Source organism: Coenobita brevimanus, chromosome 62 (genome assembly GCF_032717465.1).
Source record: "Coenobita brevimanus isolate Jiangsu-jjx chromosome 62, ASM3271746v2, whole genome shotgun sequence".
NCBI classification, from domain to species: Eukaryota; Metazoa; Arthropoda; class Malacostraca; order Decapoda; family Coenobitidae; genus Coenobita; species Coenobita brevimanus.
Window position 1 is genome coordinate 33,350,515 of NC_137015.1, and position 288,358 is coordinate 33,638,872.

Sequence of the window (288,358 nt, forward strand, 5' to 3'; positions counted from 1 at the left end):
TGTAATTCAAGAGGACTTTATCACTTATGCATCTGTATGGGCCTCTGGAAGAGTTCTCCTAGGCAAATGATCAGCCATAGCAACAGTTATTGATGCCAACCCCCAAGTTATACAAGGGTTCTCTTCTGGAAGATTTTGCAGAACTAGAAGTTTGGATAAGTCCAACTTAATGCTTCGGTATATATGCATAATCAGTGAATGCACAAATTGTACACATGTTAATTATAAAATAAACTTAATCTGCACACTGTAATAGTAAATAAATGTACTTAAACTGGTAGTAAAAATCAGTATCCTGCATACACTGCAGTGATGAAAAACAAACATACTGAACATATCGTAATAATAAGCGTACAAGCACAGTAAACCCTCATCCTGACCAGCAATTATGGGGGAAGGTTTGTTAGAGCTAATTGACCAATATATCTATTGGTTTTTCAAAATACTTTGGATTTTAATAAAACAAACCATGCACACTTCATACACATTGTGTGTTAGTATGCTGCATATAGAACAGTACATTACCTGTAAACAAAAATGTTAATATAATGAGTAATCAGTACCATCAACAGTATATGTTGGATATAATACATTACCTATAAATCTAACACACTGACAGCTTTTTCTAAGGTGTCAGTAATGTTAAACTTCTGTACATTTAGCACAACACTTCTTTTTTGTGACACTTCAGATGGCTTTTTATAAATAAAAATTACAGTATGGGATACCCCATATTTGTCTGTAAGATTTGAAATCCAGATACATTTAATTGGGGTCCATTAAAATGAGAGAGTACTGTACTTTCTCTGGCGGAATTTCCAAAAACATCTGCATAATATGTGAATGTCTATACATTCTAGCTACCATGAGCTTAGGCATCCACCTGCATGACCAAGTTTTTTTTTTTTTTTTTTTTTTTTTTTTTTTTTAATAATAATAAATAAATCCCTGAGCTTGTGAACCCCAACACTTCCATCCTTGTGGTGAAAGAACAAAACAAACTAATCATAGAAGGTAACTTCAATACATGTGGTAATTAGGAAGATTTCAAATCGAGTACAGTAATCATCCATCAGTCCATCATTCAATCCTACATTGCACCATGAGGAGCATAGGAGCCTGGTCCTAGGCAGTTGGTCCTGACATTTAAGATGAGTGTGACCAGCCACACTCATCCCTGAGCGGCATTACGTGAGCAATAAACCCCAATCACCCCTTGGATATAAACTTTCACTGGCTCAATCTGATTGGAGCACAATAATTACCCACTAAACTACCAGGTGTCAAAATTTGGTCATATGGTTACCACCCAGCATAGTAAATGGTTTCCTGGTGTACAGGAAACCATTTGGCATGTCACTCAGTGCATAGTCACCCACAGTCAGAAGGAAGTGGAGAGAATGAAGGAAAGAAAGACAGAAGAGGGAGTGTAAAGTCACCCATAGGCAGAAGGACGAGGAAAGACTAAAGGAAAGAAAGACATAAGGGGATGGAAGGAAAGAAGGATGGAGGAGAGGAAAGGGCAGACCCCTGGGAGCAGCACTACATCGAGTGAGTGGGTGGTTAGCGCCCCCACCTACCACAGAAGTACAGTATTTATTTTTTTTTTTTAAGTCAGTGATTACCACTTTCACAACAAGCTATCATGAACTCGGTCTTCAAGAATGCACTGCATCTATAAGTTATATTCCATCTTCCCTGACTCCTGCTAACTAAGCTAATTTTCATGGATACTGTGACTGTGGACTGCTTCCCCACAGGACACTCATTTGTCTGACAAATTTAACACAATTTTTATTCTTTCAAAAAGGCACTGCACTTATAGCTAAACTGATTAATTTTACCCTGATAGAATGCTATTTCTTGTCATGATGAGCAGGCTGGACTTTCCAGTTTTAAACAAGTTTCCACTGTTAGTGGAAGAGATGGTGTGTTGAATAGCAGTGAAACATCTAAAAGACAGAAATGAACAATGATTGGATGTAGGTTGGTGCTGACCCAGCTAGTTAGAATATCCCCACACCCTGTTGAAACAGTTCCTAGAAACTTACTTCCTTGCTCCTGACAATTGGTGAGTTAGCTGTTGTTGATCAACCCTAATCTGTCAGGCTAAACAGACCAATCAACCACAGGCAACCAACTGCCCCTGCAGGGCTGTCCCATGCAAAGAACCTATGTCCCCCTGTGCCTGACAATGCCTCAGTACAGTGAGGAGTGGAGAATTGTGTGGAGTTTTCATTCCAGGATGGATGATGCACTCACATGTCCAAGCAGTTAACGGGCACCATAGCAGTTCTACCCCTTTATATGGCAATATGGTTACCACCCAGTGCTGCAAATGGTTTCTTGGATTACAGGAAATCATTAGGCCTTTTACTCAATGAAGAGTAATAAAATGTGACAAGAAAGAAAGGGAGAGGTAGGAAGAGAAGAGGCGGACATTGACACAGAATAGGAAAGGGGAAGGAAGAAATAGGCATCACTACATCAAACTTTATGGAGAGAAAAAGACACCTTGGTCAAGGGAACTGACACAAGTAGAAAATAGATATCAGGGGAAAAAAAAAAAAATGTAAGAAGGTAGAGTAAGTAACAGATAGTCAACCAAGGTTGCTGAATGACAAACTCTGGATGGTATGATGGGGAGAGGCCAACAGAGGTTGAGATGAGAATTTGAGCTTTGATGGGACTAGATAAAGCAGGCTAACAACCAATAGGACAGAATGGAGAAAGATGGGAGAAGCCTTCATCTTGCACTGGACTATTAGGCTGTTAATGATGGAACAATTAATTGCCTTCCTTTGCTGGGATTTTACTCTTGCAAACACAGCAAAAAAAGCAAAGAGGTTTCTGCAATCTCCTCTGCTGGTCCTTTCCAAAGAAATTTCTTTCCTTTCTTGGAAGGATGTTTAATTTCAGTCTTGCTTCCATGGAAAAGTGGTATTGTGTACTATTGAATCAATGTCATGTACCTTCTGGTGTCTTGTGCTAGAAGGCTCCCATCCTTGCACAAAAATTCATATTCTCTCATGTGGAGGATGCCAAGGTTAGGTATGAAAATTTACCAGTCATTGTCAGGTAGGTCTGGTTTGGGTGGTTTCATTTTGTTCTTTCCTTTCAGAGGATGCAGTGATTGGGTACAAGAGATTTCTTCCCCAAGGGGAAAAGGAGGGTAGGGCAGGGAAGAAAGGAGGAACTTGTTGTTGGTGATGTGTCTGATAAGAACTATTTGAAAGCAATTCCACTAATTAATTCATGCAGAAAATTCTTGTTTCGGCAACAAACATAAACAAAGGTAAGTGCTGTGCTCCACTGAAAGGGTATGCTCCAGCATTATGCAAAAGTGTTTTACAATACTGTGCCAAAAGTTGTAAAATACAGTGTCTGGCATGTAAACCTTTCTGAAAGCTTAAGCTAGGCAGGAGAATGTAAGTTGTTACTTGGGTCATTGAAATGCCAAGGGGAGACCACAGTGAGGCGCGACAAGAGCCCGAGCAAGACGGGCATACATCCCCAACCACCACATGCCCCTCTTCCCCTCAGTGGAATCCACGGGAGGTACGTCACCCTGCTGCATTACCCTCTACCTGGACCAGCGCTCGAAAGGATCAGGGCGGGATCTGTGTACCAACAGACTTCCCGAGTAGGACCTTGGTGACGCCCACCATGCTTGTTGGGGAAAGGACACCCACCGTGCTCCTTTCACCTACAGCCCCAAGCAGGACTGCGACAATGCCCAACGTGCTCGTCGGGGAGGGAATGCCCACCGTGCTTCCCTCACTTGCACCCATCGCTGGGAGCAGGACCGTGGCGAAGCCCACCGTGCTCGCCAGGGAGAGGATGCCCACGGTGCTTCTCTCACCTGTAGTCCCAGGGCATAGCAGAACTGCGGTGGCGCCCATTTGGGAGGGAACACCCACCATGCTTCCCTCGTCTGCAGCCCCCCACGGAGCAGGACTGTGGCAACTCCACCGTGCTCGCTGGGAAGAGGATGCCCACCGTGCATCTCTCACCTGCAGTTCCAGGGCATAGCAGAACCGTGGCGGCGCTCACCGTGCCTGTCAGGAAGGAAACTGCCACAGTGCTTCCCTCATATGTAGCTCCCACCGGGAGCAGGATTGCGGCGACGCCCACCATGTTCCTCTGCCTGCAGTCCCTGGGCCTAGAAGAACTGTGGCGGTGCCCATCATGCCTTCCAGGGAGAGAACGTGGTTTTTTTTTTTTTTTTTTTTTTTTTTTTTTTTTATGTGTCCAACTCTGGGCATAGGCTTCACAACCTGCTCCCAAGGCCCAGTAGTCCTCCTATATACCATACACCTCTGCATGTCACCTCTTTGGCCCCAACAGCCACCGTCCTTATTGAATACATGCTAGGGCTGTCTCATCCAGGACTGGTGTATTGGTATTGGCTTCCCTCGTCTGCTAACCCTGCGGCACCCACCGAGGGTCATGCCCCTTGCTTGCCTCACGCCTCCAGGGCCAATCGGGTTGCCCCTCCCGTTCTCCCCACACCCCAAGGGGCAGAACCGGCTCCCCAGCGAAGTCGTTGCTGGAAGGGCTCTGGAGTGGACCTATAGTGAGTAGTACTGTAGTAGTAGTTGTTCCCTAGGCAGTCTAACCGAACAGCCCCGAGTCCCTTAGGAAGGCCATGGCCGAGACCGGGCTTTCCCACAGCACTCTCAAAGAGTGTATGTTGTGTTGTTGGCGTAGGTGATTGTGTACAATGCATTCTTCCATAATGTGCTTAACAGTATGGGGTGCTGTGTTGCATCGTGGACAGGCATCAGCGACGGAGTCATCCAGCCTCTTCTGGTAGCTTAAGAGGGCTGGATGGTCTCCACATCTCAGCCTGGCCAGGTGGACCCTGTCCTCACGAGGAAGATAGGATTCAGAAGGGTGGATGTCAGGAGACCGTGCATGCAGCTGTGTGTTGTCTTTAAGTGACTGAATGGAGCGGCAAGTGATCTGAGTGTGGATATGCTTCTGGAAGCTGGTCTGAGGTGGGCGAGGGGGGAGAGATGACAGTATTTGTGTATGGTATCTTGTGCTGGGTGTTGTTTTGATGTTCCTTGGTGTGGGTGGATGTGCTGCCATGTACTGTAGTGGATGTTGTGGGTTTGTGGAGGTTGCAGCAAGAAACTGGGTGCCTCTCATGTCTAGGTGATCCTTGACTTTGAGGACTGGTAGGTGGTCTGTGGGTGTAGTAGCTGTGCAGCCCGTAATTATTTTTAGGGCCTTGTTCTGTATGATCTGTAGAGTGTTGTAGTGTGTTTTGGTGAGGTTAGAAGCCCAGCCAGGGCTTGCATAATTCATCACTGAACGTATGTATTGTTTGTATACTGTGGTGGTAGTTTCTTTGTTGTGTCCGAATGTTGTATGGGCAAGTGACCTCAGAGCATTGAGTCTTGGTGTTATTTTATTTTTAATGTTTGTGATGTATTGTTTAAATGACATTGATGTATTGTATGTTACACCAAGGATTTTGGGTGTGTGTGTGTGGTAGGGGAGTGTTGTTTATGGTGAGGTGTGGGATGTGACTGTGTTCTGCTGTCCAGTCTGTGAGAAGAGTCACTGTAGATTTGGCTTGGACTATTTTGAGCCTGTTTGTGGTGAACCATTCGTGTAGTGTGTTGAGGTAAGGTTGAATGATGTGTGCAGCTGTGTTTGTGTTTTGGTGCGTGAATGTAAGTGATATATCATCTGAATAGGAAGCTGTGTGTATCTGTAGGGTGTGGGTATGTCATGCATGTATAGGTTAAAGAGTGTAGGGGACAAAACAGATCTTTGGGGGACGCCGTTTGTGAAGTTTCTGATGTTAGAAGACTGACCGGCAAATGTTACGTGTGCACATCTGCCTGCTAAGTAGTTTGCCAGCCATCTTTTTGTGTTATTGTGCATGTTTGTGTTGAGTATTTGGTTTGTGAGGTTGTGGCGGGGGATAGCATCAAAAGCTTTGCTAATGTCTAGTGTGATTAGGAGTGTTCTGTGTGGTGGCCTAGGTGAATTCATGCCATCGAAAACTCTCTGTGTAAGGTCTGTAAGAAGGGTGTTTGTGGAGTGTAGTGGCCTAAAACCATGTGACTAGGCTAGGGGAATGTGAGGTGTGACTAGTTGTAGTACCAGTCGTTCAGTGACTTTAGAGGGGGTGCAGAGGAGTGTGATGGGGCAATGTGAGGAGGGTAACGTGGGGTTTGTTGGGTTTAGAGATAGTGCCTATAGTGAGTCTGGGGGTATGCTTACTACAACCAGCGCCACTACATCACCAGTTGCTGTCGGACTCCCGGAGAAGAAGAGGCCAGGCAGCCCCCTGTCGGACTCCCAAGTCACCGAGGAATGCCCCCAGACCAGCCGGCAAGCCATCCTCCACCAAGGGTAGGCGCAAGGCAGTGCGCCTACTCGCTCTATTCTGCCCCAGTCCCGAGAGACGACGCACCTACGGAGGCCCCTTCAGTGAAAGGCCTCCCTCTATGCAGCTTAGCAGCCCTCACCTGATGATGCAGCGTACAATAGTGGTCCCACACCCCTTCAGAGAGCGCACACCTGACGGGACGCCTCCCACGCCTGGGTGCCACCTGCAGGTACCCCATCAGCATTAGTCACAAACTCCAGTCCCTGTATCTCCCATAGTGTGTGCAATGTCACATTTTATTGTGCCAGCTACTGTATTCTGTATGGTAATACAGGTATACGTGTAAGATTGGTTAGCCTGAGTTTTTGAGCCCTGTTCCTCTGGTTGCATGCTCTGGGCCCGGTTTTGGAAAGAACCCAAATCAGACCCTCGTATTCGGAGAGCAAGAAGTTGAGCTCTGAGGACGTGGCATAACAGTCATGTTTGTCTTTTGCTGCTGCATTTTGTAAGACTTAAGTCAAAAGTGTTACAGATGTGTACAGCAATGCAAAAGGGTGTACCAGTACTGCATTGCTGCAAAAGTTAATATATCCTGGACAAAGCGTTGTAGTGTTTGTACAATGGCCCCTGTGATACCACAACGTCATTGCCAAACTCTTTTTTTTTTTTTTTCTATGTAGGCTGGAAGAGTAGGACAAGACATATTTCTATCTATCTATCTATAGCCCGACGCCCTAATCCCGCAAAGGGTGGCCGCAGACAAAACGCCTCCAAGTCACTCTGTCACCCACCATTTGACTCCCCTCCCCCCAACTCACCCCCCCCTCCCTCATATACCTTTCAACTCCATCCCTCCACCTCACCCTCGGTCTACCCCTCCCTCTCCCTCCCTCCACCTCACCTACATACACCCTCTTAGTCAGTCTTTCATTCTCCATCCTCTCCACATGTCCAAACCACCTCAGTGTATTTCTCCTAATCTTTTCAACCACATCCACATCTACCCCACAACGTTCCTTCACTTCTTCATTCGTCAACCTGTCCCTCCATGTCACTCCACATGCTCCTCTCAAGTAACTCATTTCCACTGCTCTCACTCTTGACTTGTTCCCCTCTTGCAAGGTCCACGCCTCGCTTCCATACGTCAGGGTAGGGATCACAATACCATCATGCAGTGACTTCTTAACTTCCATACTCACCTCCCTATTTCTCATCACTGCTTTCAGTGTGCCAACAACCTTTTTTTTATTTATTGCAGACAGTTGAGGGGAAATTATCGACTTTTACTTGGCACAATGACAATTGATGAATAACTATAACTTCTGATCCTATTCCTGTATTTTGTACAATGCAGATTTTATTTGTATCGGCATTTGACCTTTAAAGGAAAATTAGAGTTAACTAAGACAATAGACACCTTTGCTTGCCACACCTGCCCCTTCAATAGTGTAAGGGGAAAAAAAAAAAAAAGATTTACAGGGGAGGGATGAACCTCGGGGATCCGACTAAACTCTGTTTGTAGTGAAGGTCCACTAATGTGCATAATCTTGTGTTCCTGGGTATTTTTGAAAAAAAAGAAAAAAAAAAGAAAAATGGTGTTGATCCCACTTAAGGGGTAGCCCATGGGCTTTTATCCTCCCTAAAGCCTCGCCCAAATCTATCTATTGCCAGACGCCTCAGTCCTGAAGGGGTGGCCACAAACAAATCGCCTTCATGTCGCCCTGTCCAGTGCCATTTCACTGCCCTCCCCCCAGCTCACACCCCCTTCTCTTTTACCTCTCCACTCCATCCCTGCATCTCATGCTTTGCCTCCCTCTCCCTAACCCCTCCTCCGCCCCACTCACATACACTCATCTCGATCTCCATCATCTCTACATGACCAAACCACCTCAGTGTATTTCCCCTAACTCTTTGTTACATCCACAGCCACACCACAATACTCCTTCATTTCCTCATTTGTCAGTCTGTTTCTCTATGTAACTCCAAATGCTTCTCTCAAATAACTCATTTCCATTGCTCTCACTCTTGACTTGTGACCTTCCAACAAGGTCCAAGCTTCACATCCATATGTTAGAGTTGGTATCCTAGTAGGCTAATATCATGCAGCGACTTTTTAACTTCCATGCTTACTACGTTATTTCATATCACTGCTTTCAAAGAACCAGTCACCTTTCTTACTTGTTATACCATTTCAAGCACTTCATCCTCCAAACTTCCATCCTTACCCAAGTGCTTAAACGCTTTCACATTTTCCATTTCCTTATCATCCAACTTCACTGTATATTCAGTGACTTCATTCTTTCGAAGACCATAACTTTACTCTTCCCTACATTAATCCTTATATTCCTTTTCTTATACACTCTCCAAGAATCATTCACCAGGCCTTGCGGTTCCCCTTTTCACTTAACAATATAGCATCATCTGCCCAAACGTTGCCCTCTCTCATCAGAGCCACTCCAGCATCCACTACTGTACCTTGTATCTCTTTTCTAACCCCATCCATATACAGATTGAACAACCGTGGAGACATGAAACATCCCTGTTTCAAGCCAACATTCAAATAGAAAAATTCACTCAGTTCACTGTCCACATGCATTGCAGCCTTAGCACTCTCGTGCATATACTCTTCATGGCATTCAACTTCCCGTTTACTCCTTATATTCTTAGTATTTTCCACATTCTTTGTCTATCCACCTGCTTTCCTCAAAGCCATGAAGGCCTCATACAGCTTCTTGCATATCTCCAGAAACTTTTCCATTAAAGCCCTGAGGATGAATATCTCATCTACACAATCTCTTCCCATCGTAATACCTCCCTGTTCTTCTCCAGCTAATTCCTCAGTTTTTTCCCTAACTCTTCCAATGCGTATCCTACCAAATACATTGCCTGTTGCACTAAGAAAACATTTTCCCCTTTTCATTTGTAGAGGGGAATAATTTTACCTGACTTCCAATCCTCTGGGACTCTACCTGCCTCCCAGGCCAGTCTGCACATCTTCCATTTCCATTCTACTATTATTTCTCCCCCATGCTTCAGTATTTCACCACATACTCCATCACTTTCTGGGGCTTTGCCCATTTTGACTTTCTTCATTGCCTATACTACTTCCATCCTACTGACCTCTTCCTCCCTTCTCACCATCCTCCTTCTCCCATCCCCTTATACTTGCATCACGTTCATTCTCAATGTTTAAAATGTTCCTTGTTCTCTCCATATGCTCACTTTTTCTCTTCTCCGCTATCAATCTGCCATTTTTTATCTCTCACTCCCCTACTAACTTCTTTATTATCATGTCTAACTCTCTTTACCTCCTTCCAGAACACTTTCTTACATTCCCTCCGCTCTGCACTCAAATTCCTTCCAAATTCATCCACTCTCTTTTTTCTCTTACCAGTCTTTTCACCTCTCTCCTCCTCTCTGTGTTCAGCTCTCTCTTCCGTCTCTCAACTTCTTCCATGCCTCTGTGTCCCTTCCACTCACTGTATGCTTTCTTTGCACCACAGCTTGCCTCACCTCTTCATTCCACCATGCAGTTCCTTGTACCCCCTTTCGTCTTCTCTCCAACCCACTCAGCACCTCACATACTGCACAGATTCCTTCTGATAAAATCTTGCATACAACTTCCACCTCTCCCATCTACTCCATGATATTTATCCAGTCACTCCTGCACTTCTCATATTCTGACCTTTTCCCATCATCTTGCAACCTTTTTACGCTCCTTGCATGGACTATTTCCTCCTGTCCTTCCCTCCTTCTATTCCCCTATTGCACTTGAACCTTGACTTTCATCATCACCAAGTGGTGATCGGAAAGTTCACTCCCCCAACCTCTGTATGCTCTTGCATCAATTACATACCTTCTCAATCTGTCATCCACACACACATAATCAGCCATTGCCTTCCGTTCATTCAGTTCACAACCCACCCTTCTCATCACTCGCCACGTATACCTGTGGATCATTTTGTGCTCAAAGAGGGTACTGATTATCCCCAAATCTCCAGTCGAAATTGCTCTCTCATTCCTCTCAAACTTTTTCCTGCACACTTCCACATTTGCCCAGAACTCTTCTTTCACTCTGCTTGCGCGATTTTGCATCGGCATATACACACAATTTATATTCCCACTTTCAGTCGTACCACACAGTCCTTGAACCAACTGATCTGTACTCTCTTATATTCACCTTCCATCTCTTGCACACAACATTACATACACCCCCTTTTGCCCACTCATTTTCACCTGCTTCCGTGCATATACCCCATCTTTACTCTGACTCTCACCCCTTCATTTGGTCTCAGTTAATCCACATATGTCCAATTTTGCACCCTCAAGCACCTGGACAATCTCTCTCTCTCACCTCATCATTCACATTCACACCCCCTGTAATGACCTGACTGAAATCTGATAAATTAATCACACTGTCCTGGCCAAGATCCGACCTTAGACCCTAGCGCTTGATGAGTGTGCACATTATCACTGACCCAAAGAGAGGATCCACTTTGCCTCTAAGCAATGCGGGGCATTTGTACACCCCATTACATCACTCTTTTCTCCCCTTGGTGATTAATTTTGTCAAGCGTATTGCATCGGAGGCCATCACTGGGGGTGCTGCGGACCACATTAGATAGCTCACTCCCGTGATGTAAGGCCTAAGACGCTGTCAATAACAACATCATTGCCCTCTAAGCCCTCGCCTTACATTCCACACCGCTTCCAGCCAATTAAATCAGACTGAAACCTAACTGAAATACCCACCCAGCAGAGCAATCCCTACACCACCACCCCAGGGGGAGGACGTGGGGAAGTAGCCCCCACCCCAAGAGGAGGCAATGGGGAGACACACCGGCGTTCCGCACCACAGTGGCGTATATCCCCCATGACCTGACGCCCTTCTTTCACTCAGCTGGACCACCAGGAAGTACTTCCATCGAGTGCGTTACCCTCTGACAGAGAGAGCACTCGCCAGAATTGGGGTGGGACTTGCCCTAGGAAATTCCCAAGTAAGCCCTCAGATGCAGAGTCCACCGGATCTGCCTTCACAGGAGGGAGAGCTGCAGCCAGCGTTCACAGTCCTACTATACCCCGGGGGAGCAGCAGTGCAGTAGTATCCACTGGATCTACTGTAGGAGGAGAGTTCACCAGATTTCCTCCTTCTGCCACCCACCTCCGGGAGCAGGCGTCTCGGACCATCACCTCAACGACCTCCGCCTGTGCTCCCCAGGAGGATGACAGGCCCCGTGGTAGTATCCACTGGATCTACCACGGGGGGAGAGACCACCGGTTGTCCCCCAGCTGCACTTTCCCCTGGCAGCAGGAGGGCAGCAGAGTCCACTGGACCTGCTGTAGAAGACAGAAGACCTGCTGGGACTTCTCCTCCTGTTGTCCCCGGGATGAGTGGTCCCCCAGCAGTGTCCCCTGGACCTGTCAGCCCGAGGGAGTGTCCTCCGGATCTCCCTTAACTACTACCCCGGGAGGGAGCCTGGGCAGTGTTCCCTGGACTCGCCAGACAGAAAGAGTGTCCTCCGGACCCCCTTCCTCTGCCCCGGCATGGAGTTTTGGGAGGGACCATCAGGCCCACCAGGCTGAGGAACAGGCCACCGGTCGTTCCTCCTTTGTGACTCTGGAGGCTCCCTACAAGGGCGCCGTCTCTGGCTCAGTCCACCCTTCCTATGGCTGAGCAAAACGCCTCTCCCACCTCCCCTCCTCCATGGAGAGTGGAGACTGCTCCTCAACAGGGCCCCCATCAGCGAGTATACCTGGGATGGAACCACCCTGAGGCCAAGCATCCTATCTCTGCAGCCCAGCCCCTGACACCCTCAGCAGCTGATGGACTCCCCCAGGGCGAGCGGCTGCAGTCCACCCCTGACAGCCTCCTCCTCCAGGCAAGACCGCAGCTCCTGGATGATGGCAGGCATCCTGCAGCGCAGTCCCCGATGCCCTCAGCAGCTGATGGACTCCCCCAGGGCGAGCGGCCGCAGTCAACCCCTGATGGCCTCCTCCTCCGGGGGAGACCACAGCTCCAGGACAATGAAGGGCATCCGGTGGCTGGCCCTAGGCCTGGACCAGCCCAGATCCGTCCCCAGGACTCCCACCTCAGCTAAGAGGAGGCGCTGCGCTGCGTGCCTCCTAGCCCTGCTCGGCCCCAGCCCAGAGGGCCACCACACTCCAATTGCCCCCACCAGGAAATGGCTGCCCATCACTCCGCCCTTCAGCTCAACCTGGACCCCTGACCACGCCGTACGAGACTTGTGCCGGGAACAAACCCCGAACAGCCCTCCTCCCACACTGGGTCACCACCTACGGCTAACTGTGCTATAGCCCTGGGCGCATCCCTCGCGCCCACTGACGACCCAGCCTACACTGCGAGATACTTCCCCCCCCCCCCCGACGATTCCCCGTGCTACAGACCCTTCGTGTGAACCCCTCCCCCTCCCCAGAGTGTCGCGTCCTTGTGTGTCCTAGATTGTACCAAACACAAGTGTGATTCCCCCATGTGCATACCCTTGTGTGTCCCCCCCCCTCTGTGTGTAACCCCCTGCCCCATAGGTAATACCCACACTTCCCTGTGTAATGTCTCTGACCCGTCATATGTGGACCGTGACCCCTGTGCCAGACGAGTGGTGACATACAGTGTTCTAGTGCAGTGGAATATCCATCCCTCCCCGCTTCCCCGAGATCCGCATACGAGACCCATGTGATATATCCGATCGAGAGTATATTTCAGTGTAGTACACCATAACTGGGTTGTTGAGCGTGTTGTTCCCTCTTTGTGCAATACATACCTGACCTGGCTCTATGTTCTATGTAATGTGATATATAATGTCTTGTGTTATATTGCGTTCATACCACATACGTGTATTGTGTTGAGATATACAGTGTCGTGTGTTATATTGCGTTCATGCCACATACTGTAGGTGTCTTGTGATATATAGTGTCGTGTGTTATATTGTGCTTATACTACATATGGGTATTGTAATGCGATATATAGTTTCATTGTGTTTTTATTATACTTTGTCATAAATAGTGTACTCATATTTTATATAGGATTGTCCATGTACTAGTGTGTGAACAGTTGTACTCTAAGATAATATACGTGTAGATCTGATTAGCCTGTATTTGAGCCCTATCCCTTGTCTGCATACTCTAGCCCAGTCCAGAATAAAAGAACCCAAGGCCCACACCATGTCTGAACCCAAGAAGTTGGGCGCAGAACACGCTGCATAACACTAACAAATTAATCACACTGTCCTGGCCGAGATTCGATCTGAGGCCCTCGCACTTGATACGTGCGCACGTTACCACTGAACTTGCCAAAGAGAGGATCCCCGCTTTGTCTCTCGTTCGTTCATTCGTCTTAAGATTCCCTGCACCTATAGTGGAGGCCGGGCCATACATTAGTCCGGTCAGTGGGGGTGAGCTTTTTCATAGTCAAGGGGAAGACAGGGCCTGGGGGGCTGCCCAGCTCACACGCCCTGTCTTCTGCTTTTATGTGTGTGTGTGTGTGTGCTTTGCCTTTAATGAACACATTTTATTTAAGGGGATTTTTTAAGACCCACGGTGGGTCCTGTATAGTGTACTGATTTCCCGTCTGTAAAAGTCCCGGTATTTCAAATATTTTTTTTTTGAAGGGGGTCTGTGTTAAGTCAAGTTGATATTCTGAAGAGAAACTCTGATGGCTCATTTTTAAAAACTAATAGTCAAAAGTTACCATTAGATAATGTGTATATTACTTTTCTATTTATTTATTTTTACTGCCATGCGGGAGACACCATTCATTTGTTTTAAGTTACCTATGGAATTGACATCCGTACTGTCAACTAGTACGTTATAAATTATACATTGATTTATTATTCTCCTATTACAGAAATTTGGGATTGTGTCTGATTATAATTATTAATGTCTGAAATTATGTGAATAAGTGTAAGAAAACTAATTAAAAAAACTAACACTGTACTTAGGATTGTGCTACGAACTGATGCTGTCCCAACAAGCTGCGCGAGCTTGTGGCTGCTGGAAGAGGTGTTGTGCTTGAAATGTGAATTGAGTTACTTGCAAGGGTACATAGACTTTGATAGTGAAGAGTGTAAATTCCTAGTAAATAAACAAAATCTGAACTGGTAATTGAACCGGCAGTAGCCAGTTTTGCGGCAGGACATGTCATCTGAAGACTGTACAATTGTCAATCAATCGTACCACTGAAAATTTATCGTATTGGCTTAAGTAGTACTCACAACAAATAAACAATTCAGGAGTCATTTATTAACAAAGTGAATCAAGAACTTTCAAGTAAGGAGGTGGGAACTTCGACTACAATGACGCACAGAGGACAGTTTGACGAGTGAGTAACCCACCCTTTGAGGCCGGTTCACACTAGCTAATTCGCGGCGTTTTTTTTTTTTTTTTTTTTTTTTTTTTACAGGAACAAAAATGCCGATTTCGGCATTCCTCCCGGAAAGATGTACACATGTACGGGGAGAGCAGAGACCAGTCCAGTCCAGTAGAAGGCATGGGATAAGCATTTATAACGGCTCCCACTTTCTCATGTTTATTTTTCTTAAATTTTGTCATTATTATTATTATTATTATTATTATTATTATTATTATAACTACAGCATTTTATATACATCTTTTTCCTTTTTTGTTTCTGTCCCTGTTCTGTTCTTCATGTTTAATGGCTATTTTTTACTTTTGTTATAATTATTATCATGATTTTTGGCTTATAATGTTTGTTTTTGCTCAGATTTTACTAATGAAGGCCTTCCTGATTTCAATTTCTTTACAGTTTGGTATATCAAATGCTAGCATGTTTGCTATTTTGGCTTTGCCTATATTTTGATTATTACCGGTATCTATGAATTGAAAATAACGTCTTATGTCATTGTATTCCGTACAGTCCAGTAGGAAGTGTTCTAGTGTTTCTGTTTCTGATTTGCAGCATGCACATTCCTCTCTTTTTCACAGAAATCTATTTCTCCAGTTTAAAGGAAGTGAGTTTGTTCTTGCTTTTACAAGTATTTTGGTACCTATTGTGTTGTCAACCTAACTTTCCTCTTTTATGTTTTTCTTGTACTCTTTACATATATTGAGTGTTGATTTTGTTTGTATTTCTGTTCTCCACTTTGCTGTGTCACATTCTTTTATTCTATTCACAATATTCTCCTTGGTCATTCTATTAATGTCAGTTACATTTATTTTTAGTTCACACATATATCTTTTTAGTGTTTTTATCCATTTTGTTTCTTCATTTTCAGATTCTTTTATAAACATTTTCCTAACAAGTTCATTTCTGTCCTCTTTTATTAAGTGCTTTGTAAAAAGCATTTTAATTTTCCTGTCTCTATCTCCACTTGAGGTGGCTCCAATCTTTCCTCTTTGAGGCACAGTTTTGCTGTGTATGTGGGAACTTGTAATATTGCCCTATATACTGAGTTTTCAGTATTCTGTAGTTTTGTATTTCCTCCTCTGTAAAGTTTACTTCCTTGCAACAACACTGTATATCATATTTGCTAACTGATTTGCTTTGTTTAATCTTTGTCTTTTATACTCTGTAAAGCAGTTTTTCTTGTTTGTGATACTGACTCCCAAGTAGGTGATGGATTCGCATACAGTAGGCTCGCACAGTACGGGAGAGATTGGGCGGTCCACGACCTCGCGCACTGAGAATACATAACCTCATGGGAAAATTACCTATGGGCAGTACCCCCTCATACCTGGACATTTTTTGGCCCTTAGAGACATAATGAAGGTCAAAATTTTCAGACATTGTACTGTACTACAGATATAGCTACAATAACAAAAATATGGGTAGTCACCTTAACAACAGTAGACAACAAGCCTGATGAACTTAAATAACAGGGGTTCATAGGCACGGCAACACTTACAGCGCCGCACCTCCGGCCGCACCAACACTTCCCTCCACAGACTCCTCTTGAGTACCTTCCCCAGGAGCCTCAAAGTCACTCACTTTGGCCATAAACCCCTCGAAGTCCAATGCTGACACTTCTGACATTGCATCCTCTTCATCCTCAACAGGCTCAGGAGCAGACAATGTAGCTGGTTCCTCAATTTCACTAACTTGAGCCCGCTGTGTGTAACTTGTTATGAGAGTTTGTTTCTTGCCTGTGCCTGTTTATTTCTTGCCTGTGCCTGTCTGTGTAGAAACGGAAGAGTTTGTTGATACCAACCAGAACTTCCTCCATTCTTAGGCTGCTCACTTCCTGTTCCTTCACTTCCTCCTTGAGCTTATCCACAGCAGCAAGGATCTTGCTTATTTTTGACATACACAGCTCTGTATTCCCCTCCATCACACTAGGCTGCTCCACTTGACTCTGCCTGGCATTGGTCCCTGTGTCAGCCTCATCTGTCCGTTGTAACACTTACTCGGGAGGCTGTTCTTCAGCAGCTTGCACTTCTCGTATGTCCGCCAATGGAACATCCTTGAAATCTGGTACAGCTTGTGCTGTTGACAGTGTTGCTGCCTCAGCCTCGGCCAGTGGTTGAATGGCCATCTCCTGGGTCGTGCATAAGTGAGGCACTAGCATTTGCCACGCATGGTTCACCGTTGCAGGTGTAATCTGGTGCCAGGCTTGTAGAAGAAATTCAACTGCGTCCTTCACTGTAAAACGACGCCTAAATGCCTCAACAGTCGTGGCATCTGTGGCAGGTCAGGATACAGCTGCTGGCAGAGATGGAACGGGAGCAGATGGTTCATTGAGGTCTTTGTCGTGATCTTCTTGTAGGGCATGAAGCTCCTCTTGTGTGTCGGTCTTCCTGCGTAGGTAGTCGTACATTTGCTTATGATAGAAGTGCTTCGCAGTAGCGATCAGTTCTTGATCCAGTGGCTGCACTAGTGTCATCGTCCGGGGCGGCAGAAACACAGCATGACAATCCTTGTGGAGATCTTCTAGGTATGGAAGGTGACTTGGTGTATTGTCAAGCACAAGGAGCATCTTAAATGGAATGCCCAGTTCCCGACACTTGGCCCTGGCATCGGGGACTTAGCACCTCGTTAACCAGTCTGCCATAATGTTCCTGGTCATCCAACCATTTGCAGACTTGTACCAGTACACGCCACTTGCGTCCATGTTCGTGAGGTTTTTGTAGCGCCTTGGGTGTAGAGCTGTGTGTACAACAATTGGCCTCATCTTGTGGCTCCCAGACAGGTTTACAGTGAACATTACCATCATCTTACAGTTCTGGAGCTTGCGGCCAGGGGCTAGTTTCTGTCTTTTAGCGTTGTAAGTTGATTTGGACATGGCCTTGTAGTATAACAACGTTGTAGATCTGGTCCTTGGTGTACTGTCCCTCTTCAAGAAGTGCTCTAAATATCGCAGGATAGTCTCTCACGGCCAGCTCGTCAGCAGAGGCACATTCACCAGACACTTTGACGTGACGGAGTTCCTTGCGCTTTGAGAACACGGTCCAGCCATCCAACCGATGCCTTAGAAGGTTTGTCCACATTTAACTTGCGAGATGCTGCCTTGTGAAAGAGCTAGGCTTGGTTCCAAATAAATCTGCCATTCAGTGGAACACCTTCCTTCTTCTTCCTCATTATGAAGGTGGCAAGATACCGTTCCATTAGCATCATCGCACAATTTCCTACCTGTGAGCGGCCGTCTAGGTCAGACACACCATATGTCTTCACTAGAGCTCTCATGGCATCACGGTTCTTCCATATTGTTCTCACTGTTGATTCAGCCAGTCCCAGGGCTTTCCTGATGGCGATGTTTCCTTGTCCCTCCTCCTTCATCTTGATGATCTCTAACTTGGTGGCGTGCATCAGAAGTTTCTTAACTCTTGAGATTGGAGCCATGGTGCAGCGAAGTACAGGCCAGGATGGAGCAGCAAAAAAAACGCCACACTTTGTGCACGACAGGTTAGCTGTAGAGAGCGGATCCGCACTGTGCACGAGCCAGGACTGTTTTGGCGCGCCTGCCGCCTTGTACCCCAAGCTGCGCAGTAGAATGCCTGGGAATTTCTGCGCATCAGCATGATGACGTGATGCGTCGTTTGAGGGGTGGTCGTGTACTAATAGAAAATGGCGTTTTTGAGCCACTCCTTGCCTCTACTTCACATTCTGTGAGGTAAACTCGCGCATTCAAGGTTTTTGGTTATGATTTTTGGTCATGCACACAATGCGAATCGCACACTGTGCGAGCCTACTGTATTTGGATGTTTTCAGTGCTTTGTGGTTGTTCTTTGTTCTATCTATCTATAGCCCGACACCCTAATCCCTCAAAGGGTGGCTGCAGACAAAACGCCTCCAAGTCGCTCTGTCACCCACCATTTGACTACCCTCCCCCCAACTCACCCCCCCCTCCCTCATATACCTCTCAACTCTATCCCTCCACCTCATCCTGTCTACCCCTCCCTCTCCCTCCCTCCACGTCACCTACATACACCCTCTTAGTCAGTCTTTCATTCTCCATTCTCTTCACATGTCCAAACCACCTCAATGTATTTCTCCTAATCTTCTCACCCACATCCACATCCACCCCACAACGTTCCTTCACTTCTTCATTCGTTAACCTGTCCCTGCACGTCACTCCACATGCTCCTTTCAAGTAACTCATTTCCATTGCTCTCACTCTTGACCTGCTCCCCTCTTGCAAGGTCCACGCCTCGCTTCCATACATCAGGGTAGGGATCACAATACTATCATCCAGTGACTTCTTAACTTCCATACTCACCTCCCTATTTCTCATCACTGCTTTCAGTGTACCAACAACCTTCCTTCCCTGCTGTACCCTTTCACGCACTTCATCCCCCAAAGTTCCATCCTTACTCATCACACTACCCGAGTACTTGAATGCACTCACATTCTCCATATCCTCACCATCCAACCTCACTGCACACTCTGTGACCTCATTCCTCTCAAACACCATAACTTTACTTTTGTTTACATTAACTTTCAGATTCCTCCTCCTACACACTGTCCCAGATTCATTCACCAAACCTTGCAACCCCCATTCATCTTCACTCAACAATACTGTATCATCAGCAAACAGCAACACCGGAATCTTCCAAATCTCACCCTCATTCATTAGAGCCATCCCCACATCCACTGCCCTACCTTGCACCTCCTTTACAACCCCATCCATGTATACATTAAACAGCCATGGAGACATCACACAACCCTGTTTCAGTCCCACATTGAGATCAAAGAACTCACTCAGCTCACCATCCACTCGCACCGTAGCCCTAGCTCCCTCGTACATACCCGGTACTCTTCACAGCACTCAACAATTTTCCCTCCACTCCATATATTCTTAATACCTTCCAGGTACCTTGCCTGTCTATTCTGGCATAAGCTTTCTCCAAGTCCATGAAGGCAGCGTACACTTTCTTTCCCTTCTATAGATACTTCTCCACTAAACATCTTAGAACAAATATCTGATCTACACACCCTTTTCCCTTCCTAAATCACCCTTGTTCTGTTCCAACTAGCTCCTCTGTCATATGCCTAACCCTATCAATGAGTATTCTACCCTATATTTTACCAGTCACACTAAGAAGGCAAATACCCCTATGGTTACCACATACTTCTCTCTCCCCTTTTCCTTTGTATAAAGGAACAATAATACCTGATTTCCAGTCCACATACCCATCAATTCCTGGGGTCTTTCCCAACTTAATCTTCTTCATCGCTTCCACTACTTCCGCCCTACTGATCTCTTCCTCCCTCCTCTCATCTCTTCTTCTCCCAGCCATTCCCCAACCACTTATACTTGCATTGCTCTCACTTTCTCCATTCAACAGATCCTCAAAGTGCTCCTTCCATCTCCTCAATTTCTCTCACTTTTCCACCAACAATCTATTATTCCTATCTTTCACTCCCCTACTATTTCCCCTTTCACACTACCTTACTTTCTTTACCTCCTTCCAAAACAATTTCTTACTCTCCCTCCATTTCACTCTCGGATTCCTCCCAAACTCTTCATCCACTTTCTTCTTACTCTCTTTCACGAGTGTCTTAACCTCCCTTCTCCTGCTCACATACACCTCTCTCTTCTCTCTCTCATCTTCTCCCCTACCTCTGCTCGCTAACCATTCACTACACGCCTTCTTCTTTTGTTCCACAGCTCGTTTCACCTCATCATTCCACCATGCTGTCCCTTGCACACCCTTGCATCTCCTCTTCACTCCACAAACCGCCTCACATGCTGCTCCTATCTCTTCCGTGAATATCTTACATACGTTTTCCACCCCTTCCATCTGCTCTAACTCATACCTTCCCAATCTTTCTTCCACTATGCTCTTATACTCTGTCATTTTCTCACTGTCTTGCAATTTCTCCACTCTTCTCACAGGAGTTGCTTCCTCCTGTCTTCCCCTTTGTCTCCTCAACCACTTTGCAGTTCTACCTTGGCCATCACTAATTGATGGTCCAAGACTCCATTCCCCCACCCTCTCCACACTCTTGCATCCAACACTTGTCTTCTCATTCGCTCATCCACACACACGTAGTCTATCATTGCCTTTCGTTCAACAAGTTCACCATCCATCCTCCTCGTTACTCTCCATGTATACCAGTGGATCATCTTATGACGAAAGTAAGTGTTGCCTATTGCCAACCCCTTACAAGCACAGATGTCCACCAAAGCACTACCATTCCCATCTACTTCAGCTGGCACACCCCACTGACCAACCACTCCATCCACTCGTACATTCCCAACTTTGCCATTCATGTCTCCAATCAACAGCACTCTCTCGCTCCTCTCAGACTTGTCCATACATGCTTCTACTCTCGCCCAAAACTCATCTTTCACTCTTTGCCACTCGATCCTCTGTCGGGGCTTACACACATACAATCGCCCACGTGTGTATACCTACTTTCATCCTCACCCATACAATCCTTGCACTCACTGTTCCATACTCTCTTATATTCTCCTTCCACTTCTTGCTTATCATCAGACATACTCCCTCTCTTGCCCTCTCATTCTCATTGACTCCCGCACATATACCTAAACCATATTCCCATTCTCTCACCCTTTCACCTTTCCATTTAGTTTCAGTCAATCCACATATATCCACTTTTGCATCTTCAAGCACCTGAACAATCTCTCTCTCTTTCACTTCATCATTCACTCCTCTCACATTCCATGTTCCCACCCTAAGAATGTCCTTTGTCTGTTCCTTAGTCGTCAACGTATGGTCCGTCCTGGTCCGAGGTGCTTTATTCGCTTGTTTAGTTAGTTCTTTTTACAGGGTGGGGCACTAACCCACTACCAACCCTTTGAGTTGCCTTGTATGACAAGCAGGGATACTGGGGGAGTATTCTTGAAACCTCCCTACCCCCAGGGGTAGGGGTTTTGCTTTTTTCTTTATTTATCCTCAATCCATAACTCTCTGCTGCCTTGTGAATAAATCTAATGCTCTCCCCTGCTTCCTCTACTGAATGAGACAACCTTAGTCCATCATCAGGATACTGTAATATATTATATATTGGTACTTTGAAATATTCATTCCTGAATCCTAATTTGCTGCTTCTAGTCAATTTATTATATGTTATTAATAGGAATAAGAATGTTGATGCATTACAGCCTTGTTTGATGCCCTTTGCTGTGCCAATGGTGGTTTGCTTTGTCCCATTCAGATATAGGCAAGGTCTGTTTTGTCATCTGTATATATTTTTCCTATTACAGTACATTTATGATTTTTGGATGTATGTTGTGGTTCATTAGTGCTCTTATAAGACTACCTGTATCGATGGAATTGAATGCCTTTTGGAAGTCCAATGATGTTACTATTAGAGTTTTTTTTGTTTTATAGCTTTCATTAACACAGTATTTAAGCATGTACAAATTATCTGTGATTCTTCTGTTTTCTGTAAAACCTGCTTGTAATTCACTGGTACTACTTGTTTTGCCTTTTGGAAGTCCAATGATGTTACTATTAGAGTTTTTTTTCATTTTATAGCTTTCATTAACAAAGTATTTAAGCATGTACAAGTTATCTGTGATTCTTCTGTTTTCTGTAAAACCTGCTTGTAATTCACTGGTACTACTTGTTTCCCTCATATGTTGCTCCAATTTTTGCCTGAGTATCCTCATGAAAATTTTCTATGAGGAGTTTGTTAAAGCAATTGGTCGCAAATGAGCAACAGTGGGTTTACACTTCTTTTGGATCAATAGTATTTAAGGTCTGCTCTTCATTAAGAGTTTTGTTTAAACGTTTGTTAAGCTGATTGATATATACATTACTGTCCTATAGCATTTTAAACAAGTCTGATTTTAGGCCATCTAGATCAGGTGCCTTTTTGTTTTTTGTGTGTGAAGGTGTTTTTTTAATTTCTTCAGTTGTTATATACCGGTATGCAATCGTGTCCTTCATAGGTTCAGTTTTGATGATGTCATATTCGTAGGCCATATCTAGGTGTTCTCTCAGGTCTGGGTTGACCTTCCATTCAGTCCACTGAATTGTGTTCCCTTCTTTTACTTTTAAACTGTTCTTGATTTTTTGTTTGGTAGATTCAAGTTTTTTTGGTGTACTCTCGCCTAGTATTATCATTCCATACTTCATGTATCGTATTCTCTCTCATTCTGTATATCTTTTTCCAGAAGTCCTCTAGCATTACCAGTTAATTTGATTCATTCATTTTACTGCCATCACTGTTATGTAGCAAGATATCTTCTTTTGTAGTGCTTTCTCCCTTTAACTTCTTTATGTGGTCCCAAAGCTTTACCAGTACCGGGTACTGTTTTATTTTGGTCTGCACTTATGGCTTCTGTAATTTTCTTTTCATGTTTCCAAATTGCATTTCCTATGAAAGATTGGACTTTTCGCTTTTGTTCCTGATACATTACACTAAATCTCTCTATTGGTCTATGCTTTTCACTTCTATCTATCTATCTATTGCCAGACGCCTCAATCCCGTTTGGGGTGGCCACAAACAAATCGCCTCCAAGTCGCCCTGTCCCCCGCCATTTCACTGCCCTGCTCCCAACTCACATCCCCCTCTCTCGTATACCTCTCCACCCCATCCCTCCATCTCATCCTCGGCCTTCCTCTCCCTCTTCCCCCCTCCACCTCACTCACATACACTCTCTTCGTCAGTCTTTCACCCTCCATCCTCTCCACATGGCCAAACCACCTCAGTGTGTTCCTCATAACTCTTCCTATCACATCCACATCCACACCACAACGCTCCTTTATATCCTCATTCGTCAGCCTCTCTCTCCACGTGAGTCCAAAGGCTCCTCTTAAATAACTCATTTCCACTGCTCTCACTCTTGACTTGTGTCCTTCCAACAATGTCCAAGCTTCACTTCCGTACGTTAGAGTTGGTATCACAATACTGTCATGTAGTAACTTTTTCACTTCCATGCTCACTTCCCTGTTTCTTATCACTGCTTTCAAGGAACCAGCAACCTTTCTTCCCTGCTGTACCCTTTCAAGCACTTCACCCTCCAAACCTCCATCCTTACTCATCACACTACCCAAATACTTAAACGTACTCACATTTTCCAATTCCTCACCATCCAACTTCGCTGTACATTCACTAACTTCACCTCTCTCAAAGACCATCACTTTACTCTTCCCTACATTCACCTTTAGGTTCCGTTTCTTACACACTCTCTCAAACTCATCCACCAAGCCTTGCAGCTCCCCTTCGTCTTCACTCAACAACACAGTATCATCTGCAAACAACAGTACAGGGAGTTTCCAAACACTATCCTCTCTCACCAGGGCCACTCCAACATCCACTACCCTACCTTGTACCTCTTTTATTACCCCATCCATGTACAGATTGAACAACCACGGAGACATGACACATCCCTGCTTCAAACCAACTCTCAAAGGGAAAAATTCACTCAGTTCACCATCCACACGCACTGCAGCCCTCGCACCATCATACATACTCTTCACAGCATTCAACAACTTCCCATCTACTCCATATATTCTTAACACTTTCCACAATCCTTGTCTATCCACCCTGTCATATGCTTTCTCCAAATCCATTAAAGCCGCATACAACTTCTTTCCCTTCTCTAGAAACTTTTCCACTAAAGATCTAAGAATGAATATCTGATCTACACAACCTCTTCCCTTCCTAAAGCCTCCCTGTTCTTCTCCAACTAATTTCTCTGTTCTTTCTCTAACTCTGTCTATAAGTATCCTACCATACACTTTTCCTATTATACTAAGAAGACAAATGCCCCTATGATTACCACACACTTCTTTTTCCCCTTTTCCTTTGTACAAGGGAATAATTATACCTGACTTCCAATCCTCCGGGACTCTACCTTCCTCCCAGGCCAATCTGCACATCTTCCACATCCATTCTACTACTATCTCTCCCCCATGCGTCAGCATTTCACCACACACTCCATCAATTCCTGGGGCTTTCCCCGATTTAACTTTCTTCATTACTTCCACAACTTCTATCCTACGGATTTCTTCTTGTCTTCTCACCTCCCTCCTTCTCCCAGCCATTCCCCAGCCACTTATACTCGCATTACTTCCATCCTCTACGTTCAACAATTCCTTAAAGTGTTCTCTCCATCTGCTCACTTTTTCTCCCTTCTCCATTAGTAATCTACCATTTTTATCTTTCACTCCCCTGCTAACTTCACTTCCACCCTGTCTTACTCTTTTCACTTCTCTCCAGAACATTTTCTTACAGTCCCTCCACTTTACACTCAAATTCCTTCCAAATTCCTCATCCACTCTCTTCTTACTCTCTCTTACTAATCTTTTCACCTCTCTCTTCCTTTCCACATATAACTCTCTCTTCCGCCTCTCAACTTCTTCCACGCCCCTATTTCTCATCCATTCATTGTATGCTTTCTTCTTTTGTGCCACAGCCTGTTTCACCTCTTCAGTCCACCATGCTGTTCCTTGCACCCCCCTTCGTCTTCTCTTCCTTCCACACACCACATCACATGCTGCACATATTTCTTCTGTAAATATCTTACACACACCTTCCACGTCTCCCATCTGCTCCAATTCATATTTGCCCAATCGTTCCTCCACTTCTCTCTTATACTCTGCCTTTTTCTCATCCTCTTGTAACCTTTCCACTCTCCTTGCAACTACTCCTTCCTCTCGTCTTTCCCTTCTTCCATTCCTCCATCTTACTTGAATCCTAATTCTGGCCACCACCAAGTAGTGGTCAGAAAGTCCACTCCCCCAACCTCTATACACTCTTGCATCCTTTACACATCTTCGCATCCTTTCATCCACACACACATAAGCAATCACTGCCTTCCTTTCATTCAGTTCACCACCCACCCTTCTCATCACTCGCCATGTATACCTGTGGATCATTTTATGCCTGAAGAGTGTATTGGCTATCACCAACCCCCTCCCAGCACAAATGTCCACTAACGCACTCCCATTCTCATCTATCTCAGCAGGCATACCCCACTCACCAACTATTCCATCCACCTTCACATTACCAACTTTACCATTCATATCACCAATCAAAAACAGTCTCTCATTCCTTCCAAACTTTTCCATGCACACTTCCACATTTGTCCAGAACTCTTCTCTCACTCTTCTAGCACGATCTTGCGTTGGCGCATACACACACACAATCGCCCACATTTGTATTCCAACTTTCAACTTTACCCACACAATCCTTGACCCAACTGATCCATACTGTCTTATGCTCTTCTTCCATCTTTTACTCACAACTATACACACTCCTTCCTTTGCCCTCTCATTCTCATCTACTCCTGCACATATACCCCATCCATACTCCCATTCTCTCACACTTTCTCCTCTCCATTTTGTTTCAGTTATTCCACATACATCCACTTTCGCACCCTCAAGCACCTGGACAATCTCTCTCTCTTTCACTTCATCATTCGCTCCTCTTACATTCCATGTACTCATTACCAAGTCCTTTGTCCGGTCCTGGGTCGTCATCGTTTGGTCAGTCCATGTCCGAGGCTTCTTGTTTGTTTTTTTAGTTAGTTGTTTTCCGGGGAGGGGCACTAACCCTCCGCCAACCCTTTTAGTCGCCTTTTACGACAAGCAGGGATACTTGGGGAGTATTCTTGAAAACCCCCCTACCCCCAGGGGGGGTTATAAAGTCTTCTTTTACTCATTTCTCTTTTTATTTGTTTTGTTATCCATATTGGTTCTATCTCTTCATTCCTGCTTTGTTTTACTCGTCTTTTTATTTTTCGTTTCAAGTGAAAGTCCAATGCCTCTTTCATTAGATTTTCTAATTCCTCTAGTTTGTTGTATGAAGTAGGCTACTACTTAAGTTTATTTTCAGTAAAGGATTTGAAGCTATTTTTTGTGTCCGCAGTTATTTTTAAGTATGAAATCTCTCTTTCCTTGTTGCTATATGTATTTTTACAGCATTTTATATTAAAATTTGCTGAAACTATGTTGTGTTCTGATAAATCAAATCTTTGTTTTTCCTCATCAATCACTATATTTACAAATTTCTTATGTATGGCATGGTTTACTAAAATGAAATCAGTTACACTTCTCATTTCTCTGTTTTCCCAGGTGATCTCCCCATCACATTTTAGATCACCATTTAGTAACACCAAAGTGTTGTCTACAATCCAGTTTAATACTCTCTCACCATTCATATTGACTGCCCGTGGTCCCACGAAGCCAATATGACCACTAAAGTCTCCTAAAAAGATGATTGGTTCTCCTTCGTTTGCGCTTAGTATATCGTCAGCTTCTTTCTTTATTGCTTTATCTCTTTCATTATCATTTGTACACCAGTATTATTTTAAATGTAAAAGATTATACAGTAAACTTAGCATACAGTATATTTTTTTGCTTAGTATTTATCTTCTCAACTGCCCTTTCATGATCTTTTTTAAACATAGGTCTAATAGATAAACCTCCTCCTTTTCTGCCATTTTCATTTAATGTTCAGTACTGTCTGAGATATTAACCTTCAGAAATTTGTGTTGGGTTTCCATTACACACATAATTGTGTTAGTTTCTGTGAGTCCTTCAATCTCTGTTTTTCGTGTGTTAGTCTCTGAACATTAATCATGCTTATTTCTAAATAGGCGCATTCTTCTCTTGAGATTACTTGATTACGTTTGCCTACAAAAATGGTGTTCTACACAGCTGTCCTTTCTTAATATACCTTCTTTCTTCCCTAGCATTTCTTTTTTCCTCTAGCTCTTCTCGAAATTTTTTATCTGTTTCTCTTTCCTTTTTTGTAGGATCAGGTACTACAATTACATTTTTAGAAGAGTCTACCTTTGTCTTCTTAAGCTTTCTTGCATTTTTTATTATGTCCCATTTTAGTTTGGTGTCAGTTAGTTTGACTACAGGGGACGGGGTTTAGGGTTATGTCTTTCCATCATTTTCTTGTTGCTACCAATCTTCTTAGCATCTGCTATTTCTTTATTCTTTACTCCAACATCCTTGAATAGTTCTTCACAGAATTTCAGCACAACAGTGTTTACAAACAAAGATGGACCACTGTAGGTGTGCAGCTTTTGCTCTTGCACTTTGCCTACTTCAAAATGAGCCCTCACGGCCGCGATTTAGCTCGTGTGAACAGGCATTTACTGTCACTCTGCTTTCCAGTGGCTTCAGGGGCTGTATGCATAAATTTTCGTAAGCATAAAATCATGTATAAGATACCTTTAACTCAAATAATAATACTGGTACTTTTATAATCTTGCTCATACCAGATACACCCAAACTGGAATGAACGTTAAAGTAGTAGTAGTAGTAGTAGTATTAGCTAGTGTAAATACACAAGTCGTCATATTCGTCTTCGTTCCCAGGGCTTTTCCATGTTCAGTGTTTCCATTTAAATTGGCCTGGCCACTTTCTCCTGATTCCAGCAAAAAATGGTTGCGATTTTGCTCGTGTGAACTGGGCTTAAGGCAATCTTCATTCTGCTAAAAGTAATTTCATCCGTACTAATTGCTGTCAGCTCTCTAACTCGAATTCATCCCACTCCTTCTGGCACCTTGCCAAAAACCTTTCTAACAACTTTACCTCATCATCCTTCCCTCCTGTTTTCTACTGTGATGGCTCTGTACCTATTTCTTCTACTGATAAAGCAGATCACTTTGCTCAGACATTCTCCTCCACATCCACTTTAGACGATTCCGATGCTGTTCCTCAGTCACTTCCCCCTCTGACTTCCTCATGGCTGACATTAAAATTTCTTCAGCTGATGTATTTTCTGCCATCACTGGCCATAATACTAGCAAGGCATATGGGCCTGATGGAGTCCTTCCTGTTGTTCTTAAGAACTGTGCTTCTGTGCTTACACCCTGCCTAGGTAAACTCTTTTGCCTTTGTCTTTCAACTTGTACCTGTCCTTCTTGCTGGAAGTTTGCTCTTATTTTAGCCAGTCCAAAGAAGGGTGACCTTTCCCAACCCTCTAGCTATCGTTCTGTTGATTTAACATCCTGTGTCCCAAAAGTTTTTGAGTCAATTCTTAACAGAAAAATTTTAAAGAATCTTTCCCATCACAACCTTCTTTCTGATCGTCAGTATGGGTTTTGTCAGGGACGCTCCACTGGAGATCCTCTCACCTACCTTTCAGACTCCAGGTCATCCTCCTTTCAGGTCTTTGGCAAAAGCTTTGCCATTACGCTTGACACATCAAAGGCTTTCAGTTGAGTCTGGCATAAATCTTTAATTTCCAAACTGCCCTCTTACAGTTTCTATCCTTCCATCTGTGCCTTCATCTCTAGCTTCCTTTCCAGTCGTTCTATAGCTTCTGTTGTAGACGGCCATCGTCTTTCTCCTAGATCTATCAACAGTGGTGTTCCTCAGGGCTCTTCCCTATCGCCAACTCTTCCTTTTATTCATCAGTGACCTTCGAAGCTGTACATCTAACCCTATCCACTCATACACTGATGATTCCACCCTTCACTTTTCCATTCGATTCTCGCAACGTCCATCTCAGCAGTTACTTCAACAAACAAGGGATGAGGCTATGGCACACCTAATGTCTGACTTGGCTCATATCTCTGACTGGGGTAAAAATAATCTGGTTTTTAATGCATCAAAGACTCAGTTTTTACACCTATCACCCTGATGCAGTCTTCCACAGGAGTACCCACTAATATTCAGTAATATCCAGCTCAATCCTGTATCATCCTTGAACATGCTTGGGGTTTCATTCACTCGGGACTTATCGTGGAAAGATCATATTGCATCTCTCGTAAAATCTGCCTCCAAGAGATTGGGTGCACTAAGCCAACTCCGTACCTTCTTTACCCCTGCACAGTTGTTGACTTTATACATGGGTTTTATTCGCCTCTGTGTGGAGTACAACTCTCATGTGTGGTGAGGCTCCCCACATACAGCTCTTCTTAATAGTGTGGAGTCAAAGGCTTTTTTGTCTCATTAACTCTCCTCATACTGGCCCCCTTCAACCTCTGTCTCTTCACCACACTGTTGCATCTGGATCTCTTTTCTATTGCCACTTCAATGGTCACTGCTTCTCTGAACTATCTGCTTCCATCCCTCCACGTCTTCAACGGATACAGAGCACCTGTCTAGCAGCAAACTCTCATCTCTTTTCTGTCCAGCTCTCTAATGCAAGAGTTAACCGTTACTTCTAGTCCTTCATTTATGCAGCAGGTCAGCTCTGGAACTGTCTCCCTCTGTCTGTATTTTCTACTTCCTATGATCTCCAGTCTTTCAAATGCAGTGTGTCCAGGCATCTCGAAATGAACAGATCTTTAAGTTGGTTGTCTATTGTATTGTTTTTGTTTTTTCTTGGAAGGAACGGTTTGCGGGCTCATGGCCTTTGGTTCCTTCTTTATTGCATTAAAAAAAAAAAAATTAGTGTTACCATTAAGGTCTGCTTGATAAATCTCAATTTGGTAAAGTTGCAGTTTAGTTTTTTTTTTTCCTCTCTAACCTAGCTAACAGTCTACTTAACTGATAGACCTGCTCTAATCTGTAACTAATCTGACTCAATCCAGTCTAACCTAACTAACAGTCAGCAAGTGCAACTGTTCGAAACTGCAAAAATACCCCCAGTTTTGTGTAACTGTGTAACATTAGAGTAAAAGGTTAAATTTTACCACGGACACAGCGGTTCCAGCTCTTTAAATCTCAAACCCTCCAGAAAAGTGCCGTTAGTAACTTACCGTTACCAAATGCAACACAAATAGTTATAGTATTGGCAAAAAACCCTAAGACTCACCAATGAAAACAAGAAAATTCTGCATGAAAGATCAGTACTGCAAGACATGATTTCACCATACATTTATTGACGGTATTTAATAATATGGCATTGGCTCTGATGACCTTCTCTAGTCTGTATGGCATGCTTCTGGTGAGATCCTTGAAATATTGGGAGTCTAATGTCATCCAGTGGCGTCACAGGACCTCCATCTGGCGGGGTACTGATGAGGTGTCTTTGTCCACCAAATAATTCTTCAACTTCGCTCATGCATTTTCTGTTGAATTTAGGTCCAGCGAATTACCTGGCCAGTCTGACGCAGCTATTTTCTGGTTTGCAAGCCATTTCACAGTTTTCTTCGACTTGTGACATGGAGCTGAATCCTGCATAAAAAAATTTGTCTCATGGTTTTCATAACAAGGAAGCAGTTTTTCCTCTAGCACATGGATGTAGTAGTCTGAGTTCATTGTTGTGTTGCGTGGGAGGAAGTACAGGCTTCCTTGCCCTTTTTGAACTAATGAAGAGTATGTACGAGGGAGCTAGGGCTACGGTGCGAGTGGATGGTGAGCTGAGTGAGTTCTTTGATCTCAATGTGGGATTGAAACAGGGGTGTGTGATGTCTCCATGGCTGTTTAATATATATATGGATGGGGTTGTAAAGGAGGTGCAAGGTAGGGCAGTGGATGTGGGGGTGGCCCTAATGAATGAGGGTGAGATTTGGAAGCTTCCGGTGTTGCTGTTTGCTGATGATACAGTATTGTTGAGTGAAGATGAATGGGAGTTGCAAGGTTTGGTGAATGAATTTGGGACAGTGTGTAGGAGGAGGAAGCTGAAAGTTAATGTAAACAAAAGTAAAGTTATGGTGTTTGAGAGGAATGAAGTCACAGAGTGTGCAGTGAGGTTGGATAGTGAGGATATGGAGAATGTGAGTGCATTCAAGTACTTGGGTAGTGTGATGAGTAAGGATGGAACTTTGGGGGATGAAGTACGTGAAAGGGTACAGCAGGGAAGAAAGGTTGTTGGTACACTGAAAGCAGTGATGAGAAATAGGGAGGTGAGTATGGAAGTTAAGAAGTCACTGCATGATGGTATTGTGATCCCTGCCCTGACGTATGGAAGCGAGGCGTGGACCTTGCAAGAGGGGAACAGGTCAAGAGTGAGAGCAGTGGAAATGAGTTACTTGAGAGGAGCATGTGGAGTGACGTGGAGGGACAGGTTGACGAATGAAGAAGTGAAGGAACGTTGTGGGGTAGATGTGGATGTGGTTGAAAAGATTAGGAGAAATACACTGAGGTGGTTTGGACATGTGGAGAGAATGGAGAATGAAAGACTGACTAAGAGGGTGTATGTAGGTGAGGTGGAGGGAGGGAGAGGGAGGGGTAGACCGAGGATGAGGTGGAGGGATGGAGTTGAGAGGTATATGAGGGAGGGGGGGGTGAGTTGGGGGGAGGGGAGTTAAATGGTGGGTGACAGAGTGACTTGGAGGCATTTTGTCTGCGGCCACCCTTTGCGGGATTAGGGCGTCGGGCTATAGATAGATAGAATTACCTGGCCAGTCTGACGCAGCTATTTTCTGGTGTGCAAGCCATTTCACAGTTTTCTTCGACTTGTGACATGGAGCTGAATCCTGCATAAAAAAATTTGTCTCATGGTTTTCATAACAAGGAAGCAGTTTTTCCTCTAGCACATGGATGTAGTAGTCTGAGTTCATTGTTGTGTTGCATGGGAGGAAGTACAGGCTTCCTTGCCCTTTTTGAACTAATGAAGGAACCCAAAACCACGACAGAATGTGAGTGTTTGATCATCTTGATGGTATATCGGTGGTCGTACCTGTTCACTCCAGCTGGCTGTCTCACCCTATCTCGCTTGCCTCTGAATGTGGATCTGTCATTGAACATGACTCATTCCCATATCTCAGGTGTCCAGTCTTTATATTGATGTGCAGATTTCATTCGCCTGCACCTCATCTTGCAAGATAGTAATGGTTTAAGGACAGCCCTGCGGGATGGCAAGCAGAGATCCTTCTGTAGCCGATGACATACCGTATGGTCAGGGTGGACCTGTTCTTGTGCAGATTGGGATTGTTCTGTTTTAATGTGGATGTAATTGTGGGCTGCATCAATACCTCCCTCTTTATTATTATGTCTGTGTGCAGCAATGTCTTCCTAGCGTGACCAGGGATTGGCTTGAGGGCAGGAATATCATTTGGCACTGGCATCTGGGCAGCAGGAAGAAGGGGGCAAGTGGTGGCTTTTGAGCACCCTACACATGCACTTGTATCCTTGATTGGAACATTATGTTCCCTTAGAGTGAGAATATGGACTCTCTGTTCCCTGCTGAAATACTTCTTAGACATCCTGTTGTTCAGTTGATAGGTGAGGAGTATTGCCTTAGCATCGGCACTCCTCTTGTCAATTTATGAAGTTTTTTAATTTGGATGGTGTGCTAATTTTTTGTGTGACTCTTCTTTACTATTTGTTAATCCTTTTTCTTTCTTTAATTTCTCTCTTTTCCTCCACGCATGATGTAAGTAGTCTTTTGTTCTCCCTATATTTTCTTCAGTAACCAGTAATTGTCCTAATACAGTAATCCCTCCAAGATCTGATGTAATAGAGCCAGAGGCATGTCTGGGACTTGGTTTTGTCTGGGACTTCGGAAAAATGCCCGTAGACAGGTACTTCTAGACTCAGACGCAACCTAACTTTGAAAGTCACCTAAATAACTTCTTACCGGACATGCACAGCACCCATTTAAGACCCTATTCACACAAATAAGGGACAGAAGCCATAAAATAAAAGAAAAGGAACCAGAGAATGAGAAATTAGAAGTGAGTATGGAAAATATTTAGCAGTGTACAGGGTAATTACGACATGTCTGTGACCTTCGTGAAGATAAACCCGCCTCCTCTATGGCTCTGACAGTGGTGAAGGTGCACTTGAAGCACGTACAGTAATCCAGTGTTGCGCTTCACTTAATCCTTTGCACTGTGAATAATAATTGTTTAACACTGCACATTATGTTCTTACTTGCGACACGCCAGTGTTGCACTCTGCACTTAATCCTTTGCACTCTGAATTTTAATTTCTTAACACTTCTCAACACTGTAAATTTCCCTGTGATCTGGTGGTGAGGTATTGCTGTTTATTCTCTGTCCACCACAAAAGCGAGAACATGGGCGACCATGGTGACGAGCGTGCAGTCATGATGGTAGGTAGGCGGGAAGTGGGGAGGACGCAGGAGCACTTGAGTGGACATCGCCGAAACTATGTGCCAAAACACAGATGTTCATCACCGCCCGGCAAGTTTAGAGTAGGGATGACCTTTTTTTTTTTTTTTTTTTTTTTTTTTTTTTTTTTTTAAAGGCTGCGTTCACACCAAGCGATTCAGTTCAATTCAATTCATGGAGAATCATATCGATTCATGATTCGTCTTGATGCGACATGTTAATTCCTATAGGAACTGTTCACACCAAGCAAATCAATTCAATTCAAATCATAGCGATTCAAGGCGATTCAGAATCACTGATGCGCGAGGGTCCATTTTTTCATCAGTCACGGCGATTCAGTGGAGGAGTGAGCACCAATGATTTTGGTGCATTCACAACGATAAACATATTATGTCTATTTTTTTACTCTATTCAGTCATAAATGAAGGATGTCTATTTTTTTTACTGTATTCACAGCCATAAATAAAGGATGTCTATTTTCTTAATATATTCACAACCAGAAACAAAGAATTTATACTTATTTTTACTCTATGCACAACCAGAAATAAAAGATATGTTTTCTTAATGTATTCTGTATTCATAACCAGAAATAAAAGATGTCTTTTATACTGTACTGCATGAAACACTACTTCTTCCAACTTTCAGACTTTTTAACAGTTCACTTCTTACCTAAGGTAAATGGCAATCCTTTCTTCAACTCCAACTGCACGTCGGTAATTAGTATTCTGTTTTCTTATGTTGGGTGCAGTCAACTCCACTAGCATTTTAAACTGTTCATTGGTCATCCTAAAAATAATCATAAAACTTGTCTGAATTGTTTATCAAATCTGGGAACAAGTGTCCGAAACTCCCAAAATCAGGTCTTTTTGCATTAATTTCATGCACCCATATTCTTCTTGGACGCCTACGCCTACGCCGCCTCAGCCACAGCAACACCTCTATTTCAGCAAGAGCGTCTACATCCATCCTCGTTCAAGTCAGCCTTTGCACTACTCCCTGTTGATTCTGACAGTTTGATTCTGTCGGTATGAACGGCGCTGATTCAAAATGAATCGAATCAATTGATTCTCCATGAATTGAATCGAATCGAATCGCTTGGTGTGAACACAGCCTAATACTGTACGTTCTTTGGCCATTTTTGGACCCAAGCGCAAAATGTCCAGGACTTGGGCGTCCAAGGCTTAAAGGGACTACTTTAAATTGTTTTCATTTTCTATGTAAAGCTGTTGTAGGCTAGTTCTTCCTTATTCCTGTCTTCCCGATAGGATGGGCACCATAGTTGAAAGTGTTGTATGACTTCTTCTGCTGCCCCACACAAATCACATTTATTATTGCCACCTGAAAATCTCCTTCTGTCATTTAGTGGTAAATTATTTGTTCTACTTTTATATAAGATTATGGATGCTATGTTATTATTGTATATTTTTTCTTCTTTTATATTTGGTTTAGCTATAATTTTTATAAATTTCCAGGCTCTTCTTTTCCCTTATTTCTTTCGTCCATTGATTTGAATCCCAGTTCTTTACTTTTTCTTTGATGTCATTAACCCCTACACTGCGGGCATGTTTACCAATGTTTTGCGTGTCCCGCAGGGTTATTCGGGCTCCGACAGACTCTCAAAAAATATTTGCCAAAAATCAGTTATTAGTCCTAGAATATTAAAATTACATATGCTTATGGCACATACCTTCAGCTTTCTCCTGGAATGTTTGTTGAGCCTTCGTCGGTTACCGTAGGACTTGTGGAGACCTCTGAAGTTGGGTAACGAAGTCTCCACTTTACACTTCCCGACAACCCGTAATATGATTACCACAGCCAGATATTAACACTATAAACACTACTCTATGATTTTCAAGTAGTTTGGGATCCATACTCCAAAAAAAAAACACTGTGAAAGCAATGGAAATTACGAGCGCGTCTGATCGTCTCACTTGTGCTAGTTCGCTCTTGGTACTCTGTCATTTATTATTCATAAAACCCCTCACAGTTTATATTTCTATTACTATATCACACTTATATATATCTGGAGTCTTTCTCCTTAAGTTTCCTTCAGTAGTATTAGTTTATTGTCACTGAAGTCATTCAATTTTTCATTCAGTAAAATACGTAGAGAGCCACGGATTCACTTTCACTGTTATAACATAAATTATTTGTACTCATATTCTTATATTACTAATTACTTACATTACTATTTACATTTTCTATTCTATTTTCAATATTTACCCTTCTATTTTACTTACACTATGTTATTCACTGTCACTCTCAGTAAGATAAAACTATAATACACTGTTCAATCATATGTACTGAACATCCATTGCTTTCACTTGCTATTTACACATTATTTACACATTATTCTCCTTTTACACTTGCACTGTTAGAACTGCTTCTGGCTGTGATAATCAAAGAAGCAGGTAACACAGAGGGGAACCTGGCACTCAGCGCACTGCCAAGAGGTGCGTTTGTGCTCAGGTGTGCGGCGGGTGGTATGTGCACACACCTGACACCTGCGAATCGCAGCCTTCCTTTTCCCTGTGGCAGGCATAAGCTCAAGTCTGTGCCGATCCATATACGCCCTCTGCTCAAGTCGGTCGGGAAGTGTTACTGGATGGCGCCTTGGAGTTGCTGCTGTCACCCTACCATATCTTTCCAGCAGCTGCTGGACACAAGTCCTGGCGAACAGCCTCAGGGAGAAGGACTTGGGTGGCTTGACCTTCATCTTGTACAGGATGAAGGCGTTCAGCGTCGTCATATCTATGAGATGCAGAAAAACTTTCCTGTACCACCTAGTATTCTTCCTGAGGCAGTTGATCTCATCAATCATCATGTCGGACTTGTCCACCAGCCGCATGTTGATATTATAGTCCAACACAGCATCAGGTTTCATCACAGGTTCGCCTGTCCTGCGGTCGACCTTCCCACTGTCTGTCATCTCCCCCTTATGTACGGTGGTGAGCATGTGCACGACCCTCTTGTCATGCCACCGTATTGCCAGCATCTTCTCAGACTTGCGTAGGTGCACGTCTCCTCGCTGCGAGGTTCCTGCCTCTGTGAATTTGGGGAAGTGGGCACGATTACTTTTGACAGTGCTGCAGGAGCCAATGCCGTGCTCAGAAAAGTATTTGGCAAGTTTTGGTGTTGTATAGTAGTTGTCTGTATACAGCACATGATTCCCACCAAAATACTTTTCAAGGAGCACTTTCACTGCACAGCCTGAGAAGCTAAGGGGGTGTGTTTTATCCAGATCGACAGTGCTGGCTGAATAAATGACGAAGTCAAGGATGTACCCCGTCTTACAGTCGCACAGTACAAAGAACTTAATTCCAAAGCGATGGCGTTTGCTTGGAATGTACTGAACAAACCGAAGACGTCCTCTGAACAAAACCAAGGATTCGTCAATGACAACCTTCTGAAAGGGGTGGAAGAATGACATAAACTTATCCTTCATTCTTCTCAGAATCTTCCGGATCTTCCAGAGTGGGTCGGTTTGGGAAGGTACATCGTTGTCAGCAAAGTGCAGGTTTCCCATGATGTTCTGGAAGTGATCTCTGGCCATGTACTTATTGAAGGTGGGTGAGGGTAGTAAGGGGTCCATGGACCAGTATTCTTCCAACTCATGCTTCTTGGAGTGTGGCATGAGAAGCATGAGGGCAAAGAACACATACAGCTCCTGCACTCCCAGCATGGACCACTGTTGCATCTTGGCTGCACCTGTACCACTTGCAGCACGTTGTGATTCATACCTGTTGGTCTCATCACATATGTGCTGCATGACTTCGTCATCTAGGAAGGCCAAAAGGTAGTCCACACACTCAGCATTATCGTCAATAGTGAAGGCAGGCTAAACTCCTGAGGAGCTCTCATCAAACACTAAATGTTCAGGCACAAAATCTGACCCTTCCGTCCACGCGAAGGCGTCCAGGATTCCCTGTCGTGGCGGTGTAGGACGGGTGGTGGTGGTGGTGGTGGTTGGCTTTGAGGCAGATTTATCTCGTTCAAGGTCACTCGCACTGACCCTGGGTTGCCGTACAGCACTAGCAGCCCTTACCCTACTAACAACTCTACTTTTCAAAGTCCTGGATTTACCTCTTCCTCTACGGCCTGCCTTCACTGTTGATGCTGGTGGTGACTCCGACGACGAAGACTCCGGAGATAACTCAGCCGATGATGAGGAAGAAATGAGTGAAGTGGGGCTTGGGGAACGGGGAGGTGAATGCACTCGGGACTTATGGCGGGCTGGGTCATGCGGGGGCATTGTTCTGGGGCTAACACGCCACCTTTTCACTCCCTTCCCAAATTCCTTGCCTTGCTGCACTAACGGCTCCTTTCCCTTGGAGCTAGAGACTACTTCCGACACTGAAGCACTCGTACTAGCACTTTCTGGCACGATTACCTCACCCGGCTCATCACACGATTCACCCGAATCGTCAAAATCACTGTCCATCATCACCATGGACAACTCTGCAAGTTCACGTGCCACTGCAGAGTCACTAAGTCCTTTCCTGCTTCCCTCACTACTTTTCTTTGGGGTAGAGGTCACGGGGCCCTTTGCAATGGGCGCAGAAGCGGAAGGAATGGCGGGGCGTGAGTGCGACATGGTTTCACTACAGCGGAGGACAAGGAACTAAATGCCGCGGCTTATCTGAGAAGGGAAGGGTTGACAATGACACTGAGGCTGACTACTGCTAACTTACATGCTAATTTTTTATAGGTAGAAAATCTCGGCAATACATAAAGAAATAGGTAGTTCCAGGTGAATGTAAATGTCACTTAGGCTTCTCCCTTCCTTTCTGATATATATTTTTATTACAGACATCAATTACAAGGCATAATTCAAAGGGGAAATTACCGTGGTAATGTAGCGAATGAATGCACGTGAGGTGTTGTCAGGTGATAATTAGCCAATTTCTGGTGTATAACACTATCACTTACCTTATTTTATTTTTGATATATATTATTTTGTATAAGTATAGGGCATAGGGCTTATTTCAATGGATGAAATCTGTGGAAAAATCCGGGGGAAATTTGCGTAGCATGTCATATAAGACTTTGTAGTTACGTGTAGAGAAGTTATATATATTAGACTTGTGGACGAGCGGTTGTTATGCTTGAGTAGCTTTGTGAGTAGATAATCTTCTTTTCCATTTGTCATGTAGTGACAGGAGAGGTAAAGAATAGTATGGGACTATTTTTATTTGTCTTGGAAATATTAACAAGTCTCTCACACAGAGCGAAGTATAAAGTAGAGTCCCGCTAGCTATCTCTCTGTCTCGCTCTCTCTGTCTCTCTCTCAAGTTGCTAAGCCCTTCTCCCTGCGACCTGTCTGTTCTATTGCTAGCTTCCTTCTGCCCTCTCTTTCCTAAATTCTGGTGAAACAGGAGACATATCACGTGTGTTCCCTGTGATGGAAAGTTCTAGAAGCCTGTGTGTGAGTATGTGTGTATGTGTGTGTATGGTCACTAGGCGCTGTCGTGTGCCTATAAAGCATTCCTTGAGTTGAGTGTGTAAGCATGTTTAGCATTGCTCGATTCTTGCAGACACAGTACCTTCTCATCATCTGACTCCCTGCTTCTATCTGTCTCTCTATCTATCTATTTATCTATATATCTATTATGATTTGTAATTATAATATGGAGTCCTAACAAGCGCAGCGCGGTGTGGGAGGTGAGAGGACAGGGTAATGGAGAGCAGGTAGGGGGGGGAGTCACGAAGGGGGTAAAATCGCTAAAATGTCAACAATGGATGGGAGTACTGATGAGATTTGGAGTGCTGACTAGTGTTGGACATTGGCAGTACTGATAGATGATACAAGCCACCACTTGAGAGCCCGGGATATTTCAAAATAACACAGAATCACAAAAGTGACGCCCCGTGGTATGATCCATTGTGGCCGAGCATCATGAAAGTGACGCCCCGCGGTTAAGGGGTTAATAATATTTTTTTATTGATTTATTTTTTGTAAACCAATTCCTCTAATGTATGTTTTTACTGTACATATCCACTGATCCTTTCCATTTTCGATCTTTTCTTGTATTATTCTTTTACTTAAGTCATTTTACTTTCTTCTAATCCATAATTTAAGTATTTGATGTATTCTTTTATTATTTTGCTCTGCATACTTGATGCCCCTATTTCTCCTCCCAGTGTTAGTATCTGGGCATATCTTGGTGCACCTAATACTTTATGTATCGGGAAACACTGTTTTCTGTTCTTTGTAGTTGTTCTGTTTTGTTTCTTATCTTGGCATATCTTGGTGCACCTAACACTGTGTGTATCGAGAAACACTGTTTTTTGTTCTTCGTAATTCTTCTATTTCATATCTTGTAAATTTTTATATATTTGCCCCATACAAAATAGTTGGGAGTACCACAGTTTTCCATTATGTTTTGCCTATTAACACCTTGTTTAGACTTTGGGCTATAATTGTGTACGTGATGTTTGCCATCTTTTTAGCTTTTTGAGTTATCTGTCTCATGTGTACTCTAAAGCATTTTCTCTGGTTGTTTATTGTAATTAATAAATATTTAATTTTATTTGGTACCTCTAGGCAATCTCTCTTATTTTTTCAGGTTTGTTTTTCATGTTAAAAGTCAGAATTTTACTTTCTGTCTTCTGTCTATCTATCTGTTGCCAGATGTCTCAGTCCCGTTTGGGGTGGCCATAAACAAATCGCCTCCACTTCGCCATGTCCCAGGCCATTTCACTGCCCCGCTCCCAACTCATCCCTCCATCTCATCCTCAGCCTCCCTCTCCCTCTTCCCCCCTCCACCTCACTCACATACACTCTCTTCATCAGTCCTTCACCCTCCATCCTCTCCACATGGCCAAACCACCTCAGTGTATTCCTCCTAACGCTTCCTATCACATCCATATCCACACCACAATGCTCCTTTATATTCTCATTTGTCAGCCTGTCTCTCCATGTGACTCCACAGGCTCCTCTTAAATAACTCATTTCCACTGCTGTCACTCTTGACTTGTGTCCTTCCAGCAACGTCCAAGCTTCACTTCCATATGTTAGAGTTGGTATCAATACTGTCATGTAGTAACTTTTTCACTTCCATGCTCACTTCCCTGCTTCTTATCACTGCTTTCAAGGAACCAGCAACCTTTCTTCCCAGCTGTACCCTTTCAAGCACTTCACCCTCCAAACCTCCATCCTTACTCATCACATTACCCACGTACTTAAACGTACTCACATTTTCCAATTCCTCACCACCCAACCTCGCTGTACATTCACTGACTTCACCTATCTCAAAGGCCATCACTTTACTCTTCTCTACATTCACCTTTAGATTCCATTTCTTACACACTCTCCCAGACTCATCCACCAAGCCTTGCAGCTCTCCTTCGTCTTCACTCAGCAACACAGTATCATCTGCAAACAACAGTACAGGGAGTTTCCAAACACTACCCTCTCTCACCAGGGCCACTCCAACATCCACTACCCTACCTTGTGCCTCTTTTATTACCCCATCCATGTACAGATTGAACAAGCATGGAGACATGACACATCCCTGTTTCAACCCAACCTTCAAAGAGAAAAATTCACTTAGTTCACCATCTACACGCACTGCAGCCTTAGCACCATCATACATACTCTTCACAGCATTCAACAACTTCCCATCTACACCATATATTCTTAATACTTTCCACAATCCTTGTCTATCCACTCTATCATATGCTTTCTCCAAATCCATGAAAGCTGCATACAAGTTCTTTCTCTTCTCTAGAAACTTTTCCACAAAAGATCTAAGAATGAATATCTGACCTACACAACCTCTTCCTTTCCTAAAGCCTCTTTGTTCTTCTCCAACTAATTCCTCTGTTCTTTCTCTAACTTAGTCAATAAGTATCCTGCCATACACGTTTCCTATTATACTAAGAAGACAAATGCCCCTATGATTACCACACACTTCTTTTTCCCCTTTTCCTTTGTACAAGGGAATAATTATACCTGACTTCCAATCCTCCGGGACTCTACCTTCCTCCCAGGCCAATCTGCACATTTTCCGTATCCATTCTACTACTATCTCTCCCCCATACTTCAGCATTTCACCACACACTCCATCAATTCCTGGGGCTTTCCCCAATTTAACTTTCTTCATTGCTTCCACAACTTCTGTCCTACTGATTTCTTCCTGTCTTCTCACCTCCCTCCTCCTCCCAGCCATTCCCCAGCCACTTATACTCGCATTACTTCCATCCTCTATGTTCAACAATTCCTTAACCCGCGCCGTCCCGGCGACGTGAATTAACGCCGCAACATTGCAAGGTCCCTAATTTGCACAATTTTCAATTTTCGCCAGTGATTTTTGGCACGTATACACGGGACACCTTCCTCTATTCCTCTGCAAGATGCCAAGCAGGAACAATGCCTTACACCACATAACCTCCCCCCCCCCTCACGCCATTGTCTCTGGCCAATAAAGACATTCAGGGCCAGAGTGATTCCCCAATCGTTGACAATGTGGAGGGCAAAGTTTACATAACATTAGAGGAAGAAACAGTCAGAAATGATGATCAGGTAATGTGGGAAAAAAAAGGTCATGAATGGTGATGAGTTAGTGAGTGAAACAATGCTTATAATGCCTATATTACTGTTTGAAAACCAAAATACTTTTGTACTACATATAAATTCGTACCAAGTAAATAAATAAATACTGTTTATGAGTGGATAAAATAGTTACCCTCCCATAGAACTAGTTTTCTTTGGTGCCAGCCTGTTAGAAAACCCAGTCAGGTAAGGAAGTACTCGTACCTAAATCCCATATTTTAAACCTCAGGTGAGCGATTTCTCTATGAATTTTTGATGTTTCTCACCAAAAGCAGATGTTTGAGCCAAAAAAAAAAAGGTCCAAAAACGTCGGGATGGGATGGGTTAAAGTGTTCTCTCCATCTGCTCACTTTTTATCCCTTCTCCACTAGTAATCTACCATTTTTATCTTTCACTCCCCTGCTAACTTCACTTCCACCCTGTCTTACTCTTTTCACCTCTTTCCAGAACATTTTCTTACAGTCCCTCCACTTTACACTCAAATTCCTTCCAAATTCCTCATCCACTCTCTTCTTACTCTCTCTTACTAATCTTTTCACCTCTTCTCTTTCTTTCTACATATAACTCTTTCTTCCGCCTCTCAACTTCTTCTACGCCCCTATTTCTCATCCATTCATTGTACGCTTTCTTCTTTTGTGCCACAGCCTGTCTCACCTCTTCAGTCCACCACGCTGTTCCTTGCACCCCCCTCCGTCTTCTCTTCCTTCCACACACCACATCACATGCTGCACATATTTCTTCTGTAAATATCCTACACACACCTTCCATGTCTCCCATCTGCTCCAATTCATATTTGCCCAATCGTTCCTCCACTTCTCTCTTATACTCTGCCTATTTCTCATCCTCTTGTAACCTTTCCACTCTCCTTGCAACTACTCCTTCCTCTCGTCTTTCCCTTCTTCTATTCCTCCATCTTACTTGAATTCTAATTCTGGCCACCACCAAGTAGTGGTCAGAAAGTCCACTCCCCCATCCTCTATAAGCTCTTGCATCCATTACACATCTTCGCTTCCTTTCATCCACACACACATAATCAATCATTGTCTTCCTTTCATTCAGTTCACCACCCACCCTTCTCATCACTCGCCATGTATACCTGTGGATCGTTTTATGCCTGAAGAGGGTATTGGCTATCACCAACCCTTTCCCAGCACAAATGTCCACAAACGCACTCCCATTCTCATCTATCTCAGCAGGCACACCCCACTCACCAACTATTCCATCCACCTTCACATTCCCAGCTTTACCATTCATATCACCGATCAAAAACACTCTTTCATTCCTTCCAAACTTTTCCATGCACACTTCTACATTTGTCCAGAACTCTTCTCTCACTCTTCTAGCACGATCTTGCGTTGGCGCATACACACACACAATCGCCTGCATTTGTATTCCAACTTTCAACTTTACCCACACAATCTTTGACCCAACTGATCCATACCGTCTTATGCTCTTCTTCCATCTTTTACTCACAACTATACAAATTCCTTCCTTTTCCCTCTCCTTCTCACCCACTCCTGCACACATACTCCATCCATACACCCATTCTGTCACACTTTCTCCTCTCCATTTTGTTTCAGTTATTCCACATACATCCACTTTTGAACCCTCAAGCACCTGGACAATCTCTCTCTCTTTCCCCTCCTCATTCGCTCCCCTTACATTCCACGTTCTGATAAACCATGTCCTTTGTCCGGTCCTTGGTCGTCATTGTTTGGTCAGTCCTTGTCCGAGGCTTATTGTTTGTTTTTTTAGTTAGTTGTTTTCCGGGGAGGGGCACTAACCCTCCGGCAACCCTTTTAGTCGCCTTTTACGACAAGCAGGGATACTGGAGGAGTAGTCCTCATATAATAACATAAAAAATAAATTTTGTGTTGTAAGTTGCAATTACTCTTTTCTTGTAGACTGGCCAACAAGTGCTGTGACGAATTACGTAATCAATACTTTTAAGTGGAAACTATTATAATTTTTATCACCTTATTGGGTCAGACACACCTAATTATCTGAAATCAGGTTAAAAAATTGTGCTTAATCCTTAAACCGTGGGCTTGTTTAGCTTTGACTTGCAGCTCCCGCGCGCATATTCGCGCTCCGACAGACTCTCTAAAAATATTTGCCATAAATCAGTTATTAGTCCTAGAATATTAAAATCACATATGCTTATGCCACATACCTTCAGCTTTTTCCTGGGGTGTTTGTTGAGCCTTCGTCGAGTACCGTAGGACTTGTGGAGACCTCTGAAGTTGGGTAACGAAGTCTCCACTCTACATTTCCCGACAACTCATAATATGATTACCACAGCCTGATATTATCACTAGAAACACTATTCTATGATTCTCAAATAGTTTGGAATCCATACTCCAAAAAAAAAAAAAACTGTGAAAGCAATGAAAATTACGAGGGCGTATGACCTTCCTACTTCCGATCATTTGCCGCTGGTGTTGTCATTTATTATTCATAAAAACACTCACAGTTTATATTTTTATTACTATATAACACTTATATATATCTACAGTCTTTATCCATAAGTTTCCTTCAGTAATACTGTAGTAGTTTATTGTCACTGTAGGGATTCAATTTCTTTCAGTACAATACATAGCATTCACTTTCTCGTCCTGTATACTAGCATTGAGAGTGAATGTCACTTTCATCTTCACTCTCATAACTCATAGTATTCATACATGCTTGAGTGAAACTTTCACTTTCATTACTCCTAGTATATATACTCGTATTCTTATAATACTGCTCATTTACATTTCTATTTACGTTCTCTATTTTATTTCTATTTCTATTGTATTTACACTGTGTTATGCACTGTCACTTGAAGTAACTTATAAAACTATTTTCCACTCTTCACTTATATTTACATTCATTGTTTTCACTTGCTGTTTACACATTATTTACAATTCCACTTGCACTGTTTTACTCAATAGAAAGATCGTAGTCACTCTCTATCAATTGTCAGCCCTTTACCTCTTTCCACATGAGGTTTAGTAGGGGTAAAGGTCACAGGGCCCTTTGCATGGGGCTAAAAAGTGGCGGAAGTTAGCAGGAGCAAATCCGACGTACTTTCACCTTGAAAGACGACAGTGAACTGATAGTGGTTGCCTCCTGCTGCCTGGCTAGGGTGAGTGCAATACTGCCAACTTCAGCCTTGGGAGACCTGCTAATATATAGCAATGAAACGATTGGCAGGAAACCAAGACAATACATAATAAATTAAGTAGTTCCAGGTGAATGTAAATATCACTTAGGTGTCTCCCTTCCCTCTTTATATGTATATTTATTACGAAAATAGATTATACGGTATATTTCAAGGTGAAATAAACAGCGAAAATTAGCGAACGAGTGCACATGAGGTGTTGTCAGGTGATAATTAGCCAATTCCAGGTGTATGGCGCTATCACTTACCTTATTTCTTTTTTGTATATATTATTTGGTATAAGAATAGGGCATAGGGCTTACTTCAGTGGATGAAATCAGTGGAAAATTCCAGGGAAGATTTACTTAGCTTAGAATACAGTGTGGTGGCCTGCAATAATTAGGTAGTTCCAGGTGAATGTAAATATCACTTAGGCTTCTCCCTTTCTTTTCTTATATAAATTTTTATTATGAGAATAGATTATATGGCATATTTCAAGGGAAAGTAAACAGCGAAAATTAGCGAACGAGTGCACTTGAAGTGTTGTCAGGTGATAATTAGCCAATTCCAGGTGTATGGCACTCTCACCTTATTTCTTTCTTGTATATATATTGGTCCCCCCTGGGGGTAGGGGGGGTTTCAAGAATACTCCCCCAGTATCCCTGCTTGTCATACGAGGCGACTAAAAGGGTTGGTGGTGGGTTAGTGCCCCACCCTGTAAAAAGAACTAACTAAAAAAGCGAATAAAGCGTCTCGAACCCGGACGGACCATACGTTGACGACTAAGGAACGGACAAAGGACATTCTTAGGGTGGGAACGTGGAATGTGAGAGGAGTGAATGATGAAGTGAAAGAGAGAGAGATTGTTCAGTTGCTTGAGGATGCAAAAGTGTATATATGTGGATTGACTGAAACTAAATGGAAAGGTGAAAGGGTGAGAGAATGGGAATATGGTTTAGGTATATGTGCGGGAGTCAGTGAGAATGAGAGGGCAAGAGAGGGAGTATGTCTGATGATAAGCAAGAAGTGGAAGGAGAATATAAGAGAGTATGGAACAGTGGGTGCAAGGATTGTATGGGTGAGGATGAAAGTAGGTATACAAGCGTGGGTGACTGTATGTGTGTATGCCCCGACAGAGGATCAAGTGGCAAGCGTGAAAGATGAGTTTTGGGCGAGTGTAGAAGCGTGTATGGACAAGTTTGAGAGGAGCGAGAGAGTGCTGTTGATTGGAGACATGAATGGCAAAGTTGGGAATGTACGAGTGGATGGAGTGGTTGATCAGTGGGGTGTGCCAGCTGATTTAGATGGGAATGGAAGTGCTTTGGTGGACATCTGTGCTTGTAAGGGGTTGGCAATAGCCAACACCTACTTTCGGCATAAGATGATCCACTGGTATACATGGAGAGTAATGAGGAGGATGGATGGTGAACTTGTTGAATGAAAGGCAATGATAGACTACGTGTGTGTGGATGAGCGAATGAGAAGACAAGTGTTGGATGCAAGAGTGTGGAGAGGGTGGGGGAATGGAGTCTCGGACCATCACTTAGTGATGGCCAAGGTAGAGCTGCAAAGAAAGTGGTTGAGGAGACGAAGGGGAAGACAGGAGGAAGCAACTCCTGTGAGAAGAGTGGAGAAATTGCAAGATAGTGAGAAAATGACAGTGTATAAGAGCATAGTGGAAGAAAGATTGGGAAGGTATGAGTTAGAGCAGATGGAAGGGGTGGAAGACGTATGTAAGATATTCACGGAAGAGATAGGCGCAGCGTGCGAGGCGGTTTGTGGAGTGAGAAGGAGATGCAAGGGTGTGCAAGGGACAGCATGGTGGAATGATGAGGTGAAACTAGCTGTGGAACAAAAGAAGAAGGCATATAGTGAATGGTTAGCGAGTAGAGGTAGGGGAGAAGATGAGAGAGAGAAGAGAAAGGTATATGTGAGCAGGAGAAGGGAGGTTAAGAGACTGGTGAAGGAGAGTAAAAAAGAAAGTGGATGAAGAGTTTGGGAGGAATCTGAGTGTGAAATGGAGGGAGAGTAAGAAATTGTTTTGGAAGGAGGTAAAGAAAGTAAGGCAGTATGAAAGGGGAAATAGTAGGTGAGTGAAAGATAGGAATAATAGATTGTTGGTGGAGAAGAGAGAGAAACTGAGGAGATGGAAGGAGCACTTTGAGGATTTGTTGAATGGAGAGAGTGAGAGCAGTGTGAGTATAAGTGGTTGGGGAATGGCTGGGAGAAGAAGAGATGAGAGGAGGGAGGAAGAGATCAGTAGGGCGGAATTAGTGGAACGATGAAGAAGATTAAGTTGGGAAAGGCCCCAGGAATTGATGGAGTGTGTGGTGAAATGCTTAGGTATGGGGGTGAGATTGTTGTGGAGTGGATATGGAAGTTGTGTAGATTGGCTTGGGAAGAGGGAAGGGTTCCAGAGGACTGGAAATCAGGTATAATTGTTCCTTTATTCAAAGGAAAAGGGGAGAGAGAAGTATATGGTAACCATAGGGGTATTTGCCTATTTAGTGTGACGTAAAATATATGGTAGAATACTCATTGATAGGGTTAGGCATATGACAGAGGAGCTAGTTGGAGAAGAACAAGGGGGATTTAGGAAGGGAAAAGGGTGTGTAGATCAGATATTTGTTCTAAGATGTTTAGTGGAGAAGTATGTAGAGAAGGGAAGGAAAGTGTATGCTGCCTTCATGGACTTGGAGAAAGCTTATGACAGAATAGATAGGCAAGGTATGTGGAAGATATTAAGAATATATGGAGTGGAGGGGAAATTGTTGAGTGCTGTGAAGAGTATGTACAAGGGAGCTAGGGCTACGGTGCGAGTGGATGGTGAGCTGAGTGAGTTCTTTGATCTCATTGTGGGACTGAAACAGGGTTGTGTGATGTCTCCATTCCATCCATTCCATTGCCAGACGCCATGTATCCCTAACGGGGTGGCCAAGGGCTTAGAGTTAATTGTTTTACAGGGAGGGGCACTAATCCTCCACCAACCCCACTTGATATGTAGGGATGCCAACAGCGTCTGGTGTTCCCAGGCGGTCACCCATCCAAGTACTAACCAGACCCAACGTTGCTTAACTTCGCTGATCGGACGGGAAGCTGTGTACTCAACGTGGCATGGCCGTTGGCTAACCCATGTCTGTTTAATATATACTTGGATGGGGTTGTAAAGGAGGTGCATGGTAGGGCAGTGGATGTGGGGGTGGCTCTAATGAATGAGGGTGAGATTTGGAAGCTTCCAGTGTTGCTGTTTGCTGATGATACAGTACTGTTGAGTGAAGATGAATGGGAGTTGCAAGGTTTGGTGAATGAATTAGTTACAGTGTGTAGGAGGAGGAATCTGAAAGTTACTATAAACAAAAGTAAAGTTATGGTGTTTGAGAGGAATGAAGTCACAGAGTGTGCAGCGAGGTTGGATGATGAGGATATGGAGAATGTGAGTGCATTCAAGTACTTAGGTAGTGTGATGAGGAAGGATGAAACTTTGGGGGATGAAGTGCGTGAAAGGGTACAGCAGGGAAGGAAGGTTGTTGGTACACTGAAAGCAGTGATGAGAAATAGGGAGGTGAGTATGGAAGTTAAGAAGTCACTGCATGATAGTATTGTGATCCCTACCCTGACGTTTGGAAGCGAGGCATGGACCTTGCAAGAGGGGAACGAGTCAAGAGTGAGAGCAGTGGAAATGAGTTACTTGAGAGGAGCATGTGGAGTGACATGGAGGGACAGGTTGACGAATGAAGAAGTGAAGGAACGCTGTGGGGTGGATGTGGATGTGGGTGAGAAGATTAGGAGAAATACACTGAGGTGGTTTGGACATGTGAAGAGAATGGAGAAAGAAAGACTGACTAAGAGGGTGTATGTAGGTGACGTGGAGGGAGGGAGAGGGAGAGGTAGACTGAGGATGAGGTGGAGGGATGGAGTTGAGAGGTATATGAGGGAGGGGGGAGGTGAGTTGGGGGGAGGGTAGTCAAATGGTGGGTGACAGAGTGACTTGGAGGCGTTTTGTCTGCAGCCACCCTTTGCGTGATTAGGGCGTCGGGCTATAGATAGATAGATATATTATTTGGTATAAGAATAGGGCATAGGGCTTATTTCAATGGATGAAATCAGTGGAAAATTCCAGGGAAGATTTACTTAGCATAGCATGGCCAGGCAGGCGAGAGGAGAGGGTAATGGAGGGGAGGTAGGGAGGGGATTCAAGAATGGGGAGGAATGGCTAAATTGTCAACAATGGATGGGAGTACAGATGAGATTAGGAGTGGTTACTAGTGTTGGACATTGGCAGTACTGGTAGATGATACAAGCCACCACTTGAAAGCCCGGGCGAATTCAGAATAACACAGAATCACAAAAGTGATGCCCCGCAGTATGATCCCTTGCTCGCAAGTGTCACGAAAGTGACACGCCGCGGTTAAGGAGTTAATGTAACCATTAATAAAAATCAGGCATCAGAATGAAAACGTGCAAAAGTTAGTGGGTGTTTCCTCCATAGATCACCTACATGCCTTGACAGGCTGTTGTTTTGCATAAATATTGATGTAAAGTACAAATAAATGTATTTGCATATATTACATGCAAAACAGAAGTCTGGTCAGGACAAGCTGATGAGCTAAAGGCTCCTCTAACTTTAGCAATTTTTTTGCCCTGAATCCTGATTTTTTATTAATTGTCAAGCAAAAAATTGACTGGATTTCAGATAGTTAGGTTTGTATGAACCTATATGGTGAAAAAAATTACAGTATATCTTCCAATTGAAAGTGTCAGTTCGACAAATGACTGCCGACTCGGTAATTCGTAGCACCCACCAACAAGTTGAGACCTGTTGGAGGAGTACAGTAAATCCTCAGACTAAGCACAACACAGGGGTTAGGTTTAATTTGTTACAGTGGGTTAATAATTTGGTTATGTCCATGCTAGTTTGACTAAATTTATGTTGGGTTCTATTCGTTTTCTTTACCTGTGCTTTTCTAGATTCAGAAATAAATTTAAATGTAGTTGTCATGACACCTAAAAAAAAAAAAAAAAAAAAAAAAAAAAAAGGTAAATAAAAAAGTTTAACTAACCCAAGGGTGCTGCACTGTTTTGAGTTACTAAAATTACAAGTACCTCCTTGAAGCAGTAGATCACTGACCACCACTGTCCTAGGCCTGAGAGATACTACATCTTAACCCATAATAAGGTGTGGCTGCCAGCTGAGTACCTAATATAACAGTTTTTATGTACTTATTCATTTTTTCCAGCAGCTTTCAGCAACTGTTTGGCACTTGGTTTCAGCTTCTAGTTCATTGAAAAAACCCAGCTGTACTATGGCCAACCTTAATACAGGAATTTCGTAAAATTAAGAAATATGTAGCGTTATCTTGTCATCATTTTTCCTTATGCATACCTATACATGTAAAACATACCTGCAGCTCTAACCACACCTGCAAGCAGTGTTTTGTCAAAGAAATTAAGGCTGATGCACTAGAGGCCAGGCAGCTACAACAGTTACTATCTAAATATTTACAAGAGAGTGAAACATCTGTGTAAATATATTGTAAAACAGAAAAGATTCATGGTACCGGTATACTTTAGTCATTGGACTAAAAATAATTACTCGACTGGAATATACCTTAGTGGTAGGTGGTGGCGACCATCATCCACTCACTTGATGTAGTGCTGCCTATGTCTACCTTAGCCTTTATCATTCTTTTTTTGTGTCTGCCCTCCTCTCTTCTTATTTCTCCCATCTTTCCTGTCACTTCTTATTGCTTTTCTTTCCTTTACAGGTGGCTTTACATTGAATGACAAGCCAAATGGTTTCCTGTAAGCCAAGAAACCATTTACAACGCTGGGTGGTAACCATATAACCAAACCATACGTGCTCCCTGTGTGTCAGCAAGTGGGTTGATGCAGGGTTAGTGCCCTTCCCAGTAAAACAAATAACTCAAAGTCAAATGGCCACCTTTTATGGGATTATGGCGTCTGGCAGTAGATAGATTGTAGACAGAATATACCTTTAAACTAAAGTTGCTGATTTGCTTCTCTCCAGGAAACAACCATGTGCTTTGAGTAGCCCAAGCTTCCAGTGCAGTCAGGCATTACATTATTATTTAAAAAAAGGGAGGGGGGAAGTGCAGGAAGTAGGCTACAAATGCATTGCATACATCACCAATAATGGAGGACGCTTTATCTGAAACTGGCAGGAGATTGCCAATACTCTTTAGCAACTAAATATTTGTTGCCAAATTCCTCTGTAGGAAGAGTTAAACAAGTTTTTTTTTTTTTCCCCCCCCCACCCCTGAAGACCATATTCTTCTGAAGCTACGGTATGTTCCACCCCAGCAGCAGTTTGGGTATGATTTTTCAGCTTTTACCAAGGTAAAATTTGTTCTTACAGATTTGAAGAGGTTGAATTTACACACCTGAAAATGCCAGTCTCAGTCCCCTATGCCTAGTGGTTTCTACAAAACTGCCCTTCAAAGATGATAAAAATCCCCCCTGGCAGTAAGAGGGAAAACGGAAAAATTGGGAGAAACCTGATTTTCCCCAGAGTACCTTACCAAAATGAATGAAATCAACGTAAAGTATGTTCCTATTGATGAAACTAGGTGCACGAGACAGCATGAGAGTAGGAAAAAAAAAATGGTAAGAGTAGACAGACACAGGCCAATCATGGCAGGGAAATTACCCTGTCATGTAGGGCAAAGGTTAGGGGGGGAGGAAGGTGGTGGTGGGATGGGGGGTCTCTGGTGGGGATGAGGGGGGAATAGGCACACCCCCACTGTGGGGGAGGTGGTTTGGGGGTATTATGGTGGGAGGAAACAAATAAAACAATCATAGCAGGAAAATTGCCACATCATTTGATATTAAAGAGGGGTGGAGGAGTGGAGGGGTACCTTGGGGGGGGGGGAGCGGGCATGAAACACCCACCTGTATGATGTAGATGTGGTATTGGTGAGTACTGTAGGTTGGGTGGGAGGGAACAGAGCAGGCTGTATCCAATCAGATAGAGGGAGTCGGACAAGTGGCAGGGGGGTTCCCCCCACTGACGTGGTAAGGGGGCGGCATCTTCCTTCCCGCCACCTCATCCCCTAGTTCTGATTGGGTAGGAACGAACCATTTACGTCATAAAAGGGGCTGGCTTAGTGCTCGGCAGATTTTGACAGACCTTCTATGATCGTCAGTCGTAGGACTCAATGTGGCAAACTTGCACACTGACGATTGTTAGTCATAGTACAGTACTTTAGGGGTTAATAAAAACTATTTTTATATTATTTTAATGTACATATGCATATCTTTTACCGAGCAGAATATAAAAGAATCCTGTATTTTTTATGTAGATAGTGTAGGGTGTTCACTTAAATCGTCCATAAACACTCAAAAGTTGTTTCAGGTTGATCTAGTCCAAAATCAGTCCATCTGCAGTTATTCCACAGTCATTATTCAAGCCTTAGCTGATCCAGTCGAACCTGACATACCTTAATTACCATTAGGCCAATTGTATCTTTTTCTGACCTAACTTTGCATAATATAACCTATTGTAAGTGCTTGTTATTAGTGGGTGCACAAGAGATTTAGTGGTATTAGAGGTAGGTAGACTGTGAAATAATGCTGGAGAGTCTCGAATGTGTGGAGGAGTTTTGTTATCTGGGGGACGTGTTATGTGCTGAAGGTGGGGCTAGGATAATGAGCGGTTGGAGGAAGTGGAGGGAGCTGTTGCCCACCTGAACATTGAGAGGGCCATCCCTCCATAACCTACTAAGGAATCTTTATATGTGGCATGTGTTCAGAGTATAATGCTGTATGGTAGTGAGATCTGGACTTGCTAAGTCAAGAAAGAGGATATTCATAGGCACAAATGTACAGAAATGACAGTGATTAGCTAGATGTGTAGTGTGTCTTTGAACCTGAGGCCTGGGAGGGCAAGGATTACAGTTAAAGAGGTAAGAGGAAAAGGATGGCCTGAAATGTATTGGTGTTGTGATGAGGGGTAGATTGAGATAGTTTGGGCATGTTGAGAGGATGGAGGATGATGGTTGGGTGCAGAATGTGAGAAGTGTGAATGTCAGGGTTAGGGTTGTGGGAGGCAGACTGAGAAAGGCTGGGGATGAGGTCATAGAGTGTGACCTCAGGGAAAAGGAACTGAATGGGGAGACTGCCAGAGATCGAGGAGCTTGGAGTTAGGTGACCAAGGCTGACGCATGCAAACATGTTGCAGCCTACAGTATATAATTATTACATTACTGGTATGATTTGATAACTTGTTTTAACCTAGTTGGAACAACTCTGGAATAGAATGGGTTAGGATCGGATTGACCTTCTATCTATATAAACAGTATCAAGGGGAGTGGATGGCCAATCCATTCTGAATCGCGGACAGTTTTAGAGATAATTTTTATACTGAACTGAGGGGTGGTGGTTATTGTATTTCTTATTTTCGAAGACTCATATACAGTAAACTCTATATTATCTGGCATAGTTCTGCCAAGTCATTAGGCGTATAAAGCAAAACACTGGATATTACATAATACCCCCTACTGGCTCAGTGTTCGGCGTCGAGTTGGATATTACGTTACTGTCCATCTCGACCCTTTATCCTAAAAAGTTTCATGTGAGTAAAAGATGAAAGTTAAACGTAAAATACAATACAGGATTGATACATTACAGTAATAAAGTGCCAGTTAGCTACAGTTTTATGAGTTGATTGATACACGTCAACACTGGATATTGCATAGAACTGCCAGTTACATCCCATTTTGATGCTGGATATTGCTCTAATTGAGCTGAGCCAGCAGTGCCGGATATTGCATTGGGCTATACTGTATTGCGATGACAGAAAATTGAGTTTACCCTAATGTTACATAGCCAGGTATGTTGTGCTGCCTGTGTTTTGATGTAGTTAAATGAGTTAATCATATTATGACTCTCACCTTGGAGACCAGGATGAAAACTGAGGTCTTTGTTCATGGTAGAGAGAAAGAAAAGCACCATTTGGGCACACTGCTCTAAGTGGATGCATTGTTTACTGATATTCTCTCAGGTGGGACATGTCAGTATATTAACTTGCTCAAATTTAGAAGCCACTCAAAGCGATAGGAAACCTAATGGTCCAACCCCTTGAGCCCCCATGATTTTGACCACCTAGGATTTCCGTTTAGCCTAACCTTCAAAACTCTGGAATACCAATTGGGCCAAATTAAAATTCTTTATTTATTTTTTCTTTGTGGTAGGTGGGGGCACTCACCATCCACTCACTCGATGTAGTGCTGCTGTCGGGTGTCTGCCCTTTCCTCTCCTCCATCCTTCTTTCCTTCCATCCTCTTCTGTCTTTCTTTCCTTCATTCTTTCCTTGTCCTTCTGCCTATGGGTGACATTATACTTCCTCTTCTGTCTTTCTTTCCTTCATTCTTTCCTCTTCCTTCTGCCTGTGGATGACTCTACGCTGAGTAACAAGCCAGATGGTTTCCTGTACACCAGGAAACCATTTACTATGCTGGGTGGTAACCATATGACCAATTTTTGGCGCCTGGTGATTTAGTGGGTACTTATTGTGCTCCAATCGGATTGAGCTGGTGAAGGTTTATATCCAGGGGGTGGTTGGGGTTGATTGCTCATGCAATGCCACTCGGGGATGAGTGAGGCTGGTCACTCTCATTTTAAATATTGGGACCAACTGCCTAGCCCCGGACTCCTACGCTCCTCATGGGGCAATGTAGGATTAGATGATGGATGGATGGAATTATTTTTTTCTTTTTACATTAATACAAAACTCCTATAGAAGATGAAAATTTTCATTTCCACAAGGTTTTTAGTGTGATGCATTTGATCCTGACATCCACCAGAAACCTAAGCTGGGAAACTCTGCAACCCCCTAAGCCCCGAACCTTTATAATTCATCTTACACTATGTGTACTAGGCAATGACTGGTGGAAACTCCATTTGAAATTCAAGCATTCATTCTGACATGCCGTTCTGCAGGAATTAAATCTTAAATCTAACCTAATGTCTTCATTATGGACCATAATGGCTGCCTCTGTGAGAGATGCAATTTCCAGCACAAGCAAAGTTTAAGGGAATATAAGATGATTTCTTGCATATTCATACAGAAATCTTGCTTAGAGTGACAGGTGCTTGCATATAATAATAGGTGCCCAAATGTACGGATTGTGGTTTTTCTGGGCATGTGTTTGGTGTTGTGGGTGGGGGGATGTAGAACCTAAACCTTGCCTAACATACTTTAACCTAGCAATATACCTAACCTAATTTTAATTTAGCAAAGCAGACCTAACCAGCCCCAACCTAAGTGTGTTGGGGAGAAATTGAAATTGAAATCTTTTATTTAGCCATAGCTATACAACATATCCTTATGTATATATACCTGAGTAAAATGACTGAGCCTTTTGAGAGAATTCTCTCTTAAAGGCACCTGGCTTATAACTCGATATAGTTCATAATATTTTCAGTGTGTGATGCACAAAGTGTACCCTAAGATTTACATGATTTATACATCAAGGTGATGAAGCAAGCATGACATAATGAGCATACCATACTTTGTAGAGTGCGTATTAATGTTTCATAGTTACCTATTACACATTAGTACCTAGTCCCACCATAATGTCGACTCAGTTATGACTGTAATGTGATGCAATTTTATTCAGTTTTTTTTTTCAGTTGTAATAACAATTTAACTGTTGGACAAACAGTAAACATTCATACACACAAGTACATACATATACATATACATACGTACATGCATGTATACACATACCCGGTACATACACATATACACACATATACATATACATCCATAAATACATATACATATGCACACACATATACCGTATATACATGTATACACATACATACACATGCACACACTTACACCGCTCGCTGGTGCAGTGGTAACGTTCTCACTTGCCATCTGGTAGACGGGAGTTCGCACCTCGCTCAGGTTGCGAAAAGTTTCACTGACGAAATGGGTGGTTACTGTTCCCCTTGAGCACGGGGACGGGTGTGTGCGTGTGTGAAGGTCACAGCCTTGCCCTTAGATCGGACTATATGAGCTCTCAGCTCCCTTCCGGGAGGGTAAAAGCTGACAGTCACGACCATCAGGTGATCCTGACTGACCCGGTGAATTACACACATATACATACCCAGACATACATATACATTTACACACTCATACTCATTCTTATGTACATTTTCACACATAGACACATGCATATATATTGCACATTCACCTGTATACACATATACCTGCAAAAACAAATACACATATACATTTACTTATACTCTCATATATAAGTGTGCACTAACATGGACAGTACATACCTGTACACACCCACACAAACTAATATACAAACATATACATGTACAGATATACACATATAGCATTACATGTACACATTCATCCACACAAATATAGATATACATATTTATACATATATAAAGCATAAATACATTCAACATTCACAATGTATCCAACTCATAAAGTAGAATTTATGTTGTCATTTCGGTAGATCACATAGCTGTTACGTAGTCAGCAGCAGTATTTCATTAATAAGTGTGATTTAAGCTGTCTTAAAACTAGGGAAGGTTTCTACATTTCTTAAAGCTTGTAGTTGTTGATTCCAAACTTTAACTCCACGGTACTTTATAGATATTTGAGATTGACCAGAAATCATAAGAGGAATTTCCAGTAAATTAGCACTTCTTGAGGAATACTTTTGATTATTACTATGTCTGAACATTTCAACATTGCTTAGACTGTGCAAAGACTTGAATACAAAAAGAGCACATTTATATCATTTAACTTTAAGAGACCTAATTCTCTAAAAATGTCATTAGTATGAGTATATCTCGATTTGTGAGTTATTGCTCTAATTATCCTTTTTTGCATTGTCTCAGTAGGTAATAATTTGGTCTTATTGGTCGCTCCCCAAACTGTGTGACAGTAAGACAAAAGTGGATATATAAGGCTATAGTATAAATGCTTTAGTGCACTAATAGTAAAACAGTGGCGTGTTAGATAAAGTATACCACATTGTTTATTAAGTTTGTTTTTCAAATCCTGTAAATGAGTTCTCCATGACAGCTGTCTATCTACCATAACCCCAAGAAACTTTATGCTCTCTTCCTCTTTTAACACCGTATTTCAAATTTTAATTGATGTTGAATTTTGATCTTTGTTTCTTTTCCTATGGAAAATTATATACCTGGTTTTATTAATGTTGAGTGTAAGTTTATTGGCTGCTATCCACTTTGCAACGTTATTAGCCCTAGTTCAGTAGCGTCATCTGGGATTCCGAATTTAGGCCTACTTTGCGTTGTGGAGGAGACGCTCCAAGGCCTACGGCGCTCAGCTGCCATGACATTTCAGTTTGTACTCTGTCCTGTGTGTGTGAGGTGTGTTTGTGTTGCTCTTGTTTTTTTCTCATCTGCTGTAGCCAATTGTCCGGTATTCCGTACAACTCTATTAAAATAGGACCTTGTGAGTGTGCGTACAAAACATATACTCTACTGTAAAATGTTGAATTTTGTCTAGGGCGGCTGGAGCATATCGGGGGACGTCTGGACTTCATGTGTGGCACAAGTCATCACCATCAGGCAACACTGTGGCTGGCAGTGGTGAAAAGATTACAAGGATGTAGCACTGTTTGTTATTTTTACATTTTTTTTTTTTTTTTTTTTTTTTTTTTATAGTTCCTAGAGTTAAGATTAGCATCTAATTTAAGTGAAAATTATTCAAATAAACTGTACCATTCCTGTATGTATATTTCTACCCCCAAAGTTTGTCCGGGATTCCGGACATCGCTAGTAGGCACGTGATGCTGACAACGCTAATATTCCAGGGTTAAGCTCGGTGTTAACTGAATCAATAAGAAAGTGTAGATCTTGGTGTTTGGCGTCGAGAGTTCTGTCATCAGCATATAAGAGAAACTTAAATAACTTGCTTGAGTTAGTAAAATCATTCATGAACAAAATAAAAAGCAATGGGCCCAATATAGATCCTTGTGGGACTCCAAATTATATACTTTGTTTTTGCGATTTGCAGTCTTTGTATTGTGTGTATTGTTTACGGTTTTGTAGATACGACTGAAACCAATTACTGTATATGCAGCATCTTTAACCCCTTAACCGCGGGGCGTCACTTTCGTGACGCTTGGGAGCAAGGGATCATACCGCGGGGCGTCGCTTTTGTCATTCTGTGTTATTTTGAATTCACCCAGGCTTCCAAGTGGGGGCTTGTATCATCTATCAGTACTGCCAATGTCCAACACTAGTCAGCACTCCTAATCTCATCTGTACTCCCATCCATTGTTGACAATTTAGCCATTTCTCCCCGTTCTTGACTCCCCTCCCTACCCCCCCCTCCATTACCCTATCCTCTCGCCTGCCCGGCCGTGCTACGCTAAGTAAATCTTCCCTGAAATTTTTCACTGATTTCATCCATTGAAATAAGCCCTATGCCCTATTCTTATACCAAAAAATATATACAAGAAAGAAATAAGGTAAGTGAGAGTGCCATACACCTGGAATTGGCTAATTATCACCTGACAACACCTCACGTGCACTCGTTCGCAAATTTTCGCCGTTTTTTTCCCCTTGAAATATGCCGTATAATCTATTTTCGTAATAAATATACATATAAGGAGGGAAGGGAGAAGCCTAAGTGATATTTACATTCACCTGGAACTACCTAATTTATAATGTATTGTCTAGATTTCCTGCCAATCATTTCAGTGCTATACATAGCTGTTTCAAGAGCTAACGTTGGTAGTACTGAATATCCCCTAAGTAGGCCTCCACCCGGCCCTCCCTTATCAGTTCACTCTCATCTTCCGAAGTGGAGGTACGTCTGTTTCCTCTTGCTGACTTCAGGGACTTTTTCACCCCCATGCAAAGGGCCCTGTGACCTTTACCCCCTACTAAACCTCGTGTGGAAAGAGGTAAAGGGCTGACAATTGATAAAAGAGTGACTACGATCTTTCTGTTGAGTAAAACAGTGCAAGTGGAATTGTAAATAATGTGTAAATAATGTGTAAACAGCAAGTGAAAGTAATGAATGTAAATATACGTGAACAATGGAAAATAGTTTTATAAGTTACTTCAAGTGACAGTGCATAACACAGTGTAAATAAAATAAAAATATAAATAACGTAAATAAAATAGAGAACGTAAATAGAAATGTAAATGAGTAGTATTATAAGAATACGAGTATATACCCTAGGAGTAATGAAAGTGAAAGTTTCACTCTAGCATGTCTGAATACTATGAGTTATGAGAGTGAAGATGAAAGTGACATTCACTCTCAATGCTAGTATACAGGATGAGAAAGTGAATGCTATGTATTTTACTGAAAGAAATTGAATCCCTACAGTGACAATAAACTAATACTGCTGAAGGAAACTTATGGATAAAGACTGTAGATATATATAAGTGTTATATAGTAATAGAAATATAAAGTGTGAGGGGTTTTATGAATAATAAATGACAGAGTACCAAGAGCGAACTGGCGCAAGTGCGACGGTCAGACGCGCTCATAATTTTCATTGCTTTCACAGTGGGTTTTTTTTTGGAGTATGGATCCCAAACTACTTGAAAATCATAGAGTAGTGTTTATAGTGTTAATATCTGGCTGTGGTAATCATATTACGGGTTGTCGGGAAGTGTAAAGTGGAAACTTCGTTACCCAACTTCAGAGGTCTCCACAAGTCCTACGGTAACTGACGAAGGCTTAATAAACATTCCAGGAGAAAGCTGAAGGTATGTGCCATAAGCATATGTAATTTTAATATTCTAGGACTAATAACTGATTTTTGGCAAATATTTTTTGAGAGTCTGTCGGAGCCCGAATAACCCCGCGGCACACGCAAAACATCGGTAAACATGCCCGCGATGTAGGGGTTAATACTGTAATATTTCAGTTTTTCTACAAGGGTCTCATGGTGGACCGTGTCAAGTGCCTTTGACAGGTCTAAAAATATACTTACTGTATAATCCCTATTATGAAAGGAGTCAAGGATATCATTTTTGAATTTTGTTAGGGCTGATTCTGTGGATTGTCCCTTCCGGAATCCATACTGAGCATCAGAGAGCATATTATTGCTTGTACAATAATCCATGATCCTGTCAAACTTAATTTTTTCCAAAATTTTACTAATAGCAGGTAAGATAGACACTGGACGATGGTTTTTAAATAAGTTCACATCTCCCGCTTTATAAAGAGGTATTACTTTGGCTATTTTTAGATCATCATCATCATCATTGCCAGACGCCATGTATCCCAGACGGGGTGGCCTATGGGTTAGAGTTAATTGTTTTACAGGGAGGGGCACTAATCCACCACCAACCCCACTTGACACGTAGGGATGCCAACAGCATCTGGTGTTCCCAGGCGGTCACCCATCCAAGTACTAACCAGACCCAACGTTGCTTAACTTCGCTGATCGGACGGGAAGCGGTGTACTAAACGTGGTATGGGAAAATTCCAGAAGAAAAAGACATATTGCTGAGATGTAAAATGACAGGTGACAACACAGGAATGACTTTCTTCATTATTGATATAGGTATATCATCGTAGCCTGGAGAAGAATCCTGCTAGTTTTCCACAGCATGTAGTAATTCGTTGTGTAATTAACGACATGTTAAATACTGTTTCTTGTCTGTTTTGTAAATAATCTTTAAAATTTATGTTGGTATTGGGTATATTTTCTGCCAAAGATTTACTCACATTAATGAAATAAGAATTAAAGCAGTTTGTGATCTGGTGTGGGTTATTTAGTTCTACGTTTTCATGTATAAATGTATCACTAAGTTTTTTATGTTTACCTCGACGTAGAACAGAATTAATTATGTTCCAGACATTCTTACTATTTCCTGAATTTTCTCTTAGTTTAGATCTGTAGTAATTTTCTCTTGCTTGTCGAACTGCTTGGGTAAGTCCATTGCGCAAAGTGCGAAATTCCTCTCCAAACGTGATGGGCTTTACAGCGTATTTCCTTGCCAGTCTGCTCTCTTTAATCAAAGATTTTATCTCAGGTGTAATATATGAGAGATTGAAAGGCATGAAAGGTTTGATTTTGCTGGAGAGTCTCTTGAGAGTGTGGAGGAGTTTTATTTCAGGGAACATGTTATGTGCTGGAGGTGGGGCTAGGGTAAGGAGTGGTTGGAGAAAGTTCTGGGAACTGTTGCCTCTCCTAACATTGAGAGGGCTCTCCCTTTGTAGTAAAGGATCCTTATATGTAGCCTGTGTTAGGAGTGTAATGCTGTGGGGTAGTGAGACCTGGGCAGTAAAGGAAGAGGATATTTGTAGGCTGAAACATTAAAAAATGACAGTGATTTGATGGTTGTGGAGTGCATCTTTGAATGCAGGGGCTGAGGGAGCTAGAATTGTGGTTGAAGAGTTGAGAGGAGGGCTGGGACTTGAATGTATTGCTGTGATGAGGAGGGCTAGATTGTGATGGTTTGGGTATGTTGAAAGGATGGAGGATGACAGTTGGGAACGGGAGGTGAGAGGTGTGAACATCAAGGATGGGGTCGCAAGAGGCAGACAAAATAAGAGCTGGGATGAGGTATTAGAGTGTGACCTTAGGGATAGCCTATGGGATTGGATAGGGAGGCTGCCAGAGATCAAGCAACATGGACAGGTGCCATTAGGTGACTGAGGCTGGTGCATGCAAGCTTGTCGGAGACTGTATGCATGATATGATGTGATTTTCCGTGTTGCCATTATAAACAAACTTGTATTTGCAGAGTGGGAGAGGACCTGGACTTGGATTCTGTGCTGGAAAATGAACCAGAATATGCCAGAGAGGTAAGTTTTGTGACATATCTGTACACACCTTAGTCACTAGGCCAGCAGTATGGCCCGTGGTGCCTCTACTACTACTACTACCACCCTCAGATTTTATTTTAACTCATTTTACCAAAGGCTGTTCGGTTCCTGCTACTTGCGGTAGGTGGTGGCGAGCATCATTCATTCACTTGATTTTATTGCTATTTACAGTATTCCTTAGATGACTCTTGAGTGGCAGGCCTATGGTTTCCCGTGATCCAGGATACCATTTACAATCAGGCCACACAATACCTATGTATGTTATGTGATAAATTGCTAGAGCAGTGAACTAAACTTTATACTGCCTTCTGGGGTTGCTCTACTACTACTACTACTATTGCTGCTGCTGCTAATGCTGCTGCCGTTGCTGCCACCACCTGTGCTGCTGCTGCCAGTATTACCATAGTAGTACTGTAGTAGTAGTAGTAGTAGTAGTAGTAAGGTATTTGCGTTGATAGGAATATCTGTCAGGTAGCTAGATCATGAAATCTATACTATTGGGGTGTAAGTTGGTTGCATACACTAGAATGTTCTGGACTGTTTATCTATCTATCTGTTTATTACCAGATACCTTAATCCCAAAAAGGGTGGCCATTTGTCCTTTGAGTTAGTTGTTGTACGGGTAAGGGCACTAACCTCAGTTAACCCACATGTTGACACATGGACTGTAGCTGACTAATACGCCTTGGACTCCTACATTCACAAGGGAAGTAGGGGACTAGATGTTTCCATTGTACTGGTACCATTTTTATCATATTCATAACCCAGTTTTCCATAAACATGAGGGGTGGGTGGGATGAATAAATAGGGATTCGTAAAAGATGAAAATAGAGTGGAAATGAGTTAATTGAGAGGAGCAGATAATGGAGGTAATAGAGAGAGTCCTAGAAAGTATGATGAGAGAGAGAGTGAAGATTGATGAGATGCAGTTTGGGTTTAAGTCAGGCAAAGGGACCAATGATGCCATACTCATTGTTCAACAGCTTCTAGAAAAATATAGAAGAAAGAAAAGGGATCTGTACTTTATTTTTGTTGATTTGGAGAAGACCTTTGACAGAGTCCCTAGGGAGGTGGTGAAGTGGGCAATGAGAAAGCTTGGGATTAAGGAGTGGCTGGTTAGGGTGGTTATGGCTATGTATGAGTATGTGGGTGCTCACACCCAGGTAAGGGTTAATGGAGATTTGAGTGATGAGTTTTTTGTGTATATTGATGTCCATCAGAGGTCAGTCTTGAACCCCTGGTTGTTTATCATGGTACTTGAAGCCCCCTCACGTGACTTCAGAAATGGACTTCTGTGGGAGATGTCATAGTATTGACTTCAGAGAATGAAAGAGAGGGGGAGGGAAGACTTAGGAAGTGGAGAGATGGTATGGGGCACGAGGGCTAGAGAATAAATGCAGATAAAATAAAAGTGATGGTATCTAGGGCTGGTGACAGTACTTTTAAAGAAAAAGGATTGTGGCCATATGTGATTTGCCACAAGGGGGTGGGAAGTAATTCCATCTTATGCAGCATTTATGGTAAGTGGGTGCATAAGAGATGTAGTGGTATTGGAGGTAGACTGCAAGATAATGCTGATATCATGTGTGCAGTGTGTCGGGGACAGCATGTGGAGATTTTTGAGTATGAAAGGATTGACCTTGCTGGTGAGTCTCAAATGTGTGGAAGAGTTTTGTTATTTGGGAGACATACTGTGTGCTGGAGATGGGAGTGGAGCTAGCTCTGTGGCTAGAGTGAGGAGTGGTTGGAAAAAGTTCAGGGGAGCTGTTGCCATTCCCAACATTGAGAGAGCTCTTCCTCCATAGGAAGGGATCTTTGTATGCATCATGTGAGAGGAGTGTAATGCTGCATGGTAGTGAGACCTGTGCAGTAAAGGAAAAGGATATTCGCAGGCTCAGACGTACAGAAATGACAGTGATGAGGTGGATGTGCAGTGCTTCCTTGAGTGCGAGGCCTTGGGGGGCTAGGTTTACGATGGAAGAGTTGAGAGGTAGGATGAGACTGGAGTGCATTGGTGTTGTGATGAGGAGAGGTAGATTGAGATGGTTTGGGGATGTGAAGAGGTTGGGGGATGATAATAGGTGCAGAAAGTGAGAAACGTTATCAGCAGAAGTAGGGTTGGGTGAGGGAGACTGACAAAGCCTGGGACTAGGTCATTGAGTGGAACCTCAGGGATAAGGAACTGAACAGGGAAGCTGCCAGAAATTGAGTAGCATGGAGAGCTGCCAAGAGGTGACCAAGGCCGACACATGTAAGCATGTTGGAGCCTTTAAAAATGTAACGAAACGAATGACAAAATGAGCACGTTGAGTTACATGGAGAGAGAGAGAGAGACTGACAAATGAGGAAGTGAATCAGCATTGTGGTGTGGATGTGGATGTTTTAGAAAGCATTAGGAGAAATACGTTGAGGTGGTTTGACGCGTGAGGAGAGGATGGAGAGTGAGAGACTAATGTGGAGAGTATGTGTGTGTCGGGTGGAAGGGGGGAGAGGGAGGGGGAGCCTCGGGATGAGATGTAGGGATGGATGGGAGAGGTATACGAGAGTGGAGGGTTGTGGGCTGGGGGGAGGGCAGTGAAATGGTGGGGGACAGGGCAACATGTAGGCAGTTTGTTTGTGGCCACTCCTTATGGGATTAAGGTGTCTGACAATTGATAGATAGATAGAAAAAAGTAGTCATTGATATCAGATGAATTGAGCCACATATCCAGTCACTCATCATTCAGGCTTATAAATTTCCTGTCTTAACCCCAGAAACAAAACCATCCTTTTTATTTCACATTTCTTTGTAAGATCAAGTGGGATACAACAATTATTTTGACCATCAAGATAAAAAGGGAGGGGGGGGGAGGTGCAGCCTTTGTTGTACATATCATCCTACACATTCCATCTATCAGTTTTATTTCTTTGATGAATTTGTCTGCATCTTTAAAATTTCCTTGCTTCTTTAGCTGCCACACTGGTACTGTACCTTATTTGCTCACACACATGTAACATTTTCAGACTTCATCTACATGATATTTCTTGCCTCCGTCAGGGAAACTCACTCAGTAGATTCCCTTTCATCCTGCTCTTCATATTCACTCCCATTGCACTGGTGGAGCTAGGTACAGCAGACCTTAATTATACAGTAAACCTGTATGCAGTGAATTGCTTATACAAAGGTGAAAAAGTTAGGACCTTTTTTTCAATATATAATTTTTGCTTATACAATCACTATGGCTATGTATGAAGCCTTACCGATTGATATATGATTGCAATTTTCATTTTTATGATTGCTCACATGCAAATCTAAAGTCCTTTCTTTATTCTAAGATGGCCTTTGCACTCATTACTGTCGGATGTCAGTGATGGAACAAAAGTGTGGTGTTGGAGTTAAGCAGTAAGTGGAGTGCAGTGAGTTGAATTTTAGATTTAGGTGAGTTGGAAACTTGTTTTTAGGTTTTACAGTATTGGGTGGGTGACTCTGGCCTACATTATCTCCTCATTTAACCCATGTTGTAATTGACTCAGCGCTGTTTACAATGAATTGTTACAGGGATTAGGCTGTTAGCCCCAGCTAAGCAGGGTGGTTTGCCTAAGGAGAATGGGAAAGTTTGTGATAGAGAGACCTGGGAAAGTTTGTGATAGAGAGACCTGGAACTTGTGTTTCCCTAACCTGCAGGACTCTCCTGACCATCTCACTTTGCTGACCTTTTTCCAGTGTGTCATTGACATGGAGAGTAGGCCAACGTAATCACAGCAACACTTTTCTCTAACTGTATTTTGCACTACGCCACATGTACTTGACATACCACACACTGTACCCTACTACTGTATGTGCAGGGGGTGGTGCCAGCAAAGGCTTGGAGCCATAAAACTTTGCCCACGCTACCTAGTGGTGTGCTTCAGGGAAAGTGTTGCCCTGGGCTCTGTCGGCATGGTTTTGGAGCCAGGATGGGATGGGATTCTGATATGTGCCAGAGGGTACAGGGCATTGCAGTTTCTTGGCTGTCACCTCCACTCAAAAGAGATAAGCTTGAACCCTGGAGTAGTGTCCTGGGAGGCTGCCCTATTATTGACTGTATAATTGCGAAGCAGTTGTAGTGTCAAGGGTATGCTTGGAGAGCATTGCTGTAACTGTCTTGGTAGGGTGCCCTGAGGCTATTGCCACAGCCATTGGCTATGGCTGGTGAGCTATGGGTCCATGATCCCCTACCTGGACTTGGAGCTGTATGGGCAGGCAGGGCCTATCTCCTGCCCCATTTATTAACTACTAAATTGAAGTCAAGTGTAACAAGCAAGACTTTTTTTTTTTTTTTTTTTTTTGCGAGGAAGAAGGAACCAAAGGCTGAACCTGCATGATTGCTCCTTCCAAAAAAAAAAAAAAAAAAAAAAAAATCAAAGGAGAGCCAGATTCAAGATCCATTCATTTTGAGATGCCTGGACACACTGCATTTGAAAGACTGGAGATCATAGGAAGTAGGAAATACAGACAGAGGGAGACAGTTCCAGAGCTGACCTGCTGCATAAATGAAAGACTGGGAGTAATGGTTAACTCTTGCATTAGAGAGTTGGACAGAAAAGGGATGAGAGTTTGTTACTAGACGGGTACTGTGTACCCGTCGAAGACGTGGAGGGATGGAAGCAGACAGTTCAGAGGAGCATTGACCATTTGAAGTAGCGATAGAAAAGAGATGAAGAGGCAATGGTGCGGCGAAGAGACAGAGGTTGAAGGGAGCCAGTAAGAGGAGGAGAGTTGATGAGATGAATAGCCTTTGACTCCACCCTATTGAGAAGAACTGTATGTGGGGAGCCTTCCCACACATGAGAATTGTACTCTAAACAGGGGCGAATAAAACCCGTGTATAAAGTCAACAACTGTGCAGGGGCAAAGAAGCCATGAAGTCGGCTTAGCACACCTAATCTCTTGGAAGCAGATTTTACTATCTATTGCCAGACGCCTCAATCCCGTTTGGGGTGGCCACAAACAAATCGCCTCCAAGTCGCCCTGTCCCCCGCCATTTCACTGCCCTGCTCCCAACTCACACCCCCCTCTCTCATATACCTCTCCACCCCATCCCTCCATCTCATCCTCGGCCTCCCCCTCCCTCTTCCCCCCTCCACCTCACTCACATACACTCTCTTCGTCAGTCATTCACCCTCCATCCTCTCCACAAGAGATGCAATATGATCTTTCCGAGATAGGTCCCGTGTGAATGACACCCCAAGCATGTTCAAGGATGATACAGGATTGAGCTGGATATTATTAAACATTAGTGGGTACTCCTGTGGAAGATTTTGTTGGGTTGATAGATGTAAAAACTGAGTCTTTGATGCATTAAAAACAAGATTATTATTTTTACCCGAGTCAGAGATACAAGCCAAGTCAGACATTAGGTGTGCCATAGCCTCATCCCTTGTTTGTTGAAGTAACTGCTGAGATGGACGTTGTGGTAACCGAATAGAAAGTTGAAGGGTGGAATCATCAGAGTACGAGTGGATAGGATTAGATGTACAGCTTAGAAGATCAGTGATGAATAAAAGAGAGTTGGTGATAGGACAGAGCCCTGAGGAACACCACTGTTAATAGATCTAGGAGAAGAATGATGGCCGTCTACAACAGCTGTTATAGAACGACTGGAAAGGAAGCTAGAGATGAAGGCACAGATAGAAGGATAGAAACCGTAAGAGGGCAGTTTGGAAATTAAAGATATATGTCAGACTCGATCGAATGCCTTTGAGATGTCAAGTGCAGTGGCAAAGCTTTCGTCAAAGTCCCAAAAGGAGGATGACCAGGAGTCTGAAAGGTAGGTGAGAAGATCGCCAGTGGAGCGTCCCTGACGGAACCCATACTGACGATCAGAAAGAAGGTTGTGATAGGAAAGATGCTTTAAAAATTTTTTGTTAAGAATCGACTCAAAAACTTTTGAGACACAGGATGTTAAAGCAGTTGGACAATAGTTAGAGGGTTGGGAATGGTCACCCTTCTGAGGAAACCGAATCACCCAAAGGGTTCAGAATGGTCTTTTGAAATGTAGGTAGCTTGAAGGGTAAAGGGGGGGAGGAGGGAAGTGGTGGAGACCTTGAGTAGGAGTTGGGTAAATGTGTGCTTCTTATGGGAAGTTATGTTTATGGAGAATCAGCATGGATGATTGTTGAGAAGGATTGTAGGTACAGTCATGGCTTGCATAACACGCAATTACATAGCGCTAAATAAGTCCTTGCATGGAAGGTGCCATTTGTGTCCAACAGGTGTCACCTCAAAAAAAATAAGTACAGGTATACCTCGATATTCGATACCCCTAGATGTGAAAGCTCAGCTTAGCAATAAGGGTAAAAATATCACCATACCCCACCTAACGATGGCCAAACCCCAGTTTAATGATGGGTTTTTATTTTTTTTTTTCCGATTTGAATGATATTTTAGACCAAAATTGTGTCTTTATAAACTGTTTTTAGACTTAGATTAATGTGTTTTAGCCATAGGTGGGGTGAACATGTCATTTTGGGGTACAGTTTACCAAGCTTAATTTTTTCCAGACATATTTGATGATTTTCAGATTTTATTTGTTGGTTTTAGTGAGTTATTTACAGGTGTTAGGCTTAGGTTAGCTTCTGTTACAGCAGTTAGGCCATTCAGATTGGCTTTAAACTTGTTTTTGTGCTCATTTGGATGGGTTTTGGACTTGCTTGGGGGGGAAACCCAAAGCTGAAAAATGCATCTCATTACTTTACATGTTAAATTTACCCTGATATACGATACCCCGCCTAACGATGGGTTTTTACCTAACCAATTGCATCGTTAACCCCTAAAATGCGGCCATGGACTGCCGACCCCCCCCCAGGTGGCGGGGTTGGATTGCGGTCTGAGTACCTGTAGGAAAATATTCAGCCAAAAATCAGAGAGTAACCCTAGAACATTATACTTGGTATGGCAGGTAGTACTTACATTCAGCTTTCTCCAGAGACAGGTGTTAAGCCTTCGTGGACTACCCAAGGACTTGTGGAGACTTGCAAAGTTTGGTAACAAAATCTTCACTTTCACGCCTCCAGCAACCCGGTTTCCCCTCTACCACAGCCTCATTCTGTCACAGTAAACTTTATACTACAACGTACAGGTAGTTTGGAATCCGTATTTGTACAATAAGCACTGATAATAAGGCTAAAATCAACGAAGCGTACGGCCGACATGCAGCGTGGCGGCGGTCTTCCCATCACTCAACAAACATTTCCATTTTCACAGCTAAAAACACGTATACAGTACTACATTATTTTCAATCATATTACTTCCCAAAAGATCACCGCGGCGCACTTTTATTCTGCCTTATGCCCATCACTTTATTCTCATTCCTGTCGGCCGCTCGCACTGACTCGGAACAGCTAGAACTCGCCATAATGTCACTTTGAAAGCCTGCAGTAAACGGACGCTAAACAGGGGCAAACCGCACGAAAAAAAGCTAGTGTGACACCTGGGGAAACAAGCGTTTCTTATTAGCATAAACTACTTGTGAGAGGAGAGCGCAGATTTACAGTTCTGAGCAGTCAGAGCGCTGCCATATATTACAGCCAGGCTGGCCGAGCCATGGTGGGGGGGGAGGGGGGGGGAAACGCGATACTTGGCAACAACGGAGGTCAGTAGTACAAAGGTCAGGTAAGCTAATTGTAGCTAAAGGGTGGTGGTACTGATAGACAATACCAGCTGGAACATCCTTGCCCGTGTTTATTCAAAATTAACTCGAATCGCAAACACGACGATCCGCCGTTATGTCCTTTTTGGCGATCGTCGCAAAAGCGACGATCTGCGTTTAAAGGTTTAAACCGGGGTATACCTTTACAGTATAACGCAGTTGGAGGAAGCTGCCCATTTTTTACAGCACTTGACTACGTGTTGATGATGGACATAACACAGCAGGAGTCTCCAATTTAAGTTCAAAGGCATACTACACAGCCAATGATAGAGAGAGCACGGCTCGAGTCATAAAATTATGGTTGGAAAACGCACAGCGCGGCAAGTTATAGACAAAGCGCGGATTACTTCAGCTAAAAAGCGAGACATCAGACATCACATGCAGGAAGATGAGGTGGTTGGAGGTGCAGTTCAGGGCAACTGACAGCACACAGGCAGTGAACTAAGCGCGGTTGCGGGGACAGGGAGGGAGACAAGCAGGGTGAGGGGGAGGGGAATGAGAGGGATACAAGTGGGGGTGGGGCAGGGTGGGGAGGGAGACAAGTGGGGGTGGGGAGGGAGACAAGTGGGAGTGAGGGATGACGGGGGGAAGGGGAGGGAGACATGCAAGGGTGGGGGGACAGGGAGACAAGAACTACTAACCCTCCATCCTGTCTCTCTCTCTCTCTCTCTCTCTCTCTCTCTCTCTCTCTCTCACACACACACACACACACACACACACACACACACACACACACACACACACACACACACACACACACACACACACACACGAACGAACAGCCGGAGAGAGCAGACGTCCCAGCCATTGCTGCTAACATTAAGTAGTTTCAGGAATTTTGTCTGTCCTGTCTCCTAAGGTCTTGTTTTAAATTTAAAATAATGAAAGTTAATAGACTACCAAAAATGTAAAGATTTATTGGCTAGAGTATACATGAATGTTTGTAGTTGTTTTTCGGTAACAGCTGTTTTGGTACTTAACCAACATCAAACATGGCTGAAAATGTAAACAATGAGGGCCTTGAATTTCAAGGATTTGATACAAATACCAATGTCGTGGACCTGGTTAAAACATTAATTATGAGGATTAGTGAACTTGAAAAGAAAGTAGAGAATCTAGTGATAAAGGATGTGCCTGAAAATACGGATACTACCATACAGAGTCTGATCCAATCCAATGAAACAGCGAATGAAGAGATTAGAAATTTGAAGCGGGAAAATGTCGAATTGAGGAGGAAACTGGAAGAGAGTACTAATAAAACGGAGAAGGTGAGTAGTGTATTAGAAGAGCATAAGGCAAAGTGGGCTTACGTAGAAGAAGAACAGAAAGAAGTGGTCAGCTTAAGAGAGATCATCCAGGAAGAAAGGGAAATGAACAAGAAAGAAATGGAAGAAAATGTTATGAAAATACTGAAGAAAAAAGAGAAAATAGTGAGAGAAACTGTAGAAAGGAACAGATGTGTGGTAGTATTTGGAAACAGGGAAGAGGAAGAAAAGGTTAGGTTCATAAGACTCGAGAGAGACACGAACCTGATGAGAGGAATATTAGGCAAGATTGACCCCGAAGGAGACAAGTGGGTAAAAGAAATTGAGGAAGTAAGGAGGATAGGGCCTTATAAGAAAGGGGAAACAAGACCAATGAGAGTCAAGTTTACATCAGAAAGTGTAATAAATGAGATACTTAAAGTGACCTGGAAATTAAGCAGAGGCGGGGATGGAAAATATTATAATAAGAAAAGATCTGAATGAAGAAGAAAGAGAAGTTTTAAAATCATTAAAGGAAGAAGTAAAGGAAAAAAATGACAAGAGGACAGAGGAAGATTGTAATACATTTTTTTGGAGAGTATTGGATATGAAAGTAAGGAAGTGGTATTTAAGGAAATAGAAGTGAAGGAAACTAAGGGGGATGGCTGTGAAAGATCAGAAGTTGAGGAAGTGGTACGGACAGAGAGTAGGAGAGAAGAGGGTATTAAAAACGTCAAAAATAATTTGAAGGTGATATATACTAATGTTGATGGTTTCATATCGACAAGGATCGAAATTTAATGATTTCTTGAGAGAACATGAACCTGATGTCATGTGCTTTGTAGAGACCAAATTAAGAGAAGATACTGATGTTCATTTGGGAGATGGTAAATACAAACTGGAGAAAAGACAGAAAAGAAAAAAAGGGAGGAGGAGTGATGATAGCAGTGAAGAACAACATAAATGTAGATACTGTGGAAATGGGAGAAGGCAGGGCTGAAGTGATATATATGAAATTAGAAACTGGAGAGAATGTTAAGAGAGATATGGCAGTAGTGTATGTTCCCCCAAAGACGAGAGCATGGAAGGATGACAAATACCATGAGATGTTGTCAGATATGGCTAGGTATTTGCAAAAAATAATTGAGAAAAGCAATAATATAATTTTGGTGAGTGACTTTAACTGTAAAGACGTGAACTGGGAGGAATGGTACTCGGGAGGCGGCGAGGATTCGTGGGGCACTGCGTTATTAAATATAATAATGAATAATGTGATGACGCAGTGGGTCAAAGAAGAGACACGGTTTCGAGGTGAGGACACACCAGCAAGGTTAGATTTACTGTTCTCCAAAGAACCCGAGGTAATAGAATCATTGAAATATCTCTGTCCTTTAGGAAAAAGTGATGATGTGGTCATTGAGTTCCAGATGTTAATAGGGAACGTCGAGCCAAGAGACGAGCTTCATAGACAGGGAAGATACAACTTTGGGAAAGCAAATTTTACAGGATTGAGAAACTTTTTTGAAAATGCGGATTGGAGAAAATTCAGAGAAACAAGAGAGATACAAAGGAAGTGGGATATCTTTCCAGACCTGTATAATTTGGGAGTGGAAAAATTTGTACCAAGAGTAAGAGGGAAAGAAAACAAGAAAAAGGAGTGGTTTAATAGAAGGTGTATGATAGCAAAAAAAGAGAGAGATAAGGCGTGGAACAATTGGAGAAAGAGAGGTAACAACAGAACAAAGGAAGAATATAAAAGAATAAGAAATGAATACACAAGAATACCTAGAGAAGAAGAAAGGAATTTTGAAAAAGGTATAATAGACAAATGCAAGGACGAACCCAAACTGTTTTATAGATTTGTTAATGGCAAACTGAAACAAAAGGAAGGAATCACCAAACTGGAAGTAGAAGGAGAGGTCTTTAAGGATGCGGCAGTGCAAGCAGAAATAATGAACAAACGTTTCCAGTCAGTTTTCACTAAAGAAAAGGAGCTTGTGGAAGGGGAGGGAGTGATTAGAAATGTTCCGGTGATAAAAGATATAAAAGTGGAGGTACAGGAAGTGTATAAATTACTGGAAACTCAAGATGTAAGGAAAGCCCCAGGACCTGATGGAATTTCTAATTGGGTACTGAAGGAATGCAGAGAACAACTGGTGGATAAAATTCACAGTTTAATCGAATGCTCACTGGAAGAGGGGAAAGTGCCACAAGAATGGAAGAGGGCAAATGTGGTACCAATTTACAATGGAGGAAACAGGGAAGAACCCCTGAATTATAGACCAGTGTCTCTAACCAGCATGGTCGCAAGATTGTGTGAGAAAATCCTGAAAGACAGATGGATAAAATATCTGGAAGAGATGAATATTTTGGCTGAATGTCCGTTTGGATTCAGAAGTGGAAGGTCGTGTGTTTCTAACTTGTTGAGCTTTTACTCAAGAGCGATTGACGTGGTACAGGAGAGAGATGGTTGGGTGGATTGTGTGTACTTAGACTTAGAGAAGGCCTTTGACAAGGTACCTCATAAGAGACTAATGTGGAAACTAGAATATATAGGAGGACTGAAGGGGAAACTTCTGGAATGGATGAGAGACTTTTTGAGAGACAGACAAATGAGGACAGTAATAGAGGATAGGATGTCTGGATGGAGGGAAGTAACAAGTGGAGTCCTTCAAGGCTCGGTGTTGACGTCAGTAATGTTCCTGATTTATGTAAATGATATGGTAGATGGAGTGAACAGTTATGCAAGTCTGTTCGCTGATGATGTAAAGATCTTGAGGAAGGTAAAGGTTGAGGAGGATTGTAAAATACTACAGGGGGATTTGGATAGGATACACAATTGGAGCCAGACATGGGAAATGAAATTTAATGTAAAGAAATGTAAAATATTGGAAGTGGGTAAAAGTACCAGGAGGCCATCACTGAATTATTTGTTGGGTAATGAATTAATCACAAAAATGAGAGAAGAGAAAGATTTGGGAGTGCTGGTCCAAGATAGTTTGTCACCAGAAAAGCACATTAACAAGATAGTTGGAGAGACTTATAAACTCTTGACTGACATAAGAGTAGCATTTCATTATATGGATGAGGAGATGATGAAAAAATTGATAGTGGCCATGATCCGCCCCTGGTTAGAATATGCAGCGGTAGTGTGGTCCCCACACAAAAAGAAAGATATAAACAAAATTGAGAGAATACAAAGAACAGCAACCAAGATGGTCCCCAGTCTGACAGACCTGTCATACAGAGAGAGGCTGGAAAAACTGGATTTGCCTTCCTTAGAGGAAAGGAGAAAGAGGGGAGACATGATTGCAGTGTTCAGGACCATGGTGGGAGTAGATAAAATTGACAAAGAAGATCTGTTTGTATGGAATAAGAGAGCAACAAGAGGACACGGAATGAAATTGAAAAAGTCAAGCTGCTTGAAGGATATCAAGAAATATAGCTTTCCTTATAGAAGTATAGACTTATGGAATAGCCTGGACAAAGAGATCGTCCAGTCTAAAAACTTAAATGAGTTTAAAGCTAAATTTGACTTACTGAGAAACAGCGATGGAAACCCTCGAGCATAGTACATTCCGTGTATATCACAATTAGGTATATTAGGTAAATACTAAAATATTTGGAACGACTTAGACAAAGAGGTGGTGCATGAGAAAAATATTCATGTATGTAAAAGTAGACTTGATAAATGTGGATATGGAGACAGGACAACACGACCATTGCTCAATTCCTGTATACTACAAATAGGTAAATACACACACACACACACACACACACCCTCCATCCCCCCCTCCTCTTCTACCCCCATCCCCAGTTCCCTCCCTCCACCTTTCCCTCAGCAAGCCCACAACCTCTTCCTTTCTAGGTGAGAAATCCTCCAGTGTTTGTACGGTGTATAATAAAGTCTTTGTTAGATAGGTAAATGTTCTAAAAAAAAAAAAAAAAAAATTTTGCCTCAAAAGGTGAACTTGGGATAGGCTTAGGTACCATGAAACCCTTTAACATGGAAACATATGGCCATGTAAACTGGGAATCTCATAAAGGTGGAGCTTCAGGGTACCAAATACCTTCATTATGCAAACAGTGACTGTATAAGTTATTTTGGAAGAGAAATGTGGATGGATATGGTGGTGTGGGCATGCTTGCCAAGGAGAAGTGGGTTAAATGTGCTATGAATGTATTGAATGTAAATGAAAGGATTATAGCATAGGAAATATTGTTTAGAAAACTCCTGTAATATCAGCATTTGCTTCAAGGTTTGACTAGAATAATGAAGAAAAGGACAGTTTCTGGGATGATTTGATAATGTTTGGTCAGTGGTATGGGGGAGGGTGAGATTGTAGTTTTGGATGGGGATGTAAATGGTCTTGTGGGTATAATAACTCACGGGTTCGAGGGGTTGCACGAGGGATGCACCTACGTCACGAGGAATGTGGAAGGGGAAAGGATACTGGAGTTCGGAGAGGAAATGAATGTGATTGTGTGTAGTATACATTTTGGGAAGGAGAGAGAGAGAGAGAGTAGACTGATTACATTTGAGTCTGGAAGGAATAGTAACCAGAGGATTATTTCCTGGTCAAGAGGGTTGATAGAAGGTTGGTGAAGGATGTTAAAGTCATAGGAAGTGAAGGGTGTGTGCATCAACACAAATTACTGATATGTGACATGATACTACAGAAGTGGGTTGATAAAACAAAAGAATATGCACCCAGGAGGTAAATTGGGTAGTTGAAAAACCAAACAGTAAGGGATGCCCTCTATAGCAAAATTAGTAGAGGGGTGGCCGAACAGAGCTGTTGACGGAAGTGTAATGAGCAGTACATTGCTTCCAAGAACAATTTCATGAGAGTTAGTGGTTTGTTGTGTGAATGGACAAGGGGCTCAGCAAAACAAGGTAGCATGGTGTGTGAGATAAGGTGTAGAAGCTGCAGTTATGGAAAAATGAAGAATTTTCCAGGAATGAAAGAGGGTTAGTAGCAAAGAGGAATACTTGGCTACCAAGTGGAAGGCCAGAAAGAAGGTATACAGGGCAAAATCTGAGTCTCAGAGACTTTTACTGGATTGCCTTAATGGTGCCGAAAGAAAGAATGTTGTATTTAAGGTGGCAGATCATATGAAGAGAGAAAACAGGGATATGATAGGTGAGGAGTGTATGAAGAATGACAAAAAAGGTAGTGGTGGACAGTGAGGATGTTAAGTTTGCTTGGAGAAAGCAGTATAACTGGTTGCTGAACTAGAGGTTTGACTGGAACAGGGAAGGTTTTCAGTCAGCAGATCCAGTGTTTGACCCTTGGCCGTTGACTGCTGCTGCTACTGTGAGCAGGGCAATAGGCAGTCTCTTCAGTGTGTAGAGGAGTTTTGTTATTTAGGGAACATATTATATGCTGGAGGTGGGGCTGGAGCTAGCTATGTGGCTAGGGTAAGGAGTAGTTGGAGGAAGTTCAGGGAATTGTTGCCTCTCCTGACATTGTGAAGGATCTCCCTCCTTGCTAAGAGATCTTTGTATGCGTCATGTGTTAGGAGTACTGTATAATGCTGTGTGGTATTGAGACCTGGGCAGTAAGGGAAGAGAATATATGCAGGGTCAAACATACAGAAATGACAGCGATTAGGTGGATGAGTAGTGTGTCCTTGAATGCGAGGCCTGGGAGGTGGGGGGGGGGGGCTAGGCTTATTATCAAGGAGTTGAGGGGAAGGATGGGACTTTAGTATATTGGTGTTGTGATGAGGAAGGATAGTTTGAAATGGTTTGGATATGTGGCGAGGATGGGGGATGGCAGTTGGGTGTGGAAAGTGAGAAGTGTGAATGTCAGGGGTAGGGTTGCAATTGGCAGACCGAAAAAGGTCTGGGATGTAATAAGAGTGTGACCTCCGGAACAAGGGACCAAATAGGGAGGCTGTCAGAGATTGAACAGCATGGAGAGCTGCCATTAGTGACCAAGGCTGATGCATGCAAGCATGTTGGAGTCATAATGAATGATACCACAACAATACAATAATAATATTACTGTAACAGTTTACAGTATTGTACTTTTATCTTTTCATTGTTTTTCTTTTCCCTTATTTATCATTATGGTTGTCTTTATGTTCATGAGAGGTGTTTGGGTGGGGTATTGTGATTGTTTGGTTATGCGGGGGGAGGTTGTTTCACAAACAACAGACATCTGACATCAGTTTATGGTGTTGTTACACTATTAGTTTGCTAAAGTGAGGGTTTACTATTATTAATATTAACATATCAGTATATTTTTTTTGCTTATGTGGATGTCTTTGTTTTCAGTCAGCAGATGAAGATGATAATGAGGATGATTACAATGATCACCAGTCTGAGGGTGGATCTTCAGAAAGTGAGCAGGATAACACTCGGGACTGGCGTGGGAAGATAAGACAAAACACCTTCAATTCACGTAGCAGATCACCTGAACAGTGAGTTGTGAATGTTAGGTGGTATGGTAGAATACACTTTGTTCTCATTTAAAGTTTTGAATGTTTAAAGGCAAAATGGTACTCTAACTTTTATAGCCAGAGGATGTTTTGGCAAAGCTCAGTAAAATAAGGTGGGGGCGATCAGGCTGAAATAGCAACGTTCTACCAGAGGTAAGTGAAATAATAATTGTTGATATGATAATTCTGTGGTATAAGTGATAAACTGTAGCGCAAAGAACACCCACTTTGATTTCGAAGCAGCTACTTTGGGAGACATGTTCAACTGTAAATGAAAATACAGTAGATGGTATTTCAAGAGCATTTTTATAATGAAACAACTTTAAGTAAAATTACTTCAACCCCTTCATTCTGACATGTTTTTTCATAGCTACAGGTTATAGGTTAAAGTTTTCTTGTCTGGAATGTGTTTCTCATCCTTTGACCATTCAAAACAATTTTTTTTTTTTTTTTTTTTTAAATACTGTATCCTGACAACTTTATTTGTGCTTTGAATAGGTTTTTCCAGTTGGAGGGATTAGAGACAGCATTAATAAACCTCATCTGTTTAAGAGGGGCCATTCCCAAATTGAATAAAATGGTCTTGGAGCAGCAAGAATAAGCTATAAACCATGTCACTCAAATTCAGTGAGTTGACACAAAACATATGCATGCTAGCTTATTGTTATGAATGGTAAATCATGATCATAATCTCTGCACTTGTATGGGGTTTCTGACTAATTAAATGAGTTTCTGGTTTGCCTGATTTGTAATATTATTATTTTATTAGCAAGATTGCATTAGATTACAGTATAAAGGGTAAAGGCAAAAACAAATCAAAGCCTTTGCGTAAATTATTGCCTTAAAAAGCTACATGGCAGTTCATCACAAATACTGTAATACAGTTTAGGAGCCTTTGTGTTATATTGTAGCTTCTCATACTGTTAGACTGATTAAACTGAGAGAGAGAGAGAGAGAGAGATACAAGGAAAATAGTACTGTACTATATTTCAAAGGCCATGCAGCCCGTACTAAGGAGAGACTTCATATTTGTTTGGGAACGCACATCCAGTTTACGATCATTCTAGTGTGAGTATGATCCTATTGAGGTTTTGTTTAGGTGGATCTGCATCAGTGCTATTAATAACATCTATGGGGAGTCTGTTCCAGGTGGAGCAAGTCTTTTATGCTGATCCCTGGTTATCGCGCTTATTTAGTATTGAACATAATGCGTCATAGTGAAATTGCACATTGATGAATGCACAGAACCTATGGGATTTGTTCTCGTTGGTATGGGACACTCCAGTGAAAGCCCAAATTTTCCCTTTTACAACAATTATACCCACTTAATACATACATACTGTTATGGTAAGTACCAAAAACCCACATAGGCATGGTTAGGTAAACAGAAAGTGATGACAAGGGCATAGTAAGGGAGAATATTTAATCTGTTATTGGCAGGGTTGGAATTAATTAAATCAAATAAACTTAATCATGTGATTAAATCATTGATTTTTTTTTTGCTATATTTTTTTTTTTTTTTTAATAAAAATTAACAAAATTAAAAGCTGAAGGTGTATAAAAGTTGTGTATAACTTTGTGTTGGCATTCATTTATTCAGATACTTAAGCATTAAGTCAGCAGATTTTGGAGAATGGTGCCATTAGAAATTGCTACATTGTATGACAAAAAATATTTTACATTTGTGTAACTAACTATTGAAATTATTTGTACATCTGAAATAATGAGCCATACATAAAAAACCAAAGCCATTGGACTAGGTAGGCTGTGCTTTGTCACTTAAGGCCATGCCATAATAATATCAGCTTAAGATTTTTCTGTGTGGTAATATAATCATCTTTGGAATATGCTGTCTTCCTTACCACTGACAACTCAGCCTTAACCAGTAGTGTACAGACAGGACTTGAACAAGTATGTATCTGGATTCTGGGCAGAGGCTTTCAGCCTGAACCATCAATGGATAGACAGGACATGAAGTTAACAGTATTCAGTCTACTGCTTTTGAAATATTAGCTATATAATAAACAGAAAAATCAAATAAATATGACACTCATCCAAATCAGATATACTGTATAAACAAATAATTGAGTTATTGATTTTTAATTTAAAAAAAATAAATAAAAAAATCACCAACCCTGGTTACTGGGTACTTTATTGAACCTTCGACCACTCACTAGCCTTGCATAATTGTAGACGTCTTGAGGTAAATGTACAGTTTAGTTTAAGCTACAGCAAGACCTTACCAGTTCACTGTTTATACTTATGTTTGTTTTCCATATTTTTCTGATTGTTATTACAGTGGGGGTGCCCATCATCCACCCACTTAGTGTAGTGGTACCCTGTTTTTAGGGTTGCTCTACGTCGAGTGGCAAGCCAAATGATCTCCTGTAAACCAGGAAATCATTTACAGCACTGGATGGTAACCTTATAACCAACTGACACGTGTTCCCTACTTGGCAGCAAGTGGGTTGGTAGAGGGGTAGTGCCCTTCCCCGGAAAACGACTAACTAAAAATATGAACAAGAAACCTCGGACCGGGACTGACCAAAAGATGACGACTATGGACCGAAGGAAGGACATGATACGGATAGCGACATGGAATGTAAGGGGTGCAAATGATGAGGCGAAAGGGAGAGAGATTGTCCAGGTGCGTAAGGGTGCGAAAGTGGATGTATATGGATTAACTAAAACTAAATGGAGAGGTGAGAGTGTGAGAGAATGGGAGTATGGATGGGGTACATGTGCAAGAGTAGGTGAGAATGAGAGGGCAAAAGGAGGCATGTGTATTGTTGTGAGTAACAGATGGAAGGAGAATATAGGAGAGTATGGATCAGGTGACTCAAGGATTGTGTGGGTAAAATTGAAAGTTGGACTACAAATGTGGGCGACTGTGTGCGTGTATGCGCCAACGCAAGATCATTCAAGCATAGTGAGAGAAAAGTTCTGGACAAATGTGGAAGTGTGCATGGAAAAGTTTGAAAGGATTGAGAAAGTGTTTTTGAGTGGTGAAATGAATGGTAAAGTAGGGAATGTGAAGGTGGATGGAGTAGTTGGTGATTGGGGTGTGCCTGCTGAGATTGATGACAATGGCAGTGCTTTAGTGGACATTTGTGCCAGGATGGGGTTGTTGATAGCCAATACCCTCTTCAGGCATAAAATGATCCACAATTATACATGATGAGTGATGAGAAGGTGGATGGTAGACTGAATGAAAGGAAGGCTATAATTGATTATGTGTGTGTGGATGAAAGGGTGCGAAGATGTGTAATGGATGCAAGAGCCTATAGAGGTTGGGGGAGTGGACTTTCTGACCACCACCAAGTGGTGGTCAGAATCAAGGTCCAAATAAAATGGAGAAACAGAGGAAGGGAAGGATGGGAGGAAGGAGTAGATGCAAGGAGAGTGGAAAGGTTACAAGAGGATGAGAAAAAGGCAGAATATAAGAGAGAAGTGGAGGAATGATTGGGTAAATATGAATTGGAGCAGATGGGGGACGTGGAAGGTGTGTGCAATATATTCACAGAAGAAATATGTGCAGCATGTGTGGTGGTGTGTGGGGTGAAGAGAAGATGAAAGGGGGTGCAAGAAACAGCATGGTGGAATGAAGAGGTGAGACAGGCTGTGGCACAAAAGAAACAAGCATATAGTGTGTGGATGAGAAATAGAGGCGTGGAAGAAGTTGAGAGATGGAAGAGAGAGTTATGTGTAGAAAGGAAGAGAGAGGTGGAATGATTAGTAAGAGAGAGTAAGAAGAGAGTGGATGAGGAATTTGGAAAGAATTTGAGTGTCAGGTGGAGGGAATGTAAGAAAATGTTCTGGAAAGAGGTAAAGAGAGTCAGACAGGGTGGCAGTGAAGTTAGTTGGGGAGTGAAAGATCAAAATGGTAGATTACTAGTTGAGAAGGGAGAATAAGTGAGTAGATGGAGAGAACATTTTAATGAATTGTTGAACATAGAGAATGAAAGTAATGCGAATATAAGTGGCTGGGAGAAGGAGGGAGGTGAGAAGACCGGGAGAAATCAGTAAGATGGAAGTTGTGGAAGCAATGAAGAAAGTCAAAATGGGGAAAGCCCCAGGAATTGATGGAGTGTGTGGTGAAATGCTGAAACATGGGAGAGAGATAGTGGTAGAATGGATGTGGAAGATGTGCAAATTGGCCTGGGAAGAAGGTAGAGTCCCAGAGGATTGGAAGTCAGGTATAATTGTCCCCTGTACAAAGGGAAAGGGGAAAAAGAAGTGTGTGGTAATCATAGGGGCATTTGTCTTCTAAGTATAATGGGAAAAGTATACAGTAGGATACTCATTGACAGAGTTTGGGAAATAACCGAGGAATTAGTTGGAGAAGAGCAGTGAGGCTTTAGGAAGAGAAGAGGTTGTGTAGATCAGGTATTCATTTTTAGATCTTTAGTGAAAAACTTTCTAGAGAAGGGAAAGAAGTTGTATGTGGCCCTCATGGATTTGGAGGAAGCATATGACAGGGTGGACAGACAAGGATTGTGGAAAGTATTAAGAATATATGGAGTAGATGAGAAGTTGTTGAATGTTGTGAAGAGTATGTATGAGGGTGCTAAGGCTGCAGAGTGTGTGGATAGTGAACTGAGTGAGTTTTTCTCTTTGAAGGTTGGGTTGAAACAGGGATGTGTCATGTCTCCATGGTTGTTCAATCTGTGTATTGATGGGGTTATAAAAGAGATACAAGGTAGGGCAGGGATGTTGGAGTGGCACTAATGAGAGAGGGCAATGTTTGGAAACTCGCTGTACTGTTGTTTGTAGATGACACTGTATTGTTAAGTGAAGATGAAGGGGAGCCTTAAGGCTTGGTGGATGAGTTTGGGAGTGTGTGTAAGATTCGGAATCTAAAGGTTAATTTAGGGAAGAGTAAAGGTATGGTCTTTGAGAGAGGTGAAGTCAGTGAATGTACAGTGAGGTTGGATGATGAGGAAATGGAAAATGTGAGTGTGTTTAAGTACTTGGGTAGTGTGATGAGTAAGGGTGGAATTTCTGCGGCATTTTGGAGCCGCAGACTGGGAGGCCCTCAGGCAGTACTTCTTTGATTTTCCCTGGAATGATTATTGCTTCCATGGCCGTGAGCCATCTGAGTGTGCCTTGCGCATTACGGAGGTTAATCTCTCGGGCATGGAAGCATACATTCCTTTCTCATATCCTTTGACTAATGCAAGAAAGCCTTGGTTTAATCACGCTTGTTCTAATGCTGTCCGCAACAAGGAGAGGGCCTACAAAAGGTACCGGAGCCAACCCACCCCTGAATCACATCATCTTTACGTTTCTGCCCGGAATCGTGCTAAGTCTGTTCTTCGCTCTACTAAAAATAATTTCATCCATACTAAATGCTCTCAACTCTCCAACTCGAATTCTTCCCGCTCCTTTTGGCATCTTGCCAAAAATCTTTCTAACAACTTTACCTCATCATCCTTCCCTCCTCTTTTCTACTCTGATGGTTCTGTAGCTATTTCTTCTACTGATAAAGCAGATCTCTTCGCACAGACTTTCTCCTCCAATTCTACCTTAGACGATTCCGGTTCTGTTCCTCCATCACTTCCCCCCTCTGACTTCCTCATGGCTGACATTAAAATTTCTTCAGTTGATGTATTTTCTGCCATCACTGGCCTCAGTACTAACAAGGCATATGGGCCTGATGGGGTCCCTCCTGTTGTTCTCAAGAACTGTGCTTCTGTGCTTACACCCTGCCTAGGCAAACTCTTTCGTCTTTGTCTGTCAACTTGTACCTTTCCTTCTGGCTGGAAGTTTGCTCTCATTCAGCCAGTCCCAAAGAAGGGTGACCACTCCCAACCCTCCAACTATCGTCCAATTGCTTTAACGTCCTGTATTTCAAAAGTTTTCGAGTCAATTCTTAATAGAAAAATTTTAAGGCATCTTTCCTATCACAACCTTCTTTCCGATCGTCAGTATGGGTTCCGTCAGGGACGCTCCACTGGCGATCTTCTCACCTACTTTTCAGACTCCTGGTCATCCTCCTTTCGGGACTTTGGCGAAAGCTTTGCCATTGCACTTGACATCTCAAAGGCTTTCGATCGAGTCTGGCATAAATCTTTAATTTCCAAACTGCCCTCCTACGGTTTCTATCCTTCTATCTGTCCCTTCATCGCTAGCTTCCTTTCTGGTCGTTCTATAGCCGCTGTTATAGACGGCCATCGTTCTTCTCCTAGATCTATCAACAGTGGTGTTCCTCAGGGCTCTGTCCTATCACCAACTCTCTTCCTTTTATTCATCAATGATCTTCTAAGCTGTACATCTAACCCTATCCACTCATACGCTGATGACTCCACCCTTCACCTTTCCATTCGGTTCCCGCAACGCCCATCTCAACAGTTACTTCAACAAACAAGGGATGAGGCTATGGCACACCTAATGTCTGACTTGGCTCGTATCTCTGACTGGGGTAAAAATAATATGGTTGTCTTTAATGCATCTAAGACTCAGTTCTTACACCTTTCAACCCGACAAAATCTTCCACAGGTATACCCACTAATGTTTAATAATATTCAGCTTAATCCTACATCATCCTTGAACATGCTTGGGGTTTCATTTACTCGGGACTTATCTTGGAAAGATCATATTACATCTCTTGTAAAATCTGCTTCCAAGAGATTGGGTGTGCTAAGCCGACTCCGCTCTTTCTTTACCCCTGCGCAATTGTTGACTCTATACAGGAGTTTTATCTGCCCCTGTGTGGAGTACAACTCTCATGTGTGGGGAGGCTCCCCTCATACAGCTCTTCTCAATAGGGTGGAGTCAAAGGCTTTTCGTCTCATTAACTCTCCTCCTCTTACTGACTCCCTTCAACCTCTGTCTCTTCGCCGCACTGTTGCATCTTTATCTCTTTTCTATCGCTACTTTAATGGTCACTGCTCCTCTGAACTGTCTGCTTGCATTCCTCCACCTCTACGACGGGCGCGTAGCACCCGTCTGGCAGCAGACTCTCATCCTTTTTCTGTCCAACTCTCTAATGCAAGAATTAACCGTTACTCCCAGGCTTTCATTTATACAACAGGTCAACTCTGGAACTGTCTCCCTCTGTCTGTATTTCCTGCTGCCTATGATCTCCAGTCTTTCAAACGCAGTGTGTCCAGGCATCTCAAAATGATCGGATCTTGAATTTGGCTCTATATTGTATTTTGTTTTTCTCTAGGAGGGAACTGTTACTGCGAGCTCATGGCCTTAGGTTCCTTCTTCCTCGCATTAAAAAAAAAAAAAAAAAAAAAAAAAAAAAAAAAAAGAAGAAGAAGAAGAAGAAGAAGAAGGAAGAAAGGTTGCTGGTTCCTTGAAGGCAGTGATAAGAAACAGGGAAGTGAGCATGGAAGTGAAAAAGTTATTACATGACAGTATTGTGATACCAATTGTAACGTATGGAAATGAAGCTTGGACATTGTTGGAGGGACGCAAGTCAAGAGTGAGAGTAGTGGAAATGAGTTATTTGAAAGGAGCATGTGGAGTCACATGGAGGGACAGACTGACAAATAAGGATGTGAAGGAGCATTGTGGTGTGGATGTGGATGTGATAGGAAGCATTAGGAGAAACACACTGAGGTGGATTGGCCATGTGGAGAGGATGGAGCGTGAGAGACTGACGAGGTGAGTGTATGTGAGTGAGGTGGAGGGGGAGAGAGGGAGGGGAAGGCCAAGGATGAGATGGAGGGATGGAGAGAGGGGTGTGTGAATTGGGAGCGGTGCAGTGAAATGACGGGGGACAGAGTGACATGGATGCAATTTGTGGCCGCCCCATATAGGGGATGAAGGCGTCTGGCAATAGATAGATAGATTACAGTGCTAAATGATTGCCTTAATGGTGGTAACCTATTTTGACAATTCTGAACATTGCCAAAGAGCTGGATTCCATATTGTGATGTGCCGAAGACAGACATATGCTATCTAAGAGCGCAGTTTTTGGAACAAAATTGCCCTTATCATTACTGATTTATTCAAACCTAAAACAAATTATGGTAACAGTGCAACCTGCCACATTACCTGCCATATAGTGCACACCTTTTTCCCCAAAATTTGTATTAAAAAAATAAAAAAAAAAAAAAGAAGAAGAAGAAGGTCATGGTTTGGGATAAGCTTACAGATTGAGGTGACTGAGACATTGGGCAATAACAGTCAGAAGAAAGTCACTCGTTCGCCATGGTAATTATTTATAAAAATTTCATTTATGGAGACTTAAATGAGTGTGTATTATCATAAATACACATCAGTCCAGGCATTCTATGGGTTAGAAATGCATAGGCAGCAAGGACTGAGTTATTGGACCATGCCAACCCCATTGATAAATTGTAAACAAAGAGCAGCTGATCTTGTTGCATGTAAGGCAGCAGTGAAAAACTCGCATGTTTGTGTACTGTATTTCCACCATAAATTAATAACCTAATGCAGGTTTAGAAATACAGTAATCCCCCATATATTCAGACATTATAGAGCAAAAGGCATGTCCGGAAAGTGGCAACATCCGGATAATGAACACTATTCCCCTACTATACCTAGACCCTACTTATACCCATCCTCCAACATATACCTAACCTGTTTGTACTGTACCTGTGCTTAATTTGGCAGTGTTTTCCAATCATTCTGCCATATTTAGACGTCAAAATACACATAGGAATATCCAAAGTAATGTCAAACACCAAGAAAATCATGTAGACAAAACACTAACTATACTACAAACTGTTGCCAGATGCCATAATCCCGCAAGAGGTTCCCATTTGACTTCTGAGTTATTTGTTTTACGGGGAGGAGGCCGTAGCACGGGCCGAACAGGGTAGTACTCCCGAGGGGAGTGGGAATGCTGGTGATAGGGAGAGCTGGAGCTCCTGTTTCACTAGCTATCTAACCATCCCCCTTTGCTGACCTTTTCAGTGTGACAGTAACATGGAGAGTAGACCAGCATACTCTCCCAAACATTTCCTCTAACTATCTATGCACTACACCACATGCACTTTACATTTCACACAACGTATCCCACTACGTTACAGGGGTTGGCGCCAGCAAGGGCATGCGGCCAGAAAACTTTGCCCCCGCTACCTAGTGGCGGACTTCTGGGGGGAGGCGTGGTGGGGGTTCCGCCGGCATAGATCATGGGTCCAGGGCGAGATGGGGCTCGGGCCTGTGCTAGAGGGTACAGGGCATTGCGGTTCCCAGGCTGCCGCTTCCGCCCAATAGAGAGGGGCCCGAACCTGGGAGTAGCGCCCCAGGAGGCTGCCCTATCAGTGGGTGTATAATGGCGGGATAGTTTCAGTGCCAAGACGCGCTTGGAGGGTGTCCCTGCAGCTGTCCTGGCAGGGTGCCCCGAGGCCACTACCACAGCCACTGGTAAGCTGGTGGGCTAGGGGTCCCAGATCCATTGCCTGGACCTGGGATTGCGCAGTGAGTGGGACCTGTGCTGTGTCTGTCCCCATTTATTAATACTGAAGATGACAAAACAAAAAAGGTTTCAAAGCAAGCCTGAGGACAGTAAATCACCCATGGGGATGAGGGTGGGTTCATGGAATGTGGGAAGTTTGAGGGGAAGAGCAGGGGAAGTCATTGAGGCATTCAGTTGGAGGTGGGTGGATGTGGCGTGTTTGCAGGAAGTCCAGTACAGGGGTGGATCAGCCAGAAAGATTGTTAGGAAGGACTGTTGTTATAAGTTGTTTTGGCAGGGGGAGCCAAACGGATATGGAGGTGTTGGTGTGATGGTTGCGGAGAAATGGGTGGAATATGTTATGAATGTTTTGAGAGTAAGCGATAGGATATTGGTAGTGAAAATTCTGTTGGGAAGAAAGATAGCTGTGATTATATCAGCATATGCTCCACAGGCAGGATTGGATGAATCAGAGAAAGATAGATTTTGGGATGATTTAATACGTGTAGTGGGTGGTATGCGGGATGATGAGATAGTGATTTTGGGAGGGGACTTAAATGGTCATGTAGGTGAAGCAGCACAAGGTTATGAAGGAGTGCATGGGGGATGTGCATGTGGTCTAAGGAATGCAGAAGGGGAAAGGATACTCGAGTTTGGGGAGGCAACGGATATGATTGTGTGCAACACATATTTTAGGAAAAGAGACACTAGGTTAATTACGTATGAGTCTGGGGGAAATAGTAGTCAGATAGATTATTTTCTGGTTAGGAGGGCCGATCGGAGGTTAGTGAGGGATGTTAAAGTTATAGGAAGTGAGGAGTGTGTGCAGCAGCACAAACTATTGATTTGTGATATGGTGCTTAAAGAACAAGTGATGAAAAAGAGGACTTATGTACCTAGGAGGAAAATATGGAAGCTGAAAAACCAAGTAGTAAGGGATGCCTTCTATAGCGAGTTGAGGAGAGTGGTGGCTGAACAGGGAGCTGTAGACAGAGGCGTTAATGAACAGTACAGAGCCCTCAAGAACAATTTCTTGAGAGTTACTGATGTAACATGCGGCTGGACAAGAGGACCACCAAGACATAAAGTAACTTGGTGGTGGGATGAGGGTGTAGAAGCTGCAATTAAGGAGAAAAGAAGGCTTTTCCGGGAATGGAAGAAGGGTGGTAGCAAAGAGGAATATTTGGCTGCCAAGCGTAGGGCTAGGAGAGAGGTATACAGGGCAAAGTCTGTGTCACAGAGACAATTACTTGATAACCTAAATCATGGGGAAAGGAAAAATATATTTAGGGTGGCAGGTCAGGTGAAGAGGGATAATCGGGATATCATAGGTGAGCAGTGTGTGAAGAATGATGAAGGAAGGGTAGTGGTGAACAGTGAGGATATTAAAGATGCATGGAGAGAGCATCATAACTGGTTGTTGAATGAGGAGTTTTACTGGGACAGGGAAGGTTTGGAGCCAGCAGATCCAGTGTCTGGCCCTTGGCCTTTGATTGATACTGCTACTGTGAGTGGGGCAATAGGCAGGATGAGGGTGGGGAAGGCAGCAGGTGTGTCTGGGTTGACTGCCGAAATGTTGAAGGCCTCAGGCGATATAGGGGTGAGTTTAGTCACTGACCTGATAAACAGGATTATTTATGAGTGTGTTGTCCCAGATGATTGGCTGAAGAGTATAATTGTAAATGTGTATAAAGGGAAGGGTGATGCCCTGGAAAGAGGAAATTATAGAGGTATAAAGCTTTTAGATCAGATAATGAAGGTAATGGAGAGAGTTTTAGAAGGTATGATTAGAGAAAGAGTGAATATTGATGAGATGCAGTTTGGGTTTATGCCAGGTAGGGGGACCACTGATGCCATATTCATTGTTCAACAGCTTCAGGAAAAATATATTGGTAGGAGAAGGGATCTTTATTTTGTTTTTGTTGATTTGGAAAAGGCCTTTGACAGAGTCCCTAGAGAGGTGGTGAAGTGGGCAATGAGAAAGCTTGGCTTGGAGGAGTGGCTGGTTAGGGTGGTTATGGCCATGTATGTGGATGCTCACACCCAGGTGAGAGTGATTGGAGATTTGAGTGATGAGTTTTCCGTGAATGTTGGTGTGCATCAGGGGTCAGTCTTGAGTCCCATGTTGTTTATCATGGTACTTGAAGCCCTTTCACGTGACTTTAGAAACGGACTCCCGTGGGAGTTGTTGTTTGCTGATGATTTGGTGTTGATTGCAGAGAATGAAAGGGAGGTGGAGGAAAGGTTTAGGAAGTGGAGAGATGGTATGGGGCAAAAGGGTTTAAGGGTAAATGCAGATAAAACAAAAGTGATGATATCTAGGGTTGGTGGTGGTACTGTCAAAGACGAGGGAGAGCGGCCATGTGCAGTTTGCCACAAGGGCGTGGGAAGTAATTCCATCTTGTGCAGTGTGTGTGATAAATGGGTGCATAAGAGATGTAGTGGTATCAGAGGTAGACTGCGAGATAATGCTGATTTTATGTGTGCGGCGTGCCGGGGTGAGCAGGTGGAGATCGTCAGACATGAAAGGATTGAACTTGCTGGTGAATCTCTTGAGTGTGTGGAAGAGTTTTGTTATTTGGGAGACATGTTGTGTGCTGGAGGTGGGGCTGGAGCTAGCTCTGTGGCTAGGGTGAGAAGTGGTTGGAAGAAGTTCAGGGAACTGTTGCCTCTCCTGACATTGAGAGGGCTCTCCCTACGTGCTAAGGGGTCTTTGTATGCAGCATGTGTTAGGAGTGTAATGCTGTATGGCAGTGAGACCTGGGCAGTGAAGGAGGAAGACATTCGCCGGCTCAGACGTACAGAAATGACAATGATTAGGTGGATGTGCAGTGCGTCCCTGCGTCCAAGGCCTGGAGGGGCTGGGTTTACAATGGAAGAGTTGAGAGGTAGGATGGGACTGGAGTGTATTGGTGTTGTGATGAGGAGAGGTAGATTGAGGTGGTTTGGACATGTGGAGAGGATGGTGGATGATAATTGGGTGAGGAAGGTGAGAAGTGTTAATATTGGGGGTGGGGTTGTGAGGGGTAGACCGAGAAAGACATGGGACGAGGTCATTAAGTGTGACCTTAGGGTTAAGGGACTGAACAGGGAGGCTGCAATGGATCGTGCAGCGTGGAGAGCCGCCATTAGGTGACCAAGGCCGACACATGCAAGCATGTGGGAGCCTTTAAAAACGAAACGAAACGAAAACGAAACGAACCCTACCTATACACTACCATACGCACAGTATCCTTCTTAATTTTGTCAGTGTTTTCTGGTCATTCTGCCATATTTAGACATCAAAACACATGTAGGAATATTCAAAGTAATGCTATAACACCAAGAAAATGATGAAAAAAAATAAAAAAAGACACCCTACCTATACACTACTGTATTTACAGTACCTCTCCTTATTTTGGAGGTGTTTTCTGGTCATTCTGCAATATTTTGACTTAAAAATACATACAGGAATATCCAAAGTTATGCTAAACACCAAGAAAACATTCAAAACTAGAATAGCACTCAGTAGAATGCATACTTCCGCCAAGGCCCAACATTTTATGAAAATGTTGAAAAATGCCCTATCTTGCAATGTAAAAGAAAGTGCAAAAAAAAAAAAAATCCTGGAACCACACCAAAATGTAATGGAGTCTATTCTGGGCCAAGGCCCATTCTTCTGCCAAATTTCATGGATATCCTTCCAGTAGTTTTTGTGTAACCTTGCTCACAAACCAACCAACAAACAAACAAAGAAATGGACAGGGTTGAAAACATACCCTCCTCCATCTTACAAGAAACAAAACTACACAGAGCACAGAAAACACCCAACATTTCATAACTTCACCACCATTCGACAGGACCGGGCCGACGTTGGTGGCGGTGTACTCATCACCCTGGTACACAAATCCATCAACTTTGCAGATACCAGTGCACACACAAAGTCACTTCTCCCCCCACATGACAGCACAACAGAAATACAGTCAATTAAAATACGCATTGGTAACAAAGCACACTTAACAATCGCTAACACATACATTCCCTCCCAGTCGTCCCCCACAGTACCACACAATTACTCTCCACAGATACACCACATCACTAACATACCCAACATCATCCTGGGTGGTGATTTCAACGCCAAGTCGTCGGCCTGGCATGTCAACAACCCTGACACAGACAGAGGGCTGGTACTACAATCCCAGACAGATCATCTTTTCATAGTAAACAGTCTAGACCAACATACCCATATCCCACACCAAGCCCTCTTCCTCCCATCATCTCCAGACATCACCTTCTGCTCCCCAAAACTCGCTTCCACTACATCATGGAGAGTGATCAAAACCCTAGGTTCTGATCACCTCCCAATCATCATCACTACCAAAACCAGAATCATCCCAGCTGGCCACGAACACACACACACTAATTATAAGAGAGCCAACTGGGAGGCCTTTGTAACTTAAACAGAACAACATTTTGAAACACTAAACAGTACACCCATCACAAACATCAACACCGCTGTGCACACTTTCAATACAATCATACAAAATGCAGACAAAAGACACATCCCTAGAGGCAACAGAAGGAGACACAACCCGAACTTCACACCAGAAATTCAAGGCCTCATCAGACAATGGGACACACTGCGACACTCCCCAACACCCCATACACAAGACACCATACAACAAATACAAGAACTCAACACTCAGATGAACAGTAAAATATCAGAACAGCAAACACTAAACTGGAAAAATTACCTCCAAACACTTGACCACAGAACAAACATCAGCAAACTCTACAAAACACTAAACAGCATCACACTTTCCAACAGCAACACCTCACAATCACATGCTGCAATCACAACAACAGACACCATACCCTCAAACAAACAACAAGCATACACTCCCATCAATCACTTTTCACAAGTCAGCCATCTAACGCCCCATCCGGAAGACCGACGTATCATCAGACGTAAGAGACAGTTCCCCACAGACCCAGACTACGCACCTTTCACGTACAACCAGACGAAGCACATCGTTAACAACCTCAAGCACTCACCTTCCTGTGGACCAGACAACATAAGCAACATTCACCTTAAACACCTAGGACCACAAGGCATACAAGCACTCACCAACATATCAAACTACAGCTACTCACACAACATAATACCCAAGATCTGGAAGCATGGCAATATCATCACTATCCCTAAACCCAACAAAGACCCCACGTTACCCTCCTCACATCACCCCATCACACTCTTCTGCACCCCCTCTAAAGTCACTGAACGACTAATACTACAACTAGTCACACCTCACATTCCCCTAGCCCAGTCACAACATGGCATTAGGCCACTACACTCCACAAACACCCTTCTTACAGACCTTACACAGAGAGTTTTCAATGGCATGAATTCAGCTAGTCCACCACACAGAACACTCCTAATCATACTAGACATTAGCAAAGCTTTTGATGCCATCCCCTGCCACAACCTCACAAACAAAATACTCAACACAAACATGCACAATAACACAAAAAGATGGCTGGCAAACTACTTAGCAGGCAGATGTGCACACGTAACATTTACCGATCAGTCTTCTAACATCAGAAACTTCACAAACGGCGTCCCCCAAGGATCTGTTTTGTCCCCTACACTCTTTAGTCTATACATGCATGACGTACCCACACCCCACACACCACAGATACATATAGCTTCCTATGCAGATGATATAACACGTACATGTACACGCCAAAACGCAAACACAGCTGCATACATCATTCAACCTTACCTCAACACACTACACGAATGGTTCACCACAAACAGGCTCAAAATAGCTCCAACCAAATCTACAGTGACTCTTCTCACAAATTGGACAGCAGAACACAGTCACATCCCACACCTCACCATAAACAACACTCCCCTACCACACACACACACACACACACACACACACAAAATCCTTGGTGTAACATACAATACATCAATGTCATTTAAACAACACATCACAAACATTAAAAATAAAATAACACCAAGACTCAATGCTTTGAGGTCACTTGCCCATACAATTCGGACACAACAAAGAAACAACCACCACAGTATACAAACAATACATACGTTCAGTGATGAATTATGCAAGCCCTGCCTGGGCTTCTAACCTGACCAAAACACACTACAACACTTTACAGACCATACAGAACAAGGCCCTAAAAATAATCACAGGCTGCACAGCTACTACACCCACAGACCACCTACGTCAAGAAACCAAAGTCCTCAAAGTCAAGGATCACCTAGACATGAGAGGCACCCAGTTTCTTGCTGCAGCCTTCACAAACCCACAACATCCACTACAGTACATGGCTGCACATCCACCCACACCAAGGAACATCAAAACAACACCCAGCACACGGTACCATACACAAATACTGTCATCTCTCCCCCCTTGCCCACCTCAGACCAGCTTCCAGAAGCATATCCACACTCAGATCACTCGCCGCTCCATTCAGTCACTTAAAGACAACACACAGCTGCATGCACGGCCTCCTGACATCCACCCTTCTGAATCCTATCTTCCTTGTGAGGACAGGGTCCACCTGGCCAGGCTGAGATGTGGGCACCATCCAGCCCTCTTAAGCTACCAGAAGAGGCTGGATGACTCCATCGCTGATGCCTGTCCAGGATGCAACACAGCACCCCATACTATTAAGCACATTATGGAAGACTGCATTGCACACAATCACCTACGCCGACAACACAACATACACTCTTTGAGAGTGCTGTGGGAAAGCCCGGTCTCGGCCATGGCCTTCCTAAGGGGCTCGGGGCTGTTCGGCCAGACTGCCTAGGGAACAGTTACTACTACTACTACTACATAACCTCCTTGGCGGAAGGAAAAAAATAAAAAACACCCCACCTATACACTACTGTTTGTTCAGTACCCCTCCTAATTTTGGCACTTTTCAGGCTCTTCTGCCATATAAAACACACATAGGATTATCGATATTAATGCTAAACATCAAGAAAACAATGCATAAACAACAAAAATCCGCAAAAAAACTGAAGACGGTTTGAAAATCAGTTATCTGTGACGAGTGATTGCTCCCTTGGCTCAAAAAAAAAAAAATTCCATGGCCAAATGTCCTACCGGAAATTGGTTATATTGGCATAAATTCATACCATCATCTTCGCTGGTGTTTGTACCATAAGATAATCTAATAAAAACACACAAAACTAATAAGAAAAAGTACAGAAATGCCATCCATCCATCTATCATCCAATCCTATGTTGCCCCATGAGGAGTGGAGGAGCTCGGGGTTAGGCTAGTTGGTCGTGACATTTAAGATGAGAGTTACCAGCCTCACTCATCCCTAAATGGCATATACGAGCAGTAAACCCCAACCATCCCTTGGATATAAACCTACACAGGCTTAGTCTGATTGGAGCGCCTTAATTACCCACTAAACTACCGGGCGCCATAATTTGGTTATACACTCAATCCTCGTAAATTGTGGCAGTTTGGGTCTGAACCACTGCCGTGATTTATGAATTCCGTGATTTATGAATAATAACTTTTATGTGAAAAATTAATTTGGGTCTGGACTTCGGCCAACCTGCCCCCACAGCACCCTACCTACACTTATATAGGCACCATCAAACACAAACATACATATTTAGGAATATTCAGTGCATGTATTAAATAGAAATAAGCCATGTGAAGGGATCTCACCTTAATCCTATGATGAAATTGCTTAAGTGAATGGAGTGGGGCGGTGTTGGGAAGAACTTAGAACCTCTCAGCACTTGTTCTTCCCAAACTCTTTCACCAGCTTTGAAAGCTTCTCTCTGCTCTCAACACGGCAAATGAGCTCCAAACGTCGACTGTACAACAACTGCGGCTGCTTCTTGACGTCATGCTGCTTAGAGTGCTTCATTGGGGAGTCGGAAGGGGCCATGGCAGGTAGGAGGGGGGGGGGAAGTTGCACAAAAAAGGCAAATAACTCTCGTACTCCACGGCAAAAGTCTGTAGTGTGCGGACTGGCGGGACAAGAACAACAACAACATGGCGGCATCAGTATGCATATATGCCACCAGGGACGCTCGGTGATTGGTTGTTGGGTCGCGATTTTCAGTTTGAATGCCGCGGTTTACGGTTCTCCTCAGAAAAGGCCCACTTGGGTGCCTAGATCCGTGATTTTCATGACTTCAGTGATTTAAGGTTGCTGGCAGTCTGACGGCCACCTAGCCGTGATTTACGAATCTGTGATTTATGAACACGCGATTTACGAGGATTGAGTGTATAGTTACCACCCAGCATAGTAAATGGTTTCCTTGTGTACAGGAAACCATTTGGCATGTCACTTAGTGTAGCGTCACCCATTGGCAGATGGAAGGGGAGAGAATGAAGGAAAGAACGACAGACATGGGAGTGTAAAATTACCTGTAGACAGAAGGAAGTGGAAAGAATGAAGGAAAGAACAACAGAAGATGAAGGAAGGAGGAGAGGAAAGGGCAGACACCGAAAGCATCACTACATTGCAGTGAGCATAAAGTATTCAGGAGTAAAACTTACCTTCATATAACTTCCCACCATCCTAGTGTAAAATTTTGTCAGCACCTTCCAAGAGTTAGGCACGTGTCTAGATGCAGAATTTCATGAGCTTTCTTGTTGATATTGTGTAATTTTGATGCGACTAATAGTAGTCAAATAAAAAAAAATAAATAAAAACTCATGAGTCAGTGTTATCATCACAGAGGAGGGTAGGGAGTGAGGGGGGAGCAGCGAGGGTATGGAGGAGGGACAGGAGGGGGGGGAGAAGCAAGGCTGTGGGCAGGATTTTCACCCATCTGTCATGGTGCAGCTGGGCACTTTTACTGTACATTCACTTGCGGCTTGTGGTCTATTAGACTCCGAGTGACCATGCAGAAACACAGCTCACAGTGACTGGACAGCTTTGAACATTCGGTAGAGAGGCAGACAGCTGCTGTCACCGAACATGTACTCGTGGCATGCAGTCTGTGTTCAGTGGTGTTGGCAGTTAGGAAAGACTTATCCCAATGAATGGGCGATATTGGGCTTTCAGTAGAGAAGCGGACAGCCGCTGTCACCGAACACGTACTCGTGGCTTGTGGTCTGTGTTCGATGGTGGTGGCAGTTGGGAAAGAATTAGCCTTGTGGCTGCACAACATTGGACATTCAGTGGGGATGTGTATGGACGTTTTGACACCGTGTGCAGGTTACAGTCGTATTATGTGGTTGCAGGAGGTTTGTTGGGAGTGATCGGACGAGCGCGCAGCTTTGAACATTTAGTACAGGGGCGGACAGACATTTTAGCTCTGGTTGCAGGTTAAGGACTACTTCCTGCTAACAGTTTGAGCCCAGCGGCCACAATACCGAATGTTTGAACATATTGGCTGGTCAGCTGAAGTTATCGGGGACTTTTATGTCTGGATAATAGCAAATAAATTCGGATAATGGTTTAACAGAGCCAAGGTTCAGTGTCTGGATAATGAACATGTCAGGATAAATGAGGGACTACTGTAATTAAATGCAAAATTATCATCTTAATCCACCTAACTTAGTGTATGTTATTTTGGCATGTTTGGTTGTTACCATTGGTTACATTAGGTTAGATTAGGCTAGGCTATGGTTAAGTAAAGCTAGTTTAGACTGGGCTATGTTGGGTTTGGCTTGATTTGGTTTAAGTTAGGCTGGGTATGGTTAGTTTTGGTTTGGTTGAGTGGTTAGGTTAGGTCATTTTTGGTTGGGTTAGGTTATGTTGTTTTGTTAGAAGAGACAATTTAGGTTAGGTAAGGGTAGCATTTGAATTTTTATGGTTAGTGTTTTAATAATAAATTTCAGTTAATCTGAGTAGGTTTTAGAAAGTCTCCCATTACATTTGATAGACAAGCAAGAGTGAATCTGGATGATCATTGATATAAAGGAGAAGGAAAAGAAAACCGTTAGCAATCATTTACCACCATAAAAATTATGGCTGGCGTGGTTGTAAATGAAAGCTGGTCAAACCAACATCAATTGTATACCACCCATATGTTTTTGAAATTATGTCAATATTTTATCCATTATTATCTTAGTATGTTAAAAGTTTTTGAAACAAAAATGAGTATTACAATGTACATAATTGAGAACACAGTCTTAGCATGCATTTGACCCCAAATATTGCCATTCATGACTTCAGGGCATGGGCAACGCATGATGAAACTCACCTTCTACCCCATCTGTGATGATGTGGTCCAATGAAATATTCACAGCTGAAAGGTCCTGACCAATAAAAACAGCTCACTTGTGTGATGATGTCATGGGCAGATGTGCAGTGCCAGTGTTTGTGAGTCTTGGGCTTGACCCAACTCAGGAGCATGATAATAATGTTCGTATTCGAAAAATTCTCTATAATGGCAGGAGTGTGGATTCTTATCTTTTGGTGGTAATGAGAACCACTGTAACCAAGTGTACTATAACAAGGCAATCAAAGTACAGTGCTGTATACTGAGGAGAGAGAGAGAGAGAGAGAGGAGGGGGGGGGCTTGTATAAAATTATGTGGTGGTAGTCAGAATTAAAATATAAAAAATCTGAAGATGTTAGTTAACACTGGTTGCCTTTTAATGACACAGGGAGGAGTCAGAACAACAGAATGGAGATTTGGAGAATATACCAAGTGACAAGCCCATAATGTTATATGTCGGCAGCCTTCACTTCAGCAAAGTTACCACCAACACACTGCGGGACCTCTTCAGCCCTTATGGACAGATAAGCAGAATTAACCTTGTCCGGGACTCAGCTAAAGGACGATCAAGAGGATTTGCCTTTGTTGTGGTGAGTCTGGTAGCCATTTTGGTATGCAGAATACAGTGTACAAACATCCTACTTGTTCCAAAGTACTCCAACTTTTTCCATACAGTTAGTGCTTTAAATTGGGAGAAACTGGTAGGTCAACTTATTTCCAAAATATTATTAACGTGGTAGTAAAACAAAATTTAAAAAGGCATTGTAAAATGAGGACTTACTGTATTCTATTTTGGGTGGGAGGCAGTGGCCAAATTAGTAGAGGTGGACCTCAGTCCCAATGGACCCAGGGTCAAATCCCATCTGGGGGAGGGAACAGTTTAAGGATTTGAATTTCATTAAAACAGACTCTGCTGATCTGCCAGAAGACCCATTGACATTGTGTAAAAACACCCCAGCCAATACTAATACACCAGTCCTGTATGAGACTGCCCTAGCATATATTCAATATGGATGGTAGATGTTAGTGCTGGAGTTCTGACATTTGGGGATGTATAGTATAGACCACTAATGCACCTTAGGAATGAGTTGTGAATCCTCTGCTCAGAGTCGGAAAAAAGATAAATTGCATCAAGTGTATCATTTATAAAGGCTCCAACATAATTACATGGATCGACCTTGGTCACCTAATGACAGCGCTCCACACTGCTAGATCTCTAGTATCCTCCCTCTTCAGTCCCCTATCCCTGAAGCCACACTGTATGACCTCATCCCATGTCTTTTTCAGTCTGATAATCACAGCCCTGTCACCAGTGTTCACACTTCTCACCTTTTGCACTCAATTGTCATCCTCCATCCTTGCAACATGCCCAAACCATCTCAATGTACACATTCTCATCACAACATCAATACACCCCAGTCCCATTCTTCCTGTCAACTCTTCAGTTGTAATCCTAGCACCCCCAGCCTTTGCATGCTAGGATGCACTGCTCATCCATCTAATCATTGTTGTTTCTGTATGGTTGAGGCTACGATATCCCCTTCCATTACTGCCCAGGTCCCACTACCACACACCATTACACTCCTACAACTTGCCACCATGTCCCCCAAATAACATCTGTTCCACATAAAAGAGATTCACCAACAAGATCAGTCTTCACACCTGACAATCTTTATGTGCTCTCCTTGACACACTGTGCATGCGAAGTTGGCATTATCTCATAGTCTGTCTCCAATACCACTTTATCAAATGTGCACCCACCTACAAGTACTGCACAAGATGGAGTTACTTCCCACACTCTTGTGGCATACTACACATGGCCACTCTCCCTCTCTGCTTTGACCATACCATCACCAGCCCTAGATTCCTCTCTACTTTGACCATACCACCACCAGCCCTAAATACCTCTCTACTTTGACCATACCACCACCATCCCTAGATACCTCTCTACTTTGACCATACCACCACCAGCCCTAGATACCATCACCTTTGTTTTATCTGCATTTACTCTCAAACTCTTGTCCCCCATTCTCTCTCTCCATTTCCTAAATCTTTTCCCTTGCCTCCCTCTCATTCCCTACTATCAACGCTAAGTCATCAACATACATTATTTCCCATGGGAGTCCAGTGAAGTCGTGCGAGAGAGCTTCAAGCACCATGACAAACAGTAAGGGGCTCAAGACAGTTTGGTACATAACAATGGTGCCATGCTTCCTCTTCAGGTATTCCTGTATTGGGGTTGGCCATGGTACAGCTGATGTTTTCCATGGATGAGAAGCTAAAACAAGTGCCAGACCCAACTAATTATTCACCAGCAGTTGTGAGAAGCTGTTGGGAAAAGAGGGATTTGATATGTTTAACTAGAATTGTAACAGTGTTAGAGTCTTAGCTTAGACTTTGACTCTACCAAGTTTGTAGCCACATTTCACTCTGATGATAATACCTTTCATAGTTGATGGTAGCCATCCATCTACTACCTAAGTTTGTTGTCAGCCAGAGTAATATTTGTGTGGCAGATTCACATGCCATTGAAATTTCTAGTAACTGTTTTATAGAATAGTTCAGAACTTCAAGTTTCTTCCAGACTAAACTCCCAGGTAAAAAATCCATATTGTATATAAATTAATTCATTCATTGTTTTCCCGTCAATACAGTTCAGGTATTAATTGAACATGGTAATACTGTAATATAGTGATGTATGGTGATGTAATGGTGTAAGGCACCAGTTGGGACAGATGCTTCATACATTGATTTTAATCCCTAGGGTGGATTTTTAATTTCTTTATTACTATTATTTGTATTCAGTTGTCATGGCATAGAAGTGCCTATGGTGGTACTACTCTAAACTGGCGGCTAGGGTGGGGCGCGAGCCTCTGTACAGTGTTGCCACGTTTTCCATACCTGCGATCCCCCCCCCCCTCTCTCTCTCTCTCTCTCTCTCTCCTTTGGGGGAGATGTGCATCAACCTGGGGAATTTTGTTTCTTTTATGAGTGCCTGTTATAAACTTCTGCTTTCATTTCTTTATTTTATTTTTATTTTATCTATGTAAAAATATTATTGTTTTACATATGGCACCAGATGACCTCCCTGTTGTGGTGCCATGATTTGTTTTCATTCAGTCATTCTTTCCTTCCTTCCTTCCCTCCCTTCCTCCATCTCTCCCTCAGCATGACAATGCACTCAACACTGTCCCTGGCCTGCCTTTCTCTCTCTCTCTCTCTCCTGGGGGTAGATGTTCATCGCCCTAGGGAATTTTGTTTCTTTTTTGAGTGACTGTTATAAAGTTATGCTTTCATTTCTTTATTTTGTTTTTGTTATATCTAATTATATTTAAAAGGTGTCCGGGTCAGTCTGGGTCTCTGTAAGTGTTGCTGCTCACGAGGGATTAATATATTGTTTTTTTTTTTTACTAAGAAATTGGCATGTTTTTACTTATATTCCTGCACATTATCATTTAATCATATTTGTGCATTATTACCCACCCCAGAAATACTGTAAAAGCTAACAAAAGTGACTACATTTTTTTTGGAACACTGTAAAATATTTATGCCACGTTTCTGTATTGCCGTATAAATATTTTATGCATAATAAGTTTACTGTTCTTACATATATTATTATACAGACATTAACATTGTATTCATATGTGTTTATCTTATTTGTGATGCCTTTTACATATATAGCAGCTGTTTCACATTGCGGGTTTGGGAAACACAGCAATACTGTACAGAGGTTCACGCCCTACCCCAGCTGCCAGTTTAGAGTAAATGCTGTAAATAGGCAAGCAAAAGCCAATAAATATCAGTATCTGCATTGGAAGGGAAAAATTATCTTATAAACAGAATCATATTGGAATTGGCTGAGTAACAGTGAAAAATAAATAAATAAATGTTTTACCCAATGCCCCTAAACTCATATTAAGTCTTCTAGCATTTATTTCTTCACCTTTTAAGGTGTGAGCTAAGACTGTAATGATGATTACAAGTACTGCATCGTCCAAAAATATGGTCATATATCCCATCAAGTTTACTATTATAAATGGTAAAATCATCATCATTGTCATCATGAGCTAAAACATATGCAGTATTTAGACCATAATATGATATCACTGATTAGAATGAAACTCAGCACAAAAACAGTACATAAATGGCAGTCTTCTCTCAAGGAGCTGTGGCAGACATGTAGGAATCTGCGAGTCAGGTGTTTAACTGACCACGCACACGGACTTGCAGCATACACTGATATGGTGGTACCACTCTAAACTGGCGGTTTGGGTGGGGCACGAACCTCTGTACAGTGTTGCCACGTGTTCCATACCCGCGATGTAAACGGCTCTGATGTATGTAAAAGGCATCACAATAAGATAAACACATAAGAATGCAATGGTAACGTGTGTATTATAATATATGAAAGAACAGTAAACTTATTATGCATAAAATATTTATACGGCAATACAGAAATGTGGCATAAATATTTTACAGTTACAAAAAAAAAATTAGTCACTTTTATTGGCTGTTACCGTATTTCTGGGGTTGGTAATAATGTCACAATTATGATTATAAGATAATGTACAGGAATATGTAAAAGTATGCCAATTTCATAGTAAAAAAAAATAATGCATTAAACCCTCGTGAGCGGCAACACTCACACACACCCAGTCCGACCTGGCCAGAGCTTCCTCGTATCACCTGGGTGGTATGGAAATGAAGTCAAATTTACAATATGTACATTATAATGTAAAAGAAAATAACCAAAATGTATTCTAAAATACCACAGACGAGAGAGAGAGGGAGGGGGGGAGGCAGACCAGGGGCAGTGTGAGTGCAGCTTACTGGGAGATGGAGGAAGGGAGGGAAGGAAGGGGGGAGAGAGTGACTGAATGAAAACAAATCATGGCGCCACAACAGCGAGGTCATCTGGAGCCATATGTAAAACAATAATTTTTTTAAATATAATTAGATACTGTACAGTATAATAAAAACAAAATAAAGAAATGAAAGCACGAGTTTATTTCACTCATAAAAGAAACAAAATTCCCAAGGGTGATGCACATCTCCCCCCAGGAGAGAGAGAGAAGGCAGGCCAGGGGCAGTGCTGAGTGCATTGTCAAGCTGAGGGAAAGATGAAGGGAGGGAAGGAAGGAGGGCGAGAATGATTGAATGAAAACAAATCAAGGCGCCGCAACACGGAGGTCATCTGGCGCCATATGTAAAACAATAATATAAAAAACAAAATAAAGAAATGAAAGCACAAATTTATAAGACACATAAAAGAAACAAAATTCCCAAGGGTGATGCACATCTCCCCTCAGGATAGAGAGAGAGAGAGAGAGAGCCATCGCAGTTATGGAAAACGTGGCAACACTGTACAGAGGTTCGTGCCCCACCCAAACCGCCAGTTTAGAGTGGTACCACCATAGTGTTCCATCAGTGGCATGACTCAGGCTTAACCCGCCCCATCCCGACATTTTTGGACTTTTTTTTTTTTTTTTTTTTGGTTCAAACATCCGCTTTTGGTGAGAAACATCGAAAATTCATAGAGAAATCGCTCACCTGAGGTTTAAAATACCAGATTTAGGTGCGAGTACTTCCTTACGTGACTGGGTTTTCTAACAGGCTGGCACCAAAGAAAATGAGTTCTGTGGGAGGGTAACTATTTTATCCACTCATAAACAGTATTTATTTATTTACTTGGTACGAATTTATATGTAGTACAAGAGTATACTGGTTTTCAAACAGTAATATAGGCATATAAGCATTGTTTCACTCACTAACTCGTCACCATTCATGACCTTTTTTTCCCCACATTACCTGATCATCATTTCTGACTGTTTCTTCCTCTAATGCTATGTAAAACTTTGTCCTCCACATTGTCATCGATTGGGGAATCACTCTGGCCCTGAATGTCTTTATTGGCCAGGTCACTGGTAACAGGTGAATTGCCGAGACAATGGCGTGCAGGGGGGGGGGGAGGTTATGCGTTGTAAGGCATTGTTCCTGCTTGGCATCTTGTAGAGGAATAGAGGAAGGTGTCCCGTGTATATGTGCCAAAAATCACTCGTGAAATCACTCGCAAAAATTGAAAATTGTGCAAATTAGGGACCTTGCAATGTTGCCGCGTTAATTCACGTCGCCGGGACAGCGTGGGTTAATGATCAGTTTTGATGGTACAAGAGTTGGAGCCTGATAGTTTGGTGTGGAAGGTGAGAAGTGTTATTGCTGGGGGCAGGGTTGCGAGAGGCAGACCAAAAAAGACCCAGGACATGGTCATAGAGTGTGATCTCAGGGATAAAGGACTGAGTAGGGAGACTGCCACAAACCAAGTAGCGTGGAGAGCTATCAATAGGTGACCGAGGCCGACACATGCAAGCATGTTGGAGCCTTTGTAAACAGTGTGTGACAATACGATACCCCTCACACCTCCTTCTTTCTTTAATGTGTGTTTGCGTGTGTGCGTGCACATGCATGCATGCACTCATGCACACATGAACACCTCTGGAGTTGTCACTTGGATTTGGCCTCAGAAATATCAGAGGGGTTTTACTCTTCAGCTAGACCTGAGGCAAAGGCCAAGGTCAAAGTGTGTTTTAGAGGCTGAGGTTGAGGTCAAGGTCTCGAAAATTTGAACTCGAGGCAGAGGCTGGGCCTCATCCCCATGAAAGAAACATTAAAGATTCTTAGATAACAAGCATCTAAAAATATGGAGTAGGGAAGCCAACACAAATAAAGCTCAGAAACAATCCATTCTCCCCGCACTGTAATGAAGTCTCTCACAGCACAGCACACTTTCCTCATGCACCTCCCTTTCACAGCCACCGTCTTTCAACCTAACCTTAGCAAAAGATCTCTAGGAACATCCAGCTGGTTTCCTGCAGTGCACTAGGTTTATACACAGATGAGCCATTGGCCACAGCAACAGTAACAGTAACAATGTGTGCTGAGATGGTATAGTCATGCAGAGAGAATGGATATAGATAAGTTGGTGAAGTGGGTATATGCAAGTGAGTTTGAAGATATACCATTATGGTAAATGTTTGTGTTACAAGATAAAGTATGAAAATTAGGAAACTAAATAACTGGTAAGGAATGAGGATAGATTGATGAATTATTCATGGAAGGGCAGAGACAGTTGGTGTGGCACGATTTTTACATGATGCTAGAATGACTGTTGTGTTCAGAGGGTGTTTGTGAAGTGCTTATGTAGTGAAAAATCAGTATCATCCAAACCTTTTTTCCCACCCAAAGATGGGGTGAGATATGGTCTTCAGAGTCAGAAGAAAAAATTTAAAAATGATAGACGGAAAAGTAACAGAGTCTCTGCAGTTAAAAGGTCACACTCTTATTCTTTAACCTTCATTATTTCTGGGTCTTACCTTACCCTGTCTTTTAGGTGAAAATTATGTTTAAGATGGTGATGGTGATGATAATTGCAATATGTTGTGTCTTGGAGTGTTTGTATCTCACTAATTCCTGTTAGCTTCCTTCATTTTGTCTTCCTTTCTTTCCTTTCATATCATTTGTTTTTCCACCAGTTTGAGAACCCAGAGGATGGCAAACGAGCCCTGAAGGAACTCGATGGTTCAACGTTGGCTGGGCGGTCCATCAAGGTATCAGTTGCGAAGGCAGCCCCCAAGGATTTGGATGACAGCCAAGGTGAGAGCTTCCATAGTAGGCAGTATTGCTATGTTATTATGGTAAGTATTTAGAAGACACAACTACGGTCAAATATTTTGAGGTGTTATCTGTTGATATCTCACCATTTACTGACCCTTTTCTTCTGTGGCACTTTCATTGTAAATAAACTCCTCATCCCTCTTGGTGTCATTAATAACTCTGCAGGTCATTTACATTGTAAATTTTCTAGAAAAAAAAGTGTATCAGATTGTGATATATACGGTACTTGTTCGATTTAATGAATACTGTCACAGTGGAAGCCCTAGATAAGAGAATTATTTTTTTCCAGTATTTTTGCCCTATTTAATGGAAATTTTCTGTTAAATCGAGCATAAGTCTATTAAGGAAATTCTATACACAACAATGCATTTCTGGGGGTATTAATTATAGGTTCGGACTGCCGTGTGTAGCATTGAAAGTCTGCATAGTTTGCAAGATTTGGGTTGTTTTCAAGGATTTAATGGATAATAGCTCAAAATACCGGAAAATTTTCTTTATATTGAGCCTCAGTTACGGAACTCGATTTAGCAGAAAATTTGAGATAACAGAATGGGGATTGGGTGTATTAGTTCATTAAATAGAGAATCTACTGGAAAATACTAACTGGAGTTGTGATTTCTGCTAAGTACAGTGATCCCTCAATTATCTGACTTAATAAAGCCATCGGTACATTTGGATACGGATGATATCCGGATACAGAACAATACCCATACCATTCAGACCCTACCAATATTTACAATACCCCTCCTAATTTTGGCAGTGTTCTTAAGTCTTCCAGTTATTTAGACATCAAAACAAACATGGGAATATCTGATATAATGCAATATACTAAGAAAACAATGCATAAATAACAAAAATCCACACAAAAAATCAATGAAGACAAAGGTTGCAAAACAAATTTGAATAGCTATAGTATTATGTACTGTACTGTATTTACCACCTAGTGAACGGTGGACAGGCATCGTAACCTGCTAGCCTGTACAGTAGCTGGTGTACAGTAATTACGTGTGGTCTAATGGCTAATGAAATCACTTAAGAAACATTGGAAAACTCCTCCCCTAACTGTTGGAGCTGGATGATGAGTGGGGACATGCAGTACCCACCACTGAGCACAATGTTGCCATGTCTTTACCAGCTAGTCAGGCGACTTTGACCATTCAGTAGGGAGGTGGATGGCCAGTTTTGAACAACTGATGGGTTAGGTTCTATTACCAGTGCACAGCTCGAGTGGCCGGCCTGGTGACCATTTGGTAGAGAGGCGGGTGGCCATTTTTTCTCGGCTGGTGGGTTAGGTTCTGTTACTAGTGCACAGCTTGAGAGGCTGGGCGGGCGACTTTGATCATTCTGTGAGGAGGCAGATGGCCATTTTTGCTTAGGTGGTGGGTTAGGGTGTATTATCAATGCGAGGCTCAAGAGGCCGGCCAGGCAACTTTGACTGTTTGGTGAGGAGGCGGATTGCCATTTTTGCATAGCTGGTAGGTCAGGGTCTGTTACCAGTGCTTGGCTTGAGAGGCAGGCTGGCTGAATTTAACCGTTTGGTGAGGAGGTGGATGGCCATTTTTGATCAGCTGGTGGGTTAGGGCCTTTTACCAGTGCATGGCTTGAGAGGCTGGCTGGACGACTTTGACTTCAGTGAGGAGACGGACGGCAATTTTTGCACAACTGGTGGATTAGGTTCTATTACCCGTTCACAGCTTGAGAGGCCAGCCTGCCGTCCAGGCAACTTTAACCATTTGGTGAGGAGCTGGACAGCCATTTTTGCTCAGCTGGTGAGTTAGGGTTTATTACCAGCACACCGCCAGAGAAGCCAGCCTGCCACCCAACTGATTTTTTTTCATTTGAAGGCGACCAGCTAGCCATGTCAGAAATGTTATGTTCAGATACGGTCAAAGATTTTGGATACTGATGTAATGTTGGATATGGAGCAAGTCATGATACGAGATGTCCGGATAATTGAGGGATCATCATATTTTCATTTGTAAAAATGTAATGATATCATCATCATCATCGTCAACTGGACCTCCTTTCCCACCCTAGGGCAGGGTGAGGAGTAGCTATGTCCAGACAGCCCAAATTTGCCCAGTCCAATGGACAATGCTTCCATTCACTCATCACTCAAGCCCCCGGAATCCTGGCTCTATCGGATACGCCAGAAACATTCACCACATTCTGTAGCTTCACATAACATATCCGATAGAGTCAGTCCGGACGCTGGCACGTTAAAAAGAGGTGCCAAATCCCTGATCAAGCGCATCTCCTCATAACATTCATCCAGCCAGCTTGATGTCTTGTCAGTTCCCTAGCCTGACCGATTTCTAAACCTCTCTTCCTCACACACTTATCCACCATATCTCTCCACCTTCTCCTTGGCCTACCTCGCCTCCTCCCTCCTTCAAATTCGCTCAGATATACATTTTTCACCACTCTGTGGTTATCCATTCTCTCCACATGATCGTACCATCTCAGTACACTCTCTTCGATTCTGGTGTCCACAGACTTCCTCACTTGACATCTTTCATGAATCACATTATTTTGTATCCTGTCCACTGTCTGTACTCCACATACATTCCTTAGCAGTCTCATCTTCACTGCTCTTACTCTTGACTTTTCAATTCATGCCACACTATAGTCTCATATCCATATGTTAAATTTGGCACTAACACTCCTTCATGTAAGCCTTGTGTAGCTGCAACACTCAAGCCTCTGTTTCTTATCAAGGCCTTCATTGCACCTGCTACTTTTTTTCCCTGTGTTACTCAACTTTTCACATCTTTTGCACATTTTCTTCTCTTTTCTGTCACTTTACCCAGGTATTTGAACTCTCTCACCAGTTCCAGTCTCTCTCCTTTCACTGTAACATCGCACTGGGAGTCACCTTCTCGCTCAATAACCATCACTTTACTCTTTTCTACATTTACTCTCAAGGCACGATGCTTACAGACATCAGCAAAACTCTGCACTAGCCTACCAAGTTCTTGTCCGGTATTTGCAAGTAGTACTGCATCATCAGCATACAGCAAATTGGAGATATTCCATTCATCACCATTCATTACCAATGCCAGCCCCCTCTCCATTACTCATGTTTTTACTTCTCTCATCACCCCATCCATACATATATATATATATATATATATATTATATAACCAAGGGGTGGTTGGGGTTATATATATATATCCAAGGGGTGGTTGGGGTTGATTGCTCATGTAATGCCACTCAGGGATGAGTGAGGCTGGTCACTCTCATCTTAAATGTCGGGACCAACTGTCTAGCCCTGGGCTCTTACGCTCCTTATGGGGCAACGCAGGATTGGATGATGGATGGATATATATATATATATATATATATATATATATGTATATATATATATATATATATATATATAATATATATAAGATATATATATATATATATAAGATATATATATATATATAAGATATATATATATATATATATATATATATATATATATGTATTGAACAACCATGAGGACATCACACAACCTTGTTGCACGCCCACACTGATTGCAAACCATTCACTTAGGTGCACATTAACCCTTACACATGCTTCACTACTGTCATAAAAGCTGGTGGCATGTAGCAGTTTACCATCTACACTGTACATGTGCAAAATTTTCCACAATCCTTCTCTGTCCACTTTGTTGTATGCTTTTTCCAGATCCATGAATGCCATAAACACCTTATAGTCCTACTCACAAGCCTTGTCCACTATCTGTCTCACTGCAAATTATGATCCACACATCCTCTGCCACTCTTAAAGCCACCCTGTTTGTTACTCTCTAGGGCTTCCAATGTCTCTCTACTTTCTCTACAATAATTCTTTTATGTTCCTTCGCTGCCGCATTCAATAATCTTATGCCACGATAATTCTTGCACTCACGTTGCTCACCCATTATTTTTGTAGGGGGGTACAATCATAGCCATTTTCCACTCTACTGGAACATTTTCATTGTTTCATGCCTTCTTACATATCGCCAACAAGCACTTCATTCCACTCTCTCCACTACACTTAATCATCTCTGCATACACCTCATAACCCCAGCTGCTTTCCTATTTTTCAGTCGCTTCACAGCACTCTTCACCTGCTTGAGTGTCACGTCTCCTGGCACTACATTCCTTCTCTGCACACCCCCAAAACCCCAATCATGTTTACAGTGGCTCTGCTCTCTCTATTTCCATTCATCAGGCTTTCAAATATTCTTTCCATCTGGTCCTTACTTCACCCCCATGGGTTAATAATCTACCACCTACGTCCTTCACGCCATCATATTTCTTTCTGCTTTCACTTCTACATTTCCGCACCTCTTTTCAGAATAACTTCCTGTTTGAGAGTAGTTTGCATTCATTTTGCTTCCTATATCATCATTTACCTTCTCCTTTTTCCTCTTCACTGGTCTTTTTACGTGCTTCTTGCTCTCAATATATTCAGTTCTTATTTCAGCTGAACCCCTGTCCTGAAACCACTTTAGCTTCTTCGTCCTCGTGTCCTCCACTGCTTTCTTAACCTCATCATCTCACCATGCAATACCTTTCTTCTTTGTTGTTACTCTTGCCACACCACTTACCGCTGTAACATTTCTAACTAAGCAGTCCGTATATGCATTCCACAGGCTGTCCAGATCCATTTCATTCCAGTTCACTGATTCTACAGTTCCCTCACTTTGGTCCTGTATTCATCTGCCATTTCTTTGATCCACAGCTTCTCAACTTTCAGTCTTTCTCCCTGAGTGCTCCTCTCTCTCCTGATCCATCTCACTCCTCTCAGCTTGATCTTGCATACCACAATCATATAATCTGACAAACCTCCACATTGTCCTGTCACAGTCCTCGTATCAGGAACCATTCCCAGCATTGACCTCTCTACAAGCACGTAATTAATCAGGCTCCTTTCAACACGATCCCCGTTCCCTCTATACCATGTATATTTATATGCATCTTTGTGTTTGAAATCCATCATCATCATCATCATCATCATCATCCATACCCAATTTCCCACCCTAGGACAGGGCGAGGAGTAGCAATGTCCAGACAGCCCAAATTTGCCCAATCCAATGGGCCGCGCTTTCATTCATTCATCATTTGATCCCCCGGAATCCTGGCTCTATCTGGTACACCAAAAACATTCACCAGATTCTGTGGCTTCACATGAATGTATCAGATAGAGCCCATCTGAATGCTGTCACATTAAAAAGGGGTGCCAAATCCCTGATCATGCACTTCTTTTCACAACATTCATCCAGCCAGCCTGATCTATTGTCAGTCCTCAAGCCTCACCAACTTCCATACCTCTCTTCCTCACACTCATTCACCATATCCTTCCACCTTCTCCTTGGCCTACCTCACCTCCTTCCTGCATCAGATTCACTCAGGTATACCTTTTTCACCACTCTGTTGTTATCCATTCTTTCCACATGGCCATACCTTCTCAGTACACTCTTTGATTCTCATGTCCACAGACTTCCTCACTCCACATCTTTCACGAATCGCATTATTTCGTATCCTATCCACTCTCTGTACTCCACTTACATTCCTCAGCAGTCCCATCTCCACTGCTCATACTCTAGACTTTTCATTTTCATGCCACACGATAGTCTCACAGTCATATGTTAAAGCTGGCACTAACACTCCTTCATGTAAGCCTTGTGCAGCTGCATCACTCAAGCCTCTGTTTCTTATCAAGGCCTTCATTGCATTGAGCCTTTATAGACAACACAAGAGAGAATAAAATATCACCCTCTTAATGCCAGTCGCATTTACTAAGCAATGAGAATGTTTTTTTTTATAAATAACCCCTCTGGCGGTAGGGTTTTTTTTCAAGAATACTCCCCCAGTATCCCTGCTTGTCGTAAAAGGCGACTAAAAGGGTTGGCGGAGGGTTAGTGCCCCTCCCCGGAAAACAACTAACTAAAAAAACAAACAAGAAGCCTCGGACAAGGACTGACCAAATGATGACGACCCAGGATTGGACAAAGAACTTGGTAATGGCTACGTGGAATGTAAGAGGAGCGAATGATGAGGTGAAAGAGAGAGAGATTGTCCAGGTGCTTGAGGGTGCAAAAGTGGATGTATGTGGAATAACTGAAACAAAATGGAGAGGAGAAAGTGTGAGAGAATAGGAGTATGGATGGGGTATATGTGCAGGAGTAGGTGAGAATGAGAGGGCAAAGGAAGGAGTATGTATACGAGTAGTTGTGAGTAAAAGATGGAAGAAGAGCATAAGACAGTATGGATCAGTTGGGTCAAGGATTGTGTGGGTAAAGTTGAAAGTTGGAATACAAATGTGGGCGATTGTGTGTGTGTATGTGCCAACACAAGATCGTGCAAGCAGAGTGAGAGAAGAGTTCTGGACAAATGTGGAAGTGTGCATGGAAAAGTTTGGAAAGAATGAGAGAGTGTTCTTGATTGGTGATATGAATGGTAAAGTAGGGAATGTGAAGGTGGATGGAATAGTTGGTGAGTGGGGTGTGCCTGCTGCGATAGATGAGAATGGCAGTGCGTTAGTAGACATTTGTGCTGGGAGTGGGTTGATGATAGCCAATACCCTCTTCAGACATAAAATGATCCACAGGTATACATGGCGAGTGATGAGAAGGGTGGGTGGTGAACTGAATGAAAGGAAGGCAATGATTGATTATGTGTGTGTGGATGAAAGGATGCGAAGATGTGTAATGGATGCAAGAGCTCATAGAGGCTGGGGAAGTGGACTTTCTGACCACTACTTGGTGGTGGCCAGAATTAGGATACAAGTAAGATGGAGGAATAGAAGAAGGGAAAGACGAGAGGAAGGAGTAGTTGCAAGGAGAGTGGAAAGGTTACAAGAGGATGAGAAAAAGGCAGAGTATAAGAGAGAAGTGGAGGAACGTTTGGGCAAATATGAATTGGAGCAGATGGGGGACGTGGAAGGTGTGTGCAGGATATTTACTGAAGAAATATGTGCAGCATGTGATGTGATGTGTGGGAGGAAGAGAAGATGGAGGGGTGTGCAAGGAACAGCGTGGTGGACTGAAGAAGTGAGACAGGCTGTGGCACAAAAGAAGAAAGCATACAATGAATGGATGAGAAAGAGGGGCGTGGAAGAAGTTGAGAGGCGGAAGAGAGAGTTATATGTAGAAAGAAAGAGAGAGGTGAAAAGATCGGTAAGAGAGAGTAAGAAGAGAGTGGATGAGGAATATGGAAGGAATTTGAGTGTAAAGTGGAGGGACTGTAAGAAAATGTTCTGGAAAGAGGTGAAGAGAGTAAGACAGGGTGGATGTGAGGTTAGCAGGGGAGTGAAAGATAAAAATGGTAAATTACTAGTGGAGAAGGGAGAAAAAGTGAGCAGATGGAGAGAACACTTTAAGGAATTGTTGAACATAGAGGATGGAAGTAATGCGAGTATAAGTGGCTGGGGAATGGCTGGGAGAAGGAGGGAAGTGAGAAGACAGGAAGAAATCAGTAGGATAGAAGTTGTGGAAGCAATGAAGAAAGTTAAATTGGGGAAAGCCCCAGGAATTGATGGAGTGTGTGGTGAAATGCTGAAGCATGGGGAAGAGATAGTAGTAGAATGGATGTGGAAGATATGCAGATTGGCCTGGGAGGAAGGTAGAGTCCCGGAGGATTGGAAGTCAGGCATAATTATTCCTTTGTACAAAGGAAAAGGGGAAAAAGAAGTGTGTGGTAATCATAGGGTCATTTGTCTTCTTAGTATAATAGGAAAAGTGTATGGTAGGATACTTATTGACAGAGTTAGAGAAAGAACAGAGGAATTAGTTGGAGAAGAACAGGGAGGCATTAGGAAGGGGAGAGGTTGTGTAGATCAGATATTCATTCTTAGATCTTTAGTGGAAAAGTTTCTAGAGAAGGGAAAGAAGTTGTATGCGGCTTTCATGGATTTGGAGAAAGCATATGACAGGGTGGATAGACAAGGATTGTGGAAAGTATTAAGAATATATGGAGTAGATGGAAAGTTGTTGAATGCTGTGAAGAGTATGTATGATGGTGCTAAGGCTGCTGTGCGTGTGAATGGTGAACTAAGTGAATTTTTCTCTTTGGAGGTTGGGTTGAAACAGGGATGTGTCATGTCTCTATGGTTGTTCAATCTGTTCATGGATGGGGTTATAAAAGAGGTACAAGGTAGGGTAGTGGATGTTGGAGTGGCCCTGGTGAGAGAGGATAGTGTTTGGAAACTCCCTGTATTGTTGTTTGCAGCTGATACTGTGTCGTTGAGTGAAGACGAAGGGGAGCTGCAAGGCTTGGTGGATGAGTTTGGGAGTGTGTGTAAGAAATGAAATCTAAAGGTGAATGTAGGGAAGAGTAAAGTGATGGTCTTTGAGAGAGGTGAAGTCAGTGAATGTACAGCGAGGTTGGATGGTGAGGAATTGGAAAATGTGAGTATGTTTAAGTACTTGGGTAGTGTGATGAGTAAGGATGGAGGTTTGGAGGGTGAAGTGCTTGAAAGGGTACAGCAGGGAAGAAAGGTTGCTGGTTCTTTGAAAGCAGTGATAAGAAACAGGGAAGTGAGCATGGAAGTGAAAAAGTTACTACATGACAGTATTGTGATACCAACTCTAATGTATGGAAGTGAAGCTTGGATGTTGTTGGAAGGACACAAGTCAAGAGTGAGAGCAGTGGAAATGAGTTATTTAAGAGGAGCCTTTGGAGTCACATGGAGAGACAGGCTGACGAATGAGGATATAAAGGAGCATTGTGGTGTGGATGTGGATGTGATAGGAAGTGTTGTGAGGAACACACTGAGGTGGTTTGGCCATGTGGAGAGGATGGAGGGTGAAAGACTGACGAAGAGAGTGTATGCGAGTGAGGTGGAGGGGGGAAGAGGGAGGGGGAGGCCGAGGATGAGATGGAGGGATGGGGTGGAGAGGTATATGAGAGAGGGGGGTGTGAGTTGGGAGCAGGGCAGTGAAATGGCGGGGGACAGGGCTACATGGAGGCGATTTGTTTGTGGCCACCCCAAACGGGATTGAGGCATCTGGCAATCGATAGATAGATAGTTTTTTTTTTTTTTTTTTTTTTTTTTTTTTTAACAAATAACGAATATCCAACAGAAGATGACGACAACAGCAAGAAGAGACCTAGAGATTTGCGAGAAAGACTCAACCAGCGCAACAACAAGCGTCCCAGGATTGGTGACATATCACGCCCTCCTCTCTTAAGTAAGTTTATATCCAGTACTTGTTTCCTGTGCTGGGAGTTCTGTGTAAGCCATTGTTGAATTTAAAAATATCATAACTTTTCCAGACAACTGGTACTGCAGATTAGGAAATATTGGCAAATTGGCTATATTGGTAGCAGTGGAACTGTAATAAGTCATTTTCTCTTATTTACTCTGGACTTCTTAACATAAAAGAACATCAGTAAAAGAGACATAAATTAGGCCTTATGTATTTAATACTCGCTGAGGATTAGAGAGAATGCTGTCCACAGAGCAGTAACTCATTAGCTCAGGCAAGAGTAATTTTCAAGATTTTTTATTCATAAAGTTACTCATAAAATTTGTCATTCAAACTAGGGTTAGACTAGATTCTCTAAATGGAATTCACTGATATTCACCTTGTTGTGAAGAAGCAGATCAGGAAGCAAATTCTGTAGCAGTACATTCACATATCTCTTCCTCATGTATAGGGCTACCAAGTTAGTATAAAATGGGTATAGTTTTCATTTTTAGTACAGCAAGCTCGCCCTGAATGTGTGAGTTTCATTCCAAACGTGACGCGTTCGGCGCGAAAGTGCGTAAGTTTTAACTACTCCTTATCTTGCTCCCTAGACCCCCTAAATGTGGTGTTTTGCTGTTATCTACCATTGGTAATCAATATGAAGCACTTTAACACATCAGATCCGGGGGTTGTTTTCACCACCCAAACCACCAGCAGGTGTTTTTCTTAAAAATCACCATTATTTAAACCATAATTTCTCAGCTAAACTATAATATAAAATTATAGTATAATCTAATATACTGTAGCACTAGCCGTGTGTGTGTGTGTGTGTGTATTTTGGGCAGCAAAAACTGCACGTTCAAATCGCACCAAAATTGGCACAGAAATAGCAAAAAATTCGCTGATGTGAAAAAACTTGGTCCCATCGCGATTGAAAAGCTTTTACTATATTTAATGAGCGATCACATTTCGACCAAAAAGATGCCGCTTCTGGCACCCGGCATAGGATCTCCGTAGAATTTTTTGCCCACAGGTACAAATAAAGTATTTCGGACTTGCGTTTGGACAACTTGGGTTCCATTCCCGAAGCTGCAAATAACATGATCAGTTGGTTAGCTGCATAAAATCCAAGTGAGAGTGTTACACTAGAACAGCACATAAACACAAGAGCCCTCCACAGGAGCCAGTGTGAGGGGCCCGAAGGGCCCACGAGCACTTGTATAATATTATAATGTAATGCAGTAATCATAATAATATACTGTACTACAAAGCACTAGATCATGTATACATGCCACCCGGACATCCGCTTGTCATGTATACATGCCACCCGGATAGGATGGGTTAATTGGTTAGAAGGTTTATTTAATGTTATAACTTACAAATACAGTATTGCACAGCAAAACATCAACATACAAATACGAAAACACAAGGCAACATTCCGATGCCGATTGGTTTCGGGATAATTCTCTGTCAGGTCAGTTCACCGTCACAACAATAACAAGACAATTCGCCGTCATTAATGAAGGCAGCTATGGGTGACGCTTGAATATAATTCAAAGGCACTTACAGCGAGGAAGAAGCAAGTTCATTATTGACTAAAGGTGCACCTAATAATATCCAAAGCCTACACTATTGAACATAGCCTTTGATGGATCCCCTTGAAATATAGTTATTAAAGTATTGATTAATTAATAATAAGTATATTTATAAAAGTATTGATTAATTAATAATAAGTATATTTATAGAATGACAGGGAATCGTCCAGGGTGCAAATTGTCCTGATGGGGAATTGTCCATATTTTGACAGGGAATTGTCTGACCACGAATTGACGTGACAGAGTATTGTCTCGAAACCCACCGATCATGGGTAATCATATAAATCAAGTTAACTGGTTACAAGGCTTTATTTAATATTTTAACATTATTTAAGTGCTTTAACTTACAAATACTGGAACAGTGAATATTTAACTTACAAATACAGTACTGGGGAAAAGCAGTACAGCAAATCTTTAACGAACAAATAAAAAAGGCAATATTCCGACGTCTATCAGGTAAACTGGTTATAAGACTTTATTTCTTGCTTTAACGTTATTTAATAGTACTGTAACTTGTACATAAACTTACCGGAACAATAATGTAAATATTTAACATACAAATACAGTACTGTGGAAAAGCAGTACAGTGAATCACATGATCACGTGAACAAAAGAAACCATACGTGCCGCGGTGATATTCGAGGATTTGGCCTTTCAAAGGCCTCTTGCGAAAATTTATAGTTTTCGTAATGGTTCTTTGATCTTATGGTTTCTTATATGTATCCCAGCACTTGTCGCGTATAACTGTGAGTGTGTTCGGCGAGAACACGTTTGGGGGGAGGTTACTGTACTAGAATATGCTCTTGTAATTATTTATTTCCAAGCATGTGCTTGAAATTGTTGCATGATGTCTTAGAGACAGCATGGTTTATTTTCATTCATTTGTTCATCATCCAATCTTACATTGCCTCATGATGAGCTTGAGAGCCCAGGGCTAGGCAAGTTGGTCCTGATATTTAAGTTGAGAGTGACCAGCCTCACTCATCCCTGAGTGGCATTACGTGAGCAATAAACTCCAACCACCTCTTGGATATAAACCCACACAGGCTCAATCCAATTGGAGCTCCGTAATTACCCGCTTAACAACCAGGCATCAAAATTTGGTTACATGATTACCACCCAGTGTAGTAAATGGTTTCCTGGTGCACAGGAAACCATTTGACATGTCACTCAGTGAAGAGTCACCCACAGGCAGAAGGAAGAGGAAAGATTGAAGGAAAGAAAGACAAGAGGGAGTGTAAAGTCACCTGTAGGCAGAAGGACAAGGAAAGATGAAGGAAAGACAAAAGAGGATGGAAGGAAAGAAGGATGGAAGAGAGGAAAGGGCAGACACCTGAGAGCAGCACTACATTGAGTGAGTGGATGGTGAGCACCCCCACCTACCACATACAGCATGGTCTATTAGATGAGAAAAAGATAAGGAAAATATTGAGGTCATTTTAATAACATATTGTAAACTAATTCCCATATTTCAGATAATGCTGTACTCACTCCCATAGCCCCTCTGCAGGAGGTATGATCCCCCCAATAAAACCCTGTGCAGGTCTCCTTGTCAATACACAAAACCTGTCTCGACACAGATTTTCCGCAGGTCACGTTTATGTATTTGGTACATACTGATATCGGAAACTCTTACACAACCACTTGCATGTTATGTTAATGTAATTTTAATTATTAAAAATGCATTTTCATTATACATATTCCACCATAGGTTTGTCTCATCTTCATTGAATGCATGTTCAGTTACTGGCACTAACAATGTCTCTATTTATTAATAAAGTGACAGTGAGACGTGTAGATGGAAATGAGCTGAACTGAAAGCAGGTGACTAGTTACACAAGTTACACAACACAAAGGAAACAAATTGGCAGTAGATGTGTGTATATTTGCATAAATATCTTTAATATTTTCCACAGAAAGAGCTACAGGCACTAAAAATATTTTATTTGTTAAAAGTGAGAGTGAAATGCCTTTATGGATGTGAGTAGAACTGAAAGCATGCAGCTAGCTACGGTTCGTAATTTGTGTAACACAAAGGAGACAGGCTGGCGACGACTGCGTAAATATTACATAATCATCATCTAATTCTGTGTTGCCCCATGAGGAGCATAGAGCTCTGGGCTTGGCAAGTTGGTCCTGTCATTTAAGGTGAGAGTGACCAGCCTCACTCATCTCCGAGTGGCATTACTTGAGCAATAAACCTTAACCACCCCTTCCATATAAACAGGAAGAAGGAATGAATTTGGGACAGTGTGTAGGAGGAGGAAGCTGAAAGTTAATGTAAACAAAAGTAAAGTTATGGTGTTTGAGAGGAATGAAGTAACAGAGTGTGCAGTGAGGTTGGATGGTAAGGATATGGAGAATGTAAGTGCATTCAAGTACTTGGGTAGTGTGATGAGTAAGGATGGAACTTTGGGGGATGAAGTACGTGAAAGGGTACAACAAGGAAGGAAGGTTGTTGGTACACTGAAAGCAGTGATGAGAAATAGGGAGGTGAGTATGGAAGTTAAGAAGTCACTGCATGATAGTATTGTGATCCCTACCCTGACGTATGGAAGCGAGGCGTGGACCTTGCAAGAGGGGAACAAGTCAAGAGTGAGAGCAGTGGAAATGAGTTACTTGAGAGGAGCATGTGGAGTGACGTGGAGGGACAGGTTGACGAATGAAGAAGTGAAGAAACGTTGTGGGGTAGATGTGGATGTGGTTGAGAAGATTAGGAGAAATACACTGAGGTGGTTTGGACTTGTGGAGAGAATGGAGAATGAAAGACTGACTAAGAGGGTGTATGTAAGTGAGGTGGAGGGAGGGAGAGGGAGGGGTAGACCAAGGATGAGGTGGAGGGATGGAGTTGAGAGGTATATGAGGGAGGGGGGGTGAGTTGGGGGGAGGGTAGTCAAATGGTGGGTGACAGAGTGACTTGGAGGCGTTTTGTCTGTGGCCACCCTTTGCGGGATTAGGGCGTCGGGCTATAGATAGATAGATAGATAGAAGAAGGAACCAATGGCTGGAGCCCACAAACCGTTCCTTTCAAGAAAAAACAAAAACAATACAACAGAGCGAAATTCAAGATTCATTCATTTTGAGATCACACTGCATTTGCATGACTTGAGTTCATAGCAAATAGGAAATACAGACAAAGGGCGACAGTTCCAGAGTTGACCTGTTGCATAAATATATGACGGGGAGTAATGGTTATGTAACTCTTTCATTAGAGAGTTGGACAGAAAAGGGATGAGAATTTGTTGCTAGGCAAGTGCTACGCGTTCATCATAGAGGTGGAGGGATGCAAGCAGACAGTTCAGAGGAGCAGTGGCTATTGAAGTAGTGACAGAAAAGAGATAAAGATGCAGCAGTGTGGGAAAGAGACAAAGGTTGAAGGGAGTCAGTAAGAGGAGAAGAGTTAATGAAACAAAAAGCCTTTGACTCCACCTTGTTGAGAAGAGCTGCATGTGGGGAGCCTCCCCACACATGAGAGTTGTACTCTACATTTGGATGAATAATATCAGTTTATAAAGTTAACAACTGTGCAGGGGTAAAGAAGGTATGGAGTCGGCTTAGCACACCTAATCTCTTGGAAGCAGATTTTACAAGAGATGTAATATGATATGTACAGTACAATCCCTGCTATCCGGTATCCAGACAAACGGAATACTCAGAAAAACGGGAAAATTCAAGGGCTGGTAAAAATGTCAGTAAGTTATAGCTGTGCGCCAATTTGAATGGACCGCCAAACCACCGTTTTATCGTGTCACGCAAGCCTGGGTGAAGTCGGACTAAGCAAGGTGAAGGCATTTCTGGCTAATGTAAATCCCTAGTAAATCCTCTTAACCAGCCCTCCTCTTCCCTCTTTCCCCTGCTTGAATTCAGTCATCCTCCACACCCTCCACAATTTCCACAAATCACCAGTCTGTTTTTTACCACCAGACAGTAAACAAGCTCTCTTTCTGTTGTGTTGCTCTGATAGACAGTAATTTCAACACTCCAAAATGCCTAAAGAGCTAACTAAACTTAAGCGTGTCGTGCTTACCTTGAAACAGAAGCTGGGCATATGCAATAGATTTGAAAAAGGCGAACATTATAAAACACTGATGACTGAATATAATGTAGGAAATTCAACGATTTATGATATCAAGGCCTAAACATCCAAGCTCAATGAATTTTTCATGAAAAGCGAGACAAGTAAGTCCATTGAAAAAAGGCATACTCTTCATCGTTCGAGTGGTTTTGCTTAGAAAGATCTAGGGGAGCACCTATTTCTGGTCCTCTTATACAAGAAAAAGCAAGAGAGTTTCACAGTAAAATGAATATAGAAGTCGAGTGTGATTACAGTATTGGATGGTTAAATCGTTTCAAAGACAGGCATGGAATTTGTAATCCAAACATCTCGGGAGAGAGCAAATCAGCAAACAGCAAACTCCGGTGTTTTTCTTCCTAATGGACCGACTATAACTTGCACCACATAAATTCATCTTAGAACGCATGTGTGCTGGCAGAGATGAAAAAAAAAATGTTAATAGGAATGAAGGTTTACTTTGTTGGAAGAAAAAAAAAATAACATGCTTGCACTTTATATGTACATCATGTATTTTATTTTGTGCAAAACAGCTGATTGGCGAATTTGGCGGGTGAAGAGTGGAATGGTGGCAGTCAGTCGGGGCCGGGACCGTAAACAAAGCTTGTGTGGGGGCACAGGGGTCATGATAATTCTACAGTGCAGTCTTAACATCAGTTCACCAATAAATGTTCAAGATTTTATTTCTTTATTTTTCCACTTTTATGAGTACAGTACATACAATGAATACTTCGGTAGTTAACAGAATAGTGCAAAACAGATGAGTGGCGGAATGGTGGCGGTCAGTCGGGGCCGGGACCGTAAACATAGGTCATGGAGGGACACAGGTGTCGTGATAATTCACCAATAAATATTCAGGATTTTATTTCTTTAGTTTTCCATTTTTATGAGTACAGTACATACAGCCAATTATTCGGTAGTTAGGAGAATGGACTTGTGCATTTTGCAGTACTGCAAGGCATTGCATGCACGTGCGTTATGGCCATGGTGTGTGTTTACAAGTCAGTTTTTCTGGTGGAATCTCTTAGTGTGGCCCCTGATGTGAGTGGTGAGTACCTGAATTGTATTTAATGCTGTGAGAATTATCGCCTTTGTATAGATTTGAATATCAGAACTACAGGAAAAATCTGTAACCGGGAAGGTAAATTCCCCAAGCCGCCGGGTTAACTGGGATTGTACTGTAATATGATTCACTCTCATCTTAAATGCCAGGACCAACTTGCTTAGCCCTGGGCTCCTACGCTCCTCATGGAGCAATGTAGGATTAGATGATGGATGGATGGATGGATGTAATATGATCTTTCCAAGATAAATCGAAGAGAATGACACCCCAAATATGTTTATGGATGATGCAGGATTGAGCTGGATATTATTAAACATTAGTGGATACTCCTGTGGAAGATTTTGTTGGGTTGATAGGTGTAAGAACTGAGTCTTTGATGCATTAAAAACAACAAGAATGCTTTTACCCCAATCAGAGATATGAGCCAAGTCAGACATTAGGTGTGCCATAGCCTCTTTCGTTGTTTGTTGAAGTAACTGCTGAGATGGATGCTGTGGGACGCAAATGGAAAGGTGAAGGGTGGAATCATCAGCATATGAATGGATAGGGTTAGATGTACAGCTTAGAAGGTTATTGATGAATAAGGTGATATGACAGAGCCCTGAGGAACATCACTGTTGATAGATCTAGGAGAAGAACAGTGACTGTCTACAATGGCAGCCATTGAACGACCAGAAAGGAAGCTATAGATGAAGGCACATAAGAAGGATAGAAACCATAAGAGGGCAGTTTGGAAATTAAAGATTTATGCCAGACTCGATCGAAAGCCTTTTAGATGTCAAGTGCAATGGAAAAGCTTTCGCCAAAGTCCCGAAAGGAAGATGACCAGGAGTCTGATAGGTAGGTGAGAAGATCGCCAGTGAAGCGTCCCTGATGAAACCCATACTTATGATCAGAAAGAAGGTTGTGATGAGAATGATACTTCAAAAAATTTTGTGTTAAGAATAGACTTGAAAACTTTTGGAGACACAGGATGTTAAAGCTATTGAGTGATAGTTTGAGGTTGGGAATGGTCATCCTTCTTTGGGACAGGCTGAATGAGAGCAAACTTCCAGCAAGAAGGAAAGGTACAAGTTGACTGACAAAGACAAAAGAGTTTACCTAGGCAGGGTGTAAGCAGAGAAGCTCAGTTCTTGATAACAGGAGGGACCTCATCAGGCCTATATGCCTTGTTATTATTGAGGCCAGTGATGATAGAAAATAAACCAGTTGAAGAAATTTTAATGTCAGCGATGAGGAAGTTGGAGGGGGGAAGTGCCGGAGGAACAGCACCGGAATCATCTGAGGTGGAATTGGAGGAGAAAGTCTGAGCGAAGAGATCTGCTTTATCTGTAGGAGAAATAACTACAGAGCCATCAGAGTAGAAAAGAGGAAGGAAGGATGATGAGGTAAAGTTATTAAAAAACGGTTTATGGCAAGATGCCCGAAGGAGCAGAAAGAATTTGACTTGGAGAGTTGAGAGCATTTATTATGGATGAAATTATTTTTAGCAGAGTGAAGAACAGACATATCATGATTCCAGGCTGAAACATAAGAAAAATGTGATACAGGGGTGGGTTTTCTTCAATACCTTTTATAGGCCCTTTCCTTGTTGTGGACATCATTAGAACAAGTGTGATTAAACCAAGGCTTCCTTGCATTAGTCAGAGGATATGAGAAAGGAATGTATGCTTCCATGCCCGAGAGAATAACCTCCGTAATATGCAAGATGCACTCAGCTGCTCCCGGCCATGGAAGAAGCAACAATCATTCTGGGGAAAATCAAAGAAGTACTGCCTGAGGGCCTCCCAGTCAACAGCTCCAAAGTGTCACAACCGATGTTTCATTGGAGGGTCCACAGACCACACTGGAGTGACTGTGATCAGAGGAGCCCAGTGGAAAGCAAAGATTAACAGCCGAAGGAGAAGAATTAGTTGTAAGGAAGAGGTCAGGTATGTTAGAACGCTCTCCAAGGCAGTCAGGGATATGGGTAGGGTAATGTACAAGCTCCCCTGGGTCATTAAGGATAGAAAAGATGTAAGCTTGTTCACCAGGTGGATCAATGAAAGGAGAGGAGAGCCAAAGATGGTGGTGAACATTGAAATCCCCTAGAATGAAGATTTCAGAGAAGGGAGAAATGGATAGGATGTGTTCCATCGTAGAAGTAAGATAGTTGAAGAGTTTTTCATTGTCAGTAAAATTATGGTAGGTGGGGGTGCTCACCATCCACTCACTTGATGTAGTGCTGCTCTCGGGTGTCTGCCCTTTCCTCTCCTCTCTTCATTCCTTCCTTCCTCTTCTGTCTTTCTTTACTTCAGTCTTTCCTCGTCCTTCTGCCTACGGGTAACTTTACATTCCCTCTTTTGTCTTCCTGTCTTTCATTCTTTCTTCTTTTTTCTGCCTATGGGTGACTCTACACTAAGTAACAAGCCTAATGGTGTCCTATACACCAGGAAACCATTTACTGTGCTGGGTGGTAACCATATAACCAAATTTTGGCACCTGGTGGTTTAGTGGGTAATTACAGCACTCCAATCAGATTGAGCTGGTGAAGGTTTATATCCAAGGAATCTATCTATCTATCTATCTATATACCTAGGCTGCTTCCCCCAAGGAAAGGGAGGTAGCCGAGACAGGACGACTCACTCTCCATTTACTCATCCATTCAAACACATTTATTCGCATCTTAGCCCCAAAGGGGTGAACGGACAGATCCTCACCGCACCACACCGCACAAGGGTCAACTGCACAATGCAATCAGTGACATCCGCAGCAGGGCCCGACAGCAGAACTGGTTTACCCCTGCCACATCATAATACACCCATCCCCTTACCCGCACCTGACCTGACTAGCTGATCAGACCAAATGCGGGAGAATATCCCCTCAGGGCTGCGTCATCACTTATTCATTCACAATTTCTCTCCATTTATTTCTGTCACGCACAGCCACTCTTCCTTGCTCAACAGACATCCAAGGAATGGTTGGGGTTATTGCCACTCACGGATGAGTGAGGCTGATCACTCTCATCTTAAATGCCAGGACCAAATTGCCTAGCCCCAGGCTTCTACGCTTCTCATGCGGCAACATAGAATTGGATGATGGATGGATGGATGGAGTAGAATTAGGGGATAAGTAAACAGCACAGATACATTTAGTTAGAGAATGACAGGAAAGCCAAAGCCAGAGAGCAGAGAATTCAAAAGAGTCAAGTTCAGGAACATGAGAGCAAGATAAGTCGGTGCACACATATACACAACAGCCGCCTTTGGTTTTGAAATGAGTATAGAGAAAGTAGGAGGATACAGAGAGGGGTTTGTTATCAGTTGCCTCAGACAGCTGAGTCTCGTTTAAGAAGAGAAGGTGAGGTTTAGAGGAAGAGAGGTGGTGCTCAGCAATGAAAGTCAGAGGAAAGGCCGCAAATGTTGCAGAAATGAAGAAGTGAGTCAGACAGTGGTTCTAGGCAATTTGCTGAGTTGACACCGGGAGAGGGGCAGATGGTGGGAGCATTTATTGCCCCCTTCCCCCAGACCCCAAGGCTTGGTTATTAGATGCCATTTTGGTTTAAATTTTGAATAGGAAGTGCTGTGTGTAATATGCATGTAGTTTGGCATTGACAGTTAGAGAAACTTGTACTGGAGAGCATGCTGGCTTACTTTCTGTGTTAGTGCAACACTGAAAAAGTTCAGCAAGGGAGATGGTCAGGAACTAGTCCTGGGAGCTGATGAAACTGGAGCTCCAGCTCTCCCTGTCATCAGCTTTCCATCCACCTTGGGAACACTGCCCTTCTCAACTGGTGTTACAGTTTGCTTCCTAAATGGAATCCACTGGAATTCGCCTACAGGAAGTATTAATACAGTAGAACCACTTTGGTCCGGACCCCTTTGATCCAGATTTCTGTTAATTCGGACAAAATTTAAAAATAATAAGCTCCAAAAATATGTTGAAAGTAATTCTAAAGTCATTTTCAGTATCGGCGCGGAAAGTGATCGTCATTTGTTTAGTCTCGGATCACGTTAGGTCGCAACATGGGCGCCTGTTTAACCTCTACATCGCGGGCATGTTTACCAATGTTTTGCATGTGCTGCGGGGTTATTCGGGTTCCGACAAACCCTCAAAAAATATTTGCCAAAAATCAGTTATTAGTCCTAGAATATTAAAATTACATATGCTTATGGCACATACCTTCAGCTTTCTCCTGGAATGTTTGTTGAGCCTTCGTCGGTTACCGTAGGACTTGTGGAGTCCTCTGAAGTTGGGTAACGAAGTCTCCACTTTGCACTTCCCGACAACCCGTAATATGATTACCGCAGCCAGATATTAACACTATAAACACTACTCTATGATTTGCAAGTAGTTTGGGATCCATACTCCAAAAAAAAACCCACTGTGAAAGCAATGAAAATTACAAGCGTGTCTGACCGTTGCACTTGCGCAAGTTCGCTCTTGGTACTCTGTCATTTATTATTCATAAAACCTCTCACACTTTATATTTCTGTTACTATATAACACTTATATATATCTACAGTCTTTGTCCATAAGTTTCCCTCAGTAGTATTAGTTTATTGTCACTGTAGGGATTCAATTTCTTTCAGTAAAATACGTAGCATTCACTTTCTCGTCCTGTATACTAGCATTGATAGTGAATGTCACTTTCAATTTCACTCTGATAACTCATAGTATTCAGACATGCTAGAGTGAAACTTTCACTTTCATTACTCCTAGGGTATATACTTGTATTCTTATAATACTACTCATTTACATTTCTATTTACATTCTCTAGTTTATTTACGTTATTTACATTTCTATTTTATTTACACTGTGTTATGCACTGTCACTTGAAGTAACTTATAAAACTATTTTCCACTGTTCACGTATATTTACATTCATTACTTTCACTTGCTGTTTACACATTATTTACACATTATTTACAATTCCACTTGCACTGTTTTACTCAATAGAAAGATCGTAGTCACTCTTTTATCAATTGTCAGCCCTTTACCTCTTTCCACACGAGGTTTAGTAGGGGGTAAAGGTCACAGGGCCCTTTGCATGGGGGTGAAAAGGCCTTGAAGCTAGCAAGAGTGAACAGACGTACCCCCACACTGGAAGATTAGAGTGAACTGATAAGGGTGGGCCGGGGTGGTGGCCTACCTAGGGAAATCAGTACTGCCAACGTTTACCCTCTTGACACAGCTAATTTATAGCAGTGAAATGATATGGCAGGAAATCTAGACAATACATTATAAATTAGGTAGTTCCAGGTGGATGTAAATATCACTTAGGCTTCTCCCTTCCCTCCTTTTATGTATATTTATTAGGAAAATAGATTATACGGCATATTTCAAGGGGAAATAAACAGCGAAAATTAGCGAACGAGTGCACGTGAGGTGTTGTCAGGTGATAATTAGCCAGTTCCAGGTGTATGGCACTCTCACTTACCTTATTTCTTTCTTGTATACATTATTTGGTATAAGAATAGGGCATAGGGCTTATTTCAATGGATGAAATCAGTGAAAAATTCCAGGGAAGATTTACTTGGCGAAGCACGGCCAGGCAGGCGAGAGGATAGGGTAATGGAGGGGGGGTAGGGAGGGGAGTCAAGAACGGGGAGAAATGGCTAAATTGTCAACAATGGATGGGAGTACAGATGAGATTAGGAGTGCTGACTAGTGTTGGACATTGGCAGTACTGATAGATGATACAAGCCCCGACTTGGAAGCCCGAGTGAATTCAAAATAACACAGAATCACAAAAGCGACGCCCCGCGGTATGATCCCTTGCTCCCAAGTGTCACGAAAGTGACGCCCCGCGGTTAAGGGGTTAAACACACGCTAGCATTTGTTCCATCAACTAGTTCACCAACCATTTATATTTTTACGCTGTATTTCAAAAGTTAATCCTCCTTACCATGCCCCTTAATGCAAGTGTAGCTTCTGCAATGAATAAAGGTGTTAAAAGGAAGCATGTAACACTAAGTATTGCAGATAAAGTGAAAATACTGGATAAACTAGAGGCTGGTGTTCCTCCAGGAAAACTCGTGAACGAGTTTGGTATCGCCAAACAAACTGTGTCGGACATCAAGAAAAACAAAGATAAAATTAGACAGTTTGCTTTAAAATTTGATGTTACAAACAGTGACTGTGGTGAAAATAAAAGAAAAACTAAAAATGTCACATATGTTAATAATTAACAAACATACCATATGTAGATAGTTTTTGGTATGAACTGGAGATTACCCTGATGGTCCAGACAATCTGCTAATTCGGACAACCCTTCCCCCCATATAGTCCGAATGAGAGAGGTTCTACTGTATATTGCCAGCCCAGACACACCCACTACCTTTCCCAACTGCATCCTGCTTATTGCCATGCTTGTAGTAGCAGCATCATGCAAAGTTTTTCATCATCATCATCATCATCTAATCCTGTGTTTTCCCATGAGGAGTGTATGAACCTGGGGCTAGGCAAGATGGTCCTGACATTTAAGATGAGAGTGACCATCCTCACTCATCCCTGGGTGGCATTACGTGAACAATAAACCCCAGCCATCCCATGGATATAAACTTGCACTGGCTCAATCCGATTGGGGTGCCTAAATTACTCACCAAACTACCAGGCGCCATAATTCGGTTATATGGTTACCATATTAAAGGTCTTCATGGTGTAGATTATTTACAATAAACCTACTCAGAAACCAGATATTTTTTAATTTACTTATTTTGTATTCATTTTTTATTTTTTTACTCATTTGAGCCCAAAGCCTGTTCATCATTAATTATTGTCTCTGTATCCTGGATATTGAGTCCAGGCTGATTGTCTTTACAAAAATTCATAGTATTAAGTTACTGGCAGATGAAAGCATACACCTAGGTCCACTGTAATACTAGTTCCTAAAAAAATTTATTGTACATTAAGGTTCTACGCTTGCTGGGCGACTTGGCGGCATGGTGGGTGGTCTTCAAACTAACAGCCTTCAAGGGCTACTTGATAGTCCTGGACAGTTGGATGCAAGAAACAAGTTGTCCCGTCCAGGTGGTGGTTTGCTACCACATAATGTTGGTAAGTCTTCATTTATGTGACTGTTGTAGCCTCTAGTTCATACCTAGTATATGTTTCTGTATTTATATTAGTTTCCTTCATTTGTAATACAGTATATTGTTTCGTTTCATTTTTGTAGGCTCCAACATGCTTGCATGCATCGGCCTTGGTCACTTAATGGCAGCTGTCCATGCTGCTCGATCTATGGCAGCCTCCCTGCTCAATCCCTTAACCCTGAGGTCACACTTAATGACCTTGTCCCACGTCATTCTCGGTCTACCCCTCGCAAATCCAACCCCAGTATTAACACTTCACGCCTTCTGCTCCCAATTATCATCCCCCGTCCTCTCCACATGGCCAAACCATTCAAACTACCTCTCCTCATCACAACACCAATACACTCCAGTCCCATCCTACCTCTCAACTCTTCCATCGTGAACCCAGCCCCCCCAGGCCTTGCACCCAGGGACGCACTGCACATCCACCTAATCATTGTCATTTCTGTACGCTTGAGCCTACGAATATCCTCTTCCATTACTGCTCAGGTCTCACTACCATACAGCATCACATTCCTAACATATGCTGCATACAAAGACCCCTTAGCACGTAGGGGGAGTCCTCTCAGTGTCAGGAGAGGCAACAGCTCCCTGAACTTCTTACAACCACTTCTCACCCTAGCCATAGAGCTAGCTCCAGCCCCACCTCCAGCACATAACATGTCTCCCAAATAACAAAACTCTTCCACACACTCAAGAGACTCACCAGCAAGTTCAATCTTTTCACGTCTGACACTCTCCACCTGCTCTCCCCGACACGCAGCACACATAAAATCAGCATTATCTTTCAGTCTACCTCTAATACCACTACATCTCTTTTGCATCCATATATCACAGACACTGCACAAGATGGAATTACTTCCCATGCCCTTGTGGCAAATTGCATATGGCCACTCTCCCTCTTCTTTGACTGTATCGCCACCAACCCTAGATATCATCACTTTTGTTATATTTGCATTTACCCTTAAGCCCTTGTGCCCCATACCATCTCTCCACTTCCTAAATCTTTCCTCCGCCTCCCTTTCATTCACTACAATCAACACGAAATCATCAGCATACAACATCTCCCACAGGAGTCCATTTCTGTAGTCACCTAAGAGGGCTTCAGTTACCATGATAAACAATATGGGACTCAAAATTGACCCCTGATGCACATCAACATTCACAGAAAACTCATCACTCAAATCTCCATTCACTCTTACCTGGGTGCAAGCACCCACATACATAGCCATAACCATGAGAGGGCAATACTGAGTTGCATTACTGAGTTAAATTCGAGTACCAGTAGCAGTAGTGACATGACTTTTTTCGTTGTGTACCGAAATTGGTACCGACGGTACTTTTTAAGCATATTTTGTCGGTACTTGGTACCTGTACATTTTATTTATCTATATTCATGTGTGTGATAAAAAAAAAGGTGAGGAGAAGGCTTACATGGCAGTGCTGCTGCCAACCCTGGCCATGTGCCTCAAGAAATTAAAAGAGGTGAAGGAAATCGCCGATCTGACGGTTTGCTAGCTTCTAGTGAATGCAGTGATTGGAGTTGTGGAAGGCAGGTTCGACCATTGTTTCGAGGACATTGACTGCCTGCTTGCTGCTGCCTTTCATCCCCAATTTGAGCTATCTTGGTTGGCGTGGTTACCTGAGTCTGCCTCCTATGGCATAGAAAAAATGAGGAGGAGGGTGGAGAAGAAGATGGTGTCACTACTGGAGAGCAAGCTAGAGGATGCGGAGAGTAGCACCACCGATGATGATGACAAGCAGGATGTCTAGGAAGAGTTTTTTGAACCCCTCTACTTACAGAGGAGGAAGAAAAGGGAGACTGGGGTAAAGCTAGTAAAGGAATATTTGGAGAAACCCCAGAAACATAAGATCAGCAAGTACTGCTTTCCTTGCAAGGTTTTCAGAGACATTTGTAACTTATAACACACCAATACCATCCAGAGCTGCTGTGGAATGTCGGTTTTCATTGGGGAAGGACATGCTCAAACCAAAACGGGCGGGACTCAGTGACTATCATTTTGAAGTGCTCATTTTCCTCGAGGGCAACATTGGAAAAGAGAACTGAAGTTCACCGTGTAATTATTAATCAGATTATTGTGCATGTAATGACACGATGTAGTTATAAAATTGTGTTTATTTTGATGAACACTAAACTGGCTGTATAAGTATGTAAATTACAGTGGCCGGTTAAAGTTTAGTGATCTGTGTATTGAAAGTAAAGGACTGAACGGTCGCAAAACCTCATGCTGTAGTCTCCCCATAATTAATGTGACTGTGACAGTTGTCTGACAACATCTTTCATCTCTCCTCAGGTCTGGCTCTGTTGACAAGGCTGGTCTCTGGGTCCTCAGTGTGGTAAAAAAAAAAAAAAATCACTGAGCAAGTTTACTTTATTGATATTCATGTACCGAGTCAGTACTTGGTACTTTTTTACCAGTACCAGTAATGATACTACAATTTTAGGGAAGTACCGGTACCATTACCAATGGTACATTTCTGGCCATAACCTCCCTAACCAGCCACTGCAACTCAAGCTTTCTCATTGCCCACTTCACCACCTCTCTAGGGACTCTTGTCAAAGGCCTTTTCCAAATCAACAAAAACAAAATACAGGTCTCTTTTCTTTGCTCTATAATTTTCCTGAAGCTGTCGAACAATGAGTATGGCATCAGTGGTCCCCCTTTCTGGCATAAACCCAAACTACATTTCATCAATATTCACTCTCATCTTTAATCATACCTTCTAGAACTCTCTGTATTACCTTCATTATGTGATCTAAAAGCTTTATACCTCTTTAATTTCCTCTTTCCAGGGCATGTCCCTTTGTACACATTTACAGTTACACTCTTCAGCCAATTATCTGGGACAACACACTCATATCTAATCATATTTGTCAGGTCAGTGACTAACCTCACCCCTATATCTCCTGAGGCCTTCAACATTTCAGCAGTCAACCCAGACACACCTACTGCCTTCCCCAGCTGCATCCTGCCTATTGCCTCACCCACAGTAGCAGCATCAATCAAAGGCCAAGGACCAAACACTGGATCTGCTGGCTCCAAACCTTCCCTGTCCTAGTCAAACTCTTCAAAAACCGCCTGTAATGATCTCTCCATGCATCTTTAATATCCCCACTGTTCACCACTGCCCTTCCTTTATCATTGTTCACACACTGCTCACCTGTAATGTACTGATTATCCCTCTTCAACTGAATTACCACCTTAAATATCATATTTTTCCTTTTCACATGATTTAGGTTATCAGGTAAAAGTCTCTGTGGCTCAGACTTTGCCCTGTACACCTCATTTCTAGCCCTACGCTTGGCAGCCAAGTATTCCTCCTTGTTACCACCCTTCTTCCATTCCTGGAAAAGCCTTCTTTTCTCCTTAACTGCAGCTTTTACACCCTCATCCCACCAACAAGCTACTTTGTCTTCGTGGGCCTTATGTCCAACCGCATATTGCATCAGTAACCCTCTGTCCACGGCTCCCTGTTCAGTCACTGCTCTCCTCATCTCGTTATAGAAGGCATCCCTTACTGCTTGGTTTGCCAGCTTCCCTATTTTCCTCCTAGGTACATAAGTCCTTTTTTTCATCACTCGTACTTTATATATATATATATATATATATATATATATATAAGTAATCCCTCTAATATCCGAACACCCAATATCCGAACATCCCCACTAACCGGACATAATCGTCTCAGGATCCAATATTCCCAAAATGGTCCGAAAACCGCAAAAAATTCGGGAAAAAAAAAGAATTTTTCCCGCCTGTAATTTGAACTTGGCGCGCGCAGCGCAGGACGGCTTTGTTGTGGTGCGTCATTCCTCTGACGTCCGATAGAGCGCTGCTGCATCCTCCCCACTTTCTGCCTGTCTCTCGTCGCGAGTGCACGCTCATCGTCATGGCTGCCCACGTGCTCGCTTTTGTGGTGGTTCCTTACCTGCTGCAGGCACACCTGCTGCTCTCGGGCCTCTTATTAGTATGTGTGATGATGGCCCCGCTGCCTGAGAAGAGGAAGAGAGTGGTGTTGACTCTGGAGAAGAAACGGGAGATATTGGAGAAAGTAGATGCGGTATGGTCTTCTTCCCACATCCTCCGCGAGTTCAACCTGGCCCAATCTACTTTGTTCGATATCAAGAGATCCCGAGACAAACTCATGCAGTACACGGCTGACTTCTCGTTGAGAAGCAAACGCAACGTGGAGAGGAAGGTGATGTTTACTCCCAAGTTTGCTGAAATCGACTGCTCCACGTTGATTTGGCATCGACAGCAACGTGCTGCTGGTGTGATGGTACATGGTACGGAGCTGAAGGCTGCTGCTGAGATGTTCGCCAGGCTTCACGATGCCCCAGACTTCAAGGCATCCGAAGGTTGGCTCTTTGCATTCAAGTTATGGCATGGCCTTACCAACCGTAAAGCTCATGGCAAAGCTAACGAGGATGGAGTTGACGAGTTTCAGCACTAGGTGAAGGGCTTGATTGACAGGGAGGGCCTCACTCTCGGTCAAGTGTACAGTGCTGACGAAACTGGTTTATTCTATCACTCTTTGCCAACAAACACTCTAGCCGAGGAGACGGAGAAGCGTGTACCTGGCCGCAAGCTCTCCAAGCAACGGATATCTGCTTTGTGTTGTGCCAATGCTGACGGCATGCACCGGCTGAAGCCCGTTATTGTTGGCCGTGCAAAGCAACCTCGGTGTCTTCGTGGGGTGATGGATGACCTTCCTGTCGTCTGGTACCATTCCTTGAAGGCATGGTTTACAGCCCAGATCTTCAAAGACTGGTTCCACCGCCACTTCGTCAAGGAGGTCATACATTACCAGATGAAGACACTGGGAATCCCACACGACCAGGTAAAGGCCCTCCTTCTCCTCGACAGTGCACCTGCCCACCCGTGCGACAAGGACTTGGTGGCTGAGAATGGCTGGATTAGGTGCATGTTTCTGCCACCTAATACGACTGCTCTCATCCAACCAATGGACCAAGGAGTGATCGTGGCAACAAAGCGCCTATACCGAAGGAAGTTCCTGGACGAGGTGATGGTTGTTCTCGAGGACGAGGACGAGCGCAGGGAGGGACGGGACACGCGAGGCCAGCGTACTTTGGAAAACCTTCGCCGCTGCAACATCAAGTCTGCAATCTACAACTGGGCCCGTACATGGAAGGAAATCCCTGTCAAGTCTCTAGAAAATGGTTGGTCTCATCTGCTTCTTGGAACGGATGTGGAGTACGATTTTCTAGGTTTTGACGTGGATGACTTCCATGCACGGCTACGTACGCATGGCGACGATGTTGATGTGGACGATGTGCGTGAGTGGTTGGATGACGACGAGGGCGATCCTGGGTATCAGACATTGTCTGATATCGAGATCGCATCTTCAGTTGCAGGTGTCAGTACCCAGGTTGAAGATTCCGACGAGGACGGCGACGATGATGCGTACTCCTCTCATCATGACACTACTCCAGCCATCCCCAAGCTAAGCGCACTCTGAGAACACCTAGAGTTCATTCTCGACTACCTGGAACACCCGGACTGTGACAGGGAGATGGGGCCCTTGGGACTTGTGGAGGAAGTGCATGCTTTCAGGCAGCGCATCATCAATCGTCAGAATCGTCGTTCTTTGCGTCAATCAACGATTGACAGTTTTTTCAGGCCCGTGACCCCCGCTGTGCCCAGCCCTGGCTCCACTCCGTTGCCTCTCCAAGACAGGCCCTCATGGTCCGAGCCACAGCCCAGCACATCAGCCACAGTAGAGTCACCGCTCGACGAGAGTTTGCATCTGTCTTCAGAGTCGTCTGCAGTGAGTACGCCGTCACCACGACCCAGCGACGCACCCCTAGGTCACCTGCCAGTGATACTCTCGGACTCTGACAGTGATTAAACAGCAAGAACTTCTCCACTATACCACACGGGAATTTACAGTGTTGTGCAGTGAAAAAAACAGTGTGTTGTGTTAAGGATTTACAGTTGTGAGTAAGAATACAATTTTGGAAAAAAATTTAACGTAAATAGACTTGTTTGTTTTTGCTTTAGAAAATGGTTAGAAGAATGGGAAAAGTTAAAGTGCAGAGTGGAACACTTAGTAAGTTACAATGGAGTATAAGTTAGACAAGAGTGCGCACTGTGAAGAGAACGGACTTCTGACTGCGATTGACTAAGTTCAGTGCACGACTTCATGAACAGTGTACTGGAAGTGCTTCAGGAAATCCTTCTTACTGTCAGAGTCCGAGAGGAGGCGGTTATTCATCGAGATGGCCATGGACTTGCTGTAAGTAGGCAGAATGTTTCATACTGTACTTTTTTCCATACTATACTTACCTCAAACACCTCATTTCAGTCTTTATTGTCCTTTATTGGTGTGAATAGGGTGTTAGGAACTATGCATGTGCAGTAGGAAGGTGTTTTTCTGAGTTAGGCTAGGTTAGGGTCCATAAGTACCAGTCCAGGAGCCAGCCACTTGTAAGTACCCAGAATGTTGAATATTGTATGAACCTATCTCAAAACCCTCATTTTATGGTTCTTTTGCATTTATTTCAGTCTTTTATGTGCCTTATTGGTGTGATTTGGGTCTTAAATAGGTGCTATGCATGTCCAGAGGGAGTTGTATAGGTGTTTCTCTGAGTTAGGGTCCATAAGTGCAAGTCCATAAGCTGGGGCCCAATATCCAGACAGGACCACTATCCGGACCTGCCTATGGCTCTGTTACGTCGGATATTGGAGGGATTACTGTATATATGTATATATATATATATATATATATATATATATATATATACTGTACATATACAGTAATGCCGCATTTTTTGCGGATTTTTTGTCTACGGTTTTGCCCTCTCGCGGATTTTCTTAGCATTAATAAGTTCAATTAAAATATCCTTGAATATACAGAAAACAAAAAATTTGAAATTCCCGCAGCTTCCAATTGTAGCGCGGTAAACTCAGGCCACCCTCTGTCCCTTTCCCGCGGCCCCTCTGCCAGTGTTACCATATCTAGCATAATTTTATTCTTTTAGCATAATTTTGATCAAATTTTCGAGTCTGGAATATTTTTTAGCATATTAGAAGTTTTAGCATCATTCTAGCATAATTTAGAATTGAATGGAATATTTTTGGAATAATTTTATAAAAGCTACAAATGAGAGAGAGAGAGAGAGAGAGAGAGAGAGACGAATAAGGTAAGAAGATGTTTGAATAGTTGGTTACTTTCAGTTTGGGCTTGGTTGGGTTGTATTAGGTTAGGTTAGGTTAGGTTTTAGGTTAGGTTCGGTTCGGTTCGGTTCGGTTAGGTTAGGTTAGGATAAGTTTGAGCTTTATATTTTACCCATGAAACCTAGGTTTTTCCGATGGATTTTGGTATGATTCATTCGATTTTCAGCTTCATTTCAGTCGGAAATGACCATTTTCTGTGTTTCCCCCCCTCCCTATAACCCCCGATTCCCCAAAGATCCCCCATTGTTGCAGGGGGATGGGGGGGTCATATCTCAAAATCTGGTTATTTCCGACGGAAATGATGCTCAAAATCGAATGAATCACATCAAAATCCATCAGAAAAACGTAAGTTTCGTGGGAAAAAGCAGTATGGGCAGAAAACCGATATTTACCCTCTTACTGTATGTAGGTTCATTTTAATATTTTCATAGTAAACAGTACATAATTAATATGTAGCATGAATATGTATAGAATTTTATCATTTAGCTTCAAGTTAGCATAATTCATTTTTTACTTGGAACAAATTTGCTCAATCTAGCATAATTTTTTCATTGCCCTAGCATAATTTCGTTGTTTGGATATGGCAACACTGCTCTGTGCCGCGCATTCCTCAGTCCACGCCTGACTGCCTCACGTGTGTGGTGTACTTGTAACCGCCTATGATATGAGCCTCTTGCCTCCCACTTGCTTTCCACATGGCCCCAGGATGTAAGCCAGCCTCACCAAAGGCTAATAATACAATTAGTAAGAACTCCAAAGTGACAAAACGATCAAGAAAAGTTATGACCTTAGCAGAGAAAATTGTGTTACTGGACAAGCTAAGAAACGACCGTGCGAGTGTTTGCTATCACCAGTTAATGCATCTTTTTATTTTATAATGTTTTGTGAATAAATGTGTAGATAATTGTGTATTACAGTACGGTGTTTACGTTTTTCCTTCATAATTGAGTATGTGCTGTCAATCTTGTAAAAAGGTTTTGGGATGAGTATGGAGGTTTCGGGACAATTCGCAGTCACAACAAACACAAGACAATTCGCCTTCATAATTGAAGATAGCTATGGGTGACGCTATAATATAATTCAAAGGCGACTACAGCGAGGAAGAAACAATTATTGACTAAAGGTGCAACTAATAAATAATATCCAGAACCTACGCTACTGAACATAGACTTTGCGGGATCCCCCTGAAATATAGTTATTAAAGTATTGATTAATTAATAATAAGTATATTTATAAAAGTATTGATTAGTATATTTATAGAATGGCGGGGAATCGTCCAGGGTGCGAATTGTTCTGAAGGGGAATCGTCCATGTTTTGACGGGGAATTGTCTGACGGCGAATTGTCTCGCAACCAGTATGGACATGGACTGTGTGATGGGCAGCATGGTGGACACAAGTGCAAGATTCAATTGTTAATAGAGTATTCGCGAAATTGACTTCGCGGGGGTTACAAGAACGTAACTACCGCGAAATATGCGGGATTACTGTATATATATATATATATATATATATATATATATACAGTGCTCGTCAGAAGTATGGAGCGCCCTGCGTCCCTCCTGAGAAACAAACCTTTCAACATTGAAAAAACATATAAATAATGCATTTTATTTACCTTTAGTGCTTCGTAGGGTAGCCTTTACGTTTCTTCACGGACCTGAGACGTCTTGGAAGTGAAAGGGTGAGGCTCCTGAGGTGCTGGAGGGGTATTTTGTCCCAGGAGTCATGAATGGCGGCTTCCAGCTTAGGCAGAGAGCTCACGTCTTTCCCTTGGAGACTCTTCTTTACGAGGTACCAGAGGTTTTCAATCGGGTTGAGGTCTGGGCTATTTCCTGGCCAGTCTGTCATGAATGATACCTCGCAGTCACGAAGCCAATTGGTGACCGATTTGGCCTTGTGAGCAGGTGCACCGTCCTGCTGAAACACTCGTGCACCTGTTAGCTCGAAGGAGTCTGGTAAATGATCACACAGAAGCTCCAGGTAAACATCCTGATTCACTCTGAGGTTCTTGGGAAGTACAACAAGCTTCCCCAAACCCTTCCCTGAGAAACAATCCCATACCATGAGTGAATCAGGATGTTTAACTGTGCTTTCTACATACCGTGGGTCAAGTGGGTCACTACCTTTGCGTCGATACACACGTGCTCCTCTGTTACAGGTAACACTAAACGTTGCCTCATCAGACCACAACACTGACAACCATTGCTCCTCACCCCAGGTTAGATATTTATTAGCAAAGGCAAGCCAACGAATTCTCTGGCTCTTGGTGAGAAGAGGCTTTTTCACAGGCCTGTGACTTGTGTAACCAAGCTCATGCACCCTACGAGACACTGTTCTCACTGACACCTCACCAAACACTTCCGGGTTGCTCCCCTTAATTTTCCTTGCACTCACACGAGGATTAAACTCCACTGCATGTTTTAAAACATTAACAGACCTTGGGGAAGTTTTCCTAGGCCTACCAGACCTCGGTTTCTTTGTGGGAACTGCACCACTGTTTTCCTCCCGAAACCGGGCACACCAACAACGCACTGTCGATCGTGCCACACCAACCAATTCACTAATTTCCTTTGTCTGGTGGCCTGCCTCCTTTAGAGCAATGATCTGGGATATGATTTCACTCGATAGTTCACGGGTAGGTGCCATAACAAAGTTTTGAAGGCCAAAACACTGCGGGACACCCGGTAAAAAATGGCGCAGTTTGAGAGGGACACTCAGCGGAGTTCCTCTCTCTCAGGCAGCCCGTGGGCGACTGAGGCGGGAACCAACCAGCGCGTCGGAAGGCCTCAGGCTACCGTGACGTCATGCTCGGAGCTCAAACTTGTGGCTCAATTCTTACCCCCCAAAATGGGTGATTCTTTTTGGGCCATAAGTATTGTGCGCCTGGCGGACAACGCTGAATACTTCTGACGAGTACTGTATATATATATACAGTTACCTCTCAACTAACACGAGTTTAAAATCGTTTTAACACGAGCAAATATTTAAGGAGATATGTTTAACTAATGAGGGTTTCTCGATTTAACGCGACTTTACATGTACGTGATGGTTTCAAATTAGTCGCGCGCGCCTTGAACAGTCCCGAGCCGATAGACCGTGTGTGGCAGTTTATGCATGAATACAATTTTTTATTTGTCTGTTGCTTAAACTGGTTTCATTTGAATTATAACATTTGAAAATGAAGTTTGGCCCCATTCTGAGCAATTTGGCTCATTTTCAGACAAAATTAGGCCAGGAAGGTGATGGTAGATCTAAATTGTTACAACTTGAGGCTGCAGAACAGAAAGAAGAAAACCACTCAGACCAAGATAGAGCAGTTCTTTTTGAAGAAGACAGAAAACTTAAGGGAGTTATCTTCATCACCAGTAGCACGGGATCAGAGGAAGAGGAAGAGGAAGGACAGCAGAGTGAGGAGGGACAACAAATTTAGGGTGGGGAGTGGCGGGAGGTGGGGTAACGGGGTAAGGAGGGACAGCAGCAGACGACGAGTGATGCATATATGAAGTGAGGTTGTGTTGTTATTGTTTGTGACCTACTTATTGTAATGAAAATGTTGCTTTTACTGTAGTGTTTTTATGACCTACTAATGCATTAATAATGTTGAGGAACTTTCACAATGCCGTGAATGAAGCAGAATTGAAAGAGAATCCATGTAAAAAACGAAAACAGTATGTATTTGGGGAGAAGTAAACAACGCTTCGGTCCAACTAGGGCTCAAATGTTTATTTCTCCCCAGATATACTGTTTTTGTTTTTTATGTTAGTGGTAGGTGGTGGCGACCATCATCCACTCACTCAATGTAGTGCTGCCTACTTCTTCCACAGCCTTTATCATTCTTTTTCTGTGCCTGCCCTCCTTTCTTCCTATTTCTCCCATCTTTCCTGTCACTACTTAATGTTTTTCTTTCTGTTACAGGTGGCTTTACATTGAGTGACAAGCCAAATGGTTTCCTGTAAGCCAAGAAACTATTTACAACGCTGGGTGGTAACCATATAATCAAACCATACGTGCTCCCTACGTGTCAAGTGGGTTGGCGGAGGGTTAGTGCCCCTCCCTGTAAAACAAATAACTTAGAGTCAAATGGCCACCCCGTACGGGATTATGGCATCTGGCAATAGATAGATAGATAGTTTTTTTACATGGATTTTCCTTCAAATTAATATTGTTGCTTTTGGGTTTAGAGTAGTGTAACTCCCCAAATGGGTAGACTTTCCCAGAGTCCAGGAACGTAACCCCCAATATTACCATTGTTTCTTATGGGAAAATTATGTTTAAAAAATGCGTTTTTAACTAAATCGACCTCTCCAAGAACCTAACCCTCGCGTTATTTGAGAGGTTACTGTATATATATACAGTGAGTCTTTGATAAACAAAAACCCGAAGTACGAATTTTTGATGTGACGAAAGTGATGAATATAGGACAAATTCCACAATACGAAAGTATCTGTCTCAATTATACGAAAAGCGATACGAAAGGAAATACGAAAAATTCAAAATGGGCGCTCGCCTGCAGTGAGGAAACGAACTAGCCTCTCTGGTAAACAGTTTTTCACATGCTTCTCAATTGAGTCCACAGTTTTGGGACAGTTTGCCATCAGGTCGATACCCCGTCATTTATTTACATACCAGTTTAGCAAGTATATTAGTTTTCGATTTATATGAGTTATAAAGGTGATGATGGTTTATTCTTTTTATAATAAATGTAAAATATGGCATCAAATAGTTGGTATTAACGGAAAAAAATATAAATACAGTATAATGAAATGGGAATCAGGTGACGTACGATGTTTCACTTCATCATTTAACATAAGGCTACATATGAGACATTGGCATTTATATAAATGCCTAATAACCTCAAGTGAACGTTTGACATACAGGTAAGCTCTTAATTTAGACGAGGGTTACGTTCCCAGACCCTTCGCGTATGTGGTAAATTTGCGTATATGTTCTGCCCTTGTATGCACATAATTACGCATGTCTACTAAGTATGTTACATCTGAATAATGCTGTTTATGTACTACATACACCTTATAAAGTAGCATAAAGTATGAAAAACAAAAATGTAAGAAATTTAACACTAAAACCTGACAAGCACAGGCATAGGTGGAGACACTTCAGCAGTCTGGTGCACAAGCTCTCACTGCCTCCCATATGCTACATTCTGCCTTCTTTATTGTCCAAACAGTTGACTCATTCACCCCAAACATACGGTTCCGAGCCAATTCACAGGCGTAGGTGGAGACACTTTAGCACAGTCGGGTGCACTAGCCCTCACTGCCTCCCGTATGCTACGTTCTGCCTTTATTGTAAGAACAGTTGACTCACCCCAAACACACGGTTCCAAGACAATTCACCATGAAGTCAATTCACCATCAAAACATGGACGATTCCCTTTCATTCTATAAATATACTTATTATTGATTAATTAATACTTTAATAACTAATTTTCTGGGTGATTTTATAACTCATATAAGTAAAAAACTAGTGTACTGTACTTGCTAAATAAACTGGTATGTAAATAAATGATGGGGAATCGTCCTGATGGAGAATTGTCGCCGACATTCCTTAAGTTTGTCCAACACTTTAACACTCTCTGTCAGCAACATCACTTTACGGGTCCATTTTGGTGTGTTACCACATGCATCACTAGCACTATGCTTAGCTAAGCCCCATGTTGGCAGACAAGGCAAGCAGTCACAGGAAGGCAGAAAAATAAGCCACAAATAACGATTTGCGAGTCACGCATGGTTCGACCGTCGGATTCAAACTGACTGTGTGGTGCATGGTAGACCGACCTCCCACACACACACAAACACACACACACACACACATACACATATATTTATGCACATGGGCAGCAGGTAGGCATTTTTAGATTTTATTTATTTCTCTCGGATATTAAAATTATTCATTTGAATACTATAATTTTGTTTTAATTATTATACGAAAAATTCGTGGATAGCCGAAATCACATGAAAAAAATTCGCGTGAATTAAGGACTTACCTGTACTCAAAAATTATACGAGAAATCTTCATATTACGTCTATATTCTCAGGTAATCATTCAGTCTCAACCAAATGCATCCAAAAATTCAATAAAAATTACTGAAGACAGCTATGGGAGACGCCAGATTATAATTCAAAGTCGACTACGAGGCAGAAGCAAGTTAATTATCGAATACAAGTTCAAATTATAAATAATATCCAAAGCCTACTCTGCTGAATGAACATTATTAAGCATATTTATAGAATGACGGGGAATCGTGTTGGGTGCGAATTGTCCTGACGGGGAATCGTCCATGTTTTGACGGCGAATTGACTTCACAGCGAATTGTCCCGGAACTGAGTCCACGTCCCTCCTCGCAGCTTTGCTGTACATGAAGATATTTTCACAGCTGTACACCTTTTCGTTCTGTTTAGACATGCCTCCCAAGCGCCCTGCATCATCTCCAGCATCGGGGGAGCCTGCTGCAAAGAAGCAGCAGCATCATACTCTAACTCTGGAGAGGAAATTGGAAATTATAAGACATCACAAGGAGTGGCAGGGAGTCTCGGAGATTGGGCGTGCTTTAGGCCTTGCAGCTTCTACCATTGGGACTGTGTCCAAAAAAAAAGGGGATGTACAAGAAAATGGCCATCTCGTTCTCAACATCTACAGGTATTACCTACTTCTGCAGGTATTACTTACTTTAAAATCTATCTATCTATATACCTAGGCTGCTTCCCCCAAGGAAAGGGAGGTAGCCGAGACAGGACGACACACTCCCCATTTACTCATCCATTCAAACACATTCATTTGCATCTTAGCCCCAAAGGGGAGAACGGACAGATCCTCACCGCACCACACTGCACAAGGGTCAACTGCACAATGCAATCAGTGACATCCGCAGCAGGGCCCGACAGCAGAACTGGTTTACCCCTGCCACATCATAACAGACCCATCCCCTTACCCACACCTGACCTGACTAACTGATCAGACCAAATGCGGGAGAATATCCCCGCAGGGCTGCGTCATCACTTATTCATTCACAATTTCTCTCCATTATTTCTGTCACGCACAGCCACTCATCCTTGCTCAATAGACATCCCTCTCACATCCAGCGCTCTCTTCACACTGTCCATCCATCCTATTCGTGGTCTTCCTCTCAGCCTTACACCTCTCACATCAGATCTAGCTATCTTTTTCACCAATCGCTCATTATCCATTCTTTCCATATGCCCAAACCATCGCAACACCCTCTGCTCAACTCGACCAGCCATCTCCCGAACAACTCCAGTTCTCCTTCGCACTTCATCATTTCGCACCCGATCCATACGCGTCACTCCACACATACTCCTCAGACACCTCATCTCCAATACATTCAAACTTTTCCTCTCTGCTACACCCATATTCCATGTTTCAGCCCCATATAATGCAGTCGGTACCGCAACCCTCATACAGCCTTCTCATTACATCCATTCTAAGCGAACGACATTTAAACACTTTTTTCATTCCTCCCAGCACCTTTCCTACTTCATGTATTCTAAACTTCACTTCTGCATCTATTCTTCCATCCACAGCAACATGTGACCCTAGATATTTAAAACAATCTACCTCCTCAAGCAACTCACCATTCAAAACTATATTCATCCCCTTACCATCTATCAACCTCGTACACTTCATCACTTTACTCTTATTCTCATTTACTTTCAATTTCCTCCTTTCACACACCCTTCCAAATTCCTCTACCAACTGTCTCAATCTCTCCTTTGAATCAGTCACCAGTGCAGTATCATCTGCAAACAGCAGCTGCTTCAGATTCCACTCTCCACCATCAACATCCACCAGACTCAGACCTCCACCTAAAACTCTTGCATTCACCTCCCTTACAATACCATCCATGTAAATATTAAACAACCAAGGCGACATCACACATCCTTGTCGCAGCCCCACTCTCACGGGAAACCAATCACTCACAGCATTTCCCACTCTTACACACGCTCTACTATTTACATAAAAACTTTTCATCCCTTTTAGTAACCTACCATCAAGTCCATACAATCTTAAAACAGTCCACAATGCCTCCCTATCAATTCTATCATACGCTTTCTCTAAATCCATAAATTCCCCAAACACATCCTTGCCTTTTGCTAAATACTTTTCACACACTTGTCTCACAGCAAACACCTGATCAACACATCCCCTCCCTCTCCTGAAGCCACACTGCTCATCACCAATCACTCCCTCAGTACCCTGTCTGACTCTCATAATTAACACTCTACCATACACCTTACCTACAACACTCAACAGACTTATACCCCTAAAGCTAGTACATTCATACTTATCACCCTTACCTTTATACAACGGGACCACACAAGCACTTGCCCAGTCAATTGGCACCATACCTTTCTCAAAGCACACATTCAACAATCTTATTAACCAGTCATCAATAGTCACTCCACCACCCTTCAGGCATTCCACAGCACACCCATCCATACCTGCAGCTTTCCCTGTTTTCATCTCCTTTACTGCCTTCTCCACTCCCTCCTTCATGATCAAAGAATCATTCAACTCTCCCAACACATTTATTCCTTGCACCCTTCCATCTGCCACAATCTCAGCCACCCTTTCCTCCTCTACATTTAACAATCTTTCAAAATACTCTGCCCATCTCTTCCTTACTGCATCCATCTCAATTAACATCCTTCCATCCTCTGCTTTTACTCGTTCTTCCTTCCCAGACTCACCCTTTCGCACCCTTTTCACCTCCTTCCAAAACATTTTCTTATTCTGTTGAAAATTCTCTGTCAGCCGCCTACCCCACGTCTCATCTGCTGCCACTTTAGCATCACGCACAGCCCTTCTCTCCCTATTCCTCTTTTCCTTATACCTTTCATATGACATCTCATCCTTCCTCTGCAGCCACACTTCATATGCACATCTCTTCTCAGCCACAGCCATACTTACTTTCTTGCACCACCATTCTCTTCCTTTTCTTACACCACCACCAACACGTCTCACACCACACACCTCTTCTGCATGCCTCACCACAGCACTCTTAAACAACTGCCATTCCTCCTCCACGCTGCCATTTTCCCGATCTTTCACTGCGTTCCACTCATCTTTCAATTTCTCCTGATACTCTATCTTTTTCTCTCTTTTATGCAACTCACTCACTTTCAAAACCTCCCTGCCACACCTAACCCTCCTAGCTCTCACCCATCTCTTACCTACTCTCAACTTTCCCTCTAACAGGTAGTGCTCTGACATACCTCCACCCTCCCCTCTCAGAACTCTCACATCCAACAATCTTCCTATTACATTCCTAGACACAACCACATAGTCCATCAAAGCTCTATCAACAATAGAGAGGTAAGGTTTAGGTGGGGGGGGGGTTTGAGGGGGTCATGGGATGCATCCCCCCATTTCTATGTATATTCTATGTATATTTCAATGAGGCATTCTGATATGTGAAATTTTGGATTACAAAAGTTTTTTTTTTGGTCTCTATACCTTTTGTAGAGTGAAGACTAACTGTATATATATATATATATATATATATATACTGTATATATATATATATATATATATATATATATATATATATATATATATATATATCGTTTCGTTTCGTTTTTAAAGGCTCCAACATGCTTGCATGTGTCAGTCTTGGTCACCTAATGGCGGCTGTCCATGCTGCACGATCCATTGCAGCCTTCCTGTTCAGTCCCTTAACCCTGAGGTCACACTTAATGACCCCGTCCTATGTCTTTCTCGGTCTACCCCTCATAACCCCACCCCCAATATTAACACTTCTCACCTTCTTCACCCAATTACCATCCCCCATCCTCTCCACATGTCCAAACCATCTCAATCTACCTCGCCTCATCACAACACCAATACACTCCAGTCCCATCCTACCTCTCAACTCTTCCATCGTGAACGCAGCTCCCCCAGACCTTGGACGCAGGGACGCACTACACATCCACCTAATCATTGTCATTTCTGTACGTCTGAGCCAGCGAATATCCTCCTCCTTCACTGCCCAGGTCTCACTACCATACAGCATTACACTCCTAACACATGCTGCATACAAAGACCCCTTAGCACGTAGGGAGAGTCCTCTCAATGTCAGGAGAGGCAAGAGCTCCCTGAACTTCTTCCAACCACTTCTCACCCTATCCACAGAGATGGCTCCAGCCCCTCCTCCAGCACACAACATGTCTCCCAAATAACAAAACTCTTCCACGCACTCAAGAGATTCACCAGCAAGTTCAATTCTTTCACGTCTGACAATCTCCACCTGCTCTCCCCGACACGCCGTACACATAAAATCAGCATTATCTCGCAGTCTACCTCCGATACCACTACATCTCTTATGCACCCATTTATCACAAACACCACACAAGATGGAATTACTTCCCACGTCCTTGTGGCAAACTGCACATGGCCACTCTTCCTCATCTCTGACAGTACCGCCACCAATCATAGATATCATCACTTTTGTTTTATCTGCATTTACCCTTAAGCCCTTGTGCCCCGTTCCATCTCTCCACTTCCTAAACCTTTCCTCTGCCTCCCTTTCGTTCTCTGCAATCAACACGAAATCATCAGCATACAACTACGCCCACGGGAGTCCGTTTCTAAAGTCACGTGAAAGGGCTTCAAGTATGATGATAAACAACATGGGACTCAAAACTGACCCCTGATGCACACCAACATTCACAGAAAACCCATCACTCAAATCTCCATTCACTCTTACCTGGGTGTGAGCACCCACATACATAGCCATAACCACCCTAACCAGCCACTCCTCCAAGCCAAGCTTTCTCATTGCCCACTTCACCACCTCTCTAGGGACTCTGTCAAAGGCCTTTTCCAAATCAACAAAAACAAAATAAAGATCCCTTCTCTATCTATCTATCTATCTATTGCCAGACGCCTCAATCCCGTTTGGGGTGGCCACAAACAAATCGCCTCCAAGTCGCCCTGTCCCCCGCCATTTCACTCCCCTGCTCCCAACTCACACCCCCTTCTCTCATATACCTCTCCACCCCATCCCTCCATCTCATCCTCGGCCTCCCCCTCCCTCTTTCCCCCTCCACCTCACTCACATACACTCTCTTCGTCAGTCTTTCACCCTCCATCCTCTCCACATGGCCAAACCACCTCAGTGTGTTCCTCATAACGTTTCCTATCACATCCACATCAACACCACAATGCTCCTTTATATCCTCATTCGTCAGCCTGTCTCTCCATGTGACTCCACAGGCTCCTCTTAAATAACTCATTTCCACTGCTCTCACTCTTGACTTGTGTCCTTCCAACAACGTCCAAGCTTCACATCCGTACGTTAGAGTTGGTATCACAATACTGTCATGTAGTAACTTTTTCACTTCCATGCTCACTTCCCTGTTTCTTATCACTGCAACCTTTCTTCCCTGCTGTACCCTTTCAAGCACTTCGCCCTCCAAACCTCTATCCTTACTCATCACACTACCCAAGTACTTAAACGTACTCACATTTTCCAATTCCTCACCATCCAACCTCGCTGTACATTCACTGACTTCACCTCTCTCAAAGACCATCACTTTACTCTTCCCTACATTCACCTTTAGATTCCGTTTCTTACACACTCTCTCAAACTCATCCACCAAGCCTTGCAGCTCCCCTTCGTCTTCACTCAACAACACAGTATCATCTGCAAACAACAGTACAGGGAGTTTCCAAACACTATCCTCTCTCACCAGGGCCACTCCAACATCCACTACCCTACCTTGTACCTCTTTTATTACCCCATCCATGTACAGATTGAACAACCATGGAGACATGACACATCCCTGTTTCTAACCAACTTTCAAAGAGAAAAATTCACTTAGTTCACCATCCACACGCACTGCAGCCTTCGCACCATCGTACATACTCTTCACAGCATGCAACAACTTCCCATCTACTCCATATATTCTTAACACTTTCCACAATCCTCGTCTATCCACCCTGTCATATGCTTTCTCCAAATCCATGAAAGCCGCATACAACTTCTTTCACTTCTCTAGAAACTTTTCCACTAAAGATCTGAGAATGAATATCTGATCTACACAACCTCTTCCCTTCCCAAAGCCTCCCTGTTCTTTTCCAACTAATTTCTCTGTTCTTTCTCTAACTCTGTCAATAAGTATCCTACCATACACTTTTCCTATTATACTAAGAAGACAAATGCCCCTATGATTACCACACACTTCTTTTTCCCCTTTTCCTTTGTACAAGGGAATAATTATACCTGACCTCCAATCCTCCGGGACTCTGCCTTCCTCCCAGGCCAATCTGCACATCTTCCACATCTATTCTACTACTATCTCTCCCCCATGCTTCAGCATTTCACCACACACTCCATCAATTCCTGGGGCTTTCCCTGATTTAACTTTCTTCATTGCTTCCACAACTTCTATCCTACTGATTTCTTCCTGTCTTCTCACCTCCCTCCTTCTCCCAGCCATTCCCCAGCCACTTATACTCGCATTACTTCCATCCTCCACGTTCAACAATTCCTTAAAGTGTTCTCTCCATCTGCTCACTTTTTCTCCCTTCTCCACTAGTAATCTACCATTTTTATCTTTCACTCCCCTGCTAACTTCACTTCCACCCTGTCTTACTCTTTTCACCTCTCTCCAAAACATTTTCTTACAGTCCCTCCACTTTACACTCAAATTCCTTCCAAATTCTTCATCCACTCTCTTCTTACTCTCTCTTACTAATCTTTTCACCTCTCTCTTTCTTTCTACATATAACTCTCTCTTCCGCCTCTCAACGTCTTCCACGCCCCTATTCCTCATCCATTCATTGTATGCTTTCTTCTTTTGTGCCACAGCCTGTTTCACCTCTTCAGTCCACCACGCTGTTCCTTGCACCCCCCTCCGTCTTCTCTTCCTTCCACACACCACATCACATGCTGCACATATTTCTTCTGTAAATATTCTACACACACCTTCCACGTCCCCCATCTGCTCCAATTCATATTTGCCCAATCGTTCCTCCACTTCTCTCTTATACTCTGCCTTTTTCTCATCCTCTTGTAACCTTTCCACTCACCTTGCAACTACTCCTTGCTCTCGTCTTTCCCTTCTTCTAATCCTCCATCTTACTTGAACTTTAATTCTGGCCACCACCAAGTAGTGGTCAGAAAGTCCACTCCCCGAACCTCTATAAACTCTTGCATCCAATATACATCTTCGCATCCTTTCATCCACACACACATAATCAATCATTGCCTTCCTTTCATTCAGTTCACCACCCACCCTTCTCATCACTCGCCATGTATACCTGTGGATCATTTTATGCCTGAAGAGGGTATTGGCTGTCACCAACCCCCTCCCAGCACAAATGTCCACTAACGCACTCCTATTCTCATCTATCTCAGCAGGCACACCCCACTCACCAACTATTCCATCCACCTTCACATTCCCAACTTTACCATTCATATCACCAATCAAAAACACTCTCTCATTCCTTCCAAACTTTTCCATGCACACTTCTACATTTGTCCAGAACTCTTCTCTCACTCTTCTAGCACGATCTTGCGTTGGCGCATACACACACACAATCGCCCACATTTGTATTCCAACTTTCAACTTTACCCACACAATCCTTGATCCAACTGATCCATACTGTCTTATGCTCCTCTTCCATCTTTTACTCACAACTATACAAACTCCTTCCTTTGCCCTCTCATTCTCACCTACTCCTGCATATATACCCCATCCATACTCCCATTCTCTCACACTTTCTCCTCTCCATTTTGTTTCAGTTATTCCACATACATCCACTTTCGCATCCTCAAGCACCTGAACAATCTCTCTCTCTTTCACCTCATCATTTGCTCCCCTTACATTCCAAGTTCCAATTGCAATGTTCTTTGTCCGGTCCTTGGTCGTCAACGTTTGGTCAGTCCTTGTCCGAGGCTTATTGTTTGTTTTTTTAGTTAGTTGTTTTCTGGGGAGGGGCACTAACCCTCCGCCAACCCTTTTAGTCGCCTTTTACGACAAGCAGGGATACTGGGGGAGTATTCTTGAAAAACCCCCCTACCCCCAGGGTAGGTCGAACAATGAATACGGCATCAGTGGTCCCCCTACCTGGCATAAACCCAACATTCACTCTTTCTCTAATCATACCTTCTAAAACTCTCTCCATTACCTTCATTATCGATCTAAAAATTATACCTCTATATTTTCCTCTTTCCAGGGCATCACCCTTCCCTTTATACACATTTACAATTACACTCTTCAGCCAATCATCTGGGACAACACACTCATAAATAATCCTATTTATCAGGTCATTGACTACCTTCACCCCTATAGCGCCTGAGGCCTTCAACATTTCGGCAGTCAACCCAGACACACCTGCTGCCTTCCCCACCTTCATCCTGCTTAGTGCCTCACTCACAGTAGCAGGATCAATCAAAGGCCAAGGGCCAGACACTGGATCTGCTGGCTCCAAACCTTCCCTGTCCCAGTCAAACTCCTTATTCAACAACCGATTATAATGCTCTCTCCATGCATCCTTAATATCCTCACTGTTCACCGCTACCCTTCCTTCATCATTCTTCACACACTGCTCACCTATAATATCTCGATTATCCCTCTTCACCTGACCTGCCACCCTAAATATCATATTTTTCCTTTCCCCATGATTTAGGTTATCAAGTAAAAGTCTCTGTGACTCAGACTTTTCCCTGTATACCTCTCTTCTAGCCCTATGCTTGGTAGCCAAATATTCCTCTTTGCTGCCACCCTTCTTCCATTCCCGGAAAAGCCTTCTTTTCTCATTAACTGCAGCTTCTACACCCTCATCCTTCCACCAAGTTACTTTATGTCTTGGTGGTCCTCTTGTCAAACTGCATGATACATGAGTGACGCTCAAGAGATTGTTCTTGAGGACTCTGTACTGTTCATTAACGCCTTTGTCCACGGCTCCCTGTTCAGTCACCGCTCTCCTCATCTCGCTATAGAAGGCATCCCTTACTACTTGGTTTTTCAGCTTCCATATTTTCCTCCCAGGTACATAAGTCTTCTTTTTCATCACCCGTTCTTTAAGCACCATATCACAAATCAGTAGTTTGTGCTGCTGCACTCACTCCTCACTTCCTATAACTTTAACATCCCTCACTAACCTCTTATCGGCCCTCCTAACCAGAAAATAATCTATCTGACTGCTATTTCCCCCAGACTCCTATGTAATTAACCTAGTGTCTCTTTTTCTAAAATATGTGTTGCAGACAGTCATGTCCGTTGCCAACACAAACTCGAGTATCCTTTCTTCTTCTGCATTTCTCATACCATACGCACATCCCCCATGCACTCCTTCATAATCTTGTGCTGCTTCACTTACATGACCATTTAAGTCCCCTCCCAAAACCACTATCTCATCATCCCGCATACCACCCACTACATGTATTAAATCATCCCAAAAGCTATCTTTCTCTGCTTCATCCAATCCTGCCTGTGGAGCATATGCTGATATAATCGCAGCTATCCTTCTACCGAACAGAATTTTCACTACCAATGTCCTGTCGCCTACTCTCATAACATTCATAACATATTCAACCCATTTCTCCGCAACCATCACACCAACACCTCCATATCCGTCTGCCCCCCCTTGCCAAAACAACTTATAGCAACAGTCCTTCCCAACAATCTTTCTGGCTGATCCTCCCCTGCACTGGACTTCCTGCAAACACGCCACATCCACCCACCTCCTATTGAATGCCTCAACGACTTCCCCCGCTCTTCCCCTCAAACTTCCCACATTCCATGAACCCACCCTCATCCATCTGGGTGATTTACTTCTTCTCAGGCTTGCTTTGAAACTTTTTCTTGTGTTTTGTCATATTCAGTATTGATAAAGGGGGATAGACATACCACAGGCCCCACTTACTGCACAGTCCCAGGTCCAGGCAGTGGATCTGGGACCCCTTGCCCACCAGCTTACCAGTGGCTGTGGTAGTGGCCTCGGGGCACCCTGCCAGGACAGCTGCAGGGACACCCTCCAAGCGTGCCTTGGCACTGCAACTATCCCGCCATTATACACCCACTGATAGGGCGGCCTCCTGGGGCGCTACTCCCAGGTTCGGGCCCCTCTCTATTGGGCGGAAGCGGCAGCCTGGGAACTGCAATGCCCTGTACCCTCTAGCACAGGCCTGAGCCCCATCTCACCCTGGACCCATGATCTATGCCGGCAGAACCCCTGTCACGCCTCCCCCCAGAAGCCCGCCACTAGGTAGCGGGGGCAAAGTTTTCTGGCCGCATGCCCTTGCTGGCACCAACCCCTGTAACGTAGTGGGATACGTTGTGTGAAATGTAAAGTGCATGTGGTGTAGTGCATAGGATAGTTAGAGGAAATGTTTGGGAGAGTATGCTGGTCTACTCTTCATGTTACTATCACACTGAAAAGGTCAGCAAAGGGGGATGGTTAGATAGGTAATGGAACAGGAGCTCCAGCTCTCCCCATCACCAGCTGTTTGAGTATCGACTACCGGACTGGCCTATCCCGACCGAAGTCAGGACGATTCAGCCAATGTATCTCTACCAAGTGGCTTAGACTGTCAGGTAGAGATTGTATGTATTGTGAGAAGTGGTTGTAAGTGTAATTGTAATGTTGGAGTGGCTTTGGATGTGTGTAGTCTGTGAACCAAGTGTAATCGGCCCCCGCAAGCCGACTGGGTGCAAGCATACTTTATAGTAAGCGACACTGGTTCAACCACAGCACCCCTTGTGTCTGCCAATGCAGTACGTGGCTGAGTGAACACTCCCAAAGTTTATTACCCTGGCGGGGCGCGAACCCTGGCTCACACGTGTACGAAATGCACATTCTACCGCTGTACCACTGAGGCTCCATATATATATATATATATATATATATATATACACACCACATACTGTATATATATATATTGTGGTAGGTGGTGGCGACCATCATCCACTCACTTGATGTAGTGCTGCCTACTGCTTCCTTAGCCTTTATCATTCTTTTTCAGTGCCTCTCCTCCTCTCTTTCTATTTCTTCCATCTTTCCTGTCACTTCTTATTGCTTTTCTTTCCTTTACAGGTGGCATTACATTGAGTGACAAGCCAAATGGTTTCCTGTAAGGCAAGAAATCCATTTACAACGCTGGGTGGTAACCATATAACCAAACCATACGTGCTCCCTATGTGTCAACAAGTGGGTTTGTGGAGGGTTAGTGCCCCTCCCTGTAAAACAAATAACTCAGAGTCAAATGGCCACCCCTTACGGGATTATAGCGTCTGGCAATAGATAGATAGATATTTATATATATATATATACAGTAAAACCTCGATATAATGGACTTCAATAGACCGGAATTCGCTTTAATTGGACTTGAGGAGCTACTGAACTATATTCCTATACAGTATATTGGAAAAAGTCCGATAAAGGCAGAAGCAGTCCGGACTGCTTGACTACCTCAGCAATGTTCACCACAGTAAGGTAAAGAAAAGACATGTTTATGAGTGTACAGTACAGAATTATTATATATATTATGCCATTTGATTAATGTATTGATGTTATAACACAGTACAGTACTGCGGTGGTAGTCAAAACAGTTTAAAAACCATTCATATGATCTGGTCTAATGTCTGATATATCGGAAAAAGTCCAGGTTAGCTGGGGAAGTCCAGATGTCGCTTTTATCGGAATTTCGCATTTTTTGGAATGGTTTAGGCTCCAATTAGCATATATTTCTTCAGTGAATATCCTGCACACACCTTCCACGTCCCCCATCTGGTCCAATTCATATTTGGCCAATCGTTCCTCCACTTCTCTCCTATATTCTGCCTTTTTCTCATCCTTTTGTAACCTTTCCACTGTCCTTGCAAATACTCCTTCTTCCCAGCCTTCCCTTCTTCTATTTCTCCATCTCATTTGGATCTTGATTCTGGCCACTACCAAGTAGTGGTCAGAATGTCCACTCCCCCAACCTCTATAAGCTCTAGCATCCAGTACACATCTTCGCATCCTTTCATCCACACGCACATAATCAGTCATTGCCTTCCTTTCATTCAGTTCGCCACCCACCCTTCTCATCACTCGCCATGTATACCTGTGGATCATTTTATGCCTGAAGAGGGTATTGGCTATCACCAACCCCCTCCCAGCACAAATGTCCACTAACGGACTGCCATTCTCATCTATCTCAGCAGGCACACCCCACTCACCAACTATTCCATCCACCTTCACATTCCCAACTTTACCATTCATATCACCGATCAAGAACACTCTCTCATTCCTTCCAAACTTTTCCATGCACACTTCCACATTTGTCCAGAACTACACGTAATTACAATTATTGATCTCTTTCCTTGGGTCAGTTATACTTTGTCCCAAAGGGGAAAACAATAGATTTCACACTAAACCCATTGTTCTCCATGAGCTTATGGCAGCATATGGATACTGTAATAGTGCGAGGGAGTGAGTCATCTGGGATCACCGCCATAAACAGGAAACAATCATGGCTTGCATAGTGAAGTCAAATCGTTGTCCTTCGTGACACTGGCCTTAATCTGCGTGCCATGGGCTTCTGCTTAAATGCCATGTCTCAGCAGCCTGAACTTGTTTACACTACAGCGTACAGTAGTGATCAAATCTAATAAGACACTTGCTGAAACTGGAATATGACTGACCATGGTGTACTGTATTTTTCTGTATGTTAGATGCTGCATTGTGTAAGACAGGCTATAATTTTAGAAGAGTAAGTCAGTGTTCCCCCCCCCCCACCCCCAGCTAGTACCCACCAAAAGCATAGCTCGATATAGTCATATTTACACACATGAACACTTGGCTTTCAGTATCTTTTTTTTTTTTTTTTTTTTTTTTTTTTTTTTTTTTAATGCGAGGAAGAAGGAACCAAAGGCCATGAGCCCGCAGTAACAGTTCCCTCCAAGAGAAAAACAAAATACAATATAGAGCCAAATTCAAGATCTACAGTCAGTACTGTTCATCAGTGAATATTTTCATTATTTCTAAGTTAAAACTGAAACATTGAAAATCCACTTCAGTCATACATATAAAAACTAGAAATTACTACTGTCCACTGTTTTTCAGCTTCTTTACTGAGTTTGAACCAGGTGAGTTATTTACACAGATGCACAGTTGCTTTTCAGTATCTATACTCAGTACTGTTCATCAGTCAATATTTTCATTATTTCTAAGTTAAAACTGAAATATTGAAAATCCACACCATAGTCATACATATAAACACTAGAGATTACTGCTGTCCACTGTTTTTCAGCTTCTTTACTTAGTTTAAACCAGGTAAGTTTGTAAATACATATTCATTTGAAGTACCTCTGTTTAATACATCAGTCTGCTATATACGGTATAAGTTTTCCACAGTCTTTCTGTCATTGGACTGCATACTTAACCAGTGCATAGCAGGGCATGACTGTACGGTACACAGGAGTGCAGTAATCCTGAATAATACAAGTCAACCAAGCACAATAAATATATGAAAACACGAATAACAATAAGTGAACTTACATTTTCACCTAAATTACTTACATCAACATCTAAAATTGTCATATACTGTAAGAGCTGAATTTTCTAACCCAGAGTTTGTCATCATCATTAACCTCTTTCATTTTGTCATTTTGTTTCATTTTTAAAGGCTCCAACATTCTTGCATGCATCAGCCATGGTCACTTATTGGCTGCTTTCCATGCTGGTCAGTCTCTGGCAGCCTCCCTGTTCAGCCCCATATCCCTGAGGCTACTCACTATGACCTTGTCCCAGGTCTTTTTCGGTCTCCCTCTCGTAACCCTACCCTTAACCTTAACACTTCACACCTACCCTTAACGTTAACACTTCACACTTTCTATATGCAGTTGTCATCCCCCGTCTCCTCCACATGCCCAAACCATCTTAATCTTCCTCTCCTCGTTGCAACACCAGCACACTCCAGTCCCATTCTACTTCTTAACTCTTCCATTGTAAATCTAGCCAACCTAGGCCTCACATTTAAAGATGCATTGCACATCTACCTAATCATTGTCATTTCTGTACATTTGAGCCTGTGATTATCATTTTCCTTTACTGCCCAGGCCTCACTACTGTACAGCATGACACTCCTAACTCGTGCCACATACAAAGATCCCTCAGCATGGAGGGAGAACCCTCTGAATGTCAGAAGAGGTAATAGCTCTCAGAACTTCTTCCAGCCACTCCTCACTCTAGTCACAGAGCTTGCTGCAGTCCCACCTCCAGTCATAACACGTCTTTAGAGGTTTTATCACTTTCTGAAAAAAGGTCCTAGCCACATTGTAAACACACCCAGCTCATTTTTTCAGACTGACTGCTACTCTTGTTTACATTAAGTTTCCACACCACATTACGTTGACCATTCTTTTTACTTTTTCCATGGGAATTAATGCTTCTCGTGTTCTTAGCAATTTTACCGTGAGGAGTTAATGCTTCTCGTGTTCTTAACACTTTTACTGTGAGGAGGAATTTGAGTGTAAAGTGGAGGGAATGTAAGAAAATGTTCTGGGAAAAGGTAAAGAGAGTTAAACAGGGTGGCAATGAAGTTAGTCGGGGAGTGAAAAATAAAAATAGTTGATTACTAGTGGAGAAAGGAGCAAAAATGAGCAGATGTAGGAGGAGGCCGTAGCACGGGCTGAACAGGGTAGTACTCCCGAGGGGAATGGGAATGCTGGTGATAGGGAGAGCTGGAGCTCCTGTTTCATTAGCTAACTAACCATCCCCCTTTGCTGACCTTTTCAGTGTGACAGTAACATGGAGAGTAGACCAGCATACTCTCCCAAACATTGCCTCTAACTATCTATGCACTACACCACATGCACTTTACATTTCACACAACGTATTCCACTATGTTACAGGGGTTGGCACCAGTAAGGGCATGCGGCCAGAAAACTTTGCCCCCGCTACCTAGTGGTGGACTTCTGGGGGGAGGCGTGGCGGGGGTTCCGCCAGCATAGATCGTGGGTCCAGGGCGAGATGGGGCTCAGGCCAGTGCTAGAGGGTACAGGGCATTGCGGTTCCCAGGCTGCCGCTTCCGCCCAATAGAGAGGGGCCCGAACCTGGGAGTAGCGCCCCAGGAGGCTGCCCTATCAGTGGGTGTATACTGGCAGGATAGTTGCAGTGCCAAGGCGCGCATGGAGGGTGTCCCTGCAGCTGTCCTGGCAGGGTGCCCCGAGGCCACTGCCACAGCCACTGGTAAGCTGGTGGGCTAGGGGTCCCAGATCCATTGCCTGGACCTGGGACTGTGCAGTGAGTGGGTCCTGTGCTATGTCTGTCCCCCTTTATTAACCTGCCCCGTCCCGACCACTTTTTGACCACTGGTACCCCCCAATCCCGACCATTTTTCGACCCTTTTTTTTTTTGGCTAAAACTTTCGCTTTTGGTGAGAAACATCGAAAATTCATAGAGAAATCGCTCACCTGAGGTTTAAAATACTCATTACAGGTAGGAGAGCCTCCTTACCTTACTGGGTTTTCTATCAGGCTGGCACCAAAGAAAACGAGTTCTATGGGAGGATAACTATTTCACACCACTCATAAACGGTATTTATTTATTTATTGTTACGAATTTATATGTAGTACAAGAGTATATTGGTTTTCAAGCAGTAATATAGGCATTATAAGCATTGTTTCACTCACTAATACCTGACCTTTTTTTGCCACATTACCTGCTCATCATTTCTAACTGTTTCTTCCTCTAATGCTATGTAAAGTTTGTCCTCCACATTGTCATTGATTGGGGAATCACTCTGGCCCTGAATTTCGTACCGTGGCATGACATGGCTATACTGGCCAGGTCACTGATAACAGGTGAATTGCTGAGACAATGGCATGCAGGGGGGGAGAGGAGGTCATGCTGGGTAAGGCATTGTCTCTGCCTGGCATCTTGTTGAGGAAGGTGTCACGTGTATACGTACCAAAAATGACTCGCGAAAATTGAAAATTGTGGAAATTATGAACCTTGCAATTGCAGGACGTTGAAGTACGTCCCCAGGATTAGCTGTGACAAAACGTGAGGACGTGGAAGTACGTCCCCGGGACGCCGCGGGTTAATACCGAAGATGACAAAACAAAATTAGTTTCAAAGCAAGCCTGAGGACAATCACCCATGGGGATGAGGGTGGGTTCATGGAATGTGGGAAGTTTGAGGGGAAGAGCAGGGGAAGTCGTTGAGGCATTCAGTAGGAGGTGGGTGGATGTGGCGTGTTTGCAGAAAGCCTGGTACAGGGGTGGATCAGCCAGAAAGATTGTTGGGAAGGACTGTTGCTATAAGTTGTTTTCGCAGGGGGGGACAGACGGATATGGAGGTGTTGGTGTGATGGTTGAGGAGAAATGGGTGGAATATGTTATGAATGTTTTGAGAGTAAGGGATAGGATATTGGTAGTGAAAATTCTGTTGGGTAGAAAGGTAGCTGTGATTATATCGGCATATGCACCACAGGCAGGATTGGATGAAACAGAGAAAGATAGATTTTGGTATGATTTAATACTGACTTTGACAGCACCGCCACCAACCCTAGATATCATCACTTTTGTTTTATCTGCATTTACCCTTAAACCCTTGTGCCCCATACCATCTCTCCACTTCCTAAACCTTTCCTCCGCCTCCCTTTTGTTCTCTGCAATCAACACTAAATCATCATCATACAACAACTCCCACGGGAGTCCGTTTCTAAAGTCACGTGAAAGGGCTTCAAGTACCATGATAAACAACATGGGACTCAAGACTGACCCCTGATGCACACCAACATTCACGAAAAACTCATCACTCAAATCTCCGTTCACTCTTACCTGGGTGTGAGCACCCACATACATAGCCATAACCACCCTAACCAGCCACTCCTCCAAGCCAAGCTTTCTCATTGCCCACTTCACCACCTCTCTAGGGACTCTGTCAAAGGCCTTTTCCAAATCAACAAAAACAAAATAAAGATCCCTTCTCCTACCAATATATTTTTCCTGAAGCTGTCGAACAGTGAATATAGCATCAGTGGTCCCCCTACCTGGCATAAACCCAAACTGCATCTCATCAATATTCACTCTTTCTCTAATCATACCTTCTAAAACTCAATCCATTACCTTCATTATCTGACCTAAAAGCTTTATACGTCTATAATTTCCTCTTTCCAGGGCATCACCCTTCCCTTTATACACATTTACAATTACACTCTTCAGCCAATCATCTGGGACAACACACTCATAAATAATCCTATTTATCGGGTCAGTGACTAAACTCACCTCTATATCGCCTGAGGCCTTCAGCATTTCGGCAGTCAACCCAGACACACCTGCTGCCTTCCCCACCCTCATCCTGCCTATTGCCTCACTCACAGTAGCAGTATCAATCAAAGGCCAAGGGCCAGACACTGGATCTGCTGGCTCCAAACCTTCCCTGTCCCAGTCAAACTCCTCATTCAACAACTGGTTATAATGCTCTTTCCATGCATCTTTAATATCCTCACTGTTCGCCACTACCCTTCCTTCATCATTCGTCACACACTGCTCACCTATAATATCTCGATTATCCCTCTTCACTTGACCTGCCACCCTACATATCATATTTTTCCTTTCCCCATGATTTAGGTTATCAAGTAATAGTCTCTGTGACTCAGACTTTGCCCTGTATACCTCTCTTCTAGCCCTACGCTTGGCAGCCAAATATTCCTCTTTGCTGCCTCCCTTCTTCCATTCCCGGAAAAGCCTTCTTTTCTCCCTAACTGGAGCTTCTACACCCTCATCACACCACCAAGTTACTTTATGTCTTGGTGGTCCTCTTGTCCAACCGCATATTACATCAGTAACTCTCAAGAGATTGTTCTTGAGGGCTCTGTACTGTTCATTAACACCTCTGTTGACAGCTTTCTGTTCAGCCACCACTCTCCTCAACTCGCTATAGAAGGCATCCCTTACTACTGTACTTGGTTTTTCAGCTTCCATATTTTCCTCCTAGGTACATAAGTCCTCTTTTTCATCACTTGTTCTTTAAGCACCATATCACAAATCAATAGTTTGTGCTGCTGCACACACTCCTCACTTCCTATAACTTTAACATCCCTCACTAACCTCCTATCAGCCCTCCTAACCAGAAAATAATCTATCTGACTGCTCTTTCCCCCAGACCCATACATAATTAACCTACTGTCTCTTTTCCTAAAGTATGTGTTGCACACAATCATGTCCGTTGCCAACCCAAACTCGAGTATCCTTTCCCCTTCTGCATTCCTTAGACCATACGCACATCCCCCATGCACTCCTTCATAACCTTGTGCTGCTTCACCTACATGACCATTTAAGTCATGGGAAGTAATTCCATCTTGTGCGGTGTGTGTGTGATAAATGGGTGCATAAGAGATGTAATGGTATCAGAGATAGACTGTGAGATAATGCTGATTTTATGTGTACGGCGTGTCGGGGTGAGCAGGTGGAGATTGTCAGACGTGAAAGGATTGAACTTGCTGGTGAATCTCTTGAGTGTGTGGAAGAGTTTTGTTATTTGGGAGACATATTGTGTTCTGGAGGTGGGGCTGGAGCTAGCTCTGTGGCTAGGGTGAGAAGTGGTTGGAAGAAGTTCAGGGAGCTCTTGCCTCTCCTGACATTGAGAGGACTCTCCCTACGTGCTAAGGGGTCTTTGTATGCAGCATGTGTTAGGAGTGTAATGCTGTATGGTAGTGAGGCCTGGGCAGTGAAGGAGGAAGATATTCGCCGGCTCAGACGTACAGAAATGACAATGATTAGGTGGATGTGCAATGCGTCCCTGCATCCAAGGCCTGGAGGGGCTGGGTTTACGATGGAAGAGTTGAAGGGTAGGATGGGACTGGAGTGTATAGGTGTTGTGATGAGGAGAGGTAGATTGAGATGGTTTGGACATGTGGAGAGGATGGGGGATGATAATTGGATGAGGATGGTGAGAAGTGTTAATATTGAGGGTGGGGTTATGAGGGGTTGACCGAGAAAGACATGGGACGAGGTCATTAAGTGTGACCTCATGGTTAAGGGACTGAACAGGGAGGCCGCAATGGATCGTGCATCATGGAGAGCCGCCATTAGGTGACCAAGGCTGACACATGCAAGTATGTTGGAGCCTTTAAAAACAAAAACGTTGGAGAGAACACTTTAAGTAGTTGCTGAACATATAGAATGAAAGTATTGTGAGTATAAGTGGCTGGGGAATGGCTGGGAGAAGGAGGGATGTGAGAAGAGAGGAAGAAATCAGTAGGATGGAAGTGGTGGAAGCAGTGAAGAAAGTTAACATGGGGAAAGCCCCAGGAATTGATGGAGTGTGTGGTGAAATGCTGAAGCATGGGGGAGAGAGAGTGGTAGAATGGATGTGGAAGATGTGCAGATTGGCCTGGGAGGAAGGTAGAGTCCCAGAGGATTGGAAATCAGGTATGATTATTCCCTTGTACAAAGGAAAAGGGGAAAAAAAAGTGTGTGGTAATCATAAGGGCATTGTTATCTTAGTGTAATGGGAAAAGTATATGGTAGGATACTTATTGATAGAGTTTGGGAAATAACAGAGGATTTAGTTGGAGAAGAACAGGGAGGTGTTAGCAAGGGAAGAGGTTGTGTGGATCAGATATTCATTCTTAGATCTTTAGTGGAAAAGTTTCTAGATAAGGGAAAGAAGTTGTATGCGGCCTTCATGGATTTGGAGAAAGCATATGACAGGGTGGATAGACTAGGATTGTGGAAAGTGTTAAGAATATATGGAGTAGATGGGAAGTTGTTGAATGTTGTGAAGAGTATGTATGAGGGTGCTAAGGCTGCAGTGCATGTGGATAGTGAACTGAGTGAATTTTTCTACTTGAAGGTTGGATTGAAACAAGGATGTTTCATGTCTCCATGGTTGTTCAATCTGTATATGGATGGGGTTATAAAAGAGATACAAGGTAGGGCAGTGGATGTTGGAGTGGCCCTAATGAGAGAGGGCAGTGTTTGGAAACTCCCTGTACTGTTGTTTGCAGATGATACTGTGTTGTTAAGTGAAGACGAAGGGGAGCTGCAAGGCTTGGTGGATGAGTTTGGGAGAGTGTGTAAGAAACAGAATCTAAACGTGAATGTTGGGAGGAGTAAAGTTATGGTCTTCGAGAGAAGCGAGGTCAGTGAATGTACAGTGAGGGTGGATGAGGAGGAAATGGAAAATGTGAGTGCATTTAAATATTTGGGTAGTGTGATGAGTAAGGATGGAAGTTTGGAGGGTGAAGTGCTTGAAGGGATACAACAAGGTTGGTGGTTCCCTGAAAGCAGTGATAAGAAACAGGGAAGTGAGCATGGAAGTGAAAAAGTTACTACATGATGATATTGTGATACCAACACTAACTCATGGAAGTGAAGCTTGGACCTTGTTGGAGGGACAAAAGTCAAGAGTGAGAGGAGTGGAGATGAGTTATTTAAGAGGAGCCTGTGGAGTCACATGGAGAGACAGGCTGACAAATGAGGAAGTGAAGGAGCATTGTGGAGTGGATGTGGATGTGATAGGAAGTGTTAGGAGAGACACAATGAGGTGGTTTGGCCATGTGGAGAGGATGGAGATTGGGAGACTGATGAGGAGAGTGTATGTGAGTGAGGTGGAGGGGGGGGGGAGGCTAAGGATGAGATGGAGGGATGGAGTGGAGAGGTGTATGAGAGAGAGGGGTGTGAGCTGGGAGTAGGGCAATGAAATGGCAGGGGACAGGGCAATATGGAGGCAATTTGTTTGTGACCACCCCTTACGGGAGTAAGGCGTCTGGCAATAGATAGTTAGATAGATAAATGCACTTGCTGGGTGCTTAGGTATCATAACTTATTTGGTATAGAATCACATGGTCAGAGTTCAAGGGATGAAATGAGGAGTGAGAAGAAAATGCTTCTAACTACAACTGAGGCAAGCAGGTATTGAATATGCTTCATGTAGGTGAGCTTCGGTCACAGAACTCTAGCAATGAATGAGAAATGCACAATACAAGTTGTAAACAAATGCAGCCCTCTGGAAATCTGGCACCTAGATGCACCGACTGTTTTTCACCTGTGCAAGTGTGATATTATTGTATTTGTAAATGACAGAGGGAGAAATGAAATGCTTGTGTTATTGTAAGATCATTACTTGTACTTCCTTTTGTCTTGAATTATTAGTGTACTATGTTGAAGGTTTGTATGATTTAGTAGGTACCCATTGTTTTGGTGCTTTACAGGTAAATTGATAGTCCGTCTATCTCTGTCTATCTGTTCATGTGATAGGAAGATGCTTTAATCCTTGAAAAGCTGGCCGCAAACTAATCTCCCCCATACCAGCTTGTAGTCTGGCGTCAGGTTTCCCATTCTCCAACTCACACCAACCTTGTTCATATACTCTCTACCCTATATTTGGCCTCTCCCTCCCCATCTCCCTCTCCACCTCACTCACGTACTGATATACTTTTGTAGTCGTTCACTCACTGCCTCTTGTCCATCAGAACTTTGTGTCCTAGCATCTTTAAATTGACAGGCCATGTTGCTGGCTCAGTCTTTAATTTCTCTGAAAGTTACAGTTTTCCGGGCTTGCAGCCTTGATTCTTTCTCTTGATGTTAAAAAGAAAAAAAGTTGCTTGTTCCAGTGACTTACACAGACTGAAAGACACACATCACTCTCACAACACATATAGTACACTTTCACCATTTTTACATTGCCAGCCTGGGCAAATGTTGATTTTGGCAACACACTCCCTCTGAGGAGAAGGTCTGGGCTGCAGTTGAGTGAGATGGACTGTTAGAGTTTCTGTTATAGTATATGCTGGCAATGGTTTTGATATTTTTCCTTGTGGTATGCTCAGGAATGACTGGTGGTCTTCATGGAATACCTCTTAAGGACCCCAACAAGGTGGTATGGGAATGGCAGGAGGGTGCCATACCAAGTGGTGCCACTCATATGTCTTCATTAAGCAGTGCCACAGCAGGGTTGATGAGAAGTAAGTATCATTTTGTGATTATCTTGCTTGTTCCTTATGGAAATGTCTGGTATCAAATTCCGTAGGGGAGGGCTTTCTGCACATTCAGGCAAATTATATTACTACACTCAACCCTTGGCTGTCACGCCCAATTGGTCCTGCTATGGCTGCGCTATGGTACGAAACCGTGATAGCCGAATTGAAGAACTTATGGTACTAATTCTAACTGGTGCCATGACCTCAATATTTACCCCTTAGATACCCTTTTTGTACCACATATTGACATATAATAGTCTAAAACTGAGCATACCCCTCACAGTTGATTCATTGATGTTATATTTCTTCCCCACACTTCGCTTGGTCTCACCATTGTCTATAAGTTTCAATATTTCCAGTTTATCCGCATAGCTTAGGTTCTTCCTCTTCTTTATTTCCCTGCCAGGTGCCGCAGCATTATGACGGGCGAGGGTAGGGGGACGGGGTGGGGGTATGTTGGCCATGGTCATATCACAAAAAAGGTTATTGTTCAAGGTCTGAGGGCGCATACTTGAATGGCTTGGCAGGCGGAAGACTCGGTCGGGCGGCCAATCAGCGCTTGGCTGGCACTAATGTCACAAGCCCTATCACGGAGTGAATCTTTTATTGGCTGGGCAGAGCACCAAAGCCTGGCCTCTTTGAAATTTTCGAACATTTCTGGTGCACAATAGCAGGCATTTAGTGTGTGAGAAAGGTATTTAGGTGGATTTTTATATAGGCGTGATAGTCAGATACGCTATAGCGGAACCCGTGATAGCCGAGGGTTGAGTGTATGTTGAATCATTCCACCGGCTGAAATACTGCTTCTCCACATTATTTCCTGTCATTACATGGTAAAGGTTAGGGCAGTTGTGTTTCTGTGGCATGTCAGTGCTCATATGAAAGAGTGCTGAAACTATTGTAATTACTGTCCAAATTGAATCAAAATCATAGCTCCCTTTAATGCACCAAGATTTGAATCTGTGATATCAGCTAAGGACCTGGTTCTACAGAAGAACTTGCAACCAACTCCCTCATATAACTCAGATTTTTATTCACAGGAAGAACAAGACATGAGTATTTTACACTCTTCACCCCCTGTTCTCCCCCCCCCCCCCTTTTTTTTTTTTTTAACGAACAAGACATTGAAAGATTCTGTATTGTTCTTTCTTTGTGTTTCCTGCTTTGCGCAGTGTTAGTATCGTGACCGGTGGAGTAATTCTGATAGGTGTTGTTGTGCAAAGCTTAGCCTTCTGTTTTGCCATTTGTTTTTGGTTACTGTACTAGCAAATATCCTTACCCTTATCTGTAAGAGGTAGGGTAGCTTATCCCCACCTTCATGTGGTGCACAGTGTTAGTACATTTAGTGTCTATGCAAGTTGAAACAATGAGGAGCGTGCTAACATTACCTGTTTTTCTTTGTTTTCTTTTGTTCTTTTTTCTTTCTACTTTCTTATCTGTGTCCTTTATTTCTGGTGTCTGTTAATGTCAGCATTAGTGCCTTGAGATTATCCAGGCAGCTCAGTGGACCAGACAAGACTGATAACTCTCAATGCCAGGGATGCAGAAAGTCTGTTGCAGTCAGCCAAGGTGCTGAACTGTTTTCATTGTGGCAGTTGACATCACGTCACATGTGTAGGTCCTTGATGATGATTACAGTTTTATGTCAAAGAGGCAGGCTGGAATCTGATGGTACTGTGGTAGTTATGATATGGGTACTGCCTGAGCAGGTATGGAGTCGAAGTGCCTTTGAGAGACCCTCTTGACAGTTTTATGGCAGACATATCTTTGAGGTTGAAAGCTTTGAAAGATAGGATCAGCATTACTAAGGTCATTCCCCATGACCCCTCAACATCATATGCTGACATTTAGAAACAGTAAAGGGGCTACAGAAGGAAGGAGAGAGTCCCATTAAAATTCAGAGTCATGGCAAGACATGAAACCAAAGGATGGCACTTCTGCAGCTACAGGAGATATGGAGAGGGCACTGAAGTCTTTTCCAGTTACTAGCTGTAAAGAAACAAGATCAGCAGCCATTATCTTTAAGCTTCCCACAGAAAGAGCTAATGCAGATGCTAGTGCAGCAGTGAAATAATGTTTTTGGTTCGGATGATATTTACTGGATATCTGAGAAAAAAAAAAAAATGCTGCCAGATATGACCATGACAGGCCTTTATCTTTCTGTGGATGACTGTGATATCATTTCAAGCATTTTAGATAAGAAAGATCTATCTATCTACCTATATACCTTGACTGCTTCCCCCAGGGAAAGGGAGGTAGCTGAGACAGGACGACACACTCCCAATTTACTCATCCACTGTAACACACTCATTCTCATCTTAGCCCTAAAGGGGAGAAGGGACAGATCCTCACCGCACCACACCGCACAAGGGTCAACTGCGCAGTGCAATCAGTGACATCCACAGCAGGGCCCGACAGCAGAGCTGGTTTACCCCTGCCACATCATAATGGACCCATCCTCTTACCCGCATCTGACCTGATCAGCGGATCAGACAAAATGCGGGAGAATATCACCTCAGGGCTGCAACATCATTTATTCATTCACATTTTCTCGCCATTCATTTCTATCACGCACAGCCACTCTTCCTTGTTCAACAGAAATCCATCTCGCTTCCAACGCTCTCTTCACACTGTCCATCCATCCTATTCGTGGTCTTCCTCTCAGCCTTACACCTCTCCCATCAGATCTAGTTATCTTTTTCACCAGTTGCTCATTATCCATTCCCTCTATATGCCCAAACCATCGCAACATCCTCTGCTTAGTGCGATCAGCCATCTCCTGCACAACTCCAGTTCTCCTTCACACTTCATCATTTCTCTCTCGATCAATACGCATCACTCCACACATACTCCTCAGACACCTCATCTCCATTACATTCAAACTTATCCTCTCTGGTACGCCCATATTCCAAGTTTCAGCCCCATATAACGCTGTCGGTACCACAGCACCTTCATACTGTCGTCTCTTAACATCCATTCTAAGCGAATGACATCTAAACACTTTCTTCATTCCTCCCAGCATCTTTCCTACTTCATTCATTCTAAACTTCACTTCTGCATCTATTCTTCCATCCACAGTAACATGTGACCCTAAATACTTAAAACACTCTTACCTTCTCAGGCAACTCACCATTGCAAAACTATATTCATCCTCCTACCGTCTACCAACCTCATACACTTCATCACTTTACTCTTATTCTCATGTACTTTCAATTTCCTCCTTTCACATGCCCTTCCAAACTCCTTTACCAACTGTCTCAATCTCTCCTCTGAATCAGCCACTAGTGCAGTATCATCTGCAAACAGCAGCTGCTTCAGATTCCAGTCTCTGCTATCAACATTCACCAGACTCAGACCCGTTTGCCTAACACTCTTGCATTCAGCTCCTTACAACACCATCCATATAAATAAACAACCAAGGTGACATCACACATCCCTGCCACAGCCCCACTCTCACAGGAAACCAATCACGCACAGTATTTCCCACTCTTATGCTCAGCTATTTACATAAAAACTTTTTGCCCCTTATAGTAACGTACCATCAAGTCCATACAATTTTAAAACAGTCCACAAAGCCTCCCTATCAGTTCTATCATACGCTTTCTCTAAATCCATGAACTCCCTAAACACATCCTTACCTTTCGCTAACTACTTTTCACACACCTGTTTCAGCAAACACCTGATCCATGCATCCCCTCCCTCTCCTAAAGCCCCACTGCACATCACCAATCACTCCCTCTTTACCCTCTCTAACTCTCTTAATTAACACAACAACCATACACCTTACCTACAACACTCAACAGACTTGTACCCCTAAAGCTAGTACATTCATACTTATCACCCTTACCTTTATACAACGGGACCACACAAGCACTTGCCCAGTCAATTGGCACCATACCATGCACATAGCTTTCACTGAACAATCCTACTAACCAGTCAACAATAGTCGCTCCACCGCCTTTCAGGCATTCCACAGCACACCCATCCATATCTGCAGCTTTCCCTGTTTTCATCTCCTTTACTGCCTCCTGCACTTCCTCCATCGTGATCAAAGAATCATTCAGCTCTCCCAAAACATTTATTCCTTGCACTCTTCCATCTGCCATAATCTCGGCCTCCCTTTCCTCCTCTGTATTTAACAGTTTTTCAAAATACTCCGCCCATCTCTTCGTTACTGCATCCATCTCAGTTAACATCCTTTCATCCTCTACTTTTACTCGCTCTTCCTTCCCAGACTCTCCCTTTCGCACTCTTTTCACCTCCTTCCAAAACATTTTCTTATTCTGTTGAAAATTCTCAGTCAACCTCCTGCACCACCCCTCATCTGCTGCCACTTTAGCATCACACACAGCCCTTCTCTCCCTATTCCTCTTTTCCTTATAACTCTCATACGACACCTCATCCTTCCTCTGCAACCACATGTAATATGCAACGTCTCTTCTCAGCCACAGCCATACTTACTTCCTTGCACCACCATTCACTTCTCTTTCTTACACCACGACCCACTCGTCACACACCACACACCTCTTCTGCATGCCCCACCACAGCACTCTTAAACAACTGCCATTCCTCCTCCACACTGCCATTCTCCTGATCTTTCATTGCGTTCCACTCATCTTTCAATTTCTCCTGATACTCAAACATTTTCTCTCTTTTATCCAACTCACTCACATTCAAAACCTCCCTGCCACACCTAACCCTCCTAGCTCTCACCCATCTCTTACCTACTCTCAACTTTCCCTCCAACAGGTAGTGGTCTGACATACCTCCACCCTCCCCTCTCATAACTGTCACATCAAACAATCTTCCTATTACATTCCTGGACACAACTACATAGTCCTTCAATGCTCTGTCAACAACTCTTCCACCCTTCTGTCTCACCTATGTATACTTATAAATATCTTGCTTCTCAAACAAAGTATTTCCAATATCTCGCTAAACGCACATCCCTCTCATTCGTTCCCCATTTTCATTTCTTCCAGGCACACCATGCATACCAACTACACCTTCAACCACTACATATCCCACTCCAGGATTCAGATCTCCCATCATTACCACATTCACATTTGCTCCAAAACTCTGCAGACATTCATCAACATCATTCCTGAAAGACTCCCTCTCTTTTTCATCCCTTTCACTGCCAGGCCCATATGCACCACAAATACCCACAACTCACGTTCAGATTTCACTTTCAACCACATCAGTCTTGATGACACCTCTTTCCATTCAGTCACGCACTGCTGTACTTCCGGACTCACTAACAAGGCCACACCTTCTCTTACCCTTCCTCTATCAGCACCTGACAATCTTCCATTCACACTTCCAAACTTAGACTCACCTTTCCCTTTCATCTGTGCTTCACTCTAATACATCCAGCTTTCTTCTCACAAACATTCTCCCAATCTCCTCCCTTTGAGCCTCAGTCGTACTAGATCCACGCATATTCATAGACCCAATCTTCAGGGTATGGGGATAACTCAATCCCCCATCCCTTTCTCTGGCCTATCTAAAAAAAACAGAGGAGGGGGTCCTTAGTCCCATCACCCCACCCCTTTTAGTTGCCTTTTACGACACGCGAGGAATACGGTGGCAGAATTCTTCCTAACACATCCTGGCCGCAGAGCAGTAGTACCACCCCATAGTGTGACCAGATTGTGTTCCCCCTGCCACAGATAAGAATAGCATAATTAAGATGTTTGTGGAAAGTGTTCATTCTCAACCTTCTCTTTACAAGAACTGAGAATGATAATAAAAGTGATGTTTTAAAATGGTTCCTGAAGAATTCTCATTCATATTAGAACAGGGCAATTATGTATACCGTACATAGGTCATTCATCCCTTTGACAGCTTTTGGGTTACACAGTGTCACCACTGTTGGTCTTGGACATGCATCTGAGAAGTGTACTGCACTAGAAAAAGTGATGAACCCAAATGTGTTTTTTGTGCTTCAGCCTGTAAATATAGAAACTGTGGTAACAAAAGAATCCTACAAATGAAAAAACCACTCTTTCATAGGACATTGGGAAACTGAAGTTGATTCTCAGTTTGTGGCTTTTTTTGCATCTAGTAGAGAGTATCCAATTATGATTTCTCAGAAATGCAGTAGATTAATTGAAACCACCAACTTTATCCATGCAAAAAACTGACAGCCCCTTCCCCTCTTGAGCCAGTTAAAACTCAGTCTTTTAAACATTCATTCCATTCAAAATAATCTCTGTATTTATAGCCAGACGCCATAATCCTGTAAGGGGTGGCCATTTGTCTTTGAGTTAGTTGTTTTATGGGGAGGGGCACTAACCATCCACCAATTGACTTGCTGACGTGAAAGGAATATGTATAGTTTGGTTATATGGCTTCCACTGAGAATTGTAAATGGTTTCCTGGCTTACAGAAACCATTAGGCTTGTCACTCATTGTAAAGCCATCTGAAAATGCTGTACAAGCAAACTTTTAAATTAGTTAATGCTTGACATTTTTGTGTGAAACTTGGTTGTGTGAATCCAGTATTAGTGTTTGCAGTGCTTTGTTGAAAAGACCGTGTTTAATATTGTTCCCAGGCCTGCTGTCGACCATCCAGGTGGAGGTGTGGCACTTTCTACTGTGTGGTGCTTACGAATGCTCTTTACTTAAATTCTGACCTTATTCTCACTTTGTTTCAGTTTATAGTAGTACAGCATTAATAAATTTCCATTAGCAAACTATGAGAATTGCAATTGTATATCAACCAGGCCATCCTGGCACAAATTGAGGCTTTGTGGAGAAATCTGACCCTTACATATATATATATATATATATATATATATATATATATATATATATATTCTCTCTCTCTCTATATATATATCATCACCATCATCATCATCTGGACGTCCTTTCCCACCCTAGGGCTGGGTGAGGAGCAGCAACATCCAGACAGCCTAAGTTTGCTCAGTTCAGTGGGCCACGCTTCCATTCACTCATCATTCAAGCCCCTGGAATACTGGCTCCATCAGATAGGCCAAGGAAAATTTCACCACATTCTGTGGCTTCACATATACCTAGCTGATAGAGTCAGTCCAAACTCTGTCACATTAAAAAGGGGTGCCAAATCCCTGGTTATGCACTTCTCCGTGCAAAATTCATCCAGCCAGCTTGGTCTCTTGTCAGTCCCATGGCCTCACCAACTTCCATACCTCTCTTCCTAATGCACTCATCCGCCATATCCCTCCACCTTCTTTTTGACCTACCTTGCCTCCTCCCTCCTTCAAATTTGCTCAGATATACCTTTTTCACCACTCTCTTGTTATTCATTCTCACAACATGACCAAACCATCTCAGTACACCCTCTTTGATTCCGGTGACCACAGACTTCCTTACTCCACGTCTTTCACGAATCACATTATTCTGTATCCTATCCACTCTCTGTACTCCACACACACATCTCAGCAGTCCCATCTGCACTGCTCTTACTCTTGACTTTTCATTTTCATGCCACATCATAGTCTCACGTCTGTATGTTAACCCCTTAACCGCGGGCTTGTTTTGCTTTGACTTGCGGCTCCCGCGGGCATATTCGTGCTCTGACAGACTCTCTAAAAATATTTGCCAAAAATCAGTTATTAGTCCTAGAATATTAAAATCAAATATGCTTATGGCACATACATTCAGCTTTCTCCTGGGGTGTTTGTTGAGCCTTCGTTGAGTACCGTAGGACTTGTGGAGACCTCTGAAGTTGGGTAACGAAGTCTCCAATTTACACTTCCAGACAACCCGAAATATGATTACCCCAGCCTGATATTATCACTAGAAACACTATTTTATGATTCTCAAATAGTTTGGAATCCATACTCCAAAAAAAAAATAAACACTGTGAAAGCAGTGAAAATTGCGAGGGTGTATGACCTTCCCACTTGACATCGTTCGCCGCTGGTGTTCTGTCATTTATTATTCATAAAAACACTCACAGTTTATATTTCTATTACTATATAACACTTATATATATCTACAGTCTTTATCCATAAGTTTCCTTCAGTAATATAGTTTATTGTCACTGTAGGCATTCAGTTTCTCTCTCAATAAAATACGTAGCATTCACTTTCTCGTCCTGTATACTAGCGTTGAGAGTGAATGTCACTTTCACCTTCACTCTCATAACTCATAGTATTCATATATGCTAGAGTGAAACTTTCACTTTCATTACTCCTAGTATATATACTTGTATTCTTATAATACTGCTCATTTACATTTCTATTTACGTTCTCTATTTTATTTACATTATTTACATTTTTATTTTATTTACACATGTGTTAGGCACTGTCACTTGAAGTAACTTATAAAACTATTTTCCATTGTTCACTTATATTTACATTCATTGCTTTCACTTGCTGTTTACACATTATTTACAATTCCTCTTGTACTGTTTTACTCACCAGAAAGATCGTAGTCACTCTCTATCATTTGTCAGCCCTGTACCTTTTTCCACACGAGGTTTAGTAGGGGGTAAAGGTCACAGGGCCCTTTGCATGGGGCTAAAAAGCGGCGGAATTTAGCAGGTGTGAATCCGACGTACTTTCACCTTGAAAGACGACAGTAAACTGATAGTGGTGGGCCAGGGTGGCCTACCTAGGGAGAGTGTATTACTGCCATCGTCAGCCTCATGAGAGCTGCCAATATATAGCTATGAAATGATTGGCAGGAAATCTAGACAATACATTATAAATTAGGTAGTTCCAGGTGAATGTAAATATCACTTATGCTTCTCCCTTCCCTCCTTATACAGTAACCCCTCCAATATCCGGATCAATAGAGCCATCGGTAGGTTCGGATATTGGTTTTGTCCGGATATTGGGCCCCAGCTTATGGACTTGTACTTACGGACCCTAACACAGAGAAACACCTATACAACTCCCTCCGGACATGCATAGCACCTATTTAACACCCAAATCACACCAATAAGGCACATAAATGACTGAAATAAATGCAATAGACACATAAAATGTGGGTTTAGAAGTATGTTCATACATTAATAAACATTCTGGTACTTATGGACTCTAACCGAACCTAACCTAACCGAACCTAACCGAACTCTGAAAAACACATTCCTACTGCACATGCATGAGGTAAGTTTAGTATGGAAAGAAGTACAGTATGACACTTTCTGGTAAGTATAGTATGGGAAAAAATACAATATGAAACATTCTGGTAAATATAGTATGGGAAATAGTACAACATGAAACATTTTGGCTACTTACAGCAAGTCCCTGGCCACCTCGATGAATAACCGCCTCCTCTCGGACTCTGACAGTAAGAACGATTTCCTGAAGCACTTGCACTACACTCTTCCTGAAGTCTTGCACTGAACTTAGTCACTAACACACAGAAGTCCGTTCTTTTCACAGTGTTCACTTTAGTCCAAATAATGTTCCATTAAATTTAAGTGTTGCACATAAACTTTTCCCAAGTTTTTTAAGTTTCCAAAGCCAAAACAAAGAAGGTTAGTTACGTTAAATTTCTTTTCTACTTAGTCTTTTCTCCCAACTTGAAAACCTTAACACAACACACCGTTTTTTTCACTGCACAACACTCAAAATTCCCGTGTGGTCTAGTGGAGAAGTTCTTGCTGTTTATTCACTGTCAGAGCCCGAGAGTATCACTGGCAGGCGTCCAAGGGGTGCATCGGTGGGTAGTGGTGATGGCGTACCGACTACAGAAGACTCTGAAGACAGCCGCAAACTCACGTCGAGCGGTGACTCTTGTCGCGGTGAGAGACAGGCGGGAAGTGGGGAGGATGCAGCGGCGCTCTATAGGACGTCGGAGGAATGACGAACCAAAACAATGCTCTCACGCGGCGCGCGCGGCAAGTTCAAATTACGGACGGCAAAAAATCGATTTTTTTTCCAATTTTTTTGGATTTTCGGACCATTTTGGGAATGTTTGATCCCAGGACGATAAGGTTCGGTTAGTGGGGATGTTCGGTTATTGGGCGTCCGGATATTAGAGTGATTACTGTATATATTTTTATTACGAGAATTGATTATACGGCATATATCAAGGGGAAATAAATGGCGAAAATTAGCGAACGAGTGCACGTGAGGTGTTGTCAGGTGATAATTAGCCAATTCCAGGTGTATGGCACTATCACTTACCTTATTTCTTTTCTGTATATATTATTTGTTATAAGAATAAGGCATAGGGCTTATTTCAATCGATGAAATCAATGGAAAATTCCAGGGAAGATTTACTTAGCGTAGAATACAGTGTGGTGGCCTGCGAGGATTAGGAAGTTCCAGGTGAATGTAAATATCACTTAGGCTGCTCCCTTCCTTTCTTATATATATTTTTATTACGAGAATAGATTATACGGCATTTTTCAAGGGGAAATAAACAGTGAAAATTAGTGAACGAGTGCACGTGAGGTGTTATCAGGTGATAATTACCCAGTTCCAGGTGTATGGCACTCTCACTTACCTTATTTCTTTCTTGTATGTATTATTTGGTATAAGAATAGGGCATAGGGCTTATTTCAATGGATGAAATCAGTGGAAAATTCCAGGGAAGATTTTACTTGGCATAGCACGGCCGGGCAGGCGAGAGGAGAGGGTAATGGAGGGGAGGTAGGGAGGGGAGTCAAGAACGAGGAGAAATGGCTAAATTGTCAACAATGGATGGGAGTACAGATGAAATTAGGAGTGCTGACTAGTGTTGGACATTGGGAGTACTGATAGATGATACAAGCCACCACTTCAAAGCCCGGACGAATTCAAAATAACACAGAATCACAAAAGTGACACCCCGCGGTATGATCCCTTGCTCCCAAGCGTCACGAAAGTGACGCCTTGCGGTTAAGGGGTTAAAGTTGTCACTAAAACTTCATGATGTAAGCCTCGCACAGCTGCAGCACTCAAGCCTCTGTTTTTTATCAAGGCTTTCACTGCACCAGCTACTTTTCTTCCTTGTGTCACTCTGCTTTCTACTTCATTTGCACATTTTCCTCTCCTTTCATCACTGTACCCAGGTATTTGATCTCTCTCACCAAAGCCAGTCTCTATCTATTCACTGTAACATCTCTTGGGGAGTCACATTCTCCCACAGTAACCATCGCTTTACTCTTTTCAACATGTGCTCTTACGGGACAACACTTACAGACATCTACAAAACTCTGCACTAATCTAGCAATCTTATGTCTGGTATGTGCAAGTAGCACTGAATCATCAGCATACAACAAATTTGAGATATTCCGTCCATCACCATTCAGTACTAATGACATCCCTCCCTCCATTTCTCATGTTTTTACTTCTCTCATCATCCCATCTATGTATATATTGAACAAACAAGTGGACATTACACAACTTTGTCGCACCCCCAGATTGATTGTGAACCAGTCACTTAGATGTCCATTTACCCGTATTCGAGGTGCTACCCAAAAGTTCCAGTAACTTGAATATTGTAGGAAAATAAGTTACCTTACCTCCTAGTTCTCACTGTCGCCTTCGAAGTAGTCCACATGGGCATGTATACAGCAGTCCCAACGTTTTTTTCCATGAGTCCATGTATCCCTGAAAGGTTTCAGGCCTGATGGAAGGCTTCAGGCGTGATGGTCTTGAGCACCTCCTGCGATTCTGTCTTTGGATCTCCTCAGTTGAGTCAAATCGACACCCTTTCAGTCATAATTTCAGCTTGGGAAACAGGAAAAAGTTGCAGGGGACAAGGTCAGGCGAATAGAATGGATGGGGAATGACTAACATGCTAGTGGAAGTCAGGAACTGCAGGACAACAACTGATGTGTGGGTGGGGGCATTGTCATGATGCAGGACCCAGTCCTTGTTCTTCCACTTTTCTGGACATTTGTGGCGGATGTTCTCCCTCAGATGCTGCAAAACTTCACAGTAAAACTTTCTGCTGGCAGAATGACCAGGTGGGATGAATTCGTTATGAACAATCCCTTAGATATTGAAGAAAATGATCAACATCGACTTGACATTGCTTCAAACTTGACGCACTATTCTCAGCGTCGGTGAATTGGGAGACTTCCATTGTGATGACTGCTGCTTTGTCTCCGGGTCATAACCATAAACCCATGATTCGTCACCATTTATGACCTTGGAGATGAAGGTAGAATCATCTCTGACCTGATTCTTGAGCTCCCTGCAAACTGCAGCGCGATGTGCCTTCTGCTCATCACTCAGCGGTCTTGGCACAAATTTTACAGTGATGCATCTCGTGCCCAACACCTCCAACAAAATGCATTGCACACATCCATATGACAGTCCAACGATATCACAAACATCATGGATAGTTCGTCTATGATCTGCAAGGATAACCTGATAAACATTTCAAACCTTTTCTGGTGTTGTTGCTGTTGACAGTTGTCCAGAACAGTCGTGATCTTTGACGGATGTTCGTCCTTCCATGAACCGCATGTACCAGAAAAATGTTCTGCTTTGGGACATGGCATTGTCACCAAAGACTTGCTGAAGCAACCGGTGAGTTTCTGCAGCCGTCTTGTTGAACTTGAAGCCGAACTTCATGTACGTTCTTTGTTCCATGGGATACGCCATTGCAAAACTGCCAAACCACCTACACACCACATTACAGTAGTAAGCGTAGCTCAACAACACGTCCGTTCACAGATACAGCCAGGGCCATGCTGACACACAAGGGGTGCTGCTGACCCCTCCTAGTGGCTAAAGGCAAAACTGCAAATAGTTGGCTCCCTCTGTTCAAATTACTGGAACTTTTGGGTACCGCCTCATACATGCCTCACTACCATCATAAAAACTCGTGATGGTGCCTGGCAGCTTACCATCTACACTGCACATGCACAAAACCTTCTACAATCCTTCTCTGTCTACTTTGTTGTATGCTTTTTCTATCTATCTATCTATTGCCAGACGCCTCAGTCCCGTTTGGAGTGGCCACAAACAAATCGTCTCCAAGTCGCCCTGTCCCCTGCCATTTCACTGCCCTGCTCCCAACTCACACCCCCCTCTGTCATATACCTCTTCACCCCATCCCTCCATCTCATCCTCGGCCTCCCCCTCCCTCTTCCCCCCTCCACCTCACTCACATACACTCTCTTCGTCAGTCTTTCACCCTCCATCCTCTCCACATGGCCAAACCACCTCAGTGTATTCCTCATAACGCATCCTATCACATCCACATCCACACCACAACGCTCCTTTATATCCTCATTCGTCAGCCTGTCTCTCCACGTGACTCCACAGGCTCCTCTTAAATAACTCATTTCCACTGCTCTCACTCATGACTTGTGTCCTTCCAACAATGTCCAAGCTTCACTTCCGTACGTTAGAGTTGGTATCACAATACTGTCATGTAGTAACTTTTTCACTTCCATGCTCACTTCCCTGTTTCTTATCACTGCTTTCAAGGAACCAGCAACCTTTCTTCCCTGCTGTACCCTTTCAAGCACTTCACCCTCCAAACCTCCATCCTTACTCATCACACTACCCAAATACTTAAACGTACTCACATTTTCCAATTCCTCACCATCCAACCTTGCTTTACATTCACTAACTTCACCTCTCTCAAAGACCATCACTTTACTCTTCCGTACATTCACCTTTAGGTTCCGTTTCTTACACACTCTCTCAAACTCATCCACCAAGCCTTGCAACTCCCCTTCATCTTCACTCAACAACACAGTATCATCTGCAAACAACAGTACAGGGAGTTTCCAAACACTATCCTCTCTCACCAGGGCCACTCCAACATCCACTACCCTACCTTGTACCTCTTTTATTACCCCATCCATGTACAGATTGAACAACCACGGAGACATGACACATCCCTGCTTCAAACCAACTCTCAAAGGGAAAAATTCACTCAGTTCACCATCCACACGCACTGCAGCCCTCGCACCATCATACATACTCTTCACAGCATTCAACAACTTCCCATCTACTCCATATATTCTTAACACTTTCCACAATCCTTGTCTATCCACCCTGTCATATGCTTTCTCCAAATCCATTAAAGCCGCATACAACTTCTTTCCCTTCTCTAGAAACTTTTCCACTAAAGATCTAAGAATGAATATCTGATCTACACAACCTCTTCCCTTCCTAAAGCCTCCCTGTTCTTCTCCAACTAATTTCTCTGTTCTTTCTCTAACTCTGTCTATAAATATCCTACCATACACTTTTCCTATTATACTAAGAAGACAAATGCCCCTATGATTACCACACACTTCTTTTTCCCCTTTTCCTTTGTACAAGGGAATAATTATACCTGACTTCCAATCCTCCGGGACTCTACCTTCCTCCCAGGCCAATCTGCACATCTTCCACATCCATTCTACTACCATCTCTCCCCCATGCTTCAGCATTTCACCACACACTCCATCAATTCCTGGGGCTTTCCCCGATTTAACTTTCTTCATTGCTTCCACAACTTCTATCCTACTGATTTCTTCCTGTCTTACCTCCCTCCTTCTCCCAGCCATTCCCCAGCCACTTATACTCGCATTACTTCCATCCTTTACGTTCAACAATTCCTTAAAGTGTTCTCTCCATCTGGTCACTTTTTCTCCCTTCTCCACTAGTAATCTACCATTTTTATCTTTCACTCCCCTGCTAACTTCACTTCCACCCTGTCTTACTCTTTTCACCTCTCTCCAGAACATTTTCTTACAGTCCCTCCACTTTACACTCAAATTCCTTCCAAATTCCTCATCCACTCTCTTCTTACTCTCTCTTACTAATCTTTTCACCTCTTTCCTCCTTTCCACATATAACTCTCTCTTCCACCTCTCAACTTCTTCCACGCCCCTATTTCTCATCCATGCATTGTATGCTTTCTTCTTTTGTGCCACAGCCTGTTTCACCTCTTCAGTCCACCACGCTGTTCCTTGCACCCCCCTCCGTCTTCTCTTCCTTCCACACACTACATCACATGCTGCACACATTTCTTCTGTAAATATCTTACACATACCTTCCACGTCTCCCATCTGCTCCAATTCATATTTGCCCAATCGTTCCTCCACTTCTCTCTTATACTCTGCCTTTTTCTCATCCTCTTGTAACCTTTCCACTCTCCTTGCAACTACTCCTTCCTCTCGTCTTTCCCTTCTTCTATTCCTCCATCTTACTTGCATCCTAATTCTGGCCACCACCAAGTAGTGGTCAGAAAGTCCACTCCCCCAACCTCTATACACTCTTGCATCCTTTACACATCTTTGCATCCTTTCATCCACACACACACAATCAATCATTGCCTTCCTTTCATTCAGTTCACCACCCACCCTTCTCATCACTCGCCATGTATACCTGTGGATCATTTTATGCCTGAAGAGGGTATTGGCTATCACTAATCCCCTCCCAGCACAAATGTCCACTAACGCACTCCCATTCTCATCTATCTCAGCAGGCACACCCCACTCACCAACTATTCCATCCACCTTCACATTACCAACTTTACCATTCATATCACCAATCAAAAACACTCTCTCATTCCTTCCAAACTTTTCCATGCACACTTCCACATTTGTTCAGAACTCTTCTCTCACTCTTCTAGCATGATCTTGCGTTGGCGCATACACACACACAATCGCCCACATTTGTATTCCAACTTTCAACTTTACCCACACAATCCTTGATCCAACTGATCCATACTGTCTTATGCTCCTCTTCCATCTTTTACTCACAACTATACACACTCCTTCCTTTGCCCTCTCATTCTCATCTACTCCTGCACATATACCCCATCTATACTCCCATTTTCTCACACTTTCTCCTCTCCATTTTGTTTCAGTTATTCCACATACATCCACTTTCGCATCCTCAAGCACCTGGACAATCTCTCTCTCTTTCACCTCATCATTCACTCCTCTTACATTCCATGTACTCATTACCAAGTCCTTTGTCCGGTCCTTAAATGCCATAAACACCTGATAGTCCTTCTCATCAGCCTTCTCCACTATCTGTCTTACTGCATATATTTGATCCACACATCCTCTGCCATTCCTAAAGCCACCCTGTTCATCACTCACTAGGACCTCTGATCTCTCTCTCTTACTTTCTCTATAGTACTTCTTCCATGTACTTCCCCTACCACACTCATTTCGCTCACCTTTATTTTTGTACAGGGGTACAACCACTGCCTATTTCCATTCTAATAGCATAGGTTCCTCATCTGTGCCTTCTTACATATCTCCAGCAAGTACTTCATTCCACTCTCCCCACTGCACTTAATCATCTTTGCACACACCTCATCAACACCAGCTGCTTTTCCATTATTCCATGTTCTTCATGTGTGTGAGTGTCACATTTCCTGGCACTACATTCCTTCTCTGTACACCTTCAAAATCAATCATGTTAACAGTCGCTTTGCTCTCTCGATTCCCATTCATCAGGCTTTCAAAATACTCTTTCAATCTGGCCCTTACTTCATCCCCATGGGTTAATAATTTACCACTTACATCCATCACACTTTCACAGTTCTTTCCGCTGTCACTTTTACATTTCCCCATCCCATTCCAGAATAACTTCCCATTTTTAGAGTAATTTGCATTTATTTTTCTTCCTAGATCATCATTTACCTCCTTTTTCCTCTTCACTAGTCTCTTTATGTGCTTCATGATTTCAGTATATTCATTTCTGTTTTCAACTGAACCCCTGTCCTGTATCCATTCTAGCTACTTCTTCCTTTTTTCATCCTTTGCTCTCATAACCTCTTCGTCCCACCATGCCGTACCTTTCTTCTTTGTTGTTACTCTTGCCACACCACACACTGCTTTTGCATTCCTAACTAAGCAGTCCCTATACACATTCCATAAGCTGTCCAGATCCATTTCATTCCAATTCACTGATTCTAACTCCTCCATTACTTGGCCTGGTATTAATCTGCCATTATATGTATATAAATATATGTGTTTGTGTGCCTCTCTCTCTCTCTCTCTTTCTCTCTCTCTTTCTCTCTCTCTCTCTCTCTCTCTCTCTCTGTCTTTCTATGGAGCCTCTGTGGTACAGTGGTAGAGTGTGTGTTTCGTACATGGGTGAGCCAGGGTTCGCGCCCTGCCAGGGTAATAAACTTTTGGAGTGTTCACCCGGCCATGTACTGCATTGGCAGACACAAGGGGTGCTGTGGTTGAACCAGTGTCGCTTACTATAAAGTATGCTTGCACCCAGTTGGCTTGCACGGGCCAATTACACTTGGTTCACAGACTACATACACATCCAAAGCCACTCCAACACTACAATTACACATGCAGGCACATCTCATCCTACATACAATATCTATCAGACAGCCTAAGCCACTTGGCAGAGATACATTGGCTGTATCGTCCCGACTTTGGTCAGGATAGGCCGGTCCTGCAGTGGATACTCAAACGGCTGCTGCTGCTGCTGAAGATATATATATATATATATATATATATATTGTGGTAGGTGGGGGCACTTACCATCCACTCACTTGATGTAGTGCTGCTCTTGGGTGTCTGCCCTTTCATCTCCATCGTTCTTTCCTTCCATTCTCTTCTGTCTTTCCTTCACTCTTTCCTTGTCCTTCTGCCTACAGGTGACTTTACACTCCCTCTTCTGTCTTTCTTTCCTTCATTCTTTCCACTTCCTTCAGCCTGTGGGTGACTACACTGAGTGACAAGCCAAATGGTTTCCTGTGCACCAGGAAACCATTTACTACACTGGGTGGTAACCATAAAACCAAATTTTCTTGGTGTACAGGAAACCATTTGGCCTGTCACTCAGTGTAGAGTCACCCATGATCAGAAAGAAGAGGAAAGAATGAAGGAAAGAAAGACAGAAGAGGAAGTGTAGGCACCCTTAGGTTGATGGAAGAGGAAAGAATGAAGGAAAGACAGAAGTGGAAGGAAGGCAGAGAAGAAAGGGCAGTCACCCGAGAGCAACATTCCATGAGTGGGTGGATGGTGAACGCCCCCCACCTACCACTTAAAACAATATGCTGTATATGTTTATGTAAATAAAACCTGCCCTGAAATTGCCCTGTCTCCATCTTTAATAAGTAATGAGTTTCAACAAGTCGTGACTCATGGGGCATTGTTATGAAATGGATGTAGTGTTGTAGTCTTCTATTATTGTACCACTGAGCTATGTGAAAAAAACTACAGAACGATGAAACTCTGCACACAGTTCAGGTGGAAGAAACATTGTGTAGTACCCCAACAGTTTGAAATGCCTCACCTATTGTTAGGTAAATATCAAATTAGAACTAATACAATTTTATTCTTGTTCTTCTTGTTTTATAATTGTAACTCCTGTACAAATTTCCTCTGTTGTATTGCCGTATAGATCGCATGGGGGGTGTTGGTGGAGATTCTGGTCGCGTGCAACTGGAGGAGTATCAGCGTCATGAGTATGAAGAATATGAACGTCGTCGACTTGAACAGCTTGGAAGACAGCAGCTGGGGGTAATGGGCAGAGGTGACGAGAGAGACATGCTAAGAGCGCACGGCAGGTATCAAAGCAGGTTAGTTTTGCCCTGCTGTTTATAATCCAGTATATATAATATATATATATATATATATATATATACAGTATAGTTATGAGGGTTATGGAGTTGGTGATAATATTTACTGACTCTTAGATCCTGACTCCAGAAGCTTTACAAGTACGATTCAGACTCCGACTCTGACCTAGCATACTGTACTAATAATACAGCACATGGACATGATGCAGTTCAGTGAGTAATATTCATGAATTTTGATAGATGCAATTCTTAAATCTTTATTTAAAATTCTCTACCTGTAGTGCATGCATAATAACAAATAAACCTTTATACATGGTTGTAAAATAAAATTAATAACGGTATTGAAAAGATATGATTGATACCATTTCAGAACCAAAAAACTCAGAGTCGGAGTCATGGGAATTTTACTGACTCTGACTCTAACAAGAAACAGACGGCTCCATGACTTTGACTCCAACTTCGTCTCTGCAACCGACACACACACACACACACACACACACGCACATGCACACACACACACACGCACACGCACTAAAACTTCACTATAATGGACTAATTGAGGCCCAAGCCAATCCAAAAAAAAAAAAAAAAAAAAAAAAAAAAGCAAAATTCCGATAAAAGCAACATCTGGACTTCCCCCTGCTAACGCGGAATTTTTCTGATATATCAAACATCAGTCAGCATGACACCAGTGATTTTTAAAGTGTTTTCAATACCATTGTAGTACTGTACTGTACTGTATTATACACGCAATACAATAATCAAGTGGTATAATATATTAATAATACTGTACTGTACACTGATAAACCTGTCTTTTATTTGCCTTTTTGTGGTGAACATAACTGAAGTGGTCAGGCAGTCCGGACTGCTTCTGGCTTTATTGGACTTTTTCCGATATGTAAGAATTTAGTCCGGTAGATCCTCGATTCCGATAAAAGTGAATTCCAGTCTGTTAAAGTCCGTTATATTGAGGTTTTATTGTATATATATACACTGAGTCTTTGAGTAATGCAGACAGTAGGGACTGGACAAGACCATGCTACTCAAACCTGCATCACTCAGACAATATGTATGCATGTACAGTATAGTGGTACAGTGTGTTCTGGCAATTTTCCAAAACTCTCACTTTTATCCCTTCTTACCACCCTACCCCAGATGAATTACATCTTACTTATACGCACCATCAGGTAAAACACTGAAAAAGATATAACAACAGTCACCTCTCACATAACGCGCGATCAGAGAACGCAGAAACAGTCACGTCACAGCCCTTTTTGTGTGTGTGTCTAAGATATGGTCAAAGTGCGATTTTGACAAATATTACGCAGGTGGAGAAAGTGCTCATTTCTTAAATGAATGTACTACACTGCTACGATAGTGAAAACGTGGCCAGAGGCCAAAAATTATGGAATATTTAGTCATTACGCAAGACATCTGGTCAGAACACGGTAAAAAACAGACAAAATACGGTCAGATTTAGTTATAGTGTGCTTTGCATCTGCCCGTGACGTATCCCCTGATCCTCCCTGCCTCTTGGCAGTTTGCCCAGACCAAGCCACAGGTTATGCCAATTTTGCTAGGTACTAAAATGCATGTATGAGATTTGGTACTTATGGTAGTGCTAAGTGCATCTGGTACGACTTAGAAAACAATGCCAACCAATTTTCTGTTAATGATCTGTGATGAGCATAATATAATAGAAATAAGCTGTTCAGCTTTATTTAAGAAGTGGACCAGCGTCCATACAGGACATGTCTTTACGAAACTTCAGTACGTATTAGACCTACACAGTGCACACGACGCACTCAGTTACGAGTCTACTATGGGCCCAGAAGAAAGTGCTTTAATTTACTTAAAAATAGGCAAGCCACAATATTCGTAGAAATTTAGAAAGGCGTGGTTAAAAAACATAAAGTACAAAAACTGGCTTCTCAAGGTTCCTGGAGATGATAGAAATGGATTTTGTAAAATTTGCAAGTGTACTTTGCAAAACTGTTCGACCTTGAGAAACACAGAAATACAAACAAACATACGAAAGCTGCTGAGCCTTTTAGTAGAGTGCGACACACAGTTCTTCCATTTAAGAAACTTGGTGAAGCAAAATAAAGTGGAGGGAACTCTGGCCATTTTTGACCTATTGATTGAGGGTGAAAGACTGACGAAGAGAGTGTATGTGAGTGAGGTGGAGGGGGAAAGAGGGAGGGGGAGGCCGAGGATGAGATGGAGGGATGGGGTGGAGAGGTATATGAGAGAGGGGGGTGTGAGCTGGGAGCAGGGGAGTGAAATGGCGGGGGACAGGGCGACTTGGAGGCGATTTGTTTGTGGCCACCCCAAATGGGATTGAGGCGTCTGGCAATAGATAGATAGATAGATTAATATTGACTTATTTTGTCAATATTGTGCAGAAGAAACTTCTGTAACTTGATTACAAAAATGTGAGGGGAGGGAGGAGTAATATTAGTGACTTTTGATAGAATGGTTAGCGACATTTTAGTGACTTTTAGGGATGAACATAGTGACATTTGAAAACCTGAGTTGGCAACCCTGATTCCTGTGCCACTCCAGTCAACCCTCTGCCCGCTCTCTGCCTCCACACGTGCTGTGTGTTAACTTTACTCTTTTTTTTTTTGGCCACCTGACCCAGCCTAACCATGCCGCGCTTTCGTGACTCAGCTAGACGACGGAAAACTTTGATCCAGGAGCAGAAGCTTGACTTGATCAAGTGGAAGGAGAGAGGAGAATGTAATTGCACCATCGCCAAAAAGTGCCAAGTCAAAGAGTCAACTATTCGTCTGACCCAGCACTTGTTATAATGGAAAGGTACCTGGTCATAAACTGCAACCAATGGGAGAGGGAAGAAGTTCCAATCGACTCTATAAACACACACAAACCTTTCAATTCAAGCTGAGGAATCCTCCAGTGTTTGTGAGTACTGAATTCATTTTTAGGTAGGTAAATGTCCTGGGAAAAATCCTGGAAAATTGCCCCAAAAGGTGAAGTTGGGGCAGGTGTGGGTACCATGAAACCCTTTAACATGTAAACATTTGGCTGTATAACGCGGAATTTTCATAAAGCAGGACCTGCCAGGAACAATATTTGTGTGTTATGTGAGCAGTGACTATAGTGTAATTAAGAACACGAATGGTATTGAAATAGTATTAACAGAAACAAAAGTTAAGTTGGGTTCCCATATGTTGTTGATTCATAGCTCCCTGAGGCTTGGCGACTTTCCAAAACTCTTACTTTTACTCCTTCTTACACCGTACCCCAGATGAATTACACCCTACTTATACGCACCATCAGGTAAAACACTGAAAAAGATATAACTATTGTAATTAAGAACATCTGTATATTGCCAGATGCCTCAATCCCGTTCGGGGTGGCCACAAACAAATCGCCTCCACGTCGCCCTGTCCCCCGCCACTTCACTGCCCTGTCTCCCAACTCACACCCCCCTCTCTCATACACCTCTCCACCCCATCCCTCCATCTCAACCTCGGCCTCCCCGTCCCTCTTCCCCCCTCCACCTCACTCACATACATTCTCTTCGTCAGTCTTTCACCCTCCATCCTCTCCACATGGCCAAACCACCTCAGTGTATTCCTCCTAACGCATCCTATCACATCCACATCCACACCACAACGCTCCTTTATATCCTCATTTGTCAGCCTGTCTCTCCATGTGACTCCACAGGCTCCTCTTAAATGACTCATTTTCACTGCTGTCACTCTTGACTTGTGTCCTTCCAGCAACGTCCAAGCTTCACCTCCATACACTAAAGTTGGTACCACAATACTGTCATGTAGTAACTTTTTCACTTCCATGCTCACTTCCCTGTTTCTTATCACTGCTTTCAAGGAACCAGCAACCTTTCTTCCCAGCTGTACCCTTTCAAGCACTTCACCCTCCAAACCTCCATCCTTACTCATCGCACTACCCAAGTACTTAAACGTACTCACATTTTCCAATTCCTCACCATCCAACCTCGCTGTACATTCACTGACTTCACCTCTCTCAAAGACCATCACTTTTCTCTTCCCTACATTCACCATTAGATTCTGTTTCTTATACACTCTCCCAAACTCATCCACCAAGCCTTGCAACTCTCCTTCGTCTTCACTCAACAACACAGTATCGTCTGCAAACAACAGTACAGGGAGTTTCCAAACAATACCCTCTCTCACCAGGGCCACTCCAACATCCACTGCCCTACCTTGTACCTCTTTTATTACCCAATCCATGTACAGATTGAACAACCATGGCGACATGACACATCCTTGTTCCAACCCAACCTTCAGATAGAAAAATTTCTCAGTTCACCATCCACATGCACTGCAGCCTTCGCACCATCATACATACTCTTCACAGTATTCAACAACTTCCCATCTACTCCATATATTCTTAATACTTTCGACAATCCATGTCTATCCACCCTGTCATATGCTTTCTCCAAATCCATGAAAGCCGCATACAACTTCTTTCCCTTCTCTGGAAACTTTTCCACTAAACATCTAAGAATGTATATCTGATCTACAGAGCCTCTTCCCTTCCTAACACCTCCCTGTTCTTCTCCAACAAATTCCTCTGTTCTTTCTCTAACTTCGTCAATAAGTATCCTACCAAACACGTTTCCTATTATACTAAGAAGACAAATGTTCCTATGATTACCACACACTTCTTTTTCCCCTTTTCCTTTGTACAAGGGAATAATTATACCTGACTTCCAATCCTCCGGGACTTTACCTTCCTTTCAGGCCAATCTGCACATTTTCCACATCCATTCTACAACAATCTCTTCCCCCATGCTTCAGCATTTCACCACACACTCCATCAATTCCTGGGGCTTACTTCAATTTAACTTTCTTCATTGCTTCCACAACTTCTATTCTGCTGATTTCTTCCTGTCTTCTCACCTCCCTCCTTCTCCCAGCCATTCCCCAGCCACTTATACTTGCATATCTTCCATCATTTATGTTCAGCAATTCCTTAAAGTGTTCTCTCCATCTGCTCACTTTTTCTCTCTTCTCCACTAGTAATCTGCAGTTTTATTTTTCACTCCCCTGCTAACTTCACTTCCACCCAGTCTTACTCTTTTCACCTCTTTCCAGAACATTTTCTTACAGTCCCTCCACTTTACACTCAAATTCCTTTCAAATTCCTCATTCACTCTCTTCTGACTCTTACTAATCTTTTCACCTCTCTCTTTCTTTCTACATATCTCTCTTCCGCCTCTCAACTTCTTCCACGCCCCTGTTTCTCATCCATTCATTGTATGCTTTCTTGTTTTGTACCACAGCCTGTCTCACCTCTTCATTCCACCACGCTGTTCCTTGCACCCCCCTCCGTCTTCTCTTCATCCCACACACCACATCACATGCTGCACATATTTCTTCTGTGAATTTCCTGCACACACCTTCCACGTCCCCTATCTGCTCCAAATCATATTTGCCCAATCGTTCCTCCACTTCTCTCTTATACTCTTCCTTTTTCTCATCCTCTTGTAACTTTTCCACTCTCCTTACAAATACTCCTTCTTCCCGTCCTTCCCTTCTATTTCTCCATCTTATTTGGATCTTGATTCTGGCCACCACCAAGTAGTGGTCAGAAAGTCCACTCCCTCAACCTCCATAAGCGCTTGCATCCATTACATATTTTCGCATCCTTTCATCCACACACACAAAGTCAGTCATTGCCTTCCTTTCGTTCAGTTCACCACCCACCCTTCTCATCACTCGCCATGTATACCTGTGGATCATTTTGTGCCTGAAGAAGTTATTGGCTATCACCAACCCCCTCCCAGCAAAAATATCCACTAATGCACTGCCATTAGCATTATCAGAAACAAAAGTTAGGTTGGGTACCCGTGTGTTGTTGATTCATAGCTCCCCGGGTGTCGTACGCACGGAGTGACTTATGTTAGATGTTACCTTTCCGCTCAGTGCACGAGTGCATGCTAGATGTTACCGTTCCGCTCAGTGCACGAGTGCCCTTTTAGCTGCTGTGCTGAAAGTATCCACATGTTATCTCAAGTATTTTGCCATTTATCAACAACAGTTTATGAAATACATGTGTCAGGGAGATAACTGGACGTCTTTTTGACCTACTGGTAACTGTAGATTGGTTTATAGATAATATAAATAAATATATAAAATGTATATATGTTACAGACAGATTGTAAAATTTGTCATTTTGTGAATTAAGGTTAGTTTAGTTTAGGTTTATTTAGGTTAAGTTGACTTAGGATAAGGTTAGGTTAGGTAAGTGTAGGTTTGGTTTGGTTAGATTACCTTAGGCTAAATAGAGAGGGGGAACAATAACTTCCTGCATAAAGTTTCTCCATGCATATGACACTGACACTCTTCCCCTGTCCGCCACCTCCAATATTGTTGTTGTTGTAAAGTTTCACTTTCTCTCATATCATGTGGCCTGGTAGGGATGTTGTTCTTTCTCTGGCCCTCCACACAACACCCTGTAAACTTCTTAGTCACCTTTTGGACAACATTACAAACTTTCACTGCTGCCAGGTTCGCATCACCAGGGTTCCCACACATGATCTCCTTCATCTTCTGGTCCTTCCAAATCTTTCTGATGGTGCTTTCATTCACACCATGCTTTTTTCCCATTTCTACTTACTTCGTTCCCTGCTCTAACTTCTTTACCATCCCATACTTCTGGGTATACGTGAAGATGCACCACTTTCTGGGTGGCTAGGGCTGATCACGCAGCGTGACTAAGAGTCAGTGTCCTCGCTCAACACTCAGACACACACACAAAAATCTTTTTCACAGCATGGGTAGAACTCAGTGAGATTCAAGAAAGGACTGATAGCCATATGCCCAGTTGGTCCGAAATGTGTTGGAAGTGCAAAATTGAATGAAGAATGTGGAACTGAATGCAAACTTAGAAGAACACGTGGATGAAAGTAATTATTCTCCTGATTAGCAAACATTTTCGTTCCATTTTGTCCCCAAAATTGTGAAACCACATAAGTGATGGGTAGAACTCAGTGAGATGCAAGAAAGGACTGATAGCCATATGCTCATTTAGTCCAAAATGTGTTGTGAAGCGTGAAACCGAATAAAAAATGTGGAATTGAACGCTAACTTACAAGAACACTTGGATAAAAGTAAATTTTGGCAATTAGCAAACATTTTCATTCCATTTCATTCTCTAAAATTGCGAAACCCACTTAAGTGTGGGGTAAAACTCGGTGAGACACGAGAAAGGACTGATAGCTGTATGCTTGGTCAGTTGGAAATGCCAAATGAGAGGACTTTTACTGTGTGTGTGTGTTTGTATATATATATATCATCCCGACCTCCTTTCTCACCCAAGGGCAGGGTGAGGAGTAGCAATGTCCAGACAGCACAAACTTGCCCAATCCAAATAGGCCACACTTCCATTCACTCATCATTCAAGCCCCCGGAATCCTGGCTCTACCGAATACACCAAAAACATTCACCACATTCTGCAGCTTCACACAAACATATCCGATTGAGTCAGTCTGGACGCTGCCATGCTCATGAGGGGTGCCAAAATCCCTGATCATGCACTTCTCCTCACAACATTCACCCAGCCAGCTCGATCTCTTGTCAGTTCCCTAGCCTCACCGACCTCCAAACCTCCCTTCCTCAAACCCTCATCCACCACATCTCTCCACCTTCTCCTTGGCCTACCTCGCCTCCGCTCGTTTAGTTTTGCCCAGGTATACCTTTTTCACCACTCTGTTGTTATCCATTCTTTCCACATGACCATACCATCTCAGGACACTCTCTTCAATTCCAGTGTCCACCAACTTCCTCACTCCACACCTTTCACGAATCACATTACAGTAATCCCTCCAATATCCGATGTAATAGAGCCAAAGCCATGTCCGGATAGTGATCCTGTCCGGATATTGGGCCCCAGCCTCCTGGACTTGTACTTATGGACCCTAACTCAGCAAAACACCTATACAACTCCCTCTGGACATGCATTGCACCTATTTAAGACCCAAATCACACCAATAAGGGACATAAAAGACAGAAATAAGTGCAAAAGAACCATAAAATGAGGTTTTAGAGGTGAGTTTATACAATATTGAACATTCTGCGTACATACAACAAGTCCCTGGCTCCTAGACTGGTAGTTATGGACCCTAACCTAGCCTAACTCAGAAAAACACCTCCCTACTGCACATGCATAGACCTAAAACACTATTCACACCAATAAGGGACATAAAAGAGTGAAATGAGGTGTTAGAGGTAAGTATGGAAAATACAGTACAATATGAAACATTCTGGGTACTTACAGCAAGTCCATGGCCATCTCAATGAATAACCTGCCTCCTCTCAGACTCTGACAGTAAAAAGGAGTTCCTGAAGCACTTGCAGTACACTGTTCATGAAGTCTTGCACAGAACTTAGTCATTTGCACTCAGAATTCTATTCTCTTAACACTGTGCACTCTTGTCTTACTTGCGCTCCATTGTACCTTAATGAAATAAGTGTTGCACTCTGCACGTAAAGTCTTTCCACTTATAAAACCATTTTCTAAACATAACACACTCTAGTTGATTTATGTTACATTGAAAGTCAATTAATTCTTTGTCTTTTCACTCAGAACTCAAATTCCTTAACACTATGCACTGTTTTTTTTTTTCACTGCACAACACTGTAAATTCCCGTGTGGTCTAGTGGAGAAGTTCTAGGCGTCTAATCACTGTCAGAGTCTGAGAGTAGCACATGCAGGTGACCTAAGGGTGCGTCGCTGGGTCGTGGTGATGGCTTACCCACTGCAGACGACTCTGAAGAGAGGCGCAAACTCACGTCGTGTGGTGACTCCACCGTGCCTGATGTGCTGGGCTGTGGCTCGAAGCATGAGGGCCTGTTTTGGGGAGGCAGTGGAGTGGAGCCAGGGCTGGGCACAGCGGGGGTCACGGGCCTGAAAAAGCTGTCAATGGTTGATTGATGCAAGGAACGACGATTTTGACGATTAATGATGCGCTGCTTGAAAGCGCGCACTTCCTCCATAAGTCCCAAGGGCCCCATCTCCCTGTCGCAGTCCGGGTGCTCCAGGTAGTCCAGAACGAACTCCACGTGTTCCCAGAGTGCGCTCAGCTTGGGGATGGCTGGAGTAGTGTCACGCTGAGAGGAGTCCGCATCATTGTCGCCGTCCTCGTCGAAATCTTCAAGCAGGGTACTGACACCTGCAGCTGAAGATGTGATCTCGATATCAGACAATGTCTGATACCCAGGATCACCCTCGTCGTCATCCAACCACTCACGCACTTCGTCCGCATCAACATCGTCCCCATGCGCACGTACAGTAGACGTGCATGGAAGTCATCCGTGTCAAAACCTCTGACCGAAGGGTCAGAGGATCGAATCCACCCAAGGGTCATTGGTAGACATCAGGAAGGGCATCCGTTCATAAAATGCTACACGCTCCAGTCCAAAATTCCTCTACCCAGGGGAAACGCCTTAGCCCTTCGGGGATACCTGGTGTAAAACCAAATTATTATTATTTTTTTTTTTTTCACTTACAGGGTACCTTGTCGAAGGCCTTCTCCAAATCTAAATACACACAATCCACCCAACCATCTCTCTCCTGTAGCACATCAATCACTCTTAAGTAAAAGCTCAACAAATTGGAAACAGATGATCTTCCACTTCTGAATCCAAACTGACTTTCAGCCAAAATGTTCATCTCCAGATATTTTATCCATCTATCTTTTATTCTCTCGCAAATTTTGCGACCATGCTGGTCAGGGACACTGGTCTATAATTCATGGGTTCTTTCTTGTTTTCTCCCTTATAAATTGGCACCACATTTGCCCTCTTCCATTCCCGAGGCACTTTCCCCTCTTCCAGAGAACACTTAATTAAACTGTGAATCTTATCTGCCAGTTGTTCTCTGCATTCCTTCAGTACCCAGTTAGAGATTCCAGTAGATCCTAGGGCTTTCATTACATCTTGAGTTTCCAGTAATGTATACACTTCCTGCACTTCCACTTTTATATCTTTTATCACTACATTTCTAGTCACTCCCTCCCCCTCCACAAAATCCCTTTCTTTAGTGAAAACTGATTGGAAACATATGTTCGTTATTTCAGCTTGCATTGCCGCATCTTTATAGACCTCTGCTTTTACGTTCAGTTTGGTGATTCCTTCCTTTTGTTTCAATTTGCCATTGACAAATCTATAAAACAGTTTGGGTTCTTCCTCACACTTGTCAGTTAAACTGTTTTCAAAGTTCCTTTCTTCCTCTCTACGTATTACTTGTTTATTCATTTCTAGTTCTTTCATATTCTTCCTTTGTTCTATTGTTACCTCTTTTTCCAGTTGTTCCACACCATGTCCCTCTCATTTTCTGCTATTGTACACCTGTTAAACAACTCTTTTTTCCTGTTTTCTTTCCCACTTACTCTTGGCACGTATTTTTCCACTCCTGAATTATAGAGGTCTAGAAAGATATTCCACTTCCTCAGTATCTCTCTTGTTTCACTGAATTCTCTCCAGTCTCCATTTTCAAAAAAATTTCTCAATCCTGTAAGGTTTGCTTTCCCAAAGATGTATCTTCCCTGCCTATAAAGCTCGTCTATTGGCAGTATGTTCTCTTTTATCATCCGGAACTCAGTGACTACATGATCACTTTTTCCTATAGGACACAGATATTTCAAAGATTCATTTATGTCAGGTTCTTTGGTTAGCAGTAAATCTAGTCTTGCTGGTGTGTCATCATCTTGGAATAGTGTCTCTTCTCTGACCCACTGGATCATTACATTGTTCATTGCTATATATAACAATATAGTGCCCCACGAAGCTTCACTTCCTCCTGAGTCCCATTCCTCCTAGTTCACCTCTTTACAATTAAAATCATCCATTAGAATTATATTGTTGCTTTTCTTAATCACTTTCTGTAGATAACTAACCACGTCTAACAACATATCCTTGGTATTCATCGTCATTCCATGCTCTTGTCTTTGGGGGAACATATACTACTGCCATATCTCTCTTGCCATTCTCTCCAGTTTCTAATTTCATATTTATCACTTCATCTCTACCCTCTCCCACTTCCGCAGTATCCACATTTTTGTTGTTCTTCACCGTTATCATCACTCCTCCTCCCGTTTTTTACTTTTCTGTCTCTTCTCCACAGTTTGTATTTACCATCTTCCATATGGATATCAATATCCTCTCTTAACTTGGTCTGTATAAAGCACATAATATCTGGTTCATGTACCATCAAGAAATCGCCGATTATAACCTTGCTGATATTAAACCATTGTTTCGTTTTTAAGTTCATTTCATTTTTAAAGGCTTCAACATGCTTGCATGCGTCGGCCTTGGTCACCTAATGGCGGCTCTCCATGTTGCATGATCTATTGCAGCCTCCCTGTTCAGCCCCTTAACCCTGAGGTCACACTTAATTACCTCGTCCCATGTCTTTCTCGATCTGCCCCTCATAACCCCACCCCCAGTATTAACGCTTCTCACCCTCCTCACCCAATTATCATCCCCCATCCTCTCCACATGCCCAAACCATCTCAATCTACCTCTCCTCATCACGACACCAATACACTCCAGTCCCATCCTACCTCTCAACTCTTCCATTGTAAACCCAGCCCCCTAGACCTTGCACGCAGGGAAGCACTACACATCCACCTAATCATTGTCATTCCTGTACATCTGAGCCTGCGAATATCCTCTTCCTTTATTGCCCAGGTCTCACTACCACACAGCATAACACTCCTAACACATGCTGCATACAAAGACCCCTTAGCATGTAGGGAGAGTCCTCTCAAAGTCAGGAGGGGCAAGAGCTCCCTGAACTTCTTCCAACCACTTCTCACCCTATCCACAGAGCTAGCTCCAGCCCCACTTCCAGCACACAACATGTCTCCCAAATAACAAAACTCTTCCATACACTCAAGAGATTCACCAGGAAGTTCAATCCTTTCACGCCTGACAATCTGCACCTGCTCTCCCTGACACGCCGTGCACATAGAATCAACATTATCTCGCAGTCTATTTCTGATACCACTACATCTCTTTGGCACCCATTTATCACAAACACTGCACAAGATGGAATTTCTTCCCATGCCCTTGTGGCAAACTGCACATGGCCACTCTCCCTCGTCTTGGACGGTACCACCACCAACCATAGATATCATCACTTTTGTTTTATCTGCATTTACCCTTAAGCCCTTGTGCCCCATACCATCTCTCCACTTCCTAAATCTTTCCTCCGCCTCCCTTTCATTCTCTGCAATCAACACCAAATCATCAGCATACATCTCCCACGGGAGTCCGTTTCTGAAGTCACGTGAGAGGGTTTCAAGGTCCATGATAAACAATATGGGACTCAAAACTGACCCCATGCACACCAACGTTCATGGAGAACTCATCACTCAAATCTCCATTCACTCTTACCTGGGTGCGAGCACCGACATACATAGCAAGAACCACCCTAACCAGCCACTCCTCCAAACCAAGCTTTCTCATTGCCCACTTTACCACCTCTCAAGGGACTTTGTCAAAGGCCTTTTCCAAATCAGGAAAAACAAAATACAGATCCCTTTTCTTCCCAATATATTTTTCCTGAAGCTGTCGAACAATGAAATTAGCATCAGTGATCCCCCTACCTTGCATAAACCCAAACTGCATCTCATTAATATTCACTCTTTCTCTAATCATGCCTTTTAAAACTCGCTCCCTCAACTTTAGTATTTGCCAGTTTCAAACTTTTTTCATTGTTTTTATTCTTCTTCTCTCCCTCTCCGTCGGTACCTCTTCATCAGTTTCTGACCCATAACTCTTCAATAGAACTGTCTTCTCTTCCTCCGTTCTCGGTTCGTTTTTTGCCTTTGGTTCATTTGCTAACTCCTTTAACCCCTACACTGCGGGCATGTTTACCGATGTTTTGCGTGTGCCGCGGGGTTATTCAGGCTCCGACAGACTCTCAAAAAATATTTGCCAAAAATCAGTTATTAGTCCTAGAATATTAAAATTACATGTGCTTATGGCACATACCTTCAGCTTTCTCCTGGAATGTTTGTTGAGCCTTCATCAGTTACCGTAGGACTTGTGGAGACCTCTGAAGTTGGGTAATGAAGTCTCCACTTTACACTTCCCAACAACCCGTAATATGATTACCACAGCCAGATATTAACACTATAAACACTACTCTATGATTTTCAAGTAGTTTGGGATCCATACTCCAAAAAAAAAACACTGTGAAAGCAATCAAAATTATGAGCGCGTCTGACTGTCGCACTTGCGCTAGTTCGCTCTTGGTACTCTGTCATTTATTATTCATAAAACCCCCTCACACTTTATATTTCTATTACTATATAACACTTATATATATCTACAGTCTTTATCCATAAGTTTCCTTCAGTAGTATTAGTTTATTGTCACTGTAGGGATTCAATTTCTTTCAGTAAAATACATAGCATTCACTTTCTCGTCCTGTATACTAGCATTGAGAGTGAATGTCGCTTTCATCTTCACTCTCATAACTCATAGTATTCAGACATGCTAGAGTGAAACTTTCACTTTCATTACTCCTAGGGTATATACTCGTATTCTTATAATACTACTCATTTACATTTCTATTTACGTTCTCTATTTTATTTACGTATTTACATTTCTATTTTATTTACACTGTGTTATGCACTGTCACTTGAAGTAACTTATAAAACTATTTTCCATTGTTCACGTATATTTACATTCATTACTTTCACTTGCTGTTTACACATTATTTACACATTATTTACAATTCCACTTGCACTGTTTTACTCAATAGAAAGATCGTAGTCACTCTTTTATCAATTGTCAGCCCTTTACCTCTTTCCACACGAGGTTTAGTAGGGGGTAAAGATCACAGGGCCCTTTGCATGGGGGTGAAAAAGGTCCCTGAAGTCAGCAAGAGGAAACAGACGTACCTCCACTTCGGAAGATGAGAGTAAACTGATAAGGGAGGGCCGGGTGGAGGCCTACTTAGGGGATATTCAGTACTACCAATGTTAGCTTTTGAAACAGCTATGTATAGCACTGAAATGATTGGCAGGAAATCTAGACAACACATTATAAATTAGGTAGTTCCAGGTGAATGTAAATATCACTTAGGCTTCTCCCTTCCCTCCTTATATGTATATTTATTACGAAAATAATTATACGGCATATTTCAAGGGGAAAAAAACAGCGAAAATTAGCGAACGAGTGCACGTGAGGTGTTGTCAGGTGATAATTAGCCAATTCCAGGTGTATGGCACTCTCACTTACCTTATTTCTTTCTTGAGTACTGTATATTATTTGGTATAAGAATAGGGCATAGGGCTTATTTCAATGGATGAAATCAGTGAAAAATTCCAGGGAAGATTTACTTGGCGAAGCACGGCCAGGCAGGGAAGAGGATATGGTAATGGAGGGGGGGTAGGGAAGGGAGTCAAGAACTGGGAGAAATGGCTAAATTGTCAACAATAGATGGGAGTACAGATGAGATTAGGAGTGCTGACTAGTGTTGGACATTGGCAGTACTGATAGATGATACAAGCCCCCACTTGGAAGCCTGGGTGAATTCAAAATAACACAGAATCACAAAAACGACGCCCCGCGGTATGATCCCTTGCTCCCAAGCGTCACGAAAGTGACGCCCCGCGGTTAAGGGGTCAATTTAGCTCTTTCTGCCTCATTTACATCTCTCCTTATCCACACATTCTTGAACCCCTTTTTGTCTGATAATTTCCACGTTCTGTTGATGATTTCATTTACCATTACTTGAGACTTAAACTTTACCTTAACCCGCCCCATCCCGACCACCTTTCCACCACTGACGCCCCCCAATCCCGACCATTTTTGGAATTTTTTTTTTTTTTTTTTTGGCTCAAACCTCCGCTTTTGGTGAGAAACATTGAAAATTCATAGAGAAATCGCTCACCTGAGGTTTAAAATACTCGATCCAGGTAGCAGTACCTCCTTACCTGACTGGGTTTTCTAGCAGGCTGGCACCAAAGAAAACGAGTTCTATGGGAGGGTAACCATTTCACAGCACTCATAAACGGTATTTACTGTATTTATGTACTTGGTACGAATTTATATGTAGTACGAGAGTATATTGGTTTTCAAACGGTAATATAGGCATTATAAGCATTGTTTCACTCACTAACTCATCACCATACCTGACCTTTTTTTGCCACATTACCTGATCATCATTTCTGACTGTTTCTTCTTCTGATGTTGTGTAAAGTTTGTCCTTCACATTGTCATGGATTAGGGAATCACTCTGGCCCTGAATTTCTTACTGTGGCATGACATGGCTTTACTGGCCAGGTCACGGATAACAGGTGAATTGCTGAGACAATGGCGTGCAGGGGGGGGGGAGGTCATGCTGGGTAAGGCATTGTCCTTGCCTGGCATCTTGTAGAGGAAGGTGTCCTGTGTATATGTACCAAAAATCACTTGCAAAAATTGAAAATTGTGCAAATTAGGGACCTTGAAATTGATTCGCGTTTATGTATGTCGATGGGATTGGCAGTGACAAAACGTGTGGACGTTAATTCACGTGGACGGGACGCCACGGGTTAAGTGGCCTCGCCCCTCCTTCCTCGTACTTTCCTAACCTAAACACTTCTTCAGGCTCTTCTTGAGCTTCGTTGTTACTGTTCATAACTACTAATATTATCTCTTTAACCTTACTCAGTTCTTCTCTTTCCCTTCCTGATCTTACTGTCATACATTTTTCTCTTGCTCTTGAAATTATCATGCATTTTTTCTTATCTGCTACGTCCCAGACTAATGATGTTCTACTTCTCAGTACCCTAACCACGTCCTTCTTCATCTTTTCCTTGCTTTGTTGTTCTATAATCTCTTTCAAATTTACATTTCCTTCCCTTCGAATTTTCTTCCATCCTTTGTGTTGCTCCCTGATTTCCTTAATGTGATCATTTTGCTTCCATGATTTTGATTAATACTCATCTAATTTACTTTTCATCCTCCCTTTCTTCTTCCAACCTCTTATTTTCCCTCTTGAGTTGTTTTGTTTCATTTGAGACAGATTCGTTACTCACTTTTAATTCTTTGACTTGTCTTTCTTGTTCTGCACTGCATTTGCATACTTTTTCAAGTTATTCTGCAGTACTTTGATCTCTTTCTCCTGTTCTAAGGTCTGTTCCTGCAACTCTCTAAGTACTGACTATACCTTTTTTAACTCCTGGATATTCCTCTCCGCCATCTTCTCCACTCCTGCTACTCTTGGTTTATTTCAGATTAGCACTTTCTTTACCTGTAACTTGATCGGAGAAGCTCTCAAATTCCTCACCACCAGATGTAAACAATGAACGATCCCTCTCCGCCATGATGCAACCATACAGAAACTTTTTATTTCCACAGTGTCTTGTACTCTTTATGACCGAAACCTGCGTCTTCCTTTTTATTCATGTCTGATGGGACCACCACTCATGCACTCATTCATATAATCACAGTAGGCTGGTCTCCTTTTCGATGCCGATTGGGCGATTATTTCCCCACGATCCACAAGGAGCTCTGTCTCTGTTGGCGACGTGTGTGTGTATTTACCTAGTTGTGATATACAGGAAATGAGCTACGCTCGTGGGGTCCCGTCTCTGATTTGCAATAAGTCAAAATTTGCTTTAACCCCTAGGCGCCAGGCATGGGTAGACCTATGCACATCCCAGAACTGGGTTATTTTTAGGATAATCGATTTTACCCAAAATAAAAATTTTTTTCATTAGAAATCAATCACAAATGACAAAAAACAACTAAAAAGTGCATACCTACTCTCTATTTGCAATTTGGAGGTGGTGGTGTGGTGTGAGGAGCAGGTGTGTGGCGGCTGGGCTGAGCGTGTTCAAGGTCGCAGTGTTGTGATGGTGGTGGTTGGTGGAGGGAGGAGGGTTACTAATAAGTGTTGAGTGTGTCTTTGTTTCTCTCACTAATTCAGTGCTGTATGAACACAGTATTACAACTAAAATAGCAAAAAAACACAAGAAACTAACTAATAAAGATTGGCTTATTTTATGTTTTCCATGATATTTATTTTCTAATAAACTTATGTCTGTTTAGGTATTCATAGTTATTTACGCATTATTTACACATTATTTCACTGTTTTCAGTACTTCTTGACAATGTGATACTCCCTAAAGGCTGGCTATGGTCAGTACAAGTGTTTTCAAGAACCCATACACTCTCCCCCACACCCCTCATGGCCCCCTAGTAGTCCTCCCCACTACCCCACCCCACTCCTCCCGACCCCTTCCCCTACCCTGAACCACTGTCAGCTGGTTCCAAGGCCACACTCTCCCTACACCGGCCTCCCACCACCCTCCACCACAATCCTCCTCCCTGCTAAGCTGCCCTCCCCCCCCCCCTCCCCCGGCCAGCCAGCATGACTCCATGCACCAGCCATGCGAGGACAATACTCTGAGTCCATATGGCATGCTATGAAGTTCAGACATGCCCGCGAAAAATTAAAACGTCACATGACGTGGACTGTAGGCCTCTACCAACACGTCATATGATTTGGACCGGTGCCTAGGGGTTAAACTCGTGTAAGTTTTTAGACTGAACGATCTCTTTGTCCAGGTTATTCCACAGGTCTGTACATCTATAAGGAAAACTATATTTCTTGATATCCTTCAAGCAACTTGGCTTCTTCAGTTTCATTCTGTGTCCTCTTGTTACTCTCATATCACATAAAAACAGATCTTCTCTGTCAATTTTATCTACTCCCATCATAGTCCTGAACGCTGCAATCATGTCACCCCTCTCTCTCCTTTCCTCTAAGGAAGGCAAATCCAGCTTATCCAGCCTCTCTCTGTACGACAGATCTGCCAGGCTAGGGACCATCTTAGTTGCTCTTCTTTGTATTCTCTCAATCTTGTATATATCTTTCTTTTTGTGTGGGGACCACATTACTGCTGCATATTCTAACCTGGGGCAGATCATGGCCACTATCAAGTTTTTCATCATCTCCTCATCCATGTAATGAAATGCTACTCCTATGTTAGTCAAGAGTTTATACGTCTCTCTAACTGTCTTGTTAATATGTTTTTTAGGAGACAGACTATCCTGGACCAGCACTCCCAAAAATTTCTCTTCTCTCGCTTTTGTGATAGATTCATTACCCATCAAATAATTCAGTGATGGCTTCTTGGTACTTTTACCTATTTCCAATATTTTACATTTCTTTGCATTGAATTTCATTTCCCATTTCTGGCCCCAATCATGTATCCTATCCAGATCCTCTTGCAGCATTTTACAGTCCTCTTCCTCTACCTTCCTCAGGATCTTTGCATCATCAGCAAACAGACTTGCATAACTGTTCTATCCCTCTACCATATCATTAACGTAAATCAGAAACGTTACTGGCGCCAACACAGAACCCTGGGGTACTCCACTTGTTACATCTCTCCATCCAGACATCCTGTTCTTTATTACTGTACTCATTTGTCTGTCTCTCAGAAAGTCTCTCATCCATTCCAGGAGGTTTCTCTTCAGTCCTATATGCTCTGGTTTCCACAATAGTCTCTTATGGGGTACCTTGTCGAAGGCCTTTTCCAAATCTAAATACACACAAGCAACCCGACCGTGTGTGTGTGTGTGTGTGTGTGTAAGTATACCATGCATAGGGCTGCCAAGTGTAAGGCTATAAAGGAGCTATACAGGGCAAAATCTGCATCTTAGAGACTTACTGGATAACCTGAATAACATTGAAAGGAAGAATATGGTCTTCAAGGTGGCAAATCAGATGAGGAGGGAAAACAGGGATATCACAGGTGAGCAGTGTGTGAAGAATGGTGAAAGATAGGTAGTGGTAGACAGTGTGGATATTAAAAAATGTTTGGAGAGAGCATTACAGTATACTGTATTTGATTGCTGAATGACAAGTTTGACTTGAACAGGGAGGGTTTGAAGTCAGCTGTTCCAGTGTTTGGCCCTTGGCCTTTGATTGATGCTGCGACTGTGAGCAGGGCAATAGGCAGGATGCAGTTCGGGAAGGCAGCAGGCTTCTGAAGTTGGGTAACGAAGTCTCCACTTTACACTTCCCGATACCCTGTAATATGGTTACCACTGCCTGATATTATAACTACAAACACTCTTCTATGAATTTCAAGTTGTTTTTAATCCAAATTCCCCCCCCCCCCCCCCCCCCCAAAAAAAAAAAAAAAAATGCAAAGCAATGTAGATTACGAACGCAGACAAGCTTTCCACCCCCGTTCGTTCCCCGATGGTATTCTAAGGCAGAGCTGTCATTTATTATTTATAAACACACTCACACTGTATATTCCTAGTACTTTATTACACTTATTTATATATACAATATTTATCCATAAGTTTCTTTCAGTACTAGTAGTTTATTTTCACTCATTCAGTAAACTAGCGTAGAGAGCGAAGCTTTCACTTTCACTTTCATTACTGCAAGTATTTATATGCGCTAGAGCGAAGCTTTCACTTTCACTTTCATTACTCCAAGTATTTATACTCATATTCTTATATTACTAATTATTTACATTTCTGTTTACATTCTCTATTTTATTTACAGTATTTACATTTCTATTTTATTTACACTGTGTTATGCACTGTCACTTGCAGTAACTTATAAAACTACTTTCCACTGTTCAGTTATATTTACATTCATTGCTTTCACTTGCTATTTACACATTATTTACATTTCCACTTGCACTGGTTTAGAGTCACCAGAAAGATCGTAGTCACTTTCCATCATTATCATTGATAAATTAGCCAGTTCACGTTCCACAGCAGAGTCTCTTGGCCCTTTACCCCTTCCCACACGAGGTTTAGTAGGAGTAGAGGTCACAGGGCTCTTTGCAGGGAGCTCAGGAGCGGCGGAATTGGACAGGCACGAATCCGACGTGGTTTCACCTTGACAGACAACAGTAAATTGAATGATGTGGCATATTATGGGCAGGGAAGGGTTGACAGTGTCAGCGTGGTGACAGCTGCTAATTTATGGCAGGAAATCTAGACAATACATAATAAATTAGTTAGTTCCAGGTGAATGTAAATATCACTTAGGCATCTCCCTTCCTTTCTTATATACAGTATATTTTTATTACAAGAATAGGTCATACGGCATATTTCGAGGGGAGATAAACAGGGAAAATTAGCGAACGAGTACTTTTTTTTTTTTTTTTTTTTTTTAATGCAAGGAAGAAGGAACCAAAGGCCATGAGCCCGCAGTAACAGTTCCCTCCAAGAGAAAAACAAAACACAACAGAGAGCCAAATTCAAGATCCGATCATTTGGAGATGCCTGGACACACTGCGCTTGAAAGACTGGAGATCATAGGCAGCAGGAAATACAGATAGAGGGAGACAGTTCCAGAGCTGACCTGTTGCATAAATGAAAGACTGGGAGTAACGGTTAACTCTTGCATTAGAGAGTTGGACAGAAAAGGGATGAGAGTTTGCTGCCAGACGGGTGCTACGCGCCGGTCGTAGAGGTGGAGGAATGCAAGCAGACAGTTCAGAGGAGCAATGTGGGGTATTGCCAGGTGATAATTAGCCCATTCCAGGTGTATGGCTAATTACCTTTTCTCTTTCTTTTATATATTATTTTGTATAAGAATAGGGTATAAGGCACATTTCAATGGATAAAATGAGTGGAAAGATCCTTCCAGGATTTGCGTAGCGCAGCACAGCTGGGCAGGCGGGAGGAGAGGGTAATGGAGGGGAAGTAAGGAGGGGAGTCAAGGACAGGGGAAAAATGGCTAAATTGTCAACAGTGGATAGGAGTACAGATGACATTAGTGGAACTGAGTATAGTTGGACACTGGTAGTACTGATAGATGATGCAAGCCACCACTTCAAAGCCCGGATGAATTCAAAATAACACAGAAGCACAAAAGTGACGCCCCGTGGCATCATCCTTTGCTCCCGAGCGTCACGCAAACACTCCGCGGTTAAGGGGTTAATGCCACTTGGTGTCTTTCTTCAAACAGTCCAGCTACATGGAACCGAAGAATTTCAACTACCAGTCAAAATGTAAACAGGTGGTTGTAAAAGATCATCTGACAAAAAGGTCTTGGCCATTGTATGTGTTGAACTGGCTCTTTTTGTGATGATTCAGATGTACATAACAAAAGTTAGGAACTGATTCAAGGTCCACTTACTCGTATATGGTATCTATATTTACAAATATGTCAATTTTGCCATTTAACCCGCGCGTCCCGTTGACGTTCTTTAACGTCCACACGTTTTGTCACTGCCAATCCCATCGACGTACATAAACGTGAATAAATTGCAAGGTCCCTAATTTGCACAATTTTCAATTTTCGCGAGTGATTTTTGGTACGTATGCACGTGACACCTTCCTCTACAAGATGCCAGGCAGGGACAATGCCTTACCCAGCATGACCCCTCCCCCCCACCCCCCCTGTGCATGCCATTATCTCAGCAATTCACCTGTTATCAGTGACCTGGCCAGTAAAGCCATGTCATGCCACAGTATGGAATTCAGGGCCAGAGTGATTCCCCAATCAATGACAATGTGGAGGACAAACTTTACATATCATTAGAGGAAGAAACAGTCAGAAATGATGATCAGGTAATGTGGCAAAAAAAGGTCAGGTATGGTGATGAGTTAGTGAGTGAAACAATGCCTATAATGCCTATATTACTGCTTGAAAACCAATATACTCTTGTACTGCATATAAATCTGTACCAAGTAAATAAATAAATACCGTTTATGAATGGTGTGAAATAGTTATCCTCCCATAGAACTCGTTTTCTTTGGTGCCAGCCTGTTAGAAAACCCAGTCAGGTAAGGAGGTACTGCTACCTGTATCGAGTATTTTAAACCTCAGGTGAGCGATTTCTCTATGAATTTTCGATGTTTCTCACCAAAAGCGGAGGTTTGAGCCAAAAAAAAATTTTTCCAAAAATGGTTGGAATTGGGGGGGAGTCAGTGGTGGAAAAGTGGTCGGGATGGGGCGGGTTAAAAATAATAATTAAGCAAGATAAAAGTAAATATGATCTACATCATTAATGGCATGTATTGCATTAACTGTTCACGTGGATAAGGAAGCATCTCACGTGGGTTGAGGATGTGGGCAGTGATGCTTTAGTCTTGCCAGAACACGTGAAGAGCATCACGTGTCAAACATTATATACAGTAACATTAAAAATGGGTGAAGGAAAAACATTGAGTGAATGGTTGTGCGTTTACCAGCTGTGTGCATTCTGAGTACCATTTCAGTTAGAAATTGAGACGCCTCATTCCCAGTCTAGCCCGCTTCGAAATGTCGCATGAATACCAGCATCATATATTGCATATTTTATTGGTGTTGGCAGCCATCATCCACTCACCTGATGTAGTGCTGCCTACTTCTTCCTTCACCTTTATCATTCTTTTTCTGTGTCCGCCCTCTTTTCTACCAACCTCTCTCATTTTTCTTGCCACTTTTTATTACTCTTCTTTCCTTTTCAGGTGGCTTTACATTGAGTGACTAGCCTAATGGTTTCCTGTAAGGCAGGAAACCATTTTCACTGCTGGGTAGTAACCATATAACCAACTCATGTATGTTTCCTATGTGTCAGTAAGTGGGTTGACAGAGGGTTAGTGCCCCTCCCCATAACACACCTAACTCTGACTACCACCTCTTTCGGGGTTATGGTGTCTGGCTGTAGATGGATAGATTATTAATTGCAGGCAATATAACTTTTAAAGTGAGTTTAATAAAGACCGAGTGAACAGTTGTGCAGGTACAGGCCATGAGCATTCAGTGCATTTGTTCATTTATGACAATGTATTTATGTGTCGCTGGACATGAATCAGGACAGATGAGCTTAACTTAGTATATAATGACAAGTTTTAAGTGGGTGTGGGGGGGGGGTATGGAAGAAAAAGAATTACCTAGCCTTTATTTCACCTTAAACAACTATGCCTGGTGACAGGAGCCAAAAGAAGAGAAGATAATGCGTGACCACTAAAAATGATGAGGTAGAGGTACAACCACGTAAATTGGTGATCTGACATGATGAAAGCAGCAGCTGGGAGGTAGGTGCTTATATGATCTGGTTGATGGACTTAGTTCAGCTTTATTATTCTATATACAGTTAGCTCTCAACTAACACAAGTTTAAAAAATGCGTTTTCGTTTTAACACGAGAAAATATTTAAGGAGATATGTTTTAACTAACAAGATTTTCTCGATTTAAAGCGACTTTACACGTACGTGATGGTTTCAAATTAGCTGTGTGCGCCTTGGACAGTCCCGAGCTGATAGACCGTGTGTGGCAGGTTATGCATAAATACAATTTTTTATTTGTCTGTTGCTTAAACTGGTTTTATTCGAACTATAATATTCGAAAATGAAGTTTAGCCCCATTCTGAGCAATTTGGCTCATATATGGACAAAATTTAGCCAGGAAAGTGATGGTAGATCTAAATTTTTACAACAAGAATACGCAGAGAGGAAGAAAGGAACTTTGAAAAAAATATAATTGACAATTGTTAGGAAGAACCCAAATTGTTTTATAGATTTGTTAATGGCAAATTGAAACAAAAGGAAGGAATCACCCAACTGAAGGTAGAAGGAGAGAACTATAAAGATGCAGCAATGCAAGCAGAAATAATGAACAAATGTTTCCAATCCGTTTTCACTAATGAAAAGGAGTTTGTGGAAGGGGATGGAGTGACTAGAAATGTAGTGATAAAAGATATAAAAGTGGAAGTACAGGAAGTTTATAAATTACTGGAAACTCAAGATGTAAGGAAAGCCCCACGACCAGATGGAATCTCAAAGGGAAAGTGCCTCGGGAATGGAAGAGGAGTAATGTGGTACCAGTTTATAGGGGAGGAAACAAGGAAGAACTCCTGAATTATAGACCAGTGTCCCTGACCAGTGTAGTTGCAAAATTGTGCGAGAGAATCCAGAAAGACAGATAGATAAAATATCTGGAAGAGATGAACATATTGGCTGAGACCCAGTTTGGATTCAGAAGTGGAAGGCCATATGTTTCCAACTTGTTGAGCATTTGCTCAAGAGTGATTGATGTGCTACAGGAGAGAGACAGCTGGGTGGATTGTACATATCTAGATTTGGAGAAAGCCTTTGACAAGGTACCCCACAAGGGTCTAATGTGGAAATAGGGACACATAGGAGGACTGAAGGGAAATGTCCTGGAGTGGATGAGAGACTTCTTGAGAGACAGACAAATGAGGACAGTAATGAAGGACAAGATGTCTGGATGGAGGGAAGTAACAAGTGGAGTCCCACAGGACTTGGTGTTAGCGCCAGTAATGCTCCTGATTTACGTAAATTATATGGTAGATGGAATGAACAGTTATGCAAGTCTGTTTGCTGATGATGCAGAGATCTTGAGGAGAGTTGAAGTTGAGGATGACTGTAAAATGCTGCAGGAAGACCTGAATAGGATCCAAGATTGGAGCCAGATGTGGGAAACGAAATTTAATGCAAAAAAATGTAAAATATTGGAAGTGGGTAAGAGTGTCAAGAGGCCATCACTCAATTACATGATGGGTAAAGAACCAATAAAAAAAGTGAGAGAAGAGAAAGATATGGGAGTACTGGTCCAGGATAGGTTGTCACCGGAAAAACACATTAACAAGATAGTTAGAGAGACGTACAATCTCTTGGCTAACATACCAGTGGCATTCCATTACATGGATCAGGAAACGACGAAAAAATTGATAGTGGCCATGATCCGCCCTAGGTTGGAATATGTGGCCGTAGTGTGGTCCCCACACAAGATGAAAGATATAAATAAGATTGAGAGAATACAGAGAACAGCAACCAAGATGGTCTCCAGCCTGGCAGATCTGTCTTACGGAGAGAGGCTTGAAAAGCTGGACCTGCCTTCCCCAGAAGAAAGGAGAGAGAGGGGCAACATGACTGCTGTGTTCAGGGCCATGGGATTTGATGAAATTGATAAAAATGATCTGTTTGTATGGGATGGGAGAGTAACAAGAGGACACGGAATGACACTGAAAAAGTGAAGGTGTTTGAAGGATATCAAGAAATATAGCTTTCCATGTAGATGCATAGACCTGCGGAACAGCCTGGACAAAGGGATCGTCCAGTCTAAAAACTTAAGCGAGTTCAAAACAAAATTTGACTCAATGAGAAAAAGAGACGGGACCCCACGAGCGTAGCTCATTTCCTGTATATCACAACTAGGTAAATACAACTAGGTAATTATAGACACACACACACACACACACACACACACACACACACACACACACACACACACACACACACACACACACACACACACACACACACACACACACTACCAGTCCAATGAGATAGCGAATAAAGAGATTAGAAATTTGAAGTGGGAAAATGTCGAATTGAGGAGGAAACTAGAAGAGAGTACTAATAAAACGGAGAATGTGAGTAGTGTATTAGAAGAACATAAGGCAAAGTGGGCACACGTAGAAGAAGAACAGAAAGAAGTGGTCAGCTTAAGAGAAATCATCCAGGAAGAAAGGGAAAGAACAAGAAAAAAATGGAAGAAAATGTAGTGAAAATACTGAAGAAAAAAGAGAAAATGGTGAGAGAAACTGTAGAAAGGAACAGATGTGTGGTAATATTTGGAAACAGGGAAGAGGAAGAAAAGGTTAGGTTCATAAGACTCGAGAGAGACACGAACCTGGTAAGAGGAATATTAGGCAAGATTGACCCTGAAGGAGACAAGTGGGTAAAAGAAATTGAGGAAGTAAGGAGGATAGGGTCTTATAAGAAAGGGGAAACAAGACCAATGAGAGTCAAGTTTACATCAGAAAGTGTAATAAATGAGATACTTAAAGTGACCTGGAAATTAAGCAAAGAGGCAGGGATGGAAAATATTATAATAAGAAAAGATTTGAATGAAGAAGAAAGAGAAGTTTTAAAATCATTGAAGGAAGAAGTAAAGGAAAAAAATGATAAGAGGACAGAGGAAGAATGTAATACTTTTTTTTTTGAAGAGTAATGGATATGAAAGTAAGGAAGTGGTATTTAAGGAAATAGAAGTGAAGGAAACTAAGGGGGATGGCTGTGAAAGATCAGAAGTTGAGGAAGTGGTACGGACAGAGAGTAGGAGAGAAGAGGGTATTAAAAACGTCAAAAATAATTTGAAGGTGATATATACTAATGTTGATGGTTTCATATCGACAAGGATCGAAATTAACGATTTCTTGAGAGAACACGAACCTGATGTCATGTGCTTTGTAGAGACCAAATTAAGAGAAGATATTGATGTTCATTTGGGAGATGGTAAATACAAACTGTGGAGAAAAGACAGAAAAGAAAAAAAGGGAGGAGGAGTGATGATAGCAGTGAAGAACACCATAAATGTAGATACTGTGGAAATGGGAGAAGGCAGGGCTGAAGTGATATATATGAAATTTGAAACTGGAGAGAATGTTTAGAGAGATATGGCAGTAGTGTATGTTCCCCCAAAGACGAGAGCATGGAAGGATGACGAATACCATGAGATGTTGTCAGATATGGCTAGCTATTTACAAAAAATAACTGAGAAAAGCAATAATATAATTTTGGTGGATGACTTTAACTGTAAAGAGGTGAACTGGGAGGAATGATACTCAGGAGGCGACAAGGATTCGTGGGGCACTATGTTATTAAATATAATAATGAATAATGTGATGACGCAGTGGGTCAAAGAAGAGACACGGTTTCGAGGTGAGGACACACCAGCAAGGTTAGATTTACTGTTTACCAAAGAATCTAATATAATAGAATCATTGAAATTCTCTGTCCTTTAGGAAAAAATGATGATGTGGTCATTGAGTTCCAGATGTTAATAGGGAACGTCGAGCCAAGAGACGAGCTTCATAGACAAGGAAGATACAACTTTGGGAAAGCAAATTTTACAGGATTGAGAAACTTTTTTGAAAATGCGGATTGGAGAAAATTCAGAGAAACAAGAGAGATACAGAGGAAGAGACGAGCTTCATAGACAAGGAAGATACAACTTTGGGAAAGCAAATTTTACAGGATTGAGAAACTTTTTTGAAAATGCGGATTGGAGAAAATTCAGAGAAACAAGAGAGATACAGAGGAAGTGGGATATCTTTCTAGACCTCTATAATTTGGGAGTGGAAAAATTTGTACCAAGATATAAGAGGGAAAGAAAACAGGAAAAAAGAGTGGTTTAATAGAAGGTGTAGGATAGCAAAAAAAGAGATAGATAAGGCGTGGAACAATTGGAGAAAGAGAGATAACAACAGAACAAAGGAAGAATATAAAAGAACTAGAAATGAATACACAAGAATACGTAGAGAAGAAGAAAGGAATTTTGAAAAAGGTATAATAGACAAATGCAAGGATGAACCAAACTGTTATATAGATTTGGTAATGGCAAACTGAAACAAAAGGAAGGAATCACCAAACTGGAAGTAGAAGGAGAGGTCTATAAGGATGCGGCAATGCAAGCAGAAATAATGAACAAACGTTTCCAGTCAGTTTTCACTTAAGAAAAGGAGCTTGTGGAAGGGGAGGGAGTGATTAGAAATGTTCCGGTGATAAAAGATATAAAAGTGGAGGTACAGGAAGTGTATAAATTACTGGAAACTCAAGATGTAAGGAAAGCCCCAGGACCTGATGGAATTTCTAATTGGGTACTGAAGGAATGCAGAGAACAATTGGCGGATAAAATTCACAGTTTAATCGTATGCTCACTGCAAGAGGGGAAAGTGCCACAAGAATGGAAGAAGGCAAATGTGGTACCAATTATAAGGGAGGAAACAGGGAAGAACCCCTGAATTATAGACCAGTGTCTCTAACCAGCATGGTTGCAAAATTGTGTGAGAGAATCCTGAAAGACAGATGGATAAAATATCTGGAAGAGATGAATATTTTGGCTGAATGTCAGTTTGGATTCAGAAGTGGAAGGTCATGTGTTTCTAACTTGTTGAGCTTTTACTCGAGCGATTGACGTGGTACAGGAGAGAGATGGTTGGGTGGATTGTGTGTACTTAGAGAAGGCCTTTGACAAGGTACCTCATAAGAGACTAATGTGGAAACTAGAATATATAGGAGGACTGAAGGGGAAACTTCTGGAATGGATGAGAGACTTTTTGAGAGACAGACAAATGAGGACAGTAATAAAGGATAGGATGTCTGGATGGAGGGAAGTAACAAGTGGAGTCCCTCAAGGCTCGGTGTTGGTGCCAGTAATGTTCCTGATTTACTTAAATGATATGGTAGATGGAGTGAACAGTTATGCAAGTCTGTTTGCTGATGATATAAAGGTCTTGAGGAAGGTAGAGGTTGAGGAGGATTGTAAAATACTGCAGGAGGATTTGGATAGGATACACAATTGGAGCCGGACGTGGGAAATGAAATTTAATGTAAAGAAATGTAAAATATTGGAAATGGGTAAAAGTACCAGGAGGCCATCACTGAATTATTTGTTGGGTAATGAATTAATCACAAAAAGGAGAGAAGAGAAAGATTTGGGAGTGCTGGTCCAAGATAGTTTGTCACCAGAAAAGCACATTAACAAGATAGTTTGAGAGACTTATAAACTCTTGACTAACATAAGAGTAGCATTTCATTATATGGATGAGATGATGAAGAAATTGATAGTGGCCATGATCCGCCCCAGGTTAGAATATGCAGCGGTAGTGTGGTCCCCACACAAAAAGAAAGATATAAACAAAATTGAGAGAATACAAAGAACAGCAACCAAGATGGTCCCCAGTCTGGCAGACCTGTCATACAGAGAGAGGCTGGATAAGCTGGATTTGCCTTCCAATGAGGAAAGGAGAAAGAGGGGAGACATGATTGCAGTGTTCAGGACCGTGGTGGGAGTAGATAAAATTGACAAAGAAGATTTGTTTGTATAGGATAAGAGAGCAACAAGAGGACACGGAATGAAATTGAAAAAGTCAAGCTGCTTGAAGGATATCAAGAAATATAGCTTTCCTTACAGAAGTATAGACTTATGGAATAGCGTGGACAAAGAGATCGTCCAGTCTAAAAACTTAAACGAGTTTAAAGCTAAATTTGACTTACTGAGAAACAGCAACGGAAACCCACGAGCATAGTACATTCCGTGTATATCACAATTAGGTATATTAGGTAAATACTTAAATATTTGGAACAACTTAGACAAAGAGGTGGTGCATGAGAAAAACATTCATGTGTGTAAAGGTAGACTAGATAAATGTGGATATGGAGACAGGACAACACGAGCATTGATCAATTCCTGTATACTACAAATAGGTAAATACACTAGCGAACAGCCACAACGAACGGACGTCTCTTGACTGCTCCCAGGCCCAGGCCCAGCCACCGCTGCAAACCTTAAGTAGTTTCCAGGAATTTTGTTGGTCCTGTCTCTTATGGTCTTGTTTTAAGTTTAAAATACTGTAAGTAAATATTGACTACCAAAAATGTAAAGATTTATTGGCAAGGGTATAATGAATGTTTGTAGTATTTTTGGTAACAGCTGTTTTTGGTACTGTAACCAACCTCAAACATGGCCGATAATGTAAATATTGAGGGACTTAGATTTCCAGGATTCGGTAGAAATACTAATGTCATGGATCTGGTTGAAACATTGATTATGAGGATTAGTGAACTTGAAAAGAAAGTGGAGAATCTAGTGTTAAAGGATGTGTCCGAGAATACGGAGATTACTATACAGAGTCTGATCCAGTCCATTGAGACGGCGAATGAGATCAGAAATGTGAAGTGTGAAAATATCGAATTGAGGAGAAAACTAGAAGAGAGTACTAATAAAACGGAGAAGGTGAGTAGTGTATTAGAAGAGCATAAGGCAAAGTGGGCACACGTAGAAGAAGAACAGAAAGAAGTAGTCAGCTTAAGAGAAATCATCCAGGAAGAAAGGGAAATGAACAAGAAAAAAAATGGAAGAAAACTTAGTGAAAATACTGAAGGAAAAAGAGAAAATAGTGAGAGAAACTGTAGCAAGGAACAGATGTGTGGTAATATTTGGAAACAGGGAGGAGGAAGAAAAGGTTAGGTTCGTAAGACTCGAGAGAGACACGAACCTTGTGAGAGGAATATTAGGCAAGATTGATCCTGAGGGAGACAAGTGGGTAAAAGAAATTGATGAAGTAAGGAGGATAGGGCCTTATAAGAAAGGGGAAACAAGACCAATGAGAGTCAAGTTGTTATCAGAAAGTGTAGTAAATTATATACTTAAAGCGACCTGGAAACTAAGCAAAGAGGCAGAGATGGAAAATATTATAATAAGAGAAGATTTGAATGAAGAAGAAAGAGAAGTTTTAAAATAATTCAAGGAACAAGTTGTTTATCATGGTACTTGAAGCCCTTTCACGTGACTTTAGAAATGGACTCCCGTGGGAGTTGTTGTATGCTGATGATTTGGTGTTGATTGCAGAGAGTGAAAGGGAGGCGGAGGAAAGGTTTAGGAAGTGGAGAGATGGTATGGGGCAAAAGGGTTTAAGGGTAAATGCAGATAAAACAAAAGTGATGATATCTAGGGTTGGTGGCGGTACTGTCAAAGACGAGGGAGAGTGGCCATGTGCAGTTTGCCACAAGGGCGTGGGAAGTAATTCCATCTTGTGCGGTGTGTGTGATAAATGGGTGCATAAGAGATGTAGTGGTATCAGAGGTAGACTGCGAGATAATGCTGATTTTATGTGTACGGCGTGCCGGGGTGAGCAGGTGGAGATCGTCAGACGTGAAAGAATTGAACTTGCTGGTGAATCTCTTGAGTGTGTAGAAGAGTTTTGTTATTTAGGAGACATGTTGTGTGCTGGAGGTGGGGCTGGAGCTAGCTCTGTGGCTAGGGTGAGAAGTGGTTGGAAGAAGTTCAGGGAGCTCTTGCCTCTCCTGACATTGAGGGGCTCTCCCTACGTGCTAAGGGGTCTTTGTATGCAGCGTGTGTTAGGAGTGTAATGCTGTATGGCAGTGAGACCTGGGCAGTGAAGGAGGAAGACATTCGCCGGCTCAGACGTACAGACATGACAATGATTAGGTGGATGTGCAGTGCGTCCCTGCGTCCAAGGCCTGGAGGGGCTGGGTTTACAATGGAAGAGTTGAGAGGTAGGATGGGACTGGAGTGTATTGGTGTTGTGATGAGGAGAGGTAGATTGAGGTGGTTTGGACATGTGGAGAGGATGGGGGATGATAGTTGGGTGAGGAAGGTGAGAAGTGTTAATATTGGGGGTGGGGTTATGAGGGGTAGACCGAGAAAGACATGGGACGAGGTCATTAGGTGTGACCTTAGGGTTAAGGGACTGAACAGGGAGGCTGCAATGGATCGTGCAGCATGGAGAGCCGCCATTAGGTGACCAAGGCCGACACATGCAAGCATGTTGGAGCCTTTAAAAACGAACGAAAACGAAAACGAAGTAAAGGAAAAAATTATTGGAGGATAGAGGAAGAATGTAATACTTTTTTTTGAAGAGTGATGGATATGAATGTAAGGAAGTGATGTGTAAGGAAATAGAAGTGAAGGAAACTAAGGGGGATGGCTATGAAAGATCAGAAATTGAGGAAGTGGTACCGACGGAGAGGAGGAGAGAAGAGGGTATAAAAAACATCAAAAATAATTTGAAGGTAGTATATACTGATGTTGATGGTTTAATATTGGCAAGGGTTGAAATTAACGATTTCTTGAGGGAACATAAATCTGATGTCATGTGCTTTGTAGAGACCAAATTACGAGAAGATATTGATGTTCATTTGGTAGATGGTAAATACAAACTGTGGAGAAGAGACAGAAAAGAATAAACGGGAGGAGGAGTGATGATAGTGAAGAACAACATAAATGTAGGTACTGTGGATATGGGAGAAGGCAGGGCTGAAGTGATATATATGAAATTTGAAACTGGAGAGAATGGCAAGAGAGAGATGGCGGTAGTGTATGTTCCCTCTAAGACGAGAGCATGGAATGATGATGAATACAAGGAGATGTTGTCAGATATGGCTAGTTATTTACAAAAAATAATTGAGAGAGGCAACAATATAGTTTTGGTGGGTGACTTTAACTGTAAAGAGGTGAACTAGGATGAATGGGACTCAGGAGGCAGCGAAGATTCGTGGGACATTATATTACTAAATATAATAATGAATAATGTGATGACACAATGGGTCAAAGAAGAGACACGGTTCCGAGGTGAGGACACACGAGCAAGTTTAGATTTACTGTTATCAAAGAACCCGATGTAATAGAATCATTGAAATATTTGTGTCCTATAGGAAAAAGTGATTATGTGGTCAGTGAGTTCCAGATGATAATAGGGAACGTCGAGCCAAGAGACGAGCTTCATAGGCAGGGAGGATACAACTTTGGGAAAGCAAATTTTACAACATTGAGAAAAATATTTGAAAATGCAGATTGGAGAAAATTCAGAGAAATGAGAGATACAGAGGAAGTGGGATATCTTTCTAGACCTCTATTATTTGGGAGTGGAAAAATTTGTACCAAGAGTAAGGGGGAAAGAAAACAGGAAAAAAGAGTGGTTTAATAGAAGGTGTATGATAGCAAAAAAAGAGAGAGATAAGGCGTGGAATAACTAGAAAAAGAGAGGTAACAACAGAAGAAAGAAAGAATATAAAAGAACTAGAAATGAATACGCAAGAATACATAGAGAAGAAGAAAGGAATTTTGAAAAAGGTATAATAGACAAATGCAAGGATGAACCAAACTGTTTTATAGATTTGTTAATGGCAAACTGAAACGAAAGGAAGAAATCACCAAACTGAAAGTAAAAGGAGAGGTCTATAAAGATGCAGCAGTGCAAGCTGAAATAATGAACAAATGTTTCCAATCGGTTTTCACTAATGAACAAGAGTTTGTGGAAGGGGAGGGAGTGATTAGAAATGTACCAGTGATAAAAGATATAAAATTGGAGGCACAGGAAGTGTATAAATTACTGGAAACTCAAGATGTAAGGAAAGCCCCAGGACCTGATGGAATTTCTGATTGGGTACTGAAGGAATGCAGAGAACAACTGGCGGATAAAATTCACAGTTTAATTGTGTGTTCTCTGGAAGAGGGGAAAGTGCCACAAGAATGGAAGAGGGCAAACGTGGAACCAATTTATAAGGGAGGAAACAGGGAAGAACCCCTGAGTTATACCACTGTCTCTAACCAGCATTGTTGCAAAATTGTGTGAGAGAATCCTGAAAGACAGATGGATAAAATATCTAGAAGAGATGAATATTTTGGCTGAATGTCAGTTTGGATTCAGAAGTGGAAGGTCATGTGTTTCCAACTTATTGAGCTTTTACTCAAGAGCGATTGACGTGGTACAGAAGAGAGATGGTTGGATGGATTGTGTGTTCTTAGAGAAGGCCTTTGACAAGGTACCTCATAAGAGACTAATGTGGAAACTAGAATATACAGGAGGACTGAAGGGAAAACTCCTGTAATGGATGAGAGACTTTCTGAGAAACAGACAAATGAGGACAGTAATAAAGAATATGATATCTGGATGGAGTCCCTCAAGGCTCGGTGTTGGCACCAGTAATGTTCTTGATTTACGTAAATGATATGGTAGATGGAGTGAACAGTTATGCAAGTCTGTTTGCCGATGATGTAAAGATCTTGAGGAAGGTAGAGGTTGAGGAGGATTGTAATATGCTGTAGGAGGATCTGGATAGGATACATGATTGGAGCCGGATGTGGGAAATGAAATTTAATGTAAAGAAATATAAAATATTGGATATGGGTAAAAGTACCAGGAGGCCATCACAGAATTATTTGTTGGGTAATGAATTAATCACAAAAATGAGAGAAGAGAAATTTTTGGGAGTGTTGGTCCAAGATAGTTTGTCACCTGAAAAACACATTAACAAGATAGTTAGAGACGTATAAACTTTTGACTAACATAAGAGTAGGATTTTGTTATATGGATGAGGAGATGATGAAAAAATTGATAGTGGCCATGATCCGCCCCAGGTTAGAATATGTAGCGGTAGTGTGGCCCCCACACAAAAAGAAAGATATAAACAAGATTGAGAGAATAGAAAGAACAGCAACCAAGATGGGCCCCTGTCTGGCAGATCTGTCATACAGAGAGAGGCTGGAAAAGCGGATTTGCCTTCCAATGAGGAAAGGAAAAAGAGGGGAGACATGATTGTAGTGTTTAGGATCATGATAGGAGTAGATAAAATTGACTGAGATCTGTTTGTATGGGATAAGAGAGCACCAAGAGGACACAGAATGAAATTGAAAAAGTCAAGCTGCTTGAAGGATATCAAGAAATATAGCTTTCCTTATAGAAGCATAGACTTGTGGAATAGCCTGGACAAAGAGATCGTCCAGTCTAAAAATTTAAACAAGTTTAAAGCTAAATTTGACTTCCTGAGAAACAGCGATGGGAACCCACGAGCATTGCATATTTCATGTATATCACAATTGGGTATGTTAGGTAAATGCATAAATATTTGGAACGACTTAGATGAAAAGGTGGTGCAGGAGAAAAACATTCATGTGTGTAAAAGCAGATGTAAAAGTAGACTAGATAAATGTGGATATGGAGACAGGACAACATGAGCATTGCTCAGTTCCTGTGTACTACAAGTAGGTAAATACACACATGCCAGAAAACACAGATATAGACACACCCAAACACGCAAGCACAGACATGCACTCATGCAAGCACCCAATGTATGAGGCCTGGGATGGCTGTTGTTAATGTTTTTGTTTTCTGTCAGCGTTATAATGCATTTATTTCTTTATGCAGCGTGTTCATAGGTATTTTATATATATTTGTAAACACTCATTGGTACGTGGGGGTGCTCACCATCCACTCAATGTAGTGCTGCTCTCGAGTGTCTGCCCTTTCCTCTCTTCCTTCCTTTTTTCCATCCCTCCTTGTCTGTATTACTTTCCTTCATTCTTTCCTCTTCCTTCTGCCAATGGGTGACTTTGCACTCTCTCTTTTCTCTTCCTTTCCTTCATTCATTCTTCTTCCATGTGCCTGTGAGTGACTTTACACTGAGTGGCAAGTCAAATGATTTCCTGTACAATAGGAAACCATTTACTATGCTGGGTGGTAACCATGTAACCCAATTATGGCACCTGGTGGTTTTGTGGGTAATTAAGGTGCTCCAATCGGATTGAGCCTGGGCAGGTTTATATCCAAGGAGTGGTTGGGGTTTATTACTTAAGTAATGCCACTCAGGGATGAGTGAGACTGTTCACTCTCATCTTAAATGTCTGCACCAACTTGCCTAGCCCTGGGCTTCTATTCTCCTCATGAGGCAACACAGGATTAGATGATGATGTAAACTCTCAGTTATCTGTTGTCGCAATATCCAGCCCAACACAATATCCGGTGCTGCTGGCTGGGCTCCAATAAAGTAATATCGGACAAAATTATGAAGCGTGCAGTGTCAAAACGGACATAACTCGAGGTTATATGCAATGTCTGGCGTCAAGGTGCAGCAACTGTTTCGTAAACGGTAGCCAACTCGTGAGCAGTATTACTGTATTTTATTGTTACTGTATTTTATTTAATGTTTAATTTTCATATTTTACTCCATGGAAAGCTTTTAGGATAGAAGGTCAAGAAGGATGGTAATGAAATGTCTGGCTTGACGCTGAATATTGAGCCAATGGGGGGGCACTATGCAGTATCCAGTGTTTCTCATTATCTAACACAGGGCTTGGCTGAATTACACTGGATCATTGAGAGTTTGCTGTATATATACATATCTATCTATCTATATACAGTAAAACCTCGATTTAACGGCATTCATTCTAACGGCAACCCCAAACTAACGGTACAAATCTCCTTAGGAATATTTTTGCAAAGAAATTTTAAAAATTTCCAAAAAATGGGCAAAAATTAGAAAGAAATTCAAATGTGGTGGGCACCGCATGCATCTCGATCGTCTGTTTGCAGTTTCCCGCCAACTGGGTACGTTTATGCTCACCCAGTCTTCCTCCCGCCTTACCTGACCCCAAAGTGAAAAAAAATTATCATATAAGGTTGGATTTAAGAACTAGTGTTATAGACTTCATAACTTAGTGAACTTATTTACGTAGTGCCATCTATTCTACTCCAACCTGCCAACTAATACTTAGCGTTGTGTGAACAGTTGCTGTGATGAGAAGTTTATTATTTTGCTTATTTCCTTTCTCCTCGTTTCCTCACAGAACTGAGCACATGGTTCCAAACTAACTTTAGTTATTCCTAAGCACCCTGAAAGTGCTATGAACACAAGCATTTATTCTAAATGAAAATGAAAAATTGTTGGACAAAGTGGCATGAAGCGTTGCAGCTTTAATGCAAATGATCAGACAGATAAAAAATGAGTTGGGATGTTTACGATGTGGATAGTTTTCTTTGTTGGAAAAAAAAAAGTTAATGATGGAGCAGTAAAATTCATGTATATGCCTTTAGTGCAACGAGTGTGAAAAAAAGAAGAAAAAAGGCTTTGTGCTCGATCTTTTTGTAATAAAATGACGATCTTTGGTCAAGTAAATTCGGATCTTACGATACATGTAGACACTGTGTGTTGACATAAACAGTTAGGCAAGATAATTATGTGAATTATACTGTCATACAAATTATACTGTTTGGCTGACTTGTTTATTTTTCACGATTTCTGCATTCGTGTGTATCTGAGAAGTGAGATACGCAATCACTCCATGCTGACAACTTCTTTAGAGTTTTTATTTCCGTTATTGTTGATGACTAACAGCTTTCAAAAAGTTTCACACTGCATTTTTTTTTTTTTTATTAGTACTGAAAGTGATTAGTGACGAAATATGCATGATGCTGGCTGGCCATTATTCACATGCTGTTTAGGTCAAGGTCTTGCTTGATTTCTCATGAGGACTTTCAAGTGGCTTAGTGGCAATCCTTGATGATTAAAATTTTTATGGGGAGTATTAGGGGGCAAAACTAATCAGTTAGATTAGGTTAGACTGCAGTAGCTATGCACTGATGTGTCCAGTCGGTGAGGTCGTATGTAAACACACAGTCTTCATTGTTAAAGACGTATTTCTAGTAATCTATTCTTAAATATATTTTTAATGAAAAATATGAGGCTCCTAGAATCTGACCCCCAATTTTACATGTAAATATACGTCACGTTTTAGCGTGAAATCGATTTTTCACAAGGTTCTGCATAACCTATCTTGTGTTGTATGAAGACTCAACTGTACTGTACTGTATTTACCTGGATTACTGTACAGTTCTTTACTACAACACCACACCTACCTGCTTTCTTTTGTTCTAAATATGATTTTTTTTTTTATTGATTTTGTATGTCTGCACATGTTTATATGCTTTAAAATGTGTTAAAATGTGTTAGTGTGAGTTCCGGGGGTATCGATAGGTGTAAGCCCCAATCTAACGGAATTTCTTTTTTTTTTTGGCATGCTCAGGGCCCCTTAGGGTGCCGTTAAATGGAGGTTTTACTGTACTGTACATATATATATATATATATATATATATATATATATATATATATATATCTATCTATCTATATATATATCTATATCTATCTATTTATCTATCTATCTATCTATCTATATATCTATCAATATATCTATCTATCTATATATATATATATATATATATATATATATATATATATATATATATATGTATATATATATATATATATATATATATATATATATATACTGTATACATATATATACAGTACCCTCGCGTCCAACACACGTTAGTCCGGCACGATTCGGGTCCAGCACGGAGAGCAATTAATTAATATTATTTAATACGATTTAATTACTGCAACATGAGTGTGTTAGCATAACACGCACAGAGCTCCGAGAAGTGGGCGAAATCCGCAGAGTTCACTCTAGCACGATCACGCCCGGTCCAACACGGTCGTACTGGACATTCCCATGATGATGATAGCCAATGAAAACTTCTGATCAAGTAGCCTTCCCCGCCCGCTATCGTGACATGATCGTGATGCCGCCCAATTAAAAACGCTTCTGGTGTCACGTGATGTTTTGTTTAAATTTCTTCCGCCACAGTGCCACTCAGTCGCATAGTTGCATTGGAAGGTGCTTTTTTCTTGCTCCATTCTTCCATTGTTACTGCATTTTACCCTGCTCACGATGCCTAGGAAGCCTTCTGAGGACCCCAAGAAGCGTCGGCACCTCCCTCAGGCCACCAAGCTAGAAAGCATCGAGAGGAAGAAGAAAGGGGAGAGGAAAGTTGACATTGCCAAGGCCTACGACATGAATGAAGCCAACGTGAGGATCATAATAAAAAACTAAGACAAGATCCTGGCAGCCGAAGGCTATCACACGGCACTTCATACCAGGTTTGCCGAGGATACGATGGTAAATCGGAACGGTAACGTGGTAAAATTGCCGATGATACCACGGGCATTAGGAATTCATCTGGATGGATTCCTGCTGAGGATACGACGGGCAAAACAATGTGACCAAAACCCAGGCGACTCGACAGAGAATGTATCGTACTACAGCATTGAACATTTAGCCTGACACTGAATACATATTAATATTTTAGAATAAATATCAATCGTTTTGAAACCCTTCTCATTGGCGTGCGCACCAGTTTATAAACAAAGTTGCTTCTTATTCTCTACCGAGTCAGCGACAGCGATCACTTTCCACAGTCACGAGACAGGGCTCTGGCAACAGTGTGAGAAGCATGCACTTTGCCGAGGATTACAGAGTGCTAGGACAGGCAGAAGCAGGACCTTCCATGGCTGTGGACGAAGATAGTGATTCTGAGTGTGATTTCGAAGGATTTATGAGGGAGGTTGAGGAGGAGCAACAGCCATTACCCGCCAGTGACGCCAGCAGCCATCCTCCGGGGACCCAGTAGGACTACCTACAGCCTTGGATACCACCTTCCATTCCCAGCAAGCCCACCAACACTATCCTAAAAGGTTAGTTATCATTCATAGCACAGTACCATTTATTATAATTACAATAGTACCAATATATGGATAGGTATATGGTGGGTATTTAGGGTGACTTTTCCTAGGGTTGCTGACATAATTCATTTTTCCCCATAAGCTGTATTGTTAGTCCAACACGTTTTTGGTCCAACACAACCCATGCATGACAATATTGCTGTGCTGGATGCGAGGGTACTGTTTATATATATATATATATATACAGTATACAGTATGGAAAGACAGATAGAGAGAATTTATTACGGTTTGTTGTACTTCATGATCGTAACATTTGCCCAGCATATGAAAGTACTGTATTAAAGATACGTTGTTGGTTTTAGATATAATTAAGTACGGTATTAACATACAGTTGCAAATGAGTTTACTATCTATCTATCTATCTATTTGCCAGACGCCTCAATCCCGTTTGGGGTGGCCACAAACAAATCGCCTCCAAGTCGCCCTGTCCCCCGCCATTTCACTGCCCTGCTCCCAACTCACACCCCCCTCTCTCATATACCTCTCCACCCCATCCCTCCATCTCATCCTCGGCCTCCCCCTCCCTCTTCCCCCCTCCACCTCACTCACATACACTCTCTTCGTCAGTCTTTCACCCTCCATCCTCTCCACATGGCCAAACCACCTCAGTGTGTTCCTCATAACACTTCCTATCACATCCACATCCACACCACAACGCTCCTTTATATCCTCATTCGTCAGCCTGTCTCTCCACGTGACTCCACAGGCTCCTCTTAAATAACTCATTTCCACTGCTCTCACTCTTGACTTGTGTCCTTCCAACAATGTCCAAGCTTCACTTCCGTACGTTAGAGTTGGTATCACAATACTGTCATGTAGTAACTTTTTCACTTCCATGCTCACTTCCCTGTTTCTTATCACTGCTTTCAAGGAACCAGCAACCTTTCTTCCCAGCTGTACCCTTTCAAGCACTTCACCCTCCAAACCTCCATCCTTACTCATCACACTACCCAAATACTTAAACGTACTCACATTTTCCAATTCCTCACCATCTAACCTCGCTGTACATTCACTAACTTCACCTCTCTCAAAGACCATCACTTTACTCTTCCCTACATTCACCTTTAGGTTCCGTTTCTTACACACTCTCTCAAACTCAAACTCAGTTTACGTTTGCATAAATTGTCTAAGTTGAGTGATGTGACTGAATAAATTGTCAGTAGTCAGGGGATAGGTTTAGTCCAAGAGACAGTTTGAGTCACTCATCATCGCTTGGTATGGAGACCCGACATTACCAAAACTTTTTTTTCTCTTGGTTCCATCTGTGTTTCTACCTGTCAGCTGTCAGTCTCTATTTAGGTTACATTTCGACTGTTATACACCATAATTATACATCTCTCTAAATATTTGCAACAGACATTCAGAGATTCACAAGTATTCAAGCTGCTACTCCAGGAATAACATTCTTCCTTGTAGATACACTCTTCCTCATGTTCCTTGTCATTTTAAAAACTGATAAGGTAAGAAACATCATGAATATATATAGCATTACAATGATAATGTCTTGTGTATTTTGAATTTGCATTTGACAGTGTCTCGTGCCAGTGTATTGGGTCAGGTTTGAAATTGTTGTAACTACAGGATCAGGAATACCAATCATCAAAAGGTTTATCTTTCTCTCTCAAACACCTCTAATTTCAGTGTTTCCAAGTAAGTTTGTCCCCCCTCTTTGTTGACTGGTTTACCCAGTGAATAAACTGGGATAGTTTTTATCCAGAATTACTTTAGTGCAGATACTGTATTACAGTGCCTAGCCAATACTGCCATGGAAGCAGGTGCAGCAATCTGTGTGCTTTTTATAAATTAATTCCTTTGCTCACTCCATAAAATTATCACTTGTTCTGGCCACAGTATTGTAAAATTGGCTCAACTGCTCATTTCCACAAAACTTTTAGTCACCTATAAAGTTGCATTGTTTTTCATTTGGTTTAAGGCATCATTGGCCAAATATTGATTGGATGATCATCTTCCACAATTAGGACCCTCATAAATGGATTACAGTAAACCTGTTAATAACAAACATCCATTCACCGAATTTCGGTTTGAAGACACCTTGAACTGGCCAGATAAACTTCTCATTTCCGAAAAGGTTTGTTGTACGTGGTGGAAGCAGCCAGCTGACAACCGATGTCATCCTTCTAACTCTGTCTGACAGTGCGTAAATGCTTCCACTGCCCTACTGTTATTGTTGGTTTGTAATTTTTATTATTTACATGCTCTAATATATACATGTATTTACAGTATTGAGCTGTACTGTACTGCACTGCAGTGTATCTAATGACCTAATGTAGATATGCAGTATAATGAACCCCTGCGTATAAGTGACAATGACTTTCAGACAACAGATTATATGAGCTTTAGGATTTATCAATCCACTCTTCCCCTCAAGTAGTTTGTTGACTAGAGGATTTTCTGTATATACTGTACTTTGCACAGATGATTTTATCCATAAAGGTAGAAATTCTTGCTTTTCAGTTGCCAGAAGAAAGCTGGTTCAACTTAGGAAGGGGGCATTCAAAGCAGCATATTTTGTCTACTTGTTGACTTTCATTTATTAATTTCTTCCTTCTTTTTTCCTCATTGATGCACTTCACCAGACTTTATAAGCTATTCTTAAAACTATATTCCTCATGCGGTAGGGTCTCATTGTTCATATGAATCAGATATAGGGAGGGAAGGCCATGCAAAGCACAAATTTGTAAATGTTGTATGTTAATTTTGTAGATGAAAATGCTGGTTTTGTTTTGGCCAAAGGCCAGAGAATACCTTTTTACCATCATACAAGAAAGACTTGCAGTGCTTGCACACACACACTATGCTCCTCTTGGGCACTCTCAACAAGCTCTCATGCTCCAGAAATCACACACGCTATACACACTTCATTCTCACATCTTGGTGTGTTAGCAGTGTTATGTGTGAATGTTGTAGGGTATCTGCTTATTAGCAGTTTTTCACCCTTTTCAGCATTAATTTTTCCTGTGTATATTATGCTGATAACTGCAGTTGTGCTGGTAGCAGAAATTTTTGTCCTCCCATAGATGACAAGTTTGTGAATACGGTATACCAGTAATGAAATATGAATCATGCAACTACTATATTTGGTACCTGGTGATTTAGTGATCTGAAGCACCAGTTGCAGTTATGGTTGTGTGCTGTGCTCAATTATTTGAATCTCTAAGAGGCAGCTGGAGGGCTTTAGAAAGTTTTATGCCATCAAGGGCATAGGCCAGTCACTTACCCTTACTTGTACCAGAGTATGATAGCATAGCTTCTTGCCTTTATACAATGCTAGAGATAGTATAGGACGGGATATTACCATAACCATATGCAGTATAGGACTGGATATTACCATGACCATATACTTTATTCTGCTTTTTTATCATATTCCTTGGAAGTTATATGATTCTTCAAGTGGTGCATTAGGGATGTGTGTGCAGTTTATCATGTGTTATGCAGCATCCTCTTCTCTTTCACTAGATGTTGTACTATCATCGTGAAATGTTTAAGCTTGCCTTTATTCGAGTGGAGTGTGCCTGTTTTCAACTCAGTTTTTTAGTTGGTTGGATTTCTTATACCTACACTATATTTCAGAATTTTATGATCTGATAATAAAATAACATTTGAGTGTACACTACTAGTATGTTTATAATATCGTTTCATATCTGCAGAATAAAAATCAGGAGCCATTTTTCTTGGGTGATATTTTTTCACATACTAAAAGACTTGGACACAATTCATTTTGGACTGTGGTGAAAGTTTTACTTTGATGAAAGCAACTAATAATTTTTAATTAACCTTTTTCGCGGCAGTATTCGAACTTCGGTCTTTTTCAGACAAACATTAAACATGAGAAATCCTACCCATCAGAAGGTTATAGACTGGATTAACCCTCTAGATGCGATGGACACTCTTAGAAGTCTTTATTCAAGCTAACACCAGATGATTTATTCAGAAGAGAAACCCTATGCATTTGAAGGGTAAACTTTGTGAAGTCTTGACCTTCCAAGCTGCTCTTTTGCATTCTTCCTTGTGTAGTCCTCCCTCATATCTTCGTTGTAGCCAGTCTATAGATGCCTTATCAGTAATCTCTGTCCATGAATTTCGTCCTCTGCAAACGCTCTCTCTCTCTCTCTCTCTCTCTCTCTCTCCCTCTCTCTCTCTCTCTCTCTCTCTCTCTCTCTCTCTCTCTCTCTCTCTCTCTCTCTCTCTCTCTCTCTCTCTCTCTCTCTCTCTCTCGCCATAAACCTCCTTGACAAGGGAATAATATACCTGTCTTTTGTTGTCTATTTCAATTCCTGCTGGGTAGAGAACACCTGGTTAATTTTATTGCTTTGATATATGATGCAATCTCATTGTATGTTTGCGTGTGTAGTTTGTTACACAGAAATTCCCTGGACTTTGCAAAGCACATCTGAAGCTTTCCTCTTCTCCTAACATTCTTATTATTTGTTTTTCTAATGAAAATTTATAAAAAGACTGCATTTCCTCTTGTAAAATCAGTTTGTCGTAGATATGTGATCTGAGTTGATTCCATTCTCTTCACTGACTGTTTATAACCCTCTTCGTATGTCCTTGGAGCATGGCTCAGTATTGTGAGCCTTCAGTTAGGATGATTTAATATTTTTTCTATATTGTTAGTTTTACCATATGTTGTACTGCATTACTTAATTTCCTTTTCACTTTCCCGTTCAGCAATTGCTCTCCCCCCTCCCCCCCTTTTTTTCCCTATCATTGCTCTTGACCTTGTTAGTGAATAACTTTTCTTTATAAAAGGTTTGTAAAACTACATTTTCCATACTTTCTTACCCCCCCCCCCTTTTTTTTTTTTTTTTTTTCCACTCCTCTGCTGTTGTTGTAAGCTCTGCCTTTTACTTTGCCCCAGAGTTGATGGACTACAGATCTCTGGTCAGTTTCCTCAATCTCTTGTACAGTTCCTAATAGTGTGTTTTTTGAGTGAGGTAAGTGTTGTAATGGATGTGGGACAGCATTATAATTGGTACAGTGAATGTTGTATTTTGTGATGGTACATACATAAAGGGATGGCTACCTACACTATAATTTGAGAAGGTAATTCTGTCTTATAGGGTAATAAATGTTGCACACTTTTCAGCTACAGAACCAGTCAGCTCCAGAACAACCCCTTATAATTCGTCTTTCTTCTTTAACGTTGTATGCACTTCTAGGCTTCTCAATCTAAACTTAGGTATAAATTTCGTATATTTTTATCTATCCTGTTAGGGTACCCATCTACCATTCCACCATAAACAGCAACTGCTATGTAGACTATCTTGTCTTCAGTGCATTTAATCATCAGTTGTGTTTCCAGACACAAACTAATCCATATTTTGTGCCTATTGTTTTCCCTTTTTCCATCTTTCATTGTCCTTGTACTTCCTTTCCTTCAGGATGAAGGTGTTTATAAGCCAATTCCTGAATTGGCATGCTTCAAAACTGAATATCCTTGCATATGTTTCCATTCTTTCTATATCTATGGATTTTCCTCTATCTTATCACTCCTTTATTTTTTATTCTTACACAGTTATTGATATTAACTTGAATCATAGATAATTATTTTAGTTTTGTAACTTCTCTCCCAGATATGATGATCCAAGGCAGACCCAAGCTGCTGTGCTTGGTGCAGACGATGAACGTGCCCTGTCCTCAATCAAGGCTCGTGCTGCCCTTGCTGGGTCAATCCTGCGATCACTTCTTCCCTCAAGTGGCGAATCATCACAGAACCCATCATCAAGCCCCATGATGGACGATCCACCTTTGCGAATGCCACAGACCCAACAAAGCCCATGGGCTTACCCACAGTCAAGGCGCTCAGGTCCCTTACTGGAAGATCCAGTAATTCGATCACGGCTACCTGAACCGCAGTACCCACGGGCATTTTCTCCGCCAAGACTTGTGCAAAGTGTTGCAGCGGACAGCCATGGCATGCAGATCCCTCTCCGTGAACAAGAACGCCACAGGAGTTACTCATCAGGTTTTCAGTCAGCTCCTGTGCTGAACGACCCAGTCTTACAGCAGATGGCGCGGGCACGTGCACGGGAACAACCCCATCCGTATTCAGTGCCATCGGGCATCTCTTCACGTTGGTGATTTGCTGGTCTAACTTTTACTTCAATGCTTTTTGAAAGCATAAACCTGTATAGGTGAAAAAAAACTAAAATAGTTAGTAATGACAAAGTGAATATCCTTACTTTTTTGAAGAACAAGAGCTTAGATTACAGATGAAGTAAAACTCCTTGGAAAAGAAGAACCTTACATAAATTATGCTGAAAGAATAGGTTGGCTATTCCTGGGTATCAGACCTTGCCACTCCAGAGTGGAAAGCTTATGCTTCACAGGTGGGAGGTTAATAAGAATTGCTGTACTTGGGCAGCAGACAGAAATGACCCTTGACCTGTATACAGTAATGGAGCAGTTGTAAGAACAGTTGCACTTAGCACAGGCAGGAATACCATTACCTCTGTCTTCTTATTGGTATCCCATTTTTCCCAAAAGTCCATGCTTAGAGCCATAGTTAGAACCTTCATATGACACTGCAGTGCTGAGAGTGAACAACATTTTTATGAGTGTTTCTTTCTGCAGTTTATTCTCTTCCCTCAAGTTATGCCCAACTCCACCTATTCCAGTAAGACCCTTGCAATCTACAGTATTCATTCGCTTTCTCTGTGGGCTGTGTGGTCAGTGTCACTCAGTCATTTCCCGCTCAAGCAGTTCAGTGAGCACCATATGATGCTTTGTCTTAGGACATTGTAGTGTACACCATTCAGTTACTTTGGCATGTGCAGTGAGTGGCATCCTGTTGTTTTCTCACAGAATCATGCTGAGTCTTAGAAATAAGTCCTTCTGTTGTGTTTTGCATTGCTTAGGAATAATATACTTTTCATCACAATATAGCTACACAGAAGCATTGTTCTTCTGGTGTAAATTCTCTTCTAGTTAACTAATTCAGTAGATGATGTGAAATAATGGTAATGTGTTTACAGTACTTTCTGAAGAGTGCCCATATGTTCATTATTCTCCAGAGCAGTCTAGATAGCCATTCAATATACATTGGAGTAAAAGCCACTCCATGCCCTAAGTACATGTAATAGTAATTTCATGACACTATTAAATTCCACAAACTGTATTTTTTGATTCTTTATTTTCTTGTCCCTGTCTGTCCTCAAAGCAGTACACTTACAAAATACTGAAGGCTTTCAGTTCCTTCTTTGGTGCCTTCACCTAGCCAGTCTGCTGAAGGGAAACAAATTTTGTGTATATGAAAGTCGAAGAGGTGCAAACAGATGGTCTTGGGGAAATTTCTGTACTCTGCCATGAAAGCAGGATGTGAAATTACCTATTCATGGCTGGAGGGAGCCTTCTGATCTACTAGGCTTTTCTTTTTCTTGAGAATAGACACCATACACTAATCCTATACTTTAACAGATGGTCTCAAATTGCTTTATAGTTCTGTTGGTGTGAAATTTCCTTTTTTACTTTTCACATTTATGTAGTTTTGTTTGAGCCTGATTAGTATTTTATTAATTTTCTTTAACTTATCATGATGGTTTTATTTTAGAATATTGTTATATTGAATGCACCAGTCAGAAAAAAATCTGCAGAAGGTAACAGTAAATGTACTGTGCATGCAACTGGTATAAATATAAGTAGAGTACCATTATATTATAGATTCACAACATATAAATTTGTGGGTTTTAGAATAAAACCCCTTATTCGCTGTCTCAAAGGGTATAATGCCTCAAAACTCAAAGTTACATGTCCTATGCAAGACCTACAATAAGGTCCTAGCACTTTAAATCGCTCAGGAGAGAAAATGGTCTTCAGAGCAAAAAACGTCAATGGGGCACTACTTACCACATGAACCTCCTGTCAGCTGAGCCCTTGATAGGTCCCCAGAGCAGACTACTTGCTGTAAGTGCCATGTTTCATTTTCATATCATCATCATCATACTTGATTTTCCACCCACAAGTGGGGTGATCTAGGAACCAGAGGAGGCAGAATTGTTAGAACAAATCAACACCGTGTTCAATGAAGTGAATGATGCTGTCATTCACTCACCTATAAGTCCCCCAGAATCCTGATTTTGACTCACAGGCACAGCCTTTCCACATATATGCTCTTCATACTGCCTTTGAAAAAAGTCAGTTCAATGACTGTCATGCACTTCATACAAAATTCATGTGACCAGCTTGATCCCTTGTCAATTCCTTAGTCTCATCAACCTATGTAAATAGCTTTCTCACACACATTTGCCATGTTTAGCCACCATTTTTCGGCCTGCTATGCATTGCCCCACCTTCAGGCTCACTCACATACCCTTTTCACTACCCTGTTTATACTCATTCTCACCACATGACCATATCTGAGCACACTTTCACTAACTCATCCACAGGCTTCCTTACTTCACATTATTCGCAACTCACATTGTTTCTTATCCCATCCACTCTCCATGCACACATTTGTTGATAACTTCATCTCTCCCGTTCTAACTGTCGATTGTTCATTTTCATGCCACACCAAAGTCTGACACCCTATGTTAATGTGGGCACTAAAATGTCATCATAACATTCTCTTGATCTTTGTTTCATATCAAGGCCTTCATAGCGTCAGTCACTTTCCTTCCCACTGCCACTATTTTCCACATCGTTTGCACATTTACCTCTCTTTTCTGACATTGCACCCAGGTATTTGAACTCTCACCGATTCAGACCTGTCTCTGTTTGCCAGAATGTCACATTGGGAGTCACCTTCTCTCTCAACAGCCATCATATGTAAAGTTACTTTCAAGTCTGGTGCATGTATACATCAGCAAAACTCTGTACCAGAGTGCAGTGCTTTTCTTCACTATTAGCAAGTAGCACAGCATCATCAGCATACATCATATATGAAAACAGATATTTCACCCCTCACCATTCATTACTCTTGTAATCCCTCTCTCTGTAACTCAAGTTTTGCTTCTTAATCTCATGCATAAATATTTATTAAACATCTACTGGGATGTCACATATCCTTGTCTCATTCCAACACTGATATAGTGTCACCCACCTACTCTTACACAGGCTTCATTACCATGATAAAAACTTGACAGCATTAATCAGTTTGCCATACATACACAACATTCCACAATCCTTCTTTACCTTGTTTTATTCATTTTCCAGATTCATAAATGCCATAAATACCTAGATCTTTCTCACAGAGTTTTCCCTACTACCAGTTTCATTGCAGATATTTGATCCACACATCCCATACTGCTCATAAAGCCACCCTGTTCATCACTCACTAGGTTCTCTGATATGTTCCTGTACTTTCTTTATTATCTCTATCTATGTCCATTCCATAAGGGGTGGCAACAGACAATCACCTCCATGTCGCCCAGTCTCCTGCCATTTCACTGCCCTCCCCCCACATGACACCCCCATCTCTAATAGACCTCTCCACTCCATCCCTGCATCTCATCCTCAGTCATTCCCTCCCTATCATCCACTCCACTCACATACTCTCTCCTCTTTAGTCTTTCACTCTCCATCCTTTCCGCATGGCCAAATCACCTCAGTGTATTTCTCCTAACACTTTCTATCACATCTACATCCACACCACACTGCTCCTTCACTTCCTCATTTGTCTTTCGGTCCCTTCATGTAACTCCATATGGTCCTCTCAGATAACTCTTTTCCACTCCTGTCACTCTTGATGTGTCCTTCCAACAAGGTCCAAGCTTCACTCCCACATGTTAGAGTTGGTATCACAGTACTATCATGTAGTGACATTTTTACTTCCATGCTAACTTCGCTATTTCTTATCACTGCTGTCAAAGAACCAGTAACCTTTCTTCCCTGTTGTACCTATTCAAGCACTTCATCCTCCAAACTTTCATCCATACTCTTCACACTACCCAAGTACTAGTAAATGCACTCACATTTTCCATTTCTTCATCATCCATCCTCCCTGCACATTCAGTGACTTCATTTCTCTTGAAGACCACAACTTTATTCTTCCCTACATTCACCTTTAGATTCCATTTCTTACACACACTCCTGGACTCATTCACCAAGCATTGCCGTTGAGCTTCGTTTTCGCTTAACAGTACAGTATCACCTGCAATCAACAGAGCAGGAAGTTTCCAAACACTGCCTTCTCTCATTAAGTCTGCTCCAACATCCACTGCTGTATCTTGTATCTCCTTTATATCCCCATAGAAATACAGATTGAGCAGCCATGGAGACATGACATGTCCCTGTTTCAGTCAAATATTCAGATAGAAAAATTCACTCAGTTCACCATCCACACGCACTGCAACCTTAGCACCCTTATGTGTACTCTTCACGGGATTCACCAGTTTCCAATTTACTCCATGCACTCCTAATAGTTTTCCTTGTGTATCCACTCTGTCATATGCTTTCTCCACATCCATGAAGACTGCATATGATTTCTTTCCCATCTCTAGAAACTTTTCTGCCAAAGACCTAAGAATGAATATCAGATTATTACACAACCTCCTCCCTTTCTAAAACCTCCCTCTACTTCACCAACTAATTCCTCTGTTATTACCCTAATTCTGTCACTACATATCCTACCATTTACTTTTCCTATTAAACCAAGAGGACAAATGCCCACATGATTACCACACACTTCTTTTTCCCCTTCTCCTTTGTACAGGGGAATAATTGTATGTGATTTCCAATCCTCCTGGACTCTACCTTCCTCCCAGGCCAATCTGCACATCTTCCATATCCATTCTTCTACTGTCTCTCCCCCATGCTTCATCATTTCACCACACACTGCATCAGTTCCTGGGGCTTTCCTCATTTTGACATTCTTCATTGCTTCCGCTACTTGCATCCTGATGATCTCTTCTTCCCTCCTCACCTCCCACCTTCTCCCAGCCACTTATACTCATATTATTTTCATGCTTTATATTTAACAGTTCCCTAAAGTGTTCTCTCCATCTTCTCACTTTTTCTCCCTTCTCTGCTATCAGCCTACCATATTTATCATTTACTTCCCTACCAACTTCTTTGGCACCCTGTCTAATTCTCATTACCTCCTTCCAGAACATTTTCTTACATTCCTTCTAATTTACACTCAACTTCCACCCAAATTCCTCATCCACTCTCTTCTTACTCTGTCTTACTAATCTTTTGCACCTCTCTCTTCCTCTCTGCATATAGCTCTGTCTTCCATCTCTCAACTTCCTCCTTGCCTCTTCTTCCCATATACCTTTCCTTAAACACTCAACAGGCTTATACTGTGGTAATTTTTGCACTCACTTTGATTATTTTTGTACAGGGCACAGTCACAGCCTTCTTCCACTCTGCTTGTAGAGTTCCACTCATCCAAGCTTTCTTACATATTTCAAACTATTTAGTTCAGTCTCTCCACTAAACTTATCTCTGCCCATACACCCCAACACTGCCTGCAGCCTTCTTATTCTGCAGCTGCATCACAACATTCATCAGTTCTGTCAGTGTCACATTTGTTAGCAAGCCTTCTCTGCACACTGCCAAAACCAGTCATATTTAATGCTGTTCTGCTTTCTTCATTCCCATATGCTTGCCTTTCAGAATACGAGGTCTGTTTAGAAAGTATCTGACCTTAGGCACTAAGAAAATAAATAGGTAACCTTTTGAGCTAGGATACCGATCCCCCTCAAAGAAGGCCCCTTCTGACTTGACACACACAACCCAGCATTCTTCCTACTGCCTGAAACATTTTTCATAGTCAGTTTTTGGTATCTGCAGGTACTTCATTTTATTTGCCATGATTTCTTCTCAAATTGGGAACCCTTCAGCGGAGTTTTGGGGAATAACCAAAAGTTGCACAGAGCCATGCCTGGTGATTGGGGAGCCTGCCAGACCTGCAGGATGTTGTGCTTGGAGAAAAATTCCTGAATCAGTTGAGAAGAATGGGCAGGGGCATTGTCATAGTGCAGCTTCCAACGTGCCGCTTTCCAAAGGTCTGGTCTCTTCCACCGAACTGCATCACGAAGACGACAGATAACATCAAGGTAGTAACGTTTGTTGACAGTCTGACCTTCTGGTGCGTATTCGTGATGCACAGCACCGTGTAGACTGAGGCCATCCTTCATGTTTCCAATGGGACGACTGTGCTTTAGTTTCTGGGTTGTACCCGTACACCCAAGTCTCATCTCCAGGGATAACAGTCTTCAGAAAGTCTGGATCATTATTTGCACACTCCAACTTGTCTTGAGCAACATTTGTTCACGTGAAAAGAGCTTTGAAATGAACATCGCAGCAGCAACTCATCGCATGCCCAAACTATCTGTTAAAATTATGTGTGCTGATCCATTGCTGATTCCAGTTTCATTAGCAATTAATCTGACAGTCAACCAATGATTTCCCATGACCAGATCACAGACTTTCTTCACATTTTCAGCACTGATGCCTGTTGGTGGCCTCCTAGGATGTGGATCACATTCAACTGACATTCAGTTATTTTTGAAGCGATTGTACCACTCCTTTATTTGCATTACCTCATGGCTTCATTCCCAAAAACTTGCTGGATCCTCCTGATAGTTTCAGCTTGGGTATTACCTAGTTTTTGACAAATTTTGAGGCAGTAACATTGTTTGACTTTTTTGGTCATCGTGACGAGAGAGGGAGGTGTGAGTTGGGAGCAGGGCAGTGAAATGGCGGGGGACAGGGCGACTTGGAGGCGATTTGTTTGTGGCCACCCCAAACGGGATTGAGGCGTCTGGCAATAGATAGATAGATAGATAGACGAGCTCGGGAACGCAATGAGTGTAATGTGCCAACTGTGAACACAGGCTGACTGACAGCCACTGAGTCATTCGTGGTGGCTGGCATTAATCACACATGTCCACGAAGGCCCTGCACTGCGCTACACAAAACTCCGACCCTATCCTCCAACTGGTGGGTGAGAGGAAAAAAAAAAAAGTGAGCTACTGTACTTTCTGAACAGGCCTCGTATTCTTTCCATCTTCTCCTTACTTTATTTATATTTGCTAGTATTATAATACTTTCACACTTCTTTCCATCTTCTTCTCTACACTTTGATGCCACATTCCGAATTAGTTTAATGTTTTCAGATTAATTTGCGTTCATTATTTTAAGAGTGTCATTTACCACCATCTCCTTCATTTCTCTTCACTTGTCTGTTTGTTTCCTTCTGCTTCTCTACATAACTTATTCATTCATTTGAACTTCTTTCTTACATCCACCGAATATACTTTCATTTCCTCCACTGCTCTTTGAACATCTTCATCCCATGAACCTGTACCCCTGTTACCAGTTCCAAGCCTTGCAACACCACACACAACTTTAGCATTCCTAACCAGATACGCCTTATAAGCACATCACAAGTTGTCCAGATTCATTTGCTCCCAGTTCATTGACTCATCCATCTCTTTAACCCGGTATTCATCTGCTACAGATTTGTTTCTCAGCTTCTTTACACTCAGTCTTTTGCCATGACTGCTACCCTTACTCATTATGCACTTGTCTCATCTCAGTTTAACCACACATACCACAGTCCTGTGATCAGGTAAATTTCTGTATTGTCCTCTTGCTGATCTTGTATCAACAACACTCCCCTGTATCTTTGTACAAGCACATAATCAGTCAGGCTCCTCACCATTCATTCCAGTCTCTCTGCACCATGTATATTTGTGTGCTTCTTTTTGCATAAAATATGAATTACAGTAGAAGTCCGATTTCTCGGCATCTATGGGACCAGGCATGTGCCGAAAAATCAAAATTGCTGAATTATCAAAAACCCTACCCACTCAGTACCTTATATGTTTCAGTGAACACTATCATCACTACTCATATCATTACAAATGTGTTTGGAGAGAGTACTGTATACTGTTTGATACTGTACAATACTGTAATGAATACAGTACTATACATGAATATGAAAAATAAAGAAATTAGTGAACATACTGTATATAAATGTAATGGTACAGTAGGCCTACAAGTTCACATGCACTTACCTAACCTTATAGTAGGTTCCTTATTTACATATGTACAATAGAAGGGGTTGATGGAGTCTGCTACTGCTGGAAGAAGTCCCCAGCAGTAGAAGGTCCTGCAACAGGCTCTAAGGACTCATGGAGAATTTCAAGACTGACGAAAAAAATCGGAAAATCTGAGAACGATCAGAGATTTTCGTAAATGGGACTATTTCTCAAAACTGCCGAAATGTCAGATTTGCCGGGGAATTGGATGCCGAAGAATTGGACTTTTACTGTACTAATGCCTCTTTTTGCTTAAAATATGACTTACTAATGCCTAACCTCCTTTCATGACACATGGGGCTCTCACATGGATTCCATTTTCGTTTACCCAGATTCTCCAAAATGATCCATTAAACCATTCATAGAACCAGTGTCAGCTCTCCCATTCATTCTCATCATCAAAACTTTATCATTCTTGGGCACATGTTGTATCACTTCATCCAGCTGGTCATAGAACCTCCTTTTTTCTGCTTCTTATGTCTCACAGCTGGGTGCATATGCAACAGTTGCTTTCACCTTCATCTTCTTAAGCTGAAACTTAGCATACATACACCTCAAGCTAACATTTATTATCTGTTATTCCCCTCTACCTTTCATCACTGTTGAGCAGTTCAACTCCTTTATACATTCCAGATGGATTCATACCCAGCCTTACACTTTTCATAACCTCCCACTTAACAGCCTTTCATCTTTGTTTCACATAACGGAAACACAGTTACCATGCACTCTTAAACACGTTCACCACTTCCACTTTCTCACATTCCTCATGCACGCCTCTCACATTTCACACTGCCGTATGAACATACCAATTTTTCCGAGGCCCTGGTCAAGTACTGGACCCAGAAGGCTCACTTTTTTGCCAGCAGATAAAAATAGAGAGTGGGAGACCACTAATCCCTTCCATCACTGTTGTCTAGGCCTGCAGGGAATACAGTCCAGCCTCAGTATACAGTAGATTGTCAATTAAATGAACTAATTCAGCCAACCCCTATTCCGTTTTCTCAAATTTTCTGCAAGATCGAGCTCTGTATCCAAGGCTTAATACAGGGGAAACTTTTCTGGTATTTTGAGGTACTTTAAGCAGAATCTTAGAAGGTAACGGTGAAGCTGAGTTACTGACAGTGTGCACTCAGACCTAGCAAACCATGCTAACTCTCAATGCTACATACAGCAGTCTGAACCCATAATTTGTATCCCCTTGTAAATGCATTATCGTGTACATGTAAACAGTGATACACACAGTAATGACTTAGTAATAAAAAGTGAACACATAAAGAATAATGTGAGTATTTAGTGAACCAAATAGTATAGTAAATAGGGATAGTAAACTACAGTAAGGCTTACCTCCAAAAGTACGGGTTCTGCACTTGTTACAGAAATATGCCTGACACAGATAGCCATACTGGCCTTCCCAAACCTGTTTTAGGCCTTGGGGTGGTGTAGCCACTGTCAGAGGCACCCTCCATCAACATTTGAGGTGGTACAGGGGCGACAGAGGGGCTGGGGAGCACTGGGAATTCCACTCCATCTTCTCAGTTATTTCCAGTTTCTTGGCAAAAGAAAGCCTCACCCTCTCTTCCTTTTCTTGAACCTTAGGCATGGTTTATAAAAGCTTTGGTTCACTGAAAAAAAACACAAATAAGGCCGCAATACCAATTCAATGCCACATACACACAGAGCAGTTGTTTACAATTGGGGGATCACGTGAGGACCGCATGGGCCGAGCGACGTTGCCAAGTCTCCGCCGCCACCCAGGCAGCTTGGCTGGGACGTGTAGCAACACTGCACACTGCTGATCAGGGGAGTGTTTCCGGTATGGGCTCGATGATGCACTTGATTTATGGGACTTTCTCCGGTAATTCAGTGGTTTTTGGAACAGAATTTCCTTTGTGGAATTATACTCATTTTAATGGATATTTTCCTTTAAATTTAGCAAAAAAATTACTGGAAAAAATTATTCCGTCATCTCAGGCTTCTGCTAAATCAGCGTTCATTAAATCGAGCATCCACTGTACATCACTTTCGTATGTGATAAGTCGATAGAACAATGAATTAAAAGTTATACCAAGTTTCATGATAATGATAGTGAAATTCACTTGTTCTGCAATTGTGGTGGCCGTGTATGACAATCCTATGCATACATGGCGCCTCCTTCTCAAGCCGCTAGACGTTTGAGCCAAGATTGCCGTCCAGTGTTTACAATTGCTGTGATCATCTCCTTTTCGTTCTGTTTTGTGAGCGCAAGGCCTTTGACACATCATTGGTATTGCCAAATAACAGTGCAAATGTGCATTGAATAGTGCAGTGTGTGATATTAAGTAGTGATAACTTTTTAGTATTTGAAATACTTAAACTTGTGGCTCGGAAATCGTGTCTAACGAGGATGTTGCCTGTGTTGGAAAGCATGGTGCTGCTGAGGGCAATCCTTTTTATATGTACAGTATATATATATGTATATGTATATCTATATCTGTATCTGCTGTATATCTATCTATCTATCTATCTATCTATATATATATATATACAGTACATATATATATAATCAACCGTGGCTCAGTGGGTTAGAGGCTCAGTTCTGACCGAAGAGTTGGAGGATTGAGTCCACCCAGGGGTCATTGGTAGTCATCAGGAATGGCATCCAGTCATAAAGTGCTACATGCTCCAAACCTAAGTCCTCTACTGAGGGGCAACGTCTTAGCCCTTATCGAAATAAGGGGACATGGTATAAAACTCAATGTATATATATATATATATATATATATATATATACTGTATATAATTTTATGCAAGGAAGAAGGAACCAAAGGTTAGAAGCCCGCAAACTGTTCCTTCCAATGAAAAAACAAAAACAATACAAAAGAGAGCCAAATTCAAGATCCGTTCATTTCGAGATGCCTGGACACACTGCGTTTGAAAGACCGGAGATCATAAGAAGTAGGAATACAGACAGAGGGAGACAGTTCCAGAGTTGACCTGTTGCATAAATGAAGGACTGGGAGTAATGGTTAACTCTTGCATTAGAGAGTTGAACAGAAATGGGATGAGAGTTTGTTGCAAGATGGGTGCTACGGGCCCATCGTAGAGGTGGAGGGATGCAAGCAGACAGTTCAGAGGAGCAGTGACCATTGAAGTAGCGATAGAAAAGAGATAAAGATGCAACAATGCAGTGAAGAGACAGAGATTGAAGGGAGCCAGGAAGAGGAGGTTAATGAGACAAAAAGCCATTGACTCCACCTTATTGAGAAGAGCTGTATGGGGGGAGCCTCCCCACATATTATAGTTGTACTCTACACAGGGGCGAATAAAACCCATGTATAAAGTCAACAACTGTGCAGGGGTAAAGAAGGTACAGAGTCGGCTTAGCACACCTAATCTCTTGGAAGCAGATTTTACAAGAGATATAATATGATCTTTCCAAGATAATCCCGAGAGAATGAAACCCCAAGTACGTTTAAGGATGATGCAGGATTTAGCTGGTCATTATTAAATATTAGTGGGTAATCCTGTGGAAGATTTTGTTGGGTTGCCAGGTGTAAGAACTGTCTTGATGCATTAAAAACAAGATTATTTTTGCCTCACTCAGATATTAGGTGTGCCATAACCTTATCCCTTGTTTGTTGAAGTAACTGCTGAGATGAACATTGTGAGAACCGAATGGAAAGGTGAAGGGTGGAATCATCAGTGTATAAGTGGATAGATTTAGATGTACAGCTTAGAAGGTCATTGATGAATAGAAGGAAGAGAGTTTCTGATAGGACAGAGCCCTGAGGAACACCACTGTTGATAGATCTAAGAGACGAACGATGGCCGTCTGGCCGTCTACAACAGCAGGTATATAACGACCAGGAAGGAAGCAATAGATGAAGGCACAGATCGAAGGATAGAAACTGTAAGAGGGCAGTTTGGAATTTAAAGATTTATGCCAGACTCAATCGAAAGCCTTTGAGATGTTAAGTGCAATGGCAAAGCTTTCGCCAGTGTCCCGAAAGGGGGATGACCAGGAGTCTGAAAGGTAGGTGAGAAGATTACCAGTGGAGCTTCCCTGGTGGAACCCATACTGACGATCAGAAAGAAGGTTGTGATAGGAAAGATGCTTTAAAATTTTTCTCTTAAGAATAGACACGAAAACTTTTGAGACACAGGATGTTAAAGCAGTTAGGCGATATGGCAACCTTTCTTTGAGGCTGGCAGAATGAGAGCAAACTTCCAGCAAAAAGGAAAGGTGCAAGTTGATAGACAAAGGCAAAAGAGTTTACCTAGGCAGAAGCACAGTCCTTGAGGACAACAGGAGGGACCCCATCAGGCCCATATGCCTTGTTAGTATTGAGGCCAGTGATGGCAGAAAATACATCAGCTGAAGAAATTTTAATGTCAGCCATGAGGAAGTAAGAGGGGGGAAGTGATGGAGGAACAGCACCAGAATCGTCTAAGGTGGAATTAGAGGAGAAAGTCTAAGTGAAGAGATCTGCTTTATCAGTAGAAGGGATAGCTACAGAGCCATCACAGTAGAAAAGAGGAGAGAAGGATGATGAGGTAAAGTTGTTAGAAAGGCTTTTGGCAAAGTACCAGAGTAAGCAGGAAGAATTTGAGTTGGAGAGTTGAGAGCATTTAGTACGGATGAAATTATTTTAGCGGAGCGAAGAATAGACTTAGCTCAATTCTGGGCAGAAACATAAAAAAGATGTGATTCAGGGGTGGGTTGGCTCTGGTACCTTTTATTGGCCCTCCCCATGTTGTGGACATCATTAGAACAAGTGTGATTAAATCAAGGCTTTCTTGCATTAGTCAGAGGATATGAGAAGGGAGTGCATGCTTCCATGCCCAAGAGAATAACCTTCGTAATGCGCAAGGCACACTCAGATGGCCTCTGGCCATGGAAGCAATAATCATTCCAGGGAAAATCAAAGAAGTACTGCCTGAAGGCCTCCCAATCAGCAGCTCCAAAGTGCCACAACCGACATTTGTTTAGAGGATCCACAGGCCGTACCGGAGTGATAGGTCGGGTTATTAGGTTGTGATCAGAAGAGCCCAACAGTGTAAGCAGAAGGATTAGTTATAAGGAAGAGGTCAGGTATGTTGGAGCTCTCTCCAAGACTGTCAGGGATACGGGTAGGGTGCTGTACAAGCTGCTCCAGGTCATTAAGGATAGAAAAGATGTACGCTTGTTCACCAGGTGGATCAGTGACAGGAGGAGAGCCAAAGGTGGTGGTGAACGTTGAAAATCCAGAATATATATCCATCCATCATCCAATCATACATTGCCCCACGAGGAGCGTAGGAGCCCGGGGCAGGGCAGTTGGTCCCGACATTAAAGATGAGAGTGACCAGCCTCACTCATCCCTGAGTGGCATTACATGAGCAATCAACCCCAACCACTCCTTGGATATAAACCTTCACTGGCTCAATTCGATTGGAATGCAGTAATTACCCACTAAACCACCAGGCACCAAAATTTGGTTATATGGTTACCACCCAGTTTAGTAAATGGTTTTCTGGTGTACAGGAAACCATTTGGCTTGTCACTCAGTGTAGGGTCACCCACAAGCAGAAGGAAGAGGAAAGAATGAAGGAAAGAAAGATAGAAGAGGGAGTGTAAAGTTACCCATAGGCAGAAGGACAAGGAATGAATGAAGGAAAGGAAGTATATATATATATATATATATATATATATATATATATATATATATATATATCTATCTATCTATAGCCCGACGCCCTAATCCCGCAAAGGGTGGCCGCAGACAAAACGCCTCCAAGTCACTCTGTCACCCACCATTTGACTACCCTCCCCCCAACTCACCCCCCCCCCTCCCTCATATACCTCTCAACTCCATCCCTCCACCTCATCCTTGGTCTACCTCTCCCTCTCCCTCCTCCCACCTCACCCACATACACCCTCTTAGTCAGTCTTTCATTCTCCATTCTCTCCACATGTCCAAACCACCTCAGTGTATTTCTCCTAATCTTCTCAACCACATCCACATCCACCCCACAGCGTTCCTTCACTTCTTCATTCGTCAACCTGTATATATAATCATCCATCATCATCATGCAATCCTACATTGCCCAATGAGAAGTGTAGGAGCCTGGGGCTATGCAGTTGGTCCCGACATTTAAGATGAGAGTACCCAGTCTCACTCATCCCTGAGTGGCATTACATGAGCAATCAACCCCAACCACCCTTTGAATATAAGCCTTCACTGGCTCACTCCGATTGGAGAGCAATAATTACCCACTAAACCACCAGGCGCCAAAATTTGGTTATATGGTTACCACTGAGCGTAGTAAATGGTTTCCTGGTGTACAGGAAACCATTTGGCTTGTCACTCAGTGTAGAGTCACCCATAGGCAGAAGGAAACGGAAAGAATGAAGGAAAGAAGACAGAAGAGGGAGTGTAAAGTCACCTGTGGGCAGAAGGACAGGGAGAGAATGAAGGAAAGAAAGACAGAAGAGGATGGAAGGAATGAAGGATGGAGGATAGGAAAGGGCAGACACCCGAGATCTGCACTACATTGAGTGAGTGGATGGTGAGCACCCCCACTTACCACACACACACACACACACACATATATATATATATATATATACACAGAAAGACAGAAGAGGATGGAAGGAATGAAGGATGAAGGATAGGAAAGGGCAGACACCCGAGAGCTGCACTACATTGAGTGAGTGGATGGTGAGCACCCCCACCTACCACACACACACACACATATATATATATATATATATATATATATATATATATATATATATATACAGGTATACAGTATATACAGTATATATATATGTATGTATATATATATCTGCATATGTGGGTAAACATACATATTCAGTAAAACCTCACTAAAATGGACTACTTGGGGCCCAAGCCATTCTGAAAAAATGTCTGATAAAAGTGACATCTGGACATCCTGCTAACCTGTACTTTTTTCGATATATCAGACATTAGACCGGATCGCATCAATGGTTTTTCACCACCATTGCAGTACTGTACTGTACTATACATTCACTACAATAATCAAATAGTATAATACAGTAATCCCTCCACTATCCGACGTAATAGAGCCGTAGGCATGTCCGGAAAGTGGTCCTGTCCAGATAGTGGGCACCACCCTCCTGGACTTGTACTTATGGACCCTAACTCAGAAAAACACCTATACAACTCCTTCTGGACATGCATAGCACCTATTTAAGACCCAAATCACACCAATAAGGGACATAAAAGACTGAAATAAATGCAAAAGAAGCATAAAATGAGGTAGGTTCATACAATATTAAAAATTCTGGGTACTTACAAGTCTCTGGCTCCTGGACTGGTAGTTATGGACCCTAACCTAGCCTAACTCAGGAAAACACCTCCTTACTGCACATGCATAGCACCTAAGACACTACATATTCACACCAATAAGGGACATAAAAGAGTGAATTGAGGTGTTTGAGGTAAGTATAGTATGGAAAATACACAGTACAGTATGAAACATTCTGCCTACTTACAGCAAGTCCATGGCCATCTCGATGAATAACTGCCTCCTCTCAGACTCTGACAGTAAGAAGGATTTCCTGAAGCACTTGCAGTACACTGTTCATGAAGTCTTGCACTTAACTTAGTCATTCGCACTCAGAAGTCCATTCTCTTCACACTGTGCACTCTTGTCTTACTTATGCTCCATTGTAACTTAATAAGTGTTGCACTCTGCACTTTAAGTCTTTCCACTCATAACATCAATTTCAAAACAAATCACAAGTTTATTTACGTTAAATTTAGTCCAAAAATTTTGTCTTTTCACTCAAATTTCTACTTTCTTTACAATACTGTATGCACTGTTTTTCTTTCACTGCACAACACTAAATTCCCGTATGGTCTAGTGGAGAAGTTCTTGCCGTTTAATCACTGTCAGAGTCTGAGAGTATCGCTGGCAGGTGACCTAGGGGTGCGTCACTGGGTCGTGGTGATGGCGTACCCACTGCAGATGACTCGGAAGATAGACGCAAACTCACGTCAAGCGGTGACTCCACTGTGGCTGATGTGCTGGGCTGTGGCTTGGAGCATGAAGGCCTGTCTTGGGGAGGCAACGGAGTGGAGCCAGGGCTGGGCACAGCGGGGGTCACGGGCCTGAAAAAGCTGTCAATCGTTGATTGACTCAAGGAACGACGATTCTGACGATTTATGATGCTCTACCTGAAAGGACGCACTTCCTCCACAAGTCCCAAGGGCCCCATCTCCCTGTCGCAGTCCGGGTGTTCCAGGTAGTCCAGAACGAACTCTAGGTGTTCCTGGAGTGCGCTCAGCTTGGGGATGGCTGGAGTTGTGACATGCTGAGAAGAGTCCACATCATCGTCGCCGTCCTCATCGGAATCTTCAAGCAGGGTACTGACACCTGCAACTGAAAATGCGATCTCGATATCAGACAGGGTCTGATACCCAGGATCGCCCTCGTCATCATCCAACCACTCACACACTTTGTCCACATCAACATTGTCACCGTGCGCACGTAGACATGCATGGAAGTCATCCATGTTGAAACCTAGGAAATTGTACTCCGCATCCGTTCCGAGAAGCTGACGAGACCAACTATTTTCTATAGTCTTGACAGGGATTTCCTTCCATACACTGGCCCAGCTGTAAATGGCAGACTTGATGTTGTAGCGGCGAAGGTTTTCCAAAGTCCACTGGCCTTGCGTGTCCCGTCCCTCCCTGCGCTCGTCCTCGACCTCAAGAACAACCATCACCTCGTCCAGGAACTTCCGTTGGTATAGGCGCTTCGTTGCCACGATCACTCCTTGGTCCATTGGTTGGATGAAAGCAGTAGTATTAGGTGGCAGAAACATGCACCTAATGCAGCCATTCTCAGCCACCAAGTCCTTGTTGCACAGGTGGGCAGGTGCATTGTTGAGGAGAAGGAGGGCCTTTACTTGGTCACGTGGGATTCCCAGTTTCTTCATCTGGTAATGTATGACCTCCTTGACGAAATGGCGGTGGAACCAGTCTTTGAAGATGTGGACTGTGAACCATGCCTTCACAGAATGGTACCAGACAACAGGAAGGACATCCATCACCCCACGAAGACACCGAGGCTGCTTTGCATGGCCAACAATAACAGGCATAAGCCGGTGCAAGCTGTTAGCATTGACACAACACAAAGCAGATAGCCGTTGCTTGGCTTGCGGCCAGGTACACGCTTCTCCGTCTCCTTGGCTAGAGTGTTCGTAGGCAAAGAGCGATAGAATAAACCAGTTTCGTCAGCGTTGTAGACTTGTCCGAGAGTGAGGCCCTCCCTGTCGATCAAGCCCTTCAGCTTGTGCCAAAACTCCTCTACTCCATCCTCGTTAGCGTCCAAAGCTTCGCCGTGAGACTTACGGTTGGTAAGGCCATGCCGTAACTTAAACGCGAAGAGCCAACCCTCGGATGCCTTGAAGTCTAGGGCGTCGTGAAGCCTTGCGAACTTCTCAGCAGCAGCCTTCAGCTCCATACCACATACCATCACACCAGCAGCACGTTGCTGTCGATACCAAATCAACGTGGAGCGGTCGACTTCAGCAAACTTGGGAGTAAACATCATCTTCCACTCCACGTTGCGTTTGCTTTTCGACGAGAAGTCAGCTGTGTACTGCATGAGTTTGTCTCGGGATCTCTTAATATCAAACAAAGTAGATCGGGCCAGGTTGAACTCCCGGAGGATGTTTGAAGAAGACCATCCCACATCTACTTTCTCCAATATCTCCCGCTTCTTCTCCAGAGTCAGTACCACTCTCTTCCTCTTCTCAGGCGGTGGGGCCATCATCACACACATGAAGGAGAGGCACGAGAGCAGCAGGAGTGCCTGCAGTAGGTAAGGCACCACCACAAAAGCGAGCACGTGGGCAGCCATGATGACGAGCATTCACTCACGACAAGAGACAGGCGGAAAGTGGGGAGGATGCAGGGGTGCTCCAGCGGACGTCGGAGGAATGATGCGCCACAACAAAGCTGTCCTGCGCCGTGCGCGCCAAGTTCAAATTGCGGGGGGGGGGGGGGATTTTTTTTTTTTTTTTTTTTTTTTTTTTTTTTTGCAGTTTTCAGACCATTTTGGGAACATTGGATCCCGGGACGATTATGTCTGGTAAGTGGGGATGTCCGGAAAGTAGAGGGATTACTGTATATACTATAAAACAATACTGTACTGTACACTGATAAACATATCTTTTGTTTACCTGATTGTGGTGAACATAGTTGAAATGGTCATACAGTCCGAACTGCTTCAGGCTTTATCGGACTTTTTCTGACATGTAAGAATTTACTCCAGTCAGCTTCTCAAGTCCAATAAAAGCTAATTCTGGTATATTGCAGTCCGTTATTTCAAGGTTTTACTGTATATATATGATAAAGTTAAGTGGCCCTTGGGCCTCCTCCGAATCCCCATTGAACCCATGGCTTATCGACCTTAGTGTACGAAAAATCATTATGCAATAGGTTTTCACTAGATGTAACTCCCATCGCATACTGAGGCATGACTATTGAGGGTTATGCTGTGCCTGTATTAATATCCCCCATCTTAATAAATGGTTTTCCAGGTTCCAGGAGACGATTTGGCGTATCACTTAGTGTACATTCACCTGTATATACCACTACATTGAGTGGAAGATTAGCACCATCACCTACCTGTCTGTCTGTCTATAGCCAGACACCTTAATCCCAGAAGGAATGGCCACATACTAATCACCACGTTACCCCGTCCCCCACTATTAAGCTGCCCTTCCTCTAACTCAACCTCCTCTCATGTGTATCTCCACTCCATCCCTCTACCTCATCCTCAGTCAGTTCCTACCCTTCACCATCCCTTCACTCACATACTCTTTCATTATCCAGCCTCTCCTTGTGTCATCTCAGAGTATTTCCCACTGCTTTCAGTCACATCCTCATCAACACCACTGCACTATCTCACTTCCTTGTTTGTGTGCCTGTAACTCAAAATATATTGTCGTTCAGAAAGGTAGTGCACAGACCATATTGAGGCTATATATGGCACAGTTTGATGTGGATGATGCAGTGTTTGTGTGGTTGGCTATTTCTGCCTATCTCCTGCATGTGATTGAAGTGCCATATCACCACACAGTTGTTTTGAGCTTTTTGACTTACTTTTCTGCCTCTACTGCTATGCAGACAGTTTTTGTGGCCACATAAGTGACTGCCTGGGTATACAGTAGGTTTACTTCAGTATGCTAAATGTAATTGTGCACACTAGCCCAGCACAGAATGAGATCTACTATATATACCATACCATACTTTTTGACATATAAGATCTTCTGTCTATCCATTGCCAGATGCCTTAATCCCGTAAGGGGTGGCCACAAACAAATCACTCCATGTTGCCTTGTCCCATGCCATTTCACTGCCCTCCCCCCACCCTACACCCTCCATTCTCATATAATTCTCCACCCCATCCCTCCATCTCATTCTTGGTCTCATCCTCCTTCTTCCCCCGTCCACCTCACTATCATATTCTCTTCTCATTAGTCTCTTGCTTTCCATCCTCTCCACATGGCCAAACTACCTCAATGTATTTCTCCTAATGCTTTCTATCACATCCACATCCACACCACGACGCTTCTTCACTTCCTCATCTGTTAGATTGTCTCTCAGTGTAACTCCACATGTTGTTCTCAAGGAACTCATTTCCACTGCTGACACTCTTGACTTGTGTCCTTCCAACAAGGTTCAAGCTTCACTTCCATATGTTAGAATTGGTGTCACAACACTATCATACAGCTACTTTTGTACTTCCATGCCCTCTTCCCTACTTGTTATCACTGCTTTCTAAGAACCAGCAACCTTTCTTCCTTGTACCCTTTCAAGCACTTCATCCTCCAAACATCCAGCTGTACTCATCACACTACCCAAGTACTTAAATGCACTCACATTTTCCATTTCCTCATCATCCAACCTCACATTCAGTTATTTCGTTTCTCCCAAAGACCATATTTCTACCTTTCCCAACATTCATCGTTAGATTCCGTGTCTTATGCACTCTTCCAAACTCATTCCCTCAAAAAGAAGACCCAGAAAAATCACCCTGCATCTGTCATGATGAAGATCAGGATCACAGGTAAGCTTTAGTTACCGGTAAGTGGTGCTTTATGTGTCACCATACCTGTAAAACCTCCAAATACCTTCCCCACAAAAACAGCATTTCCCTTGTCTTAAATATTATGAACTTGCTATATATTACAAGTTTGGCAACTCGCAAAACAGAAAGGTGCAGTATAGTGAAGAATAACTGAGGGTGAAGGTGCCTGCAAACAGCTCTTAGCACCCTTTGTTGTGGTGGCAGCTGAGCTGATGACAGGCTGCCTTATGTATAAGGTACTGTATCATCAGTGGAAAGGCAGCTCATTATTGTAATAGAGTTGTAAAATAATACAGGAGAATAATTTTTAATGTGAAAAAATATATCACTTTTTTTTTTTGACAGGTAAATAAAGTTACAAGATGTATTTTTCTACTAAGTTTTAAACATTGGCGACTGTTGGGCTACCCATCATGTTTGTTTATACAGTGATTCCTTGGTTATCATGCATAATTGGTACCAAACATGGTGTGTGATAACGAGAGCACAGAACTTATTGGATTTCTGTTAATTTGTACCATGCATTCCCCAGTGCAATTCTAGATTTTTACTTTTACAACAATGTCAACAAGTGGGTTGTTGGAGGGTTAGTGCCCCTCCCCGTAAAACAAATAACTCAAATGGCCATCCCTTACGGGATTATGGCGTCTGGCAATAGACAGCTAGATAGATAGATAGACAACAGTTTTGACTCACTGAATAACTGAATACATGTTATGTACAGTATCAGAAACACACATAGGCATGGTTAGATTAACAGAAACCAGGGGCCTCGTTTGGTTGGGGGAAAGAGGGATGTGTGTCCCCCACTTTTTGGGGCCTGGGGGGTAGAGTATCTTTTGTCCCCCCCACTTTTCTTGGTCAAATTTTTCAGAATGAATAGCTTTATGCCTTTTTCTTTTGTTTTTTTCCTTAATGCCTTTTTCTTTTCTTTTTTCCTTAATGCCTGGGCCAGTGAGAATCAAACTATTCATAAAAGAATAAGTAGTGGAAAACAGAATTTCTATTGGTTACCACCACAGCAGTAGTACAAAACAGAACGTCTTGTGAAATTACTACTATTATCTCCAGTGAGCTCATGTGAGGCTGAACTTTCCTTCAGTGCTCTACGTCGGCTCAAGACCTGGCTAAGGTCTATCATCAGTCAACAACATCTCAACCATGTTGCTGTCACGTTCATAAAGACATCCCCTGGGAATTGTCATGTGAGGAGATAGCAAAAGAGTTCATCTCTAGAGGGGTTGATGCTAGATCCCATGTATTTGGGAAATTGAGAGTGTGCAGTCATGCGATGTCAGTGTCTTGAATTATTAAACAATGTACAAATGCTAAATTATGAATTATCACTATCATGAATGAGTGTATGCTCGTTTTTAGTAGTTTTCCTTTGAATATTACTATATTGTACTGACTTCTGGTGGTTACGGGCCTAGGCTACCAGTTCGTCATCTTCATCTTTCAAAGTACACCCTAGAGACCTGTACTTTTTTTTTTTTTTTTTTTTTTTTTAATATTGATGTAATTTCCCCACACAATGGTAAACAGTGATTGAAAGATAGTCTTTTCTCTAGACCCTTCTGCAATAGAATGTTGTGCTTCTGTTGTATAAACATTTTGCTGGGGGCTGCACACTCCTGGACCCCCCCCCCCCCCCGATTGTATGATGCCGATTGTATCCCCGCCACATTTCCAGACAATACGAGGCCCCTGTCAGAAACTGATGAAAAGGGCACAATGAGGAAGAAATACGTACCACAGAGAACCCTGAGATGACGAGGTGAGGGGTTCTGAGGCTGAGTGGTGGAGAGTCAGTGAGCTCCACCACCTGGGATTAACCCGACAACTGCAGCATTGAGTTTCCTGGTCTCCCCCCCCCCCCATCATGTGTAAAAAAAAAAAAAAAAAAAATCAAATTTTTTGCTCATAGGAGAGTGGATGGAAAAGTATGGGAAAAACAAATAAGAGTTCATTACTATATTTACCATAGTTCAGCCATGGTGAAGTAATGAGGACATTCCTGGTTTACCCCCCATGCGCAAAAAAAAGGAAAAATTTTTCCTCAAAAATAGTTTTTGCTCATATGAAATGAAAGAGTGCATGGAAAGGTATAGGAAAAACAAATAGGAGTTCATTATTTACCGTAGTTCAGCTGTGAAGTAATGAGGACATATGGGAGAAATATGTAGTGTGTACATTAAAAAAAAAAAAAAAAAAATGCTCGTCATATACGTTGCAGCTACAAGTTTTCCATCATATGATGTACGTCACATCTATTGGGTAAGCACCTAGGGTAGGACCTCATCTTTGAATCCCTCAAAGCCATCAGAAACTACAGACACTACACCATCATTGGCTGCAGAAAGCAGCTCAGGTGCGTTTTTTTTTTTTTCTTTCTTTCTTTTTTTAATGCGCTGCCGGCAGGAGTGCTGGTTTTCATCTTGCAGTGATAATGAAAACTGCTGTAGCCAAATGTGCAATAACCAAGGGATGACCGCACAAGCATTGAATGAGTAACAGTTTGTTGTGTTACAGTAACTTCCCAAGGTAATTTAAGGAAGATTGTTTTCTGGGTCCAGAATTTAACAGTTCAAAATATTAAAGCTTCCTAATTTAACACAAGCTGTTGCAGATAGTACTGACGGTTGAGAGGGTGACTGGTGATGGTGGTGATACATTAAATACATTGGTATAAGTTACTAACATGGCCAGCTTGTTGCAGAACTTTCATATTTCTTACTATTAGAATTTCTAAGTAAAAGAATGTGAAGGTGAATGGAATTGTTAGTGAGTGGGGTATGCCTGCAGAAGTGGATGAGGATGGCAGTGTTGTAGTGGACATTTGTGCGGGGAGGGGGTTGGTGATAGTTGATACCTTCTTTAGACAAATGATCCACAGGTATACTTAGTGAGTGATGAGAGGGGTGGGTAGTGAACTGAATGAACGGGAGGTAATGATTGATTATGGGTGTTTGGATGACGGAGGTATGTAATAGATGAATGAGCATACCGAGGTTGGGGGAGTGGACTTTCTGACCACCACTTGCTGGTGGTGAAAGTCAAGGTTCAAGTGCAGTGGAGGAATTGAAGGTGGGAAGGACAGGAGGAATTAGGCCTTACAAGGAGGGTAGAAAGGTTGCAAGAGGATCGAAAAAGTCAGAATATAAGAGAGAAGTGGTAGAGTGACTAGGTAAATATAACTTGGAGCAGATGGGGGAGGTGGAAGGTGTGTGCAAGATATTCTCAGAATAAAATTTGTACAGTATGTGAGGTCGTGTGTGAGGTGAAGAGAAGACAGAAGGGGGTGCAAGGAACAGCGTGGTGGATTGAAGAGGTGAGGCAAGCTGTGGCTCAAAAAAAGAAAGCTTATAGTGAGTGGACGGGAAGCAGAGGCATGGAGGAAGTTGAGAGATGGAAGAGAGAGTTATATGTAGAGAGGAAGAGAGAGGTGAAATAATTAGTGAGAGAGATTAAGAAGAGAGTGGATGAGGAATTTGGAAGGAGTTTGAATGTAAAGTGGAGGGAATGTAAGAAAATGTCCTGGAAAGAGGTAGAGAGAGTTAGACAGGGTGATAATGAAGTTAGTTGGGGAGTGAAAGATAAAAATGGTAGATTGTTTGTGGAGGATGGGGAAAAAGTGAACAGATGGAGAGAACATTTTAAGGAATTGTTAACCATAGAGAATGAAAGTAATGTGAGTGTAAGTGGCAGCGGAATGGCTGCCAGAAGGTGGGAGGTGGTGAAGGGAGGAAGAGATTAGGCTAGTAGAATGTAAGTAGTGGAAGTAATTAAGAAGGTCAAAATTAGGGCGTCGGGCTATAGATAGATAGATAGAGAAAATGGGGAAAGCCCCAGGAATTGATAGTGTGTGGTGAAATGATAAAGCATGGGAGAGAGATAGTAGTAGAATGAATATTTAAGATGTGCAGATTGCCCTGTAAGAAAGGTAGAGTCCCGGAGGATCGGAAGTCTGGTATAATTATTCCCTTGTACAAAGGAAGAGGGGAAAAAAAGTGTGCGGTAATCATAGGGGCATATGTCCTCCAAGTGTAGTAGGAAAACTATGTGGTAGGGTACTTATTGAGAGAGTTAGGGAAATAACAGGAATTATTTGAAGGACAGGGAGGTTTTAGGAAGGGAAGATGTTGTGTAGATCAGATAATCATCCTTAGGTCTTTAGTGGAAAAGTTTCTAGAGAAGGGAAAGAAGTTGTATGTGGCCTTCATGAATTTGTAGAACGCAAATTACAGAGTGGCTAGACAAGGAATGTGGAAAATATTAAGAATATAGGGATTAAATGGGAAGTTGTTGAATGCTGCAAAGAGTATGTATGAGGGTGCCAAGGCTGCAGTGTGGGGAGTGGGGTGTCTCAGTGGTAGAGTGCTGGACTCACGATCGCGAGGTCAAGAGTTTGCGCCCTTTGGTGGGAGGGGTAGCACTCTCCTGTAGCCTTAGCAGGGCTATATGATGTATGTGGATCTAACTCAGGGGGAATAATCCCATTTCTAAGGCTGCGGTGCATGTGGATAGTGAACTAAGTGAATTTTTCTGTCAATGTTGGATTGAAACAAGGATGTGCCATGTTTCCATGGTTGTTCAGTCTGTATATGGATGGGGTTATAAAAGAGATACAAGGTAGGGCAGTGGATGTTGTAGCGGCCCTAATAAGGTAGAGGGCAGTGTTTGGAAACCCCCCATATTGTTGTTTGCTGATGACACTGTATTGTTAAGTGAAGATGAAAGGGAACTACAATGCTTGGTGAATGAGTTTAGGAGTATGTGTAAGAAATGGAATCTAAATGTGAATTTAGGGAAGAGTAAAGTTATGTTCCTTGAGAGAATGGAAGTCACTGAATGTGCAGTGATGTTGGATGATGAGGAAATGAGAGTGCATTGAAGTACTTGGGTTGCATGATGAGTACAGATGGAAGTTTGGAGGATGAAGTGCTTGAAAGGGTACAACAAGGAAGAAACATTGCTGGCTTCTTGAAAGCAGTGATAGGAAATAGGGAAATGAGCATGGAAGTAAAAAAGTCGCTGCATGATAATTTTGTGATACAAATTCTAACAAATGGAAGTGAAGCTTGAACCTTGTTGGAAGGACACAAGTGAAGAGTGAGAGCAGTGGAAATGAGCTGTTAGAGTACCGGTATGTGGAGTTACATTGAAAGACAGATTGACAAATGAGGAAGTGAAGGAGCGTTGTGGTTTGGATGTGGATGTGATAGAAAGCGTTAGGAGAAATACTTTGAGGTGGTTTGGCCATATGGAGAGCGAGAGACTAATGTGGAGAGTGTGTGTGAGTGAGTTGGATGTTGGGAGAGGGAGGGGGAGTCCGAGGATGAGTTGGAGGGATGTATAGTGCAGAGGTGTATGAGAGAGGGAGGTGTGAGCTTGGGGGATGGTAGTGAAATGGCGTGGGACAAGACGACATGGAGGCGACTTGTTTGTGGGCATCCCTTACGGGATTAAGACATCTGACAATAAATAGATCAAATGTCTATAATAAACATAATAAGCATGGTAAGTGTAATGCTAGGTGTTTTAGGGTCGGCTTTCCGTCCCTGTAACGCCTAATGTGTATCTGGGTTCTCTTTCTTGAGCGGAGCTTAGACAAATAAGAGAGAGGTAGGACACAAAATCTCAAGGCAACAACCTTACATGTGTATTGCTAAATTCTACAGTGGAACGGGCAGATGTCACAAATACAGTTATGCTGAACAATTATACTTCTAAGGCTGAGATACTGGGTGTTAGTATCGCACAGGATACTACTTAGGACAAGGTCGGGTAAGGTGAATAGCATTTAGGGCATTGAAGCTAAACACTAATATTTGGGACAGTCCAGGTACTGTACACTGGTGGAGGTTGTGACACTATTTTCACTGCTGGCAGGCTAACTTTTTTATCTGTCGTGTCATTAATTATATTGCTCTTGCACTGGGGCCTCTGTATGATCTTAATGTGAGGCGGAGTCACTATATGGTAGCGTGTTCCCTTGAGACAGACCCTTATTTCACTGCCTTGCCGCGTTCACTGTTTCACCGTTATCTTAGTTATTCCACCTTTCTTTTATATTATTACTGATGCTTTTCTCAATGACTTTCCATATTCTGATAACTCACTGCTCTGCCCCTACTTCACTATGTCACGGACACTGTGCTTTCACTGTCACTCACTTTCGGGACTGGGCGTACTGGTGGTCGGGTACAAGGACGGTGGGAATGACTCACCCTTACTACTGACGGGACTGAGTTCCACCAGGGGCCTCCATATTCAGGGGCCACGGGATCATGCGTAGGGGCATCATCTCTCGTATGGGGCTGCTGGTGGCGAAGGGTCCCGCACTTTCAGGGCTTGGGGCGGGAGTCTGGCCCTCAGGGCTGGGCCCAAACAGCTGCCTGAACCTCTCGCTCAGGCGCCTGATGAAGGACAACGATCTCCAGCATCGGGGTGAAGGGATGTCCCGCCTGGGGGTCCTTGGGACAGCCTGGAGGTCCCAGGGGGCTGCAGTCTCCGGCAGTTGCGGACGCCATCAGGAGTGGGCTGCAGCATTGGCCTCCGTCGGGGTCGGTCAGGCGGGTCCTCTCACGAACTGGCTGTAGGGAGAAGAGCCCAGTGGTAGTTACGGGGCCTCTCCAATACTCCTCTGGGCTGGGGTCTCCCTCTGGGTCATAAGTTTGTGGGCAGGAGTCAGCACCTGAAAGAGGAGCAACTACCGGCCATCTCCTGCTGTAGGGCCTGGCTACTGGCCGTGGCCTTCTAGGGGCGCGGCTACCGGCCGTCGCTAAGGCCCGGCTACCGGCCGTCGCTAAGGCCCGGCTACTGGCCGTGGCCTGGGGGAGAGAGTGGCTACAAGCCGACTCAAGGGCACCTTCGGAGCGGCTACCGGCCGTCTCCTCGTTACCTCTGGAGCGGTTGCAGGCTGTCTCCTGTAGGAGGGTCAAGCGGCTACGGGCCGTCTCTCGAGGGGCACTTTCGGAGCGGCTACCGGCCATCCCTTGATGAAGGCGGGAGCCGCTACCGTCTGTCTCCTTGTTACCTCCAGAGCGGCTGCTGGCCGTCTCCTGTAGGAGGGTTGAGCAGCTACCGGCCGTCTCTTGAGGGGCACCTTCAGAGCAGCTTCTGGCCGTCTCCTGATGAAGGAGGGAGCGGCTACCTGCCATCTCCTCGTTACCTCCAGAGCAGCTGCAGGTCATCTCCTGTAGGAGGGTTGAGCAGCTACCGGCCATCTCAGGGATGCTGATTGAAGCTAGAGTAATAGCTCCATCCCATGGTTGTTGGTGGTAGGCTCGCCCGGAAGGTAGTCTCACTTTCCTGCTATGGTGGCGGCTGGTGAGCTCTGGTTCATAAGGGCATGCGGCCATGGCGGACTTATGTCCCTGTCGCTCGGAGTCCAGTCGCACTGTACAGTATTTGCTCCTCTGTGGGCTCCTTCTGGGGGTGTTGGGTTGCCCTCATTGATACTGTACTGCATTTTAGTAAGTACTAGACATAACAGTATTCACCCACAAGTACTATATTCGCCCATAAGCACTACTCACCTTCCGTAGCAAGTAGTTTTATTTATTTATTTATTTATTTATTTTATGGCCTCCAAAATTTGAGTGCACATTGTGGTGATGTCCCTGGTATGCCTTCAGACACTGTACATTGATTTGTGCACCTAGTGAGCTTGCACCAAGTAGTTTGAAATAGGATCACCTTGTGTCACTAATGTTTTGAGTTTCTAGAGCAGAGTATTGGGAATTATACAAAATAAGGGATTGCTGGGTAGACAGTGCCAATCTGGATCCGAGAAAGGCATTCAATAGGATGGCATGCTGAAAATTGTTATGAAAATGGAAGACTACTAGAGGGGTTTATGGGATATTGTTCAAGTGGACAGAGAAGCATTTTGGTGGGAACACTGATGATAACAGTTTAGGAACAAGTACATATTATCAGTGGAGGAATGTGATGATTGGAGTGTTTCAGCAGGGTTCAGTATTGGCTCCTGCTGTGCTTTTGATATTTTGTAAAGAACGTGGCAGAACGGTTGAGTACTCATATGAGTACAGTGACAGATCCAGGAATTTGAAGAGGGGGGGTGCTTTTTTGGCCTGTAGGGCCCGAAGGGCTGCCAGAGGCCCTTGATTGTGCACGTGAAAGGGTCGGAGCCTGCGGCAGAAGGTAATGTGTGAAGAATAGTCACCTGGGTGACTAGCGAATGCTGATTAGTCCCAGAGAAAATCGCAATCAGATTTAATTGAACGCATTTTAATCTCTGATTTTAATCATGAATGATAAATTTCCCAGGACATACTTTACACCCCAGAGAGATTTTTCCAAACTAGCTTCACAAGGTATTTCATCAATTCAGCAGGAGAAGGGAGGTTAAGAGACTGGTGAAGGAGAGTAAGAAGAAAGTGGATGAAGAGTTTGGGAGGAATCTGAGTGTGAAATGGAGGGAGAGTAAGAAATTGTTTTGGAAGGAGGTAAAGAAAGTAAGGCAGTGTGAAAGGGGAAATAGTAGGGGAGTGAAAGATAGGAATAATAGATTGTTGGTGGAGAAGAGAGAGAAATTGAGGAGATGGAAGGAGCACTTTGAGGATTTGTTGAATGTAGAGAGTGAGAGCAGTGTGAGTATAAGTGGTTGGGGAATGGCTGGGAGAAGAAGAGATGAGAGGAGGGAGGAAGAGATCAGTAGGTCGGAAGTAGTGGAAGCGATGAAGAAGATTAAGCTGGGAAAGGCCCCAGGAATTGATGGAGTGTGTGGTGAAATGCTTAGGTATGGGGGTGAGATTGTTGTGGAGTGGATATGGAAGTTGTGTAGATTGGCTTGGGAAGAGGGAAGGGTTCCAGAGGACTGGAAATCAGGTATAATTGTTCCTCTGTACAAAGGAAAAGGGGAGAGAGAAGTATGTGGCAACCATAGGGGTATTTGCCTTCTTAGTGTGACTGGTAAAATATATGGTAGAATACTCATTGATAGGGTTAGGCATATGACAGAGGAGCTAGTTGGAGAAGAACAAGGGGGATTTAGGAAGGGAAAAGGTTGTGTAGATCAGATATTTGTTCTAAGATGTTTAGTGGAGAAGTACCTAGAGAAGGGAAGGAAAGTGTACGCTGCCTTCATGGACTTGGAGAAAGCTTATGACAGAATAGATAGGAAAGGTATGTGGAAGGTATTAAGAATATATGGAGTGGAGGGGAAATTGTTGAGTGCTGTGAAGAGTATGTACGAGGGAGCTAGGGCTACGGTGCGAGTGGATGGTGAGCTGAGTGAGTTCTTTGATCTCAGTGTGGGACTGAAACAGGGGTGTGTAATGTCTCCATGGCTGTTTAATATATATATGGATGGGGTCGTAAAGGAGGTACAAGGTAGGGCAGTGGATGTGGGGGTGGCCCTAATGAATGAGGGTGAGATTTGGAAGCTTCCTGTGTTGCTGTTTGCTGATGATACAGTATTGTTGAGTAAAGATGAATGGGAGTTGCAAGGTTTGGTGAATGAATTTGGGACAGTGTGTAGGAGGAGGAAGCTGAAAGTTAATGTAAACAAAAGTAAAGTTATGGTGTTTGAGAGGAATGAAGTCACAGAGTGTGCAGTGAGGTTGGATGGTGAGGATATGGAGAATGTGAGTGCATTCAAGTGCTTGGGTAGTGTGATGAGTAAGGATGGAACTTTGGGGGATGAAGTACGTGAAAGGGTACAGCAGGGAAGGAAGGTTGTTGGCACACTGAAAGCAGTGATGAGAAATAGGGAGGTGAGTATGGAAGTTAAGAAGTCACTGCATGATGGTATTGTGATCCCTACCCTGACATATGGAAGCGAGGCGTGGACCTTGCAAGAGGGGAACAAGTCAAGAGTGAGAGCAGTGGAAATGAGTTACTTGAGAGGAGCATGTGGAGTGACATGGAGGGACAGGTGGACGAATGAAGAAGTGAAGGAACGTTGTGGGGTAGATGTGGATGTGGTTGAAAAGATTAGGAGAAATACACTGAGGTGGTTTGGACATGTGGAGAGGATGGAGAATGAAAGACTGACTAAGAGGGTGTATGTAGGTGAGGTGGAGGGAGGGAGAGGGAGGGGTAGACCGAGGATGAGGTGGAGGGATGGAGAATGAAAGACTGACTAAGAGGGTGTATGTAGGTGAGGTGGAGGGAGGGAGAGGGAGGGGTAGACCGAGGATGAGGTGGAGGGATGGAGTTGAGAGGTATATGAGGGAGGGGGGGGTGAGTTGGGGGGAGGGGAGTCAAATTGTGGGTGACAGAGTGACTTGGAGGCGTTTTGTCTGCGGCCACCCTTTGCGGGATTAGGGCGTCGGGCTATAGATAGATAGATAGATAGATAGAGCTTACCTTTTTCATGTTATAAAATCTGATCCTATTTTTTTCTGATGTTAGACATTGTTTTTCTCCAAACGAGGTCATGCTTGGGTAAAATCTCTGGTGTAATGTTCTCCTGGCAAAACATCGACCCCAGGGACTTGGAACAATAGATTCATGAGGATAACGGCAGGGATTGGTCAGTTTATTATCTACGAGTTAATCAGGCGTGTGTTGTGTATGCTAACATTGTGAAAGGAAATTGTCATAAGTACTGTACATGATCCATGCTCAGTCAGTGTGAAAATCAACACGAGTCCCATTCGCTACTTTAACCTCCCCCATCCCGGCAGATTTTTAACCAGTGACATCCCCTAATCCCAGCAGATTTTTGCTAAAACCTCCGCTTTTTATGAGAAACATCGAAAATTCATAGAGAAATTGCTCACCTGAGCTTTAAAATGCTGTTACAGGTAACAATACCCTCACCTGGCTGTGTTTTCTTTGGGGCCTGACTCCAGAGAAAACGTGTTCTATGGGAGGGGTAACTATTTCAAACCACTCATAATAGGTATTTATTTATTTATTTGGGAGGAATTGATATGTAGTACAAGAGTATATTGGTTTTCACATAGTAATATAGGCGATATAAACATTATTTCACCAAAAACATCAACATACCGCACCTTTTTTGGCGACATTATCTGATCATCATTTCTGACTGTTTCTTCCTCTAAAGCTACTTAAACTTTGTCCTCCACATTGTCACAGATTGGGGAATCACTCTGGCCTTGAATTTTGTACCTTGGTGCAACATGTCTTTACTAGCCAGGTCACTGGTAACAGGTGAGTTGCCGAGACAATGGCATCGGGGGGGAGGGAGGTCCCGCGGGGTAAGGCATTGTCCCTGCCTGGCATTGGGTAGAAGAAGGTGTCTCTTGCATACATACCTAAAATCATGCACGAAAGTTGAAAAATGTGCAAATGACGGACCTAGCAGTTGCGGCGCGTTTATATATGTCAGCGGGTGTCACAGTGACAAAATGTTTGGATGTATATATACGTCAATGGGAGTCAGTGGGTTAAAGTTTAGTCGCCACTGGCCTGCGAATTTTTATGTTGCCAGAAAACCTCCCGAGTACAATAGGCAAGGCTACCAGAACAAAATAAAACAGTTTTCAGCAGGTTTTTATTTCCATTTATTTATTTATTTTTCCAAAAAGGGGGTGTGCATCCGCACCCGACGCACCTCCCCCTGAATGCGCCGCTGGAGTATGATTGTGTCTTCGTCGTCACCACCATCTTTTTCTTAATTTTTTCTATTTTGTTTGCCTCTTTGTTTTCTTCTTTTTTTCTTTTAGCACTGTACCTTTTACAACAATAAATATTTCAATACTTTTTCTTTTTCTTTTGTTTTTTCTTTTCATTTCTTGTTCTCTTTCTTTTCTTCCTTTCTCTTTCTCCTTCTCTTCCTCATTCTCTTTTTCTTTTCCTTTTCCTTTCCTTTTCTTTTCCTCCTCCTCCTCCTCCTCCTCCTCCTCCTCCTCCTCCTCCTCCTCTTCCTCCCTCTTCTTCCCACCACAAGGTGGGGAGAGGTAGGTACGGTCAAGAGAGCCACAAGAAACTATAGAATGAGATACAAACCAAAGTTTACCCAGTTGATTGCGCCACACTCCCACTCATTCGATTCAAGCCCCTGGAATTGTGGCTCCTCTTCAGAAGTCAATAAAATTCTACACAGCTTCACATTCAACTATCCAACAGTCAGTCCAAGGGCTGTGAAGTTTTAAAAAAAAAAAAAAAAAAAAAAAAAAGGGTGTCAAACCCTGATCATACACTCTGCACAAAATTCATACAACCAGCTTGATCTCATGTTAGTTCCTTACCCTCAGCAGTTTCCATACCTCTTTCCCACACACCATTTGAGTCATTCTGTGAAAGTAGGGCAAATAAGTTATATACTGTATAAGATTTAGAGAGAAACGCATTTAAAGTTTTGAAAGTTGATTTTAAAAATGGTGAATTAATAGGCTTTCATATTATAACTGTTAAAAGTATTTAGTCATGATGATAATTTATAATAAATGGGGAGTATGTGGGCGGTGGCGCCTCCTTGTGTAAGATGCGAAGCCAAAGCCCATCTCATGAGGGTTATGAAATGACAAGGCTGTTAATAATATTTGTGGTCTTCACAGATAATCATTATTCTCAGTAAATTGTAGCAGCCATGGCTCAGTGGGTTAAAGTGCTCTGCTCTGGTCAAAGGGTCAGAGGTTTGAATCCACCCAAGGGTCACTGGTAGACATCAGGAGGGGCATCCGGTCGTAAAGTGCTACGCACTCCAACCACACAGGGACAACACCTTGGCCCTTATAAAAAAAAGAAAGGGGGGGGGGGAGGACAGCATAAAACTAAAAAAAGTGAAATCTCACCCAAAAAACAAACAAACAAACAAAGTTTGGGGACATCATTATAGTTGTTGCGTCTACATCTGTAAAATAAGCAATAAAACTGACAGGTATTAAGCATCAGATGTCATACTCATGCCAAGAAATGCTTCATTGGCTGGGAAGCATTTACCTAGTGGCTACTTCTTCCACTCCCTCAGCCCATGGGGCCAACAGAATGCAATAAAACTGATTGTTGGGGGTCCAGACAACTAATGCTCGACCGTGCTATAAGGGCCAATATTGTTTTTTTTTTTTTTTTTTTTTTTTTTTTTGGGGGGGGGGGGGCATAGGATCTAGGCCAGACGACAATGTTAGAACCTGTAGGTTCATTTTGCCACTTTTGATTGGGTGGCCCGTCTTCCATGGAGTCCCTTGTATCTATTCACCTTCTTGTTTAACTATGACTCCTCTCACCATAAAACTTGGTCAGGTATTCAGAAATGATGAAATGTATCCAAGATGAAGACAGCTATAAAGAGTTTCAGAATAATTTGGAAAAGAACACACTACTGTAGGGCCAAACCACCTCCTGCCCACCTCACCTTAACCCTTAACACTAGTCGTCTGATGGACTGATGTCATCATTCTTTTCCCTCTTATGAACCTTCTGAAAGTCAAAATGGGCAGCATTTTAGAGTTTATTGTAGGGTTGTTCATTGATGACTAATTGTTGGTTAGTGGCTGTTTACTGGTTACAAGTCTCAGATCTGCAGCTTGTTAGGTCACTTATAATTAGGTTAAACTCTCTCTCTCTCTCTCTCTCTCTCTCTCTCTCTCTCTCTCTCTCTCCACACACACACACACACACACACATGCAGCCTTTTCACCATCTCTCCATTTATCAAAACTCTTTGTGTGTGTGTGTGTGTGTGTGTGTGTGCGTGCGTGCGTGCGTGAGTGCTTGTGTGTGTGTGTGCGCGCGCGCGCGCCATTTTTCCTAGTTTAAGTGATGAACTTAAACACTTTTGTTAAAAAATCTAAGTGATCAAAATTAAACTTTAATTGATCAGACACTTGTATGAAAAAATCATAAATTTCTGTTGCAGAGAATGGAAGCTCATAGAAATAATATTGTCATAAAACACAAGAAAATAATTATTAAATAGAACGAAAAAGAAAATGCATTTACATGTATTTTCATAATTACTTGAACAGTAGTAGCTGTAGTAGTTGTAGGCCCAGGGTAATCAGAAAAGTGAACCTATTGTGCAGCAGGCTGAAGCTGCACTTTGCTCACAGTTTGCTATCGTCCTTCTAGGGGACAAGGAGAAAACTGAGGATCATTTGCATAAAGACATTGGAATTGTCTGGTTGTCTCAGTGCCATCCAGTATACCAGATTGTGTGAGACAACATCTTTGAACCTATTTTTCTCCACAGTCCAGTGTGGCAACAATGAGATCATTACTTTTACCACTTCACTCCCAAGAGATGGTTTTCATTTTATTCTGCCCATATGTAGGTGCTTTAAAATCACTGTAACACCTTTTATCATTTTTGCCTTCCTACTTATGCAAGTGTTCTAACAGCGGAGTTATATGCCCTCTTATTTGCGTTGCGGTATATTTGTCATGCCTCCTCTCTCTCACTTGTGATAGTCTGTGATTCGTAGAGTGCTCTGTCCCTTCTTCAGTCACCTTCTGCTTCTCGCCCTATTTCCTCTCGTCGTAAAACAGTCCAGTCCTGTTGGGTCCCAGGACATGTGGGCATCACGGGCAAAGAACGTGCATATTAGTTGGCTCGCATGGCTGTTACCAGGGATGTCTCTCCTTCCTTCCTCATTCCAGTCATTGACTTTCTTCTTGACCTAGCCTCCTTCAACACAGGTGGCAGTCTTGTTGGGACTCTATCACTGCTAAGAAACTGCATGTTGTTAAACCGTTTATTTCTCCTTGGTTAACCCCCTGATTCCCGGAAAGAAAGTATCAGGAAAAAAAGTAACAGTAAAAAACGTAAGGGAAAGAGCTAATCTAACCTAACCTAATCTAACCTAACCTAACCTAACCTGACCTAATCTAACCTAACCTAACCTAACCTGACCTAATCTAACCTGACCTAACCTAGGAAAAGTTGTTACTTTTTTACTGTTACTTTTTTTCCTGATTCTTTCCGATTCCCTAACCCCCTGCCACCGTAATAGGAGGTGGGAGACTGCTTTAGCTCGTCTTAGAATCGGGCATACTAGACTTACCCATTCTTATTTAATGTCTGGTGGTAGCCCTTCCTTTTGTACTCGTTCCAATACCATTCTCTCCGTACCGCATATTTTCCTTGATTGTCCTCTTTACACGGTGCAGCGACGTGTTGCTTTCCTTTTTTTGTCTCGCTTCCAATGTCCCCCCCTTGCAGACTTTCTACGAGAATCACCGTTTTTTTCCTTCCATAATATCATGTCTTCCTTACCCCTGCTGTTCTTTCCGACATCTAATTCCGTTCCTTACTTAAGTAGCCCCATGTATGATATGATATTCTTCTTTCATTGATCCATTTCTTTCACGACGGCGTGTCTGTACTCCCGGCCCACCCAGCGTACACAACTTGTAGCCAGTGATCCGGCTTTGTGCTGGATTTTGGCACTAGGTTCCTATTGTTTTTCTTTAAAATCACCGTGTGGGCAAAAAGCTCTCAAGCTGAAGGGAGTAATTGTGGCTACGAAAAGTGGGATGTACGGGAAGTCCCTCATTATATTCTGCTTTTAAGGCCACACTCACACCATATGACTGCTGGCATGGGTGGTTGCAGACAGGAATTTTGCATCACTGTAACCCATAGACATTCTTGCCTGCAACCGTCTGCATCCAGTGTGGGAGCTCGTGTAGGTTATAGCCATGCAAAACTCCCACCCGTGCCCATATCCGCGCAAACAAGCACTTGCACGTGGACACGGCCCAAGATGTGCTGTTTTGTAAGTAATCCACAGTAAGTTCAAGAAAAATTGCCTTATAATGCTCCCTTGTTACCTACAAAACCAAGTTTCTAGACTCTCAACATCTAGTACCGGTCGCATGGAAAAAACGTGAGTTTTGGGAGCATATTATCAGCATTAAATATGAATTTACTGTATTATGACGACTATTACCAATTCTGACGTTCCAACACCTACAATTTTCCCATCACCTTACCTCATTATGATTTTGGCAGTCCTTGGACTAAGTCAAGGATCTGTTCCAACTTTTGACATATATTTGGTGCTCTTAACTGTGGCTGCTGGTAAATCAGCTTTATAAGCATCAATGAAATGAAGTAAAAATCCAACAATAATTACACCCACATACATATTGCGAGGGGGTTGTCTAGTTCAGTTGATTTACCCCTCTGTCTCTTTTATGTCTGTTAGCAAGTTTTTAGTGAAGCAATCAAATTTGGAACAGTGACTGAGGACCATCAGTGGAACAGATGATTCAGTATTGGATGAAAAAGCTCATTGGTCGTTGATCGAGGAAAAGATCATCTCAGACAGTTTTTATCTGATTTAGAACAAACTTGCTGGAAGGGCTGAAAGTTAGGAGGGAATGAAGTGTTTCAATTTGGAGAATAGTCATTTAAAGATAAAGGTCATAGAGCACGATGAGAGTTGTGGACCTTTAACTCGAATAGTTCTCATTCGATCAGAAACAATCATGAAAGAGCTTAAGGCAGTCAAGGATGAAGTTATTCAACTGAGAAAACAGCACGCATTTTAAGGAAAAGAGATAGGCTGATTACATATGAGTTGGGTAACTGTAGCCAGATTGATCATTTCCAGGTCAGGAGGGCTGATAGGAGGTTGATAAGGATGATAAAGTTACAGGGAGCGAAGAGTGTGCAGTAGCACAAATCACTCATTCTTGAGAGATAGATTCAGCGTGTGGATGGACAAGGGGCATTCCTAAACACAAGGTAACGTGGTGGTGGGATGAGGATGTAGAAGCTATAGTTAAGAAGTAATTATTTTTTTTTCTCTCTCTCTCCAGGAATGGAAAAGGGGTGGTAACAAGAGAGGAATGCCCATACTTGGCCGCCATGTGTAGGGCCAGAAAGTAGGTACACGGGGCAAAATTTGAGTCTCGGGGCATATAGTGGGTAACCTTAATAGTGCCAAACGGAAGAATGTGGTAATTAGTGTGGCAAGGTCTCATGGTCGGGATACTTCTAGTCAACGCCAGACGATTTTATTCACCTGCGAGTGCGTCATAGGAATCACCATATCCATCACCACCACCACCAAGACAGTGGTTCCCAAACCGTTCCGTCCCGTGGCCCCTCCGAACAGAGTACTACAACATCCGTGGCCCCCCATCTACATTTTCCTCTGAAGCAGCAAGTAAAACTACGTTGCTCGAATGAGTTTATTAGATATAAAATTTTTATAGCTCAATTAAGCAGTAGTGGAGACGTGGTGCATGCACATAAAATAACACTTAAAATGTTATATGAACATTCATCGTTGCTATTATAACAACAATTTTGCCGCCAAGTGGAGAATCAGAGTTTGAGTCAAAGCAAGGACACATGATCGGATATTTTCTGCGTGGAACTTGCCTACGCTGTTGCTATTTGATAATTAGGAGCATGGAAAAAAAAAAAAAACCTGCTGAGATAGGTAGTCTGGAACAAGATTTACTGAGGGATACTTGAGTGTCACAAACGTCTAAACATGTTAACAGCGATGCGTTCTATTCTCATCCACAATGTCGTCAAGCTCGTCTTTCGGATTGTGTCTGACAAATTAATATCTTTGAATTTGGAGGGGGGACACGGTGGCTCAGAGGTAGAGCATCGAGCTCGTGGCCGGGGGGTCGTGAGTTCGAGCTTCGCCCGGGACTGCCGTGCCGGGAGTGGAAGCGCGCTCCTGTAACCTAACGGGGCTATATGGCCTTAGTTGCCTAGCTCGGGGATTAAATCCCTTTATCCCTTTGAAGTTGGAGTTTTTTTTTTTTTTTTTTTTTTTTTTTTTTTTTACCTCTGCTTTGCATGAGATAGTTGACAGAAAAGGATTCCTCACAACTGCTGCCTTAGGAAATGGACTGTGATTTTTTTTTGGTGACCTCATAGTCTCCATCCAACACCACCACCGAGAAACCAGCACCACCATCATCACAGCCGACACCAATATACCTCCTCCACGACCATCACCACCACCATAACAACAGCAACAACAACAACATCCAGACAGTACCACCATCGCTATACCCCGATCATCACCCTATCTTCCATGACCATCACCACAACCACCACCCCAACAACAGTAACAACAACTACAATAATAACAACCCAGACAACAACACTATTACTACCACCACCTAAAAGCACCATCAGTCTACTACCATCACCACCACCACCATCATCATCATCATCATCATCATCATCATCATCATCGTCACTACCACCACCACCCAGTCATTATCTGGTTAATTACACCCTAATGGCTGTAATCACTAACTCTCACACCTGTCCTAGAAACATTGAATTAAACCCTGATTATTATTTAATGGGGCTCTATTCCATCTATCATCATCATCATCGTTGACCTATATCTTATCACCAGAATAATTGCCTGTTTTTTTTTTTTTATTGTATAATTATTTCTGTTCATGCAAGATGGGACTAGACTTTTTACTCTAACTTGGAGTCTCTCCAACTCTCCATCTTGAATTTTGAGTTGTAATAGAGATTAACAATAGAATATGATGTTAACCACGAAGAAGTGCAGTGGAAAGGATGTAGAGCCAAAACATTTTTTTTTTTTTTTTTACCACAAAGCTGCATTGTGTGTGTGTGTGTGTGTCAGCATCAGTGCTGGCGACGAGACAGTTAATGCCTTCAGCCTAAGGACGCCATTAGTTTCATAATGCTAACACCCGATTTTGCTTTATGGGCGCACCCACGTAGTTAAGGGATTAATAAGGATATATTTAACCCCTCCAGTTCGACAATAAACAAATGTGTATGAAAACAGTAAATAATAAAGTAAAATGATGTCCTCAGAGTGAAGGTTTTAGCTCCTGCCAGAACACAGGGGAAGAGTAGTTGTTTTGATACAGTGCTGCTTTTGGATTGTTAGTCGAGTTGTTACATAAAGGCTTTGAGCTCTTGTAAATACTTTAGAAGAGAAATCAGTCGTAAGAAAAAAAAAATCAATGCTACTACTGCTACTACTAGTAGTAGTAGTAGTAATAATAATAATAATAATAATAATATATATATATATATATATATATATATATATATATATATATATATATATATATATATATATATATATATATATTACATTACGCATTTATTTCTTTGCCAAACCATAATTTACGTGGTAAAATGTGCCTGCAGCTGCAGTATTTCCGACAAACCAGCATACTGGCATAGAGGTAGGGCATTTTAATGACATTGGGTCTATACAGTATAGCGTTTATAGCCACACCATAGTTGCTCATTACAAATATCGCCGAGATGCTTCCCCTTATGCTTCAGTTACCATTCTCCTGCAGTCTACCATCCTGCTTTCGCGGGAAAGGGAAGTAAATGAAAACCGTTTATACAACCAGGCAGTTGAGCCTCCCGGTTATATCGATACCGTCACATGAAGGCGTCCCATTCCTGCACCAAAACTCGTCTTCTGTTATTCCCGCTGGCAGCGGACCATTTTATTTTTTAAGAGAGTTTTCGAGCTGGAGGATTTAAATACGGGTTTCACTGGGAGCTGGAGGGTTTAGGTACGGGTTTCATTGGGAGTTGGAGGGTTAGATATGGGTTTCATTGGGAGTTGGAGGGTTAGATATGGGTTTCATTTGGAGTTGGAGGGTTAGATAAGGGTTTCACTGGGAGCTGGGGGATATAGATACGGGTTTCATTAGAGGCTGGAGGGTTTGGATATCGGCTTTTTGGGAGCTGGAGGGTATAGTTACGGGTTTCATTGGTATGTGGAGTTAGATATTATTAGGAGCTGGAGGGTTTAGATACGGGTTTCATTGGGGGCTGGAGGGTTTAGATACGGGTTTCATTGGGGGCTGGAGGGTTTAGATACGGGTTTCCTAGGGAGCTAGAGGGTTTAAATACGGGTTCCATAGGGAACTGGAGGGTTTAGATTCCGGTTTCATTGGGAGCTGGTTGGTTAGATACGGTTTTCATTCGGAGCTAGAGGATATAGATACGGTTTTCATCAGAGGTTTCACTACACGAGGTCTCCCCTAGAAGCGTTAGGTAATGGTAAGATTAATCTAGAAAAGTTACGTCATCCAAATGAAAGGGTCAAGTTAAACAGAATGGTTGTTTGGTAGTCAGTGGCTCGTAGTCTCGTCGATTATTAAAGCTCCCTAACACCCCTTCCTCAGCGATTTATATACGGATATGGCTGGGTAAAATCTTTATGTACGTTATTTATGCAGTTTCGCGACGTTAGAGGGATTTCTGTAACAGAATACGACAGTGAAGTCTAATAAACAGAATAAATCGCTCAGGAAAAGATGTTAGGGAGCTTTCTCAACCGACGAGAATGGGGGGGGGGGAGCGAGAGAGAGAGAGAGAGAGAGAGAGAGAGAGAGAGAGAACCTTTTGCTTAGCGATTTTTAAAAATATATACTTCATTTTAATATTCTATTCTGTGTTATTTATATGGTTATACAATTTGCCTCAACAACAAGCAAAGGAAAATCAAGTGTAATGTGCAAATTAATCGCCCAGATAGAGATGTTACGAAATATCTAAAATCACGCGACAGGGTTAGCATATTCCTTTCCTCATTGTTACACGGTTACACGTTCGCTGTGTAGGCCCACAAGTGTTTTGTTAATTTATTTATCTTTATCCGTGTAATAAGTAACTTATGTATGCACTGTGAAGGCTTGTACTGGCGAGTGAGTGTAGGTGTGGTTCATTTACTTGTGTATTTTCCTTCTAGGGTTTATGGATTTACACAACGAATACACATGGAAGATTGGATTTAGATGATAATGATGATGAATCTACCCATTCCATGCACTGTGAAAAGTGGGATGAATTTGATTCCACACAATGTTCAGCCAGGGACGTTGAGGATATAATGATCGATTTTACACAGGCACTGGTTTGGGGGGGGGGGGAGGTGGAAGGTGTGAATGGCTCGGCACCCTCCCCTCCATTTCGACAGAGCAATGAATACTTATAACAAAAACATGTTATTTACCAAAATCTATCTATCTATCTATTGCCAGACGCCTCAATCCCGTTTGGGGTGGCCACAAACAAAACGCCTCCACGTCGCCCTGTCCCCCGCCATTTCACTGCCCTGCTCCCAACTCACTACCTCCTCTCTCATATACCTCTCTCCATCCCATCCCTCCATCTCATCCTCGGCCTCTCCCTCCCTCTTCCCCCCTCCACCTCACTCACATACACTTTCTTCGTTAGTTTTTCACCCTCCATACCAAAATACATGCGATAAACATCTTGCATATTTGTTAGCACAGAATCATTGCAATGAAAGGAGGGATTTCATAATGAATTACGAAAAATTTGGTGTTGAGTCAACATGAATTCAAACTCGTAATCCCACCATGAGTCGCACCCACACTTTTCTAGTGTTGACTCTGACCCTGCAGCCCATTGTTCAACTTGGTTATGTGAGAAAGGAAGATGATGATGATGGTAATAGTGGCGACCTTATATCCAGCTCGTATTGTAGGTAGGAGTGGAGATTTCGTAGCACCGTGTCCTTAACGATTTATTTTTGCGTGTTACGCCTTTGGTGTGGTATTCATATCATTTTAAAATCTACAACCTGTAGCTTGCACCATTAGCATACAACAGGATACTGACGTGTAACGCACATAATACATCGCTAAGGTGGAGTTACGAAATTCCGCAGCAATTTCAATCGTCATTAGGGACAAACGATAGCAACACACCAAATCCCGGTAGTTTCAGAACGCATAAACCTGAACGCGTCATAGCTTCTTCTCACAACCTACTACGTCATTTTACTGCCAATAAAAACTGCATAAACCTTCAGAATAACGACAACAAATTCTCAAACACCAAACACGTGTAAGAAGAGACGCATAAAACCTGAGTTAAATATAGAATTTGTATCAGTTTTACTGTCGTGTTGCATTCTTGCTGCCGTCAAGGAAAAAGGAACACTGCTTTGCCATAATGAAATTTGCTTATCCTGGTGATACGTAAAATTATTCTGGTCAGGTGCAACCATACAAACCAGGACCACTGTTAAGGAACAGATGAAAAGTGATTCCCTCGTCACATTGCTATGGGCCTGCATTGCGAGGTATTAACTTTTCTCTCAAAATCACTGTGTAAAGTCCCGCCAAATCATGTCTCAGGTCCAAAGCAGGGATGGAACAACTGGCCATGGTCAGATCCACTCCAGATAGGGAAGTGCTAAGAATTTTGGGGTACAATGAGTAGTCAGCCTTTGGAAACTTCATCTTATAAATGACAGCGTCATGTCACTGGTTTGCGAAACAAACTACGTTGTTCGTCTTGAAGAACTACGAAAGGTAAATTGGAATTTTAAGGTCTAAATAAGGTCAGAGGACCAGATAAGGCATTCATAGAATTGTTAATGATCATACAGCACGCTATACTGTAAATGCAAAGAAGGGAAGAAGGAAAATGACAGTTATGATATGATCATGATATACCCAAGTGGCAGTTTTATTTAAGTATCGATGAGAGGGTAGCAAAACTGCAAGCTTGGCTGTTAAACTAAATATGCTTTATACAGAATGAAGAAAATCCAAAGATATGCTTGGAGGTAGGAGGTGGACGGATGCCATTGACGCGGGAAGGTAATGTACGAGTGGTGTGTGGTCAAAAGCCCCATAACAGGCCTTGTACGACGTGATAAACTTGGGGACTCGACCGTGTTTACTCTGGCAAAGTCTAGAGTGAGATTACCGGACATACATATCTCTTCTCTAGGATTGGCTGTACTCATTAACCTGCGATGGCAGTTAGTTTTAGAGAAAAGTCCCGAATACAAACCTGTGAGTCCATAGGTAAGGGTTGGCCATCTGATGTGTGTGTGTGTGTGTGTGTGTGTGTGTGTGTGTGTGTGTGTGTGTGTAGATGTATAAATATATACTGTACAATATATATATTATATATACTCATATATATATATATATATATATATATATATATAATTTTTTAAATTTGTATATATGTTTTCATATAACTCGGCAGACTTTTCCCTGATGACTTGACTGGGCAGGGTGGTTCGTAAAATGCGCTCCGCTGTAATGTCTCCTGATGAAGTCAAATGTGTTGTGGGGATGGCTCAGTCTGCTAGTGTGGGCGTGGGTGTGGCAGTGGGAAAGTGATATGATAAATGAGGCAAGATGGACACCGATAGAGCCGTCCCTTCAGCACACGGGAAATTAACTAGCGGAGTGGAAGAGAAGCGTTGTGTATGGACTGCTCCGTATTTTTGCAGAATGAAGAAAAAACATGGGAAGGGTCTACCCTCTGTCCGTTCATTAATAAAAAGAAAAAAGAAAAAAAAAAGCCATGGTGTTAGTCGTATGTTTATTACTGATTCCTGACCTTGAATGTCTGGCTTCCTCAGTGCTTAATCACTCAAGAAACCGATTCCATCAGTCATATCTCAAGATAAATACACATACTGAAGAAAAAAATATGAACGATAATATGACACTTTTCGACACTACGTAAAATAACTATAAAAAATAACATTTTATAAATTACATTTTATCAGTTTATAATCAGGAGACTATGTGCCGCGAGTGCCGTGTTAATAACATTTTGATTGGCCAGATATAATTTTATGGTTCTGCTGGTTTAAGCTCAGTCCAAGGACGTCATTTTTCGTTTAATATTGCTACCCCGACTTCACTTACCCTACCATCCCTCCACTCCACTCTCCTTTCCTTTAAGATGCAGGAGCATCTATAGGAGCAGCGTGGTTGGTCAACCCCACACTACGGACTTGGAGACACAGGATTATGCTTCACATCAGCAGAGCCTCATATAGGCCAGTGTTTCACGGAGCCCATACGGTTCCATATCTCTTTAGTATTTCTGTACTTGTTCTCTCGCCTGGCTGCCACTCCATGTCGTCCTTCCTCACCACCATCAGTAGCTCAGTGTCCCCTGTTGGTGACCTTGTGTAGCGGGGCAGTGTTATGACCATCAACATCATCACCACTTAATTAGCCTTCAGTATTCACTCACCCACCAACCACCCCAAGTTCTAACCTTAACTCATATACCACTCCAAGCCTACACTACTCAACTACTCATCCACTCCAAGGCTTCACCCCCCAGTTCACTCCAAACGTACAGTCCTCCCCCTACTTTACTCTCCCTTCTGCTCCGCCTTCCTCAGCCCTCTACCACTCTCCCTTTCCTCTCTTCTTCATACAACGCTAACATCCTCCCCCCCCCCTCTCAATACTTATCCATCTTCCTGTGTCTGTTAATCTATGTTCTGCCTGACGCTGCATCCTGTAAGGTGTAGCTTCAGCATTAGAACCTCCAGTTATTCCCGTTCGTACCCAGCAACTACCTATACCCGCACAACACGCCACCCTCCATCATTTCCCTACTCCGCCCCTCTGTCTCGCTCTCAGTCTGCTTCTTCTCCTCCCATTCATTACTATAAATTCGCATTCACTTACTCTACGCTCTTTCCAAATGCTGATAGGGGAAGGAAAGGAAGATAGATGGATAGATAGATAGATAGATAGATAGATTGAGAAAGAGAGAGAGAGAGAGAGAGAGAGAGAGAGGGTATTGTTACTGTGTAGGGACAAAGGTAGTTATAGTTTTTTTTTTTTTTTTTTTTTTCGAAAGCTCTCAGGATACAGTGGATGGAGAGCGAGAGAGAAAAACAGAAAGTACTAACATAAACTGCAGACACACACAGATATAGACAGACAGGTAGGGTACATAGATAGATAGATAGATAGATACAGACAGACAGATAGGAACTGGTATAAGTAGAGAAATAAATAAATATATACCTGCTAGCTATATCACCAAACAGAGATAGATGATACAGTTGATAGGGTAACAGTAAGATGAAGACTTCCAACAAGAGTAAAGTCCCCTTCTCTTTCCAACTTTGTAATGCATGAGTTAGCCGATACTCCCAGAGCTTCATATAATTATGCAACAGGTCACCTTTGGAACTCTTCCTCTGTTTGCATTTTCCTCTGCCTATGGCCTCCAGTCTTTTAAACGCAATATGTCCAGGCACCTCGAAATGAAAGGATCTTGAACTTGGCCCTCTGCTTTTGTTTCTATTTGGAGGGAATAATCTTGCCGGCTTCTAGCATTTGGTTCCTTGTTCTTTGAATGAAAAATGATGACGTTGTTATTGACAGCGTCGAATGTGCAGCTAATGTAAGCAACTTGTTTCCTGTATGTTTATATGTATGCTTCTGTGAACGTATGTTTGTACGTACGTATGTCTGTCAGTTTGTGTGTCTACCTGTCTCCGTCTGTCTGTCCATGTATGTATGTATGTTTAAATATCCCATGAATACCTGGTCCAATCTGGATGTAAACAGGCATTTATACTATACTCCAGTTTTTCTTTTTGAGGCTAAGATGCACTTGACAGGTTGATGATGACTGGCTGAATGTAACATGTTCAAAAAATATTTACTAGCCCAAGTTTCCCTCTCAGATATTTGTTGTCAGTTAATAATGCTAGATTATGAAGTTATGCTGCATTCAGCCAATAATCACCAATCTGTCAAGTTCATCTTCGCCTCGATTTAAAAAAAAAAAAAAAAAAAAAAAAAACGGAGTATAGTGTGTAGGTAAAGGAAGAAGTTATTCGAATTTTATGACGATCGATCAAAGGTCAAGTTCATTGGCAAGGTCAGGGTTCAGGCGCTGCATTGAAGTGCAGTCTGAGCACTTTTGCCATAGTTTTATGCTTGTTACGGTTAGCGATTGTATGTAACAAAGGAAGCTCCTCATATCGAATGAGTGAAGAACGATGTCTGTTAATCCGTTCGATATGCTAACGATTTTTTTTTTTTTTTTTTTTTTAATGTCTCCGCCAGACAGAAGTCATGGTGGCTCAGTGGTATCGCGTTCGACCCCCATCCTGCGATGGCTTCGTCAAGTAGTGGGTTCTTTTCTACGCTTGCATACATGTATGTTCGCAGCCTGTCTGTTCTTTCTGATGAATATACACCCTCTCACACACAACGCACAGCCACTCGCCTGTAGCATAGACTTTCAACGCTCTCAGTACAGACACCTTTTTCCGGCTCATAAGTGGTCAGCATAGGTAAAGGTTAACTTTGATCATCACTCTCTATGCAGTTGGCAATGTAAACACTGACAAAACCTGAAAGTTATATTGTTCAGATACAGAAGGCCCTCAGTAATGATGGGATTAACTTCTGCAGCACCAGGATTCTTTTTCATTACTTCAGTCCATTTTTTTTTTTTTTTTCCTACAGTCTCCAGGCGATTTTATTCGCTGAAGGGTAAACTTCTGGAACTGGAGGGGTTAGATGTAGCTCTCACTGATCCTTCACTACCAGGGTGCAATTTTAATCAGAATAACATCGCCTGGCAGCAGAAGCAGGGATAAAATTATATTAACGTTAAGACAATAACGTCCTGAGATTGAAGGGATTAGGATTATAACAACGTCTAGTCGTAGAACAAACACAATGAAGAACGTCATCGTACTGAAAAAATGAAATAAAATCGTTTGGCGGTAACAGTAATTAAATTAATAAAACGTAGTTACAGGCCACAGGAGTGATCATACTAAGCTCTTTAGATCTGTTCACTACCAGTCTTCCCTAAGCTGAACAGAATGGAGCGGATATACTGTATATATATATATATATATATATATATATATATATATATATATATATATATATATATATATATGAGATATGCTAAGCAGTGATCTCCTCACAGAGACTGGATTCACACTACGGGTGTTTGATTCATATAAACATTTTTTTTTTTTTATCATCGTCATTGAAATACAACATAGTGTCCCCAGGAGTGCTGAATCCCCCACACCAGAGCTTCAGCATAGTGCCCCTGGAAATTCACCGACACCCCCACAAGGACCCCACGGAGGAGCAGCAGCAGCACACCGAGACTCGGCGCGACAATGGCACAAGTCAGCCAGGGCCGTACACCCCTATGACCCAGAGCCGCCCCGCCGCCACCATAGCAGGAATCTGGCACAACCTTCCGGGCGGGGTTCCACCAGACCATCTCGGGGTGAAGTTGTCTGTCCGGCTCCGATCAGCGCCCCTGTTGGCCTGTAGCAACAGGAGTGTGCCAGTAGCCTCTCCGAAGGTGTCTTCCCTCTTGGGATGGCCTGTAGCTGCCCACCCTTCGTAAAGGAATCGGTCCAACACTGACCTGAGGGTAATCAGGAGACGGCCGGTAGCCACTCCTGCCTTCATCAGAAGGTGTCCTTCTGGAGACGGCCGGTAGCTGCTCCACACCCCCTCCTGAAGGAGACGGCCGGTAGCTGCTCCCACCTTCGTCAGACAGCCAGTAGCCGCTCTGAAGGCATTGCCCCCGAGTCAGCCTGTAGCCGCTCCCACCTTCATCAGACGGCCGGTAGCCGCTCCGAAGGTGTTGCTCCCCGAGTTGGCCTGTAGCTGCTCCCCACCCCTCCTGCAGGAGTCGGCCTGTAGCCGCTCCCACCTTTGTCAGACGGCCGGTAGCCGCTCTGAAGGTGTTGCCCCTGAGTCGGCCCGTAGCCACTCCCCACACCAGCAGAAGGAGAGCCTGTAGTCGCTCTTGCCTTCATCAGATGGCCAGTAGCTGCTCCGAAGGTGCTGCCCTCAAGTCGACCTGTAGCCGCTCCCCACCCCTCATGCAGGAATCGGCCTGTAGCCGCTCCCGCCTTTGTCAGACGGCTGCTAGCCGCTCCGAAGGTGTCCCGAGGTGCGCTGGTTCCTATTCCTCCTCTCAGGCCATGGCCAGTAGCCGGGCCTCGGTGCCTTATGGTCGCGCCCCTGGGGAGCCACGGCCAGTAGTCGGGCCCCACAGCCGGAATCAGTCGAGAGCAGTCCTGCCGCCCCAGCGTGAGACGAGTGTCCTGTTCCCCGACGCAGTGGACATGGGAGAGTACTGGAGAGGCCCTATCACCTCCCCCGGCCTCTGCTACCTACGCCTGGCCCTGGAGAAAACCCACCTGATGGACCTTGATGCAGACCGGTGCCGCAGCCTCCCCCTGATGACGCCACCTGACTCTGGGGGCCACAGCCTTTGGGAACTCCAGGCCCTTCTCAGAACTCCTGGGTGGGACCTCCCTACGCCGTAACGACGAAGGACCTCCACATCCGGCCGAGACCTGACTGCAAGGTTCAGGGAGTTGTTCGGCCCCAGTCCCGAGGACCATACTCCTGTTTCCAGCTCGGAGGAATCGGGACCCTTTGCCACCTGCAGCCCCAGACGAGAGAAGACACCCCTGCGTGCCATACCGTGTCCTCTCGGGATGCCCTCCCCTGGCAGTGCCCCTGCCCTGGCCCTGGCCGAGCTGTCGCCGGCGTGTCTCCCCACCACACCCGCCCCTAGTAACTTGTGAGACAGTGACTTTGCCCTAAGTACAGTGGAACAGGACAAGGTGATAGTGTACTCTCTTAGCACCAGGCCAAGTGTTTATGTGACAGGGAAATGAAGACCTAATATACAAAAGGGCAGAATAGTGAGCAATCCCTGGAAACCCAAGTGATAGTGCATAACACTCGTCTACGACTCCCTCCACATTATCCTCAGTGTAGCAGCAAAGCTGTGGAGCTCATATCAGTAATTTATCTAAACCTCCCTTGCTCCTAGAAAATAATAAATCGAACACACTATGAATACCCTCCACTTCATATTACTATAAACATAATTAAACCCCAGTGCCTTACACCCTCCCCTAGTGAGCTTTACCTTAAACTCTCCTTCCCCTCCCCCATACGCACCACCACCTGGGATCGTATTGTGATAATTAACAAATACTCGTAACCCTTTGCACTTAGAAAATATAAAGTGAACGTGCTATCATTAACCTCTGCCCCATACTACCATTAATACAATTAGACCTTATACCCTCCGCTAGTGAGCCTTGTCGCTCACCCCTCCACGTGCACCGAGACCCTGGACTATACTAATCCTGTACATTACCCTTTGAGTGTTATCCCACGTACTTACTACTGTAGTATCCTGCAAGATACTGAGAATCTAGTTATAAGAGTTTGTAATTGACCAGATATTGTGCTGTATCATATGCTGTTGTCCTTTGTCAGACTAAGTAATACACGTGTAAAGGTTATTGCCTGAAGTTTTCGTGTCCTGCCTCTCTCTTATTTGTCCTAACCCCCGGTCTCGAAAGAGGACCTCGCTTCACATTAGGTGTTCTAGGAGCAAGAAATCGAACCTTAAACACCTAGCATTACAGTCATCACCATCGCCGTCCCCTTCATCATCATATCATTGCCGTCTCTATCATCATATCCATCATCACCGTCACCATTATCAGCCAGACTCTGTTTGAAAATTTAACTCCGTAAACAAGACAAGGAAAGCATGAAACAAAGACAGCCAGTATATAAAAAAATAAAAAAACGCGATACAACTTTGATAGAAATAAATACAGTATAATAGAGATGCAGCATAACAGGTATAAGTGTCAAGGATATAGCCTAGCCACTCCATTGTATGTAGAGGAGGGGCGGGGGACAGAGTAAAGAGAGAATAAACAGATCAGTACAGCAGTGAAGATGTAAGTATTGATATAATCAGATATAGATACATAGATAGAGAGATGGGTGGAATAAAAAAAGATGACAAATTATTTTAAATTGAGGAACTTAGAGAGAGAGAGAAGCCTAAACCCATCTTCTCAACTCTGTCATCCTCACTTAAGTCCATTCATAATTTGTGTGTGTGTGTGTGTGTGTGTGTGTGTGTTTTCTCACCTAATTTTATCTTTACTGGAATGAGTCAAGCTCATACTGTCCCGTGTCTTAAACCATTTTTGTTGTACATATCCTTAAATTTGTGAATTGTTTTGGCACACACAATTTCATTCGGTAGTGCATTCCACTGATCAATTGCTCTATTTGGGAGACTAAATTTCTTTACGTCTTTATCGCCTCTCTTTTTATGCAGTTTTTTGCAGTGTCCTCTTGCTGATGCATCCCCATAGATTATGTAATCATTTATGTCTATTTTCTCCTTCCCTGATATGCATTTATATAGCATAATCATGTCTCCTTTTTTCCTTCTCTCCTGTAGTGTAGGGAGATTCAGTTTTTCTAGTCTTTCTTCATAGCTTAGATCGCTTAAGCTTGGTACCCATCTTGTAGCGGCCCTTTGTACTTTTTCAATCTTGTCTATGTGTTTTCTGAGATGAGGACTTCAGACTACTGATGCATACTCCAGGGTTGGTCTGATGAATGATGTTATTATCTTTCTTAGCATATCTTCATTTATGTATGTGAACGATGTTCTGATATTTGCAAGCAGTGTATACATGTTCCGTACTTTCTCACTGATGTCAACCGGAGATAGTCTGTTATTGATAATCACACCTAGGTCCTTCTCCTTTTCTGATGTGTGTAGGGTTTTACTTCCTAACTTATAATCCCAATCAGGTCTTTCCACTCTTACCAAACTTGATTACATGACACTTGTACTCATTGAATTCCATTTGCCATGTATTGCTCCATTCATGAAGTCTATTTAGTTCTTCTTTTAGCTCTTTACATGAGTCTGCATTAGTAATTGTCCTTTGTATTTTTGCATCTTCAGCAAACATATTTAGATAGCTTTCATTTCCAATGTTACAGTTTATATCATCTATATACACCAGAAACATAATTGGTGCCAGCACTGAGCCCTGTGGAAGTCCACTAGTCACTTCTCTCCACGATGAGCAATTTCCCCTTAGTACTGTTCTCATTTCTCTTTTTCTGAGAAAATCTTGCATCCAACAAGACAGTTTGCCTCAGATTCTTCCTCGATGGTACAGTTTCCATAAAAGTCTTTGGTGCGGTACTCTGTCAAATGCTTTCTTGAAATCTAAATAGATACTGTCCACCCATCCTTCTGTTTTCTGTAATGTGTCTGTTACTCTGTCATAGTAGCTCAACAGATTAGTAACATGATTTTCCTTTTCTGAAACCAAATTATCTTTCTGTTATCATATTGTGCTCTTCTAGATGATTTACCCAAGCTTTTCTTATAAGCTTTTCTAATACCTTGCTTAAAACACTGGTTAGTGATACTGGTCGAGAGTTGAGTGGATTTTGTCTATTCCCTTTCTTGAATTAGAGAACAATGTTTGCTTTCTTCCAATTATCAGGTAATTTACCTTGTCTCAAGGATTTCCTGAAAATTAAAGATAATGGTTTACTTAACTCCTTTGCACATTCATATAGCACCCAACATGAAATTTCATCAGGACCATTTGCTTTTCCTTTGTCTAATTTACTTACCTCCTCCTGTATTTCTTTTTCTGATATTTGTATATCTGGTAGTATGTGTGGGCATGCATGTTCCACATAATCCCTCCCAAAATTATTTTCTTCTGTAAAAACTGATTGGAACTTCTTATTTAGTGCTTCACAAATATCCTTCTCTTGTGTATAGGTGATTCCCTCATCCGTAATGGATTGTATTTTATATTTTACTTTGGATTTGCTTCTGATGTAGCTGTAAAATAGCTTCGGTTGATCACTACTTTTATTTTTGATATCCTCCTCAAACTGTTTTTGGGCTTCCCTCCTTATTGTATAATCGTTTCTTGTCTGTTTATAGTTGTTATGCCCTTTCACTATTGTGTCTTCTGTATCTGTTCGACAACAAATCTCGTTTTTCTTTTGATTTTTTACATTTTGTATTGAACCATTTCTTTATTTTCTTTTCTGCCTCTTTGTGAACTTCACTGTACATGCGACTGAGTACTGTATTTGTGTGACACAGTCCGTGTATGTACTGTGTGTTTCTGACGTGCACGTGTGCTTGAGTGTGTGCAATATTATGTATGTATGTGTACGAGTATGTATGTATGTATGTCAGTTTTGTATAAAGTTAGGTTGTGAGGTGGGTATGAGAGGGAGAGGGGAGGTATGTTGTTGGAGGTGGCACATAACCCATTCCAAGCTGTCCTTTATTTTTGTTCATAAGAATCCAACTTCTGGCATAATGCAGACTGTCCATTCCCTGTAGTAGTAGTAGTAGTCGTAACAGTTGACTTAGTAGGTCAACTCCGGTCTATCTGGTCGAGCAGACCCATCAATTATAGGTAAGCAGTCGGCCCTGCGGGGCAGGCTCGTACAGTTAATCAATGTTCAGTCGTGATGGATAGCGCCTAGCTGTGGCGAAGCACGGGGAAATGTGTGGATGGTTGATACATTTGTGCTTCCACCCAGTTAACAGTGGTGCCATAGTAAGCTCCACATCACCTCGTTATTTGGTAATGTGAATACCACCCAACGTTGTAAAAACCCAGGAAACATTAGGCTTGTCTATCAGCGTAGAGTCACCTAAGGAAGAAGTAGGCAACGCTACACCAGGTTAGCGGATGGTGGTCGCCACCACCTTCCACTATCCATTCCCTGTAGCTTAGTAACCCTTCAAGGCTCTGGTAACAGCTGAAGCCAGTGTTATACACCAATAATTGGAGTAACTGTGCCCCACCTCTCAGTCACATGGCATCACATGGGTACTGGTTACACACCACATTACTTGAGTCTGGTGACCGAGTGGTTAGGAGGCCACAGTGGAGTAACGGCGTTACATTGGTTCGATTTCTAATAGGTGACTGGAGTTTTTGATCACGTATGAAGTAGGTTGGTCATCTTGCCATGGCCCCTACACCTGAAGTGGGTAATATGGATACAGCATTGGGAAACTGATTCCATGATACGTCTGTAACCTGATAGAAGAGCACTGAATTAGCACAAAATTTCAGTCCTTAATAACTCCCCCGATGCACTGGGACTCACCCCATAACACCAGGATTACCAGCTCAGTACCACGACCATTTGTCTGCACCGCCATATACAGTGAACTAAACTATACTGGCTCATTTGCAGTATTTTGCTGTATTTTAATTTGTTTCGACCCTTTCCAGGACCAACTTAAATCCATTATTCTGTTTGAGTTCATTTCTGCCTTATTCTTATGTGGTCCTTCATTCCATCCTAAGACGCCTTTCATCTTGTACTCCTTAATTTCCTGTAATCCTCAGCCTCATAGCTTTGGTGGTAGTGAAGGGGGTGGGGGTGGGTGGGGGCATCTTCCCCCCCCCACACACATTTTGAGTACACTAAAATTTAGCATAACACATATGCAGTTATTTTTGTGAGACTTCCAATATTTAACTGCCAATAAAACCTCAACCCTGACGATCAGCGTTAGAGGTCATATATTAATTGTTGCAAGCCTACAAATTACTGAGATATAACCACAAGCAGCAGTATGTGACGTGTGTTGGACCTGTGACCAATGTTTTTGGTTAGCAAGGTTAGTACATGTGAGATCTCAGGAGTAATGGGATAGGCTTTGGTCATCGAGAAAAATCGGCCAGGTTTCCAGCTTTAACACTACGAGTTTGCTGGCAACCCTCTCCTTGTCTGATAACTTCAGAATCGACGAGACGGCCTCCGTTCACTCATAATAGGGTGCTTCTGAAATGTTTATACCTCGGTTAAGTATATCAACACTGTTGTGTGAAACTGAATTCACAACAATGTCATATACCATAATATAAATAATACAAGTAGAAAAAGTAATTATCATATACGGAAATGAAATATTCATTGATGGCAACCCAACCATTTCATTGGTCCTGTAATACTACATTTCTACTACGTAGTGGAAGTGAGGTTCTTAATATATGGTTGGCTCAGACTATAAATTAAGCCTAGTGGGTATCATGGCTCATTCAGTCTCTGTGTTGTCTTAAATTTATTATTGAGTAAATACTGGCATTCATCATGACAGTTCATCCAGTCAAGGAGACCGTCCCAAAACCAGGATGAGGTCGGACGTTGAAAGTAAAGCAGGCCAAGACATCTGCCTTCGCTACACATACAGGGAGTCAAGTTCTGTATTTACGATCTGCATAGCTGGATGTAGAGGACTTCAAAGTGAATTAACCATCCATTTTTCCTTACCTCTCCACACCCCTCCTCTGCTATTTCACTATCCTGCACTGAAACGTCTTCGATTCTTAAATTCTTGTAGTTAACGGATATTGAAAGTCTTGATTAATATTATGGCCGGACAATGTGTGAAGGACCGGACAATGTGTGAAGGACCGTAACACCTGTGTGGTCTGTTTGTTTAACTATCCATACCCTTCCCCCTTTTCCATCTGAACACACAGTTCACAGGGTGAGTACACGTTATTATAGACGAACATTTCATGCTAATCATTAAAGGTAAAATATATTTCCCAGGTTTAATGTGTAGCCTATATTTATTTGGACTTGAGAAAAAAACTAAGATCCAGGTGATTTTTCGAATTAATCTCCAAGAACCCGAGATAGGGGTAAAAAAAAAAAATGATCTTTAAAAAAAATATAAATTGTTTTACTCTGTTGGTGTTGCAATACTAAATTGGCGGGAACATTACTTGGCGACGGCATTTCGAGATTTCGACAGATCTTAATTTAGCGATCGGATTGTCGCCACATGCACAAATAACGGAGGCCACAGTATGTTTCATAAACACAACTTGTAACACGAGATTCTGCAAATATTTGTAGAGGTGGAAGAATATGTCATTCTCAGTAGAAAATCTTATATACACATATGCATTTTAACCCCTTAACCGCGGGGCGTCACTTTCGTGACGCTTGGGAGCAAGGGATCATACCGCGGGGCGTCGCTTTTGTGATTCTGTGTTATTTTGAATTCACCCGGGCTTTCAAGTGGGGGCTTGTATCATCTATCAGTACTGACAATGTCCAACACTAGTCAGCACTCCTAATCTGCCATCCATTGTTGACAATTTAGCCATTTCTCCCCGTTCTTGACTCCCCTCCCTACCCCCCCTCCATTACCCTATCCTCTCGCCTGCCCGGCCATGCTACGCTAAGTAAATCTTCCCTGGAATTTTTCACTGATTTCATCCATTGAAATAAGCCCTATGTCGTATTCTTATACCAAATAATATATACAAGAAAGAAATCAGGTAAGTGAGAGTGCCATACACCTGGAATTGGCTAATTATCACCTGACAACACCTCACGTGCACTCGTTCGCTAATTTTCGCTGTTTTTTTCCCCTTGAAATATGCCGTATAATCTATTTTCGTAATAAATATACATGTAAGGAGAGAAGGGAGAAGCCTAAGTGATATTTACATTCACCTGGAACTACCTAATTTATAATGTATTGTCTAGATTTCCTGCCAATCATATCAGTGCTACACAAAGCTGTTTCAAGATTTAACATTGGTAGCTCTGATTATATATCTCCTAAGTAGGCCTCTAATCTATTTTCGTAATAAATATACATGTAAGGAGGGAAGGGAGAACCCTAAATGATATTTACATTCACCTGGAACTACCAAATTTATAATGTATTGTCTAGATTTCCTGCCAATCATATCAGTGCTAGACTTAGCTGTTTCAAGAAGTAATATTGGTAACTCTGAATAACCCCTAAAGCAGGCCTCTAGGCTAGCTGGCCTGGCCCCTGCGTTATCAGTGTAGTCTCATCTTCCGAAGTGAGAGGACGTATGTTTCATCTTGCTGACTTCAAGGCCTTTTTTTCACCCCCATGCAAATGGCTCTGTGACCTTTGCCCCCTACTAAACCTCGTGTGGAAAGAGGTAAAGGGCTGACAATTGATAAAAGAGTGACTACGATCTTTCTATTGAGTAAAACAGTGCAAGTGGAATTGTAAATAATGTGTAAATAATGTGTAAACAGCAAGTGAAAGTAATGAATGTAAATATACGTGAACAATGGAAAATAGTTTTATAAGTTATTTCAAGTGACAGTGCATAACACTGTAAATAAAATAGAAATGTAAATAACGTAAATAAAATAGAGAACGTAAATAGAAATGTAAATGAGTAGTAGTATAAGAATACGAGTATATACCCTAGGAGTAATGAAAGTGAAAGTTTCACTCTAGCATGTCTGAATGCTATGAGTTATGAGAGTGAAGATGAAAGTGACATTCACTCTCAATGCCAGTATACAGGACGAGAAAGTGAATGCTACGTATTTTACTGAAAGAAATTGAATCCCTACAGTGACAATAAACTAATACTACTGAAGGAAACTTATGGATAAAGACTGTAGATATATATAAGTGTTATATAGTAATAGAAATATAAAGTGTGAGGGGTTTTATGAATAATAAATGACAGACTACCATGAGCGAACTAGTGCCAGTGCGACGATCAGACGCGCTCGTAATTTCCATTGCTTTCACAGTGTTTTTTTTTTTTTTGAGTATGGATCCCAAACTACTTGAAAATTGTAGAATAGTGTTTATAGTGTTTGTATCTGGCTGTGGTAATCATATTACGGGTTGTCGGGAAGTGTAAAGTGGAGACTTCGTAAAGCAGAGGATGGAAGGATGTTAATTGAGATGGATGCAGTAAGGAAGAGATGGGCAGAGTATTTTGAAAGATTATTAAATGTAGAGGAGGAAAGGGTGGCTGAGATTGTGGCGGATGGAAGGGTGCAAGGAATAAATGTGTTGGGAGAGTTGAATGATTCTTTGATCACGAAGGAGGAAGTGGAGAAGGCAGTAAAGGAGATGAAAACAGGGAAAGCTGCAGGTATGGATGGGTGTGCTGTGGAATGCCTGAAGGGTGGTGGAGTGACTATTGTTGACTGGTTAGTAAGATTGTTGAATGTGTGCTTTGAGAAAGGTATGGTGCCAGTTGACTGGGCAAGTGCTTGTGTGGTCCCGTTGTATAAAGGCAAGGGTGATAAGTATGAATGTACTAGCTTTAGGGGTATAAGTCTGTTGAGTGTTGTAGGTAAGGTGTATGGTAGAGTGTTAATTATGAGAGTTAGAGAGGGTACAGAGGGAGTGATTAGTGATGAGCAGTGTGGCTTTAGGAGAGGGAGGGGATGCGTTGATCAGGTGTTTGCTGTGAGACAAGTGTGTGAAAAGTATTTAGCGAAAGGCAAGGATGTGTTTTGGGCATTTATGGATTTAGAGAAAGCGTATGATAGAATTGATAGGGAGGCTTTGTGGACTGTTTTAAGATTGTATGGACTTGATGGTAGGTTACTAAAAGGGGTGAAAAGTTTTTATGTAAATAGTAGAGCATGTGTAAGAGTGGGAAATGCTGTGAGTGATTGGTTTCCGTGAGAGTGGGGCTGCGACAGGGATGTGTGATGTCACCTTGGTTGTTTAATATTTACATGGATGGTGTTGTAAGGGAGGTGAATGCAAGAGTTTTAGGTGGTCTGAGTCTGGTAAATGTTGATGGTGGAGATTGGAATCTGAAGCAGCTGCTGTTTGCAGATGATACTGCACTGGTGACTGATTCAGAGGAGAGATTGAGACAGTTGGTAGAGGAGTTTGGAAGGGTGTGTGAAAGGAGGAATTTGAAAGTAAATGAGAATAAGAGTAAAGTGATGAAGTGTACGAGGTTGATAGATGGTAGGGGGATGAATATAGTTTTGAATGGTGAGTTGCTTGAGGAGGTAGATTGTTTTAAATATCTAGGGTCACATGTTGCTGTGGATGGAAGAATAGATGCAGAAGTGAAGTTTAGAATAAATGAAGTAGGAAAGGTGCTGGGAGGAATGAAAAAAGTGTTTAAATGTCGTTCGCTTAGAATGGATGTAAAGAGAAGGCTGTATGAGGGTGTTGTGGTACCGACTGCATTATATGGGGCTGAAACATGGAATATGGGTGTAGCAGAGAGGAAAAGTTTGAATGTAATGGAGATGAGGTGTCTGAGGAGTATGTGTGGAGTGACGCGTATGGATCGGGTGCGAAATGATGAAGTGCGAAGGAGAACTAGAGTTGTTCAGGAGATGGCTGGTAGAGTTGAGCAGAGGGTGTTGCGATGGTTTGGGCATATGGAGAGAATGGATAATGAGCGATTGGTGAAAAAGATAACTAGATCTGATGTGAGAGGTGTAAGGCTGAGAGGAAGACCACGAATAGGATGGATGGACAGTGTGAAGAGAGCGCTGGATGCGAGAGGGATGTCTGTCGAGCAAGGAAGAGTGGCTGTGCGTGACAGAAATAAATGGAGAGAAATTGTGAATAAATAAGTGATGACGCAGCCCTGAGGGGATATTCTCCCGCATTTGGTCTGATCAGCTAGTCAGGTCAGGTGCGGGTAAGGGGATGGGTATGTTATGATGTGGCAGGGGTAAACCAGCTCTGCTGTCGGGCCCTGCTGCGGATGTCACTGATTGCATTGCGCAGTTGACCCTTGTGCGGTGTGGTGCGGTGAGGATCTGTCAGTTCTCCCCTTTGGGGCTAAGATGTGAATGAATGTGTTTAAATGGATGAGTAAATGGAGAGTGTGTCGTCCTGTCTCGGCTACCTCCCTTTCCTTGGGGGAAGCAGCCTAGGTATATAGATAGATAGATTTTTTGAGAGTCTGTCGGAGCCCAAATAACCCCGCGGCACACGCAAGTAATTGGTAAACAAGCCCGCGGTGTAGGGGTTAAGGATTACTTTAGGTGTGAGGTGGATTTTATAAATTACGCAACGTATCGGTGTAACATCACGGAGACGAGGCGGGTAGGGGAGGAGGAGCGAGGCTATCTAGGTGCCCTTGCAACTCTGTAATATTACGAATTTTATAAATGATTTTTGTGCAAGTTATGGAACATTACAGTAACGGTACCTTCAAATGGGAAGTCATGCTATTAATAGGCATTATGTAATTCACCGATATGGATTACATGAGGACAGTATGGCTGTAATTAACGAGAAAAATAATGTAAATGTTACGTGGCAACGTTTATTTGCCTCATGTTGAAAAACTGTGTTGAATATTCGAACATTGTGAGATCTTCTGTATGCGGGCGAGAGCACGCTATTTTTTTTTATTATCGCTACCTTATTATTATTATTATTATTATTATTGAAATTTTGCGCCCCTAAGAATTTTGCGCCCGGGGCAACTGCCCCTGTGGCCCCCCCCCCCACGCTACGCCACTGGCATAACCATCCATTTTTCCTTACCTCTCCACACCCCTCCTCTACTATTTCACTATCCTGCACTGAAACGTCTCCGATTCTTAAATTCTTGTAGTTAACGGATATTGAAAGTCTTGATTAATATTATGGCCGGACAATGTGTGAAGGACCGGACAGTGTGTGAAGGACCGTAACACCTGTGTGGTCTGTTTGTGTAACTATCCATACCCTTCCCCCTTTTCCATCTGAACACACAGTTCACAGGGTGAGTACACGTTATTATAGACGAACATTTCATGCTAATCATTAAAGGTAAAATATATTTCCCAGGTTTAATGTGTAGCCTATATTTATTTGGACTTAAAAAAAAACAAGATCCAGGTAATTTTTCGAATTAATCTCCAAGAACCTAAGATAGGGGTAAAAAAAAAAAAACGATCTTGTTTAAAAAAATATAAATCGTTTTACTCTGTGTTGGTGTTGCAATACTAAGTTGGCGGGAACATTACTTGGCGACGGCATTTCGAGATTTCGACAGATTTTAATTTAGCGATCGGATTGTCGCCACATGCACAAATAACGGAGGCCACAGTATGTTTCATAAACACAACTTGTAACACGAGTTTCTGCAAATATTTGTAGAGGTGGAAGAATATGTCATTCTGAGTAGAAAATCTTATATACACATATGCATTTTAAGGATTACTTTAGGTGTGAGGTGGGTTTTATAAATTACGCAACGTATCAGTGTGACATCACGGAGACGAGGCGGGTAGGGGAGGAGCGAGGCTATCTAGGTGCCCTTGCAACTCGGTAATATTATGAATTTTATAAATGATTTTTGTGCAAGTTATGGAACATTACAGTAACCGTACCTTCAAATGAGAAGTCATGCTATTAATAGGCATTATGTCTTTGAGAGAGGTGAAGTCAGTGAATGTACAGCAAGGTTGGATGGGGAGGATTTGGATTATGTGAGTACGTTTAAGTACTTGTGTAGTGTGATGAGTAAGGATGGAGGTTTGGAGGGTGAAGTGCTTGAAAGGGTACAGCAGGGAAGAAAGGTTGCTGGTTCTTTGAAAGCAGTGATAAGAAACAGGGAAGTGAGCATGGAAGTGAAAAAGTTACTACATGACAGTATTGTGATACCAACTCTAACGTACGGAAGTGAAGCTTGGACGTTGTTGGAAGGACACAAGTCAAGAGTGAGAGCAGTGGAAATGAGTTATTTAAGAGGAGCCTGTGGAGTCACATGGAGAGACAGGCTGACGAATGAGGATATAAAGGAGCGTTGTGGTGTGGATGTGGATGTGATAGGAAGCGTTATGAGGAACACACTGAGGTGGTTTGGCCATGTGGAAAGGATGGAGGGTGAAAGACTGACGAAGAGAGTGTATGTGAGTGAGGTGGAGGAGGGAAGAGGGAGGGGGAGGCCGAGGATGAGATGGAGGGATGGGGTGGAGAGGTATATGAGAGAGGGGGGTGTGAGTTGGGAGCAGGGCAGTGAAATGGCGGGGGACAGGGCAACTTGGAGGCGATTTGTTTGTGGCCACCCCAAACGGGATTGAGGCGTCTGGCAATAGATAGATAGATAGATAGATGTAATTCACCGATAAGGATTACACGAGGACAGTATGGCTGTAATTAACGAGAAAAATAATGTAAATGTTACGTGGCAACGTTTATTTGCCCCGTCATGTTGAAAAACTGTGTTGAATGTTCGAACATTGGGAGATTTTCTGTATGAGGGCGAGGGCACGGTGTTTTATATTATCGCTACCTTATTATTATTATTATTATTGAAATTTTGTGCCCCTAAGAATTTTGCGCCCGGGGCAACCACCCCTGTGACCCCCTCCCCCCCACGCTACGCCACTAAGTGATTGTGGAATGAGTCAGAAGTTTAAAACAAAACAGGGGACTTCTCTGCAGCGCATGCGTGGCTTGGGTGGTCAAAATGCTGAAAATATTTACTCATCATTAAGCCAACATGAGACTGAACGAGTCAAGATACCCACTAGGCTTAATTTGCGGTCTTAGCCAACTATAAATTAATAACCTCACTTTCACTAGGTAGGAGAAATGTAATATTACAGACCATTGAAATGGGGTTGCCATCAGTAAATATTTCATTTCCGTATATGATAAATCACGCTGTCGTAATTTTGTGTTCTATTTGTATTATTTATATTATGGTATGTGACATTACTGTGATTTACAGTTTCACACAACAGTGTAGATATTTAACAAAGAGAAATAGGCTTTTTAAACAGCGCGGGAATGATAAACTCGAGTCCACAGTGCCCTCTGTCGGATACTAGCTTTGAAAGCACCCCGTTGAAGTGGATAGGGGAGCGACGGGAGACTGGAGCTGACAGGTGGTTTGGTCTACTAATGGGTGAAGTTGGTAGAGATGGGATTTTCTTTGTTTTTCGCCAGTTGTAAATTTTCTGTAGACGGAAGTGGAAAGATAGTTGTTTCTTGAGTGTGCAGTAGCCTACATATATTCATCAACCTTACAGATTAAGCGCTAAAGGTCATCATTTGCTTGTTCTTTCTGTAACACTCATTTACGAGATCAGTATCTTGTCCGCCTCTCTCTCTCTCTCTCTGCATTAACCGTTCAGTAAGATCGTTCCTTGCTACTTTGTTCTGGCTAACTGTGGACATATTATAAATACACAATTAAAGTTAGGAAACAGACACGTACATCTCGTACAGAAAGGGTTAATGAAGGCTGTATCTCTTTCAGTTCAAAAAATCTCTCCTATGCTGGATGAACCACTGTCTGAAAGTGAACTTTGGTTTACAAATAGGTTTTGGATGTCACTCGCTAATATATATATATATATATATATATATATATATATACTGTATATATATATATATATATATATATATATATATATATATATATATATATATATATACATGCAAATGTGTGTAAATCTGCAAATACCTGTGCATTTTTTTATTTTGTGTGTGTGTGTGTGTGTGTGTGTGTGTGTGTGTGTGTGTGTGTGTGTGGCGCCCTTCACTGTTTTTACAACGATAGATATGGCCCACAGCCTACAAAAGGTTGGGGACCACAACTCTAAATTGTACTAGATCGTCTGGAGACAGCATGAATAAACTG

The 288,358-nt window shown here is 42.6% G+C and overlaps 1 protein-coding gene, 1 non-coding gene and 1 pseudogene across 3 annotated transcripts; 1 reads left to right on the forward strand and 2 right to left on the reverse strand.

Moving 5' to 3' along the window:
- The first annotated feature begins 14,309 nt into the window (after positions 1-14,309).
- LOC145404120 (uncharacterized) lies at positions 14,310-227,404 on the forward strand. 2 transcript variants are annotated; one of them, XM_080275742.1, is made up of 10 exons: positions 14,310-14,684; positions 62,094-62,154; positions 77,373-77,518; positions 97,514-97,715; positions 104,655-104,775; positions 113,855-113,962; positions 127,586-127,729; positions 162,797-162,931; positions 181,207-181,384; positions 225,873-227,404. In XM_080275742.1, exons 1-10 carry the CDS (start codon positions 14,659-14,661, stop codon positions 226,378-226,380), a joined length of 1,629 nt encoding a protein of 542 aa, XP_080131868.1. In that variant the 5' UTR covers positions 14,310-14,658; the 3' UTR covers positions 226,381-227,404. The 2 variants fall into 2 exon arrangements, with proteins under 2 accessions (XP_080131868.1, XP_080131869.1); XM_080275743.1 differs by lacking the exon at positions 162,797-162,931.
- On the reverse strand, positions 48,367-48,485 carry LOC145404212 (5S ribosomal RNA). Its single transcript, XR_013898144.1, has one exon. It is a non-coding gene; the product is annotated as a 5S ribosomal RNA (ribosomal RNA).
- LOC145404164 (5S ribosomal RNA) lies at positions 60,711-60,829 on the reverse strand (annotated as a pseudogene).
- Positions 227,405-288,358: the final 60,954 nt, after the last annotated feature.

Excerpts from the sequence above, each read along its gene's own strand:
- LOC145404120 (XM_080275742.1), top strand. The coding sequence starts at position 14,659 with ATGACGCACAGAGGACAGTTTGACGA. Across the intron at positions 113,963-127,585 it reads ATCACGCCCTCCTCTCTTAA|GTTCTACGCTTGCTGGGCGA; the intron begins GTAAGTTTATAT and ends TTGTACATTAAG. Across the intron at positions 162,932-181,206 it reads CACAGCAGGGTTGATGAGAA|ATCGCATGGGGGGTGTTGGT; the intron begins GTAAGTATCATT and ends ATTGCCGTATAG.